Here is a 288,358-nt window from a genome sequence, read left to right as displayed (position 1 = left end):
CCCCAGATATGAGATGCCAATACTTTTTCATCTTGTTGGCAATGATTCCACTTTCTTTGTTGTACGTAGTCACAAACCTCGGCGGGTCATTTTTATTTGTTTTTTTCGGTTTTTCTACTAGTAATTCTGCTCTTGTTTTTTCATCAGCCTTTTGTTTGCATTTCTGTAGGGCACGGTCTTCGTATCCTCTTGACTTGAATCTCATTTTGCTTTCTTTCATTTTTCTTTCAGCATCCTCAGGTTTGGAACAGTTTTGTTTAAGCCTCAAGTACTCTCCGTACGGTATGCTTTTCAGGAGTGCTTGTGGATGGAAACTAGTTCCATGTAGCACACTGTTGGTGGCTGTTTTCTTGCGGAACAGTGTGGATTCCAACTTTCCTTCTGAAATGTAAATTTGTGTGTCCAGAAAATCGATTTGTTTTTTGTTTGTCGTGCATGTGAATTGTAAACCAACATCATTTTGATTCAATTTTAAAAAGTAGTTTTGAAATTCAAGATCTGATCCATGCCAAATTATAAACAGATCGTCTATATATCAGACCCACAAAATAATCAGTTCCAGTTCTTGTTGGTTGTTGGTGTTCCATGCAATTGTTTTTTCCCACCAGCCCATGGTGGTGTTAGCATAGTTAGGAGAAAATGATATGCCCATGGCGGTGCCACACTCTTGCCTGTACAGTTCTTGATTAAATAGAAAAACATTGTTCGTTAAGCATAGATGGATCATTTTTAAGAGCATATTTGTTCCAGTGTGGTGATACTTCGTTGTTTTAAGAAGTACTGACAAGCTTCCATTCCCACATTGTGTCTTATCGATGTATAAAGTGAGACCACGTCGATTGTGTCTAGAAGATATTCCTCATTCCATATTATATCTTGGATAATTCTCAAAAACTCCCCTGTATCCTTGATGTAGGAGGGCATACTTTGGGCAATTGGTGCTAAGAAAGTGTCCACATATTTTGAGACATTCTCATATAGGGAACGACATGAGGACACTATTGGTCTCCCTGGTGGATTTATTAGTGTCTTATGGATTTTTGGTAAAAAATAAATGCAGGGCATCACTGGAAAATCGGTGTCTAAAAATTTCTTTTCTTCATCACAGAGTAATCCTTTTTTGTGCCATTCATTTAGATGATTTTTTAGTTCTTTGAGCATGCTCACCATCGGATTATGCGTCAGTTTGGAATAATTCTGCTGTACATTCAATTGTCTCATGGCTTCCATAACGTAATCCGAGGTTTCCATTATTACAATATTCCCCCCCTTGTCGGCGGGTTTAATTGTAATATTTCCATTCTCCATGAGAGAGGTGATTGCTTTCCGTTCATCCTTTGTTAAGTTTTCTCTGCTTTCATTTCTTAATTTTACTAGTTTGTCCAACTCCTCATTTACTGCATCTGAGAAGAGGTCAATCTTGTTTCCAGGTGACAGGATAGGATAATACCGAGATTTTCTTTTTAGTCCGGTATTTGGTCTTTCATTAGTTCTGATGTTCATTTGTTCCAGAATCTGAATATCTGACAAGTTAGCGCTTTCTTGATCAAATAGCATTTCAAAGGTTTGTCTTAAGTCAGGTAATTGTTCAATCGTGGTCATCACTTCACCGTCCTCGTTATTACTGTTCACTATTTGTTCATTTGGACTCGATGTTTTGTTAGCATGTATTTTAGCAAGTTTTAATTTTCTGACAAATTTGTATAAGTCAATTTTTGTTTGTACATAGTCAAAGTGAGATTCCGGGCAAAATGACAATCCTTTGTTTAACACCATCTTTTCCTTTTCTGTTAGGTGATGATCAGAGAGATTTACAACCAGATTCACTATTTCCTGTTGCGCAGAGGATACTGCCTTCTTTCGCTGTTTGGATCTGCGCGTTTTTCGGGTGCTGGTGAGGGTGTTTGTTGTACTTGTGTTGCCCTTCCCCGTCCTCTTCTTTGATACGGTCTTCTTCCCCTTCCTCCGCCACGTGTGATGCTCTTCTCTAGATTCATCAACGCTACTTCGTCTAAAACAGACAAGTTTTTTGTCTGGGGTGCTTCAAATCTTGCTCCGTTTTCACTTATGTCAGACTCACTCGCGCTAGAGGCCACTTTATGCAAAGGATAGTTCTTTTTCAAGGTATCATAGCGTCTAGCAAATGTCAGAATTCTGCCACATAAGTAGTCTTGCTCGTCACGTTTGAACTTATATTCCAGCCTGAGGAATTCGAGGGTTATTGTACCCAGAGACGAAACACGTGTTGGCTGGTGTTTGAAGATTCATCAAATAAAGACTGAATACATTGCAGACTGTCGGATTGACTTTGTGGACAGTATTGCATATACTCAGAGTCAGTGTTCTCGTTCTGTTCCAATAAGGGATGTGGGCTGATATCCTTCCCTTAGAGCAGTGCTGTGATTTTAGGTTTACAAGGACATTTTCATATACTGGGTTCTCTGTGCGCCTTAATTCCCTTATTCACCCTTCTTCGATTCACGGCGAAACACACACACTCTGTACAACGTCCCCACGACCTCCAGTGGAGAGATGCACAGCCACTGCTCGCCTAGCCATGCTGTGTAGGACCAGCTACAGGCCACACAATCGCGTGTGAGGAGCAGAACCACAAAGAAGGCACCCATACTAGGTCGCAAATCAGAGGCATACCGCCACCCAACAGGGATAAAAGATTCTCTCAGTCAGGCGACTGCTGCAAGACATCTATAGTAAGGCAGTGTTCGTGCTACGAGGTGCCCCACCACAGAGTCCAGATGGTGGCTATCCTGCCATTGAGCCATTTGTGGTTGATGGTGCACCATCGTCCCTAGCTCCAAAATAGAAGGATTGAACTGACCGTTTGCAGTTCTACTTTGAAGAGGCGGGCATTGCGCGAGATAGATGCCGTGCACTACTACTCCACCTAGGGGGAAAAGATATACACCTAATCTACAAGACCCTGGTGGAAGCCACCCCTACGACGTACATCACGCTCCTCCATGCACTGAACGCCCACTTCGAACCGATGGTGAACAGGGACTATGAACCGTTCATCTTCATGCAAGCCTGGCAGGAAACGGACTAATCGCTTGACACATTCCACGGACGTCTGAAGGAGCTAGCCAGCACGTGCGGCTTCCAGGATGAGCAAGAGGAGATCAAGGCCCAGATAATACAAGGCTGCTGCTCGACGAAACTCTGGGAAAACATACTCCAAGAATCTGGAAAGTCCCTAGCCGACATTCTATCCATGGGACAATCTAAGGAACTGGCAAGGGCTAGAGCTTCACACATGGAAGCTGCACTATACTGTCCAATTAAAACTGAACAAGCCAACGTAGTCAAAGCCAAACCACGCCCTTCTTCAGCAAAACACCAGCAAGAGAGGTGGAAGGAGTGCGGCTACTGCGGTGGCGCACTGCATCGGATGAACGAATGCTCAGCCAAGGGGAAGAGACAATCGGCCAGAGGAAGTATAAATCACTTCATGAAAGTTTTCAGATCCTCGATAACACCTAAGGCGTCTGCACAAATGGTGGAAGAAGCGAGGTCATGATGACGACACCGGAGATTATCCTATGCACTACTTGTTGGCAGTGGACCAACAGTCCCAGAAGCGGCAGCAGCTACCAAAATGCCAAGTCCAGATCCATCACCAGAATGTTAAGGCCACCATCGACATCGGAGCCTCAATTGAGCTCATGGCGGCAAGTATCTACTGGTCTTTGGATCCAAGCCCCTCCCAACATGAAGCCAAAATTCTTGTTTTTGCATACGGGCAGAAGACGCCCATCCCACTTATTGGGTGTTTCAAGACGGAAATGCGGCACCAAGACCGGACCACACCCACCACTGTTTACGTATTAAAAGAAGGACATGGGATGCTAGTCAGCGGTACCCCCGTGGAAACACTTAAGTTAATATTGTTTGCGTTTGCAGTGCAGGGGGAGGAGATCGACGATTCTGGATGAATTCAGAGACATATTCCAGGGCATAGGGTGCCTTAAAGGAAAGGAGGTTTCACTTCACATAGATCGATCAGTCCAGCCAGTGGCGCTGAGACATCGGCCAATTGCGTTTCACCTCATGCAAAATGTAGAGGAGGAGCTAGAAGCATTGGAGCGGCAAGGCATCATGGAAAAAGTCACTGTGCACACTCTTTGGGTGTCCCCGATTGTAGTTGCCAGGAAGCCGTAGCAGCCAGGGCAGGTACGCATCTGCGTGGACATGCGCCTCCCAAACACCGCCATTAAATGAGAATGCCACACCCTCACGATTGATGACATACTGGGGGAGCTGAACGGGGCGGTGAGGTTCTCTAAAATGGATCTATGCTCAGGATACCACCAGCAGCCCCTACACCTGGACTCCCGCTATGTCATTACGTTCTCAACGCATGTCAGCCTACGGAGATACAAGTGCCTCTACTTTGGGATCTCCAGTGCTGCTGAGGTGTTCCAAAACACCATAAGGGAAGTTCTTAGTGGCCTCCCTGGGGTCTTCAACGTCAGTGACAATATATTGGTGCATACGAAGTCACTCGAAGATCACCACCAACGTCTCAGAGAGATTCTTCAACTAATACGTGAGTCTGGTTTGACGTTACATCAGGAAAAGTGCGAATTTTTGCAGAAACACATCAGCTTCTTCAGCTACACCTTCTCGGACAAAGGAATGGCCCTAGATCCCGACAAGGTGCGGGACATCCAGGAAGCCCCAGCACCTTCCAACATATCGGAGATGAAAAGCTTTCTTGGAATGGTCATCATCTGTGGACAGTTCATCCCGGACCTGACTAATCACACACCCCCTCTGGGAACTCACGAAATCCCCCAACATGTGGCAATGGGTGGCTGACCAAGACCGAGCCTTCACGAAGACCAAAGAAGCACTCTCTTCATAGACCACTTTGTCATATTTCAACCCTTTGCTGCCCACCAACATCATTGTAGATGCCAGCCCCTTCAGACTAGGAACAGTACTAACGCAGCAACAAACAAGTGAGAACTGGGCCCCCGTAGCCTATGCCAGCCGCTCCCTGACAGACACCAAACAACGATACTCCTAGATTGAACAGGAGGCAATTGCAATCCACTGGGCATATCGGCATTTTCACATATATGTCTATAGATACACATTCACCATTTCCACAGATCACAAGCCACTCCTACTCCTGTTTCAGGGTTCAGGGTCAAAACCTCCCCCAAGGATCGAGAAGTGGATCCTCCAACTGCAAGGATACGACTACAAACTAGAGTACAAACTAGGAGCATCCAACCCTGCCAACTATTTATCAAGGCATCCCCGAGCCACCACTGCAGAAGAAAAGGCGGAAGCTGAAGACATGGTAGAGTATGTACGGTAGAGTACGTACGGATCGTGATGGAGCCATCACGCCCTCTCGCAATGGGATTAGATTCGCTGGTAAAATCAACCAAGAAAGACGAATGCCTGCAACTCGCAATCTCCACCATCAGAGCCAATGACTGGCGCCTTGTCATTGAACGCCTGACCCGGAGGACCCGCAGGCCAAAGAAATCCTAGAGTCTCTGATACTTTGCAAGAGGAATTGTCTACAGACATCAGTGGATGTCTCTTGAGAGGGCCCAGGCTAGTTATTCCATCAAGCCTAACATCACAGGCAGTGCAGCTGGCCCATCACGGACATTAGGGCATTGTGAAGACCAAGAGCCAACTGAGAGCAAAGGTGTGGTATCAAGGAATGGACAAGATGGTTGAGCAAGTGGTCAACTCCTGCCAGTGGTGCCTAGTCTCTGGAAATCTGGAACGACCACACCCAGTCATTACCAAGGACAACCAACAGCGACCGTGAGAGAGTGTGAGCATGGATTGTGGACATCTCCCAGACGGACAATACATATTCGTCATCATTGATGACTACACAAAATATCCCAAAGAAGAGATCATCGGAAGCCAAACTGCTGCAGAAGTCATCACCAAAGTCGAGAAGATCATCACAACCCATGGATTCTCTAAAGTGGTGAAGACCGACAATAGACCGCCGTTTCACAGACAGGAATTTGCTGACTATCTCCATTCCTGGGGCACACGTCATCGAAAGGTAACACCAAGATGGCCCCAAGCCACCGGGGAGGTTGAGAGGTTCATGCAGATGCTAAACAAGGTAATTTGAATCGCTCAAGCAGAAGAATCATCAGAAAGAGCTATCTACAGTTTCTTGAGGGAGTACAGGCTGACGCCCAATGTCACGACAGAGAGAGCCCCAGGACATGCCAGCAGGGGCGGGTGATGCAGGACATTATCCTGACTGGACCCTGTCACCCATCGATGATGCCGAGTTCTAAGAAAAAGGTCGGTCAAGAACGCCCAATCCAGTATAAGGCAAAAGGCCAAGGTATCATCCATCTGCCAAGGGGACTTTTATATATTAAAGACACCCTAGAAGCAAGTTCCGCCTTCCGTTTGAACACCGTTCTTGGACAGTCACACGCCAGAGAGGAACCACGGTCACTGCATGCCGAGGATTGGAGGAAGTCACCAGAAATACATAATTTTTTAAGAGGGTGCATCATTTGACAAGGGTCTCAGTTGTCTCAGAGGGTGTCACCGTTAGGGATAACGATGGTGCGACTTCAAACACCCCTGTGCCGGCTACCAGCAACACTCCAAGGAGACTCCAACTGGAGGAGACTGGGCCGGAATGTTCAGAGGCTACCCCGGTCAACCCTGATAACCAACCTCCAGGGGACTTCCCAGCACCGGCACTGATAGCCCGGGGTACCAACTCCAGATACCAAATGCGAGGAAATCCAGCTCCCTTGTCTTGCCTGGCAGACTTCCTGGTGTGATGGAGGTGAGAGGAACAGCTGGAGTCGACGGACTGCTAACCAGAGCAAAATTTCGGTAAGAAAAAATGGGTGGGGGGGTGCTAAAATCTTCCAGCAATAGGCAGAGTGGAGATACAGGGGCTCTAAGAAAGGGTGAAAACACAACAAAGCCTCATTAACAATCAAAATGTCTTTTAAAGACCTGTGAAGTACTCAGATGCGGCTGCGTGTGTGTGCCCGGGAAGCTGTCTTAGCCCGGGCTGCCACACACGATGTGGGGGGGGTAGTAAAGCCTTTTGAGCCCAGTGGGCATTGCGCGCCTGCTGTTAACTGTATACATGTCCAACTATGGACACTGTGGTCAGACGTTACACCTGGTATCTATAGCTATTTTGATATGTTTTCAATTTGAGGGTTATGTTTTTTATTGTTAAAGATTAGGAGGAATGTAATGTTCCAGTTCGTAACGTGACGACATGGGTGACTAAGTGAGTCACCCGCCTGCGTCGCACAGTTGGTTCGTCCTGTGCATGACCTAATGCGCCGGGGTGATGAAAAATAAAGGGTGTGGGCGAGTTGGTCGGGACCATGATTGCAAAGCAGAAGGGCTCTGTGTGGTCTTGTACGGCAGCGCGGCCTCTGTATTCCTACGCGCGGGCCCAGTTCTCAACCTCCCCCTACCACCTACTGCGTGATGGACTGGCCGAAGACTTCCCATCAAGTGCTCTATCTATCCCTAAGGGACACTGCTGATGCCGAGTCCAAAAATCTGTTACCTGCTTTCCTCTCAGGTCGTCTGCTATACAAGTCCAGTGTGCAGATCTCCGCCTTGCCTCTTCAAAGTGCCTACTAAATCTACTAAGACCTTTTGCCAAAGTGTGCCTAATGGACAGTCTCACCCATGTGGCAGAAATCGGCGTCAACAAGGGCGCATTCAAGGGCTCTCAGGCCTCATCAGTCAGGTATGGCTTGAGTCAGTCCTGTGTCACATTGAACACAGGACCCGTACCTGAGCATACATATTGTACAGAAAAAAACACTAATGTGATAAGTGGAATGCTTACGATGGACTCCATGTACATTATGTCAAGTTTGATCCAAAAACAGCTACGCAGCAGCCAAGAAGGTCTCACAGTCCACACGCCCAGTATTGTTTCCGGGGAACCTGTGTGGCCAATATGGCAAAGACACTCAGAGAAATAGTCTAGCACTTGACGTGTAGTAAACCCACACTGTCTCCAATCTTCTCAGGAGCTTCCCTAATGTTGTGGGCGCGGTGCATGCACATATCCATCCAGAGAAAAACAGAGGTTTTACCTCTTTATTGTAGGATTTGGACAATGTCCATGTCCTGTGGTTGGTCACCCTAATTCTGAAACTATTTGAGTTCTCTTTTCTACCTTTATACTGCTAGGGAGGATGACATTTTAAGTCACAGTTGGATACATGTTTATATACCTCAAACTTAGCTATACAACAATGGAGCACTGTACATGGTTCTATAGGGTATATAACAGTGACACAGTGCAACTTAATTACAGGTGGAAAAGCGTCTCTTCGTGTAACCTGGAAGGCCCCGGTATGGAATTTCTGTTTATATTAAGATGGGATGTTTTTTGAACCTATGAGTCTTCAGTCCCTTCTGGAGGTTGAGGAGAGAAGGGGTTGGGTGGATGTGCATGAGGATGGACTTCAAGGATGTGTAATCTGAAAAAGCTTGTTTTTAGGTTTCTTTATTGCACTTCTTTGCCTCACGCATAGTGATTTTGAACATAGAGGTGTAGGAAAGTGCCCTTTTTGCATGGTTGCCCCTCTCTTTTTCCCTGATGTTGATGCTCTTTGACTGAGTGTGCCCTGGGTTCCTGCCAACCAGTTACCCAGGGCCTATGTTGCCAAACTGTACCTTGTACCCCCAATTAACTCTCTGGCCACAGGTAAGTCCCTGGTAAAAGTTACCACTGGTACCAAGGGCACTGTGACCAGGGAAGGCCTCTAAGGGCTGCAGTACTTATTGTACCACTCTTAAAGGCCCTGTACCTTTACACACACACTGCCATTGAAGGCTGCATGTTTTGGTGCAGAGAAAAGTGAAAAGTCGACATGGCAAACAACCCTGTGTGCCATGCCTATAATCCACTGCCCTGGCATAGGTAAGCCACCCCTTTAGCTGGGTACACTATACCAGTGGTGAGGGTACAGGTGCATGAGCTCTGTAACCCTACAGTGTCTAAGTCCATTCTTAGACATTGTAAGTGCAGTAAAACCATAAAAGAGTATATGGTCTGGGAGTTTGCCATTATGAACTCCACAGCACCATGATGGCTTTGCTGAAAACTGGGAAGTGTGGTATCAAACTTCTCAGCACATTAAACCCACACTGATGCCAGTGTGGGATTTAATGGAAAATGTACTCAGAGGACGTCTTAGAGATTCATCCGGAAAGATGACCTAACTCTAGTGTCCTGGTTGAGTGGCTGCTCACCTGCTGCCAACACCAGACATGTTTTTGGACCCCTGGGTCAAGAGTCTGACGCTCTCGGGGTCCTGAAACAAAGCACAACCTGGGACGAGGTGCCAAGCCTCCTTTTTCTGGATGGGCAGGGTCCACGAAGGGGAAGCTTCAAAGGCTTGCCACATTTGTGAGCTACCCCAGCCATTTGCTGCTTCCAGCAACTGGCCCCCACGGTTCAGACCCCCACTTTGGGTGGGAGAATCGGCGGGATAACCAAGATAGGAGGAGAGGTGTGCCGTCCTTTGCCAACCCCACCTCTCAGGTGGGGAGGCGAGGTGAAGCACAATTCTCAGTCCCCGCCATCTTGAAAATGGGGGACCCAGCCAACCAGAGTGAGGGTTATGACCCCTTCCACTGGAGGGTGGCATAATAGGGGGTGTACCCATTCCATGGAAGGGACCCATTGGTCCCAACCTTTACCTACCTGAAACATTCCTAAATGTAGTATTTAGGGGCTATCCTAAACCTTGCCTCCTCAGACAAAAAAACAAGAAGAAGAAGGACCGAAGATCCGTGCTGAAGGAAGAAGAGGAGAACACCAACTGCCTTGGCCCAGCTCTATCTGCCTGTCCCGACCTCGACCTGCTCCAGCGGAATACTGGTGTGTCCTGCAGCCAGCAGCCCCCCCGCCCCAGAACCCAGAGGACCTGTCCTGCCTTTACTGAAAAGACTTTCTCTCCCGTGAACACCGGATTTGCTCACCAACAGACTCTGGCTCCGGCCAAATCCGTGAGCCTGCACCACTCTGCAGCCGACACCCACGGCCCAAGTTTGAGTGGCCCAACACCATGAGGAGGTGTCCCTGGCGATCCTGACCTGGGATCTGGGGATGCCTGACCTGCCTCAAGTCTCCCAATGACACCTGGAGCCCCTGGAAGATCTTACCGACAGACGACCGGAGCCCGTAAGGAAAACTAGATGCCAAAAGACAACCCTGCACCTGACGCCCCATGGCCTTAGGTGGCCCAACCAACGGTGTCCCGGCTTCCCTCGACATCATAACTTACTTCTCCAACTGGTGGTTGCCTCCAGAACATCTTCGTCCCCGAGCCTGCAGTGTTGCAACCAGACAATCCCCATTGATAACAACAGGGTACCCAACGCCAAAAATCCTCCCTGCAACCGGTCGTACCTGTACCGCCGTGGGTGCAACTTGTGTGCTAAATCGGATCTCCCTTTGCCCTGAGCTAAACCCTAGGGGCTCGATTCACAGAACTAACTTAAGACAAAATCCTAAACTTACTACCATTTTCGTATTCACAGAAGGCACTTACTCATTTTGGTATTCACAGAAGACACTTACTCATTTCGGTATTCACAGAAGTTAGGAGTCCTAACTTTAGGACTCCTAAATGCCATCTGTGAATACCGAAAGTCCTAAAGTTAGGATTTTTCTCAGTTTAGGAGTAGTAAAGTTAAGACTGCTAACTTTAGGACTCCTAAATGCCTTCTGTGAATACCGAAAGTCTTAAAATTAGGATATTTCTCAATTTAGTAGTAGTAAAGTTAGGACTCCTAAATGCCTTCTGTGAATACCGAAAGTCTTAAAATTAGGAATTTTCTCAGTTTAGTAGTAGTAAAGTTGAGAAAAATCCTAATTTTAAGACTTTCAGTATTCACAGAAGGCATTTAGGAGTCCGAAAGTTAGGAGTCCTAACTTTACTACTACTAAATTGAGAAAAATCCTAATTTTAAGACTTTCGGTATTCACAGCAGGCATTTAGGAGTTCTAAAGTAAGGAGTCCTAACTGTACTACTACTAAACTGAGAAACCCCCTAATTTTAAGACTTTCGGTATTCACAGAAGGCATTTAGGAGTCCAAAAGTTAGTAGTCCTAACTTTACTACTACTAAATTGAGAAAAATCTTAATTTTAAGACTTTCGGTATTCACAGCAGGCATTTAGGTGTTCTAAAGTAAGGAGTCCTAACTTTACTACTACTAAACTGAGAAAAACCCTCATTTTAAGACTTTCGGTATTCACAGAAGGCATTTAGGAGTCCAAAAGTTAGGAGTCCTAACTTTACTACTACTAAATTGAGAAAAATCCTAATTTTAAGACTTTCGGCATTCACAGAAGGCATTTAGGAGTCCTAAAGTTAGGAGGCCTAACTTTACTACTACTAAATTGAGAAAAATCCTAACTTTAAGACTTTCGGTATTCACAGAAGGCATTTAAGAATCCTAAAGTTAGGACTCCTTACTTCTGTGAATACCGAAATGAGTAAGTGCCTTCTGTGAATACCAAAATGAGTAAGTGCCTTCTGTGAATACCAAATGGTAGTAAGTTTAGGATTTTGTCTTAAGTTAGTTCTGTGAATCGGACCCTAGGAGCTTTGCTCCCTCAAACTGTGGCCTGCTCGTGAGCAGCCACGACCTGGAGGCCCCCGATCCACATTGGATAACATTTGGCCTCAGCACTCTGCACTTGGCCCCCTAGTGCCGCGGAGGGTGCTCTTAGACTGCATCCTTGACCCTGGGGTAACTCTTGCTCTAACCCCAGAAATCCAACTCCTAAAACAAAGTACTTACCTGTAAACTGATAACTTCACTTCCTCCCATAGGATTGCATTGACTGTTTTTCTGTGAATAATGTTCTTAGTGTGGAGTTGGAAAATTGCATGAAAAAGAAACTGTGTATTTACTAAAACAAATTTACGCACTTTTTATTTAGGAAATGTCTCAGTGTGATATCTAAACACAAAGGAACCACTTTACGGAACCAATTTGGCTGCACAGCATTATCACAAGAATGGAGTGTGATTCACACTCCTAGACGGACGCACAGCGAGTTCATTTAAACAAACGGTAACTCTGTTTAATTCCAAATAAAACTGTAAGTTTATTTGTCTTCATTCCTCCAGTATTCAAAGTACTTCAATTGTGAATAAACAATCACATATGCGACACTTAAATGCCTTTCCCAATTTACACATGCAAATATTAAAAATAACATCATTACCTCGTTATATCCCTGACGAAGGGCTGAGAATGCGCCCGAAATGCATTGGATGAAGGATGTTTTTTAAATGTGTCCGCCGTGCTGCAGGAAGAAAAGGCCTTTTGGCAAACTGCAGCATGTGTAAATTGGGAAAGGCATTTAAGTGTCGCATATGTGATTGTTTATTCACAATTGAAGTACTTTGAATACTGGAGGAATGAAGACAAATAAACTTACAGTTTTATTTGGAATTAAACAGAGTTACCGTTTGTTTAAATGAACTCGCTGTGCGTCCGTCTAGGAGTGTGAATCACACTCCATTCTTGAGAGATGTATCTACCCGTGGTTGCAAGGCACAACCATTATTCGGGCTGCACGCAAAGTAATGATTAATCCAACGAATGGATATAAGCACAGGCATCAAACAGGATAAACGTTGGTGTGCATTTCATCATTGTTTTGTGGAATTGCACAGCATTATCCTCAAAGATATGAATCCAGTAAATCGAATTCCCAATGTTACTTCTTTCTTTGTACTCCTCATTTCATCAACTTGACTCTTCTAATCGATTTACATTATTTTCTTCAATTTATTTTACTCATTCATCTGGATTTAGTGATGTGTCCACAAAACACAGGAGAAATACGTGTTTCTGCATATCACGACTTTATTCATTGCACCCAATGCATTTCGGAAATAATTTCCTTCGTCAGGGGTGTCTGCAAGAATTCAATAATATCACCATCAGATAACATGTTATATTCCTAGGTACAATGTATCACCTAAATAAAATTAGCCTTTTCGCACCGGCGGTTTTTGAAGGAGGGATTTGGACTATTCGCCAGACCCTGCGCCCGTTTGTAACACAGAGCTATCCGAGACGGACGAGTGACTTCTAAGACTACCTACCACGGCAGAATACCGAGTAGGGAAGACTCCAACCATCCCTTTTATTGTAACAAGAATAGGTACAACCCACAGAACTTTCTATCAGAGAACTAAAAGAATTAAAAACTAAGTGGACTCCAATGCAAATTAAGGGGACTCCTCTGTGGGATAAAAACAAGACTCTGAAAAGAGTCAGGAAACGAGCATCGCTTCTTACATGATTTTAACGATTTCCCTCTAAGTGGCGAAAAAGAGGAGACTGTCAGTAATCAGATGGATTAATACTAATAAAAGTACCGTGGGAGCAATCACGAAATCACAAATCATAAGGATGTAACTAGGATAAAGGAACATAAACTAATGAAGATGCTATAAGGATCTTTTTGAAAACTGCAACCACCCAGTGCCTGAAATAGGAGAAACCTATCCACTTGTCTTGAAAAAGATGGTCAATTTCAAATAAACCATCGAAACGCGTCGACGCTTAGTTTAACATAATCAAGGGATTGAGCTCACCCCAGAGATAACAAATCTTGAGTGTGGCCTGGAGTGGTTCTTAAATTGCAGATTCCCTGATATGTATCTATATGACAAACAATAGTGTCTGTTTTGTTTTCTCCTTAAGACTTATCTCTTCCTGTGTGATTTTCTGTTTTATAAGTACACTCCTTTCGAGGAAAGGATTGATTTTAATATGAAATGATGTTAATGTATATGCATTTTAATGTCTTTGTAATGTTGTGTTTTTAATTTTGTACTAACATCCAAAAATTCCTTCTTACTTAAAATAAAAAGGAAATATAAAGAAAATTGTATTTTGTGCCAAACTTCTATTTTTTATACATGGGCTACAATCATGTAATATATGCATCATAGCTTACTGATAGGTGGTATCACCAAGGGATTCCCTTTTTTCACTACTCACCTAAATAAAATACATACATTTTTTTAAACGTTGTGTACTACAATTTAATAAAACTAATCATTCACAGCCTCTTGTTGCAGTAATCGCGCATGAATGAACCATTTCCAACCCCCATTAATCACCAGTTGCTAGAGCATTATAGGTGTGTTCCCTTAATGTACTTTTAAATGACCCCTCAATCCATCACTCCTCACCAAGCTTACCGTGATATATATTCAGTTAAAAGCACCGAACTGCTGCGTGTGCTTCATAATCACGGAGACAAAATCTCCCCACGCCGCGCATAGTTTCTCTAACACCAAAGCCAAGCTATTCACACTCATCAAGATTTGCTCTGCCTTATATTTAAAAGCTAACGGTCTTGCTCATGCGCGAAGGCCATTTCCAAACTCTGGAACGGGGCTACACTCATACTACCTCAATACATCCATTAAACTACTCGTCCCAGAATGCTCCTTAACCATAGTTGGTCTGATCCATACACAGTGCCTCCTCTAATTCTTATCGTAAACCGGCGGATTTGCTTTTTCACTTATTGTGCTTCAAATCGCCCTTTCTGCTGCTAATGATGTCTGCCTGTGTAATTATCGAATAATCCGTCATAACAACTTTGCCACAATGTTAATTTCAAAAACATTCTTAGATCCCTCCGTGTTTTTAAGGAAGCCGTTCGAAACAGGAACACCCCTCCTGTGGTGCTGGTCATGTTCACGAATCCGTTCTCTCCAAGTTTTCCAATTTTAATCCGTGGGTGCTATCTCACTGTAAGACTGAAAGTTTTTTAGACAAAATACATAATTTGTGAGATGCGACACCTATTATTTCTCTGTTTGCGTAATCATTCCATCATTTTTCCAAGCTTGACAAGTTTATCACAATGTAGCGTGCAAGCACAGTTCGCGCCCTGCCCCGTTGCGCTAATCAACAAATCAAAACACAAAGGAACCACTTTACGGAACCAATCCGGCTGCACAGCATTATCCTCAAAGATATGAATCCAATAAATCGAATTCCCAATGTTACTTCTTTCTTTGTACTCCTCATTTCATCAACTTGACTCTTCTAATCAATTTACATTATTTTCTTCAATTTATTTTACTCATTCATCTGGATGTAGTAATGTGTCCACAATGTGATATCTAGGCATATCACATGAGTATAAAAAGTAATCTGAAATGTAATCTAAAAAGTAATCATACAGTAATTGCAAAGTAACTGAAAAGTAATGTGTAGTGAAGGAAGTTCATGAATCCAAGTAGTTGATGAAGTATATTTATTGAAAGTAAAATGGTACAAGGATAAAAGTAGATTCATTAAGTGAAGTACATGAAATATTAAAACCCCACCAGGAGCAGGATGGTGACAGCTCAGCCCTAACTCTCAACTGAAATCCCAGAGCTATCAGCATTCTATGACATCAGCAGATGAGAACATTCTACAGGGCTAGGCAGGAGACTATGGGGAAAGAAGTATGAAGTGAAGACACAACACATCTTCCCCTTTTACAATATCAACGAAAAACATAAAGCTTAAACAATGCAGTAAGAAAAAGAGAAAAATAAGAAAAAACACTTAAAGAAAAGAACAACAAGAAAAGAACATCAAGAATGAGAATAGGAGACCGCAATAAAAGCATATGGTGGATCAGGTATACAATACATGAACAAAAACTAGAAAACATGAAAGAAACGATGCTAGGGTGCACTGAGTAGGATAAGACAACGCCAGGATGAAAGAAGGAACTAGAAAACATGAAATAAACAATGCTAGGGTGCACTGAGTAGGACAAGCCAGGAGGAAAGAAGGAAGACAGGACATCTTCTCCTTCAACGACAATATAGGAAAGAGAAAGGGGAAAACACAACGAAGAATGCACAGAAGGACTAAGGTAACACGTAAAGAAAAAACGTTCAAGATACAGCGAGCCACAACAGTTGGCCATACTAGAATGGATGCATGAATTAAAGAAAGCTAAGTGATGAAAAGAAAACAGAACAAATAAAAGCAAGAAAATTACTCCAACTGGAGAACATAACAGATCTCCAACACATGAGTGAGAAGAAGGGTGAGGAAAAGAAATACACCGAACAGGAGTAACAATCATGAATGAATAAACGGTAAAACTCTAATTTCCAGGAAGATGTCAGAATGAAAAACTTTGCGCAAAATTGACCAGAACCTGGCATACTTTAGAAGAACATTCAATAACACAGAACGATTGTGAAAACTCATGAGTGAACATAGTGGATGAATAAGAAAATGTAGGAGTCGACATCCTAGAACATGAAATTTCATAGAACTATGTGAAATAAAACATATTTTAAATTAAAACCTGTGAGGAAATACACAGTGCAAGATATTCAGCAAAGGTGCGAAAAATTTTGTAAATATATGAGCATTCAAACAAGCATAGTTAATTCAATGCATCATTGAAATACGAAGAAAATGTGAACAACTGTAGGAATAAGTGTGGAAAGTCATATCAGGACATAACAAAAAGCATACATAGAAAATTCTCAAATGAAATGTGTGCAGAACACAACAAGCATCAACTAAACGAATGTGCAGACATTTTGAAAATGAATGAGCAGTCAAATCTGCGAAGAAACATTCAATTCATCATCAAAGAAAACGGAAAATATGAAAACTCTTTAAAATATGTATAGCAAAATAAAATAGAAAAGGACTATAAAGCATTTCAAAATTACATTTTTAAAAGAGTTAGAAGGTAAAATTCATGTAACATATTGAAATCAAAATAATAAATGGCACTACGAAACAGCGCACACAAAACACATTCAAGAAATGTGCACAACATTAGATGAATACATATTGTAGAAGCAAACTCTGGTGAAGAAGTAAAAACAAAGAAATAAAATAAGAAAAGTAGTCACTCTTGTCATCAGCGTAGACATGTAGAAAGAAATAAAGTACTTGCGCAATTTCGTGCTATTTTCATGAGGCAGGTCACATTCACTAAGCAGAAAAACACGAAGAGTTGTTATGGTGCTTCATTGTATTTTAACTATATTGAATGTTCAAGCGCGATAGTGCTGGAAAACCACTAGGTGGCACCCTTGAATTAAAACTGCTCTTGAAGAAAAGTCCTGGTCAAATAAACTTTCACATAACAGATGTTCATCCCACTATTCGGCAATAAGACTGAAGATTGCACTGAAATGCCAGTTGCAAATTTGAAAACTCTTCAGCAGTGAAAGTGAAGGTCCGGGCGAAATGAGGATGTCGGGGATCTCATGAGGAGCATTAAGCTAGATGGACAAACACTTCAGCATTAGCCCAAAGTAAAGCAGGTAAAAAGCCGAAAGAAGGAGAAAAAAAAAACGTGGTTGGCAAGGGTGGATGGCAGAAATGAAGAACTCCACGCAAAGAAAATGGCGGCATGTTACTGATGTACAGCCGAATGATTCAGGGCACGCACATTCACCAAATGTAGGTGCACAACGGTGCTGACGTTGATGAATGAAGAAGGAGTAACGTCATAGGAATGCGAAATGACACTGGAGACAATTGAAGGTAAGGGGCGCGCACCATCCAAGTTGTACCGCTTTTTAAATAACAGTAGCTGTTAAACTGCCATTAATGTCGCAGTAAATAAAACAAAAGTCAAATACCGCAAAACAATGGCAAATGTACAAACTGCAGAAAAATAGAAGAAAAGCAGATACTGTCTCAAAGCACAATGACAGCCGCTCCCACATGGCAGGCAGAAACCGGTGGTGTATTCCCACCTGGTGATAGTTCACAAATGCAAAATTGTAGTTCCAACCATGCAGAGGGAGATATGGATCGTTGCTCATGAGGGACAAAATTCTCCAGAGTAACGCCGCCACATGGGGAAAGCAGGGCACTTCATCACGGGAGTGCGGGGTGCACATAAAGGGCATTTGCTTCATAACAGAAAAACGAAGCAGGAATGTGGAAGGCAACCATGAGGCAAAGCAGCAGGAAGGTGAGTGCTGCTGAAGTAAACTGCGCTTAGAAGAAAAACACTTCGAAGGTATCAGAAAGGGAACAGGTTTTCTTCTTAAACAGGCAGTCAGGAACTGGTAAGTAGAAGGTTACAGCAGAGACTGGCACTATTAAGGAAGAGGGCGACCGGTGTATTGGTCACTGGTGGGGCTAGCCAAAATGCTTGAGAAAGAAGTCGAAGTTCATTAACTTGTGGTTGCTTGAAATTAAAAGTCCTTGTAGGTAGCAGGCTGAAGTAGATAACTGAAGGTCCATTTCAGGAGGAGGCCCAAACCCCATCCTTGTCGCCAAAATGTGTAGTCAAGGAAGTTTATGAATCCAAGTAGTTGATGAAGTATATTTTTGAAAGTAAAATGGTACAAGGATAAAAGTAGATTCATCAAGTAAAGTACATGAAATATTAAAACCCCACCAGGAGAAGGATGGTGACAGCTCAGCCCTAACTCTCAACTGAAGTCCGAGAGCTATCAGCATTCTATGACATCATCAGGATGAGAACATTCTACAGGGCTAGGCAGGAGACTATGGGGAAAGAAGTATGAAGTGAAGACACTACCCAATGTCAACTGTTTCTGAATAATTGACCTACCTGTATCCAAACCAATTACATACAACTGCAGTCAATTGTATTATTCATGCAAACTAATATTTCACTTACCTGTACCAGGCCTTGCTTGGTTCTAGAGATAAAATAGAACTAAATAATATTTCGATAAAACCAAATTGGACTGAGCTCAGTCTTTGAGTTTGTGACATCATTTCTTGCCTGAGTGTGTATAATAAATGCTTAACACTACCCTCTGATAAAGCGTTACATATCACCCACACTACCACACCACAAATAGAGAGTAAGTTATTATCTACTTTTATCTACTTTTATCTCTGCCTACCTTTGGGGATCCACTGGCCTCTGTGCACACTATACCATACTTTGGTATAGTATATAGGGGAGAGGAGTTGGCCTACCGGCTGGGGCGCTCGACCTCGGACCTGGGGATCTGGGTTCGAGTCTCGGTAATGACGCCAAAAACCTCCTGTGATTCTGGGCAAATCACTTAATCTCCCCGTGCCTAAAAGGAATGTGTGTCCGTCCTCATGTAACGTAACTGGTGCTATGTAAAGCGCTCTGATACCTGATTCGGTTCGGGTCTAGTTGGCGCTATATAAAACTCTGCAAAAAATAAATATATATATATATATATATATATATATATATTATTCCAAAACCTCCAAGCTTTAAAAGACGCACTCCGTGAGGAAGTAGTTTAACAAAACTTTATTAACATAGCAGCGGCATGACGAACTTGCAGTTTGTAGTCCCTGACGCGTTTCGGTGCACACCTGCACCTTATTCTTATGGAAAGGCAAGTTGCAAAGTCTGGGCTGGACTGTCGATAATTTTCCCCTTCCAATGCGTGCACTCTCCAGTGAGTAGCATGCTGGGATCGGCAGTCCTCAATTACTTCCCTTCAATGGGTCCCCTGTGCAGCTTTAAAATTTCGCCTTAATTTTCTGTACCTTTTGCTTCTAGGCTCTCCAGTGAGCCCAAAGGTTGTACTGCCACTGCCACAATGTCAGGATTCCTCACGCCGGAACAGGCTGCCCTGATTTGCAGCCTCACAGAAAGCATCCCGGTGTCAGCAGCGGTGCGTCTTTCCACGGCCGGAGAAGCCGTGTCAAATACTATTCCAAAACCTCCAAGCTTTAAAAGACGCACTCCGTGCCATAGAAATGTTATATATATATATATATATATATATATTTTCACTGAAAAAACCATAGGTTATAAACCATATATAGTTAGGAATTAGCATTTAAAAAAACCTACTTTACTCACACAAAACCATTGAAATTCCATATATAGTTAGTTGTACTAACTATATATCGCGCACCCGCAATCCACTGCTGATCATGTCACATATTACATCATTCATGACATGGTCAGTGACATCACTGATGACATCTCAAATGACATCACTGATGACATCACTGATGACATCTCAAATGACATCACTGATGACATCACTGATGACATCTCATTTGACATTACTGATCACATCACTGATGACATCATTCATGTGATAATACGATGAACCTCTTCAGACTCTAATATAACCTTAGATACACTCAGTGTAAACACAGACTCACAGATTGTCACTCATCCATGAAGTTACACACACACCTAGTCAGTCATGCAAACAATCAATCACACCTCCATTTCCTTAACTATACAGTTAAACACACCTTACTTATTCAAACATATACTAAAACATATTTACTCACTTATACAATCCTGGATACAAGTTCACAATGATCCATACAGCCACTCACACATTCACTGGCTCTTATGCACAGTTATTTATATATGTCAACTCTCACATGTACTGTATTTTACATATGTACTTACTTTGACATGTAGCACTGAGATATCTATTCACTCACCAATACAGTCATGCACACAGTCAACCGCCCATACAGCTGTTTCCACATGCACTTTTGAACCCATACATCTATGCAGAGAGTCATACACCTCCCAGCCACCCATACACACTCTCAGTCTCCCATACAAATACTTGGGCAACCAATCAATAACCCATATAGTTAATCATATAGCTACTGATCAACACATGCAGCAGTTTACAGAACAACAGACATAATGATGCACAAATTAAGAAAGTTTAGTCACTAACCCATGCACTCAGTGAGACACATTTAATCACTCACTCATACAGTCAGTCATGCACCTACTAAATCCTTTGTTCAGACACTTCTACATCCACTCATTCTTCAATATGTAAGACATATTTTAACTTTACAGAAACATACAGTCACTGGATGTTGTCATCAGTGATGTCATCAGTGATGTCATTTGAGATGTCATCAGTGATGTCATCAGTGATGTCATTTGAGATGTCATCAGTGATGTCATCAGTGATGTCACTGACCATGTCATGAATGATGTAATATGTGACATGATCAGCAGTGGATTGTGGGTGCGCGATATATAGTTAGTACAACTAACTATATATGGAATTTCAATGGTTTTGTGTGAGTAAAGTAGGTTTTTTTAAATGCTAATTCCTAACTATATATGGTTTATAACCTATGGTTTTTTCAGTGAATTTTCAAGGTTTTGTAAATGCTAATTCCTAACTATATATGGTCTATAACCTATGGTTTTTTCAGTGAATATATATATATATATATATATATTACCTACTGGCGGTCGCCAGTAGGTATATATAGTTAGGATTTTTTCCCTATGGGATTTTTGAAAATTCTATGTCTAATAACTTTGGCGTTTGTGGACGGAATTGGCTGAAATTTTCTGGAAAATGGAACATTTTGTTTCTGAGCAGCCTCTGAAAATTTGGGGGGGGTTCGTCCAGGGGGGGGCCGAGAAAAAAGGGGGGTCCCAAAACGTGTTTTTAACATTGAGTTTTCCATAGGGCGGTTGGCCTCACTTTTAGCCCGAACGGCTGAATGGATTTGCACGAAACTTGGCAAAATTGTAGGGACTGGTAGCCCGATGTGCCTTTTGTAGGTCTCAATATATGTGCTCCAGTGGATTTTGAGAAATTAACGTTTAAAAAAAGATATATATCTGTAACAGCGGACCGGGCAGCGCTCCAGTTCGGGTACTTTTCGCGTAACGGAACTTCGCGTAGCGAAGCTGATTGGCTCTCCGGTGTCTGTCAACATTCTAAACAGTCCGGAGCGGCCGCCATCTTGTCTCTCGGGAGGATTGAGAGACAAGAGGAGGCCAAAACAAAGGTGGAAATAACCATAAGGGGGCATAGTAGATCCTCCCTGATCCCCTAGGTTTAATGTGGAGGCTTTAAAAGGGCCCCGCGGGGCAAAAAAAAAATAATTTTTTTTTTGTTTTTTTTCGTGGTTAGCGCCCGGTCCGCGAACCGGGAAGCGTTCTAGGCAGCGTACTATAATGAAAAATGAATGATAGACTTTTCAAATACTGTATGTTAATTGATTGTTGGTTTTGTTGATTATTTTTTATTTTTTTTATTTTTTAAGCAATTATTTATTATTGTGATTGTGTTTCAACATTTAATAACATTTCTAACATTTCACTAGTTTATGAATTACATATAAAAATGATTAAAGACTCAAATAATTTTTTAATATTACATATAATTTTATTTTTCGGATTGTTTTTCAAAATTTAATAGAATGTCTAACATTTGACTGTCAGATATGTCCTCTTGTTGAGTGAACATAACTTCCCACATTTGACCGTCATCATAATGAAGTAAATGATCCACAGATTCTACACATTGAACTAATTCATGGTCCCGTGATTCATCCATGAAATCTGAGTCATCATTGTCCTCAATATCTTTTTCTGTGTTGTTCTCCAGAACAATTTCGAAGGAAATATTCTGCTCTCCTTCCATTTTCTTGCTGTAATTTGCATAAAAAATAAATATATCAGTAGAGATAGGGCACTGTTGGGTTTAAGTTCAGACAGGTACTTGTGAGTTTATAACAGAGAAGTAATCTATGGGCACTGTATGGTTTCAGGCGTGAAGTAGTACTATTAAAAAGTGCCTGTGAAGAAGCCTAAGTAAATTCATAATTATACCACAGAAACCTAAATCAATCCATAATTATAATAAAGAAGCCTTTCTCAATGTCTAACTCTTACAGAGGGATAGTATATAACTATCTGAAAATGTTTTCAAATTTATAAAATAATATCTCACCTTCTAAAAAGAAGTTTAAGTTGTGAGTGAAAATGATCTTGCAATGTAATTCAGGAAGTAGTAGTCAAAATGGCTGTGTTTCTCTCTCTTTCTTTATATATATTCAGGTACATAACCAATCAAATGTCAGGTAAAAAAAGTAGAAAATGAAAGTAACATTTTCATTGGTTGTCAATTCCAACACTTCAGATGTGTTTTGAGAAGTAATTTACCTCAGGGTATTTAGAGAGGTCTACAGGTTAAATGGTTAAATGGAATTCCAATCAAATTTGTGAAAATGGTAGGGATTGGTATGTAGTATGAGCTAATCTATATTTGGTGAAATTGTCTCCAGTAGATTTTCTGTGAACTACTTTCCCACCTTTTTTGATGGTGCGCTTCCCAGGGAGCGACCCGGTACGCGAACTGTTGAGCGCCCCGGTTCGCGAACCTTAAGCGTTACGGGAGTCCACCATTTTGTGTTTCGGTCGAATTAAGATACAAGATGGAGGGCCAATAATGTTCAGAATGGGTAGAAGGGGGCACGGTAGAGTTATCTTGACCCCCTAGGTTTTGTGAGGGTGGCTGAGGAGGCTTATATGTGCGAAAAAAACCCATTTTTTAAAAAAATTTCGCGAGGTTAGCTCCCGGTTCGCGTACACCGGGTAGCGCCCCAGGGAGCGTACTTTGTTGAAAATTAGTGAAAAATGTTAGAGTAAAATAATAATTGTGAGTGATTAGATGTAGGGTAGCTCTGAGAAGAGCTTTTGGGTTTATGGTACATTTAGGTACTTATAAGTAGGTACCAATGCACATTTTTAAATTCAGAGTGAAAATTCTGTTGCCCTCATCTGAGAAGTGAACTCCATCTCCTCTGTAGATATCTTGCATGTAGTAACGCAAGTTATTGTTGTACAGGGAGCCCATTCCATGGTCTCTCATGTAAGCTGAAACAGATTTGTTTACATGCTTCCTCGACTTCTCAATTTGTGGACAAAATTGGTTTGACCACCTCCATTTCTGTCTTTGGCATATATTTGAATATACCAAGGCAGTCTGAGGAAAAAGTGCCATTAATTGCTCAAAGGTGTCCTTTAAAAGCATTTCCAGACCTACACCAGTCAAAGTGCCCAAGTCATTACCTCCACAGTGCACAATTAACAGGTCAGGTTTGGGCAAATGCATAAAGGTTTTCACCAATGGTATCAATTGGTGACATTTTAATCCTCTGTGGCCAAACCACTTAATTTCCACATCTTGTAAATTGAGGTTAGGTAATTTCCTGTTTTCAACGTACCTTTGAGCCCAGTGAATATAACTATGTCCAACAATCCAGACAGAAAACATGGTGAGAGAAGGTTCTCCTGCAGTCAGATGAAGTGTGGCAATGAAATGGCAGTTGAAAAAATGAGAGTTTAAAATGAAAAAAACTGTGGAGTTTCTGTGTTCATGAAGCAGTAACAGTGATTGGTGGATTTTGATTGCTGAAAACAGAAAGTTAGGGTGCACGGATGTGTTCTTTGAAAGATGTATTTTGAGTGGTCAATAAAAAATCATTAAATGAAAGAATGCACTGGATATGCAGGTGCACTGAGAGTTCAGAGTTCAATTGCAACATTGTTGTGTGAACTTGCAAACAACAGAGGCCTTCCAAGAGGTGGTTGCCATGCAGAAAAGGCATGAAATGGCAGAGGGGGGAAGGGTTTTCATTTGAAAAAAAGTGAGGGAAGAGTTTTGATTGGGTGACATGAGAGATATGTGTGAAGAATTACAGCATTTCTGTGCTTTTGATAGCTGCAGACTCTGGAGTGCATACCTTTTGCTCTGCTGAAGACAAATTGGTGTGTTTCTGAGACTGTTTTCAAACTCAAAGTATTTGGTAAGGTGAGAAAATATTTCTTTAATTTAGATAGAGAATAGTGTGCTTTAAGGAGAAAATTATGAATTATGTGGCGCAAATTGCTTGTAAATATGCTCCCACCTGTGCATGGAAAATTTAGATTTTGAATGTTTGTGTTACATAGCCATGTTAAAAGTGACCCAACCATGCAGGAAAGGCAATCAAAAAACGCTTTTATGTGTCTTAAGGACATTTTAAGTAATTTTCCCATGTGCAGTGTTTTGAAATTATGAATTGAAAATCGTTTTTGAGGTAAAGGAATTGTTTTTAAATTTATGACAAGGACATAATGGTGTATGCTTCTTTATAAGGCAATTGACTGTCCCTGATGTTATTTTTCCCATTTTAATGTAAGACTTTTCTCTGTGGCGCAAATTGCTTGTAAATATGCTCCCACCTGTGCATGGTAAATTTAGATTTTAAATGTTTGTGTTACATAGCCATGTTAAAAGTGACCCAACCATGCTGGAAAGGCAATCAAAAAACGCTTTCATGTGTCTTAATGACATTTTAAGTCATTTTCCCATGTGCAGTGTTTTGAAATTATGATTTGAAAATCGTTTTTGGGGAAAAGGAATTGTTTTTAAATTCATGACAAGGACATAATGGTGTATGCTTCTTTATAAGGCAATTGACTGTCCCTGATGTTATTTTTCTCATTTTAGTGTAAGACCTTTCTCTGTGGCGCAAATTGCTTGTAAATATGCTCCCACATGTGCATGGAAAATTTAGATTTTGAATGTTTGTGTTACATAGCCATGTTAAAAGTGACCCAACCATGCAGGAAAGGCAATCAAAAAACGCTTTTATGTGTCTTAAGGACATTTTAAGTAATTTTCCCATGTGTAGTGTTTTGAAATTATGATTTGAAAATCGTTTTTGAGGTAAAGGAATGTTGTTAAAATTTATGTGCGCCATATGCCCCCAAATTTCTTTTTCAGGGGTGCAGCAGGGTGTTATTGAGACACCCCTGCAGCTTTGGAAAAATTCCTAATTTGTGATGAGCAAATTGTTAATCGCAAATTGCACCTTCATTTATATGAGCCTCCTAGCCCATGGAAATGAATTGGTAATTTGCAATTAGCAATTTTCTCATCGCAAATTTGGAATGGTAAAGAATCGCTATTTATTCCTTAAAATTCGCTTTTTTGGAAATGCAAAATAGTTATATGATACATATGGCGGTTGATGTCTAACAAGATAAGAAGCTTAGGGATACATTTATGATGACTGGCGCAATGAAGTAGAAATCACTTACTTCATTGGTAGAGCTTTACATGTATTATCTCCTCTGTATTCTTCATCAAGCGTAACTTTAATCTGCAATCCTGAGTAGGCCTCACTTTAAACAAACCTCTGGATAGGCCACATCTTATTGTTATCCTGAATTAATCATTTAAAATGCTAGGGACAGATTTATGATAGGTGTATGCCTCTTTTACGCCACTTAGAAAACATTGTCCATGGGGAAATGACTTAAAATGTCCTTAAGACACATGAATGTGTTTTTTTAAAACGTTTGCAATTTTTTTGGGTCACTTTTAACATGGCTATGTGACTCAAACAGTCAAAATCTAAATTCGCCATGCACAGGTGGGAGCATATTTACAAGGAATGTGCTCCATGGGGAAAGGTCTTATAATGTAATATGGGAAAAATGACATCAGAGACACTGAAATGCCTTATAGAGAAGCATACACCATTATGTCCTTGTCATAAATTTGCAAACCATTACTTTTCCCCAAAAACGATTTTCAAATCATAATTTGAAAACACTGCACATGTGGAAATGACTTAAAATGTCCTTAATTCAAAATTTGCGATTCCTTAAATGCAATGTATCAAACAAAAAATATGTAAAAAATGATATTAAGGATTTGGAAACTACCACCAACTTCTAGTTTGTGGTAAATTGCGAATTCTTTTCAAAAAGCATTTTTTTCCAAAAAACAAAAGGTCCCATATGACGCCCATACATGCCCTTAGGGCATGTAGGTGTGCCATATGCCCCCAAATTTATTTTTCAGGGGTGCAGCAGGGTGTTCTTGAGATACCCCTGCACGCTTGAAAAAATTCCTATTTTGTGATGAGCTAATTGCTAATCGCAAATTGCAACCTTCATTCCTATGAGCCTCCTAGCCCATGGAAATGAATGGGTAATTTGCAATTAGCAATTTGCTCATTGCAAATTAGGAATAGTAAAAAATTGCTATTTATTCCTTAAAATTTGCTATTTAGGAAATGCAAAATAGTTTGATGGTACATATGGTGGTTCATCTGTAACAAGATAAGAACCTTAGGGATACATTTATGATGACTGGCGCAATAAAGTGGACATTACTTACTTCATTGGTAGGCCTTTACATGTATTATCTCCTCTGTATTCTTCATCAAGCGTAACTTTAATCTGCAATCCTGAGTAGGCCTCAACTTAAACAAACCTTTGGATAGGCCACACCTTATTGTCATCCTGGATTAATCATTTAAAATGGTAGGGACAGATTTATGATAGGTGTATGCCTCTTTTGTGCCACTGTGCGTCACTTTTATGATGCAACGGCGGTGCTAATTTGCAATTAGCAATTTGCTCATTGCAAATTATGAATGGTAAAGAATTGCTATTTATTCCTTAAAATTTGCTATTTAGGAAATGCAAAATAGTTTGATGGTACATATGGTGGTTCATCTGTAACAAGATAAGAAGCTTAGGGATACATTTATGATGACTGGCGCAATAAAGTGCACATTACTTACTTCATTGGTAGGCCTTTACATGTATTATCTCCTCTGTATTCTTCATCAAGCGTAACTTTAATCTGCAATCCTGAGTAGGCCTCACCTTAAACAAACCTCTGGATAGGCCACACTTTATCGTCATCCTGGATTAATCATTTAAAATGCTAGGGACAGATTTATGATAGGTGTATGCCTCTTTTGTGCCACTGTGCGTCACTTTTATGATGCAGCGGTGGTGCAAAAGATTTGCTATGAGGCGACAACATTACAAATTGATGCATTTAGGCAGATATGTCATGGTGTAAAAAAAACGTACCACATGAAACCGATGCAGCAGTGATGCAAAAGATGCACCATGTCGTAAGACAGGCCTCACTTGGGGCCATATGTATCAAGCTAATTAGCATTCGCAAAGATCAAAATTCTACGAATTTTGGCCTTTGCGAATGTTAATTAGACAAATGGTATGTATCAAACAAGTTTGATGCAAAATAAGGAGTAGCAAAATTTGCTATTCCTTATTTTGCAATTGCACTGAAGGATTTGCAAATTTTGTGACTACTTAAATGCAATGTATCAAACAAAAAATATGTAAAAAATGACATTAAGGATTTGGAAACTATTGTGGTAAATTGGTGGTAATTTGTGAATTCTTTTCAAAAAGCTTTTTTTTAAAAAAACAAAAGGTCCCATATGACGCCAACACATGCCCTTAGGGCATGTATGTGTGCCATATGCCCCCAAATTTCTTTTTCAGGGGTGCAGCAGGGTGTTCTTGAGACACCCCTGCACCCTTGGAAAAATTCCTAATTTGTGATGAGCAAATTGCTAATCGCAAATTAAACCTTCATTCCTATGAGCCTCCTAGCCCATGGAAATGAATGGGTAACTTGCAATTAGCAATTTGCTCATCGCAAATTAGGAATGGTAAAGAATCGCTATTTATTCCTTAAAATTCGCTATTTAGGAAATGCAAAATATTTTGATGATACATATGGCAGTTCATCTCTAACAAGATAAGAAGCTTAGGGATAGATTTATGATGACTGGCGCATCACCAGGGATGTGCCAGTCATCTTGCGCCGCTGTTCCGCCACCCATGGTGTGCTGCATTTACAATGCGGCGCAGCATGGGGCAAAAATGGCACAGATGCTTGACGCATCTGTGCCGTTAAGGTGGCGCATTGCTGGAGTTGTATCGCAAGTGCGATGCAGCTCCAGCAAGGCTCAGTAGTGCACCATCTCCACAATGTTGCGTCAAGACCTATGCCTGCTTCAAGCAGGCGCAGGGTTTTGACGCAGGTTTCTCCTATCTGATTGTAAATGCGGCACACCATGGGTGGCAGAGCAGTGGTGCACGTTAACTGGTGCATGCCTGGGGATGTGCCATTTAACATAAATCTGCCCCTTTACATTTAAGTATGTGCAGGGGACACAGAGTCGGTGAGGCTTATCCAAGGTTAAGAAGAGATGAGTCCTGTTCAGTGAAAAATTAGACATAGGCTTCACCTGCTCAGCATCGCTGGACATGGCTAAATAATAGCTGCAAAATGTTACTCTTGTTAAACAATTTTACTATTATAATCTGTGAGATTTGTCTCTTACTCTGCAACATCTCATTGTTGTTATCTTTCTTTAAAGATAAAGACAACCTCAACATGAGCGACAATCTGCAATCAGTTGATTTTGACCTCATCATTGAACTTGTAATTGAAACATCAGTGGATGTTGATCCCTTGGATGATTTAAATCCTGAGGATGAAGAAGAGCGTGATGAGGATGCAGATTTGTCCGAATTATATGATATAGGATGGGAAGCTGACCTGCTTGAGCCTTTGGAAATATAAACATTTATTTTTAAAATTTATAATTAATAAAAAGTAAAAAGGTAAACCGTTTAATTTAAAAATAAAGACACCTTCAAAAGCAGGTTATGTGTAGTGTCTTCAATAAAATATTAAAATATGCTCATAAAATTAGATCAGATTCACATATAAAATAGCATAGGTAACATAAATATAAATGTCATTTCTTTTCTGGTATTTCTGTATTGTAAATTTGCCAACGACTAAAAAATCTTCTAATTAAAATGTCAAGTAGTGTGTTAAGTTTTTGATCACTGTTACTGATTACTGTTTGGTAATAATGGTTAATAACATTTTTTATTATATTTTTCCACAGATTCAACTGCAGATCATTTCAAGATTTCACCATGCCTACAATAGAAAGACAGATAAAGGCTGCAAAACGTCAAAGACAGCAGGTGAAAAAAAATACGCAGCAGTCCTCTAACAAAAAGATTTGTCAAGTCACGAAGAAAGCACCGGGTAAGAGCACAAAACAATTTATAAGAAATATGTGTAGTAAAAAAAATATTACTACAGAAAATGTTTCAGTCCATAAAATGAGAAGGAAATCAAATGGAAAGGAAAGGCCAATGAAAAATGTTACTGCTAGAGCAAGAGATAACTCTGTGCATGATAGTAGAAGGAAACAACAGTTTAGGGAGATTCGTAAACGAATGTTCCGGAACAGGATAATTGGCAATTTGTTAAAAAATATTAAGAAAGGTCAACAGAAACTGGTTTTTTATAAGACAAAAAAAAAGTTGAGAAAGTTATTGATCAGGCATTTGAAATTAAACGTAAGTTATTTATTTTGATAATCAATAGAATTAGGAAGCTAAACAAGGCAATTTTTGATTTCAAAAGAAATAGTAGATGGAAGAGAATAGTTAATCGTAGTAATTTTTGTGAAGTTTTTTCTGGAGAATGGATGCATAGTTCAAGCTGTGAGGCATTTTTTAATGAGGAGAGTTATTTCCAGGATAATGATTTGGTGCATGCAGTTGACACCAGTGGTCGTGCTTATGAAGTGAAAGATGGTTGTCCAGTTGAAAAAGAAAAACTTGTGACAACAGAGGCAGAAGAGGTGTTAGGTAATGAGGTTTTAGGAAGACGTGCTAAGGGTCCTGTGTACACCTGGAAGTGTAGTAGTATTTGGAGTGTGCGACAAGATTCCATCAATTTGCTTTGTGATTTTGTACGGTCATTTAATAAGAAAAGTTTGAAGCAGAAAATGATGTTGTTGCAAGAATTAGATCCTTGCAGAGTAAGAGAAGTGACAGGTTTGCATGGACATTCACTGGCTTGTCTTTCCAGGAGAGTATGCCAGAGTGTTTTTCATCATTTCAGGATGCTAGCAGTGCATCATAACAAAGTGAGGAAATTAGTTAGAATGTTGTATTATGCTAAGAGTCCAGCAATTATGCTTAAACAATTATGCGCTGCTCTTTTGCATGGTTCTGAAATAGATGTGAAGAATATATGTGAAGAAATTGAGTTTTGTTACTTTGGAAGTAAAGAGGAGAATGTTGAAATTGAGCAAGAAGAAGAGGGTCATGTGGAAGATAGTGTACAGGTTTCCAGTACAGATAATTTCCAGAGGGAAATTGCGACGTTTGAGGTGAAATCAAGTGAGAGGCCTAATTTCACTTGTGTGTGTTGTCGACGCACTTATTATAAGAATCAGACTAAGTTAGTGGATTTATATGCAAAAAGTGAAAGGGAAAATAATAGTGAATGGAAGGATTTTGCAACATACTTGATGGTAGAAAATTGTTTTGATTTGGGATTGGATCAACGTGTGTGTACTTATTGTTCTTGCAAATTAAATCAAAACCAGATGCCTGCTAGAGCAGTTCATAATAATCTGGAATTGGTTGAGATTCCTTCTGAATTGAAGGATTTAAATACTTATGAATCTATTTTGATTCAAAGTATCCATCCCTTTCAGGCTATTGTAAGAATGGAGCCAAAGACAGGGAAATTGCCTCCATCAGATTTACAGAGAGGATTAAAGGGAAGAGTTGTGTATTTGCCTCTAGATTTGAAGAAAAACATTAACACAATTGGAGTAGAAAAAGTGGAAGAGGAACCTCTGGTTATCTTAGTTAATGGGGTTCCGACAAAGAATAAGAAAATATGGCAAGATTTTGTAGATGTTAGGAAAGTTAAAAAGGCAACATTGTATTTGAAAAAAATAATAAATACTATAAGAATGTATATGTTGCAGAAGAGGAAGTAAGTGAGGAAGAGGATAGCGATTTGTGTGCTGGTCAAATTGAGAAAGTAGAACCCTCTACTAGTGAAGAAATATATGAACATTATAGTGTTCATCCTTTGCATTCCAAGGAAGTCATGGGGAATGCTATTGAGTTGTTTCAAATGAAACAAGCCAAAGGGAGTCCCATTAGTGTTTGGGAGGAAAGTTTGGAAGCTCGGTGTTTCCCACAGCTTTTTCCAACAGGTCAGGGAGGAAGATATGATGAGCGACCTCATCAAATTCCTGCTTCTGAATACCGGACTTTGTGATTGTATGCAGGAGATGCTAGGTTTCGACAATGCATTCCTTATTTGTTTCATCTCCTGTTTGAAAGCGATCTGTCTGGACTGTCATATGCAGTGAACCACATCTTGAAAAGTGGTATACACATGCAAAACATCTCGGCAAGTGACTTTATGGATAAAGTCAATGTCCAAGATAGTATTTTGGATTCTCACCTGATTAATCTCATGGCGTGTCAGCGTGGTACTAATGAGTACTGGTACCGTCGTCATGGTGATTTAAAATGTATGCTGAGGAACTTAGGTACTCCCACATGGTTCCTCACTCTGAGCTGTGCCGAGTATGGCTGGGAAGACTTACTTGAATTTCTACGAGAGGCAAATGCTAACGTAGATAACATCGAATTCAAGACACCCGGAGAACTGTGCTCTTTGGATCCAGTCAATGTATGTAGGTACTTCAATCATAGATTTGAAGCTATGATGTCTTTCATCATGAATAAGAAGAATCCACCTCTTGGAGAGGTGTTGGATTTCTTCTGGAGAAAAGAGTACCAAGCAAGAGGTGCTCCTCATATACATATGTTGCTGTGGATCAAGGATGCACCTAAATTTGGAACGGATCCAGAAGACTCAGTGATGAGTTTCATCCAACAGTATTCTACGTGTGCTGTTCCAAACGCAAAGGAGAAGAAAAGCCTAAGAGAAAAAGTTCTGCGTTTCCAAAGCCATCGATGTGGAAAGTACTGCCGTCGTAAATTCCGAAACAAAGACAAGTTCTACACTAAATGTCGTTTCGGCTTTCCACGACCGGTGATTTCTAAAGGAAGAGTAAACAGTTTGATGTCTTCGCTGCGACACAATGTCATGAAGAAATCACCTAAAAACACTTACAATTTGAAGAGGAACGAAGAGTCCAAGTACATCAACGACTACAACCCGGTGATTTTGTCCATGTGGAATGCTAACATGGATATACAGTTTGTGGCTGATAACTGTATGGCTGTGGCTCGGTATGTGACGTCTTACATCACCAAAAAAGAGAAGACAGAATTGAAGGATATGTGGGAGGACATTTCCCATGAAAAGAGCCTCAGCAAGAAGTTGTACAGTTTCAGTCTGAAGATGTTGTCGCATCGAGAAATCGGAGCGTACGAATGTTCTGACCGGTTGTCTTCAGCAAGTCTCTATGCCAAGTCCAGGAGTATCGTTTGGGCGAGTCTTGGTCTTGCTGCAACGCGTAATCGAGTTCTCAAACCTGTGCGGGAAATTGAGTATTTGGCGGAAAAGGAGCCAAACAGTACCGACATTTTGAAGACAAACATGTTGGATACATATTATCCAAATCGAAGCAGTCACCTCGAGAATGTTTGTCTGTATGAGGTTCTGCAAAATTACATATTCAAGAGGAACATCAAAGAAGATACTGAGAAAGGAGTGTATGCTGTAATAGGAAGTGAGGGATGTCTGGTCAAGCAAAGAAAATGCCACTTGGTAAACCATCGAAAATTGAGTGGCGAATCTCCTGAAAAAAAGGAGTTTTTCTATTTAGCACTTTTGCAACTTTTCAAGCCTTGGCGTGCAGAAGAGGAACTGCTTGGAGATTTCCTCTGTTACGAAGACTCTTTCAATGCCGCCAAGGAGACCATAGAATGTCCTGCTTTTCCCAAATATGTAGAAATGTTGAATGCGGAAATTGAGCAGGAAGCAACAATTGCAGCCGAGATTGCCAGAGACAGTTCTCAGGACAGTCAGAGTTCTGCTTCATTGAGTCAGGATCCACTAGGAGGACCTGTTATCGAAAATGAAGCTGCCACTGCTATGAATGAAGTGGAAAGAGCCATGGCACATGCTCAGGAGGATGCGGTTAACTTAGAAGAGTTGGAAAGACAACTCAACGTTGAGCAGAGGAAAATATATGACGAAGTTACCATGCAAATTGATCATGGATTAAGTCATGATAAGAAAGAGTGCTCATGTACGTCGTTGAAGCCTGTCCGACTGTACGTGAGTGGAGAAGCGGGAACTGGAAAAAGTTTCCTCATTAAAGCAATTTCATGCTATTTGCAGGAAAGGACAGAGTCATCGCTGTCTTGTGTTGTCACTGCTCCAACTGGACTGGCAGCACATAATATTAAAGGGATTACTTTACATCGTTTACTGATGCTGCCAGTGGAGCATGACAACAAATTACAATATCACAAGCTATCTGGAGATGCTTGTTTTGAAGTTTCAAGAATCTTGAGGAAAATGAAACTTCTTATCATTGACGAAGTAAGCATGGTTTCCAATGTCATGCTTGCCTTTGTGCATTTGAGGATGCAAGAAGTTCTCAAAACAGAGTATGATGTGTTATTTGGTGGCAAACACATCATTGTTTTCGGAGATCTTTTGCAGCTGACACCAGTGAAAGGGCAACCTGTGTTCAAAATGCTCACGCATGAAGATACCAGGAAGTGCCTAGGCAGCATTGGCAACGTCAATATATGGTTAAACTTCAATTATGCTGAACTGCATGAAAATATGCGTCAGGCGAAGGATGAAGTTTACAAGACTATTCTACAAGATGTTAGAATTGGAAAAGTGACCGAGCATGGGAAAGAAGCTTTACATGCACGATTACTGTCAAATTTATATCCAGAACAAGATGTTGTGCCTGAGAATATTTTGCAGAAAATTACTGAGAAGAAATCTGGAATATGTTTGATGCCAACTCTTGCAGAATGTGCCAAATTTAACAACAAAATGTTGCATTTAGAAAAGCAAGAGATTGTGAAACTGGAAGCTATTGATAGAGTAGAGCATATGGGATCAACAATTATTTTGTCTGAGAATCTGAAAACAAAATTGGATTCATTAGAGAAGAGTATATCTAAAACTGCAGGTTTTGAAAAGACTCTGAATGTGTGCTTGAACTGCCGTATAATTTTAAGAAGGAATTTACATGTTGAAAGAGGTCTGGTAAATGGATCAATGGGTAATGTTGTTGATTTTGTGAAATACAGAAATAGAGATGGAATTGAATTTTTAAAAATTAAATTTGATGGCATTGAGGAAGTACAGCTAATTGGTCGTTGTTCTGCTAGATTTTTGCTTGTAAAAGACTTATATGTTCGCCGTAAGCAGTTTCCTGTTTGCTTGGCATATGCGGTGACAATCCATAAATCGCAAGGTTTAAGTGTAGACAGTGCATTGGTGAATATTGGCAGTTCTGTGTTCAAGGAGGGTATGGCATATGTGGCATTGTCACGAGTTAGAACTTTATCGGGATTGTACTTGATTGAGTGTGATGTCACAAACATTTGTGCGGATCTAGATTGTGTTAAGGAATACAATAGGTTAAGAAGAGAGTATGCGCCACATTTGCCTCAGTATCCTTTGTTTGAGAAACGTGTGGTAGGCCGGAAACGAAGAAATGAGAACAATACTGGGGAGGTTGTAGCAAAAAGACAAAAAGTCAATGAACCTAAAATTACAAGCAGAAACAAAAAGGATTCTGTTGAAGATGTTGTTGGTTTTCAGTTTGAAAACAGTTCTGGTGTCAACTGTTATGCTAATGTAGTGGTTAATGTTTTGTTTTCTCTAGAAAATGTAAAAGAAGAGATTGTGGTCAATTCTGATCAAAGATTTTGCAGTTTGTTAAATTCTGTGTTAGAGAAATGTAGCACTGATAGAAGAAACATAGAAAGTGTGTCTGAAATTCGAAATCTGTTAGACAGATGTTCAGGCCAAACACAATTCTCTCAAAATATTCAGCAAGATTGTCAGGAGTTTTTAATGTACATGCTTGATGTATTACATGCTGAAGGTGTAGATGTAGATCAGCTGTTTGGGCTTTCTTATCAATGGCAGCATGACTGCGAGAACTGTATGGTATCAAGTACTACTAGTGTAGACTCAGAAAGATTTATATATTTAACTTTGCCAGACAGTAAATCAGTCTCCTTTAATAAGCTAGTAAAAGCAGCTGATCACAACATGGAGTGTAGCCAATGTAAATCTGAAATGATGTCCACATTATTTATACGAACATATGGCCAGTACGTCATTTTAATGTTCCAACGATGTAGGCCTGATGGAACAAAATTGACAACTTTAATTAAAAATGTTGTAGCTTCGCAGTTGTCAATATCAGGAAGGACTTTTGTAACTGCAGCAATTATATATCATGACGGCCCTTCAATAACATCAGGACATTACACAGCTTATTTAAAGTCTAGAAATGGCTGGTCATTCTGCAATGATTCTGTTTTAATTTTCAAAAAAAAATTGCCGTATGACCTTAAAAACTCTTACCTGGTGTTTTTAAAACCAAAATTTTAGGGAAATAATCTCGGGATGTGCTCTGTGGAATTTCAAGAAGTTCTAATGGCTCCTACACAATTTGGCCTTGAGGATAAGTGTAGTTCAGAGACATAACTTCTAACCATAGGACTGGACGTCATGGAGAAATATGTGCACTTTGAATGAGTTCAGAAAAACTGTTTCTTTTTATAAGCTAATTGAAGCAGCCAATCAAAACATGGAGTAGAGGGAATGTAAGTCTGCAATGCTGTCTACTGTTTTACATTGCTTTGTGATTAAAAGTGATGTAGAGAATTAAATAATTGTAGTAGTCATAGAGGTAGTGTAAGTCTGCTTCATAGTAAGCAGTATCAGTGTCATAGGAAATGTAGAACATGACTGAGCAAGAAGGGGAAGATATTACTATTCCAGGATTGTGAAAATGATCTTCAACATTTTAATTCTGAAAGTTGCGGAAATTCCAAATGACGGGATTGGCTTACAAGAAATCCAAGAGTTATAAATGGCTCTGACCAGATTTGGCCTTGAGGAAACTTGTGGTAGAGAGCAAGAAGTCATTTATTCGATGTAACGTGTTTTTAAAAACGATGGAGATTTTCTTTCAGAAAGTGGCGGGCTGAAAGTAATAACAGCACAAAAGAGTGTAAGCTGTTCATAGGACATCCTTGGACGTCATGGAAAGTAAGTTAACTTTAAGGAGTTCTGCATTCTGATTTCTGATGTTGTATGGGTTTTTTAAACACAATCATTTTGATTGTGTTTTTTTTTCCCCGCTGTTATATGATGAATACCTTTAAGTCACTGTTTTTAGTGAATTTTGATACATTCTGAGAACAGCAAAAATAAACCATTTAACATGTATAATTAATTCTGTACTGTTTGCATTTATGATGTACATGTAGAACTGTGTAGGAGGCATGGAGAAGGTGAGGCTTCTGTAAGTGTCAAAGGTGTTGCATACAGTGCTGCACTTCTGCGTATTCTTTCATATGCTAGACTACATCTGCACAATGAGATACCTAAGCAAAGGAAACGCAAGTGATGTGATTGAGAAATGAGCAAAATAAATTGCACGTATTTCAATTACATCACCTGTGTTTCCTATCATTACGAATCACATTGTGCAGATCAAGTTTAGGTCTGTCCAGGGAAACATAGGAGGTTTGTACTTTGTTGAAGAGTGCAGTGGACATGACTCACTTCATTGGTAGACTTTCACAGATATTATCTCCTCTGTACACTTCAACAAGTGTAAATCTCATCTTGAACTCTGAGTAGGCCTCACCTCAAACAAACCTCTGGATAGGAGACATGTTATTGGCATCCTGAAGCGACACTTTTCTGAAACAAGAGCAATGCAAAAGATGCACCATGTTTTAAGATAGGCCTCACTTCATCTGTATCAAGATACTGTTAGTTTAAAATGTATATCTTTAGGACTGTGTAGGGGGCCTGGAGAAGCAGAATCTTCTGTCAGTGTCAAAGTTGTTGAAAAACTATTTGTCCTTCAATCTTTTCCCTTGTCTTTTGTAATTTTTAAATACATGTTTTAATATTTTTCAAATGTTGGTTCTCTCTTTCACAGATTGAAAGTATAAAAACAAAAAGTGAGTAATTTAACGGCAATTATAAGGTAAATATTTTGTACTCTTTTCGTTACATTTCTATCACATTCACCTACTATTAGTTCCACTGCTTCACTTCTTTAACCCTCAGTTTCCTGCCTTTGCTACTTTCCTCATTCCTTTCTCCATTACCTACTTACTCAACTCCTTCCACTCTTTTTCTCAGTCCCTCTCTTCTCATAGTTCCTCAGTCTTGTTCACTCACTCCGTCTCTATTACTCTTAGTGTCTGTGAATTACTTTCCCACCTTTTTTTTTGGACCGCTTCCCGGGAAGTGGCCCGGTTCGCAAACCAGCAGCGTTACGGGAGTCCACCATTTTGTGTTTCGGTCGAATCAAGATACAAGATGGAGGGCAAATAATGTTCAGAATGGGTAGAAGGGGGCACGGTAGATGTATCTTGACCCCCTTGGTTTTCTGAGGGTGGCTGAGGAGGACCATAGTTCTTCACTCTTGTTCACTCTCTCTGTTTCTATTAATGTCACTGTTTCTGACTGATCAAAAAATTTTTTTTTTAAAAAGAACAGTAACTATAAGGGAAGGAAACAGACAGTTATGTTAAAAGAAAGACAGCTATAGGGAGTAAACTAAGGATACTGTTACCCGCAATCCACTGCTGATGATGTTACTGACCATGTCATGAATGATGTAATATGTGACATCATCAGCAGTGGATTGTGGGTAACAGTATCTCTTGTTTACTCCCTAGAGCTGTCTTTCTTTTCACATAACTGTCTGTTTCCTTCCCTTATACTTACTGTTCTTTTTTTTTAAAAATAATTTTTTTGGTTAGCTTCCGGTTCGCGTACCGGGTAGCGCTCCGGGGAGCGAACTAAGAGAAATAGAGGTTGGCAGAGTTCCAAATATTCTACCAATTTTTTTATAACGGGGAGGTAGTTCTGAAAAGAACTTTTTTTTTAATGTTTTTGTTGTTTTATATTTTTTTTAGTATTTTTTGAACATTTTTTTACTTTTTTTGTATTTTCTGAACGTTTTTATATTTTTTTTGGTTTTTTTTGGGGGGGGGGGAACAAAAACGATCCATTGTAAAGGGCTCAACAGGAGCAACAAAAAAAAAAGAATTTATTTTTTGGGGCATTTCGGACAAACATTAACATGATTCTGAATAGCTCTCATAATCAAAATGATGCTACTTTCCCTGTAGCAAATGAAATCGCCGCAGTGCACGCACACTTGCTTCACGTGCCCAAACAACATTTGAATGTTTGGGATCATCTCCCTCGCCTCTGGTCCCGACACCTCTGGAACAACCGATCTTCTTGCCATCGGAAGGGGATTTTGTTGCTCATCACGTAGCTGGGCAGCACTATAATTATTAGGATGCCACCTACTCATATGCCGATGCATAGTGTAATTGCCGTAACTGTACTTTTTTTCAGTTCCCCTTGACAGTCTATCACCGCATATACGGCAAAACACGTAGCATGCATTTACTTTTTTTTGCCCCTCAGGAAATTTATAGAATTGCCAAATGTAGTTCTCTTTTCGATTATACCTCCTGGGCTCCTCTGGCAAAAACCTTGGCTCTTCCTCCTCTTCCTCCTCTTCCTGTTCTTCCTCTTCTTGTTGTAAAATTACTTCAGCAGGTGGTCCTCTCTTCTTTGGATTTGGTGGAGGTGGTGGGTTAGAACCAGCTGAAGCTACTAATGAAGCCATGTCACAATGTAAATAAAGGGTCTTTCTCTCACCAAGATGAAAGTCAGAGTGAGGAAAGAAGGAGGGGTTTTCATCATTTGGGAAAAGCAAAAGTTCTAAACCAATGAAAAGTGTTCATTTTAGATCACATGACCTAGTATTACATCATTAGGAAACCAAAAGTGAAATGAACCAATGAAAAGTGTTATTACCGAGTCACATGACCTGCTGTGTTTACGTTACGCGGTCGGCGCCGCGCCGTGGATCGCTTCCGGTTCGCGTACCGCTGCGCTTCCGGGTACGCTAACGTAGCACGTCATATGACGTATCACGCGAGAACGCGAAACGTCATGCTGACGCGACGCGTCACGATGTTGTTTTCTAACGCGACAGTTGCGCAAACGGAACGTTTACCGGTTCGCGGACCGGGTCGCGGCTCCGAATTGAGCTAACGGGAAGCTAACCGGTTCGCGTACCGGGAGCGAAACAATAAAAATAATAAAAAAAAATTGTATTAAAAACATGTAAAAAATATTTTTCGATTTAAAGAAGAATACATTGTAAAGGTTTTGATATTTGCTATTAAAAAACCATTGAAATTCACTGAAAAAACCATAGGTTATAGACCATATATAGTTAGGAATTAGCATTTACAAAACCTTGAAAATTCACTGAAAAAACCATAGGTTATAGACCATATATAGTTAGGGATTAGCATTTACAAAACCTTATTTTACTCACACAAAACCATTGAAATTCCATATATAGTTAGTTGTACTAACTATATATCGCGCACCCGCAATCCACTGCTGATCATGTCACATATTACATCATTCATGACATGGTCAGTGACATCACTGATGACATCACTGATGACATCTCAAATGACATCACTGATGACATCACTGATGACATCTCAATGACATGACTGATGACATCACTGATGACATCTCATTTGACATTACTGATGACATCACTGATGACATCATTCATGTGATAATACGATGAACTTCTTCAGACTCTAAAATAACCTTAGATACACTCAGTGTAAACAGACACTCACAGACTGTCACTCATCCATGGAGTTACTCACACACCTACTCAGTCATGCAAAGAATCAATTACACCTCCATTTCCTCAACTATACAGTTATACATACCTTACTTATTCAAACATATACTAACACATATTTACTCTCTTTTACAATCCCTGATACAAGTTCACAATGATCAATACAGCCACTCACACATTCACGGGCTCTTATGCACAGTTATTTATATATGTCAACTCTCACATGTACTGTGTTTTACATATGTTCTTACTTTGACATGTAGCACTCAGATATCCATTCACTCACCAATGCACTCAGTCAACCGCCCATACACCTGTTTCCACATGCACTTTTGAATCCATATATCTAGTGAATCAACTGCTTACACATCTATGCACAGAGTCATACACCTCCCAGCCACCCACACACACACTCAGTCTCCCATACAAATACTTGGGCAACCAATCAATAACCCATATACTTACTCATATAGCTACTGATCAACACATGCAGCAGTTTACAGAACAACAGACATAATGATGCACAAATTAAGACAGTTTACTCACTAACCCATGCACTCAGTGACACACATTTAATCACTCACTCATACAGTCAGTCACACACCTACTAAATCCTTCATCCAGACACTTATACATCCACTCATTCTTCAATATGTAAGACATTTGAGATGTCATCAGTGATGTCATTTGAGATGTCATCAGTCATGTCATCAGTCATGTCATTGAGATGTCATCAGTGATGTCATCAGTGATGTCATTTGAGATGTCATCAGTGATGTCACTGACCATGTCATGAATGATGTAATATGTGACATGATCAGCAGTGGATTGCGGGTGCGCGATATATAGTTAGTACAACTAACTCTATATGGAATTTCAATGGTTTTGTGTGAGTAAAATAAGGTTTTGTAAATGCTAATCCCTAACTATATATGGTCTATAACCTATGGTTTTTTCAGTGAATATATATATATATATATATATATATATATATATATATATATATATATATATATATATATATATAACATTTCTATGGCAAAATGAAACCCCTTATTTTGTTCCTTTTCAAATTAAATGTATTAAGTGTTACCACTTTATTCCAATCAAGATGACTTCAGGTGTGCCATACTTTTATCATAAGTAAGACTGTTAGCGTTCTAGTTGTTCTTTAAAACACTCTGGGACATTCTGTCACTGGGCTATAGTTGGGCTACATCTGGCTGATATTTGGGCTACATTTGATTTTTTTGTCTCTGGCGGCCATCTTTGGGCTACATTGGGCTTCATTGGGCTTCATTGGGCTACATTGGGCTACATTTGGGCTCCAACATACATATAGCCCAATGTAGCCCAATATATATTTTTCAAAGTTAATTTTCGTAAAAACCACTGGAGCATATATCTTGAGACATAGCAAAGGCACATCGGGCTACCAGTCCCTACAATTTTGCCAAGTTTCGTGGAAATCCATTCAGCCGTTCGAGCTAAAAGTGAGTCCAACCGCCCTATGGAAAACTCAATGTTAAAAACACGTTTTGGGACCCCCTTTTTTCTCGGCCCCCGCTTGACGAAACCCCCCCAAATTTTCTGGGGCTGCTCAGAAACAAAATGTTCCATTTTCCAGAAAATTTCAGCCAATTCCGTCCTCAAACGCCAAAGTTATTCAACATAGAATTTTCAAAAATCCCATAGGAAAAAAATCCTAACTATATATACCTACTGGCGACCGCCAGTAGGTAATATATATATACATATATATATATATATATATATATATATATATATATATATATATATATATATATATATATATATATATATAACATTTCTATGGCAAAATGAAACCCCTTATTTTGTTCCTTTTCAAATTAAATGTAGTAAGTGTTACCACTTTATTCCAATCAAGATGACTTCAGGTGTGCCATACTTTTGTCATAAGTAAGACTGTTAGCGTTCTAGTTGTTCTTTAAAACACTCTGGGACATTCTGTCACTGGGCTATAGTTGGGCTACATCTGGCTGATATTTGGGCTACATTTGTTTTTTTTTGTCTCTGGCGGCCATCTTTGGGCTACATTGGGCTTCATTGGGCTTCATTGGGCTACATTTGGGCTCCAACATATATATAGCCCAATGTAGCCCAATATATATTTTTCAAAGTTAATTTTCGTAAAAACCACTGGAGCATATATCTTGAGACATAGCAAAGGCACATCGGGCTACCAGTCCCTACAATTTTGCCAAGTTTCGTGGAAATCCATTAAGCCGTTCGAGCTAAAAGTGAGTCCAACCGCCCTATGGAAAACTCAATGTTAAAAACACGTTTTGGGACCCCCCTTTTTTCTCGGCCCCCGCTTGACGAAACCCCCCCCAAATTTTCAGGGGCTGCTCAGAAACAAAATGTTCCATTTTCCAGAAAATTTCAGCCAATTCCGTCCTCAAACGCCAAAGTTATTCAACATAGAATTTTCAAAAATCCCATAGGAAAAAAATCCTAACTATATATACCTACTGGCGACCGCCAGTAGGTAATATATATATATAGAGCCGCTTCTTACAACAGGTGTTGTGGAAATCTCAAATAATCTCTGTTAGCATAAGCTAAAACTATCTTGTTTGTGGCATCCATAATTCTTTTAACCTCTGCTGCTCAACTTTTTCCCTACCTGCGTTGTCTATTTTATTTAACTACCTGACTCAGCTAAAAGCAACTCGCATGCTAAAGAGTTTGTAGCTGCCAGGACACCTGGTCTCAGACTCAACTGTCAATCTCTTAGTGCTGCCATAAGCACTCCTGCTCCCCCTTTGCTGTCTAAGTGATTTCCACATTTACCCATGTTTGTCGTTAGTTATTCTTGTGTTGGCCTGTCCCTTCTATTTATAACTACATGCTTACCAGTGCAGAAAAACTAGTATAAAAGGCCCATGGTCTGTGCATTTGAATCACTACCTCCTGGAACACTCGAGGGTGTTGTATGGATGCGGTCTCACTCACGAGTGAATAAACTTGTTATTTTGAATTTCAGCTCCAGTGTCAATCTCCATTTTGTTGATCTAAGGACCCGTGGACAAAGATAAGGGTGACCCCTGCACTGGTGTGCCCCTAAAAAGGCACATTTACACAGTTTGGGCCTGACTTGTGGGGCTCATTGGATACGCAGTCGCCCGAAGGAGTGGCCTTGACCGAAGAGTGGAATCTTGCTGAGGAGACGTCCTGCATGAGGAGACCCTTGTCTTTGCAGACCAAAGTGTTTTTCCGGTTTTCTCGATATCGACCCTCCAGGTGGTGGCCGGTCCCGACTGAGATTTCCTTTGGCGCCCGTTTTTGCAGTGACCATTAGGTCGACCAAGAGATGGGCAGTTGGAGGTTGGAGACTTTTGTTTGGTAAGGTCGCTGAAGCGGCACTCTTGATTTTTCGATTTGCTTGGCCAAGATTCTGGTTTTGTTTGTTTGTTTACCTACTGCAAAGATTAAAGGCAGGTAATGCGGAGATTTTTCTCTACTTTGATTTATCTGGGACAAGTAATATTTTACTATAATTGGGCAGCATGCCTGCTCCTAGCGCACTTCGTAGGTTGTGTTGGTGTCTTGGAGGTACCAAAATGGATTTAGAAAGAAGTCAGCTGGCTCCCCCAGAGGGTACACCTAATAGGCATATGTACATTAAATATAGTATTTCTTCCATAATGTATAGTTACTGTGGAACAAATATATGAAAAAGGTTCCTGATTTACGATGGCCTATGAATGGGTCAGTTGACTTTAAAAAGATTCAATATTTAGAGCAGTGTTTATTTAAGAAGAAAACTTGACAAGATATGTTTGATTGTGTACAAATGTGGGAGAAAGAAGTGCATGAGAGAGCGAGGAAAGAAGACGCTATAGCAGAAAAAGAACAGCAAAATACAATCCATAAAAAAGCATTAGAATTAAAAAATAAGGAAATGAAGGAAATAAAAGAAAAAGAGGAAAGGGAGCGTCATTTAGAGGTAATTGACCAGTACCCTATTAGGCGCCCCATTTATCCCATACTTAATAAACCTCAAGATGATTCCGTCTTGTTAGATAGACCTCCACACCCATATAAATTCCCTAGTGCCCCTGAGAATGAGGTTTCTTACCAGGAGCATTTGTCCTCAGATGAGAAAGATATATTTAAGCAATATAGGCGCCTGACTCGTTCCACTTTAACTACTAAATGCAAGGCCACTCTTAGATCTGCTGCTCGTAAATCAGCTTGTGAGAATGCCCCCGCTCCAGAACTCATAGCAATGGTTCAGAAGTGGATAGATTTAGAGCAGTTATCTTTTGTAGAGACGTTTACTTGGGAAGCAATACTCAGTTTTAGAAAACATATCTCATATAAATTCTGATTATAAACAATTAAGTGATGGCACCTTTTTTCCTTCCCAGGTGCCTGATCTAATTAGGCAAGTGGTTAAAATACGAATTGATTCATTCCGTCTGTGAGAGGAGAAAAAAGCAGCTAGCAAAGCTACAAGTGAACAAACAGTTCAGTCCCCAGCGCGACAAGAAGGAGCTACAGGGACAGATAAAGACACTTGTGATATTGTAGTTACTGTAAAACCGATGCGTGAAGCTGCGCCTTTGTATGTTCCTCCAAAGGGAGGGGGAACAAGTGACGATAAAATCTCAGATGATGCAAAGGGATATTTTATTTATAATTGGGTTTATACCCCTTGGAGTAGAGCAGCTGTTATGTCTCTTAAAGCTGCTTTGCCCGACCCACGGAAAAATCCGGCCACTTTTTATGAAGAAGTGGAAGGAGCTATTAGTATCTGCACAATGATCCTGCCAGAAATCGATCTGTTTTTTGGACTTATTAAATCCCTGATATGTGGAGAACAATTCGGAAGGTAGACGATATTGCAGCTTATGGTGATACTTTGGTGCATTTAGAGGAAATAGATGTGGCTAGAGAACCTGCACAGAAACCACAACAGGTGATATTAGATCTTCCTAAAGCTATTGTAACTAAGTTAAAAACTCTTATACCCCCTAAGAAAATAGATTGGACAACGTTAGCATCTTGTAAACAGAAAGTGGATGAGTCAGTTTCAGATTTCTTTACACACTTTGAAGAGACATTCCATGACTTTAGTGGGCAGTCATTGACATATGACACGGGAAAGCATCTGTTTGTCGACAAATTAGTCGCTAACATGTTGCCAGAAATAGCTAGTCGCCTAAAGGCCAGCGAGAGTTCATGGACTAGGTCTTCCCCAGTTTCCCTTTTGACTATGGAGTTGAAAGCAAAAGGCAAAGAGGATAAAAAGGTTAAGGATTTTAAAATGAAAGTTATGTTGGCTCAAGTCTATGGTCTACCATTCAGAGGTAGTGGTATAGGCGGCCGTGCAGTATATACCCCTGATGTGCCTCCTTTCTCTCTAGCAACTTTGTTTTTTGATCAGTGTGCTTATTATAAAGACATTGGACATTGGCGTTATGAGTTTCCCCTTTTGCGAGGTCAGCAGTATCAACGGGGTAGAGGAAGCATGAGAGGACGCCCAGGGAATTCAGGACAAAGGGGAGGAATAGGAAATCGTACCAGGTTTGAGGCAGCTGAACACAACCTGAATTATTCAAATACCTTCGATAGATGAAATCAATATCAAATGTCTGATTATTCAACTGATGGTCTTGTGGATTCTAATTATGCATAAAATGCCTAGGATGGGGTTATGGTGATGCAAATGTCTTGGGCTCTACTGATCTGTTTCTGGTTGATACATGAGCTACTCGTAGTGCTCTGTCTAAAAAATTTGTTTCTAGTGCTTCCCTGTCTGGCGCAATGATAACATTGATATGATTCTATGGGACACCTACACTTAGCCCACTATCACAGCCACTTGCATTTAGTCTTGATAAATTCACTGCAGCATGTCCATTTTTGCTTTCCCCTAACACGCCGGATAACATTGTGGGTATCGATCTGCTTAAAAATGTCCATGCTACAATACGTTATTCCCCAGAAGGTGTGCGTGTTATTTTAAATGATAACTATCCAATGGTTGAGAGTTCTTGTCTCATTTAAGAGGATGTTGCTCTGGCATCATTACCTAGTACTTTGGGGATTATATCAGATACTGATGTGGGACAAATGGTTATTCCACCAGTACATATGCAAGTGAAGGAAGGTGATTTGTTGCCTCGACTGCCCCAATATAAAATATCTCGGGAAGGCGAAGAAGCATTAATTAACATTGATTTGATCAGAGTGGGGGTTGTGGAAGAAGTCCCTTATAACATTTGTAATAGCCCTATTCTTCCTATTTTGAAAAAAGACACTAACACTTAAATATATAGATTCATCATGGACTTACAAGAAGTCAACAAAATTGTAGTGCCCCAATATCCTGTAGTTCCCAACTTCACAACACTTCTTACTATGGTTCCTCCTACTGCACCTACATTTAGTGTGAGTGATTAGAAACATGCATTTTTCTCAAAACCTATTCATCCTGACAGACTTTATTTGTTCGGCTTCACTTTGAATAATCAATCATTCATATTCTGTAGAGCTCCACAAGGGTATACAGAGAGTCCTAGCATTTATAGCCAGGCATTGAAAAGGCAGCTTGATTCTTTCCTGTGCCAAAAGAGGTGGCTCTTATTCAATATGTCGAGGACATCTTGTTGGCTGCCGATACCCCTGAACAGTGTGAAGAAGGTACACTGTCATTGCTCTCATTCCTTGCTTCTCATCATCATAAAATCTCACGGAAGAAATGGCAATATTGTAGACAGCAGGTTGCCTACTTAGGTCACCTCCTGTCTAAGGAAGGACGTGCACTCACACCAGACCGCATTCAGACCATTTTAGATACTCCTCTGCCCCGTACTCAGAAGGATGTTTGTGCACTAATTGGCCTTACTTCTTTCTGTAGGCAGTGGATCCCTAGTTTTTCTCACATTATTAAACCCTTGTTGGCCCTTTTGACTAAAGACACTCCGATGCCTCTCCCATGGTCTACTGAATGCCAGAATGCTTTTCAAAAGTTACATCACAATGTTTGTTCTGCACCAGTATTAGGAACTCCAGACTACACTAAGGCCTTTACCTTCTATGTACACGAGAGGGACGGTTGTGCTCTCTCAGTTTTAGTACAGACACACAGTGATAAGCAGCATCCTTGTGCATATTTCTCAGCTGTCCTTGATCCAGTTGCTCGTGCGCTGTCTGGTTGTTTTCGAGGGGTGGCAACGACAGCTGTGTTCATACGTCAAAGTGAGGGAATAGTCTTGTCACATAGATTGCTTGTGCAAGTACCCCATTCAGTTGATGCACTGTTAAATCAAATGAAAACGCAACATTTGACTAGTGGCCGTTTGACAGGATATGAATTGACACTTTTGGCCCCTCCTATCATGTTGAAAAGATGTTTGACTCTAAATCCTGCTACATTATTGCCATTTCCAGCTACTCAGTCTCAAGTCACAAGAGCTACATGATTGTATATCCCTTACTGAAGAACAAACAAAGTGTTGTGTTGACCTACAAGATACACCTCTTTCTAACGTTGAGGGGGAAACTTTGGGTTGATGGGTCTTGCCTGAAGTTGCCTGATGACACGACATCTGCTGCTTATGCAACTACAACACTTCAGACAGTAGTAGAGACACCTCACATCCCACAGAAGGCGGCTCAAGCAGCCGAGTTGATAGCACTGACAAGAGCATGTGAGCTTAGTTCAGATCTACTTGTTAACATCTATACCGATAGCCGATATGATTTTGGAGTTGCTCAGGATTTTGGGCAACTCTTGAAGGAAAGAGGTTTTCTTACTTCACATGGCGCAGAAATAGTGAATGGGGAATTAGTACATAACTCCTTACTGCCTAGACATATCCTTAGAAAGTGGCAATTGTTAAGTGTAGTTCACACAAGAAAGTGAATGATAAAATAGGAAAAGGAAATGCCTTTGCAGATTACACAGCCCGTGAGACTGCAATGCAACAAAGTACTACATCTGTGTATGTAGTTAAGTCACAGGCTGAATGTTGACATGATGCCAGACAAGAGGTGCTGGACATGCAACAATCTGCCTCTGTTGATGAATTAGACCGATGGTCCAAGGAGGGAGCATTGGACGATGTGGGCTGTTGGAGGAATACAGAAATGACTAAATGGAAGTTACCCGCAGCCTATTACATCCTGTGATTTACATGGCACATGGGGGAGACATGTTGGGGCGTCCTCAATGACGAAGCAACCTATGGAAGTTTGGGATCATCCAGATATTGCCGGCACAGCTAAAAAGATAGTCCAGGCTTCTCTGATTTGTTGCCTGTATAATCCTGGAAAAGGAACACGAACTCCAGCAGGAGGGTTTGCCATACCTACTGCACCTCTTGAGGTCCTGCAAATGGATTACATCCAGCTTGAACGCTGATTACATCCAGCTTGAACGCTGTAATAATCTGAAGTATGTCCTAGTGGTGGTTTGTGCCTTTAGTAAATGGATAGAGACATACACTATGAAAGATAATACAGCTCTTACTACAGCAAAGGTGCTCCTAAAGGATTTTTTCACCAGATTCGGCATTTGTCGAGTTTTGTGGCGTGACAACGGTGCACATTTTATTGGGCAAGTTGTTGAGTAACTCATGAAAGGGTTGGGAATTAAGCAGAAGTATCATGCTGCTTTGCACCCACAATCAGCAGGACTAGTGGAACGTTACAACTCTACCCTTAAACTAAAACTGGCCAAAGTACAGGCTTCCACATCTTTGAAATGGCCTGATGCACTGCCATTGGCTTTACTATCTATTAGAACGGTACCACATGCACGATCTGGCCTCACACAGTATGAGGTGGTTTTTGGGAAGCCAATGAATATTTGGGGGATTCCTAAGCCACGCCCTATACATGATGTGCCCTATGTATTGATGAATGACTATTTGTCTCAGTTGACTGACAGTTTGTCTTCTATTTATCAACAGCTTCCAGACAGGTCGAAAGGTGAGGGCCACTGCTTGCGCCCTTGTGACTTTGTCGTAAAAAAATACCTCCAGAGAGCCAGCTCCCTAGCACCCGGATGGCGAGGCCCTGAGCAGGTGCTCTTGGCTACCAGGACTGTGGTTCGAGTGACCAACCAGAAGACATGGGTGCACGCAACTCATTCTTGGAAGGTATTGCAAGACCTAGTGAGCCCAGCTGTGTTGGCATATTATCGCGACATCCTGGATACCAAGAAAGGACAAGCTACATCACCTGAAGGACCTGAAGAATTCTTTTCGGACCACACGATCCCTGGTACATCACCATATCAGCTGTGACCCCGGAAGAGAGATGCGTCGTTGCTGAAAAAGACTATTTGAGCCACTGTCCTGGGTTAGTGAAAGACTGAGTTACAAAGGGGAGTATTCTTTTAGTGGCTACTTGTCTCAACCTCAGTGAAGAAACCAATGTCTGCCCAGGACCTTAGGCCAACATGTGTTCTGTTGTTCAGCGACAAGATGAACATGCCTACGGAGAGAAATCAACTGCTGCAAGAGTTTGTGATCAAAAGAGCATGTTCATTATTGGACTACCTTTGATTGTTGTCATCATCGCTACAATATCATGGGTTGTAGAGGGAGTAGCTCCTGCTCGAAAACTACTGACTGCTACTACTCCTGTCCCCATTGAGCACATCTATTACACTCTTCCTTATCATAAGCAAAAGCACAGAATGTCCTACCTCAACAATACGTACATTCAAATGTTGCATCACACCCATAATGCTATGAACATCTCCAACTATTGGGTGTGTGGAATGATGCCAGCTCATCAGTAGAAGGGAGGAACGCCTTTTATTCCTCTACCGTTTTCACACAATGGCTCCTGCAAAGCCTGGTTTGCGCTATTATGGGCTTCTAAAGTTGCTAACAATACATATGCTGATGTAGGTGGACTGAATGCCCAGCTGAACAGTGCTTGTTACCCTGATGAGGAAGGAGAGCCACAAGCTAAAGGAACTGTTTGGGAAATGGAGGAGTATTGCAGAAGAAATTCCTCCCCATGCTATGTTTTCCCTAACACTCGAACTGTCAAGGGTAATGGACCTCCAGTTGTAGCGTTTACTAGAGCTCGAGCAGACCTTTGTGTGAGCAGTATTGGCAGTATTCCTGTGGGGAAAAGTGACTGTACTATGGTGTTAAATGTTACTGGAATAAACAATAGCAGTTTTTGTCATTACATAACACCCATTTCATTTGTGGAAGTAAAGGCTATTACTACCTACCTATTGGGTGGTCTGGAAGCTGCTACGTGTCCTTTTTGCTACCACCTGTGTTTTTTGCACCTGCATCTTACCATAAAGACTATAAACTGTATAATGACATTTCTAAGAGCCGATATAAGAGGACAATAAATCATGGTGATGTGGATCAAACTGATACTGCGCTGCAGCAGTACGTTGACTTTAATTTGGCACTATTCTTCTTTGTTGGTGAGGCCTTAAACAGCAGAAAGATAAGGCTCATGACACGTGTTGTGGAGGCTGTTACCAATGAGACAGCCATGGCACTTCGAAATATCACAGAAGAACTACAAATTGCGAGAATTGTGGTGCTCCAAAATAGGATGGTCCTTGACGTCATCCTGGCCAACCATGGTGGAACATGCCACATCATTGGGAGCAGCTGCTGTGTATATATCCCTGACTACAACCCTTCAGTTTTTGAAGCGATTTCCAAGCTACACAAAATAGCCACTGAAATCCATCAGGATTCAGGGACATGGACTTTGACTAGATGGCTATCGACTATGTTTACTGTATGGGGCTGGAAAGTATTGTCAGCCCTATGTATATTTACTGCGATTCTTTTAGTTTCTTGATTATGTATACAATGTGGCCTGGTGCTTTGTTCCCTTTGTATTTCTACTTGTACCTCATGTATACCATCTAAACAAAATGTTACAAATGTGAATGCTCGCTTGGCAATGGACCAAGAAATTACTGAATTAATGCAGATAGATGTGCACAATGTTTTCCGTACTCCCTCAAAAGTATAGGAAGATGTCTTCAGCATGTTAAAAGGGCCATCTGTGGAAATCGCAAATAATCTCTGTTAGCATAAGCTGAAACCATCTTGTTTGTGGCATCCCTTTTGTCAGCTATGTAATTCTTCCATCCTCTGCTGCTCGTCTTTTTCCCTGCCTGAGTGGTCTATTTTAGTTAACTTCCTGACTCAGCTAAAAGCAATATGCATGCTAAAGAGTTTGTAGCTGCCAGAACACCTGGTCTCAGACTCAACTGTCAATCTCTTAGTGCTGCCATAAGCACTCCTGCTCCCACTCTCACTTTGCAAAGTGATTTCCACATTTTCCCATGTTTGTCTGTAGTTATTCATCTGTAGGCCTGTACCTTCTATTTGTAACTACATGTTTACCAGTGCAAACAAACTAGTATAAAAGGCCCATGGTCTGTGCATTCAAGTCACTACCTCCTGGAACACTTGAGGGTGTTGTATGGACGTGGTCTCTCTCATGAGTGAATAAACTTGTCCCTGTTGCTGCCACTTTGCCTTCCTACTGGTGACACTGCTGATTCCTGTTGCGGGTAATGACACCTGCCAACGCCTGCTCTGGAGGCCCTGCCTCGTTGCCGCATTCCACCCAATCACCCTGAGGACTACATCAGCCAGGGTGCAACGCAACTTCGCACTGGTGTTTCGGGACCTGCTGACGAGGGGGAGGCACTGTTCCATCTCCGCGCAAAAAGCGCAGTCTCTACCCCGGCAGCGTGGGTCCTTGTTGCTGCCGCTTTGCCTTCCTACTGGTGACCATGCTGATTCCTGTTGCAGGTATTGACACCCGCCAACGCCTGCTCTGGAGGCGCTGCCTCGTTGCCGCATTCCGCCCAATCACCCTGAGGACTACATCAGCCAGGGTGCCACACCGACTTCGCACAGGTGTTTCGGGACCTGCTGACGAGGGGGAGGCACTGGTCCATCTCCGCGCATAGAGCACAGCCTCTCCCCCCGCAGCGTGGGTCCCTGTTGCTGCCGCTTTGCCTTCCTACTGGCGACACTTCTGATTCCTGTTGCGGGTATTGACACCCGCCTACGCCTGCTCTGGAGGCGCAGCCTCTTTGCCGCATTCCGCCCAATCACCCTGAGGACTACATCAGCCAGGGTGCAACATGACTTTGCACAGGTGTTTCGGGACCAGCTGATGAGGGGGAGGCACTGGTCCATCTCTGTGCATAAAGCGCAGCCTCTACCCCCGCAGCGCTGGACGTGCCGGGCGAAGCTCGTGCCAAGGGCAGGCCCGTCTGAGCCCGTTTGAGACTGACCAAGGCTGGGCTGGGCCACCCCCCTGATAACTTGTGATAAGTGAGTTGCTATGTTTAATGTCCGGGCATTGGCCAACTTTTGGAGAACTTGGGAGAGTGTTTGAGGGTTTCTAAAGAGTGACGTTTTGGGATTACAGTATTTGAAGTATTGTAGGGAGCGTGTGCGTTCCATCCAACTGAATAATAACTATTTCTGTATTCCCCTTTTATCAAGGAAACTCAGTCACCGCACATGCATGGGGGAGAGCACCTCTTTGCCTATAAGGCCTAACACCAGACAGAAAACTTCTGTGCGAACCCCCAATGTGAAACCCACAGCTATCGACAAAATGTTACGGCAGGCAATCAGGGCTGTCTCTAGCGAGATAGAACGCACCAAGAGACACCTCTCCCTAACACCTATCAACCCAAAAATTGCACCAACTTTGGAAACAGGAGTTTTTGATTCTTCCCAAACAGTAAAACTCTTGATTACTCCTGATTTAATGCCTGCCTTAAAAAATGCAATTCTAGAAAATGTAAATAAATCTGTTACCCGGGGGGGCAAACAGGAAGGGTGGTCAGCGGAAACAAAAAGTCCATAAGGGGGGGAAGCAAGCGAATTGCACATCGAGAGTAGCACCAAAGCCACAGACAGAGGGTTATATAGCTGGCAAAAGTAGCATAGAACCATTGGAGCCTCCGACATGGGCATCAAATTTGGTTAAAGAGCTTAAAACACACTTTGAAAATTTTGTAAAATCTGAACTAGAAGTTGTAATGAGACACATAGAGAAGCTGACCTTGTTGGTAGATTCTTGGGGGAGTAAAATAGACACAATCTCAAACACTTTTGAAAATATCGAATCTCTGGACCAGATCCCCGTTCCTCAATGCAATCATGTGATTACACGTGTCTCTACTGCTGTACCAGTTATTCAACGCTCAAATGGGGCCTATCCCCCATCCAACAAATTGTAGCCCCAGTTGCTTCTCAACATGGGCCAATACATTTGGGGGACATTGCCCACGGCCCTAGGGATACATTACCAACCTTAGGTCCGTTGGCGGAACAAAACTTATTCAGCAATTGCAAAGGTGATAATGGGAATATTCGCCAATTTAATTCAAGGACAACAAAATCTACCCTGCCATGTATAGACCTACCGTCAGCCTCTACTCCCTATACTGTTATATTAGCTGGAGTACCAGAGTTGGAAACAGGTAGAGGAGAGTCTTATCCTGAATTGAAAAACTAAATTATTTTTTGGCTAAACAAACATATACCTCTCCCATCCTTAATACAGAGTGAAATTGTATTTGCTCTGAGGGTTAGCTGACTGGGGCAGAGGCGGAAAGAAATCCCGGGGGATTGTGTTCTGATTAACTTTAGGGACACCAGGGTGGTCCAACATATTCTTAAATGGGGATTGCCCAGGGAGAATAGTGGCATCCAGACACTTCCTCTAGGCTACTTTTATCCTTCTAATCCCTTGTTAGAAAGGATGGGAAGTGTAAACAAAAGTGGGAAATGAGAGCCCAGACTGGAAATCTGCTAATTATGGGACGGGGCTCCGAAATCACCTCGCCTTTTAATGTCCCAGTTAGCAATAGATATAGTAGCCTAGATTTGGTCGATTGACTGGATCCTCCAGTTAAACAAATTGAAGGTATAGTTATTCAGCCAGTTGCGTATCAAAATTGTGAAAGATCTGAGTCCATGGATCTCCCTCTTAGGAAAACTCTTGAGGCTATAGTGGCACCTGGCAGTTCCCGTGCCCCTATTAACATACTAGGCGAGTCTCCTGGAACCACACAGGGACGGGAGGGGACACCCTGCCAGGTGCCTCACCAGAGGTGGGATTCCCGCACACTTACGTCTTACTTCTAAGACTTTGCAGTCCAATCTCGATGTGAAAGTGACCACAACCCATTGGTGGTAGAGATAGCTTATTCACAACTTAAGGTTGATTGGGGTCCATTAACACAACCTGTCCCAAATCTAATTGCAATAGAAGGAGGTAGAAGAGTACGCTGGGAAACATTTGCTGCATCCAACGAAAAAATGGTCTCCCTGTACACACAAACCATTCCTTTTTTAGAGACTGCTTTTTGTATGTCAGAAAATAACCAAGGCTATGAATCTTTATTGTTGATAAATAGGAACCACCAGGATTTGTTCTTAAAGTTGGTGGAGTTCTTTTATAATTCTGAAAAAATTAATAATCTTGACCCTAAACCTAAACATCCCTGGTATAACAAAGAGTGTAGGGAGCCAAACTCACTTTGTTACTTGGGATTAAGAATAAGGACGTCATATGTACCATAATAACCAGGTTACACTACAAAAATACCCTAGCTGAAGCTAAAGCAGCTTGGGAGACTGAAAAATGGGAAGCAATCAAGAAAGCTTTAGACACTAGAGACATGAGAGACTTTTGGACTTTAGTCAAGACTAGTCATTCCGAAGGCAACTCTGCTATTGAACCAAATCTGGGGGAAGAAGCTTGGAGATCCCATTTTAAAGTTTTATATTCAAGGCCTCTGGATAAAGTTGCAGCATATAGGACAATAGACATAGATCAAATTCCTTTAAACATGGATCCACCTCCTGTACATTGGTAGAAGTTACTCTGGTGCTGGGTAAATTACTACCTAATAAGGCACCAGGGCTGGATAGAATTCCTGGTGACCTGTTCAGAAATTAACAAGTAGTGTGGGCACCCTATTTACAGCCTCTATTCAATGCCATCCTTCAAAGTATGGCACTTTCTCTGACCTGGGCTGGTACGGAAATTATTCCTATTTTTAAAAAAGGCTCACCACATAACCCGCCAAACTATTGGCCAATAAACCTCATCGATGTCACCCGAAAGATATTTGCCCGTGTCCTCTTGGGGCGATTGCAATCATGGATGGACGAGATGAATGCATTAACTCCTTTACAAGCAGGATTTAGGTCCAAAACCTCGACCATCGATTAGATTTTCAGATTGCAATTAATACATTGGGAAACTGTAATATTGGAAGGTGGTAGCCTTTATCTAACCTTTGTGGACCTTAAGTCCGCCTTTGATATGGAGCAGTGTGATCAGTTATGGGGTCTTCTTTATGATATGGGAGCGCCAGTTTACCTATGCCAGCTGCTGAATCGCTTACACAAAGGCACCTATGCGAGGGTAAGACATGGCAAGAAAGGAGAGCTGACAGCTCCTTTTCCTGTGGAGAAAGGGGTGAGGCAGGGATGCGTTCCAGCGCCAACCCTCTTTTCCCTTTTTCTAAATGGTCTAATTGAAACACTCTTGTCAGTGAAGGACGTAGATTCACCAAGGTTAGCGAGCCACAAAATACCAGCTTTAATGTTTGCTGGTGACACGCTGGTCCTGTCTAAATCACCAATGGGTATGCAGCGTGTACTGGAAGAGTTTAGCGCATTTTGCAGGATGAGGAATCTGGAGATCAATATCCATAAAACTAAATATATGGTCTTTCATGCCAACACTACTAATTGCCCGCACCCCCAAATGGAGGGTAGGTCCCTAGAGAGAGTGTCCATTTTTGATTACTTGGGTATTACACTCAATGACAAGATGGACTGGGGGACCCAAATAAAGAAGGCCAATTTAAAATTAACACAGTCAACAGGTGGCAGCTTGAAAGTTGATAAGAACTACACTCAAAAAGTGGTTGGCCCTCCAGCAGAAATCTACAAAACCCAACCAAGGGGAGCTTCATTATACGGGCAGAACTTTGGGGACATTGTCCATCCAACATCCTATCTGTTACAGAGAACACTTTCATTAGGCAGTTGTTGGGCCTCCCAAGAAGTACTCCCCCCAATCCCACTTAGGATGGATTTGGGTATTGGACCTAATGCCGATCTAATTGCCTCTCATCCTCTTCTATTCTGGCGTCGCTTATGGAGCACGCTTGAGCTAGTTACTTATAGGGAGGAATTGAGGAATATTATGTCCATACTGGGAGCAGGTAACCTACCTGGGCTGTCTTATATTAGAGGTGCATGCCTTTCACAGGGGAGAGCAAATATGTGGCTAACCCCAGAAGAGACTTGCCCCTGCATTCCCAAAAAGTCCTTATCTCTAGCTTTTAAAGAACATAATTTTGCCCTATTGACCCAGATTATGAGTTCATGCTGCCTGACATCTAGGTTTCTGGATGCCAAGCAACAGTACAAATTGGAATTGGCCCTGGACAGTATTCAACCGTTCATGGCAAAGAAATTGTTCCTACAATTTAGGCACAGGACACTCCTTCTCCGTGCATTTACAAATAAATGGAAGGGAGCAACCAAAGCAGATTGTCCTGGCTGCTCCTCTCCTGAAGAAACAGAACTCCATGTAATGCTTTTCTGTCCTGCCTATAATAGGTCTAGATCTAAGTGGGTCCTCCAACTTTGTAGAAATTTGGGGCTTAGAAATTATATTGACGTTTTCAGGCTACTCAAATATGAGACACATACATTATTCGTAGTTGCCACCTGATGGAGCGAGATAGAGAATTTCTTTTTATTCCAACTCGCAAAGTTACACTTCCATAACATAAAATAAACTTACTAATGATTTGTGAGGTGTTTGTCTTAATTCAACTTAGATTAAACTTTTACACGCGGGAACACTAACACATGTGCTCATAAATGTGCATTACTATTGCATCTTTTTGTTCGTGCAAAAATAATAAATTAAATTTGTCGTCCTGTCATGTCATAACTAACTGCAGCTGAATTTTAAAAGTGGCATGTGCTTATTTTGCTTTCCTTGTCTATGTGATGTCATTCTACTCACTATAGGTGCATAAAGGATTTCGTGGATTTTATGAAGACTGGTAGATATAAAATGCTGCTTTATTTGTTTGCTTTGTGCTAGGTAACTTTAGACTAATGGGTGGGTTAAATAATTAGCAAACAAAGGGTGGAAACAGAATGAATATTATTTCTTTCATTAATTATTTTCTTGTGTTTGTTTATACATTAGAGAAATTAAATTGACTGCTTTGGGCCTAGTTCACTCGAGTTTACTAAAATGATTAATTTAATTTCTGCACGGAGCCTGAGATGTCCTTTCTAAAGTTTTCCATCGAAGTAACATTTGTTGAACTACGATGAGGCTCTGACATTATTCTGGTCGGACGTGGCCAAGGTCAGGAACCGGCAGAAGGAACATTTGATAACTTGGCATCCGAGGAAGTGAAATGAAACCAGTGAAAAATTATTACAAAAATGTTGCAAGCAAAGGAAGCCTCGGAGCACGTACAGTAGAGACAATGGAGTCTAAGAAAGTGACGGATCTGATGTTTTGAAATAATGGGGTGACATGTCACTTGTCACTCACGAACCAATGGGACATCGACTTTTGCAGAAAGATTTACTTTTACTTAGATTAGCTTAGCGCAGAAAGGTATAAAGACCCATGCCCCGTGGATGGGTCACGCTGCTGCTTTCTAACTTTTGGATGAGGGTGTCGTGCTGTCGGACTTTACTTGGAGCATGTAAGAAACCCTAAAGACTTTACTTTATTTCCATTTATTTAGCTAGTTTAGGGACTTAGGTTTTGAAAAAATGCTAAACTTATAATTCTTTGCAAATAATCTGAATTCTATATGATGCTTTCAAATATGCTTACAATGATTCTAATAAAAATGCATAAATAAAACTATATTCTTATAATTCAAATAAATAGCTATTAAAAACTTACTTTTGAAACAAGCTGGTCTTGTCATTTCAGGAGTGCAGGTTATCATTAGCTAGATGCCATCGCCAAGGTGGCCAATTAAATAGTTAGGATTTGTTTGAGTAATGTCGTTTATTTACCGCGGATGTATATAAATGTGTATATATTGTATATAAGTTTAATTAGGCCACATGATTCAGTTGGTCAAAATATGTCAGGTTTTGTTAATGGGTCCATGTTTTTAAGAGGTGATTTTTAGAGTGCATTGTGAAGTTAGGTAGCGTAGTTTATGACATATTTTCTATAGGCCGCTGGATCAATTCTTCTGGTAGCAGATTTTGATGGTTGCTATGGTAATCAATGTATTATGGTATAGGTATAGGATCGATGTTTAACACATGTTGAGTTTGTTTTTCGTGCTATATGTGAGTTGTACCGGTACAGCTAGTGTGATGAGAAGGTAGTCACACAGTACATTTGATCTGTTTCAGTGTAGTGGTATCGCCGTGTATCACTAGTGTTGTGGCCGTGCAACACATGTTAGGGCTAGGGGTGAATGTTGTATAGTGAGGATTATCTAAGAAATTTGAACGGCATGAGAATAGGAACAATGAGCCCGCTCTAAAACTCACTGTGATAAGAGTAATAGTATATATTCGAGCTTGAGTGAAGGGTAAGTTAACGCCGGTGCATGATATCTATAAACAGGTGAGAGTCCTGTACGGATTTCATGTGTGTTTGATTTTAGGGTCTTTCCGTTTGAAAGTGCGTGATTGTTTTGTAATTGTGTTCAAGTTGAACTTTCGAATTGTCACTTAGTTGTGCATTCTGAGGGAAAACGAGTTCATTAATTACTTGCTTGAAGGGTAGAGTAAAAAGATTACTATACTGGCAAATGTATATTCTGTGAGAATAGCGTTATCTATTCCACGTATAGAATTCTTGTGTGATTGAAATTCTATCACTTATTAGAGAAACAGACAGATGAGTCTTTCTTGTCATTGTTAAAATTAATTTTCATCGAAAAGGCGTTCTCAAAATGGCGCTGTGAAAAGATTTTGTGAAGGAGGGGTGAGCGCTGGGAGTGAGACGCGAGAAACCGCAGCTGCTGTGTACGTCACAGAGCCGCGCAGTGATTGGGTGACATACGTCAAGAGCTGTGTTCTGATTGGCTCTTGAATCTCTGAAGAGCTGATAGCTGATTGGCTCTTCAGTAAAACTCTATTTCTATTGGGTGAGCAAAGTGGTGACGTAGCTCAATCCTGATTGGCTTGTTGGTGTGTTTCGCGCACGGATTGGTTGACTTTGCGGAACATCCCGGAAATAATTTTAGAACAATTTTATTGAATTTGATTCTTAAAAATTAGTTATCATTTTAAACATGTTGAGAAAAAGCCTACGTTGCTTCAAAAACTTAAACATTTTATTTCACCTGACAAGAAAATAGAAACGCGAGGTGGTAAATTACTTCATAAATATAAAACACCTGCAGCGTATATGGAAGGGGAATATGGTTATCATACTGTTTTGTGGTTTGATATTTGGAAACACTACACAAAAGATGATGGTGTTTTGACTTGGCCAGACGATGGTTCTTTTAATGTAAAAGTTTTAAGAAATTTAAGAGAAAAGATGAATGCTCTTGTACCAAAGCCGAGACCTACTCAATTTGAAGCTTTAGTTGAATGGGAGGATGAAATGTTTCAACTACAAAGAGAAGCGAGTGGTATTAAAAGACCTCCTAAAATACCAAGCTATAGAAGGGAAACACATGAAGACAGAATGCGAACGTGGAGACAGGGAAGCATGAGTGATGGACTTTATTTAATTAGAGAAATGGTTTTAGGATCTCCTGGTGAAAAAAGAACTGAAAAGAAAAATAATGCCCCAGTAGAAAGTGAGACTGAAGATGCAGTTTTAGAAGAAATTTTCACTTCTAATAAAAGAAATGAACCTTTGAGACCTCCTCGATCATGGTCTACTCCGATGGTTTCTACAGAGACTACACCGAGTGCACCTCCGATTAGTGAATCTTCTAAACTATACCCAAATAATTCTGAATGTTTTGAAATTCCGGAAAATTCAGAAACCAGAACAAATGCTGATGTCTGTATTGGAGGTAGACATTTTTCGTTAATTCCGAAGGATAGAGAACCTCCTAAAAATTTATTAAGAGAAATTAGGGAGGAGGAAATAGAAAATACTTCTGAATATATACGTTCAAAAGAAAAATTAATTCAACAAATTACAAAAGGCATGGAAGCTGTGACAGTTCCAGTAACGATTGGTCCTGTTCAGCCTGTTTTTGAACGAAAAGAAATTAACAAAACAGGTTTAACAATTCCTTTAAATGCTGAAATTCAAAAGGTTGCTGAAAAATTTTACTCAGATTTATCTGAAATTAATTCTGCCAAAACTAGAATGCCTGATTTAACTTTTAATGAAGGTTTTTTTTCCAAATTACCAATGGGTGCAGAATCTGATGCCGAAACTTCTGATATTAGAAAACAAAATTCCAAACTTGATGTTGCAAAATTAAAAGCTAATTTGGAAGAGTTAATTATTGGTACAATTGGTCCTGACAGTTTAAAATTTTATCGTGATGATGAACTCCTGTTCATCTGTAAGAGTATTCAGTGGAAAACAAAAAACAAATATGATCAATTAGAAGAACTGGCAGCAGAACTTGAAATTGATTTGAACAGGCAAAAGAATTTTGGAAAACATTATAGATTAGATTTTACAGAAAAGGATATTGAAAACTTGAATTCAATGGGAAGAATAATGCATATAAAAGAATTAATTGTTTACATCAAAAAATTAGGTGAGTTGAGTAAGTGGAGAGTGAAATGGACAAGAAAGAAGGAAGATGAGAAATTAGAAAAATTGTCAAAACAGTTTCCAATGAGAGAGATTGCAGGTGGAGGGTATGTTCATGTCCCTTGGACAAGACAAGGCATTCTATTGTTTACAAATGATTTTCCTAGATTAAGAGAAAAGCCTGTTGAGTGGTACCGTCAGGTAGACAGGTTTATAAAAGTCTCAAAGGTTCTGTGGATTGATCTGGATGGATTTTTTGACATTGTTGTCCCATCAGATCTTTGGACAGAATGTAAAATTTCTATAAGTTTGCCAAAAGAGGAACCTGAATGAATGCTCCAGCTCTGATAGTAATGGATTTTTATGAAAAAGTGATTTACTGGTTAAAACAAAAAATTCCACCAAAAGAGGTTGACTGGGTTAAAATAGATAGAACTAATCAAGAACCGAAAGAATCAGTTCATTCATTTTATGAGAGGTTACTGTTAGTTTTTAAACAATACAGTGGCTATGAGAAATTGGATGAAAAGGATATGAGTCATTTTATCTATAGATTCGTTTATGGTCTCAGACCAGAGTTTGGAGAAATGATCAGAAATAATATTGTCGGTTGGCAATCACTTTCAGTTGATGACATTTTAAGAAAAGCTAAATACTGCAGTGATGAGTTAGAAGTGAAGCAGAAAAAGCTCAAGGAGAAAGCGATGTGGGCTCAAGTAAAAGTGGCTGAGCAACAGATTGCTACTCTTGGAAATAAAAATACTAATTTTATTCAAACTCAAAATTCAAATCAGGGTCAAGGAAAATTTAAATTTAATATTAACAGAAAATGTAATCCTAAAGTTGAAGAATTAAAACAGAAATTACCTTGTTTCAATTGTGGAGAAATTGGACATTGGAGAGACGAGTGTAAGAAACCACCTAGAAATTTAAAAGTCCATTGTTAAATCCACAGATGCAGAGTGATGTTGATCTGCAGCGACAGCTACAGTTGCAACAGAATTTAAATGATTTGAGTCTTCAGCGACAGCTGCAGAACCAATTGAATCACCAGCAAAATCAAATACCGCAACCTCCTTTTCCTAATTGTGGGGGAAGTCAAAAATATAATCCAAGTGTGGGATTTCAAGGAGATGATCAGGTAATAAGAACCCAAAGGCAAATTGTGCAAAATGCTTCAGGACAGTTTTTGTTAACAGAGCAACAAGAAAGTGATTCTGATGATTACTTCTGACGGTGCCCGAGAGAGGGGGAAGAGTGTGTTATTGGAGCCACTCTTGAGGTTGACCAGTCTGGTCCATTTGTAAATGGGAAAGTTAATGATGTAGACATCACTTTCTTAGTGGACACTGGTGCTACCCGTTCTACTGTTAGATCAGTGGAAATTGAAAACCTACCTCTCTCTGGGGAAACCATCCAAGTAGTTGGAGTAAGTAATCAACAGATCAGAACGGATCTAACTGATCCAGTACCAGTTGAAATTGGAAATTTTAAAGACAAACACAGATTTGTGGTTTGTAACAGCAGTCCTGTGAATTTGTTGGGGAGGGATATATTGTGCAAAATGAATTGCAGAATATATTGTTCTCCTGAGGGAGTTGAACTGCAAACAATGGAGGAAGATGGTTTGTATCGAATGACTATGATGTTGGTAGAAACAGAAGAAACAAAAGTATTTCCTACATTTGAAAAGGATAATTTACCAGAAGAGCTCAAAGAAACAGTAAAGGCTGAAATTTGGGATTTGACTGGAAATGAGATGGGTCTGATGAAACATGTCGATCCAGTCAAAATTACTTTAAAGCAGGGAATAGAATTTCCAAATATTCCTCAGTATAAAATGAAAGCAGAGACAATTGAGGGAGTTATTCCTGTGATTGAAAAATTTATTAAGCAAGGTGTTTTATTTATTTTTTTTTAAATATTTTTATTGTCGCAGGAATCGATAATACAGAAACATCATACATAAGTACCGTTACATTCTCAAGTGTTTTTTTTTTTTTTTTTTTTAAAACATAAATTTACGTTACTTGTAATAAAGGGTTAGGGTGTTGGCATAAGAAAAACAATAATAAGAAAGAAGTAAGTGAAACAACCTTAAGACGGACCTATCAAAAAAAAGGAGATATTTCCCAAAAACGGATAATGATAGTTCAGTTAAATCTCACAAGTGTCTTCATATATCAGCACTATTCCACAGTTTTTATACTTCAAAAAATTGCTTCCAGATTTTTTCTTTTCTAGCTAAGGTTTTTAGTCCTCTATGTTTTGCGAGTGTAAGTTCCATGGTTCTGATTTCTATGACTAATGTTAACCAATCAGCTACAGTTGGGGTGTTCTTAGATATCCAAGCTCTTGCTATGATTAGTCTTGCACAGGCTAATAAGATTGTTATGAGATCTTGATTGAGACAGTGAGTCTCATAAATATCAAGTAAAACCAGTTGGGGTGATAAATCCGGTACTTTAATCTGACTGTCTTGAAGATGTTTTATAATTCCCATCCAGTAGCTGGAGTACGCCGGGCAAGAATAGAGCATATGTTCTATATCAGCAGCGTAAGTGTTGCACTTCATACATTTTGTTTTTTCTGAAGTTTGGTTCCCTTGAGCCCAAGCGGATATTCTCTCTAGAGTGTAGTATAATTCTGTAATAGTCCTGTATGATTGTAGTCTTAAGTTGGAGGAATGTACAACATCATTTATATGAGTTAAAGCTTTACTGATCTGTTCTGAATTTATGTCCCGATTTAGCCGGTGAGACCATTTAGTAGCTAAGTTGGTGGTATTTTCAGTTTTATCCTTGGTTAGAAGTTGATATCCCAACTTTATAAGTGATTTAATTTTATCGGAATATATACACTCTATAATTTCAGACTGGGTAATTGATGTTAATTTCATTTTATTAATAAAGAAGTCTCTCAGCTGGCGATATCGGTAGTGCATATCATTTGTCACACCATTTAAAATTTTCAAGGTGTCAAAATCTAACATGCCATTATGTCCAAATATGTCGCCTAGTGTGTTAAGACCACAATTAATCCAACGATACCCAGTCCCATCTGAAAAAATTCCTGGAAGACCCGGGTTGTCCCATAGCCTGAGTTCCGTATTATAAAATGAAATCTGACTGATATGCATAATCTTCTTCCAGATATTTATAGCATGCTTAGCAGTCTTAAATCTCACCCGTTTGTAGTAATTTGGGTCGTGTGTGCGGAGCAAAAATTGGTTGGAGTCAGTGCCTAACAAATATTGATAAAAAAAAATGCATGACTCTTTCTTAAGTAAGCTCCGAATTCTAAAAAAAAAAGTTGCCAGAAAGTATAATTTAAAATCTGGAAAAACAAGTCCCCCTTTTGAGATTGGTAGTTTCAAAAATTTTATAGCCCTACGTGCCTTTTTGTATCCCCAAATAAAACTGCTACAAACGGAATCTAGTTTTTTAAAGGAAGATTGGTTCGGTTGTAGTGGTATGGCTCTAAACAAATAGAGTAGCTTGGGGAGTATTTTCATTTTGATCAGATTTATCCGACCTACCAGACTAAGAGGGATTTTGTGCCAATTTTTAAGTGTTGTGGAGGTTTCTTTTAAAAAAGTATCATAGTTTGTTTCCAGTATTTTCCCTACTTTAGCCATTAACTTGATACCTAGATAAGTAGCTTTTTTGCAGGTGTCATAGACATGTATATCGGGAGTATAATTAGCTATGATTTGAGTTTTACTCACGTTCAGTTTGTAGCCTGAAACTAGACCATATATATGGGCCTCATTAATAATTTCTGGCATAGCGCTGTTAAAGTCGCTCGTATAAATAGCTATGTCGTCGGCATAAGCCGTTAGTTTCAGAACAGTTCCTCCATGACTCACTGGAATAATGTTTACTTGATCATTTAGTGCATTTAGAAAAGGTTCTAGAGATAGGGCAAAAAGTAAGGGGGAAAGGGGGCAGCCCTGTCTCGTGCCTCTTAGTATTTTAAAGTTTGCTGATTCTTTATCTCCATAACTAACCAAAGCTAAAGGTTCATCATAGAGGGACATAACCCAATCCAGGTAAGATCCGGAAAGACCCAATTTCCTTAATACTTCCCACAAATAATTCCACCCCACTCGGTCAAAAGCCTTTTCTGCGTCTAACAAAATCATACCGAGTGGGGTGTGTGTAACTTCAGCAACGTCAAAGGCAATTATAGAGGTGTTAACGTGTGTAGTAGTATCCCTTCCCATGACAAAACCGTGTTGTTGTAGATTAACCAAGGAAGGCATACTAGGGGCCAGCCGATTTGCCAGTATCTTAGAAAAGATTTTAGCATCAGTGTTAAGTAAAGAAATCGGTCGGTAAGACCCACATTCTTTTTCCGGTTTCCCTTTTTTCAAAAAAAATATTATTTTCGCTATTTTCCATGAAGGAGGTGCTTTTTTGGTTACACTAATTGAGTTTATTACTTTCTCTAATAGAGGTAGCAGTTCTTGTGCGCAAAGTTTATAAAGTTCTCCTGGTAGGCTATCTTCTCCGACCGCTTTCCCTGATGGTAAACTATCTATGGCCCGTTTTATTTCATCTAGTGTTATTACAGAGTTGAGTTGTTCAATGGTTTCTATACTGAGTGTTTGAGATGTAGTTAAGTTTTTATCTAAATATTGTGTTATGGCTGGTTTTGCAGGTGATGTCTCTGGAGTGTACAATTGTTGGTAAAATTTAACAAACTGGTTTAATATTTGATCCGTTCTGTCGTATGTATTTAAGTCAGTCCCTACTATTTCTTTAATTTTTGTTTTAGCTTTCCTGTCCGCGGTTTTAAAGGCCAGTAATTTCCCAATGCGATCGCCACCCTCATATTGTCTGAATTTATATTTTTGTAATTGTGAAGTGTATCTTTCTCTCAGTGTTTTTAGTAAACCTGCTTGTGATTTCGCCAGTTTTAGCCTAATACTCTCAATGTTATCCCTTGCATATTTCGTTGCCTCTGCCAAGCTTATTTCCAAATTTCGTATCTCGTCTATTATTTGTTTCTTCTCATGGCGAATCTCAGCATTTTGCCTAAATATGTATTGTTGGGCAAAACCTCTGATACTGCATTTACATGAGTCCCAAACCATATTAATATTAGCAGTATTAATATTAATTGAGATAAATTCCTGAATATGTTGCTTGAGTAAGGTTGAGAATCTTGTATCTGTTAATAAATGTCTCGGGAAAGAGAACTTTCGTGTTTCTTTAATTTGGTCAGGAAACATAACCTCAAGTAATAGTGGGTTGTGGTCAGAAGTAATTTTAGGGCAGATATCTATCGAGCAGTTATCTAAAATTTGTTCTGTGGCCCAAATCATGTCAATTCTTGAACAAGATCTATGCGGTATAGAGTAATATGTGTATCCTGCCTGAAGAGGATATTTTGATCTCCATATGTCTCTGACATTATTCAATCTAGCTAATTCCAAGATAGCAGTTCTAACTTTATTCATTCTTTTAAGTTTACTTTGCCCGGTGGAATCAATTTTATAATTGATAGTACAATTAAAATCCCCAGCTAATACTAATTCTCCTTCCCAATCCAGTAAGTATAAACTTAATTCTTCAAAAACCCTAGGGTCGTCGATATTTGGTCCATATATTACACATAATACTATCTTGCAGTTATCACATTGTATCTGTGCAATTGCCCACCTCCCACGAACATCTGATGCAGTTTTTGTTGTTACATATCTAGCACCTCGTTGTATTAAAATAGCTACCCCTCTTATGGTCTCATCTAAAGTAGAGCATACCACTAAATTGTAATTCAATTGTGAAAGCAACTTACGGTCTTGATATTTAATATGTGTTTCTGACAGTAGAACTATATTCGGGTTATACATCTTAATCTCCTCTTTTACTAAGTTTCTCTTATTTTTACTATTCAGGCCGTCCACATTCCAACTTAATATTCTTAATTTAGACATATTACTATCCTATTGGTTATCCAGTACAAATTTCTCCCGACTGCCTTTGCCCTTTTCATATATATTCCATTTTCTTTATTTAAACTTAAAGCGACAATCGAATCCTGCGATCCATTTTTTACACACATTTTTCCCCCCCACCCCTGACCAAAATGGTCAGACCCTCCCCTGCCTGGACCCAAGCGAGGCCCACGCACCCACCCGTCCCTTAGGGGGGAGCACCCCTCTATCTAGTGCTGCCGCTGAAAAGGCAGCAGAGAGAGAAAGCCATCATGATAATCTGCTCATGCTCATGCCACAATTACTTAATTTCGTAGCAGTTACATAGCTCCTTGTTTGCTCGTTCTTTTTTAACCTACAACAGTTTAGCCGATATACTATTTAGTTTTCATTCTGTTTTTCTCTTTCATTTTCCCTAGAGAGTTTTTCCAGAGCTTGTTCGGCATCTTCTAAATCTGTAAAAAAAAACACCTTGCCATTTCGTATAATTTTGAGACGAGCAGGTTCTTGGAGATAGGCCATGCACCCCAAATTTTTGAAAGGATCTATCAACTTCCTAAGCTCCCAACGTTTATCCATGGTGCCCTTGCTAAGATCTGATTTCACAAAAAATGTTAAATTATCAACAGTCACGGGATTGTTCGGTCTTGCTTTCAGTGATACAGCTTGCCGCAAAAGAAAATTACCAAAATAAATCAGAAGTGGTCGAGGAAATTTACTATTAGTGTTCTTTTGTATCAGAGGCAGTCTATGGACTCTTTGCAACTGTGAGTCCCAGTCCCAGTCCGCAAGATCAGAAAAGGATCTGTGGAAGAGTTTCACCACAAATGTCCTAGGGTCGGACCCCTCCATTCCTTCCGGTATACCAAATAGGCGGAGATTTTGCCTTCGAGCGCGATTTTCCAAATCCGCCACCTTGGCCTCTAATTTAGTAACTCTTAAAGAATTTTGTTTTGTGGTTGCTGAGGTCTTATTAATATCTCCTTCAACTTCTACAATGCGTTGTTTAATATCCTCAACCTCTTTAGTCGCGCCTCCCAGGCCTTGGCAGATGGTACTCATTGCTTCTTGCATCTTAGTGTTGTCTTCTCTAAGTTGCAGATACTGTTGTTGAGTCTCCGCTCTCTGCTCAAGGAGAGTCTGCATTATTGATTTCATGAACATCCTTGTTGGATCTGGAGTCTCATGAGTATTAAGAAAGCTAAAAAGACTAGCCGGGTTAGTATTAGCGGAGTCATAAGATTCATGTGGTACCTTTACTTGAGCACATGTTTCAGTTAGCACTCCAGAACCTGTTAGTATATCTTGTATCTTACTATGAGAGTCATCTGATCTCGTTTCTTTGACCTTTTCTCCACAACTATTGGCTATATTCTCGATAGGAGTTTCTGTAATCGGTATCTGTGTTTGTTTCAGTTTCGAGATTATAGTCTGATTTTCCTCATTTACCTCATTTAGTTGACCTGAGCTGATGGTAACAAGATCCAAATCTTGATCATCTGATTCAAGTGTCTCATTATTAAATTCCGTGAGAGTTGAAACATTATTATCAGTTAAAATAGGCGGGGGGATTGTACCTGTTACGCGTGCCCCAGATGCAAGCACTGAGTCAATCGTGGCTAAGGCAGATTGTTGCAGGGACTCTTGATTGATAGAGGCATCATCTTGAATATGTTCGCTAGTAATGTCTATAAAATTAGTTTTGCGAGCCCCCTGAGTATTAAGGGCCTCGTCTGGGCTGGCACCTGACAATCTTAGAGCCATGCTCTTGACTCCCCCCTTCGCCTCAATCCACCTTCTCAGAGGACTATCGTCGATTAAGCGACTTTTCTTATTTCCAACAGCTTCCTTGCTGACTTTTTTAAGTAGGACATTTTTTTGTTTAGTTCTAGCTTTCATTTTAATTTTCTTCACGGTGGTTTTTTTAATTGCTGGGTTCTTAAGTGCTCCTTCAGCTCCCTCGTCTTCTGTTAACTCCTCGTACTCTAAATTCGAGTCATCATTGTCAGCTACAGACGTGCAATCCAGCACTGTGCTCTCGCCATTTCCTTTCTCCCTTAATTCGGTTATTTCGACTGGGGCATTATTAGTATTTTCGGTAGCGAAGATGGACTGCTCCACGCTGCTTTTTGGTTTATCTTGGGGTTGAGCTTTAGTTTTTGCACTCTCGGGGTCTTCTACCCCTTCTGTGGATTCAGCGGTTCTGCTGTTCGCTGCCTGTGTCTCCAGAGTAGCTTCTAACACATCTGTACAAGAGAGATTAGCGGTAGCAGAGAGTTCTTTAACATTTTCCGCATCCGAGTTTACCACCATTATTGAGTTAGATCTGTTATTTCCTAGTTTTTCAGCTTCCTTCTCAGTATTGTTCAATGTTTGAATTTTGAGCTCTTTAGCCGGTATACCATTTTTCTCTTTTGCTTTTGGCCCACCGTTTTTATCCACTCCGTTGTTTTCCTGGGCAAACTGAACAGACTGAGTCTCTTTACTGCTGTTAGGCCCCCCCACAACTGCAGCCCCAGCTATCCCTGTGATTGCAGCCATTGTACTTGCGTTTAGTGGTCTACCAGCTGGGGCGGTCTTCTTGCTCCGTGTAGTCCGCTGCCGTCCGGACATCGATTCCCCTGATTCCTCCGCTTCTGCTCGCTGTAGCTGCCGCTGAGCACCTGTGAAGGCTGTTTCCAGGTACAGGTGTGCAGTCCGCTGAGGTGAACCAGCTCCGCCTCTCCCTCTCCCTCTGTCTCCCGGCGTGGTGACCGGTCGAACTACCGCATAGAACCAGATGCGGAAGGTACGAGAGGTATTATTGCTTAACTGTAACAGTGCCCTTATCATTGAGCTTCTTTATCTTTCCAGCCAGAGACTGAACACACGTAATCCCATATAATTGTGCGTCTCTCCGCTTCTCCGCTTCTCCGCTTCTCTCTACTTCACCAGCTCTGAATGTCTGTAGTTTCCTCAGCTCTCCGACACAGAACGCCAAGCGCCGCACGAAACAGACTCTCGGCAACTCTGAAAATCTGTAGTTTCTCCGCTCTCTGCTCACTGGTCTCAAATATCACGCAGCTCAAAACAAGGTCTCGGTGCCTCTGAATATCTGTAGTTTTCTCCACTCCCCGATCTCACATATCTCCCTGCTCGCAAGAACGCTGACCCCTCAAGGCAGAATCTCGGCGGAGCAGAGCAGAATCATGTAGCGTCCTCACTCGGCGGTTTCAGCCCGCCATCTTGACTCCTCCCCTCTCAGCCTTAAGCAAGGTGTTTTAAAAGAAATTGAGAGCAGTCCTTGTAATTCACCTATTATGGGAATTAAAAAATCGAATGGAACATATAGGATTGTTCAGGATTTGAGGAAGATTAATCAGATTGTCGTACCATGTTGTCCTGTGGTTCCAAATCCTGCAGTCATTTTGTACCGGATTCCACATGATGCAGAATGGTATACTGTTATTGATCTTTGCAATGCGTTCTTTACTGTACCATTACATCCTGAGAGTCAAGAAATTTTCGCTTTCAGATTCCAGAGTAGGACCCTCGCATGGTGTAGAATTCCTCAAGGGTATACAGAAAGTCCTTCTATCTTTAATGAGCTGTTAAAAAGATCTTTGGAAGATCTAGATTTACCTGGCAGGTCAACGTTGGTGCAGTATATTGACGATTTGTTGATAGCTGCTAAAACAAGAGAAAATTGTGTGACAGACACAATTATACTGTTAAATCATTTAGCGGATGAGGGACATAAGGTGTCTCCAGCTAAATTGCAGTTTTGTAAACAGGAAGTAAAATATCTAGGTCACAGAATTGCAAAGGGAAAGAGACAAGTGACAGTTGAGAGAATTAAAATGATTCAAGCAATGCAACCTCCAAGAACACAAAGACAGGTCAGAATGTTTCTGGGAATGGTTGGTTACTGTCGACAATGGATAAGTGGATTTTCGGTAATTGCGAAACCACTACAGAGATTGACAAAATCAGATGTAAAAGACCCAATTGTTTTAAATGAAACTGAGTTTGAGTCTTTTGAAAATCTAAAAAGAAGCTTGTGTGAAGCTCCAGCTTTAGGCATGCCAAATTATGAGAAAAGTTTTGAACTATATTGCAGTGAAAGAGAGGGATGTGCTTTGTCTGTGTTAATTCAAAGACATGGGAATCTAAAGAAGCCCATTGCATATTTCTCTGCAGTTCTTGATCCAGTTGCTAAAGCCTTACCAGGCTGTTTAAAAGCAGTTGCTGCAACAAGTGTCAGTCTTGAACAGAGTGAAGGAATCATAATGGGATTTCCTGTGAAAGTTTTTGTGCCTCATTCAGTTGAAATATTACTGACAAGAGGTAAAACTCAGCCTTTAACTAGCAGTAGGTTGACTAAATATGAAAAAAATAATTCTGGGAGCAGATAATGTCTCTATTGCAAGATGTGTGAATCTGAATCCTTCCACATTGTTACCTGATTCTGAAATTATTGATAAAAATGATGTGGAACATGAGTGCTTGGATGTTATGGAATATTGCACCAAACCTAGGCAGGACATTAAAGATGTTCCTTTGCCTGAATCAGATTTTGTTTACTTTGTGGATGGTTCTTGTTTGAGGTCAGAAGGAGGTGTTTTAAAAGCAGCTTATTCAGTTTGTACAGTTGCTGATGTTGAAGAAGCATCATGTCTTGAAGGAATTCGTTCAGCACAGGTGGCTGAATTAATTGCTTTAATTCGTGCTTGCGAAATTTCAAAGGATTTGAGAGTTACCATAATAACTGACAGCCAGTATGGGTACGGAGTTGTGCATGATTATGGACAGCTCTGGTCTCAGAGAGGCTATTTAACTTCAGCAGGGTCACCAATTAAAAATGCAGTGTTTATCAAGAGATTGATTGACGCTATACAATTACCTAAAGAAATTGCTGTGGTCAAGTGTGCAGCACATACAAAAGGTGTGGATTTTATCTCCAAAGGTAATGCTTATGCAGACGAAACAGCAAAATACTGTGCAAAAAATTGTCGTGCTTACAATCGGGAAAAAAGCAAAGAATGTGATTCAAATTCATTGATGCTAACATCGGTAGTGGAAACATGGCAGGAAATCAGGGATTTGCAAAATGAAGCTGATGATGAGGAAAAGGATTCGTGGTTAAAGGCAGAATGTAGACCACGTGATGAGGATGGAATATGGACTTACAAAGATGGCAGAGTAGTTTTACCAAATTGTTTAATTGCTGACATGGCCAGATTATATCATGGTCCTGGCCATATTGGAAGAGATTCCATGATCAGACTTTTTAAAGAGACTTGGTTTAATACCACATTTAGGACTATTGCTGAGTCTTTTTGTCAGAGGTGTTTAACTTGCCAGCAAATGAATCCAAACAGAAAGTCAATTGTAGGTACAGGAATTATAGGTCGAGAGGGTGGTCCTTTCACCAGATTGCAAATGGATTTCATTGAGATGCCCCTACACAATAGTTTGAAATATGTTCTTGTGATTGTTTGTTTATTTTCAAGATGGGTAGAAGCTTTTCCTACTCGACATTGTGATTCAGTTACAGTTGCAAAACTGTTGCTCAGAGAAATCATTCCAAGGTACGGTTTTCCTGTCACTATTGAAAGTGATGGAGGAAGCCATTTTGATAACAAACTTATGAAATTAATTTGTGAAGCATTAAATATTGAGCAGAAAATACACTGTGCATACAGACCAGAGGCATCTGGAGTTGTTGAGCAGATTAATGGAACAATTAAGAACAGGATTGGAAAAATGTGTCTAGATACAGGTGTAAAGTGGACAGATGCTCTTCCACTGGTTCTAATGTCATTAAGGAGTACTCCTGATAAGAAGACAGGTCTGAGTCCTCATGAAATTTTAATGGGCAGGGTCATGAGACAAGCTTTTGTTCCAGTTGGCAAATTGTTGAGCATTAATGACAGTGCTATTTTAGAATATTGCAAGAGACTGTCTGACGTAGTGACTTCTGTGTCTAATCAGGTGGGAACTGAAGCACAATCAGATGAAAAAGTACAGACTCATGATCTGAGACCTGGAGATTGGGTCAGGACAAAAGTTAATCGAAGAAGAAATTGTCTGGTCCCTAGGTGGCAGAAACCTAGGCAGATAATTCTAGTCACTACAAATGCAGTAAAATGTAAAGGATTGAAAAGGTGGATTCATCCCAGTCATACTATTCCAGTGCCTACTCCTGATAATTCTGATGAAGAAAGTGATTCAACAGAGGATTCAGATTCTGAAGTAGAAAGTGAGAGAGTTCCAGATTTTGAGGATCGACAAGGAGGTCGACATCTGGGAACTGTGCCTGTGAATGGAGAATTGACAAGAAAAGATTTGGAAATTATTGAAATAGATTCTGAGAATGAAGATCTGCTAGAAAAGAAAGTAGCAGAAGAATCAGTCAAGAAAGTAAATGGAGTAAAATCTATTGAAAATCTTGAAGACAGAGATACTGAGACAATAGAAATTTCTGACCAGGAGAGTATCGAAAAGCAGAAACTAAGCTTTGAGAGAAGGAACGGTAATCCAGGAACTGGGAAGTTGAAGGTAATTGAAGAAGAGGAGGAGAACGAATTACCAAGTACCACTGATGGAAGACATTGTATAGTTCCTAACGGAGTGAAACTGCCGAGTAGAAAAGTTCCTGTGTCAAGAATCGAAATTTCTGACAGTGACTCTGGAGAAAGTGACGTGAATGATGAAGATGGAAAAGTAAAGAAAAGATCTTGGAAGTCAGAAACAAATGTTTCAGAACCGAAAAGGAAAATCTTGAGAAAAGGCGATTTGTGGCCAAGAGGAAGTGGAAGATTGAAAGTTAGGCTAATTAAAAATTCTAAGGAGCAGGTGGATGAAATCACTAGTCAAAACGAGCCTGAAAAGAAAGCCGAAAAAGGGGGGAAAATAGAAGTAGTGTCTAGAAAAACTAAGAGAGTTGTGAAGCCTAATCAGAAATATAGGTCTCCTGAATGGACTTATCTGATAATTCCTCCTGTTATTGAGATTAATAGTAGCAGCCAGGAAGATGAAATTGAAGAAATTAGTGACAATGATTCAAGCACTGATTTATTAAATTGGGTTTTTATTTTTATTGTTTGGCAAAAGGCCGAAGAAATTGTGTTAGGTGACACAAGGTCGAAGAAAACTTGTTTAGTTGGGAAATTGTTTGTGACATAAGGTCGAAGATACATTGTTAGGGTAAAAAAAAAAAAAAAATCTTTTAAAAGGGAGGTGTACATTTTAAAAATTAATATTTTAAAATACATTTTTTTGTTCTTTTTATCTTCTAAGACAAAGTTTAAAAAAAAAAATGCCTTACGTTATGGAACGGAGTACTTCAAAATGTTCTATATTCAAGAGATGCTGTAAGATGACTCTGGTATGTGTGCTCGTGTTAATTCTGCTCTGGTTAATTTTAGCTGTTGTTATTCCTTTTGAAATCAACAAAAATTTACACAAAGTCAATATGACAAGCAAAGCTTCAATTAGTCAAAACAAACATAGTGCAACAAGCAAAGTTATTGATCACAAACCTGAAATTCATCAGGACAAATCTATTAGTGATTTTTCAAGCAATACATTCACAAGGCTTTTAGGAGAATATGTTAAAGTGATGGATGCTAAAGATTGCTATGTTTGTGTAAAGTTACCTGCTTCTGTTTCTGAGGGAGTAACATACAATATGCTTCCTCTTACATATGGTATAACATGTAGTGTGTTAGCTAGTTTGTTATATCAGACTGGACGTTTAGAATACTATTATTCAAATTTTGATGAAATTTTTGCGAACTTAAAAATTGAGAGTGTTTTGAATAAACATAAAAAAGCCAAACAGATGAGGGAATTTTTCCTAGTAACTAACAAACTCACTTATGAATATGCTTATAAGAATAATCTAACTTGTAAACTAAGTACTGAAGGAAAGAATTTCCTGAACCTTGTTGAGGAGAGGAGAGCAATTTATAAAAGGAACGAATTAGTTAAGCAGACTAAATCTAGGTTCTGGCAAAAAGAAGATGAGAAGCTTAATGGCAAAACTTTTGATAATGTTGCAATTCACATAGATAAACCAGTTAGTGGTAAGCTTTGTATTAGAAGAGATAATACACTTTTTGATAATTATTTTGTGGGTGCTAGTAATTGTGAAGACACTTATCAGATTATGGGAGGTTGGGGATTCAAAGGTGGCAAGGATCCAATTTTTCCTGGGATTTATTTTATTTGTGGTGACAAAGCTTACTATAATCTCCCAGACCACTGGTATGGGACTTGTTTTGTTGGAATTGTTTTTCCAAAGATATTTTATGTTGACAGAAATACAGAAGGACTGTTCAAAATTAATAATCATGTAAATAGATATAAAAGAGAAACTTTCACAGAAATGTTAGGAGATATTTTTGAAGCAGTGATACCCATAGTAGGTATAACCTTGAATGCAGGGAAAATTAGAAAATTATCCACAATTGTTGATAGATTGTCCACTGATACAGCAGATGGTTTCCAATTAGTGAACGTTGAAGTCATTGCAATAAGAACTATGGAGATGCAAGATCGCCTTGCTTTAGATATACTTCTAGCAAAAGAGGGAGGAGTTTGTGGATCTTACATGTACAACATTGTTGTACCTACATACCTGACGAAAGTAAAAATATTGATATGTATATTAAGAATATTACAGAAATGCATTCAGAGATAGTTCCATTAGAAGAGGAAGATTTTTCAGAACGCCTTTCAAAAAGGTTTCAAGCTATAAAAACTTGGTTTCAAGAAATAGGTGGTTCAGTTCTTGGCAACATTTTAACACCTTTGATTGTGATAATATTTATAATAGTTCTAACAAAAATTGGTTGTTTATTACACAAGAGAAAGAAACAAATGAAAGAAAAGAAGAGAATTTATAAAATAAAAAAGGAAGAAGAAAAAGAAATAGAATTACAAGAATTACATAGGGCTCGTTATGATAATTGCAGAGATTTTGCAGAAACAAATTTTTAGAATACTAACTCAAGTGAATTTGAATCATTTTCTAATTAGTTTAAATTATCTAAATTTTGGGTGTGGTGTGGTGATTTGTTAATCACCAGATGAGGGAGTTGATGGAGCGAGATAGAGAATTTCTTTTTATTCCAACTCGCAAAGTTACACTTCCATAACATAAAATAAACTTACTAATGATTTGTGAGGTGTTTGTCTTAATTCAACTTAGATTAAACTTTTACACGCGGGAACACTAACACATGTGCTCATAAATGTGCATTACTATTGCATCTTTTTGTTCGTGCAAAAATAATAAATTAAATTTGTCGTCCTGTCATGTCATAACTAACTGCAGCTGAATTTTAAAAGTGGCATGTGCTTATTTTGCTTTCCTTGTCTATGTGATGTCATTCTACTCACTATAGGTGCATAAAGGATTTCGTGGATTTTATGAAGACTGGTAGATATAAAATGCTGCTTTATTTGTTTGCTTTGTGCTAGGTAACTTTAGACTAATGGGTGGGTTAAATAATTAGCAAACAAAGGGTGGAAACAGAATGAATAATATTTCTTTCATTAATTATTTTCTTGTGTTTGTTTATACATTAGAGAAATTAAATTGACTGCTTTGGGCCTAGTTCACTCGAGTTTACTAAAATGATGAATTTAATTTCTGCACGGAGCCTGAGATGTCCTTTCTAAAGTTTTCCATCGAAGTAACATTTGTTGAACTACGATGAGGCTCTGACATTATTCTGGTCGGACGTGGCCAAGGTCAGGAACCGGCATAAGGAACATTTGATAACTTGGCATCCGAGGAAGTGAAATGAAACCAGTGAAAAATTATTACAAAAATGTTGCAAGCAAAGGAAGCCTCGGAGCACGTACAGTAGAGACAATGGAGTCTAAGAAAGTGACGGATCTGATGTTTTGAAATAATGGGGTGACATGTCACTTGTCACTCACAAACCAATGGGACATCGACTTTTGCAGAAAGATTTACTTTTACTTAGATTAGCTTAGCGCAGAAAGGTATAAAGACCCATGCCCCGTGGATGGGTCACGCTGCTGCTTTCTAACTTTTGGATGAGGGTGTCGTGCTGTCGGACTTTACTTGGAGCACGTAAGAAACCCTAAAGACTTTACTTTATTTCCATTTATTTAGCTAGTTTAGGGACTTAGGTTTTGAAAAAATGCTAAACTTATAATTCTTTGCAAATAATCTGAATTCTATATGATGCTTTCAAATATGCTTACAATGATTCTAATAAAAATGCATAAATAAAACTATATTCTTATAATTCAAATAAATAGCTAATAAAAACTTACTTTTGAAACAAGCTGGTCTTGTCATTTCAGGAGTGCAGGTTATCATTAGCTAGATGCCATCGCCATGGTGGCCAATTAAATAGTTAGGATTTGTTTGAGTAATGTTGTTTATTTACCGCGGATGTATATAAATGTGTATATATTGTATATAAGTTTAATTAGGCCACATGATTCAGTTGGTCAAAATATGTCAGGTTTTGTTAATGGGTCCATGTTTTTAAGAGGTGTTTTTTAGAGTGCATTGTGAAGTTAGGTAGCGTAGTTTATGACATATTTTCTATAGGCCGCTGGATCACACCTCAACATTTCTATTCACGATGTGGTGCATACGCAGAGGCATCTTAAAGGGGAAAGAGCTGGGTAATAACTTGACTGTGTTTTCCCACTAGAAATGCTACAGTTTTATACTTCTACATATCCCCATCTAGTGTGGTAAATAAAATATTACCCTGGCATAATTTCTAGGCATTAACAATTAGCATGTATCAAATGAGAGGCAGAGAGTCCGTGGTGTCCAAGTTAAAAGGGCTTTATTCCAATAACTCGAGTTAAGGGAGAATCTGTTCCATCACCACTGAGGTTCAGGAAGGGTCTTCTAACATTATTTACAGAGAACAACACATATATACATTTTTCCTTGTACATAGGGAGGAGCGCTCCAGGCAGAGCATGAAAGAAAGAGATAAGAGCATGTGGGCGTGCATGAGGGTGTACACTTGATGAGTCACAGGTGGGTGATAGGTGGGTGGCTACATAGAGGAGGAGTTACATGGCAGGCTGGAACTTTGCCCTACTTGTGCACGCAATTTGAGCATGACGTGCAATTGACGTGTAACTGGGAGGAGAGCTAACTTGCAGTCTAGTAGAGAGATCTTTAGTGTCAAGGCGACCAGCACGTCTGGTACTAACTGATATCTTAAGTCAGGGGATGTATTATCTGAAGCAAAGGTTGCTCATCGCTAAGAATCAGAAAAAGCATATATTTCTTTGTGCATTGCATGGGGGCTGTGAGCTTTCTATGGATGCAAGCACTGTGATTTACTTCAATGGAGACAGAGAGGCTAGGCCCTATCTTCCGCGGACGGGTTTTGTTTACCTTCCTCACTGGGCAGGAATGTGACTCTGTACAGCAGGCAGATAACAGTTATTCATAATACTATCTTGGCAACCCTTGCTGGGTCTCTTTCGGCTGAGCTAGAAGTATGCGAGGTCAGAGATACGTAACTGCAGTTTGCAGTGTGTCAGGAGTCATGAAAACCCTAATTCAGAAAGTGGCTCAGACTGAACCACAAAAAGGGTTTATTACGATATTTATTTAAAAGTGCACAATGCAAATACATGGGCCTTCATGTTAGCTTAACGTTTGGGAAACTTGATGGCAGGCGCCTTAATGCAGGACGTGATTGCAGAGGCCTTGTGATTCAAGCCACTAAGAGAAATATGCATGGGTGACATGCACATACATGTAACATAGGGTACACGTAGGGGGCATCCTGGTCAGGCAAAATTTCATTTTCCTCATTCCCTCCTTGTCCCCTACTTAACCCTTCAGGATACATCTATATTCATGAGACCGTATAGTTGATCATACAGCATCATTTGTTCGTCCTTAACCCTTTGTATACTTGGATGTGGAACACATGCAGTTGCACACAGGCCGCAAATGGCCGGGCCACACTGCAGACAGAGACAGCAACCAAATATCATAAGTAGGATCATTCCTAGGAAGGACAACACTTTCCATCCCCAAGCAGATATCACACCCCAGAGCCAACTGGACCAAGTCCATGTGCCTGGGTCTTGATGTATGCCATGAGCAATCTTGTGGAGCCTTGTTATCGCTGCATACACAGATGGCGCGTTATTTGGGATGAAAACGCAACAACTAGATCGGATCACGCTACAAGCTCCGCCCCTATCCGCCAAGATGACGTCTAGAATGAGGCGATGTTGAAGAACAACAAGTCTCATAGCAGACTGTTCCTGGGTCAAGTTCGCCAGGGCAGATGCAGTCACATTCACTACTGCCTCAAGAGTCCTTGTTAACTTGCGTATCAGTTTACTGTTTTGGACGGGACCTATGAAGAAAAAGAATCCTTTGTTGAAATCTGTATATTGCTCCCAAGCTGTTTCAGTCTGATCAATCCCTGAGGCATCTGTCTCTCTCCTTACTCTAACATGTTCTAGTCGTGAATCTCTATGATAATGGGATGGGGCCAAGAATACAGGTGGTAATAAGAATGCTATATAACAAGTCCCACCCCAGTCTAAGGGCAGATGTACATAGGCTGTCTGACCGCAAATGAAATAGGTATGGCGTGATGTTTTGAAAGAAGAAAGTCCTTTATCATTAAACTCTACTACAGCTTTACACTCGCTGTGTCCCATATGTACTGAGCCTTTCTTATTAACACATAAATCACCTTTTGCTGGTAGAACTGAAATAAACGGTGGACCTGTATTTTGCTTGGGCTGAACATTTAACATTATAAAATTAACGGATGCATTTCCCTGCTCGTACTCTTCATTCTCTAGATCGGTTCCCTTCCTTTGAGGAAATCCGTCTTTGTCTGGAAAACATGCTTCATTCATTACTTTATTCAGGTTTCCATATATCCAGCCACCTGGATAAGCTATGTACTTTCCATCTATTGAGGTCATTAAGGCAAACCATGCTCCACATGAACCATTGTGTGAGAACGGTAGAGGATAGAAGGGCAGAACTCCCTTCGCCCTTTGATAAGGTGGCAGTTGGCCACATACCCAGCAATCAGTCGCATTGCTGGTCTGATGAGAATGGTGTAACATTCGAATAAAAGTATTGTTACGCAATGCAAGTCGATATGACAATTCATGAGGTGGCAGTTCACTAAATGTATGCTCTATGGTGCTGTTACTGGAAGAGTGTATATGTGAGGAAATAGGAAAGAAAACATGTAGTAATAAACTGACACAGATTATAACAATGCACAGAATAATAAGAATTATCAAAGTAACTATACATCTACTGCGTAATAGCTTGCAGTATTTTGCTTTCATGTTTTTTTTCTTACTATTCTCGTATGTGATCTTATACATGTCAGAAATCTAGTCTAACCGATTCACCACCGAGTGGACTTAGACAATTAAACTACGTCTGACTTACTAGATCTCAACTTAGACCTATACTCCTGCTGTGGAGTCTTTTCTAGTAAAGGCGGCGCAGGTGGCGCAAGCGGCGCAAAGTCTGTATTGTCTTTTACTGAAGTACCAGATTGTCCAAAGTGTCTTCTACAATGCTGAGCGTGAAGCCATCCTTTGCGTCCCTCCACTTTTATTGCGGTCCTCGTGGTCAGTAGCACCAACTTCAGCGTCTTCCAACGTGGCTCAAGGGGGCTTGAACGATCAAAGTTCCGCAGAAAAACGAAGTCCCCAGGGACTATGGCCTGTTCCTTGACCTGGGTGTTGTCAGGGAAGGCGGCAGCAACCTGTGAACGACAAGAGAGTAGTGCAGACATCAAGGAAGCCAGGTAATCTGTCAGCATGTTACTGTCAACATCAGTTATTCTTTTAGGCATAGGCGTACCCCACATATTTGGCGGTCTACCGAAGACTACTTCATACGGGGATAGGCCTGTTCTGGAATGAGCTACCATACGCATGTAAAAGAGGGCAACCGGTAAAGCTACCATCCAACCCACGCCTTTTTCTGCACATATCTTAGCAAGTTTTGTTTTGATTGTCTGATTATGTCTTTCTACAAGGCCTGCTGCTTCAGAGTGTCTTACACAATGGAATTTCCAAGTATATCCTAACAGAAGAGACACTTGTTTCATTAATTCAGAGGAGAATGGCTGACCGTTATCGGAATATATGACCCGAGGCAATCCATACCTGGGGAAGTACTCGCGCACTAATTGCCTGGCTGTTGTCACAGCAGTATAATCTGGAACTGGATATGCTTCTGTCCATCTAGATAGTGCACACACAACTACTAAGACATACTTGTAACCTCTACATCTGTTCATTTGGATATAATCCATCTGGAGGACCTCAAAAGGGTGGTCAGGAGGATGAAATCCGCCTTGTTCCACCGGAATGCCTTTACCTGGATTGAACTGACAACAGATCATACATGTTCGTACTTTCTGCTTCGCTGCTGCACGCATGTGCTTGTTAAACCAGATATTCTGCAAGCTGTCTATCATTGCCTTTTCTCCCAAGTGTGCTGGACTATGTGCTGTGTTTATGATTACTTGTACCATAGAATCTGGAAGAAACCATGTACCTTTTCCCTTAGTCATCCAACCTTGTTCAGTCTGGACCCCTCCTTGTTCAGTCCATTTCTTTATCTCATCTGCAGTGGCATGTGTCTGTATGTCGAGTACATCTTGAGTGGGATCCCTGACTGTCATACATGTTGTCAGTAATGGTACCTCTGTCCTTGTCGTGTCTGTTGGTGTCTGGGCTGTAAGTTTAGCAGTTCGGTCTGCCAGGTCATTACCCTGGGAAATGGTGTCTGTAACTTTGGTGTGAGCTTTGCACTTCAGGATAGAAATGGCTGTAGGTAAATGTATTGCTTCCAACAGGGCTTGAATGAGCTGGCCGTGCTGGATCTTGGTCCCATGGGAGGTCAAGAAACCTCTCTCCCTCCAAAGTACCCCGAAATCATGAACTACGTCAAAGGCATATTGTGAATCTGTATAAATGTTCACTCTTAAGTGCTTAGCTCTTATGCAGGCTTGTGTCAGAGCGATGAGCTCTGCTGCTTGTGCTGATAGTGTGTCTATTTTCTGTGTCTCTATGACTTTAGTAGCAGTGGTCACAGCATATGCTGCTACTAATTCTCCTGCACTCGTTCTCATGCATGATCCATCTACATAGAGCGTTAAGTCTGGGTCTGGAAGTGCAATATCTGTCAGGTCTTGTCTTGGTTTCGTCACTATATTCATTCCTTCCACACAGTCGTGTGGCGGTGCATTTACTGTACTTGAGGGCAAGAGTGTTGCAGGATTCAGAATATTACAACGTCTGATCTCTATGTGTGGTTGAAATAATGTCAGTTCATATCCTGTCAGTCTTGCTACAGTCAAATGTTGTGTCTGTGTCCTGTTTAAGAGAACCTCCACTGCATGTGGAACCTGTACTGTCAGAGGGTGACCCAACACTATCGAGTCACTTGGTCTGATGGCTAGGGCTGTTGCTGCAACTGATTTCAGGCACTAGAAAAATAAGCACAAGGCTTGTGTTTTCCTGCTTGATCTTGTGTGAGGACAGATAATGCTGTTCCATCCCGTTCAGTTATGAAAAGCATAAAAGGTTTGCTGTAACATGGAGTCGCTAAAACTGGTGCTTGACATAATGCTCTTTTTAATTCCTCAAATGCCAAGGTATGTTCTTGTGTCCAAGGGAGGACAGTCAGAGTGGCTGCCTCCTGTGTAGTTAACTGTATGAGTGGTTTGGCTAGATAGGCATACTGGGGAATCCATTGCCTACAGTATGAAGTGAGGCCAATAAATGCACGTACTTCTTTCTGTGTCTTGGGCTGTGAAAGGTTAGAAATGAGCTATGTATACGTTCCTGTGTTAGTTGTCTACCCTCCTTGGAAAGTAAGTGTCCAAGGTACACCACTTGCTTTTCACAGAATTGCAACTTGGAAGGGGACACCTTGTGCCCTTTGTCAGCCAGAAAATGTAACACTGTCAGTGATGCATTTGCGCATTCTGGTTCTGAACGTGCTGTAATTAGGATGTCATCTACGTACTGTAGTAGAGCAGTGTTGGGAGGCATGTGAACACTGTCTAGCTGTCTTTTTAATGCCTGACTGTAAATGCTAGGACTCATTGCAAGAGCGAAACCCCTGCCAATTATTCTGTTTACACTACGAGGGAAAAACTATTCATTTGCAAGCATGCTCTATTTCTGAATTCAATGAAGCTTTCTGTGCTGGCTGTAAGGAAGAGCAACTTGACCCCCCCCCCCTTATATAAACAATTTCTCTGCGGCTCATCAAGTTTTTTTTTTCTCTACACTGCCTTCCCTTTCATCGTGATGTCACCCACAGGGCTGTCAGTTTATATCAACAAATGTCTGCTGAAAAGAATTGGAGTATGGCCAATAATAACAAGACAGGCACTGCTCGGAGCTTCAAGAGGGAAAAGCCCTCCCTTTACAAAATATCTTTCCCTGGGAGTCAGGCCACTTCAAGGTCGAAAAACACATTCTCTGTAATTCAAAACAGATAGCTAACCAACATTCTCTAACTTAACTGAAGCAAATTTAAAACGTGATAAAAAGCATCCTAAAATCAGTAATTAATAAGGACATATTTTATTTCGTAACCAAGACACATGCTAGCATTTAAAAATAATTATATCATAAAATATTGTTACTAGCTGCAAAGAAAAAAAAGAAACAGAACAACATGACATGGAAACACATCACATTTTACTTTTTGAAAATAACATGTGAAACACCATAATTTTGCATTGCAGAACAAAGAGTTTCATAATTAAGTGTGCAAGCTCTTCTATTCTAGCTATTAAAAAGGCCAGATTCATCATTTTTCAAAAAGCCATGTTTTCTAATTGAGTGGATTAACTGTCACACGCTATTCTAAAGGGCAGCTTGTATTGGGAAAAATAATAATGAATATTTTGTAGAACAAATTTCTATTTAAAAAAAACACACGGTTGCATTACACTAATTAAAAGCACATTCTATGATGGGTCTGTTTTATATTTTCTTCTCAACCGTGAAAACATTAAAGCACCCTCCGTGTAAACCCTTATCTCAATCCGACTGGTTTATTTACAACTTACCGACCTCTGAGTCAAACACATTAAATCAAGTGTTCCAAGGCAAACCCACACAAATACACGGACGCATTTGAAATAGAATGTTAAATGAACACTTCTTTACTCTCCATGCAAGACGTTACCATTCAGTCAGCAAACTGACAAAGCACATAGGCAGACCCAGCAACCACGGAAAAAGTTAAATCAAACCATCAATCAACTAAATACTCACTGACTTTTAGTGTCAGCTCACATAACCATGCATGTGAGCTACACAGCCATGAAATTGTGCCAAAACGCACTTCCAAACTACGCCAAAAAGACACCTTCCCCTCCACCAATTTCCTTCAAACTACTTTGCCGCAAAACTAGACACTCCCAAGTTTCAGCCGATCCCGCAGACTCACTTAAGAACTACTTAACACCACGAAATCTCGGCCTAAAAGCACGCACAAATCAAAACAGCTCCATTTTCTAAAAATACACATTAGCCAAACACACCCTTCCGCCCAAGCCAAAAATCCCCAAAATTCAGCACACCTGGCCATCCACCTCCTCTACCGCTGATCCAACCCCCGGGCCCCTAGCGCACCTGGAACACCCCCAAAATAATTTCTCAATTTTCTGAAAAACGCCCATTGGATAACATGGCAAATCGCACCTCCACACAAAACATGCTTTTTCCACCACTTCCACAGCTCAGATCCTTTTCAAATTTGGCATCACAGTAGTCCAAGCGATTCCCTAAATCCTCACCAAAAAGCAACCAAATCCATCCACTGGAACGGGTACGTATTTCCGCTCAAAAACACGCCCCCCAAACACCAAAAACGGCCATAAATCGGCCAAATCTCGACCAAAAAACGCCAAAATCCCTCAACACCTTGTTAAACAGCATGTTAAAACAAATACTGCCTTCTCAATACAAGATATTAACTCTTTGGCAGCTGAAGCACAATCTTTCCCCAATGACTGCAGTACATGGGAAAGTCATGAACCCATCTCTCCACGTTATCACAGAACACGTACGCACATCTTCAAAACGTTTTCTCCACGCACTTGAAAGAGATCCAGCTCTCTCCTGCCTAACGTAATGATAACATGCTCTGCACAAACCATAACCACATGGCGCTATTCACAAGCCATATTCACAAGAAACTCAACAAGTTATAATAATGACATGCTCTTCACAAACCATATTTACAAGGAGCTATTTACAAGGAACTACACAGTAAACTTATATATATGGGGACTCTTCTAGAGAGGAGGAAATAAAAAGCCTCTGATGCTGTCGGCTTCTTTCTACATACTCTAAAGGGTACAGGTGGTGGCGTTCGCGACCTACTGGGTGTTTCTGAGGTGGTCACTCTAGCTAGTTCTTCTGAGAGGACGGGGTAAATACCAGTAACGACGGCATTTCTTTCTCTATCAACCTGTTCTGTTTTGACCCGTTCCCCCTCCTCCCGCAATTCTTTTTCTTTCACTTTTTCCGCTGCTTGTTTAGTTCTCTCTGCTTTATTGAATTCTTTCTCTGTTCTCCTGTGTGACTCTTTGCGCCATAACTCGATGGCATCTTTCTGAGAGGGTCTTGACTTCCTTTTCCATAGCGCTTCCTCTACTCTCATAATGCATTCTGAATCCCATGTTCCTGAGATAGGCCATCTATACTTTTCCTCCAGGTCCTTTGTATAGTCTACCCATAAATCTAAAAACAAGATGGCGTCTAATCCATGCTTATTATACATATAATGACCAGGTGTGTCTCTAGGCGGGATGTTAACTGACTCTTCTAGTATACCTTTTCTGGTCCCTATCTGACGCAATTTTGAAAACAGTGGCATGTTGAAACCAACACAATGGAAATACAATACACAAAAATAGACTGAAACAATCAACAATCATTCACACTAAAACATCATAACATTAAAACAGACATGATCTAAACCAATACAGAGAACTAAACATGTACTTGAAAAACTATATGCACTGGAATACAGTACAACCATACCGGTCTCAAAAATGAGACACGTCTTTACCGTGCCCACGTTTACCATGGACCCGTCTTGACCGTGCTCGTGTGAACGAACCCGTCTTTACCGTTTTCACGAATAACGTGAACCCGTCTTTACCGTTTCCACGAATAACGTGGACCCGTCTTGACCGTGTTCATATAAAATGAACCCGTCTTGAAACTTTATGCATTCCCCATAGTGGTACTCACCGAGAAGCAAAACTTGAAACTTGAAGGCCTCGGACTTCTACGCATCTACGTCTACGTCTACGCATGCGCCTCGGAACGGGTGGACCTCTGGAAACCTCGGACCTTGCTCTCTCACAGGTCGGGCTCTGGTTGAGACGATCCGCAATCCTCACCGCCTCGTATGGATGCCTGGTCACAGTCCGTCCTCCTCCTGGGCCTGAGGGAGTAGCGGGAAATCCCGATGGCGTGTACACTTTAAAGTCCGTCATGGCTGTAGAAGGGGGCAAAGCTGGACCTACAACTCCGGCGCGTGGGGAAAAGGATATGTCCCTATTCGGGCGCCAAATTAATGTGATAAATAAAATATTACCCTGGCATAATTTCTAGGCATTAACAATTAGCATGTATCAAATGAGAGGCAGAGAGTCCGTGGTGTCCAAGTTAAAATGGCTTTATTCCAATAACTCGAGTTAAGGGAGAATCTGTTCCATCACCACTGAGGTTCAGGAAGGGTCTTCTAACATTATTTACAGAGAACAACACATATATACATTTTTCCTTGTACATAGGGAGGAGCGCTCCAGGCAGAGCATGAAAGAAAGAGATAAGAGCATGTGGGCGTGCATGAGGGTGTACACTTGATGAGTCACAGGTGGGTGATAGGTGGGTGGCTACATAGAGGAGGAGTTACATGGCAGGCTGGAACTTTGCCCTACTTGTGCACGCAATTTGAGCATGACGTGCAATTGACGTGTAACTGGGAGGAGAGCTGACTTTCAGTCTAGTAGAGAGATCTTTAGTGTCAAGGCGACCAGCACGTCTGGTACTAACTGATATCTTAAATCAGGGGATGTATTATCTGAAGCAAAGGTTGCTCATCGCTAAGAATCAGAAAAAGCGTATATTTCTTCGTGCATTGCATGGGGGCTGTGAGCTTTCTATGGATGCAAGCACTGTGATTTACTTCAATGGAGACAGAGAGGCTAGGCCCTATCTTCCGCGGACGGGTTTTGTTTACCTTCCTCACTGGGCAGGAATGTGACTCTGTACAGCAGGCAGATAACAGTTATTCATAATACTATCTTGGCAACCCTTGCTGGGTCTCTTTCGGCTGAGCTAGAAGTATGCGAGGTCAGAGATACGTAACTGCAGTTTGCAGTGTGTCAGGAGTCATGAAAACCCTAATTCAGAAAGTGGCTCAGACTGAACCACAAAAAGGGTTTATTACGATATTTATTTAAAAGTGCACAATGCAAATACATGGGCCTTCATGTTAGCTTAACGTTTGGGAAACTTGATGGCAGGCGCCTTAATGCAGGACGTGATTGCAGAGGCCTTGTGATTCAAGCCACTAAGAGAAATATGCATGGGTGACATGCACATACATGTAACATAGGGTACACGTAGGGGGCATCCTGGTCAGGCAAAATTTCATTTTCCTCATTAGAGAAATGCTTTGATATTTCTGTTCTTTTTTTCTCTCTTTGGTAGAGTGATTTTTATGTTTTCCTTTTAAATTATTTTTTTAAATTACAACAGTTTTTAATAGTCTTAAATTTTTATGTAGGAAATCTGGGTATTTTTGATACATAGGGTCGCCAATTTTTAGGGGGTCGGGCAGAAGGGGGGGATAGTTACCTATACAACAAAAATGTACCATACTATCTTACATCCATTTACTGATATTTTGTATATCTATCTTTGCCCTTATTGCTGTAGGTAATAATTAATTGTATTTTATGTAATGATACATTTATTTGTGCGTTTATGGCTGTACAGCCGAAATAAAGTTCTTTGGCTGACTGACTGTTATTTTGAATCTCAGCTCCAGTGTCTATCTCTATTTTGTTGGTCTAAGGACCCCTGGACAAAGATAAGGGTGACCCCTGCCCCGGTGTGCCCCTAAAAAGGCACATTTCCACAGCGTCACACAGGCCGCAAGAGACCTTGATCTTGCTTAGCATTTATGGTAGCATGTTGAGGTTCTGAGCCATGAAAGTGACATGGCAGAACTTGAAGGTGAAGTGGACATGTAGTGGAGATGGCCCCCCGGGAGTGTGGGGTGAGCCAGCCACAGTTTGTGTTCTCTTGAGCAGTGTTACTGTTTGGAGATTATACCTAAGGATTATCGGGCGGGTATCTGAGAAGAACGTGCAAAATGATAAGTGAATGGACAGTTCTTCTGCAGTTCTGTTCAAGGAGGAATTCCATGACTCTGTAAAGTAGGAACAGTAGATGCCATGTTGCCTGTGATTTCCGGTGTCATGTGTGTCGTTGTCGATGTGGAAATCAAATTACTTTGTGCTGTCATTTGACCTGATAATCTATGAGATGAAGTGCTGCAAGAGGCTCTCCACCTAATACTTACTGCTGTTGTTGATGAGTAATCCAAACTCCACCTCTGCGAGGCTGACATTCAAGCAAGTTTTGACATCAAGGCTTGAATGACACAGAGTCAACCTTTAGGCAGCTGAATTCGAATCTGTTGTACAACTAGGAAACACACCACTGCATCCTGATGCTGTCAAGTCCAGTTATAGTTGAATGCTGTGGCACTGGTAACCTGATGCCAGTGATTACCGGGTAGTATCCTGTTATGCACACTATTGTTTACCACTGGTGTCTCAGGCCCACAATACTGCTGCACTCCAATTGGATCAACAAGTTACTCCCTTACGCACTTAACTCTTTCAGGATAGTGAGGAGGAGTAGTTAAGGCTTACTTTCGGTAATAAAGTTGACTAGAAACGCAAATTCAATATGGCACAAAAAATAACTTAGTGACATCAATGTTTATCGTCTGTGCATTATATAAGAAAAAAGGATTTACTAACAAAAAAATAAATGGTTAAAACTGCTACACACAAATAAGCAAGGTGCTAGCGCCTCTGTGGGCCCAGAAAAGACCCCAATATTCCAATACAATCAACTTTATTTCTTTTTTTAGTGCAAAAACATTATAAATACTTAAAATTGTGATAGATATAAATCACAGCTCATAACAGTGTCAGTATATAAAACAATTCCAATCATAACACATCGATAGTTAAAGTGCTACCACAATACAAAAATAAAAACTCAAAGAACAAAAACCTCAAAACAAGTCCTTAGAAGTGGACTCAAGGGTCTGCTATGTCACCCAGATTATCAGTATTATTTTCTATTATGGGCAGCTCTAAATTATTCACTGAAATGGGTGAGATAAAAATGTGCACTACAGTGATTAAGAGGATGCATTTTTTTAAAAAACAATAAGACCTAAATAGATGTCTTTTTACAGATGCATTTCCCCCAGCAGTTCTAGTCCTGACGTAATCATAAAAGGATAAATCATGCTGTTCGGTGTCGAGTTTGTGTTGGACATGGGCAAGTGGAAGAAATTACAAATGGTACTATATTTATTGGTAAGATTGCCTACCCGCGTTCACTTCCTGCCTCAATCCTTGGTCCAGGGGGTCCACAATGTCCAGCCTGGTTTGTTCCCTTGAGACGCCCGGCCGCCAGCATCATCAAACATCGACAGGAGGCGCTTTAAACCTGGTTACAGGCTCCCCCAGCTCGGGACGCACGCAGTCATGCACGCAGTCATGCCCGGGCCGTGTCTGGGCAAAGCCCGGGCCAAGGGCAGGCCCTTCTGCGCCTGTCAGAGCCCGGAGATGTTGGGGCTGGGCCTACTCTCTTGGTCCTGCAACACAGGCTACTTGCAAGTGGACTTGTAGTGTTATCCCTCGCTTAGATCTCAAAGGTCCACATAAGGGAACATTATTGCACTAGCTCTTGTTTGCCAGCTACTTAAAGGCGTTGGTTCAATACAACATGGAGAAGCGAAAGCCCACTCCAGCCCCAAAAAACACCGAAACCACTCTCGACGGCTTCTTGCAAAAGGGCGGCGGGAGCTATTAATAAAGAGATAGGGCGCGAGTAACGTAGACTTTCCCTGACTCCACCATCTGAACTACCACCTGTTAACCGGCTATTATCTCCAAATAATAACCCATACAGTAGAAAGTGTCTTGGAGGACAGGCCACAGGGCCCTATTGTTCCCACTGTAATTGTTCTATCACAGGGTGAGACTCGAGGGCCAAGGGATGATGAAGACAGCCCTTCCATAACATCCACGGAGCCTCGCAAATTGTCTGCTCGATAGGAGGAAAGAGGAAGCGAACAGAGAGGGTGGGGTCTGCCCGCAAGACGAACAATCAGTCGCCCAAAACTAAAAGATCCAAACAAAATCACACTGCAGGAAAAGTTGTTACGTCATCTATTGGAGGGATAGATAACGGTGGGCAGGATGGACTTTTAACTGGAAAACGGAGTCATTTAATCCAGGAGGCTCTGGCACCAATTTTGGTGAGACTAACTAAAATTTAGGAGCAGCTAACTGTTGTTTGTAAAGCACTAGTCCCAGTAGAAGCAACTTCACCACATATCTCAACTGAGAGAGGCTTATCGACAAGGGGTATGGGCGAAGGGAATGGAGGCAAACGGTCAGAGGTAATATCTAACGGGGCAGCCCCAAGGAAGGTACCACTTATCCTTAGTGTTATCCCCCCAAGCTGTGGCGACATACAAGAGCCCACAAACACTAGTGCACTGGTGGAGCTAACAGAGAATCCTGTTCCCCATGAAAACTCCCTCCCGCAGAGCCAACATCTGAGTCAGGGCATCCTGTCCCCCAAAACTTCTAATTTAAGGGATGGATGTAGATCCCCCTTTAGAGACAAAGTCTCATAGTCACTTACAAGGTACCACAAGTGGGAGTCGGATTGTAGACCGGTAACACCTGCCCCCAGAAAGTACCCCCTATACCTTGATTTTAACGGGGGTCCTGAGGTTATCCCCAATCAAAAAGAAAGTTTTCAGTCTTATAAATAAAGTGGCTCACTGGTGTTCTAAAAAAATCTCACCTCATTTTAATTGGTTTGAGTATATGTATGTGTTGGATTGATGGCTCTAAGAAAAGCATTGGAGGGGAATGTGTTGTACTTCATTTTAGCGACGCAAAGTGTGTCTATGGTGCACTAAACCAGTTGAAAGACTCACCCACAGATAAAGGCTCGACCTTTGGGTTTCTTTTACCCGCCAGTCAGATTTTAACCCCCAGCATGTGGCCAACTCGGCCTAGACACATCATTGATACCCCTTTGCACCCCTCCTCCTTTCACCCTAATAGGTATGAGGCACTCTCAGACCTAACCGAGATTGACTAACTATACAATCTAGTGTGTATATAGATAACGACATAAAAGGCCACCTATACAGTGATGTAGAGGGAGTTGGGAATGATGAGGCATATGGCAACATAAAGCCCCATAAACACCATATTATAAATTTCGCTGGTCTCTCGGGAAAGGAGAATATGAATAACCCAACATTTTGTTGGGTGACTGCAAATCCAAGCCCTGAAAATAGGTGTCATGGGGAGGGGTCGCTACAAACACCTGTGGCCAGTCCACTGGACTCACTAGTCACATTACCGGACAAGGATTTGGCCCACCCTATACCCCCAGCTAAGTTAATCTCCTGGAAATAGCAGGTATTCGCTCCAAACTAAAAGATGAGGTTTGGCTGGAATACATCAGGGGTTTCGACGTCATCTGTCTACAGGAGACGTGGGCTAAAGAAAGTATAGAGATGGATGGGTATCAGGCCTTTGATGTGCCTGCCATAGCATCGTCGTCAGGGAGGGCAAAGGGAGGGTTGGTAACCTTATTCTCAGTCAGATTTGGCTCCATAAAAGTTTTTTGTGTAGGATCCTCTCAGTGGTTTCAATTGATTAAGATTGTTAACATGCTCCAGGTCAGAGATCTTCTTGTAAATTGGTACTATAATATTTTTGACCCACAGAATTGCCGTGTTATAGAAGCCTTGCAAATGGAAATCGCTAATTTTTCTGGGAAGTGGCAACATTTATGTGTTTTATTGGTGGGGTATTTTAACTGTATATCCTGTGAATACAGTAATGATAGAGTTTGTGGTCTCTTAGACACAGATGATCAGCCTTTAGCGCATGTCATTCATATCCTGCAGGGAGAGGCACTGAATACCATTATCATTGAGAACAGTTTGGACAGTCTGACTAATAGTTTTTCAGTCCAGTACCCTACCTTTGTTGGCGGGGGTAGGGAATGTTCTATTAACTTTATGATTATTTCTAGGGAGTGCTCCTCACTGGTGTGTGATTTTCATGTGGACCCGGAAATAGCGAATGACCACAACCCACTAATTGTTTCACTTAAAGTAATAGCTAGAACTACAGTGGGGGGATGGTCGCTTGACTGATTATAATCGCAATAAAGGTGCAAGAGTAAACTAGGGAAAGATAAATCCAACACTTTTTGAGGAGGAAATAGTTAGATCCAATTTCGACCTGATCATGGATTCTTTGGAGCAGGATTCTTCCTCATCCATGATCGTACAGAACTTTGAATGGCTCTGCATTAATGTAGCTAATAGAGTAACATGCCCAGCTATGCCCAAGCAGCACAGTGAGAGACGCTGGTTTAATGCAGAATGCTCTAGAGCCCACAAGATCTTAAAAAACACCCTCCAGACTTACCCCCGTAACATGGCGCCAAGACACCTACGGGTATTTGAGCGCTTTACAAATCTCAAAAATAAATAAAATAAATAAATAGGAGAACAAATAAAATGCACAAGACGCCTATATGAAACCACCATCAGTGAAAGAAAAGAGGAGATAAGGCGAATAGCCTGGGATGATCTGGAGAGAGCTAGTGCTTCTGGGCCATCATCAAGTGGGGAAAATGGAGTCATTGATCATGGGTGGTACCTGGGAACTACATTTTGCACCTATCTTTAACCCAAATGGTAGGGAGCTGTCGATGTTTAATGAGGAGGTCACGGCTGATATGGCGCAGGCAGTTGAGCTTAGTGCCTCACTTACGGTGATTGAGGTGGAGGAGGCACTCGTAAAGGGAACTAGTAGTAAAGCTCCAGGCACAGACGGAGTTCCACTAGATCTTTTTAAGTTGAACATAAATCTTTGGGCACCCCTGCTAACACAAGGTTTTAAATCGGCAGTGATTGGTCCAATTCCAGTATCTCAGAAAGGGGCCATAGTTGTACCCGTGTTTAAAAAAGGGGACAGAAATGACCCTGTCTGTATGTAATAGGCCTATTTCCTTTATTGACTCTACCGCTAAGGTACTGAGTAGAGTAATTCTTGCCCGGCTAGAGTTATGGGCAACTAGTAAGGGGTTCATGCAAAGACACAGTATGGTTTCCGGAGGGGAATGGGAACCACAGAGTAGTGCCTAAATTTGTCCCTGATCATGGACAAGTACATGAGGGCAAAGAGCGGTTCTATCCACCTTGCCTTCATGGACTTGTCCTGTGCATTTGATACTGTGAACAGGGGGAAATTGTGGGCACTAATGATAGAACTGGGTTTTGAGAGTGTTGTAATCCTGCCCCTAAAAAGGCTACATACTAATACATCTGTTTCAATAAGATTTGGACCATACAGGGAAAGGACAAAGCCTATTGCCTACCCCTTTTGTACCGCTTTTGGCTGCCATAAGTGTGGCAGGGTATCAGGGGCGGCTGGTGACATTTGAAAGTGGTGAGGCGTAACATTGTCGTACTGCACTGCGTCGAAGAAGCGTAGTGCGACTACTATCCTCAAAGTGGAAGTAGATACCCACTGTAAGCAGGTCCGAGGTTCATAGGCCACCCTGGGTCCCGGCATAGTTCACCTGATCCCAGAGAGATTAGGTCTTGTCCCTCAGCAAGTTTCCAGATCACATCTGCAAACTCCCATGGCATATTCTCGGGATATTTCCAGCAGTTATTATTTGCTTACAGACCCGGGAGACCCCAACATGTTTTGCAATGCCCTGAATTTAATTTGTTGCCGGTCAAATATTCTTTTTGTTTTGATTTTTACCCGTTATACGATGTTGCAAAATAACTGCATGCCCGAACTTCGGATGTTTTGTTTGAAACTGCATTTATTTTTCTCCGATGTAACTTAACATGCCTTCATTGCGTTGGGAACAGTAGATGATACATCAACTTACTCACTTAGTTCATCCAGGCCAATAAAATGGTGCGGAGTCCCCGGCCCCCAACCACAATACGCAGGGACGGAGCTGTCCTTAGCGCTTCAGGTGCAGTGACCTCGGGATCCAGGGATGACAGGTGGCCATTGCAGCCATATCATATCCCAAACCAATGCCAGACAGGAATAATTGGGGAATTTTCAATGCACACATTGAACTAGCATTGCACCCTTGCCCATCATCTGACAAAACCCGAGGGTATGTATCAATGCCAAGAGGTAACATAGATTCTATAATAACTGTAGTAGTGGTCCATGTGTACCGCGCCCACACTACCGTGCACTGTTCAAACGGGCATCTGAAGCAAACTGGTGCTGTCCGCCGCGGTTCTCCTTTATCTGTTAATGTGCCTCTCGGTGACAGTGTTTTATAACATAAAAATCCTACATTTCAAGCTAAGGGCTTGAAATATGATTCCATTTCTTAAAGGGACAATTGAAAACGTGAAATGAACTTTCCACATTCTCACCAAAATGGGTAAGGTCCTCAGAACGGCAACTAAGAAACAGTCGTGGCTCGAGGGGAGGGGGGGGGGGGGGGATGGGTGTCACGTGAAGGGAGGGGGGACGGAATTAAATATAATAAAACAATAAACAAAACTTACCTCAGTCACTGCCGGTCTGGGTCCCCGCCAACTCTGCTCCCCTTGGCGCTTAACGTCACGAATGGCACTGGTCGTGACTGGCAGCCCCCCTCAGCCAATCCTGGCGCTGCTGAAGCGCCAGGATTGGCTTGGGCACAGGTTACTCTTCGCCCGCAGCACGCCCATTAGGAGCCCAAAGGGCTCCTAATGGGCATGCGCAAAAAGTGAAAACACAACTGCGCATGTGTGGGCAGGGGTAAAAAATTCACCCTCCGTCCCCACTCATGCGCACTTGTGTTGCTGCCTGTGACAATCATGTCAATCAACATGACGTCAGACCACCCACCCCCTTCAGACTCTGAAGGGGGTGTGCGGTCTGACGTCATGCTTATTGTCATGATTGTCAGTTCTCCCGCATTGGCTCGCGTCTTTGAACTTAAGTAAACTCAGTTTACTTAAGTTCAGATAAACTCCGAGGGAGCTACGGGCGGCTGCGGGCGTGGGGGCGTAAGCTGCGGGCGGGGGGGCTACGCCCCCACGCCCCAATGGACACACCACGCCTGCAGGGTATGCTCAGACGTGAGTCCCTTGCTCACTTTGCCACTGGATTCAAGCAAGCCGGGCTGAAGACGGCTGGAATGCCAGAAACCGGTCCTCGGAAGCTTGTTTTCGGTCCAGGGAAGACATGGCTTGGCAGTTCGGGCTGGACTGTTCCCATGAGGCACAGGGTCAGACTGATTTGCATATAGCCATGTCTGAACTGGGGTGGCAGAGTGGGCTAAAGAACGGTGATGGATTAAACCCAGATCTTTTGACTGGGTGTGAGTGTTTGATTGATTCAGATGCTCTGTCCATCACCACCCCCTTTTGTACCGCAGGGTTTCAGTTCATAACCTGGAACGTGAATGAGCTACTAAACACGATTGGGAACATTGACTGGGTTAATACTATATCTATCTACGACATCATATGCCTACAAGAAACCTGGTGTATAAACCCTGTTCAGGTAGGAGGATACTCCTCACATTTTTTTAGCAGCTATTGGGTCACAGGCACAGCGGGCAAAAGAGGGACTACAGATACTTTTCTCTAATAAAATTCTTACTCGGGTCAAAAAAGTTACATCAGTGGAACCCTACACACAGATATTGTGGCTTAGTAAAAAAGGAGGGAAAGATCTGATAGTTGTCAATTTTTTATAACAACGTTTTTGATTCCGCATGCACCAATGTGAACAGCCCTTGACCGTGCCCTCGAAACATTCTTAGCCCCAATTTTTACTGATTATGTTTTTCTATGGGCAGAAGACTTTAATATACAGGCATGTGATGCCCCTAACATTCAGGCATGTAGTCACATTTACGTGGATGGAGAGGGAAATGACCATTTCAGCCATAATGAGTATGGAGAAAACTAGGAATAACAAACTTTTCTGGGATACAGTAAATGCAACCTTCTTGAAGAACGATGACATCCCAGAGTGTTGCTCCTTCATTCCCTCGGATAAATGGGTGACACATTTTACCAGGATCTTTAGCAATAATGAGGAGACCTTGGGGGTGGGGTTGATTTTGAGCTTTGTGAAGGGAGGCCCCTTTCCCTGAATATTACTAATGAAGAAGTTCTCCAGGCCATTCTGGAGAGTGCTGAGGGACGGGCACCAGGTCCTGATGGCGTCTCAATTGACATTTTTAAATCTGCACCAAAATTATGGGTACCTATTTTAACTAGAGTGTTTAATTGAGCCACAACTGATACAATCCCTCAGACATGGGGCAAATCCACCATTATACCCATATACAAAAAAGGGGACAAAACAGATCCCAAAAATTACTGCCCCATCTCACTCCTAGACACTGCCTTGAAAGTTATGAGTAGGGTTTTATTAATGAGATTGGAGGAATGGGGGTAGGAGTATTCTATCCTAACCCCTGTGCAATATGGGTTTAGAAAACATCTTGGGGCAATTGAACAATGCATTAACCTAGAGTTACTAATCAGCAAGTATACTAGGGCAAAGGTAGGTACTTTGTACTTGTGCTTTGCAGATTTGAGAAGTGAATTTGATTTAGTCAACCATAATTTACTCTGGCAAACTCTGACCTCCATGGGAGCCCCTAGGACGATTGTCGGATTCCTTTCCCATTTATATGAGAACCTAACTAGCCAAGTCCACTTTGGTCCCCTGGGCGAATGTTCATCCAAATTCTTTTTTTTTTAAACTCTTTTTATTAAACACATAGAAATAATAGACTTACAATAATTGCACTGAGTCGCCAATCTGCACAATAAATCAGTTCACATCCTCCTTAAACATGTAAAAATCAACAATAATAGCGACATTCGGGTTTAAGGATCTTCCAACACTTCTGAATCATCCGTTGACGTCGGGGGAGTGCATATGTCGCCTCTGTAAGCATTCAAAGATTTCTAACAAATTCATATACTCTTGGATTCTAAATAAGATGTTGATGTTTGCACTCCAGTTTTTACCAAATACAAAGACGCGCCAGGTGTCCTTGTCGATTTCTATTTTGTGCTTGTACTATCTTTTCTGAATGTCGGGTTAAAGACAATGAGTTTAGATAGGATTCTGTTCTGAACTTTTTTGTATGCAACTCTGCTGTACATCGATATTGGGTTTTAAGATTACTGTGTATGAACAGGGTGACTTAATGGTAATTCTGGGACATGGATCCCAGATGACCGTGTCTAACCACCAGGGTATTATCCAATGGAGAGTAGAACCATAGGTTGGAGTAATCAATATCTAATGCGCTTACATATGAAAAAAAATGTTTTAGTCGTACAACACTGATTATGGTTACAGCCTGACAAGGATGTTTACTCAACATGTGACTGAATTGAGCATAGAAGCATTGTTAAGACTGATTTAAAATGTTTTTTTGACATTTAGTCAATAATACCTCTAATAACACACATGCTCTACTGGCTGACCCGAGTGGGATAATTTCTCTTACATTTGTGGCACAGAAATAACTCAGACTATGGTTACTATTCTTCTTACTTTTTAAAAATGTATTTTTCTTTTTTTCTTACGTTGCTTTATTTCCTCTTTACTTTTTCTGTGCGCTTCACAACCGGTTGGTTGGATCTGACTTACTAGAAGGGCTTCAAAAAAACTTTTTTTAGCATTCCCTCTCTTCCTTCCCTTCACTCCAAATACCCACTCACCTCTGACTAGCGAACAAGGCGTCCGGGAACGCCGAAACGCGTTTGGTTTTTTGAATACAGCAATGCACATAAGATTAAATAAATAAATTATCAGCAGCTGCTATACTAAGCAAGAGTCCGTCTCTCTCATTTTGGTGAGCGCTGTGAGAGAATGCGGCGTGGAGAGTGGAATCTGGATATATATATATATATATATATATATTCACTGAAAAAAAACATAGGTTTCAGGCATGTTATAGTAAGGAATTAGCATTTTAAAAAAACTCAGAAATTCACTGAAAAAACCACAGGTATAAGGGGTGTTATAGTTAGTTGGACATTTCACTCGTAGAAAGCCATTGAAATTCCCCCCGTAACTCACGCGCCCGCAATCCACTGCTGATGATGTCACATATTACATCATTCATGACATGGTCAGTGACATCACTGATGACATCTCAAATGACATTACTGATGACATCATCCAGTGAATGTGGTTTGCTTCGGTATTTAAATAAGTATTATATATATAGCAATCCGCCTTGAAATCTGAGTTGATGTATAAGTGCCTGAATGGAGGATTTAGTAGCAGAGTGAATGACTAAGTGGCTAATTTAAAGTGTCTCACTAAATATATGAGATAGCGATTAAACTCTGTGAACAACTGTATCACTCTATCTCTGATGTGTAAAGTACTAAATAAGTTGGTTACTAGCTATGTGAAAGTGTATATTAGTTATTAATTAGTTAATTGAGTATTTGTATGTGATAGTGAATGAATGTGTGTGTGGTTGGGTGGGAGGTGTGTGACTGTCCAAAGATGTGTAAATGGTTGATTTAGTAGGTATATGAGGTTAAGACTGTATGTGTATCTTGAAATCCCTCCCACCCCCACCCCCTCCCAACCCCCCAGCACTTCTTCCCCGGGTGGAGAAACTCCACTCCTCCAAGCTTTCTCCGTGGTCACTACTGATCTGTTTCTGTCTACCCTCCAATCCGTGAAAAGTGGGGCCCCATCGGATCCTGCTCCGCTGAGCAAACTAAAACTGGTCACCGACATTATCTCGCCGCCCTTTACCCAACTGATTAACAACTCTCTGGCATCAGGCATTGTTCCAGAGAACTGGAAAAAAGCGACAGTTAGGGCCCTGCTAAAAAAACCTCACCTGGACCCAAAAGATCTATCCAGCTTTAGACCCATCTCTCTCCTCCCGGCCATGGGAAAAATCGCCGAACGAATTGTTAATTCCCAACTGTCTCTCTTTTTAGAGACCAACAATCTCCTGCGCCAATCCTAGACAGGGTTTAGACCTGGACAGGGCACCGATACCACACTTCTTGCCGTGGTCGAAGAGGCACGAACCATCATAGACGCGGGAGGATCAGTGGCAGTGATCCTCCTCGACTTAAGTGCCACCTTCGACACGGTGGATCACTCCATTCTTCTCCACCGGCTCAGCTCGGCAGGAGTGTCGGGTATCGCCCTGTCCTGGATCAAATCCTTCCTGGAAGGCAGAACCTTTCAGGTGTCCGACGGACCGGTGTTGTCCAAGGCTTTCCCCCTACAGTGTGGGGTTCCTCAGGGCTCCTCCCTGAGCCCCACGCTTTTTAATGTCTACATGTCCCCCCTAGAGGACGTCATTACCCCATTTGGTATAAAAACAGTCATGTATGCCGATGACACCCAATTAGTGGTATCCTTAAACCACTCAAGTAAAAGTCTGGACAACTTGGCGGATTGCCTAAATAACATCCATCGCTGGATGTGTGAATCTCGCCTCAAATTAAACGGAGAGAAATCCGAGATTCTTCTGCTAGGCAACCCACGCAAACTCCCCACGTCCCTTTCTTGGCCACCATGCATGGGTTTACCCCCTACCCCGAAAGCAGAAGTCAAGAGCCTGGGGATCTGGCTGGACCAGGAACTCAATTTTAAAACCCAGGCCAGGAACACCTCTGGCATTTGCTTCGGTCTAATTCAACAAGCACGAAAGATCCTTCATCTTCTCCCCTTCCAATCCAGGAAAATGCTTATCCAGGGTCTGGTGATCTCCAGACTGGATTACGGAAACGCCTTGTATCTAGGAGCTCCTGCCTCAGTCATAAAAAAACTGCAACACGCCCAAAATGCAGCCGCCAGACTCCTCACAGGAACCAAGTCCAGATGTTCGGCCAAACCGGCTCTTAAAAGTCTCCACTGGCTCCCGATCAAAGAAAGGGTCACTTTCAAGACCTTATGCATTACGCATAAGTTAATGCAAGGCAAAGGCCCGCCAATCCTGAAATCCCTCATCAAACCCTACCACCCTAACAGACAACTTAGGTCGGATTCTCTCTCCCTTGCCTGCATCCCAAGAATAAACAGAGCCCGATCGGGGGGAAGATTGTTTTCCTACAACGCCCCTAAATTATGGAATTCTTTTCCGCTTTCCATTCGAAGAGAACACAACCTACTCACGTTCCGCAGGCAACTCAAAACCTGGCTCTTTCCATAATGCCTATCTCTCCCCCTCCCCTCTGGAATAATAGGTTGTATGTCAGCGCTGGGACGCCCCAGGGTAGCTACGCGCTTTAGAAATCTAAAAATAAATAAATAAATAAATGTGGAAACAGTTGTTTGGGTGAGTGAATCTCTTTATAGGTGTGATGATGAGTAAATATACAAAAGGCAGTGTATGAGACAGTTGTTGTATATAAATAAGTATACATAAGACTCAGTGATTGTATGAGTGAATGTATGGATAACTGTATTCTTGTAATAGTGATTTTATAACACGAAGTATGAGTTACTATCTACATGAATAAATAAAGTGGTCTGTGTAAGTTTGTAGCTTAGTAAATATAAGTATGATCAATTGTTTGCATAAGTGAGTAGGATGACTGCTGCATAAGTGGATATGATGTGAGCTGGTGTGTAATGTTGATGTAGGTGTATAAGTATATTTAATAGTGTTGTATTGATCTTTGTTAGCATGTATAAGTGAATCTATAGGTAAGTGTTTAGATGTGTGTGTAGATCTAGGAATCACTAAGTGGCTTTTTAGAAACTTGTATTGGTGTATCAATGCTTTCAAGTATGGTACTTCATATTTTATAATTAGTGTTAAAAAGTTATACTAGGGGGTGTGGCCTGGACGGCGATGCAGTGACTCGGGTCCCTGAGGAGCTCCAGTGATCCGCTGCCTTTATAAGCTATTATAGCAGAGCCGGGTGCTGTAAAGCGGTCCCGGGGGTGCAGGTCGACCACTGTGACTGTGGGCACCCGTGGGGAGCGGCAGATTGCTTGGCAGTGCATTTTGGGCTGGTAGTGGCCGCGACAAGCAACTCGGAGAGCAGAGCCCGCCATTTTGGGAAGTCGGACGTGGGAGCCAGACCCGCGCCTTGAGGACTGTTTGGGGCCCTTGTCTGGCAGGATCATTGTCCCCTCTGTAATCTCGGTGCAGGCTGTGGGGTCCGACTTGGCGTGGTGAGCTGAGGGACTGTGACGGCGGCGCCTGGAGGGGAGCTGCAGACGATAGAGAGGCGCGGTGAGAGGCAGCGGCGCGGCCTGGTGGGGCCTGTCTGGCAAAGTGAGCTGTGGCGAGGCAGTGGCTGCCCCAGTGACGGGGGCTGTTTGGCGTGCCGCCGGGTATGGTACATGGTTGATAAAAAGGGGTAACCCTGTGTCCCTCAGAACCTGGGTATTAGTAGCTTAAAAGAAAAGCGGTTCTGTTGGGTCGGACCAATTGCTTTCGGGAACATTCATTCAATGAAAACAAAAAGACTCTATGATACAAGTCCAACAATTTGAGAAACAAATGCTCAAAAACTTGAAGTCATGTGATCAATCAATTGTATTAAAAGAAATTCCAAAACATTTGGTATCTGAATTGTAATCATTCCTAGATAACATTCAATGCTTATGGTGACTGTCAGGTGCAAGGTGACTTTCAGTGGAGAGTGCTCAGTGAATAGCAAAATATACAATGCAATTTATGTACAAGTATATACAGATGTCTTCATTGGCCAGACAATGTTTTTGAACCAAGGAATCCTAGAGATCCTATCTGGATCCTGGTCTTTCTGGGCCTATGGAGTTCGTTCAAGTTTCGACCCTAGTGCGCCCCGGTTGGTGGTCGCGGCGGGTCTTTATCAAGATGGGAGGAGGACAGTTTGGGGGCCAGGCCGGGCAACTGCAGCCTGAAACCGATGTGGCAAAAATGCCAATTCACTCTTGTGGAAAATTTCTTCAGGACAAATGGAGGTGCTTCGTTCCTCTCGTGTATGGCGCTAAGTCTCGCTGATGCCCGACCTGGCCCCAAACTGTCCTCCTCCCGTCTTGATAAAGACCCGCCGCGACCACCAACCGGGGCGCACTATGGTCGAAACGTCGACGAACTCCATAGGCCCAGAAAGACTAGGATCTCTAGGATTCCTTGGTTCAAAAACATTGTCTGGCCAATGAAGACATCTGTATATACTTGTACATAAATAGCATTGTATATTTTGCTATTCACTGAGCACTCTCCACTGAAAGTCACCTTGCACTTGACAGTCACCATACGCATTGAATGTTATCTAGGAATGATTACAATTCAGATACCAAATGTTTTGGAATTTCTTTTAATACAATTGATTGATCACATGACTTCAAGTTTTTGAGCATTTGTTTCTCAAATTGTTGGACTTGTATCAGAGGGTATGGTACATGGGCTGCCCTTGATCAGCGGTTACCTGGAGCTGACTTTCGGAGTGCGCTCCGCTGTCTGAGCAACTCAACTGGGCCCTGAAGCGTGGGGGCTAGCGGTGCCTAAGGGAGGCGAGAGCAGAGGAGCTATGACCCGGGAAGACGCTGAGGACCGCCAATGGACGGCGCACGGCAGCGGCATGGTGAGGCCTGGGCTGGGATGACCGGAGGAGCGGCCTGGAGGCATCGCGGGCTAGCGGGGCTTCCCTGCCGGGCCCCCCTGACTGAACTGCGGGTGACGCGCACCGAGAGAGGTCTTGCAGGTGCGGCGGGTCACTGAGGCCTGTTGGGGTGCCCCTCAGAGCTGCTGCCTCTGGACCTACTTGCATCAGAGGTGAGAGGCTTCCCCCGTCATTTTGTCCCTTTGCACCCGGCGGCCTGGAGGCTCCAGCCCCTGGGAGATCCGGCTTCTGGAGGCTTGGGCCCCGGACGCGGCTCCCGCCTCACTGATTCCTGCTGCCTGGGGGGCCTGGCTACCGCCTGCGGGCGTTTGCGGCTGGCGGGCCACTGAGCGACGACAGGGAAGAGCACAGGGTGGCAACGCCATTTTGGGACTGCGGTCCGGGACGGCCGGCGGTCCTGGGCATTCTCTCCTGTGTGGAGCGGCTGCAGTTGGGAGTAAACGTAGAGGTGGCGCAGCGAGGCAGAGGGGTGCAGGATGTGGACCGGGAATTCAACGCAGAGGTAGCCGCCATTTCTTTCCGAGCAGAAGCGTGAGTAATCAGCAAAAAGGGCACGCATGCTGCCTAGGAGGGACATTGTGAATTTTGTGGCGGACGGCGAGGCGAGTGGCACCTGAGAGTCGCTTGGGGCCTGGTGGAGTCTTTGGGGAGCGGACACCCTCACTGCCCTAAACAACACTACACCCCAGCGTGGCTGGCACCAGTGGCTGTGGTACTGCCCGTGATGAGATGACTGTATGAAGTTCTCGTCCCCCTAGGCGGCAGTGCTGGGCGCGGGCGTTGCAGAGATGGGGAGATCTGAGGGGCGGGTCCATTGGCAGCTGTTCTGCTCATCTGTGCCTCCATCCCTCGGATTCTTGCCCCTACTGCGGCCCTGGACTAATGCGCTGGTGCAGTAGGTGTTAGTCTGGAGCGGCCTGGAGTTACTAGTCACTCTTTGCCCGGAACCATCCCCTGCCTCTGCGTGGCTGCTCGGAGGGTAAGCGGACTCTGCCCTCGGGACTAGTGTGCAGGGTGTGATCGCTGGTGAATTGGAGCAGGAGATCGGACTGCTCACACCTTGGCGAGTCAACGCCTGAGGGCACCATTGCGAGGTGCGGTCTGCTGGCAGGCGTTGGAACGACAGAGACCCTGCCGGGTAGGGAGTGGCCTAGCTACGGAACGAGGTGTATGGACTGGCGTGGGACGTTTGGAAAGAGCCCTCGGTCCCCTAGCCCTGGGCTGAAGGGCCTATCTGTGCTCACAGGGTTGTGCTGGTGAGCACTGCTGTGGAGAACGCAGGAAGGGGACGGGCCGACACTAGCAGTGTCCTACTTCTTAGAGGCCGAGAACCTGAGCGGTGCCCCCATCGGCTACAATTTCGGAAACCGCACTCTGAAGCCGCAAGTGGAATTGGCTGGGTGGTAATTCTCTCCGCCCACATCGGAGCAAGCACACACGGATCACGCGGCCTGGTGGCCAACGGGACATTTCTAGCCTGGCGATGACACGTTCCAAGGGGGGCAAGACGGATCCGGCTGCAGCCTCCAGAGACAACACCGTGGTGGCAATGTGGGACAAGGCGGGAGCATCGGCTTCCAATGCGGTGGCGCCATAGGCTGAAGGCGGTTCGACACCAGTAACCCAGGCGTTTATGACATCCTTCTTGTCTTTGCGCACAGAGGTACACTTGTGTGTGAGAGAACTTTGAAGGGAGGTGACAGACTTGGGTGACCGAGTTGACCGGCTGAAAAAAACAGTGGATGCCAGCACAGAGGATCAGGAGCAATTGTGGCAACGTCTTGCAACTCCGGAGGAACAACACATAGAGCTTCAAGTAAAGCAGGAAGATTCGGAAAACCGGAGTCGCCGGAACAACCTTCGTATCTGGGGGGTTCCTCTTGGTGCGGAGGGAAACAACATCATGACCTATGTGGCGCGACTCCTTCATGAGGTATGGGGGACGAAGATGCCTCTCCGCCGGCTTTGGATCCAGCCCACAGGATCTCCGGGCCCACGGGGAGGCCGGGTCGCCTACCAGACATCTTAACTAGAGTCCATTTCTTTACTGAAAAGGAGGCTATCCTTAAGGCGGCCCGGGCTAAGCCGGATCTTTGTCACGATGGACATAAGTTTCAAATCTTTCAGGACTTGGCACCAAATACCATGAAGCGGCGCCGTGCCTTCAAGCCTGTGACGGAGAAACTGCGAGACATGGGCATTTCGTATCAGTGGGGGCACCCATTTGCCCTCATCTTTCAATGGGAGTCTAAACGCCGGGTGGTGCGAACCTACACAGAGGCGGCCCAATTGCTTCGTATCCCGGCGTCTCCGCCGACCAGCCCTTCTCGCCCTCGTCGCCAGGAGCGCGTGCCTGCCAAATCATCTTGGACTACTGTGTCTCGCCCTCGACGCTCGCCACGCATAGATGGGCCGTCTGCCTCTCAGGCCAAGCAGGATATCATCGCACACATACGATCCCTCGAGGGGGACAAGGAAGACCTCAGCTCACACCCCTCGACCCCATGACAGACTGAGTGCACGCCTGCACTGGTCTGAGAAGCACATCCCCAATGAAATGCATCCTTACTCTCAGAATTGCTGATCGATGTACCACCCCGATCTGCACCCTGGCTCCCTCCTTTTAGGGTGGGGGACACCGAGGTTCCCCTGCGCGACGGACTTGAGGTCGACTGCAACCCTACCCCCGCTAGTTCCAGAGGGAGTGACATCCCTGGGCTTATCCGAACCCTAGGGTGTAGGATGCTCGGTGACGGGAACAGATGGACTTGGCCCGGTTGGCTGCTGTTGGTTTACTGTCTTTCTCTCCTGTACCTTTTTTCCCTTTGCTTCTCACTGCTTCTTTTCTCTTTCTCCCCTTCTCTGTGTGCGTTGGGTTGAGGGCTATGTGGCAGCGGCGCCTAGTGTGGGGTGGGGTAGATGACTTCCCCTGCGGCTATATGCTGCTACAGAGATGGGATGGGGGGCGTGGATGAGCCCTGTCTGGATCTCATCATGACAGCTAACTCGCCTAGCCTCTTAAAGGTTTTAACGCTTAATGTCAAGGGCCTGAACTCCCCTAATAAGCGGCGGCAAACGTGGCGCTACCTTCTGCAGCAGAGTCCTGACATCATATTTATGCAGGAAACCCACCTTTTACAGGCTGATATAGGGCGCATGGCTCACCCTAGATACCCTCTCCAATTTTGGGCCTCGGCAGACACCAAGACAGCAGGTGTAGCGATATTGTGCAGGACTGGCATCAGGCGGGGAGAGGCCAAACCCTTCAGGAGCGGGGATGGACGCTTTCTTAGAGTGAGTGCATCTTCACTTTGTGTAATGTTTATGCACCCAACCAGATGCAGGACCGTTACCTCCAGTCACTCCTGAAAGAACATGTCCCGCAAGGAGACCCCTCGCTGATTTTGGGGGGGATTTTAACTTAGTCTGAGAATCGGATCGCAGCCATGCCTCGTTTAGCGGAGCTGGGGCCATGTCCTTAGCACTGCGTGCTCAAGTAACAGGACTGGGGCTGTTTGATGCGTGGCGCTACCATTCCCCGGGGTTGAGGGACTACTCGTTCTACTCTCATGCCCATCGCTCGTACTCCCGTAATGATTATTTATTCATTTCCCACGCTCTGATGCGAGACATGTTGGGAGCCTCCGTGTCTGATAATTCGCTATCGGACCATGCGCATGCCGAGCTGCTCCTGCAGGACCCGGCCGTTTGCCCTGCTCGAGATACGAAGTGGCGTCTGCCGCCGGGTATCCTCCGGGATGCGGCTGATGTAGAAAGTATTAGAACTGCCATTGACTCCTACTTTGCTAGTAACGATCTGCCAGAGACAGCCTTTCCCGTGGCGTGGGACGCCTTCAAGGCAATGATTCGGGGTCATATCACCACTCTCTCGATTGCACGGGCGCGCGAGGCTCGGTCTTTAGAATATAGCCTGACAAAGGACATAAAGCTAGAGGAACAACGGGATCAGGGTTGCACCTCGCTCGGCTGTCCAGGCGGCGGCGCGCCAACCTCAGAGGGCAGCTGCGGCTTTTGTGCAGCTTCGGCTTTTGCGCACCAACAGGGCTGAAAAATCTTTGCTGGCCTTGAAGCAGAAATATTTCGAGGGAGGGGACAAGGTGGGCAGGCTGCTGGCGGGGCGGCTGAGGGCGTGTGCGGCCAAGGCTCATATAGCCAATGTCCAGCTTCCGGACGGGGTGAGGGCCTCCTCGGAGAGGGACAAGCGCGAGGCGGTCCGGGCTTAATATTCTGCACTGTATAAGGGGATCCACCATCTCCGGAAGTGGTGGCGGACGTTCTGAGCAAATATACGGAGACGCCGCCACACCCGCACTATGCAAAGACCCTGGAAGGTCCCATCACCCAAGAAGAGGTAACAGCAGCCATGAGGGATCTCCCCCTTGGGAAGACTCCGGGGCCAGATGGTCTGCCTCATCTTCTAAGGCTGTATAATTTGTTTACTGACGCTGAAGAACCGTCCCCAGATATGGGTGTGGCAGAGATAGCATTGATCCTGAAGCCAGGGAAGGATCCCGCGCAGTGTGCATCGTACCGCCCCATTGCGTTACTTTAAAATCTACACCAAGCTCTTGGCGAAGAGTCTGGACCCTTATATGCCGGGTCTCGTCGATCCGGACCAGGTTGGCTTCATTCGCAACCGGCAGGGGGCGGACAACATGCGCAAAATTGCTCACCTAGTGGGGAAAGCGTGCCACTGGGGATTTCCGGCCAGCCTTCTGTCGCTAGATGCGGAGAAGGCATTCAACCGGGTGGATTGGACTTTTCTGCGGGCGGTTCTATGTAAGATTGGGTTAGGCCAGAGCATGATCACTCGGATCATGGCACCATATCTTGCCCCACAGGCTAGGATTTGGATCAACGGGCAGCTCATGGCACCGTTCACCATTCATAGGGGTACCAGGCAAGGATGCCCCCTCTCACCTTTATTATTTGACCTTGTGGTGGAACCACTGGCAGACATGATTCGTCAGGCGACCGATATACATGGTATCCCCATGGGAGGACGTGAGAATAAGGTGGCGTTGTTCGCAGGTGATCTCATCCTCATACTAACACGCCCCCAGGAGTCCCTCCCGGGACTCCATAAAGCGCTGTGCCTCTTTGAACGGGCCTCTGGCCACAAAATCAACCATAGCAAGTCCTGGGCCCTCAACCTTACCATCCCAAAGGAAGAGATCCCCCTCCTGGAGAAACTTGTGCCATACCAATGGGCCTCCCAATGCATTCGCTACCTCGGCCTCCTGGTGACTCCCTCTCTAGACACATGGACACAAGTAAATTGGCGGGAATGTCGAAGGTCGGTCCTCGAAGACTTGCGGAGATGGAGGCCCCTGGTGTTGTCGTGGCTGGGCAGACTAAATGCCATCAAGATGTCGATCCTCCCTAAAATGTTATGTCTATTTCAATGCCTCCCCACGCCCATTCCACTACGTTGTATACGGGGCCTCGAGCGCGACCTCACAAACTTTATTTGGGGCCGGAAACGACCTCGGTTCTCGCAGAAGCTCTTGACACCGAGGAATAGGGGGGGACTGGCATGCCCCAACCTAGTGGACTATTACTGGGCCTCGCACCTCCGGTTTGTGGTGGAATGGGGGGTGACAGAGTGAGAAGGGATTGCTGCACATGGACCGGGCAGTGGTGGGGCGAACCATCTGGGACCTTGTATGGCATCATCGGGCGGCACGCCCTAAGAATGCCTATGTTGCGGTACCCACAAGAACGGTACAGAACATATGGGATAAAGTAGCTGTGCACAGAGGCCTCACATGGCCAATTCCGGGCACCGGGGTCCCCATCCCCAGGGCATGGCTAATTATATATTTTTATTTTATGGAGGAGGGCTACATTGACCCCGTCCTGAAGCCACTTCAAGGTTCGGGGGACCCCATTCCCCGGAAATTGCCTTTTTAAAAATGTATTTTGGTCATCACCGTTGAGGGCCGTGGGAGGGTCTCCAATTCCCACACTGTCCCACCTGCTCCCCGCCTCCGGCAGGAGCCGGTTTTCAAACGACATCTGAACTCCATCTGTGTATTTACCGCCTAGGAGTTGCCTTCACTTTGCGCATGCATGTTTGTGGTAGCGTATGCGTGTTAATGTTATGCATGCGCACAATACGTCCCACCATCTGCCTAAGTACCCCCGACGTATTTCATTTTATTTGCGCATGCTCAATTACAACATGCCCAATCACAGCTCTCACACCCAGTGACATCATGCTCAACCAATCATCGTTCTGCAAAGCATTTATAACCTGCCAACCTTCTCGAACTTTTACTATTCCGCAGTCACGTTCCCGCACCAGTGTGCTACGTGCTGTTCAAGTTAATGCGATGTAGTTTTTCTCGTGTAAGTAGTGCATCACGTACCACATGCATTGCAAAAGTAATATTTTCGGCAATAGTGTATTTTAGTACAGTTTCCAGCTCTTGTATATCGAATAACATACCTTGGTAGCCGTTGTTTCTAGGCAAATCACTTAATCCTGCCGCCTTTAATTTTTTTAATAGTGCGCCACGTGCTGCTTCCTCCCCATGCACATGTAATTGATTGACCAATGTCGTATTTTAGTACGCTCTGGATGTTTTTTAATAACGTTAAACTTGATTTCTTATCGCTTGTTCTGTGCAAATCACTTAATCCTGCCACGTTTCTATAATTTGCCAAGCGCCACGTGGCCGGTCTCGCAGTAGTGTGTTATGTGCTGTTCAAGTTAATGCGATGTAGTTTTTCTCGTGTAATGCACACGTAATCGATTGGCCAATATTGTATTTTAGCACGCTCTCCATGTTTTTTAATAACGTTAAACTTGATTTGCCACCTGTTCTAGCTCATTATACAGATGTCTCAACCATGGGACGTATTGGTCACCACAAACTGTTTATTCCTGCCCATGCACTATCCCGGGTTGTGGTCAACAACTCCATACACCAGATCCACTGACTACTCTCCATATGCTATCATCCGTAAATTTCAATGGACCTAATGGAGTTATCAGGTTTGACTTCAACATTTCATGATAGAAAAGCATTCTGAGATGAGTATTTGTGTATTTCATGTGTTTGCAGACAGATAACTACAATTGTGGTGTTTTTTGCATGCTGGTAATGATACTTCCAAAAACAATAATTAGTTGAAGATACATTACTTTATGTTAATAACTGTTTTCGTTAGAGTAGTTGTAAATAGGAAAGAGGGCTATTAGGGATGACACTTATGAACGCCTACCGAGGGCGTCCATAGTGCCCCTCGAAAGCATATTGGTATTCGCATATGATTTTGTCTAACCACTAGTATGGTCCTAACGCGGTTGGTTTGAAACCTCTTCTGATTGCTTTTAAACCCCAATCCTATTGAGAACAATTGTTTTTATGTACATTAAAATTAAGCTTGGACATATGTACAACATATACCAATCACTTTTCTTCATTCGGTAAAAATATCACCATAAAAGAACATTTTATACAGTTATACATTACTTTGAGTTAAAAGAAGGGGAAAGAAGAACATTAGGTGAAACCTAACACAATAAAATTCCCTATTTAAAAAAGGATAAAACCTGCACCTTATACAGTAAGTTTGGGTAATTTTTGTAAGCCCCAACCAAACATTCGCATCAATACACTGTTGCATAATGGTTGGATTGCCTTAAAAATACGTGCTGATCTCACCATATCATCCAGCCAGTAAGGGCCAGCTATCAGTTTGGCGGGAGAGAGTGTTGCTTCATCCTCCTAATACGAGTCAACCATGCACTGCTTAGAAATTTGGCCACCCCGCATACCATTGCAGGGGAAGACGGGTCAGTAGTGAGAACTCGTAGGGCCATTCTATGGCACCTCACACCCAACCCCATGCATACTGGTTTCAGCCAAACCTTCCTGGCAACTTTATAAGCGGGGCAGGCAAAAAGTAAATGCGCCACAGACTCCGTTGGAGCCGCACACCCGGGGCAGGAGCGCGGAGAGCCACCAGCGTTAGACCACCCCGAGGTAAACTCATGCACCGGCAGGGTCCCATACCTTAGTTTTAAATAAAGGGCTCTGTCCAGGGGCTTGGCTATGAGGTCGAGGAAGGGTTTCAACCTCCTAGACCATTTAAACTCTAAGAATCTCTCTGTAAGTACACCCCCAACCCCACTACGTGTTGCCTCTGCCTGAACCCAGTCCCAGTATATCTTCTTTTTTTTTTTATTTCAAGTCATTTTTATTGAGGTAAGAAAACAAAAGCAAAAGACATTACATTAAATCTTCCAGCAAAAAAGTGAATTGTTACAGATGTTGTCAGGCCAATACAGAAACTACAAATGATAAAAATAAAGAGAAGAATCACTCTTGCTTGTCACAAGGTTGTTGATTAAGGTGTTAAACACTTGACGTGTGGATGCAATGGGAATAGTTCTAACATGCAGACTAGGATCACACCCATATATCTAAGGTATTATTGCAAGGGCGTCTTGCTTCAAGGCGGGTCAAAATGGAGGGATGATTTATCAAGTGATTTCCACAATTTCTTATGGGATGGACACCACGTAGAGGACTGTAATGCTTGATTCGTGGCACCCCTTAGGAAAGACAGCCATTCCTGCCAAATCTTGAAATTTACTTCCTTAGCACATTTCCACTTGCATAAAACAACCTTACATGCCAATGTCAACATTAAGTCCAAAAGTTGGCGGTCATGCTCATTAGCTAATCGCGGTTCCAGCCCCCCTAGAATGACATATACAAATTCCTTCTTTGGCATTATCTTAAATACATGATGGATGCATACAAATATTTTCTCCCAATATTCTTTCAGTAGGGGACAGTTGAATAGCATGTGAGGGAGATCCCCAGTCCCTGATTGGCAATTCCAGCATTCCGGAGAGTCACGCAAATTACATTTAAACAGCCTTTCCGGGGTCCAGAACGACCTATTTATGAGCATATACTTTGTCTGGAATAGGATGGGTGAAACTTTGTGGGTCAGTGCTGACTTATGAATTAATTCCCAATCGAACTCTATACCTGTAGAGTTTGATTCCGCTTCCCATTTCGCTTCAACAGTCCTGTGAGATTTATTGGGCAACGGTAGTAACAGTTTATACACCTTGGAGACGAAGTGACCTGTATGCATAATACGTGGGAGATGTGTTATCAGCCATGGAGTGTAGGGTGAGAAGTTACGGCTAGTTAGCGTCGCCTTAACTTTTAAGAAATTATAGAAGTCTATTGGTGATAGGTCGAACTTTGCCTGCAAGTTTGAGAACGGGATTGGTTCGTTATTGTCATACAAATCTCCTGCCAGATTAATACCTTTTCCGGACCATGACTCCCAGAAGAGCTCCACACCTACATGTTTAAGGTAGGGGTTTCTCCATAGAGACATACATGATGATTTAGAAAATGTCAATTTGGTTTTGTGTGTTTGATCGAGCCTAAGGAGGGCCCTTCTGGTATTTAACATTATATATTTTGAGTGGGGTAAGTGTGACAGGTCCATGGTGATTAAAGACTCAAGAGGAACATTGCCCACTATTGATCTCTCAATGTCAATCCACACCGGAGTGTAAGTTGATGTTTTTATAAACCATTGAGCACCTTGCTTACAAAGAAAGGCTGTCTGGTAGTTCCTGAACGATGGCAGACCCAGGCCGCCTTTATCTTTCGCCAGTTGTAGCTTCTTCAGAGATATCCTGGCCTTCTTGCCCCGCCACAGGAAGTTACCAAACATCTGGTCTATTTTCGAGACAAAAGTATCAGAGAACGTCATAGGGAGCATACTGGCCAGGTAGTTAACTAAGGGGGTCGACATCATTTTGAGTGTTTCAGCCCTGCCCCACCAAGAAAGGAATTTAGGGGACCAACTTTCTAGAAGGGTAGATATTTTTTTCAACGTCGATTCCTCATTTATTTTTAGGGTGGAAATTAAATCCTTATCGAAGTCCAACCCTAGGTACTTGAAGCATTTGGGCTGCCATGTAAGACCAGAGTCCCCCAAGATCCCCTTGTCACCTTTATTGTTCAGCAGTTTGACCTCTGTTTTGTCTTTATTGAGCTTGTAGCCCGATACCTTCGAAAATTCTTCAATGTCCGACATGAGTGCGGATACTGCTTCATCCGCTTTTTCAGATAGGATAAGTACATCATCCGCATACGCTGTCAATTTGACCGTGCAGTCCCCAAACGGTATACCTGCAATTTTAGGGTCTTTCCTTATATGATGTAAGAACGGTTCGATTGCCAATAAAAATAACGAGGGTGATAGAGGGCACCCCTGCCTCGTACCTTGTTTTAAGCAAAAGGAAGATGAAAATGCTCCACCTGCCCTGACTCGTGCCGAGGGGCAGCAATAAAGTGACATAACTAGCCGTGTAAATGTTTCCCCCAGGCTAAATTTATTGAGGACTGCTTCCAGAAAGGCCCAGTCAACCTTATCGAAGGCTTTTTCTGCATCTAACGTTATTGCCACTGTAGGGGTTTCTAGAAGTTTAGCTTTTTCCAACACATGGGCTAAAATCCGTGTGTTATCACTGGACAACCTATGCTTTAGAAAGCCCGCTTGAGATGGATGGACTAGTTGTGGGAGCACTTTTTGGAGACGTGCTGAAAGTATCATAGCTAGAATCTTACAGTCAATGTTAATTAGCGAAATCGGCCTGTAGTTTTTTGGGAGCGAAGGGTCTTTCCCTTCCTTAGGGAGTACTGCAATTGTTGCCTCCGCCAGAGTGCCTTTTACTTCCCCAGAACTATTTATTTCATGGAACAGGTTAAGCAAGGGCCCAGATAATATTGTGGGGAATGTTTTATAGAATCTTGCTGTAAAGCCATCCGGTCCTGGAGCCTTCCCTGTTTTTAATTTTTTAATCGCACCTTCCACTTCCTCAGCACTTATCGGGCCATTTAGACCAACCTGATCCTCAGCAGACAATCTTGGAAGATCACACTCATCCAAGTAGCTCTTAATTTTATCTTCCTCCACCGTCGTATTTTTTGCATATAGATCCTCATAGAATACCCTAAATACCTCAGCTATCTTGTCTGGCTCAGAGTGTGAGTTCCCTGAGGCGTCCTTAAGGATGTTAATACAGTTCTTTTGTACTTTGAATTTCAAATATGAAGCGAGACTCTTCCCCGCTTTATTGGATTCACAAATCTTAAATCTCCTACCTTTGTCTAGCCAAACTCCCGCCCTTTCACTAATTAATTTATTGTGTTCATATTTTTTATTTGCCAGGGCATAGAGGGTCATATCGTCTCTTAGCCTCAGATGCTTACTTTCAAGATCTCCAATTTCACTTTCAAGGGATTCTAATTTCGCGTTATAATTTTTATTCATGGCAGCCCTAATCTTGATACAAACTCCCCGTATTGTACTTTTCATGGCATCCCATCTAATAAGATCAGATGTGTCCCCTTCTCTATTGATTTGCAGATAAGATTCAATGGCAGCTTGTATTGTGGATCTGTGTTGAGCATCGCTTAAAATCTCGTCATTCAGGCGCCAAGACGTCTGACGAGGAGATGATTTGGCATTTGCAATGGACAGGGATATACAAGAATGATCCGACATCACACGAGGTTCTATGGTGGTAGATTCTATTCTGGGTACCCCGTTCTGTGTTATAAGGATGTAGTCAATCCTGGAGTATGAGTCGTGTGGTGTAGAATAAAAAGTATAATCTCTCCCTGTAGGGTTCTGGAGCCTCCAAGCATCCACTAAATGAAAGCGTTCACACAGATTATTGAAGGCTCTGTGAGATTTGTTTGGTTTGAAAGGGCAGTGGGAGTCCCTATCTAGAGTTGCGTCCTTGGGAAGATTAAAGTCACCACCTACTATGTGAACAGCACTATCTGGGATATTTTCCATATGTTTATTTAACTCCTCCCAAAACTTGAGGTCACTGATGTTAGGAGCATATATGTTCGTAACATAAAACTCCGTATTATCCTTACTTAGTTTGGCCGTAACCCACCTCCCATCTAAACTAGCCTCAGAAGATAAAACCTCCACCTTTGATTTCTTCGCAACAAGGATCAACACCCCATTCTTCTTGTGTACAGATTCTGCACCCACAACCTCGCTGTAAAACTTATTCCGCATGTGAAAAAACAGCTTAGCTTCCAGCTTTGTCTCTTGTAGCAATACAATATCACCTTTTAACCTACGCACATAGTCTAAGATTTTTTGTCTTTTGATAGGATGGTTCAAACCTTTAACATTGAGTGACAATATCTTCATTTTGTCCATATTACATACCCCCATCGGAGTATTCACAGTATTATTTGTGAACAGGTAAACAGTGTTTCATCCAGAGAGAGACAGTCACCTCACTTGACCAACTACAAAATGTTAATCTTTCATCTCTCCGAGACTTAGAAACGACATATGAGTGAGCATAGAGTCTATAACCCACACCACCATCAAGTGTCATCGCAATAGTGAAAATGCAAGCAAGAAGAAGAAGAATCAAACATAAAAGACATGTAACACATACCCAACCCCCCAATCCCCTCAACCCTCCACCCTCCACCCTCCCCACCCCACCTGTATTCAGTAGGCATGGTGATTGGAGAGAGAGTACGGTGCAGCCTCCCCGCGCCAAAAAACATATCCATATTAATTTTAATCTGGAGCAAACAAGACTTAACATTTACTGCAAAAACTCGTGAGTCGTTGTTAACTATCACAGCTATAATAAGCCATGTATCTAGCGACCTTGCCTGTATTAAAGAATTCAAAAACTGCAGGATAAAAGACAAGCAAAACAAGGTATTACCTTCGTTGAATGAGTAACAGAACCCCCAACATTACCAGCTGATAAAGGTATAAAGTCATGTAAACAGGCATGCGAAAAATGCATTAAACGTATTAAACAGCTCAAGGTAGAAGAATGTCAATGTGCAGACATGAATACCATAGTTTCACACTGAAGTGCTACAGTTAACGCTTTAAACGCTTTAAACGCTTTAAACCTGGGCCTTAACCTAGGCCCTCAAAGTATACTGAGAAATGTGAACTATATGGAGACATATATGGAAACATGAACTCTGACTCATAGGTCTTAATCCGGACTATCAAAAGTACCATATTCTTGTTACATAACAGACTGAACAAATTCTCTGTTCCGTTTAATAACCAGGAATGGAAAACCATTGGAAAGTGCGTTTAGTAGGGTGCCCTTCATTTATAGCCTGAAGCTGAAGCCTGATCAGCGGAGCTTCCAGGATTGTTCGTCTCCATGTCCAAGTCATCTGGGCCATCCAACATACGTTTCAATTTCAATGGATCCGAAAAAATGTGTGGAGTGCCTTGAATAATCACTCGATACCTTGCCGGACCAACGAATCCATATTGGAAACCCCTTTTCTTCAACTGCGGTCTAAGCGCCAAGAATGCCTTCCTGACGTCCACCGTTTCCTTACTATAGTCTTGAGATATATAGACCTTAGCAGATTTCCACAGGATGTGATTGTTTTTCCGCATGAAGGCAAGAATCTGTTCTACATGCTGGTACCGGAGCGGTTTACAAACAATAGCTCTGGGACCCTTTTGATCCTTGGAGATCCTGGCCGGGACTCTATGGGCTCTGTCAAATTCTAGTGGGTGTAGAAACGTCATGTTTGTAGCTTGGGTAAACCAGGATTCAAGAAAAGCTACGCAGTTCCCCAGTTGATCCTCTGAACCTTCCGGAATGCCAAAAATGCGTAGATTCCCCCTTCGATTCCGGTCCTCCAATTCAGCCAGTTTCCGTGTTGTTTGATCTGCTGCTATGCACAAGCGTTTAACTGCGTTGCAGGTCTTAACTTCCATATCCTCAAGTTTGCTAATCCTCGTTTCCGCCTCTAAAAGTTTCGCATTGGTGTCGCGGTTATCTTGTCTGATTGCTGCCACCTCTTCCTTTGTTGCTTTCGCCAGATCTCTGACTTCATCAAGTCTGCTAAGTATTAAATCTATCGGATCCGGGTTATCCTTCTTCCCCTTGCCAGGTGACGCCAGATCAGACTTAAGCCTCTTCAGGCCTTTTGCAATCTCTTTGTCAGACATGTTCATTCGTGGTATAGACCGACTGATCGTGAACAGTGGATAGTGGTTCCCCTGATTCGTGCCTGATCGCTGTGGCGCACTTCCTTTCCAGTCTCCGGTAATTGTCCCTATTTATCTTATTTGTACTTCCAGATGACCACTCAAAAAGTCGAGACACCCAGGAGCCGGCAATCACTTAACTGATCTATTATATGATTAGCTCAGTCGCTGTGCTGAGGGCGCAATTCCTCATCTCAGGGTGAAAGCTTGCGTCGCCATTTTGGGATCAACCACACACGTTAAATAGGTAATATGCGATGAATGGGACTCGCACTTATTCGCATTGCAGTGGGTGCAATCTCCAAGCATATATTCAGACACTACCTTTTTTACAGACTTTTGCCAGTTATTATCACTCCGTGGTAGCTCCTAACTTTTGCCCATTGCAAGACATCAGTTAATCACTTCTTCACGTTGAGCCAGCACTCAGCCACTACAGCATATAAAAATGTGGCAGGCCAGATGTCTTAGCAGTATCCAAGGCAGATCAAAAGCAGTATCAAAAGCAATTACTTTGATTTGGGATCATGGTCATGGGTTCATGGTCAGTCTTTACACACAGGATCACACACTATAGATCCTCAGGGGTCAAAAACATCACCAAAAGGTACCTTTCCGCTTATTCTGAGTTACTGGTCTAAATATTCAGTTGTTTTTAATCTCATTCATTTTGCATGTTTTTCCCATCATAAACGCTGCAAGCAAATGGGCAGAGTCTGTTTGTGGACCTGCAGTTCCTTAAAAATGCGTTATGCCGCCATTTTATGAGGGTGTGAGCGGTGGCTGTGCTCGAGCTGTTTGCTGTTTACTGTGCCCCCAAGCGTCCAATCTACTCACGGTTCTTCTTCTCCGGTTACTCTTTTGCACTCTTCATAGTCCGGTGTGCCGCCGGAATTTTAATAACCTGCTCCCATATCGAGCAGGAGCCTCGGTTCCCGTCTGCTGGCGTCCTCGGTGGGCTGCTGGGCTGGTCACGTAGCCTTCCTCCCGCCTTCCTTCACCAGAGCCCGGCAGCACCCGGAGCGGAGCTTCGAGTCCGACAAAATCGGACTTTTCCTTCACGCAGCTCGTCAGCTGAGCGCTCTGTGTGCTCCGCTTACATTCCGCTGCCCGATTTTTCTGTAGTTGTCAGCGCTGGAATAAATTTGCGCTCCAGATCCAGTCAAGTCCTTCGGCACGGGCGGAGAGACTTAGAGAGCCGCCATCTCCCTCGGCGTCCAAACCACGCCCCCCCCAGTATATCTTCTTAACCACTAGTTTAGAAGGTGGCATTTGGCTCGCCCACGCATCCCTCAGGCCCAATTGCACCACCAGCTGCCTCACATTGCTCAACCAACATATACATTTTTAACTTTTTTTCATTTTGCATAATGTTACATAAGTCAGCAGCAAATTGCCGAGATTGAAGAAAGTATATCCTCCTATTCTAGCTCATTACACAGACGTCCCAAATAAGACATGAACTAGTTGTGAGAAGCCAAAAATATCAACAAATTTTTAACGGATAACGTTGAGGTAAATACTCACAATATGACTAGTCAATGAAGTAAAAAAAGTAACAGATATAAGCCCTGGAGTGGTTTTTGGTGGGAGATAATCTCCAATTCACACTTGTACAGATGGTTCTGATACAGGGTGGATCTCCGTATAACTAATGGATGATTAGGTATTAGGATGGCATACAGAGCTCCCAACCTTCTTACTTTTTCTCTTAAAGGGTTCCAAATTGGTGACGAATATTAGGCTGTGCAGTAGAGGTTGACGGTGTTGCTCCACTGGTACTTGGGCCTTCTCATGAAGCAGGAGGAGTCTCTCTCAATCTCCTTAACTCTTCCCTTGCAAAGTTGACCGGATTCTTAGTCTGTAAGTGCTTCCCCATACTTGCAGTTCCACACCAGTACTTTTTATTGGGGTCTCCTCTTGAAAGCAGTCTTGCATATGCAGCAAGTAACTTTTCTTTCATTCACCTTTTTTAAGACTTGTGGAAATTAATTTCAAAACATCCATTTTGGTAGACCAAAGTCTGTATGTACAATGGCCAGTGGAAATGTTTTGAGAGCGGGTACACCCAAGATTAAGTGAAGAGGTTTGATTGAAAAGGCATAGCAAAGGAGGTGGCAACAACAGGGAGAAAGGTCCAAGGGTGGTGGAGGCTGGGTTTGTAAATCTGCTCCATCTATAACTTTCTCTCTCTCACAGTTTTAATGTTGTTTTCTCTATCTTTCTCTCTCTCACATCGTTTCTCTTTCTCTTTTAAAGTTGTGGACGCTGCTGTCAACTCTGATGTGTAGAGCCAAAGCTCAGTTGAAGTTGTGAACTCTGTTGCTCACAGTGTTTACACAAAGTAAGCAGAACAGCCTAGATATACAATACCTCCGAGTAAATGTTTTAGAAATAAAAGAGCTTATTTACAACCCCCTTGCGCCACTTTTGCGTCAGTTTCAACATGAGAAAAGCAACACAAAAGTGGCGCAAGTCTTGTAAATAAGCTCTAAAAAATATTGTCCTGCATAATGACATGATCTCTCACCTAATTCTGTCTCATCTCTGAATCATTTTAAAGACCTGTTGATCTCAAATATAAATCTGACGTAGTAGGCACTTCTATACAAACACCGCTTGAATGCAAGCCTATAAGATAAGTGAAATGTATCAGGCACACTGCACACATTAAAAAAATTGTAAATATCGTCAAGTGTTACTTTGACTTGTAATGTTTGACCTCATTTAGTCACATTGATCTAATTTTAAACACTAATTTTCTTTTTTGTTTTGCAGATTAACTACCGAACTTCTGCTGGAGTCCACATCACATGTTGTTTATTATATTGTTTTGTTAAAGTTATGGTTCTAGTTATTTATTGTATGATCTTTTAGTTATATTTCCAGTTATTTATTGTTTTAATAAAAGTTCATTTTAAAAAGTATATACTTTTTTTTGTGGGGGTAGCATTCCCCAAAAGAAATGATATTTATAATTTGAAGTATAATTCTGAGGCTAACTCTTTAACACATCTTTACCTGAGTCTATACCTATAGTGTGGTGAACTTCTAGCCTCTGTGCTCATGTAAGTGTTCCATGAACTGTTCCTATGGTAACAGGCAGAAAGCCGTTTGGGGGTAGAGTTAAAAGTTACTGGCTGAACAAAAACAATTATATTTACCCTGGATCCTCTACAAGATCAAAAAGGAAAGCAAAGTAAAACAAAACACTGTGTACCAGATTTACAACCCCCTTGCACCACTTTCGCGTCCACCCCCCTTACAAAATTACAAGTATGTGGGCCTCAACGACCCACCTCAAGACCCGGGAATCACCACCCCCGGGAATTTGTGTATTACGGAAGGAAAACTGCGTGGCCCTCCGCCTGGTGCCCTCGAGGGCCCTGGGAACTACAACGACCGGCTCCTGCAGTGCCTACCCCCGGTATACTGCTGCTTGCTTTGACAGAGCGGGACTCTCATGACTCCCGCCCCCCCATAGCAAACTTAGTTTGCATTTTGAAAGATAGAGTAGTGAAATCTGTGGTCACTTTCAAAATCCAAAGCAGATTGCATTTCCACGTACAAATTAGCATCTACCCATGCAAAAAAGTAATGCTGGCTCCCGAAGAACGCAAACGTTCATCACACAATATACAACCTCATCCTACGTAATGTTATTTTCAATCACGTTCTAATAACCAATGAAAATCATGCTTTTATAAAACAGAAACATGCACCCTAGTTTTCTGTGTAGAATGTTGTCAAACAACCAATCATTTCTTTTTTGTTTTTCAACACTGCATCTTATACACCATTTTAGAAAGATCTTAGTTTTCAAACTGCCATTTCATTTACAGAGACCATTGAGTGCAGCGAGACCTCCTTTCAAGATGCTTAGAGTGTGAATTGTGGGGCACAACTATATTTTCTTGAGCCAAAAGAATGCAGAACACAAATATATTCACAAAGAACTAGGTTTACCCACTGTAGATATTAAATAGATTGGACAGAGAGGATTAAAGTGACACCAATTGATGCCATTGCTTAAATCCTTTTTGCATCTCCAACACCCTGACCTCATAATTGTGCACTGTGGTGGCAATGACCTAGGCACTGGGGTAGGTCTGCAAATGCTTATGTTGGACACCTTTGGATAATTGATTTCAATTTCCCCCCAAACTCCCTTTGTCTATTCAAACATATGCCAAAAGCACAAATGGAACTAGTCTAATCAATTTTGTCCACAGATTGAGAACGCTAGGAAACATGTGAATAAATCTGTGTCTGCTTTTCTCCGAGACTATAGAAAGGGGTCCATATACCACAACAATCTGCGTTTTAATATGGATGGCATCTTTAGGAGAAATGGTGTACATTTTACAGATGAAGGGAACAGAGTGTTCCTCATGAACTTTAGACTCTGCATCGGTAGTTAAATGTAAGTACTAAAATCTCTCAAACACAAGAGTTCTTTTTAGAGCCACCCAACATCTAAACACATAAGCTTGATATATAACTCAAAAATACATACTTTATTTTTTCCAGCGGCGAAACGCGCGGACCCTACGCGTATCCCGCGATTTAAAAAAAAAAATAATAATCCTATCTTACTTTTTTTGCCCTACGGGTCCTTATAGGACCCCCTGGACAGGCCTGGGGGCCAGGATGTGTCTACCCTGCCCCTGTTCACGTTTTGCCAACATATTTCACTTACTTCTTCACCCTCGCTTCTACCGAGGCACAAAATGGCTGCCAACAGTTCCTGGTTTCGAATGTTTACAACCGCTTGACAGCCAATTAGAATTGAGCGCGTGATCGGAATGGTGCGCTTATGCTAAGATGCCAATCCTCGCACAATCCGCGGATCCACCGCGCCCATAGATATATAAATGACTTTAACCGCAATTTTCTCAAAAACTACCAAACAGATTGACACCATATAAGCAAAAGCCACAAGTCGGAAATGAGGACAACCTCTCTGCCAAATTTGGTGTAATTCCGTTCAGCTGTTCGAGCTGTAGCCGTGTGTAAAGGTCCTATGGGAAATTGCATGGGGAAAACACGTTTTGGGACCCCCCTTTTTTTCCGCCCCCGCTTCACCAATCACCCCCAAACTTTCAAGGAAGGAGCGGAACTGAGCTGGCCAAAAGTTTGGAAAATTTCAAGAAGATTTATCAAATCAACGCCAAAATTATTGCCAATAGAATGTTGCGGTTTTCCTATGGATAATAGGTCCTAACTATAACTAAAAATGTGTTATTTAATACATGTTCTCCTTATGTGAAAAAAGACAAAAAGGTCTCTCCTATTTTGGATTCACTAACTGTTCTCAGGTCCTAGGCCTTTTTTCCCCCTCATTTCTCACTTTCTTTCTGGTATTGATCAAGTCACTTTTCCAACTACTATGTGTTTTACATGTATTTTAGATGTCTTAAACAGATTATTTATATGTACTTTCTGGCGTGTTTGCAGCCTTGAACAAGCCTATATTTTGGTGAAACGTGTTGGTTGCATGCATTTTTCTAATTGAGGAATAAAAGAAAGCATGACTTTCAAGAACAAAACAACTTGTCTGTCCTCTCTCTCTCTCTCTCTCTATACCTAAGCAAAAGTGTTAGCTGTTATTAATTGAAAACTGTGGTTGGCTCTCATTTTCATTTTATATAATACCCTCTCAGGTGTCTGAGCGAGGTAGGAAGGGACAAAGTCCAGGTTTAATTTTTTTGTGCTTCTTGTACAACTTACCCAAAGATTTGAAGCATGAAGCCAATTGACCCCCGGGGTGGATTCCTGAAGCACCTAGACCAAGAATGGGACCAAACGCTCCCCTTCAACTTGGACCGGCCCAAACTTGGGGTCGTCCGATGTTTGCCGACTTAAAGCTTTGCATCGTACAGCCTTCGGGTTCATCAATACACAGTTACTGCAGGCCTTAGAGTAGTAGCTTGACCGCTGGCATCATAGGCAAACCTGGTGAGGATTTGTTACAGATACTTAAAACCGTTTGGACCCGGTTATCTTGAGAGGTGACATTTCCCTTAAACACTGGTAGAATTTTGATCCAAAACTGTCTCAAAGAGATGAGCCGTAGCTCCGGATCAGTGCCTGGTAGCGGGTAAAGGAACGGATATCAGCTGGTGGTAATGGTGCCTATATGAACCCCATACCTCATTTCCAGAGCGGAAAAGCGTCAGTGCGGAACCGCATGGCCACACCTACCGGAGCGCAGAGGTACTGCTTTAAAGTTTCTGAATCCAGTATAACGCCGGTGGAATATTCAAAAGGTGAGGAATCTGCAGTTGGAAGTCGTTATCAGAATCTTTTTCCAAAATGCTCTTTTAACAGTCAAATTCGTTTAAGATCTCAGAAAATTGTCTCTCAAAAAAATAAAGCATCAATGTCACGGACCTTCTTGGATACTTCTTTGGTTCTCCTCTTTTTCTTGTAGAGCATACCTCAAACAGTGCGCTGTTCATTCACAGGAAGCACATAGCAACTATTACAAGCTGATTGCTGCTCATCCACAGGGAAAGAGGTACAAGTGGTTGCGCTGCTCTTCAAACAATATGCAGACTGAATTCACCAATAAATGAGGAATTATGAGGACTAAACCTTAGGAGATAAACTTTTTCTTATGCTTCAAGAAAGAAAAAAAAAAAACAAAAAAAACCAAGGATTAACTTGTTTACTCATCAACATGCACATAATCTGCGACAACCCATTGCTCTCCATATAGTTCACCTGAAGTTTGATGCAGACAGAGTGTGCGCTTCATTTATTTTTCACCAGTTCACTCTTGCGTGATTTTAATCTCGGGGAACAAGAGCTGATTAGGAGCTTTAAATCAGTAACCATATTGGTATGATTTTTCTAGTCATTTTTCAAAGCTTAGCACCATTGGCCAGCATTAGTTTCCCCAATACGATATTGTGGTGTAAATCATTTAAGTACTTTCAATACACAAATAGTACTTTTCCTGAGTACCCCTTCAAAGGCCAGACCACCTGCTGCGGTTTCTTCAGAAGCTGGTGATGAAATTCCTTAACCAGATGAGGGGCGTGAATATCTGGTACTTGTTTCCAAAATATTGATTGCGGTTTTTCAATCCAGAATTCTTTTAACTTTATATTCTTTTTGCTCATTACCTACAAGAGGTGATTTTGGGTCTTGAAGTCTCTTGTGAGGTTGATTTCTCTTTAGATGCGAGACATGAAACACAGGGTGGAACCCAGAATGAGGAGGCATTTTCAGTTTCACAGTAACTGGGTTTACAATTTCTTTCTACTTTAAAAAGGTCCTACAAAACGGGGCTATGGTCTCCTATTTCTGTTTTAGGTGTAAGTGCTTCGACGGCAACAATACTTTATCTCCCACACTAAATTCTAGGTTTGTTTTCCTTATCAACATGTGCTGAGACTTTGCCCTATCTATGGAATGGGTTGAGTTAGCTCACATAATTTAAGTAGAAACAAGTGTACCTGTAGATGAATTGCTGGGATAGTTATGAGCAAATTCAGCTGGCCACATTTAATATGACCAGGCACCTTCCTAAACCAACAGATCAAATCAAAGGTGTCGTTTTAGTTCTAATCAAAGGATTCGTTTTCTTGGTCTGACCTTCTTGTTTCAGGATGGTAACTACTACAATATCTAGTCTCAATTTCCCGAACTGCATAAATGCTTGCCAAAGATGTGACAGAAACAAAGACTCAGGTGGACGCCATGCGTTCTTGTGCTAGGTATCATGTACTGTTTTACAGGGAATAAATTGGCTGATTTTGGTGGTAATAGATACAAAAACAAAAATTGTGTTATACCCTGACTAGAAGGGAAGATCTACAATTAAATCCATGGTTTTAATGCACCACAGGAACGGCACTACTGGGAGTGCTGGAGAAACACTACCTTTGATGCAAGTTTCACAAGCTTGGACAAATTGTCTTAACTGGAAGTCATGCCGGGCCCACAGAAATGTCTTAACTAAACTTGTTATGGATTCCTTTGTTAGCTGCCAGTGGGTTATCATGAAAATGTCGCAAATAGATTTCCTGAAGGTCACACATTGGCAACTACAATGCCCGTTCATAATATATTTATCACTTTCTATCAGACTCTTGGGCTCTGTCCTCACCTGGTTTTCTGTTAGAAGCTTCTTGATTTCATCATTCATATTCTGGTTGTTAACTGCACAGACAAACCTTTTGTTAGGAATAATTGTCTACTTTTTACTTGAAGCTTTAGAAGTTGTGGGAGTTCTTAATAGAGAATCAATGTGTCCATTAGCTGTTCCTGGCCAATAAGAAATAAAGTCATAATCTGCAAAATACAGCGACCATTTCAACTGTCTAGGTCGGAGTAAGCGTCTGCTGACTTCAGGAATAGTAGGTTTCTGTGGTCAGTATATATCCAGCATGGTGGACTTGTAATTGTGGGATTTAACTTATGAACATCCTGATTTGGTGCCCGACAAGCTTCCCTTTTTTCAAGCCTGGACACTTCATCGGGGTTGGACCATTTTTCTTCAGCTGCTACCTTCTGTATTAAGGTGGTGTGCACTATAAAAACACATTGGCATATGGGAAGATTAGAAGGGAATACTCGTATACCGTCTGCTCTATTTCTATCTCAGTATCCACAATGTCAACACTGACTAAGAAAAGAAGGGGCACAGTAACAAATCAAACAGGAGTGTGCTTATCAAATATTTTACATTCATTTAGGGTTCTTGGAATTACAAGCTGATAAAATGTGCAATACAATAAACAGACAAGCTGCCAATGAGATAAATATGTTTGTATATTTAATCAAGTCTCCAGTTCTTGGATGTGCAGTATCTGCAGAACACAGTGCCCATAACTGTGGGCTACAATTTGAATCTGTAAAAAGACTGATACATGCTTGAGAAAGAACAACAATCTTTAAAATTATTCCCTAGTACCATAAAAATCTTTAACATGTACAATAGTTTATAATTATTATATACATTTGTTTTAAAAATAAAAAAGGCAAAAAGTTTGCTTCCAACATTAATGTCATAGGGACACAATAAATATAAAGAAAGTACAATCTTAGTTTCTGAAACTATGCCACTTCATTTAGTCAAATCCATTTCTATGCTTTTTTGGTATAAAAAATAAAATTTTAAAGGAATATAAATATGACTGAGGTGTAAAATGTTATTCTTCACTTTTTAAAATTTTGAGTAGTCCATAGTTCTTTTCACCTTATCATGTTTCCCCAACACAGGGAAGGGATAAATCCGGTAACAAGAATACAAATCGCCAATGCTGAGAAGCTATTCTTCACCAGCACTTGAATGAATCCTACTGGCATTTTGACCCCATCACTTCGCAAGCTATTTTTCACCAGTTTGTGAATAAATTACACTGGTGCTGTATTGCAAACGCTCCACAATCGGTTCTTCACCAGCTCAAGAATGCTGCATATGCCATTTTAAACTTCTTCCCAGCTCAAGGAAGCTGTGTTTTGGAATGTTACCCAGGGTGCTTCACAAGCCATTCTTCACCAGTTCATGAATTCCACGTTCATCAATCAGTAAGGGTGGATGGAATTCACGATTATTGACATTCTTTTCCAGTCCCTGAGGAGAGGCAACAGGGAAGGCAAGGTAGAAGGAAAGGCGAGGAAAAACAAAATTAGCAAAAGTGGTTCAATGTAACAACTGAAACATGAATGGCTGAACAATTCCTTGTTATTTTGCAGGAGGGTTAAAAGATTTAGCAGTTATTGGAGACTCCCAGAGCATTTATAACATACGTACAAAGCGGTTTGATTTGTGTAACTTCTTAATCCTTTCTGTCTAAAGTCTCTACCCCATAAATGCAAACTTTTTTTTGGGGTTTCTCAGAAAGACAAAGCTGTTCTACATATAAAATCCTATTGCAAGCATTCTATTTCTTCGTTTTTAGCTACTCTATACCATTACATTAAAGGACTGAAGGCATGTGCCAATTTGTTCCAACTCCGTCCCCAAACGAACAGCTCAAATCAGACTAAAGGATCATTTTAAATCCAGTTACAGAACACAAGCAACCCCAATCACATTTCCGGCATTGGTGAGGTGCTGCTTGAATATGGCTGGTCTTCTTCTGTGATGGCAGAGGTAAGATAAAAGACAATTAAATGGAATGCTATCCAGAGGTATTCCCAGTGAAGAAGCAGCCCATGCATCACTTATTATCTACTACTACTGCTCATATGCATGTCTAAATTTCTATATTAAGTTTTGACTCTCCACACATCCTTGCTTGTCATTTTTCTTTACTAACATGCACTTAAACAAGTAAAAGGTCAAAATAAAACATTACAGCTACCTCACGACTGACCAAATTACTTTCAAGCCATGTCCAATACACTTTGTCCATGATAGGAAAGACCAAAGGAACACTCAATCCTTTAAATCAACCTTAGAGATCTACAGTATTTCCATTAAAGAAATAATTGTCCGTACAAGTTCAAATAGTGCGTGTGACTAAAACCAAGAATCAGGGTTTGAAAAAATATTTAATCACACAATATTCTAGACAACAAACATGAAAGATTAAGCTACGCTTAAACTTTTATGCTAACTGATAGCGCACATCCCTTTCACTCATTCAGACAGACATCACAACTGGGAACACACTCTGCAAAAAGACGATGTTGACATATCGTGGTGTAATACAGGTACACTAGATTTATACTGATGATGAGCATTAAAGTACATTCTAGCCATTTAAAAAGGCACTGCTCTTTCACAACATAAGCACAAATTACACTACTAGAACACTAATTGCCCTATATCTGCAGATATGGAATAAATAATTCTATGTAAATCAGTATACGTGCAGGAGAATGGAGATTCGGAACCACCTCATCACATTCAACATAAACAGCCTAGAACCATGCAACCAAAGTACTGGTATCAAAAACTGCCACCAAGAACAGAAGAACCAGCACAAACACAACTAGAATATTTTAGATTTTCTGACCTTAAAGTCATCACTGTTCAATCACATCTTACATGATCACCATAAAGCCTTAATGGAATAACCATGGACTTTTTAAGGTAATATAGCAATAAGAGATTAGCTTCAAAAATTTTAATAAGGCCTCGAAACAACGTCATTTCAAATATCCTCCTCCACCTATTCTCCCATGTGTTAACTGTAAAATGGACTCATTGACAAATTGGATGCCAGAGTCAGAGTACGAAAATTAAAAAAAGATGCAGGAATCCTGGTTACAACAAACACTAGAGAATGTGTTGCTAACAATCAAAAAGAGCAAAGTATTACTGGGTTCTCAACTCATAGTGAGAAATATCACACGTGGGAGAAAGACCATTAACAAGGTGCATATTGCTCAATTATAAAATATGGCTGTAATTCTCCAAGCTTAAAATGCATTCAGTTGGTATCATGGTCATGTCTGCCGAACTCCAACCACATACTACAGAATAAAACTTACTTCTCCAGAGTATGAGATGAGAGGCGAGATTTCACATTGGATTGGCTGGTCATTAGCATCTTTCAGGCTATAGTAAAGAAAAATAAAAGCAAAGCATATAAACACAAATAAGTAGCTTAGTGGGTACTCTATATCTTGTAATACCAAAACATATTCCATGCCATTAAAGCACAGCAAGAAGTTGGCATACGGGCATTATGCATGCAAGTTAATCACATTCATTTGCCAAGTCGCTGGGCTACATAAAAGCAACCAATGTAGCCCATACTACAAGGACGGAATTGAATATTCTTCCGCGATTTTAGCTTCCAAAAGTGAAAATAAGAAAAACAACTGAAAAAAATAACACAATCTAAAAAAACTGTTTTGTATAATTCTTCTCAGCATTCCCTACGTGTTTCATGCTGAAATAGCACAGGTATTACACTGATTAGATTTTGTTATGATAAAAAAAATTGTTCCCAGGGATTTGCTAATGCAAAGATTAATTGGTAAACTATTCAGTAGCCTAAACGATCATCAACTGAAAAATAAGAGAGCGCTGACTAAGAGGGCACAACATGGCTTAAGAAATGACATAGAAAATATGCAATAGTTCCAAAAGATCAAGATGCTTTACGGACTAATTTCCATGTTGCTGTAGCATACCTCCACACATCAGGAGTGCATTCAGTAAAACACTGCAAAAATTTTAGAAAACCTAAAACTAACTTGTTCTTCTGTGTCTTCTTAATTCGTTTACAAAATAGGAGCACCGATGACAACATCAATGGACCTTTGATAGAGAGCAGGGCAACAGGGTCATGTGTGATACAAGAGAACAAGCACAATCGATAGACCATGTTACAAGTAAATAACTTTTCATTTTCTCCTCAACAGCCTGCTTTAGTAGAGTACTAAACTTTGAAAAATATGTGGGAAGGAAAAGTATAAAGACCTTGAACATGAAGATCTTTCCTTGTGCTGCCAGACCAACTTATTAATCAGCCAAGTACTAAGGGAGCAGGTTTTGTTCTTCTGTGGGGAATTCCAAAATGTATTTTCTACCAGAACTGCAGATAACGGTGTTTATGATAAACACTTTTCTGTTCAGTCATCAAGCCTCCATAGCAAAAGTTATGGGTCTGCACCAGGCACCACAGACTTGGGGAGATGTGCCCTGACACCTGAGGGCCTCTAGGAAATGCGTGTAATTCTTTTGCCGAAACCCGTCAGCGTTTGGAAAGTCAATTAATATGAGTGGTAAGAAAGCAAATTTATCTAAAGCTCGACATCAAGAAGGATGTAATCAAAGGGCAACTTTAGAGTTCTTTGAAACAAATGAAGTTGGAAATCTTCAAAATCTGGAAGGATATATGTGATTGTTAGGCTGCTAGTGCTGAAGATTTGGATTTGTTTGTGAATGAGTCAAGGTTGCTTTTGGTGGCTCGTTTACACAGAGATCTTTGTTTCAAATTGGGGAGAGAAGTATTCGTTTGACCTGTGCTTCCTAAGACAATAAATAACTTGTATTAGTTTTGTAGAATTAGTTCTAAAGGAAAAAACGAAGAGCACGGTCAGTCTCACGCAATGGTACAAAGCACTAGGGACTTCTTTGGCACCACTACTCTTGTGAGAGGAACATCAAAGCATCAAATCTCGTGGGTTTTTAGGTCTTACAAGATTTATGGTCATTAGACATGTGAGCAGGTGGTAGCACACACATGCATCTTTTACTTTATATTATTTCACTTTGGTTTTTGTAACCTGCAACATACCCCTCCCCTCACCCCAACCCACCCCCTGGAGTAGGCTAAAAGTGCTTGTCCTGGCTGGCTAAAAGTGTATCTTCCTGGTTATTGTTATAAAACATGAAAGCAGGCCCTTGCATCATTTAATGGGCTCTCAAAGGGAACAAGAGGCAAACACAAAATCCTGCCCTTTGTATCCCCAAAGGAAAATGTTTTTAGAATTTAATAAACCTCAATTCTGAAAGCCTTCAAAGTGGAGGAAATGGTACCGTGAAAAATAGTTGTGAGACGAACAGTTAATAGAATGTCTGGTGACTGCTGGTAAAAAAGGATCTATATATACTCCAAGGGGCTTTTGTAACCGGTGAAAACGCAGGCCTCTGAAACAAAATCCCAGGTTACTATAGAAGTTTGCACCATATTGGGTCCAAACTTGAGCCCTTCTGTCTAATGAAGCAGAGTTGATAAAAAGTGGGAGACACTTGAAAAATTGCTCACTGGAATTCAGTTGATAAAAAAATAAAAATGAGATGTTATGGTTATGGTGTAACGAGGTATTTGGTGTTAATCGGAGGTTTTCAGTGAAAATAATGGATATTTTTTGGGCAATTGTTTTTTCGTACTGGAGAAGTTTTATTCAAGATTACGTCATGCATTAAAATCTGTACCCTCAATATTGGAGGGCTTAATGATTGGAGAAAGCGCCAAAAACTGGGTCACTTTGTTAAATTCAACAATATCGATATCCTGTGTCTACAAGAGACCCATCTTCCTTGGGAAAAAAAGAAATCTATTGAACCTAGTGGGATATGAGCTACTGGCCTGCTCCTCACAGACTTCTTCAGTTAGGGGGGTTGCCATTCTGTCTAACCAATCCCTAGGAGGGGCCAAGAGATTCAAGGCAGATAGTTCGGGGAGATGGTTATTAGTCGACCTGACTCTGGGATATACGATTTGCACAGTATATGGTTCAAATCATGATGAACCAGATGTGTTCGATCTACTAGAGGGGGAGCTGGCAAATTGGCCAACACCGGTTATGTGTGGGGACCTGAATATTTCAGTTGACTGGAATAAGTTAGACAGCTATTCAGGGCGTAAACCTAGGGTGCTTAGGGCCTTGGCTTCACTTAAGGAATCACACGGGCTGAAGGATGTCTGGAACGCTAAGGAACCTAATAACCCGGGCTTTCCTTATTATTCTTACCCATGTCAGAAATATTCTAAGTTGGATTATTTTTTGATATCAGCAGAGAAACTTAGCGAAGTAAATATATGTAAATTACCTAAATTGATATCGGATCATAACCCGTTGATTTTAACCTGTGTAGTAGATAGGATCGAGAGAAAACAAACAAGCTGGTCATTAGAGAGAAAACTTCTTTCGGATGACAGGTTTGTTCGGCATCTCAAACAATGGGCAAAGGAGTTCTATGAGGCAAATCGTTATAGTACATCCCGTAATGGAGTTTGGGAAGCCTTTAAGGCCTCCCTAAGGGGTGAAACTATAAGTTGCTCAGCCCGACTGAGGAAGGAAGACAAGAATAAGATCGAGACCCTGATAAGGGAGCTGGCAGTGGTAGAAGAGCAGCATATCAAGGAAATTGTGCAGGGGATCGATAGCCAGGCAAGCCTAAATAGAATGGCCACTATCAAAGCAGATCTTCAGGAAGTAGTGGCTCAGAAGGAGACCAGGGAATATCAGTCCTCCAGGGCAAAACGCTATGAGACGGGTGAGCAGGCAGGAAGTGCATTGGCACTCCGGATCAGGCAGGAGAGGCCCAAAAATTTGATTGTCAGTATACAGGAAGACGGTATCGATTATACTGAGCCAAAGGATATCTTAAGAATTTTTCAAACCTTTTACCAAAAACTGTTAGATGAGGAAGGTGGGACGCATGCTCAAACCCCAGAATTTGAGGACGGCGGCCCCGCACTAGATAGTTGTAGTAGGGAGACTCTGGAACAGGACCTGACCATGTCTGAGATTAGAATGGCGTTGCGGGATCTGGCAGCTGGTAAGGCCGCAGGTCCCAACGGAATTCCCCTAGAGGTATACAAATGCTTGGAGGAAGAGATTGCCCCAATCCTCCTGGATTTATTTAATGGCATAATTTGTACAGGCATAATCCCAGATTCCTGGAGGGAGACAAATATCATCAAATTCCACAAAAAGGGTAAAATTAAAACCAACTCAGGCTCATATCGCCCAATTTCGCTTATAAATGCTGATACGAAATTATATTCCAAGATCTGGGCGAAAAGAATGGGGGGGATCATTGGCAACTCGTTTCCCCTTGGCAACATGGTTTTGTCCCTGGTAGAGGTACCACGGATCATATAAGACGCGCTATCACCTTGTTTGATGCCCATGCTGCCAGGGGAGGAGAGATGGCCATGATCCTCGTCGACGCGGAGAAAGCATTTGACCGCGTGGTCTAGGAGTTTCTGTGGGGCATTCTGGCAGGAAGGGGTTTTGGGGACAAGAGTATGAGAGCTATCAAGGCGGTGTACAGAGACCCGGTGGCAAGGGTCATGGTCATGGGTCAACGATCGGAGGAAATATTAATTAAAAGGGGTACCCGACAAGGCTGCCCTGCTCTCCGATCTTGTTCTCACTGTATATTGATCCACTCATTCAAAAAATCTTGGCTTCGGAACAGATCACTCCAGTAGTACTTAATGGATATACTACGAAACTATTGGCATACGCCGACGATCTGGCAATTATAACCACAGACCCGCAACAATCAATGGTTGAGCTTTCTCAATTGGCCAAGGTCTTTGGTGTACATTCAGGCTATCGCCTGAATGAGGAAAAAACACAGATAATCTGCACGAATAACATCACTAAGGTGGACCAAAGATATATGGAATCAGCAGTATATTTGGGTGTTAAGGTGAATGCTAATGTTGATAAGATTATCGCCGATAATTATATACCCCTGATAGATCTGATTGAAAATGAGCTGAAAAGGATTGATATCATGCATTTTTTATTGATTGGTAGGGAAAACGTGCTTAAAATGACAATGTTCCCCAAGATCCTCTATCTGTTTCGCGCTATCCCTTTGTTACTGGAAGATGGGATGATTAGGAAAATAGAAACAGCATTTATGCGATTTATTTTGCAACATGGAAAAATTAGACGATCGATTGCTCATATGTCACTTCCATTGGCGAGGGGTGGTTTGACGATGCCCAACCTCAGGCTGTATCACTGGACGTGTCTATTGGTACAAATGAACATCTTGTTTCAGTATGACCCTGTAATATCAGAAGCCCTGCCCGCTAACATTGTACTTCACTCCATCTTTGAGCTCTTATTGGGGAGAAAGGCTGTGGGTATATTAACGTGTGAAGTTGATCGTAGGTTTTATAAGAGAGCTAGATTTAAGGTTTTGGTGGGGGCTTGGGGGACTTGGAAGTCTGTTATGAAATACCTGAATATCCCTAAAATTAATCGGGATATTAATCTCTGGAACTGTAATCTCTTCCCTAACCTAGGGCAAAATAGAAATAGTCTACTTTGGAAGGAGCAGGGTGTAAAGTGCCTGGGGGATGTTATGGAAGGTAATGATATTCTGGGCTTCGATAGACTACAACTGAAATTTGGTATTCCAGCAAGTCAATGGCTAATATATAGCCAAATCTGCCAAACATTTCGTTCAATCAGGCCCAGAATCCCCCTCCCTCTGTCCAATCCTATAGTCGACTACCTGAGAAAGGGGGGCAGGAAAATTAGCATAGGGTATAATCTCCTACTACAAGAGCTCGAGGACGATATGGAAAAAACTGAATCCTCTTTGGCTCAGAAACTTGGCGATCCCGATGTGGACCTAGATCTCGCCTTAGTCATGAGCAAAAAAATCTTCAGTTCCTCAAATCTGAGGGCTCAACATTATAAAACCCTTTTTAATTTATACTATACCCCCGCTAAATTGTTTAGCTGGGGAGTAAGAGATAATGACAGATGCCCTAGGTGCAACAGGAGTACAGCAGATCTACTCCATATGTTTTACCACTGCCCAAAGTTGACTCCAGTTCTTAGGGAGATACAGCTGTTTCAGGAGGGGCTGCTAGAACAAAACATCGTTCTATCCCCTACTGTGGTTTTATTAGGTACCGATGGTAAGCTGAGGGCAAATGGGGGACCAGAAGCCATGGTTTTTATCTCAGTAGCTGTACTGCGGATATTAATTTCTGCTGGTTGGAAGGACACAACTGTACCCACCTTCCAGATGTGGCTAAATAGGTTTTTAGGAATACATAATATAGAAGAATGTTTGTATGATTTTAAGGGAAAGAAAACCCGGGAATTGGGCAGAAAGATCTGGGCCACCCTTAGGAAATGGAGGGAAGCTAGACGGTGACGTAAGAAAAAAAAAAAAGCTAGGCGGATACAAGCATACGTTTTACCCATTCCAGTGTATATATTTATTGAGCCTGCCAGGTTATGAATTTTTCTCTTAACAACTGTGTGTTTTTTAATATCTGCCATTTTATTGTTGTTAATGTATTTACTCTGATTATGCAAATGTGATATATGCGTTTCGTTTTTACCTCACTCATCGTAACATCTCAATAAGGATATTTAAAAAAAAAAAGGAATTCAGTTGATATGCTGGAAAATGTCCCACTCTGGAAAAACTAGTTGGACAAGATAAAATCCAAGAACTTGAGTAGTAATGTATGCACTAAACAGTAACAGCTGTGTTACAACCAACAGCAGCACTTTCGTTGAAAGGAAAGAACGATCTATGCATCTTTTGTGCCTTGTCTCTCCACACCCTTAAGGTTCTTTTCATCTGTCACAATTCACACGATCATTTCAGCAGACATGATAGACTGGAGTAAACTCGAAGGCAATAACATGCTCCTACCTTCGTACATGCACCCTCTGTACCTTGTTAGTAAAGAAAAAGATTCAAAGTTACAATAAATGAATCAACCACAAGATCGCCAATTACGTTTTCCAATTTCTGGGTCACATCTGCTAGGGTATACTTTGAGGAGAAACTGAATCTATTTATGAGGGTTCTCCTTAATCTTATGCCACAATATTGACATGACTAGAAGGGAAAAATAAGTATTTTTCTTTTAAAATACAAACTGTGTATGGCACGGGTCTTCATGGTAAGATACGCTGAGCGTAGTTCTCTAATAGCAAACTAATTTCCATTATGCCATGCCTGTTTTTTGGAATTGTGAATATCCATCTAATTTCAGAGGCTGGGTTTGGTTAAGTTCTATTTGTAGTAAGAAAATAGGTATGGTAACAACAGCTTTATGGAAATGTCTCCCTTTGCTTCCTAAACTACTCTGTTAATACCTTTAGCAAGGAAATATTTGTGCATCCTCAATTCATTGATTCTGCTCCTAGCCAAAACATCACCTTCAATATCCGTTAGTCAATTTTTGAAGCTTCACCTATGTGAACAGCAACTAGCTTTGAGCAGTTAGGCCCACATTGGTCATAGGATGCTCATTTGATTAATAGTCCTCAGACCAGTAGCTGTCCAGAGTACTTGGAGCTAGAGCTAGAATGAAACCAATGCTAATAAGTGAAGAAAGACATTGCATTTCCAATGTTTCCCTGTTTACAGTGCTAAATCCTCCCCGTTTGAACTAATCACAAAATGGGCTAAGCAATAATTCTTTGATCTATGCCTCTAGCTGATCATTTTATAGCACAATTCTATTTTCCTATATGAACTTACTAAGATGTGGCAATATTTATTGTTGTTTCTAAGGCGTTTCTTCTACTGCTTCATGCCAAAGAGGCACTGCCTGGATCTTATAGCTATATTACCCGTAATACTGGACTTTCCACACTGCACCCAAAATGTAACCAGCAATTCTTGTGGTAGACTACTCTAAAGCAACTCTGTTTGCCAAAAGTCAGTACATGAGAAAAGACATATGTGCAGAAGATCCTGTGCTATGATTTCCAGGCAAGATCCTTTCAGGTAGATTTACTGCAGTCTGTAATATTGTTTGCTAGAGGGCTGCATCCTTCCAACGCAGCACAAAGCAAACAGTAAAACGCATTGACAGGAACCACTGTGATGGCGGTTCCGGACAATGCCTTTACAAATGACCACCAGATAGGTGGTCATTTATAAATCTTGTGGGAGGAATAATCTTAACCTGGGGGATGCAAAGTCCTCCTCCCATGACCCAGCTCATATACACAAGCAATGAAGCCCTCCAATGAGAGTAAATGCTACTTCCAAATGCCAATCCAAATAACCACTGTGTATTTCATGTGGAAAACTGACAAGCAAATGATTGGGACTCGAGCAGTGAAATGCATGGTGACACTCAAACCGCTTCACTGAATGGCAGAACACAAGATTAGGGTTAAAAGGAGTGCTACACAGTGACAGAGATTCAAATAAGTGAGAAGATCAAACCTGGACCCCATAGAGAAAGCACAAGAACAGAGCGCACAGATATCCTTTTCTACACTATTGATGCTCACGCTCTCTAGTGTAGATAAAGCAGGGCACTCAGAAAACATCATGAGAGCAGTCAGCTGTCTGAAGGCAGAGCCATGGGGAGAAGGTAAAGTAAAGATCCTGCAAACAGAAGTGGTGCCACCTGTTAGGACAGACCAAAGGTTCCCAGCATGCTGCTGTGAAAATGTTAGTGCCTAAGAAGCAACAGCCCGTCACCGTGCACAAGAGATAACATAGTTACTTTTTATTGGCATCGATGACTTCCGACACTCCATTCGCTGAATTGCTAAGTGGGAATAAATAATGATTTATGATATTTACAATGGATAGATTGAGCATATGAGCAGTCAGCCATTTTCCCCATTACGCTTGCAGGGGTAACAAAACATATCATCAGCTAAACTTAATTATATCTACACCCATATCGCAAAAGTGCTTGCTGTAATATGCTATTTATTACTACTGTTGAATGGGAGGAGGAGCCATGATCCAGAAGGCTTTTGGTGGCTCATGATGCCCCACTATTCCTTTAACAATGGTAATGAGTAGCATTTTACACTCAGTGGATCTCAATATATGGCTATGGCCATAAGCAAATCTCTTTAACTCAAACCAGAGCAACGTGGGTTTAAAGAATGCAGTGGGTCGAAATCAAGTTACGTAGGCCTTTCAAGAATGGACACAGTAATCTTTGAGCATTTATTTGTTTATTTTGGGTATTATATAGCACCAAAATACCACCTCATAGCCAGCCAGTACTATCAAATCAGCAAGATAGCAAACATTGATTTCTCAAATGATTTGTACAGTGCTCTGCTAATGACGTGGTATTTAACTGTGCAATGGAATAATACACATAAAAATGTAGGTTTATTAATACGTTGCTTTGAAATAAAAGGTTGTCTTATCACATACAGCATATGCTATACATTTATAAAGAGAAGTGTTACACTGGTCACAGGCAAATGAGCTGTAACAATTTCAAAGCCTAAATCAATAATGCTGCAAATATGCGACTCTCTCTAGTCGTAGATTCCTCACCTGAATTATTTCCAGGTGCCCGAATGGATCCGGAAACTTTCAGCCGTACCTCTGCACACCGGTAGGTAGCACTGTGTAGCTCAAGAATGACGCGGTGAGGCTACAGACATGACTTACAGAGCATATTTAGGTGTCCCCAGGCTCAAAGCCCTTAATAGCAAATTGGTCGTGGCCAGTGTGCAGATTCCTGGACAGAGTCCAATCACAGAAAGGGGAGGATGGGATAGCTGGTGAGGAACCTGTGGCTAGATAAGAGTCTCTATCAGAAAAAGCGATACTGACGGTAAGGGAATTTGTTCTTCCGATAGAGACTTCTAGCTGCAAATTCCTCAGCTTTTGAGTAGATACCATAGCAGTACCTATTTGGCAGTGGGTCTTTGGCTGGACTCAAACCAGAAAGCGAATGTATATGTGAAGCCCACGTAGTCACCTAGCAAATGTCCACGATGTACCAACGCAGTGATAGCAGCTTTGGCCCTGGTAGAATAGGCACACAGTCCTTCTGGAGCCGGCCTTTTAGCCAGTGCATAGCAGATCTTAATACAGAGCACGATCCAGCAGGAGATGGCTTTCTTTTGCACAGCCTTGCCTTTTTTGCTGCAGAGAACACTACAAAGAGCTGACAGACCATCCAGTGTTGTTTGGTATGATCTAAGTAAAAATTGAGCATTCTCTTGAGGTCAAAGCACAGAGTCTCTCTTCCTCCTTAGAGGGGTAATGTGGAGTATAGAACGCCGGCAAGGTGATGCTTTGACCTAAGTGGAACGACGTTGCATCTTCCGTCAAGAAGGAGGCTCGCACTTGCAGAGCTAGTTTGTCTGGGAAGATGGTGGTGTACTCCAGGTTGACACAGAGGTTGAAGCTCATTTAAACGTCACACCGATGTTGTGGAGATGAGGAACACTGTCTTGAGGGGGAAAAGCCTCTATGGACAGCTGCGAACTGGCTCAAATGGAGAGCACATCACAAATGTGAGGACCAAGTAAAGGTCCCACTCAGGCATGCAGAGGGAAGAAACAAATGTAAACCTTTTTAAAACAGTTTGAGGTTCAAAAAATGAGGATTGATCCAACAATCGCCAAAGTGACACAGTGAACCATGAAATACTAGCCAATAGGCTATCAGAATTAGGAATCAGAGGCACGCCCTTAAGTTGCTGACATCTTTTCTCTCTGACAGGGTTCAGTTGGCAGAGTCCGGAGCTTTCTCGTCCGAACAATTCACACTGCCCTGTGGGGTGCCACAGGCTTCGTTCCTAAACCCTACCCTGTTCAATCTCTCTGGCTAATATCATCAGGTAGTTTGGTTTCTCAGTGGTCTCATACGCTGATGACACCTAGCTAGTAGTTTCAGTTTCCATTAACATTGAAGAGACAGCAGATCGTTTTAATTGCTGCATGACACCAGTTGGATGAGTTCCACCTGCCTAAAATTGAATGGGGGAAATACGGAGGTTACCCTGTTGGCTACAGATACCTTCTTTTGGTCACCCAGATGGCGGCCTTTAAGTTAGGGAGACCTTTCAGTTCCAGTGCAGAAGGTGAAAAATTGAGGGTTCATATTTAATGACAATCTGATCTTCAAAAATGTTTACTTCTTTTTAATTTTAAAAGATAAATCAGGAAAGTTCGTCCTTTCATTCCGCCCGACACCCTAAAAACACTTGTGACAGCTTTAGCACTGTCCAGATTTGACTATGGTAATGCTTTGTACATGGTTATCCAAACACAGTATCTACGAAAGCTACAGCGTCTCCAAAATGTGGCCACCAGACTACTGCTGGATATTCTGAGGTCTCAGCCAGTCTCCCACTGTTTGAGAACCTTGCACTGGCTCCCAGTGGACAAGAGGATCAAAGTTAAATCCCAATGCTTAGCATTTAAGGCATTGCACCAGTGCCGGTCCTCATTATCTGAAGAATCATCTGATCTGGTAGGGGCCTTCCAGAAACGTAAGATCTGGATATAGCAAACTCCTACAAACCCCAAGGTTTAAGAAAGCTCTTTTGGGTGGAAGAAGCTTCTTGTTAGGGAAAGTCAAAACATGGAACTCTCTCCCGGCCGGCATAAAGAACAGCCTGACGCTGTTATCCTTAAGAAAATCGCTAAAAACCTGGCTCTTCACCAACTAACATTTTTCATCCAGTTTCATCAGCAACCTTACTGGATTCTCTGGTAGTAGCGCCTTATCGCCCCTGGGCATTCGTGCACTTTATAAATGCTTAAATCAAATCAAATAGGCTGAATGAGCTGAAAGGTACCCTTTTATCTGTGTCCAGGGCAAAGGCTCGTTGGGCTAGGTATAACCAATAAAACGTCAGATAACATTGCCTGGCAGCGGTCTATCTGCCAAGCACCACACTAAACCACAAATTTGACCCAAAGACAGGCGAATACAGTTTTTGTCAAGGGACACCTGGCTGCCAAGATGATACCACCCCCCTACCTTTGTAGGCAGGTTGAAGGTGTTCAGCTGTCACTGCTCAATCTTCAAGCATGATAGTGGAAGTTGCAAATGCCCACGTGCAGAAAGCTGCCCTAATGCTGCGACAGCAGGTCCTACCACAGGGGAAGGTGCAGCCTGATCTTGGTACAGATGTTCAACTCCAGGAGTTCTGGATACCATACTCCATGCCCATTCTGGGTCCACTAGTATAACTTGGACTCAGTTGGTTCTATGGGTGCTTGAGAACTCTGGCCAGGAGTGATATTGGCAGAAAGGCATACAAGAGTCCTGAGTTCCACTTGAAGCGGAACAGGTCTTCGAGCAAAAGGCCCCTTTGGAAACTCCAACGCACAGAAGTGCTGAGATTGTGTATTTTCAGCTACGGCGAACAGAATGAACCAAGGTTCACCCAGTTTGTGTAAGAGACCTTCGCTTTACTACCAGATGTAACTGACGCTCGTGATCCACTAGGTGCCAATGGCTGAGTTCTTCCACCCTGGCATTCAATGATCCTGCCAGGTGGTTCACCATCAGGAAAATTCCTTGGGGATCCAGCCATTTCCATAGGTGCAAGGCCTCCTGATACAATGTCCCTAACCACACCCCAACCTGCGTGTAGCAATAACATATCTCGGCGGTGTTGTCTGTGAGCACCTGTACCAGCTTCCCCTTGATGGGTAGAAGAAAAGCTTTTCACTGCAAGTGGATGGCCCTCAGCTCTAGTAGGTTGATATGGAGCTGGGACTCCGCCGGAGACCAGAGACATCTGATCTCTACCTTTCCCAGATGTCCAACCAATCCTAGAAGTGATGCATCAGCGACCACTGCCAGCTCTGGGTGGGGCATGGAGAGGGATCTGCCGCTGACCCAATCATGGTCCAGTAACGGCCACTGCAGATCTTTTGCCATCTCCTCCGAAATCTGAACATAGTCTGAGAAGTCCCCTTGATGTGTGGCCTATTGGGACTTCAGATACCACTGCAGAGCCCACACATACCACTTGGTGTGCTTGACCAACAAGGTGCAGGAGACCATCATTCCCGGCAGCCTCAGAGTCTATCTCACTGAAATCCAGAACTGAGGCTGAAAGAGCAAGATCATTGCCTGAATGTCCCGGGGGAAAGAGACAAAACAGAACCATGTTCATGATGGTTCTGTTGAAAGGAAGCATCTGAGAAGGAGTCACGTGTGACTTCAGCACATTGACAGTGAACTGGAAATGGTTGACGACTGCCCGGGGCAAGCCTGTCTTTACTGCAACAGCCAGTCGCCAAGGATGGGGAAGACTCGCACCCCTGACCTCAGCAGGTGTGATGCCACCACCACCACAATCACTTTCGTGAACACCTGAGGGCCACTGGTGAGACCAAAGGGAAGCATAGCCAATTGAATATGCTCTTGTCCCACCACGAACTGCAGGTAGGTCCTATGGGCTTGCAGGAAGAGTATAGGGAAATTGACGCCCAGCAGGTTCAACGGCACCATCCAGGGTCGAAGGCAAACATGACCTAGGATAGAGGGCAAACATGACCTTGGACAGAGGGCAAACGTGACCTTGGACAGAGGGCACATTTTACATTTCTCCTTCCAGAGGAAGGCATTGAAAGGTAACAGGTCTAAAACTGACAAAGACCTCTATCCTTTTTGGACTACAGAAAGTAGCAGTAATAACAGCCATGTCCTACTTTTGGCACGGTCCATCCTCTTGATAGCTGCTCTGGCCACAAGAGCTTGCACGTCCAGCGGCAAAACAGAGAGATGGTCCTCCGTCAGGCACTGGGGGGACAGTGGAAGGTGCAGCGGTGTGAAAAGGAAGAGTAGAACATAGCCCTTCCAAACTATTTGAAGGAACCCAGTGTCCGATGTTATTGCCTGCCAATCCGGCAAGAATTATGGGTTCCCGTCTCCCACCGCAAGGCTGTGCTGCAGTAAGGACATGCTAAATGGGTTTGGCAGGTGGGGCTGCAGGGTGGATGGTGGACTGGGACACCCGTTGACCTTGACCGTGCGGGAGGTGGTCACCACAGCCTCAACCTCGAAACAGCTGGATGTTTTGTGATGGTTGAATTGACTGGCAATATATGGCTCCTCTGCCGAAGCCGCAAAAAGTAGAAGAAGGGCTGTTGTAGTTGGAGAGGAGGAGCAGACAAGCCCAGGGAGAGTGCCATGGTCCTGCACTCCTTGAACTGCTCGAGGGAGGAGTTTGACTTGACACCAAACAAGTGAGTCCTGTTGAAAAGCATGTCCCTGAGGGATGACTGAACATCGGCTGAAAAAATAGTGGAATGTGGCCAATCGACAATAGCGAAACTGATGCCAATGGCCTGCCCAATGGAATCAGTGGTGTTCAAGCCACAAAGAATTGTTAACTTGGCAGAATCATGACCATCCTGTATGGCCTGGGTAAGGAAAGGTCGAAGATCTTCAGGGAGCCCTTGCAGGACTTGAGTCATAAAATCCCAAAGGGTGTGGGAAAAGCACCCCTGCAGACAGCTGGCATTCACCGATCAAAGCACCAATGGGGACTTGTTTCTGAATTTCTTCACCCATTTTGAATCCCGATCAGGGGGAGTAGAAGGAACAGTGTTGGGGTTAGTCCTACTTGCAGATACCTGCACCAACAAACTTTCAGCAGAGAGGGGCAGGGATAAAAATGCTGGGTCGTTCGGGCGTTGCATTGTGCAACCTGGCGGTTGACTGGGGGGACAGAGCAAGGTTTGGCCCATGCTCCCAACAAAGTATCCGTAAGTGCCTCATTAAAAGGTAAGAGGGGCTCAATGGATGTTTTCTGTGGCTGAAGGACCTAGAAAGAACTAGAATTAGTCTTAATCACCAAGGAGGGGAGCTACAGGTCAAGGACTTCGGCTTACCTACGTATTACCATTGCGCTAGAAGCACTATTCTCAGTGGCAGCACCAGGGGGGGGGGGGGGGGCGAGAGAAGCCCAAACGCAGGAGAGGTATCAAGACTACTGCCTCCTGCAGGTCTTCATAACTATTCTCCACATGATCTGGTTGTCCAATATCATCACCCATACTGTAGTCATTGTTTGAATCGGAGTCGAACAGGGAATGCAGGGTGTGCGTTCGTCTATGTTAAGGCAGATCTAGTGGAGGAAGGGGGGCCTCTATGCCATGCCACGAATGGCCAGTTGAACGGTCGCCGAGTCGGTGTCATAGAGAACAATTGGGACCTCATCTTCCAGGGTCGATGAACTCAGCACTGGTGTTCAAGTTCCCGGAACCGGCATGAATAATGGCGCTGGAATTGAAATTGGAGCCAAAGGTAGCCCCCTATGGCGCTAACAGGGTCGAGATGACATTGAGGGGAAGCCTCCTGAGGTGATCCGGTTGGAGAACCTTTTGGTTCAAAAAGCATCCTGCTAGTAAATCTCTCCTCAAATTAGTGTTATAGTTCCTGAACTGATGTGTAGATGCTCTGGTGGCTAGCAGTTGCTACAGCAAAGCTCAAATGTGTTATACAAAATTCCCTTTGAAACTAGGCAGTGCAATGTCCTGCCATGCTGCCTTTAAGTTCCCAAAGCAATCGATAGACATAAGAAAATTCACTTACCTGTTATACTAGTTTTGCAGTTGACAGCTGCTAAACTTGTCCATGGTTTGGATGGTTAGGCCATCTTGAAAAAGGATACAGAGTAGGACAAATAGTTTTGAAAAGAAACTGACTTGAAAGCATGTGTAGAACAAGACATTTTCTGACCTTACTAGGCGCCAGTCTTGTGGAGCCAGGAGAAAGCACCTTTTTTCAGGGAGCAGTGTTAATATGCAACGGTTTTCATGAAGGAAAACCAGAACTACAAGCAAGTCATTTTTCTATTTTACAAGCACAAAACTTGTCATAGATTCGCAAACTAAGTGTACAGAATTGCATAATTTCTCACATAGGAGTGGGTTTGATGCAACAGCAGTTTACCTAAACAGGCTCTTCAGTGCTATTTGACACACTTGGCATTTGAGTGAGCCAAAATGTGATCTTTCTAAAAGCTAGTATTAACACCATATTGCCACACTAGATATCTTTTTAACAACAAAAGAAATTGTACTGCAGGGGCAATTCATTTGTGGGAGTAGGCTTTTTGCCTACATGTAATTACCTACTTGTGACAAACACATAAAAGTTGCTACATTTCCTGATGTACCCTCAATGATTACCTTTATTTTAGGACTACATATAGATTTACTACTGTTTAATAATTAAGTTTTTACCCTGGGATTTAATTTAACATATACTTTCATCAAGGTTACTATGGAAAACGTTACTAAGCCTATAAGCATCTGTTTGTCGCGGGTAGTGCTGTAAATTCACATGCCTGAATGTTTCTGCCCTCTAGTGTCCGGCTTGGACACTTGCAGCTTCTTTATCTTCAATGAAGATTTTTGATTCACGGATGTACTAGGATTTCTCCCCTTGTGTAAAATGCGCATGGGCACAGAATCCATGTTAGATCGTTTTTTTTTAAGTCGAGCCTAGCGGCAGCGCGCATGCACTGCTCGCTCTGCGAGGCATGCTGTATTAGGGTATGCACTAGCAGCCCCGCCCACTCTCCGCCCATATTTGTCATTGGCTTTGTGTCATTGTCCTTCTTAAATGGTGGCTTCTTGTTCGTAAATGGGCTTGTTAGTCCCCGCCTTGGTACCGCCTTGCCTCCATTTGTTACCGCCCATAACGACTGGACCTTTTACTTGGCTCGTTACACGGTCTGCTTTATCTGGGGGTTGGCACTATTTTGTTATTGGCACTGATGGGGACTGCTTTTTTTTGGTAATTGTATAATGAGCACGGCGCCTGCTTTAGAGACACTGCGATCATTTTAAATTTTAATTTCATTTAACTTTCATGTTGAGCACGGCGCCTCTTCAAGGACACCACGCTCGGTTTCTTTATTTTTTTTAAATTAACACTGAGCACGGCGCCCGCTTCAAGGACACAGCGCTCAGTGTTAAAGTTTAAAAAAAAGAAATAGGAAAAAAAAAAACAAGCGTGTTGTCCTTAAAGCGGAGCAGCGCTCAGTTTTAAACTTACACAACCATTTGTAATGCAATAGGTCTCGCATTTACTCGAGTTTAAGCTATTGGCTTTGTAAACGACAATGCTTTTTATTTAGGTTTTAAAAAACAAAAGAAAAATAATAGCAATTGTCATTTACAATGCCAATAGCTTAAACTCGCATAAATGTGAGCCCTATTGCATTGCAAATACTCATTTTCCCCGCAGTCGGGTTTTGACACATACCAACGGGGTCCGAGATTTTACGTGTCTTGCGTTTACCTACCTCCAAAGAAAGATCCATCCAAGGAAATCGACAGGTCTCAGCCATCGAGCGTCAAATAAACCAAAGAAGCCGAGGCTTCCCACAACACTAAAAACTGCGTTGAGACCGAACTGAGGTAAACATTTTACACTGAACTGAGGTAACCATATTACATCTACTACAGCGATTAGTGCCAATAGTTGAGGACTGTGGTGCACCGTAAATGCAGTTTATACTAATTGCAGTAAATATTGATGTAGTAGAACCATGAAAACGATGGGGGGGTGGGGGAATCTGCGAGACTTAAACATTCATGAATTCCATGATAAAAATCTTTTTTTAAATATTTGTAATATTAGGGGGTGCCTTTGAGCCCCATGACGCACAGGCATTCTGGGTGTTCAGGGTAGGTTCAGCCAACCTTGTTGGGTAATGGCAACCACAACAGAAAAGTGTCTATGATGCCAGCCAATCAGAGCATGTCAGATTCACAAATCTACAATGGATGACGGGATTAAAAGTTCTATAGTTTTGGGCTTCAGCGATCTCCGAATTAAAAGTACAGATATATCTTAAATGTAACCTCTTCGTGCCTGGAATGAAACCCGCTTTAAAAGCTACTTTTCTTGAAAAACTACTGAAATGATTTGCACAAATGCAAATAAAGGCACTTTCATGGACAGTGTTCTATTTAGTTGCCAAGTTTGATAGATAACATTGGAAATGTCACCTTTTAGAGCCCCATTTAAGGCTCTTGCATGAAACTGCAGAGAGGAACACAAACAGTATGTACTTTTGATTTGGAAAAGTTTTGTGCAGATTTATTGAATGACACCAAAGTTGTTAGGAAAACAAAAAATACAGTTTCAATAAGCAGTTTTACTTGGCCATAATTAGCATAACTATATACTAGAAGATGAAGAATCCATTCTAGCCAAACTCAAACAGGGAACCCTCTAACAACCACTGAGTCATAAGTAGCGACAACCTCAAGCAACTGAATATCACCCAGAACCCTACATCACACACGTCTTTCGGTTGAAATGAGCACTACTTAATTGTATATCAGCAAAAAAACATGCCTCATATATATTTGACCTCATCCAGAACAATGAGTTAGATATCATAACCCTCACGGAAACCTGGCTAAATCCTTCCTTCATCCCAAATTAGCCCTCCTAGTAGATCAAAACCTTCAGTGTATCATCTAAAAGTCCTTAGATCGGTTAGGAGCTCCTACAATAAAAAAAAAATTAAGACTACTAAGGCAGATAATTTCAGTGCTCAACTTAGACAAGCCTCAAATCGCCCTAAAAAACATTTTGAAATTGTCAAACAGCAATCAGAGATAGCTCCCAATCACCTCGACTCAGCAGTCAATTCACCTTCCTGCACTGATCAGGCTACGTTCTTTATGGAGAAAACTAAATCAATCAGTCTTAACCTGGTAGGCAAGAGGGCCCTTCTTACACCACTCGTGAGTATGGCTCATCCTGTCCTCTCAGCGAGTCTAAAGCCTCTCAGTATTACCACCAAGAACATGGCCACGTGGGGCTCCTTCTTGCACCTCAGTGAAAACAAAATCTACAAAACCCTTCTTAGCATTAACCTGTCTAATTACTTCAATGACCCATTGCCACCTTCTGTCTTCAAAGAAATCAAGGAGTCCCTCATCCCCCTCTGGACTAAAATTGTCAACGCCTCTTTATCTCAAGGCAATATCCCCAAATGTCTAAAAGCAGATCAGGTTTCACACATTCTAAAAAAACCTGATGCGGACAGATCTGATATCAACAATTTCCGTCCCATCTCCAACATCCCTACTCTGGCTAAGCTACTAGAAAAATGCGTCCAATCGCAACTCTGCTCGCACATCGAGACCTTCAATCTCCTGGATCAACACCAATCTGGCTTTAGGAGTGGTCACAGTACTGAATTGGTGCTCATTCACATAATTGATGACATCTTAAATATGCTAGACCATAATGGTTCCTGCCTCTTAATCCTCCTTGATCTTTCCTCTGCATTCAACACGGTTAATCATGACAACCTCTTAGCTATTCTGAAACAAGGGATGGGCCTTTCCGGCTTGGTACTGAAATGGTTCTCTTCCTTCCTTCACAATAGATCCCAAAGAGTTAAGGTGAATCATACCCTATCCCATCCTCCTGCTGTCTCCAATGGGGTCCTGCAAGGATTTGCCCTTTCTCCTATACTTTTTAATATTTTTCTGGAATCACTAGCGAACGCTCTATCATCCATGAACATTCTTTTCCATATGTATGCGCATGACACGCAACTTTATCTGAAAATCAATTCCTCTGAAGACTTCATCTCACTCAACTCCTCCTTGACGATTACCCAAAACTGGTTAACTGAAAACCACCTCCTGCTGAACACCGCCAAAACAGAATTCCTCCTCATTTCCCCTCCTAAGCACACCCCAAAGATTGACCTCGGGATGAAACACCTCTCGACCTTCAACTGCTCCCGGTTATTATCGACTCAGCTAAATCTCTTGGAATCACCCTCGACTCGCACTTGAACATGAAGAAAAATATTAGTAAGATGTCAAGGGTGCGAACCACCAAATGAGGATTCTTAGAAACCTAAAAACATTCCTCACTCAAGAGGACTTGAAGCAGGTGTTACAAGAACTTGTCCTACTGAGGCTAGACTATGGGAGCTCGACGCTCAGTGGCCTCCCCAAATATACCTTGGCCCCGCTCAGGGCCTCGTTGAATGCCACTGCCAGACTGGTCACCGATACAAAAAGGAATGAGCACATATCTCCTGCCTTAAGATCTCTCAAGTGGTTACCCTACAAGCAAGAATACAACTAAAGATTGCTTGTCTAATGCACAAAGCCCTCCACTTCAAAACCCCTGGCTACTTGGCTCAAAAACTGGAATTATCAGAAGAGGGCAGACCCTCAGGAAGTGAAAATTCTCTACTACTGAAACCTCAGACCTTTCGCAAATAGAAAATGAGGCTCGGAACCTTCTCCGGCGCAGCATCTAAATCTGGAACTCTCTCCCACCGGAAATTCACAGAATCCCCTACACGGTTGCTTTCAAACATGAAGTAAAAACAATCCTAATGAACAAGTTCCTGCCTTAATTGGTCATGGCTCGTCTGTTAGCGAAAAGTCCTTTTTTTCTGTTGTTTTTTCGCTAATCAATTGTAATGTCTATGATTCTCTGCCTTACCTTATTAAGTAATGTTTGCTGGCATCCTTGTACAATCTAAGTAGCTCATTATGTTCCCCTCTCTTACCCTTTCTTCAATGCCCCTTTACTTTGTTTCCGCCCTCCATTACTGTGAAGCGCTCTGATACCCTTCGGGGTCTTGTTCGCGCGATACAACAAAATAAAATAAATAAATGATAACAGGAACACAAGATCCAGCCAGGGCAAACATCTGTGACTCCTTGTATTCTGTATGGTCCAAAGAAATGAGAAATGAAATATACAAGAAAGAAGTGACAAACAGATTGACTCAGAGAGCAAAAATAGATTTCCACTACAATGCTTTGGCTTCCGCCTCCCTAACGAAGTACAATATTATTTGCTCAGTGGCTGCACCGCTTGTACAATCATATTCTATCTGAGGGAGGCGGGAACCAAAATGTTGTAGTGGAAAGAAAATGCTGCTTACCCAGTAAGCATCTGTTTGTGGCATGTAGTGCTGTAGATTCACATGGTCAGCATAATCCTGCCATCTAGTGTTGGGCTCGGATGTGTGCAAGTTGTTATTCTTTGAAGAAATTCTTTTGAGTCTCGCGGTGGTGTGACTTCTCCTCTTGCTGGTAATGCGCATGGTCATTCACTACATTGGTAGATTATTTTCCCGCAAGGCGGGTGAGGATGGAATGTGAAGCAGAGCGTAGTATTGTGAGATGTCCATGCTAAAGATGTTTCTGATAACCCATGAAAGGAACTCTAACAAACACAGGTGTCCTGGGAGGAGGGTGGGGGCATGTGAATCTACAGCACTGTATGCCACGAACAAATGCTTACTGGGTAAATACAATTTTCCATTCGAGGCATATGTAGCTGTAGATACAGATGCTTAGCATAGACTGTAAAGCAGCCCTCCTCCATAAGCTGGGGCTAACCTGTGGGAAGTACAGCTGTTTGAAATAGTGTACGTTGAACTGCTTAGCCCACATTAGCTTGCTAACGGGCTTGCACATCTAAACAGTAATGTTTTGTAATTGTATGCGGTGTAGACCATGTTTTGCATATATCTGCCATAGGTATATGTCCTAGAAAGGCCACGGAAGCTACTTTTTTACGAGTTGAGTGAGCTCTAGGAGGAATAGGTAAAGTTATCGTAGGTTTAGCATATCACATTTGTTTGCATTTTACAATCCAAAATGAAATGCCTGACTTAGAAATGGCCCTTTCTCTGTGGGGTTTTGAAAAAGCAACATATAGTAGTTGTATTTCCTAAATTATCTAGTTCTGTCAATATAGTACACAAGAGCTCGTTTTACTTCTAAGGTATGTGGAGCCCTTTCTGCAACAGACTCAGATTGGGAGGAAAAAGATCACCAATTCAATAGATTGATTAGGGTGGAACTGAGGAGCCACTTTTGGAAGAAATTTAGGATTGGTAAGAAGTACCACCCTATCTCTATACAATTGAAAGGAAGGTTCTTCTAAATATGCTTGATCTTCACTGACACATCTGACTGAAGTGATAGCAATTAGGAATGTTACCTTCCAGGATACGAACTGGAGGGGCAGGAGTGGAGGAGATCAAATGGAGGGCCCATTAATCTTGTTAATGCAATATTTAAGTTCCATGTAGGAGTTGATGGCAGTCTAGGTGGAATAACTCTTAAGACTATCCAGAAATGCTATGATGACTGGAATCCTGAACAGGGAAGTGTGTTGCCTCTTTTGTAGATAAGCAGTTACTGCAGCTAGGTTTAACCTTATAGACATAAAAGCTATACTACAGTTATGCAAATGAAATAAGTAGCAGACAATGTCTTGAGCTGTGGCTGCTAAAGGACCAATGTGCTTGGAATGACAGAAGTGAACAAACCTTTTCCATTTTGCAGCATAACATGCATGAGTAGTAGGTTTGCGTGCCTCTTTAAGAATATCCATACATTGCTGTGGGAGATTCAGATAGACAAATTCTAAGACTTTAGAAGCCAAATTGCAAGGTTGGAGGACCTGGGTGTCTAATTTTGCCGTGATTCTGCGAGAGAAGGTCCTGCCTGTTCGCCAGTATTTCGTAGGGAACTACTGAGAGTTCTATGAAAGTGGTGACAATGGTTGCCGCACCCATTTTGGAGACAGTAGGATGAGTGTGAGAGTCGTCTGCTGAAGTTTGTGAACCACAAATGGAAACAGAGGGAGAAGTAGAAATGAGTAAGCAAAAATCCCAGACCAACTCATCCACAGTGCGTTGCCCCTGGATTTTGTGTAGAAACCTGGCCGCGAAGTTGGTGCATTTGGTGTTTTCTGATATGGCGAAGAGGTCTATTTGCAGTTGACCCCAATGTTGGAAGTATTGGTGGAGGACTTGCGGGTGGAGTTCACACTAGTGGACTTGTTGACGCCTTCTGCTGAGGAGAGCTGCAAAGTTGTTGTCCACTACTGGGAGGTACTCCAACTAACAGGTGACTGTTGTACCGGAGGGTCAACCTCCAAATGGCCTGGGCTAAATGAGAAACCTGAGGGGCCCTGGTACCCCCTTGCTTTTAAAGATAATACATGGCTTATTGTCGATTCTGATTAGGACAACCTTGCCAATCAGGTGAGGAAAGAAGGCTTTCAGTGCTAGGCGACCAGCTAGAAGCTCTAGGTGACTGATGAGGAGATGTGTCTGTCTGGGTGTCCAGTGTCTCTGGATAGTTAGATTTTGGGAATGCTCTCCCCATCCCCAGCCTGGCTGATATGGGGTATTACCCCAAAACCGGTCCAGGATTCTGGTTTCTGGTCCAGGGAAGACCTGGCTTAGCAGTTCGGGCTGGACTGTTCCCATGAGGAACAGGGTCAAGACAGATTTGCATAGAGCTGGGTCTGAACTGGGGTGGCAAAGTGAGCTAAAGTACGATGATGGATTCAACCCAGATCTAATAGTGACTGGAGGTGAGTATCTGAAAAGTTTCAGGGCTCCGTCCATTATCTCCTTGTGTTTGCCTTAATTTCATTAACTGTATAGTTCTGTGTGATGTGTTAGTCAAATACAATGAATGTGTTATTTTTATATCTACACACTTCCAGGTGCAATTTTGGACATCTGGGGTGGGCCTGGTGAGCACTACTTTAATGGTATTCACCTAAACCACTGTATTCATATTCTTAAAGAAACCGGTTACTTACCTGTAACAATAGTTTTGAGCTTTAAGCTCCTCTAGATTTACATGCTATGCATTATTCTGCCATCTATTTGTTAGGTCGGGAAACTGTATGTAAAAGGTAGAGGTTTTTCTTTGTAGGCATTGACAAGAAGCAAAGCCAAAAGGGACCTCCCTATGACATCAGGTGTAAGTCGACATAGTCCTAGCGGAGTTGCCACCTCTATATTTTTGGGTATCAACACCCCCTCCTTCGCCTGGGAAGTGGGAGGATCACATGTAAATCAGACTGAGCTTCAAGTTGCAAAACTAATTCAACAGTTAAGCAACAAGTTTTTTTTATGTAGCATTAAGCTCCCCTATATTCACATGTTGTTAATTGACTTAAAAGCGATATCATCCTGTAATGGAGGAGGGCGGTGAAGACTGATTAGATGTAAATAGTTGTTTAAGTAATATTTATCCCACCTGAACCTCTTTGGGGTATGTAGGTACAATTACGTTTAGTAAATATGTGCACTGTACTCTATTTGGCTGCCTTACAGATGTCTTGGAAGGAGATAATACCTATCAATGCTTTTGAAGTCCCCTTTTCCTTGTGCAATATGCTTTGGGTTTCTCTTTTAAGTTTTTCCCTGATAATGAATAACATAATTGAATAGTTTGAACTATGAATATTGCTATTATTTCTTTGCATACAGATGTTCCCTCAGCTTTTGTAGCCCATGCTACAATGAACTGTGAACTCTTTTTGGTTTAGTTTGTATTAAATAGTCAGTTACTGCTCTTTTTGGCTGTTGAGAAAAGGTAGGTAGAGAAATAGACTGATTAATTTGAAACAACTTTGGGTATAAGTTTAGTATTATTTCTCATTAGAATCATGTTTTGAATTATCTCTTTTCACAAACCACATGCTATCACATTGTTGCAACATCAAAACCTCTGCAAGAGCCATCCTAATCCAGTGTGTTTGACTATAATGATTAAATACTAAATGATACTGTCGGGCAACGTTCAGTTACGGACAGGACTGGACTTCAAAACAATTGTGCTGTATATATTTGACTTAATGGTGCTCAAGTACTCATATTAGAGGGTCGTGTAGGCCATATAGCTACATTAATAACCTGAACAAGGCAGCAGTCCTGGGCTAAGAGATTCCTATTGTGCAGAATTGCTGCTAATACTGACAGAAATGACACTTCACACAGATGGGCAGCTTTGTCTGCAAGAAGTTGCATCTTAACAGTCCCCACAAAGACCAGAATCAGCATTAAAGTGATGGCCCAGAGGATTTCTTATAATACATGCCAGCACTGTAGCATGACCCAGAAAACACCCCTGTAAACAGTGATGCGCTTGCTTATATTTCTGCAATAAGAAATTACTATTACCAGTTCCTGGGTTGTTTGTGCTATTCTTAGATCAAGAAGATAATTGAAGGTACTAGATCTGCAGGTTTAGCAACATGTTTAAGATTTTAGGCCTGTCTTTATTGTTCAAGACGTCCTTGTTTATGACCTGTTTGTAGTTGATCTTGTGGGTAAGAATGTAAGAGTGAACATGGAAGGAACTACTGTAACCCAAAAGAGAATTTCTGTAAAGCAGATGTATTGGGATGGAACAATATTTATTTTTCCACCCCAGTGGATGCTATCAAATGTGCATCTTATAGGCATTCATTTCTGCAATGAGAACATACTTTTTGCTTAAATACAAATGTATTTACATTTTTCAGAATGAATATGAAATTCATCTTGGCAGAAATTGAGTCAAGTTATATGTGCAAAACTCAACTGCTTTTCTTTAGCCTTCTTAAGTTGTTGAGGGCAAAGAAGTTGTCTATTTATTGAGTCAAACATTGAAAGAGAGGCTGACTTTTATGCGGGGGGGGGGGCTCGGGGGGGATAGTTCCAAATCTTTAGGTCTGTGCACTCTTCAAATACCATACTGCTGAAGTTTGCCTTGGTCTCAGATCGGGCATCTGCATTGAAGTCACATTTTTAAATTTTCAAGGGCGGGCAGTCCAGATGCTACCAGCGTCAAAATAACATTTTGTGACTCACTTTCCAAATCAGACTCCAGATCTTACCAGAAAGTGCCAACCTGTTTATTGAGGTCCACAATATTAATAAATCACTCAGAGGTAACATACACAGCTGTCATCTTTGATACCAACATTGCCTTTTTACCCAGATTTACTGGATCTTCATCTTCTAATGGCACAAGCTTGGCACAAACACAAGTTTCACGTAATTGCCCGTCGTACCCCAATGGCATTCAAAGCACATAGAGGAGCTGGTCTTCACACAAATTAAAGGATATGCTCTCTCCATACAATCCTCTCAAAGAAACTTCTTGACGACAAATCGCTTTCATACGAATTGCCAAAACAAATCCCTCTTTCTTTGTAGTTTGAATCTATTTTGTGAAAAAATCCCATAGACAATGTTCTATCAGAGTTGCTGCTTCATGGATTAGGTTCCTAAAAGATAGCATTAAATAAAAAGACTACTGAGGGGATTCCCATGAGAACAATGTTTGGTGGTTCCAGTCATGTTCTAGAGTTGATAACCATACAGCTACATTTTACATATATTTAAACTACTTTAGACCAGCCACTAGATTTCAGGCGTATATAAAGAATGTGTATCCATGAAAGAGTCCTGCTTTAAACCTACATTCTTGCCTCAGTATTTAAAACAGTCTTTGAGCTTGTACCAGGCTCGTACAGTTATTAGAGTACTGCGCAGTAACTGTGTTTAATAAAGTGCAATAATTAGTTCTAGTGGGCTTAGATGCAGTCATGAGCCTGCAATATCTCCTTTAAACAAGCACTGGCAAATGCAAGAGCTATTGGATGTTTTAGCCATGTTGTACACCAGCGTTGCTGCTGTATGGCATGGCTAAACTTTAGTGGGGTAAAGGGGAGTGTCATGAAGTGGAGTTTCATGGAGTGGTGTAGACAGTTGTGGAGTTGTATGTGAGACTGTATTGTATGTGAGACTTCTATAGCGCACTATCACCCCACTGGTATCCTGGCGCAGTTGTGTGAAGTAGCGTAGAGCAGAGTGAAGTGGAGTGGTGTGTTGTGGAGTGGTGTGGAGGGAGTAGAATGTTGTAGAGTGGAAAGGCTTGGAGTATTGTAGAGGAGAGCATAGTAAATTGTTGTAGAGTGGAGTGGCCCAGGGTGTAGGAGAGTGAGATGGCACAGAGTGGAGTAGAGTGATGTAGAGTAGAGTGGAGTAGAGTGGCATAGAGTGTCAGAGTAGAGTGACAGAGCAGAGTGGAGTAGTGTGTCGTAGAATAGAGTGGAGTAAAGAGGCATAGACTGAGTTGAGCGGAGCATTGTAGAGTGGAGTAGTGGCACGGAGTGGAGTAGAGTCTTGTAGAGCGGGGTGGCATAGATTGGAGTAGAGTTTAATGGAGTTGAGTGTCATACAGTGTACTGGCGCATCGTGACCTAGAGTGAAGTGGCGTAAAGTACTGTGGTGCAGAGTAGATTGGCGCAGAGTGCAGTGGATTGGAGTGAATTGGTTTTAAGAAAAGTGGTGTAGACTACATTGGCGTAGAGTGCAGTCGCATAGGGTAAAGCGGTGCAGGGTGGATTACAGTGGCATAGAGTGGCGTAGAGCGCAGTGACAGTAGATTGTTTCAGAGAAAAGTGGAGTGGTGCACGGGTAAAGCGCAGAGGAGTAGAGCAGCGTAGAGTGCAGTGGTGCATAGTAGAGTGGTGTAGAGTGCAGTGATATACAGCACAATGGTGTAGAGGGGCAGAGCGTGCAGTGGCGCAGACTGTTTTACAGTATGGTGGCGTAGAGTGCATTGGTTTTGTCTAAAGTGGTGTCGAGTGCAGTGGTGTCGAGTGCATTGGCGAAGAGTGGTGAAGAAATAAGCTGCTTACCTGTAACTGTAGTTCTCCAGTATCGGAAGCCTTCATAGATTCACATGCTTGAATCATTCCCCGTCGTCATGATGAGAGTCCCCGGTACTTTAAATAGTAATTGTAGATGATAGGTGTAGACTAGAGAAGGCCTAGGCCTCACAGTTTATTAACCTATCATATTCCTTATTAAAAAAGAAACCAAAGTTTTGCATTAGCCAATGCCCCTGAGAGGCTCAGAACCTCAGATTTTCAAGCACTAGTGTCAGCATTCATATAGAGAAATAGAGGAAGGTAAGCTTTCCCCAAGGGGAGGAGGGTTGGTCGCATGTGAATCAATGAAAGCTTCCAATACTGAAAAACTACAGTTACAGCTAAGTAACTTATTTCTTACTCCAGTATTGGAGCTTTCATAAATTCACATGCTTGAATGAGAGTAGCAAGCAGTTTAGTAGCACATTTTAATGGTCTTGAACAACTTAACAGTGCGATGCGACAACAGACCTTTAAGTAAACACCAAGCAGCATGTTAATCATAATTATAGGAACAATTACAAAATACATTCCTTTAACCATTAAACAATGAACATAATCTAAGATACAGAAATGTGATACAGCACAAAAGGCAGGAGGGTAGACAGGGACGGCTCACCTTAACGGAATAGATGGCGAAGTACTGCTTGTCCCAACGGTGTGTCATTTAGGACTGTTGAATCCAAGCAGTAGTGCCTAGTAAAAATGTGTCTATTCTTCCACGTTGCTGCATGGCAAATTTCAGGAAGTGACACTCCTGCAAATAATGCTGTAGACGTAGACACAGCCCTTGTTGAGTGAGCTTGAACTCTAGAGGCCAGTGGTCTGCCAGCTTTGCGATGGCAAAATAGTATGGCACTGGATATCCATCTAGAAATACTCTACTTAGATTGCAGAAAACCTTTCCCTGGAGCACTGTATGAGACAAATATTTGAGAAGTCTTGTGAAAAGTTATTTTTTTTGCAGATAGAACTTAAGGCAACACCTGACGTCTAGCGAATGAAGGGCCCTTTCCGCAGTAGTCAATGGATTCAGGAAGAAAGTCTTTAGTACCACCGGCTCATTCAAATGGAAATCGGATGGAACCTTTGGTATACATTTTGGATTTGTGCGGAGGAGAAGACCATCAGACTTGAATTGTGAAAATGGTTCTTCTATAACAAATGTCTGCATTTCACATACTCGTCTGGCAGACGTCAGGGCAAGAAGTAACAACAGGAACTTGATCTCTGCCCTGTGAATCAGCTCGAAAGGAGGCTTCATCAATTGCAAAAGAACTGTATTTAACGGTCATGCTGGAGGCGGAGGCCTTACAGGAGGATAGGCAGGAAACAAACCTTTGAGTAATTCCTTGATTATCCTGGAAGACCACAATGGTGGAGATGAAATTGTCCTTCTGTAGCGGGAATGGCTGCAAGATGGACCTTTATAGAACTATGTGCCAAGCCAGATTGCGGCAATTGAAGTATGGCAAGAGTTGTTCTGGAGAGGAGGAAAACAGATGTGTTCCTGCTTGGCGGAACCAGATACGTAAACGCTTCCACTTGAAGCGCTAAGTTTTATTGGTACTATCTGCTCGGGCTAAGTAGCTCTACAGTCGTCGGAAATGTCCAAATGCTGGAACTCATTGAACTCAGGAGCCATGTCGATAAGTGGAGGTGTCTGGGATCCGGAAGTAGGATCTCCCCCTGATTCATCGTGAGGAGGGGAGAATACTGGTAGTCAGATGTGCAGAACCAGAGAGAGGAGAAGCAGTTCCAAGTACCAGTGTTGACGTGGCCATGCTGGAGCAATGAGAATCAGCCTGCAGGGTTCGTTCTTCATCTTTCTGATGACTCTTGAGAGAAGAGGACTGGGAGGAAAAGGGTAGGCAAAGAAGCGGGACCATGCAATTGAAAAGGCATTCCCCCACGACCCCCATTGGGGATGCCAGGTTGCATAGCATCAGCGGCTGAAGATGTCGAGCAGGGTCTGGTGATGTAGTATGAACTCGTGGCACGATGTTGTGAGCCTGCTGAGTGTGCCCGCCATCGTGTTCCCGAAACATGTTCTGCTCGGAAGCAGATTTTGTGAATTATAGCCCATTCCCATAAACTCTGTGCCGTCCTGGAAAGCTGGTGAGATCGTGTGCCGCCCTGCTTGTTTATATAATGCATTGTTGTGGTATTGTCTGTTCGGAAAAGCACAGACAAACCTTGCATTCTGGTAAGAAAAGATTGAAGGGCTAGATGGACTGCTTTTAATTCCAGCAGATTTATGTTGGATTGACTTTGAGTCCAATGCCACTTGCAGCTTACTTGCAGCTCTTGGAGGTAAGCTCTCCAGCTCTCCATGGGCGCCTCAGTGGTGATTTGAAAGGGTGCCAGGGTGTGCTTGAGAGACAGCCCTACTGACAGATGGTTCTTGTCTACTCACCACTTCAAGGCCTTTAGCATTCATGGGGTTACCTTGACAATGTCCTCGAAGGAGTCTTTGGATTGTGTCCACTGCTTGTCCAGCTCCTCTTGGATAGGTCGCATTTTGAGGCGAAAGGATAGGATTTTAGGTATGAATGACATCATTCCCAAGAGTTACTTGTATGGTCTGACTGAAAGAGACTTTCTTCTTCTTATGGATGCAGTTAGCATGAGAAGACGTTGTTGCCTTTCTTCCGCAAGATATGCTTTTAAGCACACTGTGTTTAGCTTGGCTCCCAGAAAGACAATCTTTTGCGATGGGTTCTGTTTGGACTTTTCCAGATTGAGAGAGAGACCCAATCAATGGAAAAGATCTGTGCAGGCTTGTGTCGATGCTCGCGCTGCTGACTCAGAGGGTGCCTTCATCAGCCAGTCGTCCAAATACGGAAAGAACTGATGCTGGTTTTGCATGAGGAATGCTGCAACCGGCGCAAGGCACTTTGTGAAAATCCTGGGTGCTGATTTGAGAGCAAATGGGAGCACTTTTAACTGAAAATGGCATCCAACAACCAAAAACCTCAGATATTTCCTGTGCTTTGGATGAAGGGGTATGTGAAAATATGCATTTTAAAGGTCTAATGAGGTCATGTATTTGGATTGGTTTAAAAGTCTCAGAACCTTCTGCAGAGTAATCATCCTAAAGGATTGCTTTTTCAGATAAACATTGAGGCTTCTGAGGTCGAAAATTGGTCACCACTGCCTTGAATTCTTTCGGATTAAGAAGAAACAGGAGTAGAAACCTTTGCCCCTCTGGGAGAGTGGCACCTTCTCTTTCGCCCCTTTGGAGAGCATTATTTTGACCTCTTGTTGAATAGCTGTGAGGCATTTTTTTGGTGAAAAGGTTGCGGAGGGGTTGTAGGCAGTTTTTGGATGAATTGTAGTGTGTCCAAATTGTATCAGGCGTATAACCCACTTGTATGTGGTAATGGTTGGCCACTGGAATAAGTGGTTGGAAAGTTTGCCTGCAAGGTTGGAAGTTTTTGATGGGAGAGAATGAGAGTGTGGTGAAGGGGTTGGAGCCAGAGCCTGTACAATATTGTCTACGGCCGACATCCTTGCCTGCTCGTGCTTATTTTTCCCTGTTTGCTCTAACATAGGAGGTCCGCGGAGGCTGTTTTTGTTGGAAGTGGGAACAATAAGGCTGGTGACTGGATGAGTGTGAAGGATATTGGTATTGCTGATAGCCTTCCTATAAGATGGTTGTCCTTTCCCTCGGGAACCACGAAAAGGAGGTTTCTGAAACTGGAACATGCCCAGAGATTTGGCAGTTTCCACCTTGTTTGTTTTGAGGGCGTCTTCGACTTGACTCCCAAAGAAATCTTCTCCATCGTATGGGAGGTCCAAGATTTTATTTTGAACTTCAGGGTGGAATGAGGTGGCCTTGAGCCAACCTTGTCTTCTGAGAACTGCCGCACCTGCCAACTGCCTGAAACCTGTGATGGCAACATCCATGGCGGAATCTATTATTTCGTTGGATACTCTTTCTCCCTCATGTAAGATCATTTTTGCCTCTTCTTTAGCGTCCTCTGAGATATGATCCATGTAGGGAGCAATGTTGGACCACATCTGGCAATCATAGAGCCCTAAGATCGCCAGAGAATTTGCTGCTCTCGCTGTCAATGCAGACATTGAATAAAAAACGCTTCCCAAGTGAATCTAGACGCCTGGCATCTTTATCAGGAGGAGCCGAAAGGGGTGCTGCCGGATTTTTTGAGCGACGTTGAGCCACCGGCAAAACCACTGAATCCGTCTTTAGATGCCCCGGGGGCACGCTGGTGCATTGTCTGTAGGTTTGTATTTTTTGTCAAGGGCCGGAAGCATCGCCGTACATAAACTGGGGTCTTCATAATCTGCATACCTTCTACCTAGATATAATCAATAATAGGTATAGCCCTGACCGATTTACAGTATGGTTCCTTAAAATCGTAAAGGAAACAGTCGGAGTGCTTTGAAGGGAGTGGTAAAGCATATCTTTTTGCAGCACGTTCTAGAAGATTATCAAAACCTCCTATGTCCTCTGGTAGAGAGTCTACTGGAGGAGGTGTTGGTGAAGCAGGCAGAGAGATTGAATAGTTGTCCCATTCTGTGCCTGTGTTGCAAAGTTCTCCCTCATGTTCTTCGTCAGAAGAAACTGTTTCCTGGAGAGGAACAGACTACAGGGTATTTGGGAGTGATAGTCTGGTAGGAGTGGATCTTTTGCACTGGTGACCCCATTAGAGATGGAGGGACAGTAACAGGTACTGAAAGTGGAAACCGCTCGCGGTAGTCCTCAAGCATAAATTGAAGATCTGAAATTAAGCCAGAAGGCACTGTCACCGCCTCCTGCAGATAGTGCTGACGGCATGGCTCAGGTTCTGTATAGTAAACCTGACTATAACAGTCTTGCTCCTGCCCTTCATCGTCATCTGGCTGATACTTGACATGTAAATCTGATGGACTATATGCAGGACCAAAAGGGACTTTGTCTTCCGAATCCTCCTCTTCCAAAAGATGAGTGGGTAGAAGAGGCGTGATTTTAATTGGTGACGTATGTTCTGGGGTAATATCTAGCTCTCTTGGTAAGACAGTGGTCTTTGGCAAAGGTGATTTAGGTCCAGGCCTTGATCTTGATGATCTAGGAGCCTTCGTTGACGACACGGTTTTCGTCGAAGATGGTGACCACGATCTTGTCAACATATACTTGTCCATCGGCGGCTTTAATTTCATTGACAGTGAGGAAATCTTTGTCGACGATGACAGAAGGATGGTTGGCAAACTATGGGCCTGAATAGACGGCAACAGAGATGTCATAGACGGTGACAGGGCTGTTGAGAACGATCTCGACGTCCCTGAAGTGCATCCCCTTGTTGTCAACGGCATCTCCCTCTTGAGAGGCAGAGAACCTATCGATGGCTCTGAAGAAGGTTTTTTAAAAGTCAGTCTTAAGCCTGGAGGTGGAGTCTTAAGCACAGATACAGACATATAAGCCTGTTCTTTCTTGTGAGCCCTTTTGCTGTGCCCGGAGGAGACATCCTGAGAGGACTTTTTGGCACATTTTGAAAGGGGTTCCTTGACAGAGTGCGATGAAAACCTCTCTCTTTTGAGGGATATCTTTGATGAGGTAGACTACTCGCTCTCTCAGTCTGATACAGGATCAGACCTGGTTTTCATTTTTTGGAGCCAAGTATGAAGTCTTCCCTCACGGTCTCAGAGAGTCTTATTCGAGAAGGTACAACATATCTTGCAGTCAGACGCCTTATGAGATGGCTATAAACAATAAATGCACTCTTTGTTTGTGAGGGTCTTACACATACAGTCTCTTCTTCAGACAAGTGTCACACTCTCTAAAGAGAGCCTTTTTTTTTTACTTTTCTGAGATTACCCAGACAGATTTGTGGCAAACAACAGATAGAAAGAGAGAATATATATCTGAGTAAGAAAATATATCAAATGAAGTCACTTCCCTGAAAGTTGAAGTCCAGAAAATCTTCCTGAAGATGAGAAAAGCTGAGCAGAGCTCAGAGGAGACTCCCTAGCACAACGTGCAGTAGAAAATCGGACGTTCTGAGCTTCTCTCAGGGGTGTTCTAGAGGGTAGTCAATGCTGATTGGCCAAGGCAAAACATTGGTCTCTTTTTTTAATAATGACTATGATAGGTTAATAAACTGTGAGGCCTAGGTCTTTTCTAGTCTATACCTATCAGTCTACTATTACTACTATTACTATTTAAAGTACCGATATCATGATGACAGGGAATGATTCAAACATGTGAATCCATGAAAGCTCCTATACTGGAGTTGAGTAAAGTGGTGTAGAGTGGCACAGCATAGAATAAAGTGAGTAAGTTCGAGAGTAGGGTGAAGTGGTGTAGAGTGGAGTGGTGCAGAGTGAAGTGGCATAGAGAGCACTGGCATGGAGGGCAGTGGTGTGCAGTGTTGCAGAGTGGAATGGCATAGAATGGAGTGTAGCAACGTGGAGTAGCCTAGGCTGGAGTGGTGTAGAGTGCAGTGGCAAAGAAAGCAGTGGTGCAGAGTATATTGGCATAGAGTTCATTGGTACAGAGCAGATTGGCATAGAGCGCAATAGCGTAGCGTGCATTGGTTTTGAATAAAAAGATCTGTAGAGAGCATTGGCATAGAGTGCAGTACTTAGAGTACAGTGCAGTGGCGTAGTGTAGAGTGGTGCAGAGTAGAGCGCTGTGGTGCAGAGTAGGTTGTTTCTGAGAAGAGTAGAGTGGTGCACATTAAAGTACAGAGGTGTAGAGTACAGTGAAGCAGAGTAGATTACAGTGGTATATTGCTGACTGAGAGTGTACTGGAGTAGAGTGGAGTGGCATAAAGTGCAGTTTTGCAGAGTGCAGTGGCATAGAGTTGAGTTGCACAGAGTGCAGTTGTGAAAGTAGTGTGGGGTAGAGTGCATTGGCAGAGTAGAGAGGCATAGAGTGCAGTGGTGCAGTGTGGAGTGGCATAGTATGGAGTGGTGTAGAGCAGAGTGGAGTAGTATAAGTGGAGTAAGCATGGTGTGGTAGGTACTGCCATTACAGACAACACCAATTGAAATGACCATTACATTTGCACAGATATACAGCTTTACTGATGGAAATATACAGCGCACAAATAATGTGTGGAAATGTCCTCAACTACTGTATTGATTGTATTAAAATGTTTGTTTCCACCACACTTCAGAATTACCCAAAAATGTGCTTCATTTGTGCTGTCCTAATTCTGATATATTCTGAAATATCTGCACAGCTCATTTACATTTTATTATGTGCTAGAAAAAAACCATTGTACAGCCTTCCATCCAGCACCTCTTAGTAGCCAGCATGCTTGTTACATAAATCCTCTCATTTTGAAGTCAGAGAAAGAAAAGTAAATGCCAAGCTCCCAAAAAGACAGAGCATGACATTTGACCTCTGTCTTTGTCTGCACAGCAAATGTGATAAGATAAGAACAACATTTAAAAGCCTGTGAATAGAAATCCAGTACGGATTAAAGAATACAGTAAATAAGGTTTGGACACAGAAACTAACAGATATAAGCTGGACAGCCTAAAACAAAAAAGGTAGCAAATAGAAAGCAAGGGAATGCGAGTGCCAAACCACAAAGCCAATGTTATGCAATGGGCAGAATGCATTCCCAGGGAAGCTCTCCGAATTGCCCCAAGATAATATTAGCAAACCAGACAGCTGTGCTGTGTGATAGGCTTCGACCTAATAAATTAGTTTGAAAATGTAACTTAACCTTCCTCTGCAGAGGGTATACATATGGCATTTAACTCAATGGGAACACAGGGGGACATAAGGCAAATATTACTACTGTATGCTCTGACTGATCTAAACCTTTATTTTTTGTTAGTCTACTCATTATATAGGAAAGACAGCCCTGATCATGACCGAAGTCAGCAGCCAAAGCACAGTCACTTACAGAGGAATAGCTGGAATCCTGGTACCATTCTCGTCTATGAAGTGCCCACCAGCATTGAGGACCCAACAGTGATGTAGCGACATGAGGGCATGCCTTGCAGTGGTTGGATTGTCCTTCCCATTCTGACTGTCCGCGTTCTTAAGGGGGGAAAACTCCTCTTCCCGCAGCACTTCATAAACTACAAACTTCCTACAGTTGGGAAAATTTGAAATACACAAAAGTTACAAAGAGTAAGAAAGGGCATTCAATGGTCATAAAATTATGCCAACATCTGTAGAACACACTTTGAACTACATAATGGAGAGGACACTCTTCTAATAGGACGAGTTACTTACCTTTGGTAACAATGTATCTGGTAGAAACATAGTATAGCCGCAGATTCCTTAACTTAGAATATCCTCAGGCATCAGACTGGATCCGGAAAACCTTCTGCAGCAGCTCCTCTGCGCGCCGGGGGAGGCGCCGCCCAGCTCCGCCATGACGTCGTCCACGGATATGACGTCAGCTGAGCCATATATGCCTCTCCCAGCGCGCTGACGTCAGTTTTCGTTGGAGAAACTTTTCTGAGTCAGAATGTGGAGCCACCACCAAAAAACTGTGAGAATATGGGAACAGTGTGCAAAAATGGCAAAAAATTTGAAAGAAATTGACGGGTGAGACAGAGCAACGCTCTGAAAAGCAACCCCGCAAGAGTGAAAGCTAAGTCAACGTTAAGGGAGACAAGGATGTAGAAAAACAGCCTGGTAGAGGACAGAAAGTCAGCATCCAGAAAGTAAAACCGTGAAGGAGAACAAGTACGGAACACAAGATTTAAGGATAGCTCACCACAAGACGTCACCAAAAAGAGACATCGCAACCCCAATAAAAGACCCATAAATGTACAGAGCCAATAGATCTGACGTAAAAGGCAATGGAGAAGAAGGGGAGAGGGACGGTGCGAAAAAACGAGAATAGATTTTACACCGTTACCATCCAGGCCGAGGACAGGAAAGAACACATGATGGATTAACATACCGCCTAATCTTGAGAATGGGCAGAATGTAACAGAGAAACAGAACAAAGCAATCTGTGTTGGAGTGAAGAGAGAATGTCACCCCGCAAAAGGGCAAGCCACCCTAAGGGAGGCGAGTATAGAAAGCACCAACCTGAAAAGGTTCTCGCAGAACAGGGAGGACGGGCGGGCATTAAGGAATCTGCGGCTAGACTATGTCTCTACCAGATACATCGTTAGCGAAGGTAAGTAACTTGTCCCTCTGAGAAGTCTAGCCGCAGATTCCTTAACTTAGAATAGATACCAAAGCCATACCCATGGAGGAAGCGGGTCTGCCATGGAACCCCACCAAGTTCCCGAGAGAACTTAGTCGTCCGGAGGGTGACTAAACTAGCACCGTGAAACCAGGGGACGAACCGTAGTGAGGACAACAATGTTAGCACAGTTCACCACCAGACAATGATGCTCTAAAGAGAGCGGGAAACAACGGGAGGCAAAGGCACCAGAAGCTGTCAAGAACAGCGCGAAAAAACCCCTTTGTGTATACAGGGTTTGTAAAAGGAAAACAAAGAGCCAGAATGCCCGTGGCAAAGTGAGAGTCGCTAACGTGGAAAAAAAGAAGATGAACCGACCCAGGGTACGAGGAATGAGACGGATCTAAGGTGGCGACAGAAAGCAAAAGCAATCATCGGTTGATCAAACAGAACCGTGGAAAAAAGCACTTTGGAACCTGCGCCTGCAAGGCAGGAGGAGCAGCAGTGACAAGAGGCTGACCCTCACCCAGCAAACGTCAGCATGTAGAAGAAACCATACACTAGATATACAGGAGTAAAAAGGAAGGATACGAGTTTGCAAGAAGCGGAGCTGAACTGAGGGTTTGAGAGATCCAACAAATGCAACGTGCCGACTGCAGCAAAGCCTCAAAAGATGGCAACTGGTATGACAGAGACATCACACACCGGCCTAATATGTACAACAGCGAAAAGGAACCCTGTTGAAACCTGTACCAGGAAGACACAAGAGACAGTATTGGCAGGATGCCAGTCTACGGCTAGAAAGCGTAGCACGAAAGCACAAAACACGCCAGGACTTAAACGGTCTGTCACAACATGTGAAAGAGCCGATGACAAGTAGTCAAACGCCAAAACACAAGAGCGGAGACCGGAAGGCACGTAAGCATACTGGAAGGTACCTAAGCATACCGTGTGGACACTGGAACCACACAAAGTAAGCACATACCTTATGTAGACCAGAATGAACAGTTCAGGTGCGCACAACAGCAAGAAGGCCATGGCCCAAAAAGGGCACCAATAAAACCGGGCACCACATAAGAGCCGATGGCACAAGCAGACAGGAACAGAGACCACGGACACCGCATGAAGGAAAAGCCTGCACGGATCCGCTGGGCAAGAACACAGAACAGACACTGAGCAGGAAGAAAAATGCTGAAAAGAGAAGCGGAACACAACAAGAGTCTAGGGTACGCTAAAATTACCCGCAGACACTTGGAACTGGATAGGACAACACCTAGGGCAGTAAAGAACAATTGCCCTTTGCCTGGGAGGAACGATGACCCCCCCGCAAGCTAGAAGAACCAGACATGACAGTGGAAATAGTAAGGACAAATGGAAATGTCCCGGACCCCAAGAAGCGAGTATTGTAAAGAAAACACGCCCCTTGAGAGCGCACAGTGCGATTGTAAGGCAAAGCGTGTAAACACCCGTACAGAAACAGCAGTGAATATGGAAATTGTGATAGGATGAACGGCCAAAAGGAGGCCACGACCACACACAGCAGAGAACACCTGCTAAACCACTGCCTTGGAGGACAAACCCAGAAAGAGCAGCACATTCAAATCTATATCAATAAAAAAAAACTATAATAAGCAGGCTGCACAGCGGCATATAGGGTGTCAGTTGTGAAAAAACTGGCGACAACAAAGTGTTTTGCCAGGCCTGCTGGATAGACACGGCACTGAATCCATGCTAGGCTCCGATGCAGTGCAGATAGACCAACCCAGACAGGCAATAGAGCAACTTTACACAAGGAGCATTGTAGAAACAGACAAGTGACTCCCAGCAGGATGTCGCAGAAAAAATCCATAGGAGCGTACCAAGGCAAAGGCAGAACCCAATGCCAGCAAATACGCCACAAAAGGTAAGGCTAATCCCCTGTAGGGGTGTCCTCTTGAGCTAAGCACATAGTCAGAGGACTGAAAAACAAGAGAATCAGCCAAATGGCTGTACTGAACGAACATAGAGATGGCTAACCAGCCATGAACACTAACCAGGCACTATAACCAACCCGTGCCGAGGTTGGCGCCGTAAAATAAGGCACCAAGATTCACTGCAGCCAGGACAAGAGACGGGGGATCACCGAATCAGTGTGGCGGTAAAAAAGATCCACCCCATTGAATGACTGATCTCCGAGGGCATCCCGAATATGATCTGGGAAGCGACTGTCGCGCAGCCAAGCATGGCTGCGTAAAGCCACAGCGTGAGAAAGAATCCGTCCCATAGTCAGTTGCATCAAGGGAAGACCTAAGGGAGAATTGTGCCATTTCCCTGCCATGCAGCAGAAGACGAAGCAATTCTGCCTGTGGCCCTTCTGGAACAGAAGGGAGAAGGTTCCCAACTGAGTCCCAAAGAGCTGAGGATGCACGTGCAAACACACAGGCCATATTTAATGCCCGGATGCCCGTGCTGGCAGAGGCAAAAATCCGGCGACCACAATCGTCCAGCCACCTAGACTCCCTGGTGGGAGGTAACAACGACAACGTGGGTGAAGACTGTATATTAAAAGCCGCCTGAACAACTAGGCCCTGAGCTGTTGGGTGAAGAGACAGGCAAAGAGGATCACCCAGAGCAGGGCGGTGCCTACGAGCAATAGCCCAATCAACAGGGTCACCAGAAGAGGGTCTTGACCATGTGCCACGGAGGATGTCAAATAAAGAGCCCCCAAAGGGCAGCAAAGGCTCCACCTCGATAGGCTCCAAGTGGAGCAGATCCATTAAAGGATTGGAAAGTAGAGGCACTACAGGAGGCTGAAAGCCGAGTACAGCAGCCGCCCCATGAATAGCGCACGCAAAGGCAGCACTAGATTCAGTTGCCATCCGTGTAGGTGATTACAAACTGTCGGTAGGAGACGGTTGAAGACTAATCTGGCCACTAGACAATAGGAGTGGAGGAGCCGGAGACTGACCCGAAGGCCAGGCAACACTGGGTACTTGCACCATTGGCCCTTGATCTGGGGAGTCCAGAGAAGCATCATGTTGTAAAGGAGGAGGCGTAATCGCTAGTACCGGCGTCAAATGACGCCATGTAGGAGACCTATCGCCGCCCGAGGAGTCGGGAGGAGCAACAACCTCAACCAAGGGAAGAGGAATCGAAGCCGGTACCGGCTTCGATCGACGCCACATCAGAGTCGCCTGGACTTCGACGACCTCCACAGGGAACTCGACCTGGACGCCTACCGACATCGATCCACACTGTAAACTTCCTGGAGTAAGCACAAGGTGCCGGGCTGGACATCGACCCAGGGGTAGAACCAGGCGTCGGACCGGGCGTCGCCGGCACAGCCTCCGACGTCAGCGCAGGAAGCCCGCTATGCACTGACTGACGGGTGGGTTGTGCTGTGGGCCCCCTACTTGTTGGCGTTGTGTCGGCTCCGGAATCGGAGTCGACACACACACAGCCGGCGCCGGGGAAACTTCCGCAGACGAGGACCCGGCATGAGTGCCTGCTACCTCTGTGGGACCCGATGGTGCACCAGGGAGAGCGGGGCGACTCAAAGCAAGCCTGGAGTGCCATAGAATAAGCTTCCATTTGGGCACGCGTTACTCCAACTTCCGGAAAGGGAGGGTACGGAGGATAAGAGCTGCCATGCGCCTTTACCTGGCACAGTGCGAGGGGAATGGGCGGCAGCAGCACGAACATCGAAGAAAGACCTCCGCAAGCGACGCCTGTGCTTACGCTTACCTGTTTTCGCATGGCGGTCGCGGGAGCGACCTCAAGAACGAGCCCGATCGCGAGATTCACAAAAGTTCTCTCACGATTAAACATAAAGCCGGTGCCATATGTAGATTTGCTAAAAGGGCTTCTTGGTTTCAAATACTCGCTGCGATTAAAATTTACAAGTCGTAAGTCAGCAGTGCGGCACTGTATGTTGCTGAGTCATAGGGCTACTGCAACATGAGCACGTTGATCGTTGTCGAAAACCATTTCACTAGAGCACTTACTGGCCCAGGGAGGGGTACACCACTAGTACCATGGTGACTGGATCTAGGTTTTTTCCAGTTGCAGACTTGGCAGCCTTGAGACCACTGTTGTATTGGGTGCGTATTCGGATACCATCAAATTGCACCATTATAGAGAGGGGCTTGCAGAGATCCTAAAATTGCAATTGTCCACAAAAATCTGATGGTTGGCCTCTATAGAAAAAAAACTGCTTGGTTTGCGCTTGGCGTGGTTAGTTCTTGGGACGACACCTCTTCTATCCAGACTAATACTGCCCCAAAGGTGAAACTTCGTTTCCAGAAGAAAGCTGCTGCCCGTAATGAGCTGCAAAATTCCACAGGCAGCCTTACTAGATGCTCTGTCTTGCACAAATTCATAACTAAACATGAGGAATTTTTAAATGATATTCGCCCGACACGTGCTCGCTCATTGTTTTAACAGGTTAGGCACTGGACCCTCCCAATTGCAGTTCACACCTCATTATGGAATGCTGCTACACCCGGGACTCACAACTGCTTCTTTAGTCTTTCTGTTGATGAAACAGAGAACACTTGTTCGTCTGCCCTTTGCATGTCAAATCTAGAAGTAAGTGGATTGTTTCCCTTTGTTAGTGCCTGAGTTTTATGGAAAGAAGGCAATCGCTCAGGATTTGTAAAAGCGACTCTTCAACAATAGTCATAGTTGCTTTATCTAAGATGTTGTACGCGGTCTGGTACATAAGGCAAAAGTCACTACCTTAATCCCGATAAAATATTGTATAATGGGTCCGGTTTATTGCACTTTATATTTTAGGTAATTTTAACTTTTTATATCGCATTGTAGTAAATCTGCTAGCACTAGACCTTCCACCAATTGACCGGACACCTACGATCTAACTCCCAATTCCTAACACACACCCCTCGGATCCGCTGAGGCAACAGAGGTGGATGCTCCTTCTCACACCTAGCGGCCAAAGCAAACAACTTTCCACTGAACCTCAGGACTGCCTCATCACTCCGGGAATTCAGAAAAGGACTCAAGACCTGGATGTTCGAATGAATAGAACTCTACAAAGCAGCTAGTAACTCCAGCCCATCGAGGCCCACAGGGGTGATTTGCCATGCTTTATAAATCCCGATTGATTGTGATTGGAGTTTTAATTATTTAAAACTGGAACTGTTTTTATTTTACACTGTATTTTAGGATTCTTTGATGATGAATTTATCATTTCGATCAATCAAATGAATTTCAACTTGAATTTTTACATATAGATTTAATAACACCAGTTATAGAAAGTATCTCGTGTATAAAGGAAGTCTACACTCAGTAGAATGATTTCTATATTTTGATGAGTCAGTGCCTCAGAGCTACTTGCATTTCAATTAAGATTTTTATCTACTACACACTTCCAAGGGAAAAATGTTTTTTGTGTGAAAAACACAAAACTGAACTGTTATAATTGGATAAATCACTACTCTCCTGCCTTATTTCTTGGTGAAAGCAATTTTGGCACCAATTACAGCTGCCGGCCTGTTGGGATGGGTCTCCAACAACTTGGTTCACCTGGATTTGGTACGCTTTGCCTATTCCAAACAGAACGGAGATACTCTGTCAAGATCATTGAGTAGCCTTTATGGACAAGACTCAAAGTTATGTCACACATTTTCGAATGGATAAGGGGGGGGGGTTCTGAGTTTATGCAAAGACATTCACCATTTTGTTCCTTCGTCAATCAGTGTGCCTCGGGTCACTGTTTGCTGAAAGAGGAACCTCCGTCTTGGTTTCAGTTTTCTTACAGAGGGCGTAAAGGTTTCTAAAGGGCTTTCCTGAACTTTGCTCTTATCAATCCTGACAAGTGCCCTAGTTTCTACCAAGAGACACAAAACACAAGTGTACTTCACATTAAGGATAGTATTTTTCTGCACTTTGGTTTTATCAATTAGCAAAACCTTTTTCCGCATTACTAGAGAATCCCCAGTGTTCGTGCACTCTACAAATGGGATTCCAGATGAGCTTTCTTCATTAACTTTCCTTATTGGCACTTAACAATAAAGTTCACAATTCTGGGGTGCTTGTGATATTTTTGCTGCCTGCACAATTTGACCCATATTAGCTTTAAAAGTTCAGACGTCATCTAAAGTGTCCACTGGCCTCCTGATGGCTAGTTCCTCTGATCAGTAAGGTTTTTGTGCAGTCACCTAGTTTGGAAGGATGGCGCAATCTAGGCTAGGTCTTGGTAGTGGCATACAGTTTACCCTTTTTAATTATAATGACTGTGCTACAAGGGATATTCAAGGCCTTTGAATAGTTTTCATACCCATCTCCTGAGCTGTGTGTTTCCACCACTGTTTCCTGAAGTTCATTTGAAAGCTTCTTGGTGGTCATTGTTGCACCTTTTGCTGTCAAATGCACTGGTGAGCAGAGAGAACCTACTGGAAAAGCTGAAACTATGCTAAAATCATATACTCACATCACTACAGTTGGATGCAGGTGGTGGTCATGTTGCTTGTTGTATAATTTTGTAGGTGGTTGGTTATGCCTGAGCAAATTTACGATAGCCATTACAAAGCAATTATTGTATTGTGATTGCATTTATATAGAGCTTACTACCCCTGATGAGGTGTCAAAGCGCTTTTTCAGCAAGTAGTACGCTACTCCAGAACCCATAAAGGATTAGTAGCGAGTTAGTATAGTGAAATATGGAAGTAATTTGAGTGGTGGATATGTTATCAGTTACTTGGATTGAGAAAGATAGTGGAGGGATAGAAGAGGGAAAAAAGGTTTGCAATTATATAGCACTTGCTACCCCTGATGGGGTGTTGAAGCGATTTTTCGACGAGTACCACACTACTCTGGAAGCCATACATGTGCATAAGTCTGCTTCAGAACCTTTCTACGGTATAGTTGGATAAAAGAAAAACAATCCAGCAGATTGCTACCCTAATCTGATGGTGGTGACAAAACTGAAGGAATTAACTTGAGTGCCTGTTCCACCACAGCGACTAGCATATGGCAAACTGCTGCATGCTAGGCCACCTAGCTCTCAGAGGAACATCTCCCGTGAGCCCTTTGCTCCACCACAGGGATGTGGTTGATTCACTTCATGCTGCAATTGAGTCTCCAAGTTTTAAATGGATGGCTATATAGTAGACACTTACAAAAGTCAGTTATTTTGGTCCTTTGAATTGAACACTAAGTGTTTCGTTTTACAGTGTGTAGGTAAATGTAAAAACATAAAAATATTTTAATACAGTTTAATTCCAGGCTATAAGGCAACAAAAACAAACTTCTGAAAGGGGATAAAGACTTTCAACAATGAAAAAGCTGAAAAGATAGAGTAAGAGGCAGCACTTTTTTAGGACGATTGCCTAAGCAAACATTTCTTCACTAGCCTCCTTCAGAAGCATGTCATTTCACTGCTTACACTCTGCCCAGCCTTACTGGATACATCTGTTACACACACAATAACCTACCTCAAATCACTTCTTTTTACCTAGCTCAGCCTCAGGTCGAAAGCTCACAAGAAAAGATTACTTACTTTCAATGCCATCCCATGAAGGGAAACTTCACTAAATTCACAAGCAAAGTCACAAACTTAGATCACCATATTTAAGTGCATTACTAAATAAAGGCAGAAGTTTCTCCTTCTTTGCCCATAAAATAAAACAAATTAAAAAATAGCTAAATGAAAATTCTTTTCGATCAAAAAAGAAGTTTTATGATTGTAATTCTGCATCTTTTTCACAGCTTTGCAATTTGTTTTGCTCTCTTTGTAAATCAAAAATACTAATCTTGCAAACTTCACTTCGAAAAACAATAGTATCCAAGAAAATTTCCGACACAATCTTTCTCTCTAGAAAATAAGTTATACACTAAATGTTGTTGATCAACGTTTACTAGATCAGTAGTTTGAAATAACAGATGCTCAACTTAGAGGAAAAAAAAGAAATGTGTGATGTGATAACAAATCTGCACAAGCCGTTCAATCTTAGCTCCTTATGCCCGGATGTAAAATATTTTGCATAATATTTTATGCATGATGATTACGTTATAAAGACGAGTGCTTCAGTTCAAAGGCTATCCCTTGAAAATCATAGAGCTGGTGGTAATGCCCTCACTGGAAGATGCATTACAATAATGAAAGTATGCAGTGGAGGGGGCCTCACCTCCTGCCTAATAAAACTGCTCCTGACTTGTTGAGTAGCAGCTGTGATATGAAATATGAAAAGAAGTAGGTCTGGCGTCAACTATTCCTTGGATCTCCAACCTCATGCAGCTGGCATGAATATGTGCACTTACACTGCTGCTGGCACATGCACAGAACACAACTGGCGTGCTTCCATCTCCCATTCATTTTAGAAGTAAATAATAAATGGCACATAGCAAACATGTCATATACATAAACAGCTACCCTACAAAGGCCCACAAAAGGTTTGCACGTACTTTGCAAACTGAAAGATGTCAAAGACAAACTTTTCCATCTTGATCCCATTTGGCTTTTCTGGCGTGATGAACTGCCCTCGAGTATCCACATATGGAATTTTCTTCTGTGCCACGTGGTGCTGCAGCTGGGGTTCATGAATGCTAGAGGGAAAAGCAAAGACAGTGAGTAATAAACCAACCCTAAATATACAACATGCAATGGCAGCAACTGTGTTGTCCAAAGCAAAACAAAAACAATGCCTCATGGTTATCTTCTCCAGCATGTTGGTTACAACTAAATAGATCTTAAGGGTGACTATGAGATGGAAGTATAGTACTCTTGAGGCACATTTTCCCAATTCGTGAATGCTTCACAAGGGTGCTGTGCTCAATACTTCTGTGGAAGCAGCAGTACATCAACATAATTCTGGAACAACAGCCAAACATAAATACACCGCAAACCATACCACAGTGCAGCGAAACAAAATGGTGCAAACTCCTCCATCCCAAGAATGCTATGAACTGGTGAAAAAAAAAGCAGAGTAAAGGACCACAAGCTAAAGCACACACATGGATGGATGAACGGATTCATAAAAAAATTGTTCCATATATTTTCAAAGTCCTGCCACTGCATGAAAATCTTTTTGGTAGTGGGTCTTGAACTCATTAAGCTTCCCTGCCGACTGATGCTTTGGGACGCCACTACAAGGCGGGTGAACTGGTACATCCTAAGGGTACAGAAGGCGTTAAGACAAGTTGCTCTAACCAACCCTTATGAAAAGCCAAAAGCAGCTTGTGAAGGCAGGGAAATACTTCCACAGTGGTTAAAATATGTGAGAATGGCATGCACACCACAGTACAACCTCACCCACTCAATATAAGCCCTCCTACTTTTGCGTTTTTCAAACTTACCGGATGCACTATCACCACCATGGCAGAGTAGGAGGATGCACAGGTCTAACCATACTGGGATACATCGTAGCCTGGATTAGGAGTGCCAGGGTCCTACCAACGAAGCTCATATTTCCAATGCAACAAAGGCTCCATCTGGAAACCAGCAGCAGTCTTAGACCCTTACAAAGCAGCTCTAAGCTTTGAGCAGCAAGCATTCGAAAATGAAGGTTCCTACCATCTATCACCATCTATCACCAAATGCATTTAATCATACTTCAACCATGAATTTATCCTACTTCACATGAAAAATGAAAAAGATAGAGAATGGGTAGCAATGAAAACTGCGGTTTTGTGAAGGAACATCGGATGTCTGTGACAGGTGAATTTCATACCTCCAAGAAATCTCTCATGACATGTAATTGACGGGAGTGTAATCAAACAAGGTTTTCTGACAGTCGAACACTTTTTCAAAACAAAGCGATAACAGCATACTGTCTCCCATCATACACATCCCAACAATATTTTTCACACTAGAGACTCCGGGGATAATTTGATATATGGGTGTTACCACCTTTTGTTGTGTCATGCAAGAACCATCCTGATGCTATTGAACACGATTTTGGCACATTTATGAGCCACAAAACGAACAACTTGTGATGTCAGACACTAATGTCCAAAACGCTTTATTCCCACATGTTAGGTACTTTGTAAGGGAGTGCAGAGGGTCAAAACTACTAATTTAAAGTATATTTCAGAAGCATCTTTCCCATGAAAAAATTTGGCATGCAGGAGTCTGGCCCCCATAATCCCGGGTACTCAGACAGACAAATCCAGGGAGGCATGAATTGTGTGGATCACACCGGCTCTACTTATCCATAAAAAAGGAACCTTATTGACATTTCCTCACACTTATGTGCAGTAAAACTCCATATGTTACCAATGGCAAATGTCCCCAACTCAAGCCCACAAAATGGTACCCCTTGTGTGCAAATAGGTCCACCACAGCAAAGAAAAACGTCTGGGATCAAAACTGTGTGCCAGAAGGCCCTTCTCCCAACTCTGTTTATTTATTTTTTTCACTTAAACAGTTATTGCTGAAGTTGAGGGGGCATATCAGCTCTGCCCGAAAGCAAATAAAATGATTACTGGACAGAAATAAAAACTGAGCGGGAGCCATGCATCCTTCCATTCTCTATGCCAGGACACCTGAAACACTCTTGGTGTTTTTGTTAATAACAAAATTGATCCCTGGAATCTGGAGAGTGGAGTTTAGAAGCCTTCTGTTTACGACTCAACATCCTTGTGAAGACTCCAAGAACTTACTTCAACTCAAAAATAAAAATGTACTAAACGCTTGCAGGCAACCCTGAACCATCACTAAATTCTTCCATCCCACCCCACCAATATACTCGGAAGTGTATTTGCCTTTAATCATTGCAATGGAAAAGTCTTTTTTTCTTCTTCAATGGTGTACTCAATGTCATGTTGGGGAAATTTATAATACAATTAAAAAAAGGAAAGTAAAACAGTATTTGCCTTCAAATCAAAGTGTGCATCTTACAAACAAGGTCAAAGACCGGCAACGCTGCACCCAGAATGACAGAAATTCCTGCACACACCTGCTCCCCAAACAGCACGACTTATATCTAGTTTATGACGACTTAAAACAGATAATTACCACCTTTCACAAAGAAATCCATTACCCTGTCCAAAGACCCAACTAGCTACTGTCAAGCACTGTACTAAAACAGATAAGAACACACATTTGGAAATATGAAGACCATCACAACCCACCACCTGATCGTCACTAGCCTAAAGTCAATTCAGTAAGAGGAACAGAAAGTGGAGTTTCACATTAAGGGGGTTGCCTCATTTCTCAGATGAAAGCTAGCATTCAGCATTGGACCTACTGAACTCTCTGCAATGGATTACATTGTAGAACAAGTCACACAGTGCAAGACAGAACATACATGAATTCATCTATAACGTTAGAGGTCACCAAACACGTCGGAATCTGGTCTGCTTAATCCTCTAGGACGAGCATAGCAGGCGTCACACATAGGGCATCCCTTCATACTGTCTTTGCTTTTCAACATTTATATGTTATCTCTCCCCACCTGCAATCTCAGATGAACACTGATGAGGCTTGGGCGCCTTCCCAGTCTGAAAAAAATTACATCAGCACGAGTTGTCTGGAACATGTATGTTGCTGGAAGCTAAACTGAAACTAATGGAAAATTATTTAACTCGCTATCTTTTGTGGCTCAAAGTTATTGATGTCTGAACAACCAACTTAGGGTTGACAATTTAACCTATCCATCACAGTGAAAGAGCCTGCGATTTCTACCAACTAATTACGAGTGGCACTCACCTAGCCTTCTGTCAGGTCAGGATTGAATGTCTGCTACATGCTTGAATCACAAAACAAAACGAAAGATAGCAACAAGTATTAAGTGTCAGGCATATGAAGCCCAAACATGAAACAAAGTCATCAAGGGCCTGAAAATCCACCAAGCACCTTCCAAGATCCTGCAATTCAAGAAAAAAACGAAAAAAACACAAAAAACAGAAAATTCACACTTGGAGGTTGCTGTAGACCCTAAAGTACAGCATGCTAGACTCTTGAGGCCAACTACATACTTTCCATAATCCTTTGAAAACTAGGATGTCTGTTCCAAACACTGGACTGCAGACGTGCATTGAAATTGAAGTTGGTGTCGAACATATCTTGGTTGGACTAACTGCTTCAACTGCGGCACACAGAGTGCTCACCCCTCTAATTACCTTTCACAACACTAAATAGGAACCACATGTAGATTTGAGGGCCCTGCCTCGAACACAATACTCTGCACATCTCCTACCACCGTGTTTGATCCTTCAAGTGCATATTCAGTCACCAAGAACTCACCTCAAAGTGAGTGCCCAATTACTGCAATTCAGAACTAAGGGGTTGTGCACATGCAAGAAAGGAGCTTTGAAACACAGATCAAGACATGAATTTTACGGAAAGTGAAAAAGAATATACTATAGACAAGGCCGAGATGCAGAAGAATGATAGACATGACGTTTCACCATTCAGAAGGGCTTCGATAAACAAAAATAATAATCAACTGCCGTTCTTTTCGTGGATCACACGCAAGTCAGCAAAGTCTTACTTACTGGACAACATCTCTGAGGAAAGACAGAGAGAAGAAATGATTGGCGATGTTGCCTGCATTAAACATCAGTCGCCCATCTGCACTCCGTCTCTGTGCTGTTGACAAGGTGATCTCACTGTATTCCACCACCTGATAGACTCCGTCAACCTTGCACACCACACCAACAGGCTCTGTGGGGTTGGTCTTCTCCACCACCTACACAATGAAAATGAGACACACTATTATTTACATGAAAGCTAATTTCTAAAACAGTCACATATTTGAGCAAAAACACTGCCAACGGAGAAAAATGCAGTACTAAAATAAAAGGATGTTAGTTACTAGACTAACTAAAGTACTTTTGGGTGTGTCCCCCCACCCAAAAAAACACAGCGCGCATTTTAGAAGACCTGCTTAAACGATGCTCCACATTTCTTTTCACACACTCTACAAGGATGACACAAATTGAATGACGCAGTGGAATTGAAAAAGCTTTGGAATCACATGAAGAAAGTGTGTCTCTAGGAAGAATATTGGAGGAAGTATTGTGGGCATCTCGTTATCACTCTAAAATCCCTGCCTGCTCTGGTGACATTTCTGCACAAAAAACTGATTCTTGGCTCGTTAGGGGACTTGGAGGAGGCTTAGACGAGGAAGAAGGCAGTTTAGCTCATATCGAGAATTCACAAAAACAACTGTCTTCTTTCCCTTGCCTTGAATGGACAGAGCATCTTACTGAACAGGCACATACAGCATAGTGATTACTAACTGCTCAGAACATAGACTAGTTACCTAGTTTGCAGATATCATGGGGAGGGACAAGAGCCTGGATTCCTGAGGGACATAGAATGCATCTAAAGGAACAACATTCCAAGAGCATACATCCTATCAAAAGATTAGTAGACATTTCAGATGACTCCTTGTCCTGTTTAGGGCAATTACAGATGAGGGAGACATTCACTTGGGCAATGTGTAAGCTTAGTATGAGGTAGATTTATTATCCTACTCGTGGAGGACTCCTTTACCACCGGAAATACAGTGGGAAAGGATTACAAGTACTGTGGTTTCAGTTGCAATCACATAAAACTTTTTTTTTAAAACAAGTAAATAAAATTGTTAGAAGTTTATCCAACTTGAGCTGCAGCTTGCTATCCTGTGGAATGACTCAATGGCTACTACAATCGGTATCCCCACTTCAAAGTCATGGGAACCCTGATTGAGTCATAATGCTTGTAAGTCAATCATGTAACTTGTACACAGGAGGTTTTCAGAAATGCTAACAAAACACTAAAAATGTCAGTGTATCCAAACTGCCCACTTCTTAAACACGATACTGTAATGGAGTATATCTGTAAGCAGTAAATTCCAAAACTGAGGACTTGAGCTAACTGAAATCTTCACCTTGCTAAACAAGGAGTAAGCTAAACAACCCGAGATGTGAGGCTGAAGGATCAATAGACTACATTTAATGCCTAGTGACATCTGATATCACATGGCTCTTGGATGAATTATTTTGCGGCAGCTTCTATGGCTTCTTAGTTCTCTGCCAAAAGCCCAAACCACGGAGAGGCAGTCTATGGCACTTGTTAGACCTGGCGTGGTTTCCGTCTGACCCACTGTTTTTGACGATTGCTGCAGACTTAGATTTTGCTGGCTTTAGGAATATGGACACCTTACCACTGCTAACCAGTGCCAAAGTTCATGTGCTCTTTACTTCAAACATTGGTTTATCCACAATAGGCATATTTAAATGACGTGCCAAGGGCCTGTAAATCAAACGCTACTGGTGGGCTTGCAGCTCCGATTATGCCACCCACTTAAGTAGCCCTTTAAACATGCCTCAGGCATGTCACAGCAGTGCCTGTGTGGTCAATTTTAAACTGCCATGTCAACCTAGCAAGTTAACCTTTCTTGCCAGGCCCAAATCTTCCTTTTTATTACATACAAGTCACCACTAAAGTATGCCCTGGACAGCCCATGGGCAGGGTGCAGTGTATTTAAAAAGTAGGACACTTACTTTTAAGCTTTACATGTCCTGGTATTGAAATACTCTAAAATAGGAGCATGCAACCTCAGCATAATTCTCGGCAGACAACTGCCCATGAAACTACAAGTCAACATAATCTCCTCCTGCTTCCACACCCTTTGCATGCTCCGCAGAATCTTCAGATGGATCCCAGTAAACACCAGAAAGACAGTCACGCAAGCCCTCATAATCAGCTGCTTTGACTACAGCAATGCTCTTTACACTAAAATCCCCACCCAGCTCCTCAGAAGACTCCAGCCTATACAAAACACAGCAGACTCTCATCCTGGACCTTCCCATACGACCCTGCCTCTCCTCTAACCTCAGAAACCTCCACTGGCTCCCTATCCAGAAAAGATGCCAGCTCAAGATGCTCACATAATCCTACAAAGCTCTCCACTACGAAGGACCATCCTATATCAACCACCGCTGAACTTCCATCCACCTCCACACTTGCACTCGCTCACGTCCCATTGCAGCCACAGCGGGGCTGCTCCTTCCCCTACATCGACGCCTAGACTTGGAATGACCACCTCCACATGGCACCTTCCCTGGCGGTCTTCGGAAAGCGACCCAAGCCCTGGCTCTTTGACGCAGATGTAGCAACCTCAGTGCCTAGATACCCCAAGGGGTGATCGTTTTGCACTATATAAATACTGATTGATTGATAGGAGATACACGACACTTTGGGACAGCCTAATTACAATTTATAAGTATAATTCCCATTTGGGAAAAGATGGGAACCTCAAATCTGGTGTCTCTGGATTCACAATTTAAAACACAACTTATGGTTAAGTTGCTTTTTAAATTGCAACTCCAAAATGCAGTAACACTTTTAGGAAGTTAGCATTTTCTAACTGTAAAAATTAGGTACCTTCGGCCTGTCTCTTGAATACACGTCTGGGGTGGGTGACAGCTGGCTTGCTCCATTCCCTCTAGACAACCACACACAAAGGAAGGGTTGGTGTGACTAATGGTCATCTGCATGCTGATGGGTTATCCTGAACAGGATGGGAGGGAAGAGAAGACTCTTACACGTGAAAGGGCTGTATCCAGTCCCCACACAAAGGGTTGCAGGTTGGAGCCAGGGCAGGAGAGAAAGGAACTCTGTGCACTTCAAAGCATCCATTTGAAGTCTCCCCCACTTCAAAGGCCCAAATGGGTATAAGTACTGGACCTCTGACAACACCAGGAAGAAGGACTGCTGTGCTGCTGGAGAAATTGCCACTTTGCTATGTTGGCCTGCTGCATCTTGCCTGGGAGGAGGAGGACAATACCTGCATCTCTACAACTCAGAACCAAACTATCTCCAAGGATTTGTGGCTTGCCTCCTGTGTTCTGAAGTCTCAGGGATATCAAATATTTTTCTTCATCCCGCAACTAGCACCTGGACTGTGGCTGCTGTAAGTCCTGCTCTGCCAAATGGTATCAATCTAGTCGTGGGCCCTTGTAAGTGAATACTAAGTGCTGCAACTAAGAAAACCCACGCATCGACGAAGTTGTGCTGATCGGAACCGCCACATTTTCCCTCGACACCGGCGCATCGCCTCTGCTGCAAGGACAGTGGACAATGCACCGCTGACTGCGCAACTCATGGTCTCGGGTTTCTGACGCATTTCCGACTCTACGTGGCCCTGGTTCAACACCTTGCTGTGTGCTTCTCGCATTGCCTACAGCCCTGCGGTTCGACTATGACACATTGCCCTTGGTCATCGCATCGTGACTCTCAACACATCTTTGACTTTTGCAGCTCAGAACCAACACATTGCCTACATCTTCAGGATCGCAAGCGATGTTTCACCTCCTTTGCTACAAGCCTCACCCTTGATGTTGATGCATCCAAGGTACTCTTCAGCGGGTCAAGACTGGCCACTGTATCTGACCCACGCTCCATCGTGGTCGGCCTGAACGTTTGGATTTGCCCTGGTCAAATGCGACCAGGTAGCCCCAGTTGGCGTTATATGCTTCTAAGCACTACAAAACTGTTTATTCTTTTAAAATTCATATCTTGACTTCTACTTGTTGGATTTTAGTTGTTTCGATCTCGTTATACTCATAAAAATATAAGCTAGTTTTCTAAACTGGTGAGGAGTCTTTTGTGGTGTTTTCACTGTGTTACTGTGTGAAGCACAAATACTTTACACATTGCCCATTAAGTTAAGCCTGACTGTTATGTGCCAAACTACCAGAGGGTGAGCACAGGTTAATTTAAAGTGTGTTACTCGCTTACTAGAATTATGGGTACTGCTTGAACAGGGTGCATACCTCTGCCAATCAGAAACTCACATTCTAACAGCACTCAGCCGTGAAATTACATCCCCCATACCAAGAGGTCATTGGTCTATTTTGTCAGGAAGAATACATCAAATGGCACAATCTATTGGGCCATCGGCTTGTAAAGATATTTTCAGTCAGTAGATTTATAGAGAGCTACTTGTCAGCTGCGAGGGTATCCAGGCGCAGGTAGGGTACAGTTGATTAGCTGAACAGCCAGGTTTTCTGGGACTTTCGGAACTCTGGAAGAGATGAGGAGGTCCTCAGATGAAAGGGGGGCTTGTACCATGTCTTTCAAGCTAGGTAGGCGAAGGAGCGACCTCCGCATCTGCTACGTCGGAGGCGGGGGTGAGTGTTAGAGAAAGGGACACAGGCGGAGGTGTCTGGTGGGACTGATGGAAGGTCCGATGGTGGTTCGAGTAGGCAGTTCCAAAGTTGTGTAGGGCCTTCTATGCATAGGTCAGGAGCTTGAACTTCCATCTTTTCTGTACAGGGAGCTAAAGGAGCTCCCGGAGGTAGGGGGGATGTGGGTTAGTATAGGGAGATCCAGGACAAGTCTGGCTGTGCGTTCTGTATGGTCTGTGTCATGCACGCACCTTCTTTGTCTCGGAAGTGTCCTGGAGTCACGATGCTAAACACCCTACCTCCCCCTGTCACCCCCCGGGGGTCAGGATAAAACACTAACACCCAAAAGGTAATCAGGAGGAAAACAGGGGAACAAAACAAGGGTAGGAAGGGGAAGAACAACAGCACTCCACAGTCTTCTCCAAATCAGAGGATACTTGATCTTCTCTAACTGGCACTGTAGTAAGATACAATAACAATGAGTGAAAACAATCCCTCCCCTCAATGTTCCCCAATATAAGGATTGTGATGTGATGTGATGTACCTTTGGAAAGTGGAGGGAGACAATAAGGAAATAAAGCAGGAAGACTTGTACTCCGGTATTAGCCTTGATACGGTTTATCAGATTCAGCAGAAATCTAAATGTAATGAGACACCATAAGTAAAGCGTCAATGCCACTTCAGCTAATATATCTCTACTCTTTGTGAAACTCACCGCTAATAATCGGGAATACAACCATGGAATTGCCTCAGAACACCGTAAAACATACCCTTGTTAAGCTCACAAGGATCGGTAGGGCAATATCAAAATAACAACCACTCAGAACCGAGTGACTAGAAACGTGGTGTGCACACCTAGCAAGCTGTAGACCAAATAGCTTGCCAACCGCAATAGCCAAAAAGCGGTATAAACAATAAAGGAACGTACAAGAAGAAACAATATCTAAGAAGCGAGCTGCTTCTTAGGGCTCACAATATCATAATCAGACTCGGAAACGCGGGAAGACACGAACTCCTTCCAAACACGAACCACTAGCTCCTCGGACGCCGTCACCGTGACCCGGAACGATATAGGGAACAGCTGGCTAAACGCGAAACGTTTCCTGAGCGTTTGGGGCGGGTTTAAGAGCCGAACACAATTCCCCTGCACATGCGTGTTAACTGCGCATGCTTCAAAGCCCCTGTATGTTACTTTGCCAACCATCGCCAAACATGTATTTCTTTCTCTGCAGTTAGCCGATAAAAGACGCTAACAAGGAGCGGATTCGGGTATAAGGGTTATCAAATGTTACTCTCTCCCGTTTATACGACAGGCATGACTGAACACCCCTCCCACAACACCCCCCACCGGTTTGGGCTTGTGGGGGAATCGCCTGTGAAAAGCTCGCAATAGACGAGGCGCATGTACTTGGCTGGCAGGTTCCCATGATCTCTCTTCAATGCCATAGCCCTTCCAGTGTATAAGATACTGGAGGCGACGACGAACTCTTCTAGAGTCAATAATAGCTCCCACCTCGTATTCCTCACTAGCATCCACCGTAGTGGGAAGAGGGGTCGTCGGAAGGCGGGTATCTGGCATCACTGGTTTTAACAGGGAAATGTGAAAGACAGGATGTATCTTCATTGATGGTGGCAAACTCAGCTTCATAGCTACAGGATTGATGACTTGAATAGTGGGAAAATGACAGACGTACTTGGGTTTAAACTTGCAAGCTCCCTTTAAGGCCAAATGTTTGGTGGAAAGCCAGACTTTATCGTCCTTTTGATAAGCGGGTCCTGCATGTCTATGTGTGTCAGCTGTCTTCTTGTAATCGGACTTGGCCTTATCGAGGTTGTCATGGATGGTGGAATGTACTATTTGAAGGTGTGACACTAAATCCTGTACAGCTGGAATGGCACAAGGCCTCAAAGGAGAAAAGGGAAGGACGTTAGGATGGAACCCGTATGAAGCATAAAAAGGGGTGAATAGAGTGGAAAAATGATGACTATTATTGTATGACATTTCTGCCAACCAAATCAGCTCATCCCATTCTTTCTGTTCTTGCAGTAGTTGACAACGCAAGAACTGCTCAAGGCTTTGGTTCACCCGCTCTGTTTGTCCGTCCGTCTGGGGATGATGACTAGAGGAGAGAGGGACTTCAATATTCAGAGACTTACATAACCGTTTCCAAAAGTGGGATACAAATTGTGAGCCCCTATCTGTGAACAAGATAGAGGGAAGACCATGGAGTCTGACTATGTCCTGTAAAAAGACTCTTGCCAGAACAGAGGATGTAGGTAAACTCTTTAATGGGATGAAATGAGCTGCTTTGGTGAACATGTCCACTACAACTAAAAGAGTGTTATTCCCCCTTTGTGTACGTGGTAGCTCTAGAATAAAGTCCATTGATACAGACTGCCAGGGAGCCAAAGGAGTGGGAAGGGGAAGTAACAAGCCCACTAACCCTTCGTGTGAGGTCTTCCCTTGAGCACAAATGTGACAAGTCCGAACATACTGTTGTACGTCCTTAGCTATAGGAGGCCACCAGCAATATCTTTTTACCAACTCCAATGTTCTCTTATATCCTGGATGTCCTGCTATACCATGGGAATGGCACCATTCCAACACCTGAGTTTGAAGGGTTATAGTAGGGATGAACAACCCACCCTGTACATAATGAAGGCCTGACCAGAGTTTGCTGTTGGTGTAACAATGCTTGGGAGGAAGGATCTTGTTGGGCGTTCTTTACTTGCATGATAAAGTCCTCTTCAGTAGTAAGTATTCCAATTATTCTTTGAGGATCAATGATACAAGGAGGCCTATCATCAATTGGGAATGGCTCAAAACCCAGACAAGATAAAGCGTCTGCCTTACCATTTTGTCTGCCTGCCCTGAAATGTATGCTAAAATCATACTCATTGAAGAACTGTGTCCATCTCAGTTGTCGCATGGACAATGCTCTAGCAGACTTTAGATACTGTAGATTGCGATGGTATGTCAATACAGTGAATGTGTGGTTTGTGCCCAATAAGTACTGTCTCCATTCCTCCATCACTTTCTTGATTGCTAATAGCTCCCTCTCCCCAACGTCATAGTTCACCTCAGCGGGAGTTAACTTGTGGGAATAGTAGGCTACCGGATGGAGTTCTCCAGTGTTAGCATCCGCCTGAGAAAGGATACCCCCTACAGCTACTTGCGAGGCATCCACCTCCACCACATAAGGACAAGACGGATCAGGGTGTTTCAAAATGGGGGCCTGTGTGAATGCCTTTTTCAAAACGTTAAAAGCCCTGTCAGCTTCCTCTGACCAATGAAAAGGGACCCCTTTTCGCAACAAGCGAGTGATAGGAGCTACAAGATCTGAGAATTGGTGTATAAAGCGCCTATAGAAATTTGAGAATCCGATGAATTGTTGGACTTCCTTCACATTTTTGGGAGAGGGCCATTGCAAAACAGCACTGACTTTTTGTGGGTCCATGCGCAGACCTTGAGCCGATACAATAAACCCCAAAAAGGCGACCTGATGGCGATGGAAGAAGCATTTATCTAGTTTGCAAAAGAGGGAATTGTTTTGCAACAGATGAAAGACAGCTTTTACATGTACAACATGGTCATCAAGGGTTTTAGAATAAATAAGTAGGTCATCAATGTACGCTATGACACATTTGTCAAGATACTCCTTCAGCACTTCATTGATGAAATACTGGCATGCTGAAGGAGCATTACCAAGCCAGAAGGGCATTACTAAGTATTCGTAAAGTCCGAACTTGGTGCAGAACGCTGTCTTCCACTCATCTCCGTCTTTGACACGGACAAGGTGGTAGGCCCCACGTAGATCTAATTTAGTGAACCATTCCGCGTCTTTTATTTGATCAAGTAAAGAGGAGATGAGTGGCAAGGGATACTTGTTTTTGATTGTAATGGCGTTCAATGATCTATAATCAATACAGCCACGTAATCCTCCTTCCCTTTTAGGGATAAAAAATAATGCTGAAGAGGCTGGAGATCTAGAGGGTCTGATGTAACTAAGATCTAGCATGGTATCAAGGTACTCCCTTAAGTACAGATTTTCTTTTTCAGTAAGAGAGTACACCCTACTGGTTGGTATACGAGCGCCTAGCTGCAAATCAATACGGCAGTCGTATACCCTATGGGGGGTAGGCAGGCTGGCAGCTTGTTCTTTATCAAAAACTGCATTGTAGTCCTGATAAACAGGGGGTAAAACGGTGTCAGGCTGTTCTACAGCGTATGGTTCGTCAGTGGTAATTGAGACCAGAGAAATTGTCTTTTGTATGGGCTTTTCATGTGTCTGAACTGTAGAATCAGGAAGGTCTGCACTGATGGTAGATGTGTGTTGTCTACACTCTTTTCCAAAGGTAATTCTAGTGTTTTGCCAGTCTATCAGGGGATTATGGAGACGCAACCAAGGGAGCCCCAATACCACTGGAAATTGAGGGGATTCAATTAGATCAAAAGCAAGGGTTTCACAATGTGTGGGTTCTATGTACAATTCCAAAGAGATGGACTAGCATCTATAGTATACACTTCCTCTGTGGTTCCTTTTTGAACCTTAGGGATATAATGGGTAACTGCCCATTGATGATCCATAAAGTTGCCTGAGGCTCCTGAATCAATCATGATAGGTTGTATAAGAGAATTAGAAAGCCAGGACAATTTGGAAGTAATAAAGAAGTGTCCTTCATTCGTCATTAATGATGAGACCATGTGACTCAAAGGACCCGGAGGTAAGGTCTCTGTTACCCTCGGGTCTGTTAGTTTTCCGATTTGCGGAACTGTTTGGGTTTTACTGGGCATTCCCTCAGGAAATGTCCAGCCTTGCCACAATAGAGACACAACCTATACTCCCTTCGTCTTTGTTTCTCAGCCTCACTTAAAGGCCCTTTAATACTGCCTATTTGCATAGGTTCTGGATCCTCAGGTTTTGTCTCAGACTCTGGTTTCTTTTCTCTATTACCGAATCTAGGGTACTCATAACGAACCCTGTCTCTACGTCTTTCCCCCAGCCTATGGTCTAGCTTAACTACCAGATCGATTAATTCAGGGCATGTAGCAGGGGGGTCTACTACATGAGCTAGTGCATCCTTGAGGTCTTCTCGTAGGCCCTTGTAAAAGAGGGCACTGCGTTTATCTGCGGGCCAGTCTGCCTCTACAACCAGTCTGTTAAACGTGGAAATATAAGTAATAAGATCTTTTGAACCCTGTTTCAAGTTTAACAATTCTGTATCAGCTGCATGGGTAAACGAATGTTTATCAAACATTTTACGCAATTCTCTTCGAAAGGCGTCATAATCCAATAATAAGGGGTCATCTTTGTCTATTAATGGAATTGTCCAGTTTGCTGCTGAACCTCCTAAATATGATAGAACAAAGGCAACCTTCGCTTGATCGTTTGGGAAACATGGGGCTTTGCATAGAAAATGCAGCTGACACTGTGTTAAGAAAGCCGCACATTTCGAAGGGTCCCCATAAAATCGCTCAGGGGGCGCTAGAGGAATAGTGTGGGGTGTTACAACTTGAACTACAGGAGTCTGAGCGCTGGAACCTGCTCCCTCTTCCCTGTGTTCGCGTAATGCCTCTAGTCTTTCTGAAATGTTTTGGGTTTCTCGTTGGAGATTCCCTACCATGTTGGCTACATCCTGTGAAGTGAGCTCCATGGCACTTGGGAGATAATTTTATAAGGCTTCGCGTTCTGTCATGCACGCACCTACTTTGTCTCGGAAGTGTCCTGGAGTCACGATGCTAAACACCCTACCACCCCCTGTCACCCTCCGGGGGTCAGGATAAAACACTAACACCCAAAAGGTAATCAGGAGGAAAACAGGGGAACAAAACAAGGGTAGGAAGGGGAAGAACAAAGCGGTATAAACAATAAAGGAACGTACAAGAAGAAACAGTATCTAAGAAGCGAGCCGCTTCTTAGGGCTCACAATATCATAATTAAGCATGAGCGCAAAATCCGTTACGCTCGCAGATTTTGCGAATTTTCGGTAAATTCGCGATCCGCGAACTCCCGCGAATTTACCGCGAATTCGCAAATCCGCGAGCGGCGGATTCCGAGGGCAAAAGTTCAAGCCTTGCTGGCCTGTTGTAACTATTTTACGATGGCGCCGGCAAGCTGCCAGCGCCATCCTAAAATAGTTACTAAATTAGCTTCAACAGGAAGCACTAATAGATAAAATAAAGCAGGTGCTCGTGCATCTGCTTTATTTTATCTATTCGAGCTTCCTGTTGAAGCTAATTTAGTAACTAGTTTAGGATGGCGCTGGCAGCTTGCCGGCGCCATCGTAAAATAGTAACAACAGGCCAGGCAGGTGTGCCTTCTTCCCAAATATACCATCGGAAATCAGCTGTGATGCTGGACAGAGGCCTTTGCATCCTTGACTTTCACGAGCGCAATCCTCGTGCTGTTCCTGTGGCCAGGAGCTTCTGTATCTTCATCTGCTGCTCTGATCGGTCTCTGACCTTTAATACACACAAGAGGCATGTGCACTCGCATGGAAGCCCCGTCCGTTTGGCCCCGCCCACACACTCGCGGTGGGCACCGTCTTCCCGCCATTTACCCACTATGATAGCTCACTCTAGGGACCCCTGCGCCCTTCGGCGCGATTGCATAGTAACACACACCTGGTCGCTGTAGACAACTCTCTGGCACTTTAGGCAGCTGTAGTGTAGTAAAAGCACTATACATTTACCCAACGAGGTATGGCACAAAACAGTGGCGTCTTCTTGAATAAATATGAAGGGCAGGGTTCATTCTGGCACGATGGTCCTGGCACAAAAATTAAACCTCAACCGGAAGCACTTACAGATATCAATTAAGCATGTGCCCTAGTTGAAGCTTAAATTCAGTGACTCATTCATCGGCCCAAAAAACAATCGTGAGCGTTGTCAAGGCTGGGCAGATGTGCCTTCTTCCCAAATATAGCATCGAAAATCAGCTGTGATGCTGGACAGAGGCCTTTGCATCCAATGACTTTCACGAGCGCAATCCTCGTGCTGTTCCTGTGGCCAGGAGCTTCTGTATCTTCATCTGCTGCTCTGATCGGTCTCTGACCTTTAATGCACACAAGAGTCATGTGCACTCGCATGGAAGCCCCGCCCCAAATCCGCGGACACGCAAATCCGCAGATTTTGCGGATCCACGATCCGTGAATACGCAAATCCGCGAATCGTGGATCTGCAAAATCCGCCCATGCTTAATCATAATCAGACTCAGAAACGCATGAAGACACTAACTCCTTCCAAACACGAACCACTAGCTCCTCGGACGCCGTCACCGTGACCCGGAACGAGATAGGGAACAGCTGGCTAAACGCGAAGCGTTTCCTGAGCGTTTGGGGCGGGTTTAAGAGCCGAACACATTTCCCCTGTGCATGGGTGTTAACTGCGCATGCTTCAAAGCCCCTGTATGTTACTTTGCCAACCATCGCCAACCATGTATTTCTTTCTCTGCAGTTAGCCGATAAAAGACGCTAACAAGGAGCGGATTCGGGTATAAGGGTTATCAAATGTTACTCTCTCCCGTTTATACGACAGGCATGACAGTCTGTAGTCGTTGGAGGTGAGCTGTGATCCCTGCGTAGACAGCGTTGTTGTAGTTCAGTTGGCGGGATATGAGGACCTGGGTGATGGCGTGTCTTGAGCTTTGGGGTAGCCATTTGAATATCATACGAAGCATGTGGAGAATGAAAAAGCAGGCAGAGGGAACAGAGCTAACCTGCATCATCATGGTTAGCTTGTTGTCCAGAATGTCCAGAGGTGGAAATGGAATAAAAGTCCTACAAAGACTTTCCTGGCTACATGAAAGCATCCCAGGGAGAGGCTGGTCATTTCTACATCCAGAAGCCGTACTGGGGCACAAAGAACCATCCGTCAAGGAAATAACATATCAAATAACAACTGCTCTACTCAGCAGTGCAGGGGATCACTTCTGCCGGATTCCGTTTATAACGCTGAGACTATTGCTGTACTCCATGTTAGGCTTCAAAGGGCACATGTAGGTGCATCATTGATGAGGCAATACCTTCCAGGTGAGTCTGCACCTCCAAGAAAAGTGACATTAAATAGTGAGGTGAAATCCCCTATCCACAAAGATGACTGAAGTACCAGGAAACATCAGCTGGCAGGGGTTGCTGGCTGCTGGCTGCACGAAAGGTGTTATGGATAAGGGATAACAAATGGAACCCGGCCTTCAAGTTACTTTTGTTTTTGCTGTGCAAATGAAACTTAACTGCAGCCTTAACATCAATCTCCCAATGAATGTCTAGAAAAGGAGAAAAAGAGCATGTGAGTACGGTTTTACCTTGGCTTAGCCTACTGGCATGCATATAGAGTGACCTTGGCTTCCAACAGGAGGGCAACTTTTAAAGATATTTTCTTTTCGGTCTCCCTCATAAACAGACATTAGGTTCAATAGAAACTGACAGGAGGCAACTTGCGGGCTTCAGTTTTTCAAGTTCCCAATTAGGCACCTCTTACAATAATAGTCATGGGTAACTGTAGGATGCTCCTCAGTAAGTCCTCACCCAACAAGCTAATTTCAATGCAACCCACTTTCACATCAGACACACAGCTTTGCTATGTTATAGCAGTAACATTTTGGTGTGTACATTTTTGTGGGAAGAATACCAGCCTGGAACCACCAACATTTCCAGAAGCAAGACGGGTTAAATACTGTATTGGGATGGGCATGCACCAAGTACGACGCTACAGTGACCTCTAGTGGTGACCAAGTATCAACTCCTACAAACCACAATCCGGTGTTACAAAATGTTTCTGCACTATAATGTTTCAGCACTATAATGTTTCAGCACTATAATGTTTCAATAAACTATGTTAACATTTTGTATCTACCCACCAATGGTCTGTGTGGATGCTGTGCCAGGGAGGGTAGTAGTGAGGCAGCCAGGAGGGGAGGAAGGGAGTTGGTGGAGAGGTCGGCAGAGTCAGTGGAGGAGGTGGTGGGCAGAACGTACTGCCTCATTTTCAGGAGACCTACCAGCACTCTACCTATTAGCTGAGAATAAAGAGTTCATGTCTGCAATGTACCTGGGGAGCTACCTATCATTTTAGGATGTCCAAGGGAACTTCCATCCTGCTCATCAACGCAATGAAGCTTGAACACACTTAGCCCTGGCTTGAAGAGGACGCTTGCATAGTCCGTTCTTTTAATGGTCGGCAAGTGGTTTTCACACACCCACCTGAAGCAGTCACACGGCTGTAGAGCTGCCTTAATGACTCATGTTGGGATCACAATGAGAGGACTGTATATGCTCTGAAGGTGGGTGAGTGGAGACCAAATGTACCTGAATGTCCAGAAAGGTAAATATTCACCTCTTTTCTAGCTCTCATCCAATCCAAATGTAGCCTACGCCTAGTCACTAGTGCACCCTTGACTAACAACATATGCTGGAAAGTCACAGACGTTACTGCCTTGGCTTTTTGAACAATAGACTCATTGGAACAGGTAGGACATATTTTTAGAATTACTTCTGTTACTAGTTTTGAGGTGACATGCAGGCGAGAGTGGCATTTACAATAAATATGACGCTCTCTTTTTTTTAAGGGAAAGGTGTCCCCCAAGAGAATGGAAAGGAAATGAAAATGTGGTTGTAGTAGTGGCTGACGAAAAGGCTCAACATGCAAACAATGTGAAATGCAAACGAGCATAGCGGTTGCTAGCTAATCAGCTACTGAAAACCAGAACATAGGGAGGGAATTGGGATAGAGGTATGAAATGAGTAAAGGATAACGGAGTAGACATAAGATGTTCCTAACAGATGTTTTGCAGCTTATCTGTTACAATTTCACTTGATTTGCATTATCATGTCACATCATGCTCAATTAACTGTTTCTACATTTTTATTTAAACTTTGCTTCGATTCTTAGAAAGAACACATATGAACCAAACAGTTGTCCTCACAGAATGCCTGCGATAGCCAGTGCTAACGTTTTAGGACGATCATTGTGCCCGCTACACCGCACTGCATGGGAACAACGGAGAAGAAACATGTCAGTTGGCAGACTAATGAAGTTTCAAGCAGGCACTGTTGTGATGCAGTTTCACCTGTCTCTGCACTGCAGACATCTATCATCATATTCTTTTTAACTGTGGGGTTGATAGCTAGGGCCTAGATTCTGTGCAGTAAATTAAAACAGTAACATAGCTTTTTTTTTTTTTTAATAGGTGCTGTAGGTTGCTCCGAAATACATCAGCGATAAATTAAAGAAGTATCAACTTTTGTTTCAGCCACTAATCGGATAAATACTGCTTTGTTGCAATTAGTAACAAGCATTTGCCATGCAATAGTTCTCACATTTGGAAGTTTTGAGCTATTGGCATTGTAAATGACAATGCCTTTTATTTATGTGTTTCGAAAACCTGCAAGCAGTGCGTAAACACACACTTTGAACTTATAGTCGCTGCTTCGAGAAGTAAGGCTGGCAGTAAAAGAGGCACAGTTACTGGTTTTGTTTACTTCAACAAGGGACACCGCTTTGTGGCGTATTGTGTGCAAGGTGCTACCAGCACAGATAGAATACTGTGCGCTTTGGTATACTTTGCTTAGTACAAATGTATCTCGAATGCCCATTAAACACAAATTAAGCATACAATGATTGCATAATGTGAGCCAGTTCAACTGTAGACGAAAGATGACGTAACAATGTTTGGATGCGAAGTGTGTGCTGCTAGGTAGAAAGAGACCTGGTTATGTTTACGCTGGCTCCGGTGAACCTAAATTCACACTTTTAAAGTTTGTTATCAGTAACAGATCCTGTTACATTACTTAACAATTGAAAGACTGGAAAATAAGGGTAACATGAACTTCCTTTATAACACACTTCTCCACTATCATTTGTCTCTACCATAATCATACTGAAATCCCTGTGTTAAGAAGCTGCTTCTTAGTTGTAAAAAGGCTGCGGGGGTGTTCTCAGATGAATGGTTAGACGAAAACATTATGCTTGGGGTGCACAGCCAGTCTTTCCGTGCAGTGCATTTCTTCCTTTACGGAACAATGAAGGATGAGTAGAGTGCACATTGCAACTCCCGGACAGCCGCTTGGGCGGTAGGCGTGGGTCAATGCTTCCCTGCTTGCAAGGTTCACTACAATTTCCAGTCTGTTTTTAGGTCTCGCCTAGGCAGCCCTTGAGCTGTCTATTCGAGGCATGCTGTGTTCAGGTATGGACTTGAAGCTCTGCCCATCTTTTTTAATTGGCTCATGTTACTGTCCTTTCTAAATGGTTGCTTGCTTTGGCTTAGTAGTCCCTCCTTAGTACTGCCTTTTCTCCTTTTGTATTCTCCCCTGAGGACTGGCCCTTTTATGAGTGTTGTTACTCGGTATGTTACTCTCTCTCGGACATGCTCTCTAGTAACAGTTTTTTTTTTTTACCAGCGGGCACTTCTTGCGGCTGCACTCTTCTTTATGCTGGATTGTATTTACGGTTTAACAAAATATATATATTTTTTTGTTAAGCCTCCCCTTCCGAGCTTTCACTTTAATGGCGGCCACGCCCCTTTATTTAGACGTGGCTCGTACTATTCAGCTTTACAAACAAATGCTTTTTTTTTTAAAAGCGCCCCATGCTGCGCTTTAACTTCTAAGGCGGCTGAGGCCCTTTCTTTAGACCGGTTTCTTTAGACGCGGCTCGTATTATTCAGCTTTGCAAACAAATGCTTTTTTTATAAAAGCGCCCATGCTGCGCTTTAACTTCTAAGGCGGCTGAGGCCCTTTCTTTAGACCTGTTTCTTTAGACGCGGCTCGTATTATTCAGCTTTACAAACAAATGCTTTTTTTTGTAAAAGCTCCCCATGCTAAGCTTTTACTTTTAAGGTGGCCGAGGCCCCTTTCTTTAGACCTGGTTCACCCTATTCAACACATCAAGCTGAACACGGCGAGGCGTGTCTAAAGAAAGGGACGCGGCAAGCCATTTAAGTGAAAGCACGACATGGGGCACTTTTACCTAATATGCATTTGTTTATCAATATACGGAATAGAATTTGGTAGCTAGTTTTAACCCCTTCCATGCTCATGACGGTACGGTTCCGTCATGAGCGTCGGTTGGCCTGTGCTCATGACGGAACCGTTCCGTCATGGTTCCATAAGCCCAATGGAACGTTCAGCACAGCGCAGGAATTTGCGCCGCGCTGAAGCGGTTAAAAGGTATGTGTCTGCAAACAAGAATTTCGTCCTCTGTTTTTTCATGTTCCCAGTTTATGATGTAAGGCACAGGTAGATGCTCAGTGGGTCTGTATTCAATTAGCTACCTGCGTCCTTTGCCAAACTTCACGGGAGCCTCTGCTGTGCCTCCTGGAAAGGCCTCTGCTTTCTCAGAGGTTTGCCATTGCAAGAAGAACCCACGCCTCTCATGTTTTCCCACTGATCTGACAAGTCTTTGGCCATTGCTGGGGAAGCATCAGAACTGACCCCTTTGGGGGAAAGGAGGCACATAAATATATGAGGGTGGGGGGAGAGCGATGGCATGCTCTAGGCATCAGAACATGGGTCATGCCACACATCACCAGGAGGGAAGTCGGGAGGAATTCTTGCTACTTTCCTTCTGCACAGATTGGAAGTTGCTGGAAGCTTCTCTCGCCCTCTATCCATACTGATTTTCCTCTCCCTTTTGAGACATTCACTGTTTGTGTCCTCTGGGGTGGATGTTCAGAGAGCCACGTCGATGGTGACGTTACTCCAGCACTGGTCCCCATCGTGTACCTAAGCTCTTCGACTTTCTCACATGGGATGCCCAGCACTCTATAAAACATGCATCTCTTTGAGACAGCGCCTAGGAGTCCAGCCTCTGTGCATGGCACAGAGATAAGTGATATTGAGGGCTAGTCTTTGAATCAAGCATTCAGGAGACACTGCATGACCAGAGAATGGGGATAAAAGATAGTATAAATTTGCCTACTCCAAGCAGACTAAAGCTCACTCTGTAGGACACACAGCAGGTGTCCTCCTCTGGAGCAGGCTATGGCAAAGAGCTCTACAGAGCGAAGTCTGATGTAGCACTAGGACATGGGCTGAAAGCAGCAGATTTGGGAATCCACAGGTGTAGCTAACAAACCCAGTTTCATTTTTATAATTTCAGGAGGCAGTCGGCTTTCGAAGCACAGTTCTGTTATTAGCGCTTGCGGTTTACCTCCAATAACCGGTAGATCATGATACAGAGAACACATACAAATTGTAATTCCACCAACGTGGTCTACCTTATCACGTGCCCTTGCCAAAAAAGATACGTGGGAATGACCACTCGCAAAATCAAACAGCGCATTTGCGAACACCGCAGCAACATCAGGTGCCGCAAAGTGACAACCAAAATGAGTGAACATTTCCTACAACAAAACCATACTCCCAACGACCTCCACTGGACTATCATCGAACATGTCGCCTCTGAGAGGAACACCACCAGTGTTCTTTTCGAGAAAGAACAACGATGGGTGTATAGATTGGGTACCCATTTAAATGGTTTAAATGATCCGATTCCCTGGTCATCAGTACTAAAACGCTAAACTATACTGAGGCAGGGCAATGTTTGAATGCTACCATACCCTTCCTCAAAGAACTCCTACTGAAACCCTTCTTTTGTCGTCCTCGGCAACCCTTGTGCAATTTACTTTTAACATGTATACCCCTGTGTATACGCCACAGTGCTTAGACTTCCATGTCCTTTACCAATGGTTCTTAGTATTTTTGATAATATTTTTGACAACAATGGTAAATCGACTTTGTCTATGAATTCATTAGAGTCCCTTTACGCTTTCCTTTACTGTCACCTATCCTTATCATAATTGGACCTAGGTCTTATAACCCGTGCAGCCTCGCTTATTATGTCAGTTTCCAGGTCCTTACCACCGAGCATTTCTGATTCTGCATCCCTTTTAAAAACAATAAAGTTTTACTAACATCACACTCGAGTTGCACTTAGCTTGAGTTCCAAGCCTCTGCTTCACCCCATCGGGTGATTGGAGAACCCTCCGGTTACCACTAAGCTTGCATCCCAAGCCTCATTCCCATCACCGTTTCCTGATTGGTTCACGCACTACAGCATGGAACCTCCCACCGCCGGGCTCCCTTGTCTACCGATCTCCATTGAACGACCACCATCCACGAGGTCCGGTCGAGGGTGTTCCCAGGTGCAGAGCGGGTGCCAGGCGTTGCGGGCGTAAGATCTTTTCCTCCTACCATAATTCAGTTAAGTATATTGCGATGCCATGGGCATATTTTTCAGACTACTTATGCCGCATTTGTGATTTACTATCCCCTCTACAGGGTGTGCCATTGTCGCCTCCACCCCCCTCCCGAGACCTATGGGGTGTGGATCTTTTACCTAACAAGTGAGATATTTTCACCACTTGTTATATAACCCGCCGGGCTATCTTACAATTTTTTATGTAAATACACTACCACTGGCCCTGCATTTGCCTCATTGATCGCTAACCACGTGTGATGTTCAATAAGACTTTCGTGAACAAAGCGGCCATTCTTCTCGGTCATAGTGCATGTCCACACGTCTGTCTGGTATCCAGATCAGTGTTTTCCTGCACAAAAGTACCTCCTATGACACTGTGGTCACGCATTTTGATTAGCCCTGAGCACAACTACTCAGAGATCGTTCGTGCAGAAAACCTAGCAGACAGATCCTACTAACTACGTGTTTGTCTCTGTATTTGTATGTATGTCTTTCTTTTGAGACTATACAGGTTCCTCTCAATTTTGAGGTAAATCCCACAACTTGTTGGTTTGTTTTTTGCACCTTTTTATTTTTACACTACATTTTAACTTTCACGTCCTCTGGTAGGGTGGGCCTTAGCGCGCCCACACTGCCGAGGTACATTCCCCATGGTCCTGAAGAAAGCCCAGTAAACTACACATAACGGACAGAAACATGTCGACCCCACTTTGAGTGGAAATACCCAAAACAATAATTGGTAATTTCCCACACATACTTTTAACCATGTCAGGTTGACCACTGAATAAAGTTTTTGCGTGGTACAATACCTTGACATTTTTAAACTCACACTTTTTCACATCACTGTCACAAAAAAAACAGCTCCGCAGTATTCTGGCATTGTAGCACACCAGGGAGGCATTCGGCTTCTCCTGGTGGGCCCGATGATGAAGCATGTCACCACCCAGGGTGGTGAGTGAGGGCTTCCTTATAAATTCCAATGTGATTTATTAAGGTTCACTTATTCTCTGTATTTGTGCTCACATACTTTCTACATGCGACACTCTTTTGTTGTTTGACATAGTACTAATGCTGGCACTTATGTGTTGTAAATGTAAAATATGTGCGTGCAGAGAGCAAGTACATTTTATCAAAAGGTTCTTGAATCTTTTGTTCACAAGTTAGTGGTTTTGCTTCGCCGAGTACTTTTATGCCTCAGTTTTACCTAGAATACAATGAGCCGCTTGCTGTGCTGCTCCAATCAAGTAATATGGATATGTTATAGTTTACAGTATGGGGACTGGAGTCAGAATACATTATTTGACGCTTTTTAGCCTGGTGAGGCGGAGTTCCGAGTTTGAGGTAATTCCTTCTTTGCTGAGAAAAGCTGTTGCCATCACATTGTATGGAGGTGTAATAACGGTGCTGTACTTCCCCTTCTACAGCAGTACAGCCAGGTCCGAACTGTCTTGCAGTCTGTTTCCTGTGTGTGGTGCAGGGTGCTTTAAAGCACCCAAGAAGGGTTATTTTTCCTCGGCATCCTGAACTGCCTCACAGTCAGAACTCGCCCCATTTGTCCTTTTAGCAGGGTCTGACTGGAGCAGAAAGTAGGCTTGGGAACCGAAACAAAAGTGGTTCCATTAGTCAACTGAATATCTAAAAAGAACAGCATTTACAATGGAATAGGTCTTGTATTTGCAAGAGTTTGAGCTATTGGCATTGTAAATGGCTTATGAGATGCAAGGCTGGCAGTAAAAGAGATGGAGCTACTGCCAACCTTGCTTCTCATAAGCAAAAATTAGAAGTATAAGTGTGTCACACTTTCATCAACCTTCATTGAGTCTCTCTAGTACGAGACTGACGTCCCCCTGTAAAGAGAGAGAGGAAGTCAGTTCAGGATCACGTGAGAAGGCTCTGACCGCTGGTTGCCGCGCAGGGTGAAGGAGAGGGACGCCAAGACTGCCGAAGTGCTGTCTCGTGCCCCCGTAGCCCTCAGGCCCCAGACTGCAGCTCCTAGCACCCGGCCCTTTGGCCCATGGCTCTTGACTTCCAGCGCCGCTGGGGGTGCCCGGGGCGCTGTGCGGCGCTGTGCCCTGGGGGGGCATGGCAGGCCGAGAGGAGCGGAGCGGGCACCGAGCCGGTGCTGCACCAACGTGAGTTGGCACTTTGCCCTTGGCGCTCCTGGGATCTAGTTTTACTGCAGCCTTTTGCTACCGCAGTTTGACTCAGCAGACAGCGCGGCACATCGGGAGCAGTAGCACAAGGGGGAAAGAATAGCCCCACAGTGTGGGAGTAAAGCGGTGAGAACAAGTTGAGTGGCTGAGCAGCTGAGCAAGCGGAGTTGGCTGCAATTAAGAGGCGGTTCGTTGCTCACTGTGGATCCTCTGCTAAATGTCCAAAAGCGAAAAGAAAAGGGAAGCCAAAGTTGAGAGTGAGTGAAGAATGCCTTTGGCTTTCTGGCCCAGTCCGTGTTTTGCATCTACCCCAATTGCCAGTCGTGGGAGCAGCAAGCAGTGAGCAAGGTACAGGAGGAGGCAGATTTCAGACCCACACGGCCTCAGAATTTCCTTTATTTTAATTTATTTATTATTATTTTTTTTTTTATACAATTTGACTTAGCTACTTGAAATGACATCAAATAAATTCCAGGATAATAGGAGAACAAGAAAAGAAGGAGTAACCAAGCGTAGTGCTGTCATTCACAAAGTACGCATAACCTTGGCACCTAAAGCGCACAAATATCTGGCACACAGCTGGAAATTGACTTATAAACTAACATACAAACTTGGAGACAGGATTGCACGAGGACACCAAAAACAAGTTTGTGCACAGCAGGGGAGGGAAATGAGCAGACCAGGGACCAAAATGCGTAAAACTAGAGGCAGCACCGTGGAAAAGCTAGTCAAGGAGATCCGAGCGCAATTAGAGTCTACCCCTATTGCACATACAATCTCAAACACAAATACCAATATAAATAGCATGGGAATCTGCAAATACTTTATGCCAAAGCCGCCTGGACAAAGAACATCGGGGAAGGGAGAGTCCTCGGCAATACACCAAAACAGGAGAAGCAACAAGCTGAAGATGCCCCGTCCCAGGAACCAAATATACAGACCATTGAAAAATCGGATGTCGGCAAATATTCTTCCTCCTGGGAGAAAGGAGCAGTCCCTTGCATGCCCCCGGAAGGGAGAAAGACACATTAGGGCAGGTAAACCCAGAGGCTTTTGAAATTCCCCCAGCATTGGAGCCCCATGAAAGGGGGGGAAGATGCACCGGGGCAGGGAAACCCAGACATTCTGGAAATATCATCATCATCATCATCATTAGCCCTGGAGTCCCCCATTAAGGTCGATCAGCAGATGTATCCCATCCCCGGAAGTTCTGGAAATATCATCAGCTTTGGAGTCCCCAACCAAGGTCAAACTAGGGGACAGCTTGGTGACTCCACAGGCAGGCAGCAGAAGATCTCAGCACGAACTGTCCCAGTCACCTTATCTGTCAGCGATCAAACTCCTCACCTTTAATCAAAGATTATTCTTGCAGGGGTCGGAGTTGAGAGAGAATAGCCACTCGGGGGAACATAACCCCCGTCAACCAATCGCAGGACACTCATGCAAGTCTTCCCCAATTTCATACTATTTCCTTTCAATATGTAGCCTCCTTCTCCCACATATGTCATATAGCACTGTCTAACATACCTAATACACAGTAGGTCTATAGTCAGCCGAAAACAATATTGTAACTGGCATTTTATTGTATATCTACTTGTTTTAACAAATGATAGGAATCACTATCTTGAGAGGGTTCTATTACATTGAAACATTCATTTAAGAACCGAAAGACTGAAGCTAGTACTTACCTTTGCTCCACAATCAGCCCCCTTCTTTACACAAAAGCCAATGAATATAGGATCTGCCACTTTCACAAGGATGTTGTCAACACAGTAAACGTGGATGCACTCGATTCCTCGACGCTCCATATCGTCAACCACACCGTGAGCTCCCAGCGCTCGGTACAAGCCACCATTTCCATCTATATGAAGTAAAGGGAGAAAATCAATTATCCTGTTTGGGCGATAAACTGGAACTGTATGAATGGCATTGATTAAGCAAGAGGAACATGAAACCGATTTCGCTTGACATCAATAAGCTGTTATTTCCAAATCATGTGTGTACAACTCGAAAAAAACAGATAACATTCTAACTCGTATCCTTACAACTTGCCAACCAATACATGAATTAAATTAGGAAGAAATAGTTTGGTAAAAAAAGGATGTGATACGACTGCTGGAGGAGGCAAAACTTGTTATTCACTGCAAGAAGCAGTTTGGTATCCAGAAAATGTAAATACTGCTCAGAAGCAAGCATGTTTTCACTCTTTAAAGAGTCTCTGTAATCAAATGGCATTTTTTCGATTTTTTTTATGTTAGACCTGGCCCTTTTTACAGCTTTATCCCCCAACTTTTTGCCTCCTATTTTTCAGACCTGTCTTTGTTTGCCTCAGGACTTTAGGCACTTTAGCACTGCTAATCAGTAATAAAGTGCATATGCTCCTTGTGCGAAGTGTAATTCTGATTGACTATCCATGATTGGCATATTTGAATTATTGGAAAGTCCCTAGTAAAGTCACTGTGTGTGACCAGGGCCTGTAAATCAAATGCTACTAGTGAGCCTGCAGCACTGGTTGTGCCACCCGCATGAGTATTCATGGAAACTTGTCTCAGGCCTGCCACTGCAGTGTCTGTGAGTGCAATTTTAAACTGCCATGTCTCCCTGGCAAGCACACCCACTTGCTAGACCCTAACCTTGCATTTTACTACATGTAAGGTACCCCTAAGGCAGACTCAAAGTACCCCCATGGGCAGGGTACAGTGTATGTGAAAAGGCACGTAGTGGTGCGTTTTACATGTCCTGATAGTGAAATACTGTCAAATTAGTTTTTCACTATTGCAAGGACTAGCTCTTCCACAGGCTATCATTGGAGATACCTTATAACATTTTACAAGTGTTACTTTCAATTGGGAAAAGCTAGAGCTTTGGAGTTTGGGCTCCCTGAGCTCAGAATTTAAAAACACACCTTTTAGTGAATGAAGTTTTTAAATTGTGTGGTTGAAAATGCCACTTTTAGAAAGTGGGCTTGTTCTTGTTTAATCATCCTGTGCCTCTGCCTGCCTGTGGAATCAACGTATGGTTTAGACTGACAGGGGCCTGTTTGTGCATTCACTCTAGACTGTTACACAAAGGGAGTTGAGGAGTGCCCTGCATATGCTGACAGCCCATCAACAGGCTGATGGGCATCCCTTAGCTAGAGTGGTGGGAGGAGCTGTCACGTGCACCTGAAGAGGGCTATATCCACCCCCCTGCAGTGTTGTCTGGAGCAAGAACTAGGTAGGACAAGAACTTGTCTACTACAAGGACAATCCTTTGAAGAATGTCTACTTCAAATTCCAAAAGAGGTATAAGTATAACCCTCTAAACCCCCAGACTTTTAGTAGACTTTTGGATCAAAAGGAACCTCTGCAAAAGAAAAGGGTTGAAGAGCTGTGAGAAGGAGTAATGCCCCTTTGCTGTGTGTTGCTTTGCTGGGTTGGCCTGCAGTTGCTGCTTCTGCTTTGGAGAGGAAAAGGACTGGACTTTGCTAGTTATCCTGTTTGTGAAGTTTCTCCAAGGGCTTGTCCGTTATTGCCTCCTGTTAAGAAGTCTCAGGGCCATCAAAGACTTCATCTGCAGCATCCCTGAATTCCACTGTAGACAGTTTTGACAGCCTTGTCGTGCGAATTTCAGTTCTGCGCCCTTGCAGGTTGTTTTGCAGCTTGAAACCATCAAAATTGACGCAACGCCCTTCCAGCGCCTGTTAAAACCAGTTTGAAGTAGTCAATGATGTCCAAGCAATTACAATGATTGCGAATTATTCAGTATAGAGGCAGCTCAACTTTATGGAAAGGAGGCATTTCAACTTCATGCCCTGGAATAAAGGCAACTGAACTCCATGCTCTGGAATAGAAGCAGGAGTGGAACTGAAATCCTTGATGATCATGCAAACAACTGCCGTGGAACAGAGGGAGCTCAACTTCTCTGCTAGACTAAAGACGTTACACCTTCACGTCCTGGACCAAAAGTAGTTTAACTACTACTATGGAATTTGATAAAATACCTCATATTACTTTCTAAATATCGCAAGGGTGACTAGTCAGGGAAATCTACAGCATGTAATATGATGGGCAACAGTATTTTGTAGAAATTATGAGCATTTCAAAGCTTCCAAAATATTTTAAGCTCTAAGGAAAGCAGTTTGTTATGCAACACACCCTGTGTACCAATATATGCTTGAAGCTGCACTTATTGTGTTACCGACGATCCCTTTAAAACAGTGCTCTAAGATGCCGGCTGGAGAGAAGCATGCGCAGCATGTGAGAACAGACTTTTCTTCCATCTATTGCAGTCGCTGTTTGGCACTCGCAAATAAGGGGAAAGATGCCTTAGCTATAAACCAACTTTTTTAAAAAACAGCTGCACCCTCTCAAACATTGCAATCACAGCTTTGACTCTGCTTTGCTGCAAGATTACACACCTGGTGCCATGGCCAACTGTCCCTTTTCCTCCAGCAGAATCTTGCCATCAAAGCTCATGGCAGGCAACATTCCCTGCTGGAAAAAGACCACATTCTCTGGCCTCAGTCCAAAGTATTTGTGTTTTCGGAAAAACTCTTTGGTAGACTCCATTGTTCTTCCACTAGTCATGATGTACCTGCACAAATAAATACATGAGGGAAAATGTCAAAGCGAAGCAGTGATATAAGAAGCAAAGTCATTGCCTAATTAACATTCAATCACTCCAACAAATATTTGTCATAAAGGGATATGTTGCGGTGTTTAGGACTTTAGCCATTTGCAGTTTATCAATATTAATTAGAAGTATATGTTTTCCATTCCCTACTCTATATATTCTTTCATAGCCATATACTTTATATATCCTAAAAGGCATGCACGTTATTTCGTTTAGAAGGAAACATTTATTTTGTTTTGAAGCACGTACCTTCTAGAGTTGGCAGTCGTATACTCTGCTCATTTGGGGTTGCACACTTTCTGTATGTTTGGACTTGTATACTTTCTATTCTTTAGAGGTATGCACTTTCTACCGTCTGAGGAATTTGCATTCTGCCCAAGAGATTTGGTCTAGTGGCTTATGATTTAGCCCAAGATGGGGGTTATGATCCCTAATTCAGCCTCTGAATAAAAGAAAGTGTGATTCTGAATAAACCACTTAATCCCCCTGTGCCTTATTTTGCTAATACACTAAATTGAGTATAAATGGGAGGTAAAGAATACATCAAATGTGTTGTGCTGTTCAAATTTGATGCAACTCCCTCTCACCCTCATTTCTGTGATCTGTTCCAACTGGACCCTACCTACAATACATATATAATGAAGCCTGTGAATAAGATGCTCATGTGTCAATAAAACAAGTTCTATGCTAATCCAATCTGCTAGTTCTTGGAGGAGTTAGGTGTGCATTCTATCAAAGACCTACAATACAGACACTAATTTGTAACCCACACCAGAACTAAGGGATTAAGGACACTTATTTAGGAAGGGCAAGAGAATCATAACAATCGAAGCATTGCCTCAAAGGACATGAACTGGCTAAGTTACATTTTCGAAGTGCTTGATTAATAAGTACATTTCCCAGGTACCTGTGAAAAAGTCCACACAACCAGTTGGACTGCGAGGAAGCCACCTCTCCATCCTGGGATTCAGAAATCAAACAAGCTGTGGGCACAGAGGGCACCGGGAGGTGGATGATGGTGGCATAGGGCCCTCACTTCCTTGCTTCTTAGAATGACTAGGAAGGGTTTGAAGGAAACCACTGAAACCCCTGTAGCCTATCCTGACCATTTTGGCTGCTCAGCCAACAGCTAAAGCTATGCCCGAAGAATTAACTACAGAATTTGCCATGCGGTGAATGTGGAACTTTGCAGCAAAATCACATTCCAGGCATGCTTAAATTAATGATGTAGGGCTGCTAGGAAACCCGTAAATAACACTGAAGCCCTACTCTTTGAGATGAATTAGTTAAGTTATATCCGCCATTGACATCGGTCATGCTCTGAAGGTAATATGTTTGAATTCTGGCATGGCAGGCTCAGAATTTCAACCTACAGTGGTCAGTAAACTGAGTACCATTAAATTGTCTAACAGTAACATCTGCTATTTACAGAGCTTCGAAATAGCAAAAATGTGGTATGAAGTATATCAAAACATGTTACTAACATCCTGATAATGCTACCTAGAACCACAGAATTAAACTTATCTGTTAAGGAAGAACCATGAAGCATCATGACCTTTCAGACAACAGAATGCACCCACTCTACTCAGGGGTGTTAAAAGATATAAATGCACTTGTTAGAGCTTATCAGTGGGGAATCCAGGGACCATGCACAAAAAACACTTCCTTCTTGATCTGGAGATGGAAACGTGGTGCATGAGAGGAACAAAAGTGAGCTGGATTATAGCTGTGTGTTGGCACCCAATTATTTATCCCACCTATAGGTCACAGGTTAAATTGTCAGCATGGCCCAACTAAATCCTTACCGACGTCGGAGTTCAAGAAAATGACTACTAGAGTGGTGTAAAACAACAGTCACCATTTACAGTAGTACAATTGCACCAAACTTGAGCAAAAGATCTTCCATTACTTTCTGATACTGTTTACAAAATGTTTCAAAGTCATGCAACTACATGGGAGTATAGTGAAAGAGTGGACTTTAATGGAAATATATTTTAAGAGCCACACAGTACCTTCTCAAGAACCAAGTTTACATTTTCAACAGCATATAAAAAGTGAAGAAAAGTCCCCATAAATTTCAGTGGTAGTTGCTGTGCTCTCTATCCCTGCTCAGACTACCACTCGAAGAACAGATAGGAGACTGTTAAAGTATGTTTGCAACAAGCACACACATACAAATGTGCAGTGGTAATTTGGAAGATACAAGAGGTTGGATGAAGCAATCAGATGTGGCGGTGGGGTGGTAGAAGAGCCGGTCAAATGAGAAAAAGGGTTATTTGACGTTATATTGGAATGTACTGAAACAAGGTGCCGTCCTTAGAGGGGCGGGGTGCTGTTCCTGAAAGTGGGAAGCAACGAGACTTCATTGGCTTGCTTTTACTTGCACGTCATGAAAACATAAATGGCTACAATTTGTTAACTATGAAAGCCGTTTTGTAAGTGTGTAAGGCTTTGTGGTCGGTTACAAGGGTGTGACCTCCAACAATATGCTCAGTGGACTAATGCATCTACTGCAGGGGCCTGTGTTAGACCTCATGGTCACAGGTTCAAATCCCGGCAGGTCCACTCAGCCTTTCACCCATTTGAAGTCGATAAAATGAGTACCATTGAGTTGGGTAACAAACATCTGTAATTTAGCACCAGGACACCTTTGGGTAATCATGCACTTTACAAATACACCTGTTATGTTATGTCTTCTACTAGATTTCTTACGGCGGCAGAGGAAATGAAGGGTTTAATTTGAGAGAAAAGGCACATTTAGAACCAGGCTGTTTGGCTTTCTTGTTTGCATGCTCACTGAGGGAGAGAAGAGGGTAAATGTGGAAGGCCAAATATTTTGCACTTGTACAGAGGGAGACACTAAATCATCAAGATGCATTGACATGAAACAGGATTTAGTCTCTTTTTAGGTCTTGCCTAGCGACGCAGCGTATGCGCTGCACACCTTGGCGAGATCTATTGTTGTGGGTTTTGTATCCGAAGGGGGACAGGAGATGTGCACTTGCCTGGACAGCCGATGTCGACGCTCACGGTGGGTCTTCTCTGGTGATCTCAGCTTGCGCCCGGACAGCAGATGTGCACGCTAACGGCGCGTCCCATAATCCCAGCATATCTGCCTGCTACTGTCTCCTACTGTCAGCCTGTCGGTGACGGTCGCGCTCTCGCATAGCTCAGCGTGTCTGTTGGTTCAAATGTTTTCTATATCAGCCTGTCTGTTTGTGTGTCCCTCTCTCCCATAGCTTTTCCATTCACGTGTTCTTGTGAGTCTTAATGAGAAGGATGACTCTTTCCAGTTGCCTTCCTCGCCATCTTCCCTTCACCTTTCCGTGCACACGGCAGCAGCAGCGTAACAGATGTTGGCAAGCTGTGTCTCAGCAGTTCTGCAGTGAGTCTTTCCTTGAGCGAGCAAACCTCTGCCGCTTTGAACGTGTATTTCGTGGTAATGAGAGGGGGGATGTGAGTGTATTGGCCTCTCTGGCTAGAGATCTTTTTACGTGATCCACGTAAAAACTGCAGGAAGCCGCAGACACGGACATTGATTGTTGGGGGTCTTACCCTTTTGCCGCCACCTCCAGGAGTCAAACGGCCACAGCTTTCATCATCGCCGCCGCCGCCCCGGGACTCCAGATCCTGGCAGTCTTAGCGGTGCGGCGAAAGTGACGCAGGACAACAGCGTCAGGAGCTGCACATAAGCAGCGCAGTCCTCCGCTACGCGGGCCCGTTTAAGCCTGTTAAAGAACGGATAAGGACGGGACGGGCCACCCCATTAACATCTGATTCAGCCGCCCAAGGTCAGTGATACATAGTAAGAGTCTTGGTGTGGTACTACTTGAAAATTAAGAGTGCAAAGTAGCAATCCGACCGCAGCAAGAATGACCACCTCACCAAATGCAGTTTTAAATGGCAGGAAATCTACGGGAGGCACATTATTGGGGACATTGGATAATTTTCTTATCAGGGTATTGACAGTTTTGGCCAAGGATATTGAACTCACAGAAAAGAGACTATCCCTGGACATTCCCTTTGATAAGAGATCGTCTTTGGGAAATCTGGCAAGGGCTAGATCACCATTACATCAACAGCCCGATTCCCAGGGTACACTTCCGCCATCGGGGGTGGTGGAGGGAAGCTTATCACCACAACCAGTGATTATTCATGAAGCAAGTAAGATCTACCCTAGGGGTATGGCCTCACATAGCGTTGCAAGAAGAGTCCCCTCCCCTAATATCAAAACTCGCTCAGCTAGCAATGCAAAATCTGGGGTTGCTCAGCTTGAGGGGGGAGCGCTAGCAAAAAGAAAACGTCCCGGGGCACCATTAAAGGCGGGGGGGAAGAAAGCGAAAATTGCTAAAAATGTCGCATCGACTGAGGACCCTGTGGTTATGTCATTTACTAGCCCTACTCGACCTGTATTACTTGCTAAAGAAGGGCACAGGGGTCAACAAGTTATTGTGGGGGAGGAAGGACATCCTGATCTGGGGCCATTGTTTTGGAAAAGACTGGAGGGAACTTTCAAGAAGTTGTGTCATCCAATATATGATCGGCTGGACTCTATTGAAAACAGACTGGTGTGTCTGGAACTTTCGCTAGTATCAGTCCAGAAGCAGGTGGGATTACGGTACAGTGCACCTATCTGTCAGCAGAAAACAACAATAGTTCAAAGTCCAACCGAATCTACTAGTATTGGCGCAGTAAGGGGGGGGCCAGCTCTGCTGAGTCAGCTATTGTGGCGCCCTTTGGTATCCCCTGTGTTGGGTGAATTTATTTGTGGATCTGATGGGTCAGTATGCCAGACATCAATAATTTCATGGAATGTTGCGGGTGTGGGGCCTAAACTCAATTCACCTGCTTGGATGGAATTTATTGATACATTTGATATTTGTCTACTACAGGAGACTTGGGCGGTTGAACCCGTGTTTAAAGTGGGTTACTTTCATTTTTTTGTCCCTGCAGTTAAAAAACAACTGGGCCGTCTTATGGGTGGATTAGTGGTTTGGGTTAGGCAGAGCCTTAAGTGTCATAGCCAATTACTCCCTGTAACAAATAGTGATATCCTCACTGTTAGGCTTAGCGTTCCATCAAACTTAAAAATAGATATCTTTAATGTTTATGCCAGGTGCCTCCCAGGAGGTAGGAGATCTGAGGTTGTAACAGCTCTGGATGCTATGCTTCAGGCCTCCCCAGCAAATGTCCTACCGCTAATAGCAGGAGACTTTAACACCACCTTCGAGCCATTTGGCCCTGATGATATGCACCTAACAGATGATGAGTGTAGATGGGGAGTCCCTCAACTAGATATTAACCCTATAGGAAAATGGACAGAGGCTGCAATTCAACTGAAGGGCCTCTGTATGGGGCACCAGTTGAGGGCTGCCAATGGTCGAACTCTGTCGGATAGGATGGCCAAGAAAACATTCGATAATGGTGTAAGGGCAAGTAATATAGATTATTTACTTGTCCCCCTTTAGTTGTGGCACACTCTACTCGATATGGAGGTAATGGCTCGTATTGAGAGTGACCACAATCCTATTGCCGCGGTGTTCACCCTGGGCTTAAATAAAGTCGACGAAATGTCCAAGGGACCTATTTCACCTAACTAAGTAATAACAAATTATGAGCATCACCTTAAGTGGTGCCAGGTTGCAGAGCACCAGAATATCATGACAGACATTGAGTTAGGTCTGGAAGGTGTGTTAGCTACTATGGAGGTAGATAGAACGCATGGGCCCTTGCATAAACCTTTTATGGATGCCCATGATAGCTTCTTCACCAAATTAAAAATGTACTTTTGTAAACCTTGCCAAGGTAAAAGAGCCCAAAACCGAAAAATGGAGAGTTGGTATAATGGCTCTTGTCGACAAGCCAGAGGAGAGTTGTCTCAAGCATTAAAAACAAAAGATTTTAGCAAAATAAAGGTGGCAAGAACTAATTATAGGCGTAAACAGTTCGTTGCTAAAAAAGCTTGGGAAGAGAGTAGGTGGCAGGACCTTAAAGCTGCATGTGACTCCAAGAATCAAAAAAATGTTTGGCATTTTTTTAAATGGGACAGGGGTGGGCATCGTGAGTGCCCACATAATAATGTTGCCCAAAGCTCATGGGTTGAGTATTTTAAACCACAATACTCTAGTAGTGAAGCTGGCAATAGTGAGGGGACTTACGTCCATACTTTTTATAAGGAAGCCGCCTTCACTGTAAGAGATGTTGATAGCGCGTTAAATTTAGTGACTGAGGGTCGCGCTCCAGGAATGCACTGTGTTCCCGCCGATCTATTTCTAAACAACAAAAATAGATGGCGGCTCTATATTATGTACCTGGCAAATGCCATAGCTCAAGGGATGGAAGTTCCCCACTCGTGGAAAGGCGCTGAAATAGTGCCGATTTACAAAAAAAAGGGACAAGTCGTTAGCAGGCAATTATAGGCCTATTAGCCTGATTGACTCCATCCAAAAAATTATGATCCGGTTGGTATTGGGGAAAATCCAGACCTGGATGGTTGATAATAACATCTTGAGTCACCTCCAGGCTGGGTTTCGACCCAAGACCAGTACTATAGACCAGGTCTTCCGGTTCATCATCCTATATTGGCGCACTGTGGTTTTGGAGAAGGGTACCCTATATGCCGTTTTCGTAGATCTAAGGGCGGCTTTTGACCTAGTTCCCCGGAACAAACTGTGGCGAGTTCTGGAGGAGCTATGGATGGCCCCTGAATTGTTGAGTCTGATTGTTCGCTTACATGAGGATACGTTCGCTCGGGTTCGATGGGGTCACCAGGGAGAGGTTACGGAACCCTTCCCTGTTGAGCGGGGAGTGAGGCAAGGTTGCGTTATGGCACCTAGCTTGTTCTCGCTCTTCGTGAACGGGGTGGCGAGTTACCTCTCCTTGGTCCAGACCGATGCCCCTGCGATGTCTGGTGAGCGAGTTCCGATCCTCATGTTCGCGGGCGACACCCTGATAATTTCAAAAACGCCAAGTGGGCTTCAGGGTGCCTTAAAGCGCTTTGAAGATTTTTGTTTGGATCGGGGATTGGAAATAAATATAGCAAAAACAAAATGTATGGTCCTTACTGACCGTAAGCCCCCTGGATTTGTTAAACCTTTTAGAGTGAGGATATATATGAATGAATCCCCGCTAGAGCAGGTTGACGCCTTTACTTATCTGGGAGTTACCCTCCAGAGAGATCTGGGATGGACTAGCCAATTAGATCTAGCAGTGCTTAAACATCACCAGCAGGCAGGTATCCTTCTCAAAAGGTTTAATTCCTCTGTATCAAAACCCATTAGCCCTTTATTAGAAATATATGGAATGAAGGTCCTAAGTTCGGCTCTTTAAGGAGCTGAACTCTTGGGGTTTGAAAACCTAAGAAATTTGACACTAGCAGAAAATGAATTCTTGAGAAAAGCCACTAGCGTTCCGTCAAGCACCCCGTTGATACTATTAATGTTGGATCTTGGAAAAAAATCCATCCAAGACCTTGCTTTCCTACGCCCGCTTCTGTATTGGCGTAGGATATGGACCACAGAAGAACTCTAGCATTATGCAGGGGTCTAAAGGAAATAATTGCCAAAGATTCCTTGCATAAAATCCATTGGCTAAAGGCCATAAGGTCCTTGTTATTTAGCCTGGGAATGAGGGAACTCTGGGACGACCCTGCAAATGCTGTATTTCCCTCTAAAAACCTTATGAAGGCAAAATATTGGGAGATGGTTAATCTTAAAGTATCTACAAAGGGTCTTTCTTCACATCTTACAGGTCGCTTTCTGGAATTTAAGGCCCATTCTAAGCTGGAACGATATTGGGATGCCATAGAAAAACAGTATGACCGTAAACTCTACTTCCAACTTAGAGTAGGCTCCCTTCCAATAAGGTCATTTACAGCTAAATGGGCAGGAGAAAACGACAATGATAAATGCCCTGGGTGCCGGGACGAACAAGAGTCTATAAGTCATCTTCTCTTTTTTTATCCCCTCTATGTTGCTCCTAAAATGATGTGGGTTAAACCGATATGTAAACTAATTGGCACCCGCAGACATGAAGAAGCATTAAGAATTTTATGCACAGACACTAGCCCCCCAATTGCTATAGCTGTGGCCAAGTTTTTAAAATGGGCCTGGGTAATTCGGGCAAAAGAATTACGGCAAAGCAATATGAATTCTACTCCATTTGCTTAGTGTAGTTGTAAATATAGGGGATGTATCAGCTATTTGAGCTTTGTGTAAATATCACCCGGGACTGTATATTTGATGAATTTTATGTATTTTATATTTAAGGATACACAATATTCGGCAATAGTCCCTTGTAGTTTAAACTCTTTTTAAATATTTATTAAATACATTTTATTGACGTTTTTACTGGGGAATGTGTATTTTATGTATTGCTTTTATGACTTAATTGTCGAATAAAGTTTATGATGACTCAGCAGAAAAACTGCACTACAGGAGTCTTTCCTTTCCCGTCCCCTCTCCCTTCCGCCATTGGCGTCTTCTGTTTTCATTTTCCTTACATGGTTTTACCGCTGGAAAAATACAGAGCAGCTTGGGGGCAGCCCGACGCTGGGAACGCCAGGGCTTCTGCCCAAGTCCAAACGTGCTGCCCAGTGGGAGAGCGTGGGCTGCCCCCTGGGATTCAGGTATTTGCTAGGTGCAACATAATCATGGCTACAGTGCGGCTTTCAGGCTCAGTGCTGGCACGGTTCTGGAAAAGGGAGTTCAATCCAATGTATCATAATCCACACAGCACCGTCCCTGCGCTATTCACGACTGCGACGCACAAACGATTTTCTGAGACGATGTAATGGAGGGATACTTTGTTTTTATATGTTAAAAAAAATACTTTAGCAGCTAAACTTGCACTTTAAGAGGAGAAAAATAAAATGCATGCTATGTCAGTAAAAGTTGTAAGGCACTCAGACTCTCTGCAAAAACGCATTTGTGGTATGCAGCACAGTGCCCTGGATGGAAAGCTTAAGTGCTTTACTTAATTTTGCATTTAACAGCAGTCTGCGTGGCCCAAGAGGGCTCTGGACATGCTGCAGTGCTGGGCTCATCATCTCCACACCCCGTCCTTGCATAAATGTGGCACCCCTTTGCTTTTGTTTCATACTGCATACCAGAGCTGCAGCTGCCTCCTCCTTGTCATGTTTTGTATGTGCTCCCCCTCCCCTGTCACCTGATGCTTGCGTATGCCTGGCGCTGCTCATGCGGGACGCGAAATACTTATTTCCGGCCCCTGCAGGTTAGCGGTCCAGCTTTCCTGCCGGAGCGGCTCTGACGTCACCTGCACTTCCGGGGGAACCCGATAACAGATGCGGGTTCCCCCGGTCAAGCGCTTTGTATTGACGCCGTCCTGTTCCACATTACCTGCTGTTGCCTAAGGACTCTGCCGCCCTGGTGCGCATTGTAAATGTAACTGCCCGCCCGTGCTGGTGCGCATTTTCTTGTTACTGACCTCGCCGCGCTGGAGCGCTGTATTGCTTATCAGACACTGCCGCGCTGGAGTGCATTACTGGTTGAATCCCTTGCCGCGCAGGAGCGCTTTTTGCTTATTTAACCCTCGCCACACTGGAGCGCATCCCCCTTGTGTAACCTAGCCATGCTGTAGCGTTTTCCGTCGCCTGCCTGCCACGCTGGAGCGTTAGAGGATCAGTGCATGAATATTGGTTTTGCCTTTCTTATGATTTCTTGTATGTGTTCACATTGCCGCGCTGGAGCGCTGGGGGTCCTGTTCATGACTTTGTCTTGCCCACGCCAGAGTTGTTGGTTTCGGCACTACAGTGCTGGAGCGCCTGTGTCCTTACCTGTAACCTTGTCTGGCCGCAATTAGCGCTGGTACCTGTTTTTAGGGCTCGCCTGGCGTTGGAGCGCGAAGCGCTCCCGCCAGCGAGTTCTATAGCCGCCTTCCTCCCTGTCAAGGGAGTAGCAGCTGGGAACGAGCCCGACACAGAGCTGGGAACGAGCCGACTCAGGTCCGTGAACGCGCGGGAACGTCAACGTGCACGTTCACGCGCGTCACGCTCCTGTCCTCCCGCTTCTCTGCCGAGGCGCGCTCCAGGCCGACTTGCGGTTGCGGTGTGCGTCACAGCGTGTTCCAGCGGCCGGAGGTAGGTAAGTGAGGGACGGGGGGTGGCGGGATGTGTTTGCTTTGTTGCTAGCTTGTTTAATGTTGCTCTTAGCAGGCCGAGAGTGATCGCGGCTTATTTATGTCAGGGCCCCCAGCCGGTGTTAAAGCTGTGTGTCTCACCGCCCGTTAGCCGCGTCTCCCGATCTGTTGTTTTCTGCCCGTTGTCAATTCTGGGCCCCCGGGGGGTGATCAGCTCGCCGTATGTCACGCTGCTGCTTTGGCCGCGTCTCAGCCCGCCTGATCACTTTTGCCACGGTCCGCCACTTTTCTGCCGCAGGAGCCGGTCTCTATTCACGCGAGGCCCTGGTCTCTGGAGAGTCAGCAGGCCTCCGTGGACTGCGCACGTTTACCGCTGCTTCCCGATATCAAACCGGAGTTTCGCCGATCTGTGCCGCCCGGCCCCAGACCGCAGCTCAGGCCCCCGAAGTGACTTGGAATGACGGATTATGATTATGGATTAGTGTGAAGGGCCACACCGACCCTGGAGCTCTTCAACTAGTCAGCCATCACGATCGGCTGTTAGCCATGCCCCCGTTGCTGCATTTTTAGTACATTTTGAAATGTAAGCGCCAGAAGCATTTTTTGGTAAAATCAGAAAATGATGTAGCAGATGATAAATTATGTGGCAAATGCGGCAAATCCTTAATTATGCAAAGAAAAGTGGCAGCATCATGTAATCCCAGTAGCCTTGGTTGTACGAGTCCTGCTCCACATGCCGTGCTTGATATACTGTCACTGTGCACATATTTTTAGTCACCATGTATAACATAACTGCATGTTATGTTGATAGTACTACTACAATTGTGTGGTGCATGCAAGTGCATTGTGTTAAAAGAGATGGTAGGTTGTGCATTGTGCTGGGCTCCTGTCAGTATGTGCTCATCTCATGTTTGCCCCTTTTCAGTAACAGGACTTCTTCATGTGGCAGAAGGGCTGCCACTTTGCACGTAAATGAAAAGAAGCTTTAAAGCAGCGGGTCACAGCTCCGTGTGTGTTATCTTCCTTCTCCATCCAGTGTCTGCTACACTACAAATTGGCAACTCCACCCGAACTTTTGTCCGAACCTAAACCTCCAACTGATTGACTCAAGCATACATCTAAACATGCATTATTTTGATATTTGGCTGCTGGACGACCTGGGAAACACTAGAAGCAATTAGTTACATTAAGAACTTTCTGATGGCTTATTTACACTACTGCAGAGAACCATTGTAGAAAACAACTCTTCTCCATTCTGCCCGACGAAACGTTGTATTTGTTTTGTGTCAGGCTACTTGGAGGTACACAAATCCAATGAAAATATTTTTAAAATGTCTGTACTGGACTGGGGTGCTAACCAATACTCTTCCATGCATTGAACTTGACTAATTTTGGGCTGGAGTGGTAAATTGAACCAAAGTAAACTCTAGTCATTTTTCTACTTGCTATGATTTTATTGGTGGTTTTCCCAGCCCTGCACGTTTATAATATAATGGTTCCTACTCTTGTAGATGTCAAGGATCAGACGTTCACACCTCAAACAATCACTTGCAGTGCCATAGGTCTCGCATTTGCCAGTTAGATCTATTGACTTTGTAAATGATAATGCCTTTTATTTATGTGTTTACAAAACCTGTAAGCGGTGCTCAACCGCCGCTTGCAGGTTTTATAAACACATAAATAAAAGGCATTATCCGTAACAATGCCAATAGCTCAAACTCTCGCAAATGCGAGACCTATGGCACTGCAAGTGCTTGTTTTTCTTGCTTCCTCACCGCCCAGGAGCGCTTATGTTACTTTGGATTCTCCTTGTGATAGCGCAGGAGCGCTTATTACTGTTCCTTTTTTTTTCTACCCTGTTTTCCTGAAAATGGCAGACCTGCGACATCCCCACATGAGGTAACTATTGACTCCCGCATGAGTGCATGTTAGTGAGTGAGAACAAGTTGTGTGCGTTGATGCTAATAGGTGTTCCCTTGTTTCCCTATCCAGCTGGTGACCACAGTTCATCAGAACAGAGGGACGTCCTCTACTACTTCCCAACATCATCCTGCCATCCCTTAAATACCTTCCCCACTCCCATCTTCATCCTAGTTTGTGGTGGTTAGATCTAGAGTAGAGTAAGGTGGGCATGGGGGCGATAGCTCATGCCGTCTCTGCAAGATCTCTCCACAAGAAACAGGTAAACTTGTGGGTTATCGGACACTCCTCCACTGCTTGGTATTTGAAGGCATTTAAAAAAAATATTTTGCCGATTTATTAGTCTGAACTCGACCCGAAGATATTGGAGCACTTTACATAAGCACCAGTTACGTTACACAAGGACACATTCGTTTTTTGGTTGGCATGGGCAGATTAAGTGATTCTCCCAGAATCACAGGTTGCTGAGCTGACACAAAGGCTCCAACTTAATTCCCCAGCTTCAAAGTCGGCAGCTCTAGCCGTGAGGCCACTTCCTCTCCCCTTTGCATTGTGAAAGTTAGGAGAAAAGAAAACTATAATTATGCACTACTATAAGATGTTCACTACTAACGTCTTCATTGTAGCAGTGTATAACTATAGATTTATTTTCTCCTAACTTTCATTGGTTCCAATGTCGTGACAACATCGCAACCTGCAGGCTGCATGGGGCACAGATCCAGCATTTGCAATGCAATAGGTCTCGCATTTGTGAGAGTTGTAAGCTATTGGCATTGTCATTTACAATGCCTTTAGTTTATAAGTTTTAAAAAAACAACACATAAAAAAAGGCATTGTCATTTTCAATGCCAATAGCTGAAACCCTTGCAAATGCAAGACCTATTGCATTGAAAATTCTTTTTTTTCCTGTTATTAGTTTCTATTAAACATATGCAGTACATGATCACCTTTGTAGATACTGCATGCCTCAATCATGGACTATACACTTTTTTGATACTACCACGGCAGTTCCAGGAATTATTAGCTTCTTGTTTAGACGCAACAAACCTAGCAAACACACCTGAGAGCTCATAATATCAGTTCTTTTCAGCATCTGTTCCAGTGTACTTGCTATTTTCTCCCAATATGCCATGATCGGTAGGCACCCCATACCATGTGGTGGAAATCTGCTCAAAGCATTCCACACATAGTGCATTTTAATGTAACAGTGAGATATATTAAAAACAGCTGTTTTAATGTCAAGTAAGTCCTTTGGAGAAAATTAAACTGCTGAATCATAATTTTGGCGTTTCTGGAAATTGTTAATGTGTGCTGTGGTATAGGGATCCCAACCCCTCTCAGTCAGAATCCTTTCCACATTCTACGACCACCTTTCTCGAAGGCCAAGCAAGTTAGTTTTAAACTGGTTGATATGTGCCTTGCAAAGAAGTGTCACCACTTCCCTCCTGGACACTACCACGAATATCTGATGTAGAATCGGAAACAACAGTGGCTCAATTGCAATATGCCCCCCCCCCCCAAAGCGGAAGGATGGACCCAACCGCTCTGCCATATTATAGGGATTGAGTGCTTGGACACTATATTCTTGCACAGATCTTGGAAGGCCAATAACTAATCAGAGGCATACAGGTCACCTAGTGTTTGTATTCCAAAGTCATTACATTTCAGCCGGAGCCCCAGGTGCAAAAACAGTCACGTACTTCTTCCTCCAAAGGTACTTCTGCCAACAATTCTTAACCACTTCAAGCAATCTAGTAGGACTTATCTGTATTCCTACCAAGCATATGGCTATCTCATTGAGGGGAATTTTTGCCATCACCCAACCTTTCGCAGCCATGGGTGAGTCTGTAAACTATCTGATTCCCCACTGCAATTGTAACACAAAGTATTAACAGCTCATAGTCGGAGACCCCAGAACCCTCCCTTATTAAGGGGACGCTGAGCAGTGCCACTCTACGTCAGGTAGCATTCCAAATTAGAGACGCTAACAATCTATCTAGCCCATTAAAGATCAGAGTGGGAAACTGAAATGGTAATTTGGCAAAATCATCACCATTTTTGACAGCATCACTTAGCTCATTATTGTAATTGAGAACATTACTCTCTGTTATAAGTAACACTGTGATACCCCTAAATGCTCACTTTTCCTACTTTAGGCTGTGCACCAGCAATAGATCCTGAGTTCCCACATCCGTAAGCTTTACAGGGGACACTAAGAATTTGGATTATTTAACCCATTTCCTGGTTACTAGCCCAAACTCTTACAGGACTGATATGACGTGTATGCCCATTGCGCGAGTCTCCCAAGTACATCGACACATCGTCTGCATACAGAGAGATAACATGCATCACTCCTCGTCATTGTCCTCCTAACTAAAGGCTCCATAACTAGTCCGAAAATCAACTGGGAAATGGGCACCCTTTCTCATCTCTCTGCCAACACTGTACAAGCCAGATATCCCTTGCACTGTTTGAACACAGGCTGTCAAAGTAGTGAACAATGTTCTAATCCGACTTAACATCCTATCTCCAAGCCCTACTCTGTGCAGTACCTCATATACATACCTGCCACTGACTAAATCGAAAGCTTTATCTAGGTTTACTGCAAAGACACTGGGGCAGGTGCCATCACTGGAACACGCTTGATCACATGGAACAGACGATTAATGTTGCCCAATGTTTATGTTTATGTTTATTAAAACTTTTATAGCGCGCTCAATTACCACGGGGTATCCTGGCGCGGTGAGTGATTGGACAGCAAGAGTGAGGGATCCGGGCCTGAACAAGCTGTTAGAGGGGGGCATTGAACAGATGAGTCTTGAGTTCCTTCTTAAAAACAGTGATGGTCGGCGCAGCTCTAAGGAACAGGGGGAGAGCATTCCAAGCAGAGGCTGCCCTAACTGAAATAGATTGTCCTCCCAACCGAGCATGTTTGAATTTGGGAGTGATTGGCCGATCGAAGGACACGGTTGGGAGTATAAAATGAGAACCGTTTCTGCAGATACGACGGTCCCTGACCATGGACTGCTCTAAATGCCAACACAAGAATTTTAAACAAGATTCGATGCGGTACAGGTAGCCAGTGCAGGCTTCGTAGATGACTCCGCACACTCGACCTCCTAGGGAGAGAGAAGAGCAAGCGTACTGCAGCGTTTTGAATCACCTGTAACCGATGAACCAAACACGCGGGTAGACCACAGAATAAGGCATTAGCATAATCGAGCCGAGATAAAATCAGGGCTCGAAGAACAGCCTCCTTGGCTACCCTGGGCAAAAGAGGGAAGAATTTCCTCAGGGCTCGCAGAGTGCCAAAGCAGGTACCGGTCAGTTTTTTTATGTGATCCGCAAACTTCAAATCTTGACTGAACCAGACCCCCAAGTTCTTAGCTGGGCCTCCCGTCGCACTGGGACAGGGCAGGTCCGGGGGCCAAATCTGATCCTTGAAGTTGTCAGGGAAGGAGCCGAAGAATAAAATCTCGGACTTATCTTCGTTGCACTTGAGTTGAACTTGTGCGAGCCACCTGAATACTTCCGACAGACAATGTTGGACTGCTGATGGGTCAGACGCACCCTTAGGCCAGGTGAATAACAGCTGTGTATCGTCAGCGTAAGCTGTTATTTTGGCTCCCAGCTGTTCCGCCAGATATAGTAGAGGGGTCATATAGACGTTAAACAATAAAGGGCTTAACGTAGAACCCTGCGGAACTCCAGTTGACAGTCTCTTCGGGGCCGAAGAGTAAGGGGGCATCCAGACCTGCTGAGTTCTATCGCTCAAAAACGATGACAGCCAGTCAAGGGCCAGCCCAGAGATGCCGACGGCTCGCAGTCTAGCGATAAGTAGGGCATGAGGCACCGTATCGAAGGCGGCAGAGAGGTCCAATAAAATCAGGACCGCTCTGCCACCCCCGTCCAAGCACTCTCGAACTGCCTCCGAGACCTCAACTAATGCTGTCTCGGTACTGTAGGTCGCTCTGAACCCTGACTGGGCAGGATGTAATGCGTGGGAGGACTCAATGAAGCCATCCAACTGTTTAAAAGCCACCTTCTCACACACCTTCGCCAAAGCTGGCAACAGTGATATGGGCCGATAGCTCGATGGCATAGCTGGATCTAAACCTGCCTTTTTTAACAAAGGGAGCAGCTCTGCCTCCTTCCAACTTCTCGGAATCGAGGCCTTGGAAAGGGAGAGGTTAACAATATGTGTCACCTCTTGACTAATAGTATCCACTATCCCTCCCAAGACCCTGGCTGGGCAGGGGTCTGCGGGCGATCCGGACTTTAACGCTGCCAAGATTTGCCGTATATCCGATTCCGCGGCCGGGAGGAAGGCTACAAACTGATCCTTTGAGCATTGTTTATCCGATACTAAAAGGGCAGGTGGGGTCGTAAAGGACTTTTGAGCCACTTCTAAGTCCAATTGAATTTTTGTAATCTTATCAGTGAAATAACAAGACAGTTCTTCACACCATTGAGCGGAAGAAGGGAGCCTAGGTTGGGCAGCACATGGAGATAGAAAATTTTGGACGATTGAGAAGATCTCTTTGCTGTTGTTTTCCGCCTTCTCGATTCTGTCCGAATAGTAGCTGCTTTTAGCTACCTTAATCGCAGCGTAATAATCCTTTTGGGCTGCACGTAATGATTTCTTTTCGGCTGGTAGATAAGCATGTCTCCAGGCTCGCTCTAGTTTCTTGCAAACCAGCTTCTGTTCACGTAAAGCATGCGTGAACCATGGTTGAGAGGGTCTCGATCTCATCCGACGAACACCAATGTGTTTCTCTCTCGTACTAAACCACTCTAATATGGGTGTATGTGTTGGTAGCATTCGAAGAAAACGGTTCACTATAACCTTACTGCATACATTATCATCGTAATCAGCATCAATAGTGGTCTGAACGCTTTTTTGTCATGTCTGGGGCAACCTGGTTTGGATTTTATCAGAGCTTCTCTCATTGTGCAAGCCAACGCCCCCAGTTGTAAGGCTCTCTCATATGGGGACACCAATTTTGGTACCAACACATTCACAAACATTTTGTAGAATTCATCTGGCAATGTAACTGTCCCATTGTCTTCCCTGTTTCTAAGTCTGCAATAGTAGTTATAATTTTGGACAGGGTCAGTGGGTCCTCAAAACCCTCCAGTCGCTCCAGTAACAAAGAGCTAAGTTTAGCCTAGTTCAATTAACCCTGCAATCGATTTTTATCCTGCTCAACTGTTTCTGCATACAGTCGGAATATTGTTCAATAACCCGATTTATGCCCAGTTGTTAGTACATGGCTCATCCCATATTGTCCAGGAGGTCAATTATCAGGACCCCTTTCATTATGGAGTTTTATAGGCCTTATTTGCACCATTATGAATCAGAGCAATATAGGATCTATGATGAATGCAGCATAGCCTTTGCATTAATTTGGCAAGGGATTCTTTCTTTTTTTTAAAAAGTTCCTCAAGTACTTTCGAGGAGGTCGAAAGTGTCGGAACTAAGCCCCCCAACTGCATTTCGAGTTCATACACATCTATCTCAAGGGTCTTCTTGATACCATAAGTCATTCTAATGCAGTGGCCTCACATCACTACTTTGAACGCATTCTATTCAAGCAGCGAAGCAGACACTGTCCCTTCATTTTCCCAGAAGTCATTCCCTATCTCAGCTTCAACTGTTTGGGAAGATGGGGTTATCCAACATTGTCTGGTGCCCCCGGGCAGTGATCAGAGTTCCACATGGGGCACAATACAAGGGACCGACCCATAATGCCCTGTGGTGCTTGGAAGCCGACTACGCCATTTCTGCCCCTTGTGGTGGCTCCAGGACAGCAGGCCCACCACCAAGAACATAACTATAAACAAGTGCAGAGGAGCTGCAGAGGCGTTGCAGCTCCCTCCAAGTGCCCAAGGAGGTGTTTTAGGAATACTGACCCTAAGTTAAGGGTCACAAAAAGGAAGACCATCCCAGGGTTCCTTGTTTGTTACAAGCACTCTGCAGACTGGAGCATGTGCTCTACCGCTGGGAGTGCGACATCCTCTATGGGCTACGGTTAAGGCCCCAGTTATTGGAGCCTGAAGGTATTTAATGAAAAGTACATGCCGTACAGCACCCTCTAGGGGCAAAGCTAATGGCTGAATTTGTGATCAAAATGTGATGACCTGTAGGTGCTGTCTTTATGGCTGAGTTTTCATTATGTGAGCATATATAAAAAAGCACACAGACACATGCCAAGCGCTTTAGTGATATAATATTGTTAATAGTAATTACTAATTAAAATGCATATGCTTTATTACCATTAATGAGTGCATTTACTCCGTTATTATGGATGATTGTAATCACTTCTAAAATGAGGATGTTTTGCCATGCCGTTTGTTGATCTTGAATATTTGACCAAGTCAACAGACTTCTCTTATGTTTTTATATGACCATTCAGGGGGTCAGAAGAGATTACACAATATCAAATGAATTTCCACCAGCCTTATATAGATTTGTAAATGACTACGTAGTATTGAGTAGTGTGTGTAATCACTGTACTTTTCCTTTTTCAAAAGAAAAAAACAGACTGAACAATTAGTTACTGTGTGCCAGCAAATGGCGATTTCTAGGGCACACCACCTCTCTTGGGAATACCTTTGACTTCTCAGCTTCGCTATCCTGAGAGTAGCAAGCGCTAAAATGGGGTGTCTGTGGTTCCCAGTGGAAGATGTATGTGGACCCATTACTTGCGGCGTCCACACAACTAAAGGCCTGTTTCCTTACATTCCATAACCTGGATTGTGGAGGGCAGCTAAATCAAGTGGTATATTGGCAGATTCACAGACTCCAGCAGGATTCCCGCCACTAGGGCTTGAGTCGTGTCACTGGATTCTCCAGGTCTCCTCCCTATATACCAATAATTGGTTTTGGGCACAGAAGCTCCTCTCTCCCCCTTTTGGTCTGGGCTGCAGTAAGGTGCCCCTTACCACCAGTCTTGGCCTTTCATCATTTCTTTCGGCATGCCTCCCAGAACAATGGATTCCCATCTTTGGCTGCTGCCTACCCCACTGCCTAGGCAAAGGATTCCTGAGGTTTCTCAAAGAATATAGAACAACTACCAGTCATCATCTTTAGGTGTGCTGGGAACAAAAACACATTCAGGCCCCATTAACTCCCAGCTTTTGCTAAATTGTTAGGAAAGTTGTGCGCTGATGTTATAACACAAGTGTTTAGCCCAAGAAAATCATAGCTTTGGTATTCTTAACCAGAAAATGGCTAGACCTCGTCGCATGATCACCTCCTAGTCTTTGTAGTATAAAAGCCACACCACCACTGACCTTGGGGGACCAACTTGAGGGAGACGTCTCATCTACACTCTGTTTGCTCTTTACACTGCAAACACTTCAGATTCTGCTGCATCCACTGTACTATGTAAGAGGTCCCTTCCAGCAGACCCACCACCCTTACATTGTTGCACTTGGAACTCCCATCAATTTAGTCAACATTGCCCTCTGAAAAGTGTGCACTGTCCATCAACTCCTTCACCTGCTTGTGCAGTTTCCGGGACTCCAGAAGCAGCTCCTCCAACAGGCCCTGATTCTGCTTGACTTTTGTCTGGAAGCTTACACGGATCATCTCTCAGAAGGCTGAGGGCCACCATCAGGGTGTCGATCTACCGGTCCAGCATTTTGATGGTGGCCATAGTTGACACCAGGGTGGCATCAAATTCATCCAGTAGCTGCTCATGTACACACCCATTGACAGCCTCTGCCTCACCACATGCATAAGTAGTGTGCCACTACTTGGGACCCATTTGTACTCAGCGACTCCATGCTTATTTATTCCAAAGAGTATTGGGAATCTGGGATTCTCCCAGCTGCTTATCCCTTAACTCCAGCATCTAGAAGGTTCCTTGCACCAAGACACAATACCCCCAGAATGGACCAGCAATGCATCTTATAACTCATACCAGGTAAAGGTGGGCCCCTCCTAAGCCAGGCCAAGAGATATCTATACTGTCCCTCAGGGACTGTCACCACACAGGACTGCTGTGTTTCTCCATTCCTCTTCTAGGCGGTTCACTGCAATTCACTGAAGCGGTGGCCCTCGTTTGCAATCAAGCCCACATGACTGTGGCGTTGCCACCTCTATCCTACACCTCTGCTGGGGGACCCCTGTCTTGTGCCTCCCTCTAGGGTCACTTAATATCCTGTGCAGCATGTCCCTTCTTCAAGGGTTGCAGTGCTGCTTTCCCCAGTCACTTGGATTAGTGTGGGTCCACGGCACCAGGCAGTCTCACTCACTGGTCTCTGACTTTGCAAGTCTGAGGAGGTGGTAGTGGAGTTCGGGTGAGGAGGGGTTTGGGGGCCATTGCTACCTCCTCCACCAATGTCCAGGATAACATTCCTACAAGTACTGAACACCTTCAAGGTCAGGGCATTACAAGCTATTGCTGCCATTTTTGTTGGCAAAGATTCTCAATCAGGCCTGGTGTGTTCTGGGGGCTTCTGCTGTTTAGTTTATTCAGCCAACCTAAGCCATTCCTGGGCCTAAAGAAAGCAGGTATTTCAGCAACTAAGAGGGCTATAAAATGCAGGATGTTTGCAATATCAGATGGTGACCACCATTTCTTGCAGGCCAGAATTCAATCTGTTGATGTATTTTTCCACCCCTGACTAGGATTAATTCCGTTCTAAGTACCTATTGAACTCTAGGAATATAAATTCAGCAAAAACAACATAGCAAAACTGACAAGAATCAAATAAATAACTTCATAAATGAAAGTATTTGTGCATGTGAAAAGTAATAATACAAAACAAAAAACCCAAATACCCAAAAAAAACAAATATTATCCATCCTATATGCAGCCTTGTTTGCATGCTTGCACTGTGCCTTAGGATCTGGCTTCCTCACCCCATCTCGAATTACCCATTATTTACTCCATGACTTCCCCTTCAACCTCAACAAATCATCCACCGACTGCCAAGCTGCTGCTTTCATCAACCTGGTTTCTCACTCTGCAGGGAGCGCATGGACTGTGGTCCTAACAGTGCCAAAGGACAAGCAGATTCCTACAGTTATAATCAAAGTCTAGACAAATGTGTGGACTGAATATTAAAATCTATGTCAGCACCAAAGACTCTTTACTGCAACAGTGATAGCAACCAATAAAGAGAAACCATTACATAAAACTAAAATCCCATGAATCTAGGGAAACACAAACTATACAATGTCCACAGGAATCATGAACCATTAGAATCATGTCAGCTAGGTAAATGATAAGACAAACACCACTGGCTCTTAAAGCCTTTATTACTGGCTTAATTATCCTGGTGTAGTATCAAGGGGATGGAAAACTTGAACCAATGATTTTGCAACTGAAAAGGAAAGAATTTTCTGTGCTGGGGAAAAAATTGGAAATTTCAAGTAAGCATCTAGGAGGTCCAATCTGACCATTCAGTCGCTCTCCTTCAGAAGAGCTCTCAAATGTTGGGTGTCTCTCTGTTGAAACTGTAGTAGAGAATCAAACCATTCAATTCTTGAAGATTTAGAACCAACATGAAGCTCGCACCTTTCTTTTGGACAAAAAAGACTAGTACTACTTCTTTGGTAAAGGCTTGCTCTCAAAGGGAAACATTTTGAGGTCTGGATGGAAAGCTCTGGATAAGGGGTCCTATAAAACTCAAGTGGAAACTGTAAGAAATTAGATTATTATGAAGGTGGGTGTCACTACCCACCTCAAGGAATTATCAAAACCCATGTCAGGGTAAACCGTTAAAGTCACTAAATTAAACTGAGCTCAATGACAGTCAGTGATTGTGATATATCGTGACCTAGGCACAATTGGATGGTGAATGCGATGGAGCGCGAGTCAGATACATCAACCAGGTTCCATCCCAGTCAAAGATGTTACCTTCTGACTTTAATCCTTTATGCCCCAATCCACACAGGAGAACACTTCTAAAACTCTGTGGGACCTCAGTGAAGGCAATTAGAGACTCATAGGGTGGCAGGCAGAAGCCAACCGCAAGGTTCAGTTGCACTGGTCAGTTCCAGGAAAGGCCTCTTGTACCTTGTTGTATTTACAGGAGGTCTGCCTTATGGTGGTTGGGATTCCACTTCTTTGTCCTAGGTACAAGAGGGAGTAGCTGATAGACCAGTGCTCTTCTGTTCTGCCTCAGTTCCAGAAGTGTTCTCAAGTGGGTGCTTCAAGGTGCCACATTTATGCCTAGAATGAGCTACTTTGTTGGGAATAACTCCTGGGCATGCCTTAACCAAAGAGGCAAAAGCTCCTCAGGCCACCCTAACCACTTTGAGCATTTTCAAGATGGTGAAAGACTCCTGCCACACTCAACTTGGGCTCTGGGGACTGAGAGTGTATGTGGGGAGTATATTATGGGAACCCAAGAGCCCTAACACATCTAACACAGCCACTGTGCCTACAATAAACCCAGAAACAGAAGTCTGGTTAAATAAAAGTAGGGGTTTCTAGCAACCATACAGTGGATATACAGGAATTGTTTGGCCTTCTGTTCCGCTTCCTTTCAAATGCCACTAGTTTTATATGTAAAACCCCGGGACAGACATTTAGTGGGGCTAAGTAAGTCCTTCATCAACCAGACAGTGGAGATACAATAATTATCTTTGCATCCTGTTCTCTGCCTTAAAAGTGAACCCCAAACTGTTATTTGTAAACCCAGCAGACATGTCAAGTAAGCTTTGACACTTAAGGAGTATTTGACACTGAAATGTCAAGAAAGATGCTCACAGCATATTCAGTGAGGTTCACAGAAGTGAACTCTACCCATTCCGGTCAGCCCACGGTTTGCTCCTGGGAGGCATTTTACAACTATTTAAAGGCTAATTTCTGGCAGAGGTTCGAGAGTAAATGCAAATTTTCAACTTCAGGAACTTCAAGCCGGTACAAGGTAACTTTCAGGAAGTTACTTTTACTTATTATTTCCTACAAATCTGGTTCCACCATTGAATTGGGTTTAATAATCGCTACAAAACGTTGTTTCATTACTTTTCCTGAAATTCCCACTCCCAAGATACAGTATTAGGATTTTAATCTGTACTCTGGTTTTCTAGGTAGGACAGCTAGGCCTGCCACAATGACAAATAGCTTTTGGGTGCTCGACACTGTAAGGACATGATAACATTAAACTTCTACATGCCCCACGTTTAAATACCATGGGCCAGATGTAGGTCACCAATTACCGGTCGTAACGGCCGATTTCGGCCGTTAGCGACCGGTATTTGGGAATTGACATGTAGGTTGCATTTTATTTACAGAATCGGTATATTTACCGATTCGATAAATTTACCGATTCTGTAAAATACCGAATCGGTAAATATACCGAATCGGTACATACAGATGTAGGTGGCACTGGTAACAGTGCCACAGGCCATTAACGATTCGTTATTTACCATGTAATACTATTACATGGTAAATAACGAATTCCAGTGTACATGCACATCTGTGCATGTACACCTGTGCCATGTGGCACACAGACATGCCCTAAGGGCATGTCTGTGTGTCACATGGCACACAAGCCAGTAACAGGGGTGCAACAGGGTGTCAAAGTGACACCCTGTCCCCCTTGTAAATTCGGTAATTTTACTGAATCGGTATTTACCGATTCAAATTACCGAATGTTACAGATTCAGTAAAATATTCGGTAAATATACCTACATCCCGATTGCCAGTTCTTAAATACCGAATCGGTATGATTCGGTATTTAAGAATCGGTAATCGTGGATTACCTACATCAGGCCCCATGTACCCTGCTGCCTTGTGGGCTATGTAGGGATGACTAATTAATATTTAAAATGGAGGTTTTGAGCTGTAAAAGGGTTTATTTTGACTGGCTGAATTGCAGTTTTTACACTGCTACAGTCAGACTTCACTGGTAGGCCTGAAGCCATGTTTTACAAAGTCACTGTAGTGGATGGCACAACAGGAACTGCAGTTCAATTGTGATATTTAACTTGCAGGCCCTGGGTACATTCTGTACTCTCTACTAGGAACTTGGGGCTAAGTTAATTATACCAATTAGGAATTTGCCAATTCAACCATGTTTAAAGGGGGAGCACAGGCACTTTACCACAGATTAGCAGGATTAAAGTTCACTGAGATGTAACGTCAGCAAATCTATAAAGTCCAGCAAATGGTGAAAAATCTGGGATAACTACATTAAAAAAAGGCAGATTTCATACAAAAACCCTGAATTGTTCATAGGATCCAAACACTCTGTGTTAGCATGTGCAAATTGTGTGACAAACCAAATTTTTAAATTAGACTTTAGCAAGTACTGAGCCCTCAAAACATAGCAAACGTGGAAGACACTTGTCTTGACTTTGGAGCTGCCAAGCTAGAGGCAGTCAAGATTGTGTCAACCCTAGTTAGATACTGTGAAGGGCTAGGACTGGTGGAAATTGTGCAGTTTAAATTTTTCATGTTCATGGGATTTGCAGTTTTATTTAATAGCTATTAGTTTTGATTGCTGTGAAAGTTACAGAAAATAAAAGCATAATCTAAGTCACTTTGTCTTTAACTGAATTGAAATTTCTTGACGTATTAGCTCAAAAACAAATTATTGTTAAACATCTGTGTAACCTACTGTGTAGTTCTGACATACCAGCCAAAAATCTAGCTAAATTAGGACAGACAGGGCCATAGGGCTAATGTTTAAAATACATCAAGCTACAGTAAGACAGACAGTGCCATAGGGCCAATGTTTAAAATACATCAAGCTTAATAAGGGTCTGGTGGCTCAGTAGACTAATGCATCCACTGCAGGGGCCTGTGTTCGACCTCATGGTCACAGGTTCAAACCCCGGGGGGTCCACTCAGCCTTTTATCCATCTGAGGTTGATAAAACGAGTACCATTGAGTTAACAATAAACATCTGTTATTCAGCACCAAGAGACCTATGGGTGAACGTGCGCTTTACAAATACACGTTATGTTATGTTATAAGGAAAACACAAATCCTACAGATTAAGGACTGTGTGCTTTTTCAATAAAAACCTCACAATTTAGGCTAGCAACCATCATAAATATTCAATGTAGAAAAAAAATCTTTGAGGTGCTGTTTAATCTGCAATTTGATGGGTAATTGTATGAGGGGATCGAATTTGGCCGGGGGTTCTAAGCCACTGCCACTCACTGTCATCTCCTGAGGCAGTTTGGCGGTCACGCCAGTACCCTTGCAATCCTCCGCCGCCGCTGGGAATATCGCGGCCGCCGAGCGAGGAGTGCATTGGGGGCCAACCTGAACTGCAACTACCAGCGTCCCCTGCTCCCTGGACGCTGACCGCCGCATCACCGTGCCGCGCCCGGAGGCGCATAAGAGAGCGGCGCATCTGCGGCAGAGCGGGGATCGAATTTGGCCGGGGGTTCTAAGCAACTGCCACTCACTGTCATCTCCTGAGGCAGTTTGCCGGTCACGCCAGTACCATTGCAATCCTCCGCCGCCGCTGGGAATATCGCGGCCGCCGAGCGAGGAGTGCATTGGGGGCCAGCCTGAACTGCAACTACCAGCGTCCCCTGCTCCCTGGACGCTGACCGCCGCATCACCTTGCCGCGCCCGGAGGCGCATAAGAGAGCGGCGCTTCTGCGGCAGAGCGGGGATCGAATTTGGCCGGGGGTTCTAAGCAACTGCCACTCACTGTCATCTCCTGAGGCAGTTTGCCGGTCACGCCAGTACCCTTGCAATCCTCCGCCACCGCTGGGAATATCGCGGCCGCCGAGCGAGGAGTGCATTGGGGGCCAACCTGAACTGCAACTACCAGCGTCCCCTGCTCCCTGGACGCTGACCGCCGCATCACCTTGCCGCGCCCGGAAGAGCATAAGAGAGCGGTGCTCCTCCCGCATCGCGGGACGCGCGCAACGCCGGGCGGAGCCTGGGCAGAGGGCGGGCCATCTGTGGCCGTCCGGGGTCGGCCAGGGTCGGGTCGGGCCACCCCCCTTATCTGTGATATTACAGCCGGGACCTGTTATAAAGGTACTGTTACTAGGAATTTTTTTAGCCACTGCTCATTGTTTCATTGGGCTACTGCAGAATCAAGAGTTCATACTGTGACTACTCTGGGACCTATTACATGTCATAGCTGTTAGAAGAGCACACTTTACTTGACAAAATGAGCTCCTCAGCCAAGAAGTCTCGACTACCTCCATCTCGCACAAATACTAGACTTCAGGCCGCACTACCGCAGCCCCTGCCTACACTGACGGCTATTGACAAAATGCCACAACAAACTATAGGGGTGGTGGCTAATGCAATAGTACATACTGAATGGAGATTATCCTTTCCACCCTCTGCATGCACCAAAGATCATGTTGAGGATTCTTCTGTTATCTTGAACGATCCAACGGTCCTGGATTCTTTTTTAACATCTACCTATGCTGAGCTGCCTTGCGCGCAGGTGCCTGCTGAAACCTCTGTAGATGTAGAATTGGTACAGGTCTTATCAGGGTCTCCAATTATCAACGACGATGCACAACCCTGTACCCTGACCCCCCCTCTTCCTGCGACAACTTCTAAATCTGGCAGAACTGGTTCTAAGCCAATAAAGGATAGTTGCCCTAAAAATATGGGCAAGAAGAAGCAGGCCAATCATAATTTGGTGTCTCCATCTGCAAACATGTTCCATCCACCCGCAGGGATACCCTGTTGGGTCACCAACATGGTGGCCGACCTTCAGGCAAGCCTTGAGCAAACGATCGCCTCACATTTCAAACCTCTAGCTTCTAAACTGGACAGATTAACTTCCATTTTAAATAATAAAATGCAAGGGGCAACGAAGCTAGTAAACTCCGAAGGTAAACTGACACCCCCAGCACCCACTGTAGCTTCTATAAAGTCACCCTGCCCTGTAGTAGTCAAACCCACTGCCCCAGTTGCATTGAATCAAAACTCAGGGCCTGCACTAACTATTGTTAAATCCGTAAACCCTGCACCCCCCCCCTGCCGACCACAAATACACTAGGACAAACTATACCTCCTGTAGGGGACCCTGATGGGAAATTTAGACGCCACAATAAAGAGGGCAAAAATGTAGGAAACAATAATACAGCAAAACTACCAAGACCTCCCGTGTTAAAGGCAGCACCTAGGCAATTGCCATCAATAAATCTACCTCCGGAAGCACAACCATATGTAGTTGCCCTAGTGGGTGTCCCAGTCCATAGCGGGAGGAAGAGAGAATACGAGGCAGATTTATATAACAAGTGTGTACAGTGGTTGGATTTAAATAGACCTCTGCCTCCAAACGTCTCGGGGGAAATATTAGCAGTGAGAAGAATTGACTGGATTGGAAGGGGCCCTAAAACAGTGGCAGGGGATGTCGTTACTATCAACTTTAGGGACTCTACTGCTGTGGACTATATCTGTAAAACCCCTTCCTATAGAGAAACCCACATTTTTCCTCTACACTTATCCTACTTTTACCCTACCCCTAACCGCAAATTGACCTCTCACAGGAGACCCCAACTGATTAGAAACTGCCACCCGCCTCCTAATAGGATTAACCACTGGCAATCATTCGGGGAGGATATTCCTCTAACAACTTCCACCTACCCACTGCTAGCTCACTGGAATAGGTTTAGTGTCCTTGAGGAGGTTGATTGACTGACCTCAACAGGCACCACTTCAATCCAATTTAACAGCACCAATCTAGAGGAGGAGATAGGAACTAAGGAGAAGACCTTACCAATGAATTTTGGTGAGAATTCTTCTCCCAATGTAGCGATAAGGGAGGGGCCAAGTGCAGAGCAGAGATCGGGCCTGGAGTTCTTATTGGAACAAGGGGGTGCGCAATGTACAAAAGAGGCCACGGAAGGAAGTATAAGAATCCTTTCATGGAACGTGGCCGGGTTAAAGAGCAAGCTACCTGACCCAGGGTGGCTTTCTTTCATGGCCACTTGTGATATTTGCATGATGCAAGAAACCTGGTCCTTAGAGGAGAGTGCTAGTCCCGGTTTTGCCACCTATGACATCCATGCAGTATCTGGGGGGAAAGGCCGTCCTTCTGGCGGCCTATCCATATGGGTGGGCGCACACCTCGGTGTGCAGGTCACCCGTGTGGATACCAAATCACCTGATATACAATGTGTCGTATTAAAGACCATTGATAAATCTTGCGTGGCTATTATAAATATTTACTCAAGGCCCACCACGAATGGGAATGAATCGAGCACTATTAAAGCTCTCGCCCATTTCCTCCAAACACTTGACCCGGTAATTTCGATAATCCTTGGTGGCGATTTTAATTGCCAGTTCGAGCCTCTGGATGGACCCGAGCTATGCGATGAGGATGAGGTTGATTTGGTTTGGCATATTCCTGCCCCAAGGATCGCTCCGGTAAGGGCTTGGACCCCGCTAGTATTGCAAATTAAATCTTTGACCCTTGCAACGTCTTTGCGGGCATGCAATGGAAAGGACTAATAACGATAGTTCGGATTTGTTCACATACAACCGGACCAACCGTACTTCCACCATTGATTATCTTCTGCTAGAAGCCAAACATTGGGACAGGCTTAAAGATTTTAAGGTCATCCCAAGGCACGACAGTGACCACAATGCGTTGGTCCCGACGCTTAAGCCTGGTTCTTTTGGCCTAACCAATCCCGTCCCTAGCAACAATATGGTAGTGCCTCCCTATATTATATCCAACAATAGGAGAAGGGTCAAATGGCCTTCGTGTGTGGACTCACCAAGCCGACTTGCCGAAATCTACCAGATTGCCACCCCACTTATAAGCGATATGGGGAGTGCTACTTCCCATGGGCAAATTATTGAGTCTCACAGGAAGTTGGTTGTGAGCCTAGGGGATGTATTTTATCCTGTCAGCAAGATGAAATCGCGCAGGACTAAAACACACCCTTGGCATGACCACGCCTGTAAGAAATCTAAGAAAGACCTCCTCATGGCAATTAAATCCAAGGATACCACTAATATTAAAGCCACAAGATTACTTTATAAGAAGGAACTTAACAGGGCCAAGAGTGAGTGGGAGGAAGCTAGATGGGCTGAAATGAGACAGTCACTTCTCCTAAAAGATTCTAAGAACTTTTGGGCCATTGCTACCTCCTCGGCGGGTGGTGAGCGAGATAGTGGGGTCTCGAACATCACTCCCATAGTCTGGGAGTCGCATTTCAGGTTACTTTATACTAGTCCTGAATCGGGGATACCTGATTGCCAAGGGCGGGAAAACTTGTCTAGAGCGATTTTACCCCCCCAAATTTGTATGGCCATGGTCCCCCCGCATGAGCATGGAATGTCGGGGGCCTGGGGGCACGGGATTTCCCTCTGTGATAACCAGGACAATATGTTGGTCCCTGTGGCACCTACGGCCCCAGACCGCCCGCACGAGCATAGACTGCAGGGGGTCTGGGCTTTCAGGGCTCCCCTCTGTAAAAATTTAGACACTACCCTCGTTTTTGGGACTTCTACGATCCCAGACCCCCCGCACGAGCATCGACTGCCGGGGGTCTTGGGTCCCGGGGATCCAATTTGTAAGAGAAAGGACATCCAGCCAGCCCGTGTGGCTTCCGTGGCCCCAGACTCCCTGCATGAGTATAGACTGCCGGGGGTCTCGGGCCCTGGCGATAGGATGGGACAAGTGGGTGTCCTAGAGAGGATTACCATACCTAATCTTGATTCTATTTCCCTCAAAGAAGTGGAGTCGGCAATTGTGAGGCTACCCCCAAACAAAGCTCCCGGTCTCGATAGGCTCCCAGGAGATCTTTTTCGCTCCCAACCTAAAATCTGGGCCCCATAATCGATGGTCTTGTTCAATGCGGTCCTACAAGGTTCGGCATTGCCTGAGACCTGGCTTGGAGCTGAGATTGTTCCAATTTTTAAAAAGGGATGTCCACTTGCTCCATCTAATTATAGGCCAATTAGCTTAATTGACACTACCCAGAAGCTGATGGGGGGAATCCTACTCGATAGATTATTGGGTTGGATGGAGAAGAATAAAGTCCTAACCACCCTCCAGGCCGGATTTAGATCAGGGGTCTCGACCATGGACCAGATCTTCCGACTCCAGGTCCTATACTGGAAAACTGCAAGAATAGAGGGTGGCAGCCTCTACCTTGTTTTTGTGGACCTGCGGGCCGCATTTGATCTGGTTCCCAGGGAGAGGCTCTGGACGGTCTTGGAGGAGCTTGGTCTCCCTCCCTATTTGTTGAAAGCCCTCATCAGATTCCATACAGGGAATTATGCGCAGGTGAGATGTGGAAGGAACGGGGAACTATCAGCTCGCTTCCCCGTTACCCGGGGTGTACGCCAGGGCTGTGTACTGGCCCCCACCCTCTTTAGCCTATATGTCAATGGTCTGATAGATGTACTTTCTGGCGTCAGGGACAACGATGCTCCTCGCCAGGCCACTGGTAGGGTGCCCGCTTTGATGTTCGCGGATGACACCCTATTGTTATCGCGGACATCAACGGGCATCCAGCGGGTTCTGGACGGGTTTGTGTCTTTCTGTGCCTCACGGGGGCTGGAGATCAACTTGGAGAAGACTAAGTTTATGATCTTAAATCCCCCGAGACACACCCGCCCAAATCCTACGCTGAATGGAACCTCCCTGGAGCGTGTAACGACTTTTGTATACCTGGGGGTCACATTGACTGAACATTTCACTTGGGATCACCAAATTTTTAAATCTTCCCTGAGACTGGCCCAGATTACGGGAGGCATAGGTAGATTCCATAGTGCTACGACTTTTAAACCTGTCACTCCTGCCCTTGAGATTTACAAAATACAGGTTAGGCCAGCAGCTTTGTATGCCGCAGAACTTTGGGGACACATGAAAGTACATGACCTATCGAAGGTTGAACATTCCTTCATGCGCCACCTGGTTGCTCTTCCACAAAGTACTCCCCTCATACCACTACGCCTAGACCTGGGCTTGGAACCCATCGACGAGCTGGTAGCTGCACGACCTCTGCTCTATTGGAGAAGGCTTTGGTCTGTGCCGGAGCTTGCATCCTTTAGGGCAGAGTTCAACGCAATCTGGGGTCAGCTACAGCTTAGGAACATACCTTGGCTGGCCCATGTTAAGGCTTTTTTTCATCAAATTGGTATGTCACAACTTTGGGACGCACCTGAAGACAGCTGCGTGAGGACGCAAAGGTCCCAAATAGTGGCGGCTGTAAGGTCATACAATCTAAAAACCCTACACTGCTCGACCTCCTTGGGAAGGCTGTCTAGAGAGTTTTTATTGACGAAAGTTAGCCCCAGGACGGAGGTGTTTTTGGACATGATACAGCCCCCATTCGCAAGAAAACTGTATGTTCAACTGAGGCATGGTTCCCTACCGATAGGGGCACTAACATCCAGATGGTCACACTCGATGGAGGCCAACTGCCCTGCTTGCAATCATTGGAGGGAAGACAATGTACATATATTTTTCTTCTGCCCCGCATACAGCGGAACTCGGAAATGCTGGATCCTTCCACTGTGTAAAAATCTGGGTTTTAGACAATGTGCTCAAGCTTTGAGAGTTCTAACCTATGATACTGCCCCTCCCATTGTTTTTGCTGTTTCCCGTTTTTTATATTGCATGTGGCGAAGAAGATGTTCTTTTTTAGCATGAAAACAATGTCCCATAATTACCCACACATTCATCCTTTGATAACTCATTGTTTAATACTATTTTTTAATTCAACTGTATTTGTGATTTTACTGTTGTGCCTGTATATATTTTATTGTACTTTTATGGTCTTTTGGCCGAAATAAAGTTATCAAATGAATGGTATGAGCATTTGCCACACATCATGATCACAGACCACAGGGTCAAAGGGATTATCAGCTCAAGCTGAGAAGTAGGTAGTGATCTGGATAGGTAAGAAGTGTCTGGGCAGTCGGGTGGTAAATAAATACCTCATAGCAGCCACCATGCGGTCCTAGGTGATTGAGACTGGAAAAGACAACAATTAAAGAATCTTTTTTGAAGGGTCACAAGGCTGTAAATGGTGGCAGCAGCAGAGAAGCACACTATATCACACTTAGGGATAGGTATTATAGAAGTGTGCGCAAGGTCACCTAAAGCCTAAATGCTCAAACACACTTCCCAACCTGCTTTAGTCGGAGAGGGACTGGCTAGAGTGGCCCTTCGGATAAAGGGTTAGCATCTGTATACAGTAGGGGGGGTGGGCGCACGCTGCCTCACACTCCAGCACTCTGTTTGCCCTGATGCATCATAGTAAATGCAGTGCATGATAACACTTTCTTCTGGGTCAGGCTTTAGACACCGAAGAAAGTGTTATCATGCACTGCATTTACTATGATGCATCGGGGCAAACTGAGTGCTGGAGTGTGAGAGCAGTGTGCGCCCACCCCCCTCCTATCTGTAGACAGTATTTAGGAGAAGGAATAAATAAAAACTCCAACTCCCTTACTTACCCAGTACAACAGCCTCTACTACCAGAACCCTGTTTAGGTAGATGGCACAAACATAACTGGAAATAAAATTAAATGAAAATGTGATTTATACAGCATGTGGCTACTCGGAAAGAGTGACCTGGCACTATTCACAGTTAATGAGGAGGAGGGGTGCTAGCTGACTAACAGGCGAAAAGCCAGGTATTAAGTTTCTTTCTGAACTGCCCTTGTCCGTCAATTTTACGTAAGTCTAATGGAAGTTTGTTCCATGCTCGAGGGCCTAGGTGGGCGAAAGACCGGTCTCCAGCTTTAGAGAGACGGACCTTCGGGTTGTGACAGACTCAGGTTTCTCTTTAGACTGTAGCGTAGTATCCTGGTAGACCGATATCTCGGGCCAGTTGGATTTAGCGCTCTATGCATAAAGAGCAGGATTTTGAACAGAAAACGCTTGTTCACAGAAAGCCAATGCATATCCCACAAGTACTTAGCGACATGAGCCTGTCTTGGGATATTGAGTATGAGACGAGCTGTCACATTTTGACTGTTTGCAGTTTCTCATTAGGTACTGAGGAAGGCCTGCGTACAGGGCATTGGCTTTGTCTAGCCTGGACATGACCATCAACAGTACCACCGTTTTTAAAGCATGGAAAGGAAGTGCTAGATTTTATTTGCAGTATGCAAAAGGCCAAAACACGTTCTCACTACTGTGTTTATTTGATTATGAAAGGTCAACTGATTATCAACCTTTGCTCCCAGATTTTTTATTGCCTTGTCTTGCAAGATGGGAAATAAAGTCCCGTCTGGCCAATGGACTAGTCTCTTCAGATTGAAATTATGTCCAAAGCTGAGAACCTTGAGTTTGTTGACGTGCATCCATTGAAAGAATGCAGAGAGACCGAGTTTGATAGCATCAGGGGCTATTACTTTGAATTTCTTAAAAGAAAAGAAAAGCTGAGTGTCATCAGCGTAGGACATTATCTTGGCCCGAACTAGAATGCAGGAGACTAGTGCTAGCTACACAGTCGTTGATATTTGTACAAAAAATATGTCCAAAGTAATTCCTCAGTCTGCAGTCATGAGTTCCCAGACAACTAGCAGAGGTTTTAAGTACCCAGTTGCCAGCACAGAGCTATAGATAGGAGGAGAGATCAGAGCGGTCCAGGCTGGTGTAAGGGACAACCTCATCATGGATTATATGTTGGCCAACAACTTAAGAGGATGGGGTCTGGAAGAATCTGATCACAAGAACACTGGCCATCCCTAGAGTCACTCTAGGGAAAGGTATTTCGCCCAGAGACTAAGAGGTTACTGTGGCTGGTCTAGGTACATTAGATGCACCTGTACCACTGTTTGAGCTTCCTACCTCTCCTGAAAATGGAGTGAACCTACTGCTAGATCATTGGAACCAGCCAGAGTTAAGAGTTGCTCGAAGCCGGATCTCATGGGAAAGGTGAGTTTGCAAAAGTTCAGTCAACGTCCTACTCTGTGACGGTTTGAGCCAAAATTCCCTACAAAAGCCCAAATAAGGGAAGTTGGTCACTTTAGAGTTACATATGAAGATGTGTTACTCAAAAGTGATCCTGCTCATCTAGAAACTGGAACCGGGTTAAGACTGGCAGTTCCCTAGCTGCACCCGAACTTCCAAAGTCCACTAAATCACAAGGTTCCTTTATGGCTAAAAATGACTAAGGAGATGTTTTGCTCTTATTTTACTGGCCTAGAGTGTGTGCCAAAATTGAGCATTTTTGCCATGAATGCCCTATTTGCCAGAGGAGTGGTAAGGCAGGAGGATAAACAAAGGCTCCTCTAGTACAACTACCATTGGTAGGAGCACCGTTTAAAAGGTAAGAATAGATACAGTGGGTCTCTAGATTTCCTCTACTATTTCTGGCGAGTGAGTATTTTGGTGGTAGATACCCAGTGATGGTACTTTTGAGGATCATGACTTTCCCTCTGGTAGCCATAGCTCAAAATGACATCTTTTCATGGGCTGGATTTCCCTGAAAGATGTTATTTAGCCCTGAGACGAACTTCATGTCGAGCAACACGGAGGCCATATAGGAAGAATTAACATACCTGTGGTTCACATCTTACTATTTCCAGACCAATGGGTTGGGTAGGAAGTTTATGAAAACTGGCAAACGATGTGGTTCGCTATGTGCTAGTCCTTGGGCACAAGATCACGGTGCATGTGATTCACAAAGAATACAGTAAACTTTAGGCAAAAAAGTCACCAACTGGTAATTAATTTTCATTGCTAGTACCTTATCAAAATTGATTTAGAGTAGAAAGCTGTTGTGCCCATGTTCTAAACTGTGGTGCCATCAAGTACCTCCAAGGCCCCTGAAGGAAACCAGAACTACAATAAGCCTGTGTATAACTCATAAGCATGCCCTGAATGCAGAGGCTGCCAGAGTACACTTCATTCAAGGAAAATGCAATTAATATGGAGCTTATTCAAACAAACCAAACGTAGTGAAAAGGAATTAAGCACACATTCTTTCACTGGACTCTAGAAGCCCATGTCTGGAATTCCTGAAGGAAAGGGTAATTACACAAACCAACTTCCCCCAAAATAATTATAAATTTGAAACACAAAGAAACAAATTGCCTAGCCCTACAAATTGCCTAGCCCTAGACTCCCGGCTATTTCCGAGAGCCCTGAAGGAAGAGGGTCTTACCAAGAACATCAAATGTGTCTATGTCCCCAAACTCTAAAGGCAGTGAGACTTTCCAGGAATTCCATATACAACCATGTTTGAAAGCAGCCACCATTACCTTCCCATCCCAGGCCCCTGAAAACAGCAGAGCTTACCATGGAATTGTGCACTTTGTGCCATGCCTCTCGTCTGCTGTGCGCTGCAACCTTAGAATGCGCTCTGCCTGGATCTGAAAGAGAGTTTTGTGGGAAGGCAGGCCCACGTCATACATCCCTTTGGGGTACGACACGCCCAACCTTGTCCCTTGTCCACCAGCCAACAGGAGAACTGCAACTTTGTTCTGTGAAATCTGAGCAAAACCTGTGTAGAAAATGAGCAAAAGAAATGAAAATAACATCAATGCAAAACTTAATCCCTTGTAATTGTAGGCTATGAATCAATCTAAGAGGTTAGATGGGAACACATCTTAAAATACATATTCCCCTCAATTCAACACAATTATCTTATTTCCATTTTAGAGGCAGCGCCAACATAAAAAATATTTGAAAATCTTCACTCTTCCGAAGAGATAATTTGTTTGCAATCACAACACCTTTGAAAAAATGCAATGAGGTTGACACATGTCAAGGGATGTTCAAATATGGGCTAAGGAATTTGTCTTGAATTCTGAAAGACACTGTTCTTTCTGGAAGGTGACTAATAAATACCCTTTTGTCAGATCAAGGATCATGCAAATAATGTTTTTTCTGCAGGATTCTAAGAAAAACTCAACTAAAAATATTTTCTCATTCAAAGGTGACAAGTTGCCTGCTGTGAGATTCCGAAGGGACCCTAAATAACTTAACAAGTAAGCTGACCTTGACTTAATTAAAATTACACTTAGCACTACAAATACTATGGGGGCTTATTCGAAAATGAGAGGTTACTGCTGGAGAAAGTTTGGTTTTAGAATTGTGTTCTCTCATGGAATTATTCACACATTACCTTAATTACCAGCCAGGCGTAGGGCTTACATTACATTACAAAAACCTATCACTTCTCATGGTGAGACTTAAGCAACTAAATACGCACAATGTGAAATAACATGCCATAGCTACCAGAAGATGGGTGTGTTTGGGGGATGGGATTGGGAGGGGGAGGCTGGAGCAGAGCTAAAAGGATAGAAATGTGACTTTAGATTCAAGTCCAACTTGGTGAGGGTGTACCATCCACAGGGCCTGGGTATCGATCCAGCCTTTTGAGGATGCCAGATTAAATTTGGAGAAAGAGTGATAATTTACCTAAAAATTGCTCTCCGAGAGCTAGATGTGGAAAGACAGCACCCTTAGATGATGTTGGGCATCACTTATGCTCTGATGGATGTAAAAGGCATGGCTCATGAATTAAGACTGCAGCATCATGACAACTGATCACATTACACATGACATACTTGGATAGTAAGGGCCATTATAAAGCAGATCGGCACAAACAGAGGAATTTGCAGAGAGTAATTTCATAGTATTCTGTAAATAAGAAGACATGCAAGTCAACTTCTTCCATGGTCCCTAGACTGCTCTGCCTACAATATACAATATCACATTTTACCCTGGGACAAATGTACTGAATACTGCTGTTGCAGGCTTGTTTAAATATACATTTTTACAGACTGAGAGGCCCCTGTAGACTTAGCAAAATTAACTTCAAAAGCGACAACCACCTATCGGACAATAATCCATAACATGATGGGCAGAGTCTGGTGACTAGTATACAGTTTACAAGATACCTTGATTTGATTTTAATATTCTGTGGTGAGCATTTTAGGCTATTTTCAGAAAACACAGGAAGATCATCGCAAATGAAGTTTAGACTACTGAGTGTCAAGTAAATTGAAGATTGAAAAAGTGGCATGACATTAGGCATGGGGAAAAATGAATGGCTTCAGCCTATCTGTAATCCGATAGCATACTTTTCTGAGAAAGGGATAAGAGTGTTGGCATGTTGTGCAAGTATTGAAGTACACAAAAAAAGTAATGGGTGAAAAACTGGAATTAATCTCAGCCTCTGGTAATTACTCAGGCTGCATTCCAGATCATTGTTATTTTGCAAACAATGCCAACTTTGTCTTGACCCAGATATATGCAAATCTGTCCTTACCCTGCTCCAATAGGAACAGTCCAGTCCGAACTGATCGCCCAGGTCCTCCCTAAACCAGAACACAAGCAACCCAAGACCGGTTTCATCCTTAGGCATCATCAGTTGGGTTGAGCTTAGTTCCAGTGGCGCAGTGTGCATGGTACCCACATCCGGACTGTTTCCCTCATCTTTTCTTTTTTGCACTTCTTTCTCTCCACTCTGATGCTATCCTGTCTTGTGGGTGTGCTGCGAGTGAGTAACTGGGGAAAGTGAGCTTTTCAGCCAGATAAGCAGTGGTACTGTCAGTTACGGTAACTACTCTTTTTAACATGCATCAGTTTAGAAGCGACTTTATTCTCTTTTTTTTAACAGACACTATGGAAAGATGCCAGTCAAACAAACTAAAGGGCTTGAGTTACATGGTTATCTTCCAGGTGAGGTACTGATGTAACATGATAAGGACTGTACCAAACCAAGAGGATGATTGGGGAGAGGATGTAGCCTTACGGCTAGAGCGGCCGACTTTGGAGCTGGGGAACCGGGTTCGAGCTTCGGCGTCGGCTCAGCATCCTGTGAACCTGGGCAAATCACTTAATCTCCTAGCGCCTACCAAATAAAACTACTGTGTCCTGGTGTAACGTAATTGGTGCTCATGCAAAGCGCTCCAATACCTTCAGGTAGTGTTTGCGCTATATAAATCTGCATTAAAAAAAAACACAAAAAATACAAAAGGCATTTCAAATCTCCCAATAAAGGACAATAAGGAAGAGATCAGCCACACCGGCTTCACAGCAGAGTCAGGGAACAAACATAGGTTTAAATTAACAATGCTTTTAGAATTGAGTGATATTCAGAGGATTGGCATGTTAGCTATGAGTCTAAGAAGTGATCATTTTTAACTAACTTTGCAAAGCTACAAAAACAACAGAGAGATGTCTTAGTGGGGTGGTTTTAGCATGGAGGGTGTAGGAGATCTATACAAATGTAGGATGAAGGCAAAGGGCTTATATCGCTGGAGTAGGCCCGAAGGCTCCTGGCCAGTCCAGTGGGAGCAATGATGAAAACACTCCTTGTCTGCTTTTATTATGTGGCAGCAGGGACCAGTGTATTGCCCAAACTGTCAATAAAACTTGAAAGGATAACACAAACAAGCATCTGTAATGCAATAGGCCGCGCATTTATGGGAGACTGAGCTATTGCCATTGTAAATAAAAATGCCTCTTATTTACGTTTTGTTTTTTTAAATCATGAATACAATGCATTGTCATTTACTATGCCAATAGCTTAAACTCTCACAAATGCAAGATCTATTGCATTCCAACTGCCTAATGGATCTCCCATTGCCCCTTCTGTCTCCCCGTTTGCTATGAGTTAAATAAATAAACAAGCCGGCGGTCACAACTGCGCACTAGAGACCCTCCTCCAGTAAGGAAAACTCATTAAAGAAAATAGTGCTTACAGACTAAAGAAGACGTACCAGGTAACAACCTAAGTAAAAGGGCTAGTCCTCATGGGAGGTAACAAATGAAGACATGGTGGTACTAAGGAGGGACTAACAAGCTTAATAACGAATCAGAAGCCAGCATTTACGAAGGATGAAGACACAAGCCAATGACAAATATGGGAGTAAAGTTGGCAGGACTTCAAGTGCCTACTCCAATACAGCATGGCTCGCAGTGCATGTGCTACCCAGGCTAGACCTAAAAAGCTGGAGAAGGACAATTAGAATAGTTTTTAGAAAACTGCAGAAACACTTCATAACCAATAGCAGAAATATACCAGAAATAATTAATCAAGAGAACATTTCTGCAAAAATATTCAGGTTTTTTCCTCAGTGACAGATGGATGTGATCCAAAAACAAAGTGTGAGAATTCACGACATTCTGGTTCAGGACAAAACAGCCAGCATCTTCTTAGGAAACATTTAAAGAGTTCTTTCTTAACATAAATATTATAGAGCATCTAGACAGGGCGAATTTAAAACCAGTTAAGCATTACCTTGACCAGCCAAGAGTTATTTTTGAGGTAGTAAATAAATATTTTAACCTGGTATAAACAATAGCCTAGAAGAGTACAGACAATGTTCAAAGGATTGAAAGGAGATTGAAAGGTAGCCTTTAGAGGTTAGACGTCAACAGCGACGTTGCTGAATAGTGAGGTCCTTACAGTAGATTTTCAGGGGGTCCATTACTGGGTCTATTGTCTTTTAATACGTTTATATAAATTACTTTGAAGATAATGCAAGGACTAAGGCTTCCATCTTTTGCAGGCAATACAAAACACAACAGGGCAGACAAACAGAACAATGCGTGGTAGAACAAAGAAATCTAGACAGCCTTGGAAATAGGCACGAGCAATCACAAACGTGGTTTATTTTGGATAACAGAATAATTAAATGGTGATGTATTTTGAGTCAACTATATAAATAAACAAATAATATTGCAATTTGCAATGTAATAAATGTTAATCATCCTGTGGGGAATGTGCATCTAAAGTATGGCTATGGAAGCATGCTTACAAGTGAGATCGTGAGCCGGCATAGAGATCACAGCGTTCAATTTTCAGCAGGGTACAGATAAAATGGGATTAATGATTTGAAACATTTCGAGAGTAGTAGTCAAATTTGCTTCAACCACACTCACAAGTCTGATTCTCATGCCAGCTCCCCCTCCAACCGTTCTCTTGTCCAGCTTGTCCGCACTCCGCTACCCTTTGCTGCCTGTCTACCTGCTGTCCTCTGTTTGTGCCTCCTCTCTGGTTTCTTACTCTGTTTTGACTTTTCTGCTAATTTTTCTGTCCTCTGTTTTGCCTCTACTGCTCGTTTTTCTGACTTCTGTTTTGACTTTTCTGCTCGGGATTGCTTTATGCTAATTTTCCTGCCCTCCGTTTTGCCTTTTTCCGCTTGTTTCTTCTCTCTTCCTGCCGTTTCCCTCCTCCTCCCAACCAGCGCCTCGCCCTCTCTCTAGGACCTACTTAAAGGAGGCTGCAGCACATGCCAATAAAGCAGGTTGTCATGCCAGCTCTCCCTGTGACAGTTCCCCCTATCCTGCTTGTCTACAGTCTCTACCTTCTGCTTCCTATCTACCTGCTGCCATCTGTGTGTGCTTTCTCTGCTCGTTTCTTGCTCGGTTTTGCATTTCTGCTCTATTTTCTGCCCTCCATTTTGTCTTTTCTGCTTGCTTGATTTTCTGCCCTCTGTTGTGCTTTTTCCTGCTAGTTTCTTCCCTCTTCCTACAGTTTCCTCAAGACCTGGCTTTTCAACGGAGACCTTAACAGGTTTATGAAGATAAAAGTCCTACTGCAATCCTCTTTCAAGAAGGCTAGAGATACTTGGACGTAGTGCTCCACAGATTTTATTAAATAAAGGATCACTAGTATTCTGAAAGTCTGTCTTTCTAGACCATATTTTTGCGGCCAAACGTTCAGCATTCATACGTCTTGGGTTCAGTGTATCAAAAGCAATCAGTGTTAGTGTTTTTATTGCACCATAATTTGACTTTTTTTATATGATGCATTCCTGTACAATATGTCCCTCTTGTGCCCTCAGACTAAGAGTTACTGAGTTTTTCAAAGGCAACCCACATTTTTAATAAAGACCACAGTATTTTGAGTCAAGAATGAAGTATGAAAAAAGCCTCTCTGTTGGGATAGAAGAGGAACCTGAAAGATAGGAGTGGGAAGCATAAGTGAGGGAATATACTAAATTCTCAAATATAGTTTTGATGTCATGATTTGGGCTAATAGAAAGAGTATTTTACACGAAACATCTGCCTAAAGACTTTTGAAGCAAATGTGTATCTTGTGTACTTTCCATTTTAAGTAACATCTGAAATAACAACATTTACATTTCTTATTTTACACAAAGATTTCTGCTGCTAATTCATGAATCCGCAGAATTCTGACCCAGAAACTAAGGACATAAAATGTGAATTGCAACGAGAAAATGGTAGACGGCCCACATCCTGTACCATCAGGATGTGCTTTCTACAGGACATCAGAAAAAGAAAAGTCTGCTGCTGAATCCCACAAGAACCTCTGGTGTCAAAAACTTCCTGTATTACTTCCTCTTTACTTCCGCTTTAGTATAGAGCTTGATATGCACTTTCCCTTTTCAACTCCCTTTTCCCTTTTCAACTCCAGCTATTTCGTGCAACACTTTCGCATTGCGGGTGGTCCCTGATTCAAGAGCGGCCACTCGTTGATTTTAAAACTCCCTATTTGGTATTTGTGTTACAATTTTGTTTACATCGCATTTTCCCCTGCTTTTATCCCTTGTCCCCTCGCTTGCACGTTAAATGCTTTAAAACCCACCGCTGTTGGGCGGACCCTTTCACCCGGTTTGCACAGATTTGTGGCGGACATCTTGGGTCTGCATGGGCTCATAGCGCGTTCTAGTCATCAGAAGGACGCTAGAAGGCTTTAAAGGAGGGAAAATTAGGCGCCCTGGTAACTCCAGCTATTTCGTACAACACTTTCGCATTGCGGGTGGTCCCCGATTCAAGAGCGGCCACTCGTTGATTTTAAAACTCCCTATTTGGTATTTGTGTTACAATTTTGTTTACATCGCATTTTCCCCTGCTTTTATCCCTTGTCCCCTCGCTTGCACGTTAAATGCTTTAAAACCCACCGCTGTTGGGCGGACCCTTTCACCCAGTTTGCACAGATTTGTGGCGGACATCTTGGGTCTGCGTGGGCTCATAGCGCGTTCTAGTCGTCAGAAGGACGCTAGAAGGCTTTAAATGGAGGTCACGCTGACGCGCAGCGGATACGCGCAGCGGGGACGCCGGACTGACGCCGGAGTTACGCCAGAGTTCAGCACGTCTGCGCCCGTCCGTGCCGAGGACGGGCTGGACGCTGGACTCTCTCCTCTACAATCGAAGGTACCCTACTATTACTCGTATTCGGATTTACTAGCTTTTAAGCCCCCTATTCTACCTTGTACTCATAAGTTCTCTCCTGATGGTATTTTGCACGCTTCTTGCTGTTACACGTGCGATTCAGCAGTCCTACCCTCTACTTTCCCCACGTCTGCTTTCAGGAATAACTCCCTTTCCTCTGAGATTCTGTCGACAAAAAAGGGATTCCTGATTAATGCCAGGTCCCTTATTAAAAATAATATTGCCTTTCATGATTTTGTGGCAGATAGGAAACCGGAATGGGTGTTTGTTACTGAAACTTGGGCATCTGAGTCTTCGGGCCATGACTTATTGATGGCTATCCCTGAAGGGTATAATCTGGTCCGACAGGACAGATTTAAACGTAGAGGAGGTGGACTGGCTATTCTCTGTAGCACCGCCCTTCAGTGTACGATTAAACCTTTGTCCGTTGTTTCGGATCCCTTTGAGGCTTTACACTTTTCTATCTTGTGTGCCCCTTCGGTTTCCTTCTCTGGAATCTTTTTGTATAGACCCCCTGGTTCCAGAGCTACTTTCACTGAGGAACTTCTCAGAATTCTTGAACCCTATTTTGGTAACTCTCATCTGACCATTCTTGGGGATTTCAATTTTCATTTGGATAATTTAAGAGACCATGATACCATTAGGCTGGTGGACGCACTTGCAGCCTGTGAGTGTATCCAACTTGTAAAAAATTCGACACATTTGGCGGGCCACGCTTTGGACGGAGTCTTTACTAATGACGAAAGATTGTCTGTAGATACTCCGGTGCCCCTAGTTTGGTCTGATCATTTTGCTATCCCTCTCCTGATGGTCTACTCTTCGGAGGGAATGGTTGAACTTCCCTCCTTCATTAGAGGTCCAAAAAGGAGCTTTAAGAACATCACTAATGATGCTCTAGTCCCATTTATAAAGAAGCATAGCTACTCTTCCTCGGGAGATGTGGATGAAGTAGCTGAACTACTCTCTGATTCTATCACTAAGGCGGTGGAGGAATTAGCTCCCTTATCTTTCAGATATTCTGCTCGCCGTAAGCCCACAGCCCCGTGGTATACGGAATCATTGAGACATCTCCGTCAAGGCTGCAGAAGACAGGAAAGAAAATGGAGGAAAACCTGGGATCCTACCGAAAGGGAGGTTCATAAGAGATTGTTAACAGACTATAAGTCTACTGTTATTAGAGAAAAACAGCAGTACTTTACTAATCTCACTACCTCCCTCACCTCCTCTAAGGAGATATTTAAGATCGTTGACTCACTTTGCTCCCTCCAGGTGCCTGATCCTGTAGTGGGCTCGCAGGAGCTCTGTGATAATATATCAGAGTTCTTCCATAAAAAGATCGAGGACATCTACCTGGCCTTGGAAACACAAAGAAACACTGTGGATGATTCCTCTCTTCAAACCTTGATTAGTCTAGAAGCTTGGCCTAGAGACCATTCTAACACCCTAACGGACTTTCCACTTCTCACTCTGGAAGAACTTGAGAGCTTACTTGATAGGATTAAATCCTCATCGCCTCTTGATCCGTGTCCTTTGAAAATCCTGAAGGATTGTAGATCCACACTGCTCCCACCTCTTCTAGAGGTGATGAACGGTTCTATAACCCAAGGTATCTTCCCTTTAGTGTGGAAGAGGGCGATAGTGAAGCCGCTACTCAAGAAGCCCACGCTGGACCCGGTACAGTTGAAAAATTTTAGACCCATTTCACTGTTACCTGCTCCCGCAAAAATACTTGAGTCTCACCTAAATTGCCATCTCTCCACCTTTCTGGACTCATCTGGGTATCTCGATAGATCCCAGCATGGTTTCCGGAAAGCACATAGTACGGAGTCTGCTCTGACTATGGTGGTAAACAATATCTGTATGAAGGTAGACTCTGGCCAAACTACGGTGTTGGGCCTTCTGGACCTCACCGCAGCGTTTGATACCCTGTCTCCCTCTATTTTAACATCTCGGCTGAGGGAGGCAGGGATCTCCGGCGCGGCTCTTAATCTTATGCACTCTTTTTTACAACATAGAGAGCAGAGAGTCAAGCTTGGCGAATATCTTTCCCCTGCTAAATCCTTGCAATGTGGGGTGCCCCAAGGGTCCGCCCTTAGTCCAACCCTATTTAACATTTATGTTGCACCCCTTGCAAGGTTAGTAAAATCTCAGGGGATGGAAGTGGTGTCATACGCCGATGACACTCAAATCATGGTGTCACTAGCCCACTCAGTCGCTACATCCGCCACCAACTTCAGGATCTGTATGCAGACAGTATCTGACTGGATGCTTCAGAATTCCCTGAAGTTGAATGGTGACAAAACGGAGATCCTGGTCTTTGGCAAAGACCAGGATATCTGGTCCAATGAGTGGTGGCCGTCTGCACTGGGAACTTGTCCATCTCCTTCCCTGTCAGCCAGAAATCTTGGCGTAATTTTTGACACCTCACTGTCCATGACTCTACAAGTTAACCGCACGGTTGCCACTTGTTGGGGGGTCATAAAAATTCTCAGGAGAATTCTTCATTATCTCTCTCTCCCAGTCCGGAAACAGATAGTAGTGGCATTGGTGGGCTCCAGGCTGGATTACTGCAATGCACTTTATGCAGACACCAACAAGGGGCTCATTCATCGATTACAGGTCGTACAAAATGCCGCTGCCCGATTTGTTCTGGCACTTCCTAATGCTTCTTCTGCCACTATGGCTAGAAAGACTCTCCATTGGCTCCCTATTCATCTGAGGATCTCTTTTAAGATTCTTTGCTTAGCCTATAGAGCTTTGTCGGAAAGATCTTCGGATCCTTTAAGCGATTTGCTGACTCGTTATCAGCCAGGTAGGTCTCTTAGATCTGCTGAGATGAACCTGCTGGTTGTTCCTCGTGTCAAAAAGGTACGCTGGGGAAACAGAGCATTCTCCATTGTTGCCCCTAAGCTGTGGAACTCACTCCCCCTAGATATTAAGAGTCAGCCCTCTTTATCCTCTTTTAAAAAGGCGCTCAAAACCTGGTGCTTCGTCAAGGCCTACCCACAATAAGATTATCTCTTAATAGCTGGTATCTTTTGGTTATGCGGCTTGACGCCCATCGGGCTTAGTTGCGCTATAAAAATTGCTTTTCATTCATTCATTCATTCATTCAACTGTATTCCACAGCCTTTCTGTTAAGTGGAGGATGACTAGTAAGTCTAGATCTCTATAAGTCGAGGCAGACTGACACTGCTCTCTCTCTCTTTATACCAAAGTAGCCTAGCATTTTCCCATGCCTCTATACATTGAGGTAGACTAACGTTCCCTGGTACCTCTTTGTTCGGAAGCAGACTACTATTTTTTAAAAAGTCCTTTAAATCCTCTACATTTACTATCATGGTTCCTACTAATACAGCTTTGTACAGTACATTTCTGTAACTTCTGTCTCTCCCCAAATCTAGGTGCCTTGTCTAATACCTCAATTGTATAAATGTATCCCTTAATTGAATAAATATAAGGTACCACTGATGAGACAACGCCTATCATGGAACTTCTAGCTCCGCACCGTCAACAAAACCACCATCAGAGGTACCCTCAAGAAACTCTGCAGAGAGCACCAGAACTACCGTCCCATCTCACTGTTCCCATTTCCCGCCAAAGTTTTGGAGAAAGCCATCAACCTCCAACTCAGAGTGCCTGGAGCGAAAAAACCTGCTGGACCCTTCCCAATTAGGATTCAGAGCCCAGCACATCACCTAGACAGCCCTAATTGCCGCAACAGATGACATCCGCACCCTACTTGACAGAGGAGAGACAGCCACCCTGGTCCTGCTCGACTCTTCGCTGACTTCAATACCGTCTCTCACCACACACTCATTGATCGACTGCGCGAGATCAGATTCACAGATGACGTATTCAGGTGGATGTCATCTTTCCTCACGGGGCACACCCAGAGAATTTGCCTCCCTCCCTTCACATCACAGCCCAAGTACACCATCTGCGGCATCCCCTAAGACTCATCCCTCAGTCCAACCCTCTTCAACATCCACATTACACCACTTGCAGACATCGTGAGAACCCACAACTCAACATCATCTCCTACATGACGACACCCAGCTCGTCCTCTCATTCTCAGTATACCCCACCATGACAAAGACCAACTTCCACAACTTTATGAAGAATGTATCAACCTGGATGAACAACTACTGCCTGAAACTGAAGACAGACAAAACTGAACTAATGATCTTCGGCAGACACCTTCCTGTGGACCGACTCCTGGTGGCCAGTGGACCTCGAACCTACCGACCACCCCAAAAGTCATGCCCGCAACCTCTGCATCATCCTGGACAGAGAACTCTCCATGAAACATCAAGTAAACACTGCCTCCTCAGCCTGCTTCCACATTCACCACAGAGTCTTCAAGTGGCTCCCCATCAGCACAGGAAAAACTGTGACACAGGCCCTCATCACCAGCCGGCTGGACTATGGAACCACTCTATGCAGGTCCCACCACCGAACTCCTGAGATGGCTCCAGACAATCCAGAACGCAGCAACCAGACTAATCCTCAATCTGCCCAAGAACACCCACATACTCCAGCACTTGAAAGACCTCCACTGGCTTCTTATCCAAAAAAGATGCCAATTCAAGCTTCTGACCCAGGCCTACTAAGTCCTCCACGACCAATGACCCACCTACACGAACCAGCGCCTGAAGTTCCACTTACCTCCCAGAAACCTCCGCTCCACTCACCTCGCCCTCACAGAGATACCACGCATCCGCACTGGTGGACGCTCCTTCTCCCACATCAACATCCTTCCCCTCCACCTCCGTAGTTTACCCTTGTTGACTGACTTCAGAAAAGGACTCAATACCTGGCTCTTCGACTAATACCTGTAGCACAGTACCTGGGTACCCTCTCGGGTGACAAGCTGCGCTATATAAGTGTTGCTTGATTGATATGGGTGAGTGGCTTGCCTTTATTTTGTATACCAATAGCAGTTCGGCTTTGTACTCATTTTTAAAATATGGCCCTGGGACTCACTGAATCTATGGTGGTGTGCTTGAATTCAAGATTCCTAAACATCCTCCTATACACTTCACAATCCAGTCTTGTTGCCCTCTAGTAGTTTGTAGAGGCTCACCTTTATAGAAGTACGCTTTTCTCTCCCTCAGAGAGGCCCGTGTGGCCTCCTAAATAGTCCCTGGGTAGTTTGAAAATCTCAGGTTCGATTCCATAACAGCCAAATGAATCCTTCCATCGCTCTGAATCCAATATAATGAATGCCAATTTGCTTACAAAAAATACCATACATGTTTTAGAGGCTGGATGGACAGTGCAAAGTGCACTGTGCGAAATATTTTAGTACTGAATATTGCCTAGTAATGGCAGATTTACGTTTTGTGAATTTCCTAGATATCTGAGAATAAACTTACAGAATCAGTGAAGTTTGAAACGTTTACCCAAGTACGACAGTACAGGGCAAGAAATCAGGCAGAGATGGGAGTTCAGGTCAAGCACTATGGCAGGATTTGTGTTGAGGCTTTCGAGTTAAAGACTGCAAGTTCCATTCTTCACCACATCTTTTTCTGATGGACGCATGTAACTTTTCAATATGGAGCCCACCCAACCCTATATGAAGGAGTATACCACATGAAGGTGCAGTGGTCACTGGAAGACTGCGTTTCATCCAGTAGGAGGACCCAGTACAAGGGGATTCTTCCTATCGACCACATCCCAGTTGGATTTGAATCTGGCAGGTACAGAGTCCTGTGCATGTGTTTTGGTCATTCCCCAAAGTTTAGATCTTTAAGTGAAGCCCGGGTACCATTGTCTTCTAATTAGGTGGAGTGCACATTTTTTGTTCAAAGCATCTCAGAATTTTGAGTGCCAACAAGACAGAAAATGGATGACATTACCTATCAAATGTCACAGGACTATGAAAGAATTGCCCTGCAATAACATAACATGGGGGCGGAGGTTACTTAACAAAAAAACTCACTTTCCTTGGACCGGCAAGCAAACCGCCTCCCTTGCGTTCTCCTCCTTCTTCTCTTCTGCAGTCCGGCCGGCAGCAGGAAGCACCCGGAACACAGGCTCCCCTGAGCCAATCACAATGCTGCAATGCAGCGTTGTGATTGGTCTGACCTGTGGATCGGCGCTCCGACTGGAACAGGAAGCCTGTGCATGTTCCTCACCAGGCTGTGAAATGCAGCCTGATAGGAACATGAAAAGTGCGCATGAACTATTTGGTCAGCACAAGAGGGGCGGCCAAACAGTTCATGCTCACTTTGGGAGTGCACACCTCTCTTCCCCTGCTATGGCCGGCCGCGGCCTACATACAGGCCACTGACTGCATGCAATAGGAAAAATAAAATTATAATATCGATATGTTGTCATTTTATTTTACTTTTTGCGCAGTGGGGCAAGACTCCTCCACCTTAGCGGAGGAGCTGCCACTGAGTAACTGATACCAAGGGTTACACAATATGTACATGGGTAAAGAATTTCCTATCTAGTTATTCACTAATTAGTGTGAATGGGTCAATCAATGTGCTGTCTGAGTGGAGTCCCTATGCAGTTATTAAAAGAAGAGCTGTAGGTAGGCCACCTCTCAGGTCTGCTCCTGTGGATAAAGAGAGCCAAACAAGTCTGTCATGAAAAGTCAATTCCAGAAGCAGCTAGAAGAAGAAAAGTAAGTGACGAGCATCATGAGAAATGCTGCATTCTAGGGCATCATGTAAAACATGGCAAATCCACAAAAATTAGGTCATGCAACTAATATACAAGGATGCAAGTATTGTTACTACTTCTATAGAAAGAAACTAGTTGTAGAGCAACAGAGCACTGAGCAAAAACTGAGAGCACAAACAACATTGAAGGAGGAAAGGGAACATGGCACAGCCAAGCTCAGCCACCAGAACAACATCCAACGACAACTGCTTTTTCCCTATGGCCCACAAAGTAGTAAAGTCAGGCTGTGCTGGGACAGGAATATCCATGGTAAATGGACATGCACAACTGCCCTAATTCTCAAGATGGCAAATGAATTGGGTATCCTGACTCTTTTGGCCCAGCACCCAAGAAATCCTGAGTGCGCACAGAGGTGTACACCCGTAATTAACCATGAGTCCCAGAGCATGGCTCTGCAGTGAAGAAGGGCCCAAAAGCATACGCACAAGACTACAACCTGTTTATCTTGGACAAACACAATGAGCAGTGGTGGCAACACACAATTTTTGAATCCATAGTGTTTGGACAGGCTTTTTCACCTGTTCCAAGACTTTCTGCTTCTCTGTGTAGAGAACCATAGAGATCCCGAACCATGCAACAATTTGGTGTGATTGAACGACTTAATTTGCACTGAGCTAAGCATTCAGTTATAGAGCCCATAGTTTGACTGCTTGAGATTTGCGTAAACAAGATGGAGAGTAAGGGAATAAATTCACAAAAGTGAATGGAGAGTACTCCTAGTCCCCTGGGTTTCAGTATCAAACAAACATTGGTGGAGTACCATCAGGATTTGCTCGAAAAGCAATCTGAGTGGGATGACTACAAAAAGTTTGAGAAGAGAGTCCTTCTTTTATTTATAAAACCACTCACTCATGGTACTCCTGAAACCCAGGAGACTAGGAGTACTCTCCATTCACTTTTGTGAATTTATTTCCTTACTCTCCCTCTTGTTTACCTATATCCAGGCAGCGCACAGCTGCGAGAGTTGTCCTTCTTTATCCCTTTTTATTGTAATCCTTCCCTGCACCTAGCTAACACAACCTACACACAAGGCACACGATGGGGGAAAACAAAGGCCTATCCTACTCCACTGAGGAAATTGATGCCATCCTCGAAGATATCTCCGGGTTCGCTGACGCGAGCATTTCGCAAACCATCTCCCAGACAGGGGATTGGGAAAAACTTTCCGAAATGAAGAGAAACAGAATTAGAACTATACTACATGGAACCATCTTAAAGGAATATGTGACCAACAATATGGCCCCCAAGTGTCTCTTGGTAACGAACGCGCCCCGCATTTTTCTTGAAAACCCGCCTTTTAGGAAAGACTGGGCTCTAATAGCATGGCACTGTACGCATGACTGGATCATGCTAATTCTTAAAACAGCTTTAAGACTGTCGGAAGCCATTCTAATTGAAATCCCAAAAACAAAAACTCACATAACAAGCATTTACAATGCAATAGGTTTCGCAGCATTAAAGTTTGAGTTACTGGCATTGTGAATGACAATGCTTTGCATAATTATTATTATTTTTTTTTATTTGCAAGTGGTATATAAACATTGTTTGTGAATGGTTAGCTGTTGCTTATGCTAAGCAAAGTTGGCAGTAATATAGAGTGCTAGTCTTGCTTGTTATAAGCATGCTGATTTAAAGCGCTCTGATACCTGCGGGTAAAGTTTGCGCTATATAAAAGTGAAAAGTAATAAATACATTTTAAAAAGCCTACCTGTACCACGTCCGTTCTTATTCTGCGATGCCACATATCTTTGGGTCCCTGTACTTATTAACTGCACCCAGCTGTGGGAAACCTCCATGGCAGGAACAACGTGTTGCGGGGCAGACACGGGCAATGTCGCCACTGTCCTGTGGTAACAGTGTAGGGGCAGGAAGGCAGGCAGTTGGTAGTGCTGTGCCATAGCAGTGTAGTTCTCTGTGTATGCTGGGCATGGGGGTTGCTATTGCTGACAAGAAGTGGTGAGGAGCTGCCTGTTCGGTGTGCCTGCTTCCTGATCTTGGGCAGGCGACAGGTAAAAAAAGACCATGCTGCACCAGCGCACTCCTACTGCCCTATGTCTAGTGAACATGTCTTATTACAAACTGCAGCACTGCTGCCCAGAGATGAGATGCTGCAGGGCAGCTCAACTGTGCAGACTCACTATACACTGCAGCACTGCTGTCGATAGATGACACATTGCACCCCTTCAGCCAACAAACTGCAAGCAGAAGCTCAAGTGCCCTAAACCTACACGCTCCACCCTTGTACACTGAAATGGGCGTGTGCGAAGTGCTTGTTTACGTTATACATGTCTGTGTAACAGAGTCGGTTTGTGCGTGTGTGTTTGTACGTGTGCGCTTGGACGAGTGTTCTTGTGGGACAGAACGTTATTTGTAACTGTGTGGGAGATTTATATACGGCTACTGTCTGTGTGAGAGTGGGTGTGTGTAGGAGCGCTAGGAAGTGTGTATGAGCGATGTGTGAGTCATCGTGTGCTTGTGTATGTTTTCTACCGCCTTTTCTCTTAATGTGGATAGTTCTGAGTAACCAAGCCCCCTGTAGACCTGAACAATGTGGAATTGTTTATGTAAAAAAAAAAACGGTTTAATCCCGAAGTGTCCAGCATTGTAAAATGCGCGCGCGCTCCTGTGATACTCTGCAAGCCACTACCACCTCTGCACGGGGTTCGAAGGAGTCCATCTTTAATCCCCTAACATGTATTGCGCATGTGAGGAGGAGAGGGTTGCAGTAATGTGGCACACAAGAGACATTCTTTGGTACCTTTAGAATCCGGGGTACCCCACCACGGCAGTACAGAAGCCCTCTTTGGGAGGTTCGCCTGTTTACACAATGTGTAAAGACACACATTGGGCTACAGAGGACACATAAAAAAGAGCCACTGGAGTCCACCCCCTCCCCATCTCAGAGCCACGGGTGGTGTGTGTGGGAGAGGCTACATTGTGTCCGAGGCTGGATACATTGTATCTCGGGGGCGCACGTCGGCCCAGCTGCCCCCGCTGCTCACCTATAAGCACTCGTCCATCTCTCGTCCATGCCCACTTGTCCCCGCGGGGTCCGGCTTGGCGCGGATCTGCCTGCTCCGAGCTCCGCTCCTCCTCCTCTGTGCTTCCCCCGATGGTTAGGAGGGCATCGCCCTCAAATTCACGCCTCTTCCTGGTGGGCGACACGCCATTGCGGTGCGTCTGGACCTGTGCTGGCGGAGAGGGAGTCTGTCCCCACGGGGTCTGACCAGGAGAAAAGGCGAAGCCGGAGTCATCGTGGCAAGGGGCACTTTTCAGGGGTGTCATCGGCGGACACTCACCCGCCATGCTATGCTCGTCTCCGAATTGAAGAGTGTGAATAAAAATCACTGAATTTAAAAAGAGTCAGACTAGCTGCAATGGTGTGATCCTGGGCAAATCGTGAATAGGTCTCGCAAAGGGGACAGATTTATTATTAAAAGCGATAGCAAAATGTCGGATTTACGGGACGGGGCAAATTCTGCCAATGGGTACTCGCTGGGGCCCCTCCCTCAGTGCCAGGTGCCGGTCAGACCCGGGGGTCCTCCGATCGCGCCTCTGCTCGCTGTGGGGTGCGGGGGCTGCGGGTTAGAAGCTGCCGCTCACACGGTCGCTTCCTCCTTTCAGGAGCAGTGCGCAGCTATTGCTTCGGCGATTTCAAAATGCCCGCCACGAATTATTAAAGGTGAGTCAATTGGCGCGTATGTTTTCGTGTCACCAGGAGCATGCGCATGCGCAGAGTGCACGCCCTTCCTTCCAAGCTGCAGCTATTCAGTTTCATTGCTTGTTCATTTCTATGAAAATGGGAACACTTAAGTCCTGATGTTGTTACTTTATTAAGTGTGAGTATATTTGTGATGAGTTTTAAAGAAATGTAGTCACAGTACAAGTAGACAAGAACAATATTGTCTATTTTATTTTATATTGCAAACGTACAAATGACACGAACAGAATGACGTAAATCGCCAAGCATATTCATTGCGTAATTAAATACCTATGTAACTTAAGCAGAGGAACATCGTTGGACAGCTCAAATATGTGAACATTAAAACGAGGATAAACAAGTCAGGTCCCGGGCCGCGCTGTGATTGGCTGACGTCACGGGGGTGTCCCGGGCCGGCAGCCAATCACAGCGCGGCCCGGGAATGACGTCACGGGGGTGTCCCGGGCCGGCAGCCAATCGCAGCGCGGCCCGGGACAAAGGGGCGGGGCTTAAAAAAAGCACCAGAAACGCCCCCGAATCGCGTTTTCGTGAGAAAGCGCGATTGACAGCCTCTGCCTCCAAATGGCTAGCCTCCATTTATGGAGCTAGCCAATTGGAAACAGAGGCTGTCCTAACCTCACTATTAAAAACAATAGATTTCGATCTGGGAGGGGCTTCGCCCCTCGCCAGGTTACGAAACCTAAAAACCAGCATATCTGGATACAAGAAAAAGCTGGACGAAATAAATAAAGAGATAAATGAGTACAGGGAAAACCTTACGCAACAAAAAGTAACAAAATTTCAAAAAGATCTTAAATGTTTTTCTTTTGTGAAAACCTATCCATACTCTGACCCCGATTTCGTACCAGCAACAAAACCAACATCAGACTCCGATGCTTCAAGTATTTCATCAAACAGTAACAATGGCTCAAATACAGGCACTACAAAACAAAAACCAAGAGGTGGATACAGAGGCCAAAATCACTGGCCACCATTCAATCCACCAATGTTCCAAGACCCTTACAATCAACCTCACCAGTTTCCGATGTACGGTTGGCAGCCACCTTTTCAACCACATTTTCAACCTCCACCCTTCCAACAAAACCAATTTCGCCCCCCCTTATTTAGGCAGAGGCAGGCGGGGGAAAGGAAGAGGAAGACAAATGAACCAAGTGCATTGGGAGGAGGACCCAGTGAGCGGCCAGACCAGGAGCAAGGCAGGAACAAGCAATGCGAGGACCTAGTAACTAATCTATCTTTGAGAGCCCTATCAAAAACAGAAGTGAGTGTCCTAAACAAAGGCCTGGGTTTCGTCCCAACTGCACGTCTGGACAAATTCCAATTGCATTGCGAATTGGCTAACTTCTTTAGAAAGCTAAGACTAAAAGCTTTCTTTGAGAAACAAGGATCCAATACGGGCACTGAAAACCAGAATGAGAGCGGACTAAGGACAAAGTCTACCTTCATTCCGCCCACCCATGCAGTCCCGGTAGAAGTGATCACCTTTGAACAGGCCATCTACAATGATGTGGAAAAAATGAGCAACACTTCACAGTTCCATAACATGAGCAGAGCAGAGCACACTGCACTAACAGATCTCCGCACCTGCGACAACATCACTATAAAACCCGCCGACAAGGGCGGCGGACTAGTAATCGTGGACACAAGCGCATACTGCGAGGAGTGCCAGCGCCTGCTGAACGACACAAAAAACTATCAGATCCCACCCTGGAACTCCAATCAGAAATAAAAGGACTAGTGGAAACCGCGGAAATGGTAGGTAAAATATCCAAACAGGAGGCAGACTACTTGTGCAACACTGAATGCAAGCTACCGTATTTCTACACCTTGCCTAAAATGCATAAGGGGAAACTACCACCGCCAGGTCGTCCGATTGTTTCAGGCATCGGCTCCCTACTGGAACCGCTGTCCAGATTTTGTGACTTCTTTCTTAAGTCCATTGTGCAAGCCACATCAACCTATTTACAAGACACTAAAAGTTTGCTGAGTCTTCTACAGGAAATCGACGTTGATGAAAATACAATCTTACTCAGCTTTGACATAGAAAGCCTGTACACAAGAATACCACAAGACGACACGATATCTGTCCTGGAAAATACATTGGGAGACATGGACTGGACATACAACACACCATACAACATCGAATGTGCTAAATTAGCATTAAAGCGTAACTACTTCGAATTTGAAGGGTCCCTCTACCTGCAAACGGGGGGTACATCAATGGGGAGTGTCTTTGCTCCAAGCGTGGCAGGACTTTATGTCCATGATTTTGAACAGAAGTTCATCTTGAGCAACCATAACCCATTCAAGGACAATATAAAATTCTGGAAACGTTACATTGATGACGTCCTTGCAATCTGGCAAGGACCGATAGACCAGTTGGAGTTCACAACCTGGATCAACACTTGTGATCAAAACTTAAGATTCACTCATTGCTTCGACAAAAAAGAGATAGTGTTCCTTGATGTAGTCATCACGAAGGAGAATGAACATCTGGAGACCAGAACGCACTATAAGCCTACGGCCAAGAATAACCTTCTCAAATTCGAAAGCTTTCATCCTCGGCCACTTAGGTAAAACCTCCCCTATGGACAATTTTTGAGATTGAGGCGCAACTGTAGCAAGCTGACGGAATACAAAAAACAAGCCTCTGACCTAACTGGAAAGCTACTGGTACGAGGGTACCCAACAAAGATCATAAATAAATGCCAGAAGCGAGCTAGGAACCAGCCTAGAGAAGCCCTCCTGGAGAAAAAACCACCCGTAGGAAACACAATACCACTCACTTGTGTTACCACCTTTAATGCCATCTCCAACCAGGTGTCCAAAAGCATCAACAAACATTGGTCGATTCTAAGCACTGGCAATCTCCGTTGGGAAAAGCCAATGTTCTCTTATAAGAAATCACCTAGCCTGAAAGACACACTGGTGAATACCAGGCCCAAAACAAAGAAGCCAACCGATAGCCAATCAATTACTAAAGTTTGGGGCCTACCCGATGTCACTGGGCACTTTCGCTGTGGCAACTGCAGCGTATGCCACCTAACAAGCAACACCAAAACTCTGAATATTGAAACTGGCAAAGTGTGGAGACAACAATCACACACGAACTGCAACAGCTGCAACATTGTCTATCTAATTGAGTGTACCTGTAACAAACGATACATAGGGATGACAACAAGAAAGTTAAAGCAACGGATTTGCGAGCATCACAGCACAATCCGCTGTAGAAAAAGTGCCACAAAATTGACTGACCACTTCCTTGAACACAAACACATGCCCAACGACATGAGATGGAGAGTGATTGAACAAATCACCCTTGGACCTAACATGCAGAAACGTCTGTACGAGAAGGAACAGAGATGGATATATAGATTATCCACACATGTCACAGGACTTAATGACAATATTCCTTGGGCCAATGTCATGTGAATTGATGCTTTATTGACATGACGAGTCTCCTCTCATTAATCTACTATGAACACCCCGCCATTGACGCTATACGCTGTCCTTGCAGTAATTATTACTGACGTGTTGTTGTCATTTCCTTTACTTATGTCCATACCCTCATGATCGGTTGTCTGGCTACAACTACTTCATTTCCTTGTGTTTCCATGTGGTTTAGTTCCCCTTCTTTAGATTCTTATTTATTTCCACAAGCAAACAGCTAGTTACCCTAAGAGTGTTGGTAAAATTGCCCGTGTTCCCGTGGACATTGACAAACCTTCATACACTTATTATCATGCTCCCCGATTCGACTGCCATTTCAGTCTTCTTAGAGCTCATACCGGAGCCTCCCCGAGTCAACATGTCTAGTTTTATGTTGCCTAGCAACCTGAGCTCAATCCGAGCTCTTTGTCCTATCACTATTTTCACCGACCAGAGGTACTGAGCACTACGTCAGTACGCACGCTAGTCACCCCGCCCACCCCGGAAGCCGGTCTCAGTCTATTAATCACGCCGGCCGGCGTTCTTCGCTAGCGGGGCGGCTTGGAGAGGCGAGTAGGTACATTGCCACTGAACCTCTACGAAACTGTAAGTAAGCTAATTTCAGACTGCCCAGGTGCCGACCAGGTGTCGGGTAACTTACCGCCAGCCCGGAACTCTGACAAACTTTCTACCATTTCTCCCCACCATAAAATATGTCCCTCTGAGAGGCCAACCTTCCCTCCACCCCGTGAAGCCTTAAGACCCGGAGCAGGAGTAAGCCCTGTTCACCTTTGGTCTTTTTATGTGTGTTGAATATATGTTTGTCTAGTGTGACTGAATGTACGAAAGGATAAAGAATGCACCACACGTCGTTGTTATCTCACGCTAGTGTCAATGTGAGGAATCGAGCCACGCACAATTAATAGATGAGTGTTTCTGACCGATAAAATAACGACATATTGATCACTGAGCACGCCACAATTGATAAGTGTGCCAGTATGAGCCTCAGATAGGCTTTGTCATAGTACGTGTTTTTTAAAACACACGTAAGCACCATCATGAGTAGTTAATGATGGGTAGCCTTGCATAACACGACCGATTCTAATCTGCTCTGAATGGGATGCACAGTAAGTAAGCAGACACGTGAGAGTCAGCACGGCACTTCGTTACAGGCTTGTAACAGGTATACTCGTGACTTTTTCTTTTTTCTCTCCAACAGGTCTTTTTGCTTTTCTCTCGCCCACCTGGGTTTAAGATTTTCCCTACGACAGATTTTTGTCAGTAGGTTTAAGGAATCTAGGACTGGCAGGGCGTTAGTGTGCCCTGATCACCCATTTTCCTACGGTCCTGAAGAAAACCCGGTATTTTCCACCTAACGGGTTGAAACATGTAGACCTAGCACATAGTGATACACATGGTCATAACATACCTTATTGTATCCACACACTTTCTTTTAATATTGTCTAGTAGCTTGAGAATAAAATTGTATTGCACACAAGTTATACCAGGACAATTTTTAACACTTTTTTGTTTACACCACTCACACAAATACCAGCTCCACAGTAATCCAGGTGTCGAAGCACACCCTGATGGCACTCGGCTATCAGGGTGGACCCCGATGATGAAGCATGTCACCAACCAGGTTGGTGAGTGAGGGGTTTTATGAATAAAAGAAGGACTCTCTTCTCATTCTTTTGTAGTCATCCCACTCAGATTGCTTTTCGAGCAAATCCTGATGGTACTCCTCCAATGTTTGTTTGATGCTTGAGATTTGCGCCATGCCTTGGACTGCTCGACCTTGCTATGCTGAGAGTCAAGTAACGTAGGGGAGTACTTGCCACAGTCTGCAACATAACAGTAGGACAGATCCCAGAACAACAGGGGTAATAGGCCCCAACCACTACAGCTGAGGCCCAGTAATCACTTCTTAAACTATGCCCCCCTGAACAAGCCCTGTGAAGCAGAATAGGTTTGGAATACATCAGATTAAATTACAGACCTGTGGCCCCTTGAACTAACTTTAACAAAGCAAGACGGTTGACAGCAGAATGGGGCAGGTGATGGATTAACCACCACTGCAGTGGGAAGTACCACCTCATCACATAAAGAAACGGAAAGCCAGCAAAAGCAAATAATTTAGAAACAACATCCAACTAACACAAAAAAGTGCAACAGCATCCAGAACAAACATTTGGCCAAAACATCTGTCCAGCTACAAATACTGGGGGCTCTGGGTACTCTTAGTGACATGAAGTGGGTTGTAGTCTTCAAACCAGCCCATTAAATAACAAATAAAATAAAAACTTTTATAAAGGGATAAAGAGAGAGAGACACCTAATCTACGGATAACTGATTTATTTAGGTGAGGTAAACAATGTCTTTTGAATTAGCTTCTGGTCAAATAATGGCATGTTTGACGTGCTCTGTTTTCAACTACTTTCTGGGGACATTGCAAGCTTTCAATATCACAAAGTTTATATCATGCATTGGAGAGAATTAGTGGTTCTGAAACGTAAAGTCGGCGACATGTGTAATGATCGAGCTGACTCCTATCATCCTTTCAATGTGTGCTGAGCCTCAGCGCAGTTCTTGAGGTCAGAGCACAAATCATTGCTCAGAAGCCTGATAAATGATGTGCCTAACATTGGGGGATCTAAAGGCATCCGTTATTGAAATATGTAAGTGACCTAAATTTCACAGATTGATATTCCAATGAGTCTACTCAGCCATGCGTCCTCTCAATACCAATCCAATGGACTCCATTGTTTTATTTTGGTAATGAAGACACAAGTGGCTGTATTATGCAATGCAACGCTTTTTCCTCGTTAGCGCTGGGCGCACCTTTCAAAAGGTGTGCTCGGTGCTAACAAGGAGAGTGCGCTGTATTATGTTGAATGGGCTGCACCCAGGGCAGTCGCAAAGTCGTGCTGCACCCAGGGCAGTACATTCAATCAAAATACAGAGCGCCTTTGAAGCAGCTGCTCTGTGTTTCACTAACAGGCGGCAACCCGCCTGTATTTTTAAGAGGGGTGAGAGAGCTATTTGCAGGCGGGTGCAGTGAGTTACTGCCCCTTCCTGCAAGGGGGTGTCTGGGGGGGGGGGGGGGAGCTATAGAGGGCTACATCAGGGGGCGCACTGACAGTGCGACTCCCAACAGCTGCTTTTCTTTTGCGTCTGTGTCTATAATAAGGCACGGGCACAGAGGCAAAGGGATTCCCTCATTTGCGTGGGGCCAAGTCCCCATGCAAATGAGGGAACACCCTCTGGTAATAGCGCTGGCACTAAATGTGCCCCAGAGCCATCTATATTATAGAAAGGACAGCACAAGTGCCTGTGGCCCTTTCTGTAATACCAAAGTGCCCCAGGGGCACGCCAAAAGGGTGCACATGCCCGTTGCGCACCCAGGGGGCACTTCCCATAATACGGCTTCTTTTGTTACTCCCAAGAAACAGCTTTACTTTTTATATACAAATTTGAAGATCTACAAGGAATAAGGTGGGGAAGTTCGGTTGATTTTGTTCTTTTGGTAAACAAGGTAAAGACCACTGCTTCAGTGGTCTTCAAACTGAGTAGTGCCCGGAGATGGGAGGCATGAAGATCTCCCAATGATGCCTGAAACTACATCTGCCACTTCACAAGCATCTCTGAAGCCAATAGCATTATGCAAACATACTTGTCAAAATGATTTTTCTTTGTTTGAAAACCTAAAAATTGTTGTGAACTAATAGGTATCAGTAGGATCAATGACAAACACTATTTTTGTACAGCGTTACTCCTTGGTCCCTGGTGTCTTCTAGATATTTTGCCTCGCTCACAAGATTAGCAATTTCAAATGATGCATTTATTGTGAGAACCCAAGTATTGCTATGGGCTTTTCTATGAAAATGCCTCCCTGCTCAAACCACCCTTTAAATGTTACGCTCACATGCAATAGTTTACATGTCATGTATTCACTATACCAATTAAAAATACACTACTGAATATTAGCATTGTCTACATTTGTCAAAAAAAGTGCCCTCACACATTGTTTAAGCTTGCTTGCAATATTTATCAATTTATATTGATGTGAAAATGTAGATTTTACTGGATGTGGGTCATTGGCCAAACCACTTTCATCAATGGGGGCTCAACATTTAAAAGGTTTTAAGACCTTTGCACTACGTAGAATATGAGACTTAACGTGCCACATGTAGCTCCAATCTCAATCCAAAGGAGAGAATGCTTGTTCTGACAGCAGATAAAATGAGTTCCCTCTGGATGAGAGATAGATGAAGTGGTGCACAGCCAAAGAGCCGCTTTGGCCTTTTAGACCTACAGAGCATACCTCGATTTGACGGGCAGCTGACAATGTACACAGTGGAGTTAAGACAAGGAGTAAACCCTATGTATCGTTGGGGAAGGCAAGACTCAGAACCCTGTTAGACTAATGTTTTGATTTGTTACCTTTGTCTCAAATTGTAAAGCGCTCTGATATCCTTCGGGATCAAGTCTGCGCTATATAAAACTTAATAAATAAATAAATAAAGACTTGTGGTGCAGGAAAGCCATCAAGAGAGAAAGGAAGGACTTGTACTGCATTTTCCCCTAATGAGGATAGAAGGCAGCCACTTCCAAGGCGAGCAGTAATTTATTTACTGGGAGGACTTATTATTCAATCATTATTGTGTGCTGGTGCATTTTTCCAAGAAAATAGGCCACCTGAAGAAAAAACAGGTGTCAATTTGAGAACTTAGCGGAGGCGTAAGAATAACACAGAGCAGCAGGTGTGGATGACAAGATGGCATTTCAGTTGAATGGATTTAGTTAGTGAACACTACGAGCTCTGTGCAAGAGTGAACTTTAGGAAGACTATGGGCATATCAACAAGCATTATCTGTGTGTTACATAAAATGAAGTTGAGTCTCTTCTAATAAAAATGTCAACAAGCTATACAAATACCAGTAACATAACAGTTACTGAGAATCACCACCGTGATAAACTCACAAGTACCTGTAAAATACTAGACCTGGTCACTCATAAATGCATTATTAAATTGCCTGGATTTCCTACCTTTTGTAAAGCAGGTTTTGTGCAAGATATTTCTTATGTATTGGGCATTTCAGGTATTGATACCTTGAAATAATTTCCTGCTCGGTCTATATTTGCATAACATTGGCTGTCTCAGGTGGAGAACAAACTGAAGATAAACTGTAAATAATTAACAGGGTAACAGTACTCCACAAAAGAATGTTAGTTACTGGGATTCATGAAAATGATACAGCATTTTTAGTACGGATTGTTTGCTTAACGGAAATGCATTGAGTTTTAAAATGAGGATACTTTTTTTAATTTATTTATAAAGTTATATTGTTTAGTTTAAAGTTCATGGCTAGGAAGAGAAAGATCCGAGTTGAGTGGAGTTAGGATAAACCAAGTAAGTAGGGAGTCATAAGTGTCCACGTAATTAAAGCAAGCCTTCTACAGCTAACTTGTGAAACCTGGATAAGGGTGTCAATGATAAACAAGCTCATGCAGCGGCCTCTGTGGAGGGAGAGCCTTAACCGCCATACCCTCACAGCGTGTTATAATGAATGCCTACAGTAGTTCACGGCATCTGAGCCAACTCTCAAAGACTAACCAGATATACCTGCCTACTATTGACAAGCTACTGTGGTGTCTACTTGGTGTCAGACAAATAAAATGACCTCCTATGGCGCTGAAGGCGAACAGAAGAGCTGCATTATGTAACAGATTTTGGACCATAAAGGAGACAACGTGATGTGTTAAGCGACGGTACATTTAATTTCATATAATGATTCAGTGCGATTTCCAAAGCTGGTGGACACACTTATCATATGGGTCAGTAAAGCCCAGATAGGCCAACCAAGGAACAGTATGCTGTGTGTAGCATGCCATGCAGCCAATAGACTCTCTGTAGACAAGTGTTTGTACATGGCAAGCGGGTCTCTTGCTCACTGTGAGGGAGGCAGAGGTCCGATCCCCATTCAAACGATTTATAGTGGGCATGTTCCTAGAAAATATGGGGGCCTTTCCTTAAATCTGTTCAACAGACATGAGCGTGTTAGCACGTACAATAGCTGGGAGAACTTTTTTTTCGGTACTCAATGTGATCGATTCACCAGTTTTGTGCCAATCGGCAACTTTGACTGCTATTGTCCAAGTTCACCTAGGTCAACGGCATCTGTTCCAATGACATTTTTATTCAATCACATCCAAAGATTAAAATAAGTATACCTTCCTGCTCCCAGTCGTGAAGCTGGTCTCCATCTCTGGTGGCACTGCCCAACACATCTTTAGGGACAGCTTCCATGCGTGCATCCACCTTCTCCTGGTTGGCCAAGCTGCCAAACCCTTTCATAGCCCTCTGGAAGAACATATTCAACTCGGTGAAGTCCATGCCCTGGAGCTCACCCAGCAGGTCCAGCTGCTGATCATAGGAAAGCTCCTCCCAGTACTGCAGCAGGTGAGACTGGCCAGCTTCTGCCAGCCTTTGCTGCAGTGCATTCATGTTCATGGTGAAGCAAGGACCAGGACTCCAAGCAGCATCTGAAATAGAAAGACAGACAATGGGCAATCGTAAAGCGAGCTTTCAGCGTGTTAAATTAATTGGGTAGCTCAGCATAGAGTCAAGTTACAGTCGGCCATAGGTTGACATAAGTGGCTCTGTTTTGTGAACACATTAGCCCCTTCCAACATATACCACACACTGTTTGTTGGGGGCTGAAGAATCATCACCTTTCGAGGGACATGGCCCTGTACCAGAGGTCTGGACACGTCACAGCACTGGGGGAAGGAAACAGGAATTGTAGCTAGAAAAAAAAGAGGGGCACTTGAGCTGGATTGTAAAAAAGTAGACTGTACAATCCTTTAAAAAAAATGTTTGGAAAGTGTTTTTCTGAAAGAAAATGGTAACTCTCAACATGCATAGGTGACCATCTAAGGGTGCATTTGTATCAGCAGAATATGAAGGTTAAAGGAACACTACCTTATAACCACATTTTGTATTAATTAAAATACAGAAAAATTAACAGTCTTTACAACGAATAAACAAAACTGATACTTCCATCCCTATGTTTCTGTGTGTATGTAACAATCGAAAAGAAGGACAGTAGGACACTGAATGAAGAAAGCCTCTGGACTAAGGAGCATCGCCCAGCATTACAAAGCTACAAATAGAATAATGCTTCCAGTTTCTACATGCACTGTAGGTTCTGGGATGCCAGGTGCCGTGTGCGCCAAGATTACCACGTCCTAGTTGCTCCAGACACCACAGGTTCCAGGATGCCACCTGTGTTAGGGCCTAATCTTTCCAGGAGCATGGAGCTCTAGTTACTACACCTTTCAGGATACCTGCTGCTCCAGTCACGTATTGTTCCTCGCTTCCACCCACTACAGACATTAAGGCTCCAGGTTCCAGCCTGCTATACACACTAAGCATCCTAGGATCCTGACTGCTCCAGGCACTGAGAGCTCGATGTTTCCAAGTGCTGCAAGTATTAATGTTCAAGATTAGAGCTGCTCCAGTTCAAAAGAATGCCATGCTTCGAGCTGTTCTGGGCTCCACAAGATCTATGCTTCCAGACACTTTGGTTTTAATGCTTTCAGGTGATCCTACTAGCAGGAGTTCTGTGATCCCAGAGGCAGAAGGGGCTCCATTATTACAGGTAGTATGCCATGGCCACAAGGAACCAATTTCTCCCAAAAGCCATGAAAATGCGTTTTTGTATTTAATGTTCTGATGTGATCTGAACGATTCTATGCTGCTAGCTGTCAAACCCTGAAGTAAAGTAGTTCTATTCTCCCACCTCTGTGCACAAAGGAATCCAATGCTCCCAGCTACCTTGCTCCAGATCGCATGCACTGCTGCCCTACCCAGACACAAGATGTTTTTTGTTCCAAGCTGTCCAAACCCATGCAACAGGGCATCCATGCCACCAGCTTGTTTAATTAAAACTCAATTGTGCCCTTTTTCTAGCTGCCTTGCTCCAGATGCAACAGATGCCATATCTGCAGCTGCTATGCCAAGTACAAACAGTAGATTCCAAGCTCAAACCTGTATTTCCACGGCATAAGAGATTTCATACAGCAAGAAGCTTTCCCAGAGCACAAAACTTTCATGTATCTAAACACAATAACTCATTCTCATTTCAATGTCCTAGCAAAAAGGGTCCATAAGTCCAGCTACTTTAGAATCATGGGGCTGCTACATAAGACACATGGGAATCCGTGTCACCGGGTACGCTACCTAGACGTAGAAGATTCTGTGGTCCTTTCCCTATGTGTACTGACATCTAGCTTTCTTGATGCTTTGCACAGGGTACCTGGGTTCTCAATGGGGGATAGAGAAATACAGGGTTTCAAAAATTAAGTAATGTGAGCTTGCTTTTCTGAACCAATTATTTGCACCGGTCCCTCTTGCAGTTATTAGTTCTTGTCACCAACAAGCATTTAGCACCGACTAATACTCCTGCAAACGCTAAACAGCACAACAAATGTATTATGGTCTTTATGGATACATTAAAGGAGTTTTAGGTGCTACTGAAACCAACATTGGTTGACCCTTCGATCCAGAGACACTGCAAATTCCACATTTGAATACTGATAGATCCGCTGTAAAATTTCTTTATCCTTTCTGGTTTTTTTTATTTTTAGTAGTTCAACATGTACATTTACTAGTCCTAATCCATAACTTGTATGTCATGTTTTGTATCAGCCAACGTGTATTTTAGTCTGTGCCTATGTGGGCTAATGAGTTTTATCAAGGAAAATTATATTAACCTTTTTGATCATGAGTAAAAGTATCATATGTTGGTTCGCATTCCAGATCCATCAATCTGATAATGGAATGCATGTAGAATGGATGTTCATGTCCACCTCAGACTATATGACAAATATGATGTATCAAGGATATAATTACTCATTCTTGCCTAGCACAGATTCTAGACTCAATCCATGATTCTAGACTAGTCCATGATCCCAGTACCATCAACCACAGCACTTGCTTTTGCACCCTCCCCACAGAAACTAGATTCAGATGATAACTGGCACACGTGTATTGCTCACATCTCTTGGAATAAATTAACGCTACTGTATTAATACATGCCCCATGATAGCCCAGCACTAGTTCCTAGCCTCTAACCCTGGCAATTGGTCCAGACACTCTAAGATTCCTTTACACTAATAACCAGAATACGAACATCAGATATTGTCACATAGCACTACCCCTGACTCCCAAATACCCTTAGGGCTAGTGCGGGGACAAGCAAGCAACAATTGGGGGAGGGGCAAGCAAAAACGTGGGTGAGAGGGGCGGGTAAGACAGAGCAATTAAGCAACAACGAACGGGGTAAGTGTGGCGGTGCAAGCGAGAAACCATGCAGGAGAGAGATGTGTGATATGGTGCAAGCAAATAATGCGGAATAGCGGGTGGGACTGGTCAAAAATGCCTGAAAACCCATGGCCTCTTGTGGTGTGCTGCAACTAAAAGAAAAAAGTCGCTCCTAAAGCGCAAGCAGTGTACACTGGGCAATACATGGATCATGCTCCATGGGAGGGACAAAGACGAATAGGAAGTGAAGCAGATGCGCTGACCAAAGAGAATCAAGTAAATGAGTAAAGATGAAGACAACCAATGGTAAGCGATGGGAGGGTTCCAAGCCCCCTGTAAGTAATGAAAATGTCTCACAAGCAACAGCACATGCACTCAGTCGAGACCTAAAAAACTATTTAAATGTAATGGCATAACTAATAAAGTATTATTTTACATGAGTTACGTTCTGCTACACTTTTCTCTCATCATGCCAGAAGAAATAGCTCTCATCATGCCAGAAGATAGCTCAATGAGCTGAACATTCTTCAGTTTGACAAAGTGATAATAGTCAGGTCATAAGTTTGCATCCGGGCCATCTTCCTGGAGGACAGTAAACGGAGTACCATAAGTTGTGTTGCACCTATATTCTAAAGGTATGAACAGCAATTTGAAAGAAGCAACGTATTATTTTTATATATAGATTGCTCACAGCCCTCCTGACAGGGCCTGCTGCAGGGAGGGGTGTGAAGAAGGGATGGTGGAGGGTGGGTAAGTGTGAGAACAGTCAAAGGCAGGTGAGTTGAAAGGTGAGGCCTGGCATGGTCCTCAAAAATTTGGACAATCTCCCTGACAGTGCATCCTGCCCCAGACCCTGCCACAAGGCAAAAGTTCATACCAATAAAGATGGGGCGTTGAATTAAGTTATAACAAGAGGTTTGTAAGAAATTTTATGTTGAGAAAGATACAAAATTGTGATTAAAATCAAGCTTTTAAGTGAGTAATAATGAATATAGAAAATGGAATGGAAATGACAACTGACTCGTGTGGTTCAATGGACTCTGAACAATCAAGAAAATATTAAAGTGACAATACACCCCCTTCATCTTTATTGAATTTGGGGATTAATAACACCGGAGGCTACAGGTGTTCATAATTAAAAGACTATTGGCTTTAATATCTTTCATAGTAAATATATTAGATCCATGGCATCCGACATAAAATTACCCAAAGAACCAATCAGGCATGTTTGCTTTATCATTGGTTTGTCACCATAGCCACTTCAGGCCTACTGAATTTTGCACTAACATTCTCACAAATGAACTCTCGGGCATTAAGTCACAAAATTATAAATATACACAAACTTGAAGATGGCAAAAGAATGTTCAATCTCTTCTAATGTGGTTAGCAATGAATACCTTACATTAAATCGTCTAACTGCATGGCTTCTCAGATGGGCAATACAACACCAAAACGTCTACCTACTACAGTAGTCACAGATAATCCATGCAATACTTGTCCAACTGGTTTTAACACAGAGTAATAAAAATCCACCCTCATGGCAACAATTGATTTTCACAATAAATAAGTCAGACCTATTGTGTTTGGCATGAATTTTCACTTAAAGAGAGGCCCAATGGCCTACAGCAAGCAAAAACATTGTTGTGTGAGCTAATGAGGCCTACAGCATATATCACCGGATTTTCAACATAGCCAATTCAGGCCTTCTACACTGCACATAAGCTTTCCTATACTGCATCTGTTGGTTTACAATCATTAAGTTACATATATGTATAAAATTACTATAGGCAAAAACAACATGCAGCCCTAACTAATGCCATAACAAGAATTCTCAAATTCCAAAACGTCTACGTCCGAGGGGTAACCAACACCAAAACCCTGTCTCGCCATGTCAATTTGTGAGATTCCCTGTACAAAATACCTGTCTACAAGTGTCAACACACTGTAATGGCGATCCCTATTGACTTCAATATTTGCTTTTCACATGAAATAAGTCAATCCTCTTGCCTTTGTAATAGATTTTCATCATAAACAGATCAGACCTATAGCTCTAATAAGTGGCTCGCCAACATAACCAAATTAGTCCTGCTGTATTAAGCATCAGCTTTGCGACAAACACCAAAATGTCCTGCAAGCACTATTTTTCAACAGAAGTATACAATTTCCACCCAATCAGAATCTACACAGAGTAATTAACAGTTAAGGAGAGCGAAAGCCCATCTAGCCAAAGCCCGTCTCCCAATGGTCATTAAAATACAAATATATACAAAACAACGCTTCCTCAAACAGGACAACAAGGACTCTCAAAGTGCAAATCTTCTACCCGGGGGTTTAACACAGTGTCAATCAAAACTAAAACCCTTTCCTACTATGGTAATCTGCGAGATTCCCTATAAAAGAATACCAATCTACAAGCTTTAACAAAATGTAAAGACACGCCATCATTAAAGGACTATTTGCTTTAATATCTGCTTTTCGTTATAAATAAGAACAAAATACAGGGGTCACCCATATAACCCATAGGCTTTTGGGTATATAACAAGGAACACAACAATGTAAAGCCTACGGAACTCTATTTTGTTTTTTTAGTTTGAAAAGGCTGGATACCATTAATTATCCAGTCTTGAGACAATCCTTATCCACACAATTTTAATTAAGAAATTTTCACATTAGAGTATCTCCAAAAAATAGCCCAACACGTAAAGCAATAGATAACCAATGTATAGTTCAACTTATTCTTTTAATCAAACCATTTTTGACCTCAATTACCGGTCTCTTGCTTTAAACAAAAAACTATACACAATTTACATATATATATACAAAAAAATATACACACATATACTTTTAACTTACATACATATATACACTTTTTTGAGAACCAAACTCACGGTTCTAATGCCCCACTTATTTGAACAAGGATGTCAATGTATAATTTTTCACATGACATTCCTACTCTTAAGATCACCAAAACAAGCCCAGGTGTTCCTTCTTTCGTTATAAATAAGGCAGGCCTAATGCGTTTGTCCTAACTTTAACAAGACAAAAATTGCAATATCAGCACTCTTTCAGGAGACCCACACATTGTCTGCCCAATGAAATCCTTACTCACGCTATTCAACATCTGGACAGAGCCAAAGCTCCTATCTCAGTAGTCTGTTTCAGTTGATCACATAAGGTCTGCCTACAGAGGTGCTATAAAGCCAGATCTGTTTTTATTTTTTTAAATACTGGATGAAAAGCAAACACATTCCTGAAGATAACTCAGAATTGTACAGTAAATTTAATATTTTCAGTCCTTATAAATGGTATAGTTTATTTTTCAGATAGTTTCATTTGAGAAATTCTGAACAAAATTTAAAAAGAATAACTAACTATCACAAATTAAAGGAAACACTTGCAAAAGCCTAATTTACTTTTCAGGGTACTCAGCACTGAAAAAAATGGTCCTGTCATTTGGTCCTCTGCAGTAACCTAAGTAGAGGGAGCAGATTTACATGCCTCCAGGTGGAATGCCTTCTCCTTTCAGTCAGAACTCATTGTGGCCACCAAACATTCCTTGCCCAAAAGAGATGGGGAGACCAGCAAAAAATCTCGGCATTTGGTTCACAGAGGATCTCAAATTTGAGGCCCACATTAATAAACTTACAGGCACCTGTTTCGCTACCCTAAAAATGCTCCGCAAATTCTTTCCTTTGCTCCCTAAGGATGCTAAGGAGACGGTTGCCAGAGCACTTATACTGGCTAGGTTGGATTATGCAAATGCACTGTTTAGTGGCATCCCGGCCTATTTGGTCAAACGCCTCCAAATCATCCAGAATGCGGCAGTCCGACTCTTGTTTAACATCCCGAGATGGAAGAGCGTTCGTTCGGAGATGCGCACGCTCCACTGGCTTCCGGTTGCCCAACGCATTCTTTTTAAATCATTGGTGCTTGCGTTTCGTGCTTCTCATGATCAAGGCCCCCTGTATCTGAGGAAGAGATTCACCAGCTATGTTCCTGCACGCCCCCTCAGATCCTCTACCTTGCACAAACTGTATCTTCCCCGCTTCAAACGAGCAAGACTTGGTGGCCAATCGATCTCAGTGATCGGGGCCCGGGCCTGGAATGCTCTCCCTCTCCAGCTACGATCTATGTCCTCAGTGGCTGTTTTTAAAAAGCATTTGAAAACTCATCTGTTCAAGAGTGTAAGTTAAGTTTTTCTTGTATGTCTGATTGTCTACCTCTCCTCTACTCGCGCCAGGATACTCTCCAGTAACGGAGCGCGCTATAAAATAGTTTATACATACATATACATACATACATACAGTCATGCCAAGTTATGTTTCTGCACCAAACGGCAGGTGAGTGCGGCTGCCACTCCCTCCTTCAGTGACATAAACGCCTCTGTGTGCCAAGGTCTATACCTTCATTCAACATGTAGAATACAGGAAATAAACACAAAGGTTAAAGATAAGTCTTAGTAACATCCCAGAAAAAATATACATTTTTCTATGGATTTTACAGACAAGTGGGGAAACAACACTGAGAGCGCGGGTGGTGATTTGGGGTGAAAATGTCCTTTTTGAACCAGAAAATTGAGTATCAGGCTAACCTTCCTTCATGTACTTTTGTGATAAAAAGTGTCTGAATCTTTATGGATAGAAGTATCTTGGTTACCTGAATATCATACGGTTTGGCCAGTGCCCTGAATGGGGTTGTGTTTTTTTCAAAACTTAAAGATTGGTTTTCAAATAATTTTCCAACCTCCGCTTCTGGGCTTCTTTTCTTTTCCTTTTACCTTATTTGTGCTATTGCTCTATGTGTCATGAAAGTTTACAACCTGAGCTTGCTCATGTATTACGTTTTTCTTCTTTTTGTGTCAAATGTGATGTTTGGTGTTGTATCATATATGTGATGTAAGAATAATGTTATATATTGGTGGAATTTGATGTGGTCTATGTAAAATCATGTAATTGTTCATTGAACTAATAACATGACCTGACAGCGCTTTTTGATTAAATTGAATTCAAAAACTTTTTACCAAACAAAAAATAAAAATGTGTTTTTTTTTGTCACGTGTTATTGGGTGAAGTAATTAGTGTGGTAAGCATCAGTACTGGCAACTGAATGAAATAAAAAAGCAGTTCCCTAAATGTGACGGATGGAAGGATACAAGTCATCCATGATAAAGAGATGATGTCCCAGTGGAGAGACAAACACAAGAAGAGAAAGGAAAGCCATTTAATAAGAAGCAGATGAGAGTGACAAAAAAGTCAACCAGTGGTAAGCAATGGGCTGGCAAAAAAGCCCACTATAGGTTTTTGCTATGGTCCACAATAAAGCTGGTCTGTAAGCGAGACCTTATCAGTCCATGTTAACGGGCACTTTAAAATTCCCCTGATTTTCCCACTGCAGTACAGCATGTCCGATTTCTGACCCATACCCTTCTACCTAGACACTGGCACCAAATGCCTGCCCCCTGGCATTCGGCTTGGTCCACACCATTGCCTCTGCATAGTGGTTCAAATGGAATAATAGAAGTGAAGTGCCAAGAGTATCTGCGTCCTATTGAGAAGTGCCTGTACTCTCCCTCTCAGATTACGGAAGTGTAGGTACTCCGTGCTCGTGAGTACCGGTGCATATAAAGAACTGCTTCTTGTCCCAGACCCTTGCCTCTGCACTACTTACCCGGGAACTTACTGGTACCCATACTATCTGAGCGTGCTGAGATCCCTGCGTCTGCCGGTACCTGGCACCACTCTGACTGTGCCCCCAGCGGTCTGCCCCTTGCACCAGTTTCGGTGTCCAGCACCGGTTCCAGGGACAATCATGCTTTCGATGCCCTGGCACGGCTGCTGGGTTATTCCCACAGTACACCCTCATGCTTTCAAACCCATGAACTGCTTCACGACCATGCTTAGTTGCCCTATTCTAACCCCGGGTCCTGACCCTACCACTGACTCGGAGGGGCTACACGAAGCTGTACTCACCCAGCGCCTGCCCGCTGTCCCAAAGCTCCACTGAGCGGCAGTGCCACGGCATCCAGTAGTGCTACCGAGGGGCGGGGCCGGCTGACGTGGCACGTACGAGCCAACGTCATACGGTGTCCCGGCAGCCTCGCCCCTGGTTACGGGTGTGGCGTCCTTCGTAAGAGTGCGCGTGTCACTGGGTAGGCAGGTTCCGTCTACGCAGAGGTGCCCCCCCTTCCCGCTCCTATGCTTGGTACAGCCCGGGTCTGTACCAGTCACCCTGGCCTGCTGGGGGCGTGTCGGCTGGCCAGTCACTCGCAGATGTTCTGAGGCGACCACTGGGGCAGAGTGCCCGCAGGCTAAACCGCACTGCAATGAAGAAGCTTACACACTTGCATTATATGGTGTTACTCCTTTTATATATTTATGTGGCGCGCGCTTGCTGCTTACGTGTGGGCTGCTGAAGCGCTTGTCTACACGAACAGCAAGCTAAAGCATGTTGTAGCAGTGTGCCCCTCCAGGAAACTCAGTAGATCGTACGGTGGAGGGTAAAGAAGGTTTATTTAAATAACACAGCTACCGAGATCACATCCATCATCAAGCTCAGACCAACTGACAATTCCTCAATTCCAACCTAGTAACCAGCCCCACATTCCAAAAGCCATTACGCAGGACATTACGCCTTCGCCCCCTTTAAACATTTGTAACTTCAACAAAATAAATGAAACTTAACTATGAATACATCAGGGACTCATACAAGTGAAAGGTGCAAAGAACCTGAAAGAAAATGCAGTTGCGATCTTTAAAAAGACGTAACAATGTAATATGTAGAAAAGAAGAAAGGGGGGTGCCTTTTGAATAGGACAAAGCGCTTCATTTAACAAACACAATCTTGCAAGCGACTGGGAATACATCCTAAGCAAAAGTGGTCTAGAGCCTCTTACTCGTGCAAAAGGCTCTACCACCTCAGAGACCAGTCCACCATGTTGACCACTGTACTCTTCACAAGCCCTCCTCTTATCATACCAGATCTTTCTTTTTTTCCATTATCTTTCTCTCTCTAGCTCGCTGTACTGCCCACCGTTTCATCCCCCAAAGTTATTTGGTTGTTATCCACAACGGAGTGACTTCCATGTTGGCGAGCCTCCCTTTGAATAAACGAAAGGGGATTGGTACCAAGTAAGTCCCTATGTATATATAGAGATAACTCTAATCACTAGTTTATGCAGGAGTCCGCTGTGCTCTCTACCATTCCTATGTGACTCTTAGAGTATATCCATGTGTATCCCCTCCCTAAGTAGATAGAGATATCACTAGTATATGCCTAGAGTTTATCCATTTGTATCTCCTTGTGTGACTTTATCTCTTGTACATTTGCAATTTTTTCTGTTTGTACCTTTTTTATAACGCATGTAATCCTAAGTCCGTATGTTTTCAACTGGTTCTTATGTAAGTCAAAAATTTGCAATTTTTTTTCCGCATGTAACCTTCAGTCCTTATGTTTGCAACTGGATCCTATGTAAAGCGCTCTGACACCTTCGGGTAAAGTTCGCGCTGTATAAAATCGCACAAATAAATAAATAAATAAAGTACCAGTGGACGAATGAGAAGTGAACCTATACTCGCAAACTTTCTTCCTCATGGCCAACTCCAAACTTTCACCACGGGCAACAGCTTGTTGTAGAGCTTCTTTAAGAACCTTGACAAACCTTTCCACCACACCATTGCTTTGTGGATGGTACAAGGCAGCCTTTTTCTGCTTGATCACTATGGAACTCAAAACATTTTCAATGACTGAGGACGTGAACTGAACGCCATTGTCTGACAAAAGTGTTAACAGGAAACCCTCATGTTCAAAAAGTTATTCTAGAAACTCGATCACCACACCAGACTCAATAGAATTAACCACCTTGATGTCAGGCCAGCGGGAAAACATGTCAATACACACACAATCACATAGCGATCCTCAGTCTTTAACATTACAGGCCTCAGATATCTATTGCAATGTCCGTTCAAGGGCCAGTGGCCTGTTCCCTCACGACCATGGGCTGCTTCCTACACTTAATACCTTATCACAACACACACATTCAGCGCATTCACGCACCATCCTCTATACATGCACATCCATGGTGGGCCACCAATTTGCTTCTCTAATACTTTACTTTGTCTTGCCAATACCCATATGTGAGGTGTGAGCATTCTTTGCTAGCTAGTCTCTTAGCTTGAGTGGTGCAACTAGGTTACTACCACGCATGAGAAGACATCCACCACCACCAGGTCTTCCCTAACTTGCCAATAACCCTTCAGTACCTTTTAACAGTCTTTCTTCTCACACCAGCCACCTGTGACCATCGTTATGACTTTCTGCAAATCCAAACTGATATATATTGTTCCACCTATTCATCCTGCCTTTGCATCCTTCTCCCAAAGTAGTATCGTTCAAGAACAGTACTAACTTTGGGAAGATAGTATAAGTCAAATTTTTTTGATGCAGATTTCGTACTCATTCAGACTACCAGAGAGTTCAGGAAGGTGTTCAGAGACTTCTTGTCCCTCAGAGCCCAAACAATGCATTAATAATGAGGTCTTCCTTTCTGCGCTTCCGGTTGTGCCATAACATGAGGATAATGTGTGGAAACCTTCTTCCATTTCAACCACGAGAGAGGAGGATCTCCTGGGGATGTCAAAAAGAAGGGAGGAGCAGTGACGTTTTGCATGATGAAAGCTTCGTTCATGACTCAAGGGTGAACCTCAGTAATCTAAATTTGGTCACTGTGCGCAATTTCTATGAACTTTATTAGCTGTGTAATCTGAATTTGGTTACTGTGCGCAAGTTCTACAGACTTTATTCGATGAGCGAATCAGCAAAGCTGTGTGGATCTCAGTAATTGTGCGCAATTCCCCAAACTTTATTAGTTGTGTGCATCAGCGATACTATCACCACCTCTGTGCTGTGTAAGCCTTTCAGATCAGCTAAATGAATGTAGATAGCGACTCCAATGATGTGAGCTTTGCGCATCAGCAAAGAAAGCTTTGGATTACCGTGCACAAATGGTGATAGCTGTGCACATCAGTGAAGTGAGCGTAGGTTACTGTGCACAAATTAAATAACTCCCTTAGCTGTGGGGATCAAGGAAAGTAATTTAGATTTTATTATCTGTGCGCATCAGCAAAGCTGAGTGAAGGTAGATTACTGTGTGCAGTTTAAACAATTCTTCATAGCTGTGCCCATCAGCGAATAGACAAACAGACAGCTGTGCACATTTCAAAGTAGGTTGATCAGATTTGCGCATCAGCAGCCAGGAGGGCGCGAGTGCCAATGAACAACTTAAGATGGCTGCCGTTTAAAGTGATGAACATGACGACGCTGTGTTGTTCGCTTGAGTCGGGTTTACTTCCTGTACTCAAGATGGCCGCCCTTAATGTAATGACGTTGCGTGCTGTTCCTGGTGCGCATGTGTGCTGTAGAGGGCATGCACAGCCTCTCACGCTGTTGTTAGCTTGCCGTTTTGTGCAGAGGCGAGCATAAGCAGCTCCTTGTGCTGTATTGGGGAGAACAGCAAACCCCAAGTAAATTATTAAAACGGTGGGTTACAACGAGTGACCCCCCCCACCTCTCCCCAGGTTTACCGTCCGGCCCACCTTCCACCTTACTTCAAAGGCTGGATAACAGCCAATGGATCTTCTGCCTTGTTCGAGGCGAGTTGCTCCAATTGGAAAATTTGAGGAGCGGAGTGGGGCCGATGAATTCCCACTGAATTCCAGCTTGTGATTCTTTCTCCTTCAGAGGGACAGCCAGGAACCTCTATGTCTTGTCAGGTAGGACTCGAGTCTTCTTCTTTTTCTTGATCTTGAAGCGTTGTTGGGGGGTCGCTTGTAAATTGGTGCAGCGTAGGTAAATCGTCCCCAAAATGTAGAAGTCTGCCCCTCCAGGAAACACAGTAGATCGTACGGTGGAGGTCAAAGACGATTTATCTGAGTAACACAGCTATGGAGACCCCATCCATCATCAAGCTCAGACCAACTGACAATTCCTTTATTTCAGCCTACCACCTAGCAACCATCACCATATTCCAAAACACCATAACACAGGACATCACACATGTATTTGTGTTTTTTTATCCTGCGTGGAAACGGTTTTCATGATCTGGTTCCCCCAGCTTCAAAGTTGGCCGCTCTAGCCGTTAAGCTATATCCTCTCCTTATGGTTTTCAGTAGGATAGCAGGTCTTATGGTCATAGTGAACTTAGCTGGTTATTGCACTGGGTTGTCCAACCTGATAATTTAAAGGTTTAAAAATCCTAAGTAAACGTATATAGAGAGAAAAAGGGGGAGATGGGCTTTGTTACTATCATTTAATAGCAGAATGTCATTGTGAGATGTAAAAAATCAGTCTTAGCTAGTGGACACCTGCGGCGGTGGACTGGATTAGGTACCTCCAAATATCTAGCTTTATGTGATCGATCTTGTGACTGATTTCATGCTTGATCAGTTGGTGATGGGTGATTTACTAGCGTGCACGGTACTGGGCGATGGACAGTACCCATAGACAGGCACATAATGTCCATTGGGCTGAAAGGGCTTCAGCCCTCCCCGTGTCGTATTCCATAGCCCAGGCTGAAGCTGTGTTGATGTCTGTCCCGTGGAAAGCCTAGGCAAAGGACAGCTGGAGAAGAGAGCGTTTGAATAAACATGTTTTTTTCTAAAAGAGGCCTTCAGCTTATCTTGTTGCTTTCATTGTCATCAAAGGAGGTGATGGAGAGGAGGGGGGGCACAGGTGATTCACAGCATTGAGGACAGAAAACTCACAGTGAGGGTTCTAATTTTGAAAGTTAGTGTACTTTACAGATCACTCTTTGTTTTGAAGAGAGACAGTTCTTGCCCATTAATGCTAGTATGTGAGACCCCACATCTGCACTTTAAAGACTATCTCTGCCATCTTGCTGTGCTTCCAAGCAAACAAGGCAGAAATCCCAAATTGTATTTATTTACAATTGCATTTATATAGTGCTTACTACTCATGTGAGGGGTAATAAGCACTAAATAAATGCTAAAAAGGGAAGAAAGAGCTTTTATTTTTTAAATGCAGTGACCATCCAGCAGTCCAGACCGTCCTGTCAATGGTAGGGTGGAGTGGGTGGAGTTTTGGTTCTGAAAGTCCAAAGTACTGACTAAAACATAATAACATGCAAAATGGTGTTGGCAAAATAGATGAGGGATGGATGGATGGATGGATAGCAAAGAGGGCTAGTGGGTAGCAGTTCCAATCCTCTGGGTTAAAAGTTCCTGGCTGCCTGCCGTTTTTTTATTTGTGCAGTTTTATATAGAGCAAACTCGGACCAAAGGCATCAGGATGCTTTACATGAGCACCAGATTGGATTACACAAAATCAGATTTATTTCAGGTACAGGGAGATTAAGTGATTTGCCCAGGATCACAAGATGTTGAGCTGATGCTGGGATTTAGACCTTGTTCCCCAGTTACAAAATTGGCAGCTCAGGCTGTTAAGCCACATCCAGTCAGTTAGTATTGGCATCCGTGGCTGCTGGTGATCTTTGAAAGTGGCAGAACGTAATACCGCCAGGAGCTTACCCCAATTTTTTTCAAAATGTACCTCACTCAGGCATTCCCTCTTACTTTTAGATCCAGATTAACAACCATTTTGTGCCCGGTTTACATCACAAAAGTGACGCAAACCTGCACAAAATGTTTTTTAAATGTACTTTCCAGTGCAAAACATGTTTTTCACTGGATAGCTGCGGGAAAGTGACGCAAAGCAGTGCTAAATGCAGCTTTGTGTTACTCTGCGTCAGGGAGGCATTCCATGGATAGCACCTGAACCATGCAAACAACCATGATTTTTGACGTAAAACCATATCTACTAACAATAGTAGACTGTGTTTTGCCTCAGAAAGGACAGCCACTTACTTGAAAGCAGACGTTAAAAGGGAGAAATGCTTTTATTTTTCCTAACTTTTCCCACTTTTCATTTGTACTGGACTATACAGCACAAATCCGAAGTAGGAAAAGTTTGAAAGTTAGTGAAGCATAGTATTTAGTACTTATAGGGCACTCTTCCAGTACAAAACCTACCCTAGAGTCATGCAGACTCCTTTGCTGTCTGGTACAAAGGTGTGTATGTTGCGCTCGGCAGCCTAATTGTGTGCCAGCACTAGGGATAGAGCAGGATAGTGCCATATCTTTTTAGATATGGCGCTTTCCTGCTCTCTTCCTCTCATTCAACACAGCAACTTTGCCTGCTACGCTGCATTGTGTGAAGGTTTTGATAATCTGAGCTTTAGTCTCTTTCCCCTCACTCACTCTAACTCACGTTCTTTCACTTGCTCATTCTCACTCATACTCACTCCCACTCACACACACACACACATGTACTCATACTCACTGAGTCTCATTCTCACTAATACACTTGCATACACTCACCAACTCTGGGCCCTGGGTCAAGTGCACCATTGATAGCTACACCCACAATTCACTACCACTCCCTCTCACAACCTCCAATCAATAACATGTTCTAGCACATTCATTATGCTTCACTCTCCATGGTGCTCACTTTCACTCTCATTGACACTCTCAAACACAAAGACTTTCACTCAATCTCATTCATTCTCAATCACTCAGAGACACATGCAAAAACGCATAGAGAAATAACATTTTTGTTCTACTTGCCTGGCTTACTTAGCTGGCAACTTGGAGGCTCCATGACAGCAGAAGAACAGGAAGCTGATGATAGGCAAAGTAACCAGCAAGCCATGATTCCCAATGAGGAGCCAGATGGAGAAGCAAAGGAAAGAGAGAAAAGGGGAAGACCCACCTCAATACCTCTCCTAACTTCTCGATAGGCAGGGCCACTGAAACTATGCATCACTGCAGAGCCAAATTATGCGGCAACGTTGACTAAACTATGAGGTAAGAAAAGCCAAACTATGCGGCATAATGTAGCACATTTTGTGAAAACATTATTTTGTCACTTTTACACCTGTTAATACTTTCTGGTCATAGGCTGCACCTCAAGTGTACCAATTTAACACCTAAATATAGCAATAAACAGCAGAATGGTGACTAGTCAACCTTTGCAATTGGCCTTCCGCTACATAGCAACACATGTCACTGCATGTTTAGTAACCATTTAAGCTGGAAACAAAATATATTTTGTGTTAAAATCTGGAGATTATGCAGTAGACAATGGATTATGTGGCATAGAAGAAAAACCATAATTATGCAAACACACCACAGCTGCACAATCACATATTTCCACGGGCCTTGTTTATGGGATGGAAGCACAGGCCTATAAGAAGCTGGGATACTACTGGGGATCTTGCCTCAGCTGCACTTTGTGGCTTTTCATTGGCTTCGGGGATGCACTGATGTGTGCCCTGACAGCCCCATGTTAGCAGATTTACTGTGCTGCCTGAGGCATGTGCAAGATGTCTGCTAAATAAAATGCATTGTGCCTGTATTAGGGGATCATAGTTGAATTATGTCCCTCAGACATCTCACAGTTCACCTCCCAGAAGGCCCTTGTGTGTCTCTTGCCCTTTTTTTGCTTGGTGTACAGACATATAATAGACAGAAGAAGTGGATCAGAACGATACTGTGGATAGACAGCTCCTGGCACTTCTCTCATGAAAGCTTTCTGCCACAGCAGCATGGTGTTCCAAATACTGCTCTGACCTCATATGTTCTACCTCTTGATCATCCTTACTATCTCTGCCAGTGACAGTTGGTAGCTGTAAAGTGGAGTGGTGTGGCTCACTGGTTAGAGGCGCAGACCCGGAAGCAGAAGTCGGCCCGGGACCAGGGTTCGATTCCCGACGCGGCAGGGTCGTGGACCAGGGTCGGCGGACTCGATAATTCTCGCCTCTGTGCCTCCTCTAACCAGGGGTCCCACTCGGCAACTCTTGGCATTAGCTTGCCTAATCTCCACAACGGCCCCATCAACGCCGGGGATGCATGGCTCCACCTTGGGGATTCCCAGCAGGGACCATCCCACAGGGAAAGCCAGGACGGGTTCCCCAGCGGTATACAGCGCCAGGACGCCGGCTGGCAACAGTGCGCTTTACAAGTGTACACATTACATTACATTACATTACATTAAAACCTTGAGCCAAAGGGAGAACGGTGCCCTCTCCAAATCCAAGACACATTCACATTTCAAAGGATTCAAACCGGTAAGTGTAGACCTGTGGGTTACCACACCAACTTCATAGACACGGTCCACCTGACTCCCCCTTTTCAGAGTCCCCTGTTTTAAAGCTCAAACGTAGTGCTCAGAGACAAAATATTGGATATGGGCTTTCTTATGGGATATCTCTAATACGTTTTGCTTTTTGTCCTGTTTTTTGCTGAATCGCTTTCTGTGGCCTTAGGACTCTGGGCGCTTTCCGACTGTAATGCACTGTGAAAGCGTGTGTACACTTCCTACGTATGCTAGTAGGTGGTGCTTACTTGATTGGTTTAGATGTTGTACCTGTGAGTGCCCTGTAAAAAGGTACACCACATTCCCAGGGCAGGTACTGCACCGGCTGATGGTGTGACCCAGCATTGACTGTGCCACCCACCAGAATAGCCTTGCAAACATGTATCAAGCCTGCCACTGCAGGCCCGTGGGTGCACAGTCGGACCTATGCTCAGGTTTGTATTCTTAACTTATTAGCCAACCCTGAGTGGGCTTTCCACAACCACTAGAGCACCCCTAGGGTAGGCCTTGAGGTGTGAAGCAAGTGTTAGGGGAAAGGCAGGGCAGATATCTGTGTTCTCTGCACAGGTAGTGAAGAGCCCCCATGTGGGTTTTCCCTACCTAGGAAGTTGGCTCTTCCCATGGGACAACAAATGGCTTTTGCTGATCCTCTTTTAGTGGCCTTAGGACCCTGGGTACTTTCCCACTGTAAATGCAGTGGGAAAGTGCACGCGCCCTTCCTATATACGTTAGAAAGTGGTGCTCACCTGATGTTTTTAAAACATGTCTCCAGCCTGCCATTGCAGGCCTGTGTGCGAGCACCTGCACCTATGGTGTGTTTAAACATATGTCAAAGCCTGCCATTGCATGCCTGTGTGTGCGCAATTGCACTTATGCTCAGGGTGGTCTCTCTAAATCACTGGCCAATCCTGAGGGGACCTTTCACTACCACTAGGGCACCTCTGGGGTAAGTCTTAAGAGGTGAAGCAAGTGGTAGGCGAAGGGCAGGTACACGTGTGTTCCTTGTCCATCTAGTGAAGAATACCCACGTATGTTTTCACCACCTATGAGGTTTGCCCTTCCCATAGGTTAACATGGGGAATGGTTGAACGTACTTCAAGCTGCAATAGTGGCTTACAGTGGAGCAGCCTCATAATGTCTCCTATCATTGGATTCACAGTGACAAACCCTCTCCCGTGGTAAAGAGGGATTTGTCATTAATAGCCTAGAAAGGCCACTTCTAGAAAGTGGGCATTTCTTTGCTCTAAAACACTTTGTGTGCCTTTTAGTTTGACTCCAGTCCACACTGGAGGATGGGGAGCACAACTGTGTATTCCCTAGAGACAGCTATCAACATTGGATATGCAACTGGAACGACAGACCTCTGCCATTTGAGGGCCTAGCTGGATAGATTGGAGGAAGGGCTTTTGACACTTGGCCTCTTGGAGCCAGATCATGGCTTACTAAAGATTAAGATCTGCATTCCATGGCAGACAGGACTGAAATTTAGGAGAGTTAACTGTGGTTCAAAGGGAAACCTTTTGAACCACCCCGAACTTCAAAGGCACAGTACAGTATAACTACTGGTGCCATACTTCAGCTGGGTAGAGACACACTTGTGGAGATGTGGGACCAAGGATCCTGGAACTGTGTGGTACGTACTGCCAGAGGAATCTGTTGTGCACAAGGAGGATTACTTCCATAGGAAAGGACTGTGCACCCTTCCTGAATAGTGGCTGGCCTGGGCGGACTTCCTGCTGCTCTGTGGCACCCTGAAGTGTGCTTTCCAAGGGCTTGTTGGCCTGCCCCCTGTTCTCTGGTGGAGGTCTCAGGGACATCAAAGACCACCCGTGATGGACCCACAAAATCTACCTGTGACACCTGGAGAGCGGTGCCCTATTAAGTGCCTACATTGTCAGCTGGATCCCAACTGGTAGTGTGGTGTGAGCATGGAATTAAAAATTGCGCCTGGAGATCGAATTGTCAAGGGTGTGCCATTGAGAGGGGATAAGTAGACAAGGTAAATAGAGATCAGCATCATGTATCCAAACTCTTGCAGCACAATGTCAATTAAAAAATCACCATTCAAAAGGCTGTAGTTGGTTGATGTGCTTTATTTCGATACATAAAAATATCTTAAAAGCAATAAGTACAACACATTTTTTTTAAAAAGAAAAAAGGCATTCACCAACTGTACATTACAAAACTTCCTAAGGGATTAAAAAAAAAAAAATGCGATAAAAACATTAGAATAAATACGATTAAAAGAGGATTAAATTGATACAGAGAGCCTATTTGATCGAATCAACCAAGTCCATTAAAAAAATTTTGAGATGCCACAAACTACAAGGGGAGAAGTGTCTGTTTGTAAAATCCGTAGGGCCACTGAATATTGGCGGGTGCCAAATGATCTGCACACTGGTTTGAGCCAACGCTTCCTTGGTTTACAATAGTCCGGGCATTCAAAAAGGATGTGAGCAACCGTCTCCACTCGCGTGGAACATAAGGCACAATAGGGGGAATGCTGGGAGGTCGATTTCCATCTGGATAGCAAATTGCCTACTGGTAGGGTACCCACCCTAAATCTAAAGTACAATGCCCTATCAAATGCGATGGAAACCAGGTCAAGATAGGGTTCGTAGGCCACCACGTCTTTGATTCGTAGAAAAACTGAGGTGGAATTACAGTGACGTGGGTTGCTAATGAGTTTGTGAGAGACCCAATCCCAGTACAGTTTCTTCAGGGTGGCTTTGGGTGGGGCAGATCGAGTAACCCATGCTTCGCCCAATCCCAACTCCCCCAGGAGGCTTTTAACATCCCTCAACCACTTTACCCTGTGCCAGCCCCCCATGGCCATCACCTCGGACAGGCCCTCAGCGTATGAGGCAAGTTCGGGGACCCTCCACAAACGAGCCCACAGCAACAGGGGCCGTAGTCGTGCCTGATCCACAATCGATCTACATCCCAGGTCCAAAAGTACGGGAACTGTGGGTGTGCTCAAAGGGAGAGCCATCAGATCTTTCAAGAATTTGCTCTCCACTTTGGCTAGTACCTCCAAATTACAAGTACCCCACAGCTCTGCCCCATAAAGTGCAGCAGAGACCCCTCTAGCTTTATAGATATCAATAACAGGGGCCATGCAATGTTTGGGGGAAGAGCAATGTTCCCTGAGTAACGCACCACCCACCCTTTTATGGCAGAGAAGCATTTTATTAATATGCGGAGTCCAACTCATGGAATCACTAAGCCGGATTCCCAGGTAATCGAACTCTGCTACCTTCTCCAGTGGGCAATCATTGAGGACCGGAGAACGCCCTAGTTTCCTGGGGGGATTCATGACCAAATATTTGGTCTTGTCGATGTTGATCACCAATCCCCTCAGGGAACAGAACTCCTGGAAACGCTCGAGAAACTTTTGCAGGCCTTGGGGGGTCTTGGAGATGAGGAGAGTATCATCTGCAAAAAGCAGAGTAGGGATCCGGATGCCCGTCAAGGAGGGTGCATCGGCCGGTTCTCTTTGCAAGTGCTCCACCACCCCATTCACGTACAAAGAGAATAGGGTGGGGGCTAGCACACATCCCTGGTGGACACCCCTGCACACCGGGATCCTATCGGTCTTTCCCCCCCCCGTACCCCACCGCACCTGCGCATAATTCCCTGAGTGTAGTTTAATTAGGAGTGACAGGATATGGGGGGCAGCCCCATATTCTGCAGGACCCTCCACAACTCCTCCCTAGGTACCAGGTCAAAGGCAGTCTTCAGGTCTATAAAGGCCAGATAAAGACTGCCCTTGCCCAGCACCACCACCTTCCAATGCAGGAGCATTAGTCTGAAGGCCTGCTCAATAGTTCCAGTTCCCGACCGGAAGCCCGCCTGGAGGTCTGACAGAATCTTATTGTCATCCACCCATTGGAGAACCCTCCCCAGAATCGCCTTCCCTGCCACCTTCTGGGAAGAGTCAATGAGGCTTATGGGCCTATAGTTGGCAGGGCTGTCCCGACATCCCTTTTTGAATATCGGGACAACCTCCAAGGGCGTGGTCACATGAATTGGCCTTCTGGGTCTGGTAGTGCATGAACCAATTGTCTCGAGTGAGTTCATCATTGAAGGAGTAAGTAACTGAATGATTAAAACCCCTGTGGGCTGGTGAAAATGTTGCGCTGGGTGTCCTATTGTCTGTGGTCAGCTGCTCCTGGACACCAATCTCCTGTATATAATCATTCAGTTACTCACTGCTTCAATGATGAACTCACGCGAGACAATTGGTTCATGCACTACAAGACCCAGAAGGCCATTTCATGTGACCACGCCCTTGGAGGCAGGCGCTTTAAATCACAGTGCATGCTGCATCATCATTGCCAGCAGATGCCATTGAGAAAGGGATAGGATTCCCGAAACCGGTTTGGCTGAAAAGAACAGATGGTGACTGTTTTCTCTGTGTCTCCTGTTGCAGTTGATTCCTAAATGAAATGGATGCAAATCTTACCGATCTTGTGGCTTCTCCCTTAGAGGGCTAAACTCTACGATGGTATGTTTTGCGGCTGTAGCCCAGCCGCCGAAGAAAGCCTGCCGCTTGCTGCGGACCCGTGATGGCGCCCAATGGCGATATCAATATACGGGAGATTGGTGTCCAGGAGCAGCTGACCACAGACAATAGGACACCCAGCTTAACATTTTCACCAGCCCATAAGGGTTTTAATCATTCAGTTACTTACTGCTTCAATGATGAACTCACTCGAGACAATTGGTTCATGCACTACAAGACCCAAAAGGCCATTTCATGTGACCACGCCCTTGGAGGCAGGCGCTTTAAATCACAGTGCATGCTGCATCATCATTGCCAGCAGATGCCATTGAGAAAGGGATAGGATTCCCGAAACCGGTTTGGCTGAAAAGAACAGATGGTGACTGTTTTCTCTGCGTCTCCTGTTGCAGTTGATTCCTAAATGAAATGGATGCAAATTTTACCGATCTTGTAGCTTCTTCCTTCGAGGGCTAAACTCTACGATGGTGTGTATATATATATATATATATATATATATATATATATATATATATATACACACACACACATTGGGAAGAATTTCAGGTAGGACAGAAATGCCGTAGGCTTATTCACTTGTAAAATGTAAGCAACTATGTCTGTTTTCAGATTGGGCAAAGATGTTTATTTAATTGCTAAATCTCCTGCCCTTTCGGCACTCAAGAGCCCTCTGTGCTCATACAGTGCCCACACTGCTTCCTGCTACTTCTGCGCAACAGCTAAGGCTGGTTACTTTTGAAAGTGGTGGGGCATAATACTTGTCTAGAATTCTAGCGAGTGAGTCAAGATATCTTCTATGAGGGTTGGTTAGGAATTATCTCCCAATAAACTTTTGGGAAAAATAGGGTCAAACCATGCTCTATAAAGCATAATGTTCATGTTTTCATATAAATTTGCTTAAAGGCCATAGATTCTGAAATTTAGTATCTACAGACAAGGGAAGCCCTGGGATCGTATGGACCAAGGGTACTTAGGTGATTCTAGGAACAAGGGACCCGTACCATTGTTTATTTTTCTTCTTCTCATGAATACAATAATCAATTCCATGACGGTTTCAATGACCAAACATTTGAAATTTTATTATAACATCTATATTCAAACAAACAAAATATAAGAAATACCCAGCCAGAGTAGTTTCAAAAAACAGGTTCTAAAAAACAGACAAAACAATCATTTAAACATATACAGGCATGAAAAACAGTGACCAATATTTATATACAGCACTCAGGTCACTTATTAGATAAGGCAAAAAATGCTGCACCAGAGCGAAAATGATTCTAAAGATAATTTAACAGGTCAGAGTGTGTGTTGACGGCGTTTCGATCCCCTAAAAATGTGGGATCATCATCAGGACTGAAAGTCAGTTGCTGTAGGAAGCTAGGTTTCTGTTGCAGCAACACCCCCACTTTTTGCCAGATTTCTGATGCACTTTGACTTGATGTGCCCTGTGTTCCTGCCAA

The 288,358-nt window shown here is 43.3% G+C and overlaps 1 protein-coding gene across 2 annotated transcripts; it reads right to left on the bottom strand.

Moving 5' to 3' along the window:
- Window positions 1-125,993: 125,993 nt before the first annotated feature.
- UAP1 (UDP-N-acetylglucosamine pyrophosphorylase 1) lies at window positions 125,994-274,311 on the bottom strand. Of its 2 annotated transcripts, XM_078687169.1 has the most exons (11): window positions 274,180-274,311; window positions 265,117-265,428; window positions 238,182-238,386; window positions 202,783-202,958; window positions 200,072-200,244; window positions 177,411-177,604; window positions 173,379-173,519; window positions 163,731-163,919; window positions 137,117-137,161; window positions 128,685-128,751; window positions 125,994-126,816 (listed from the first exon to the last, which is right to left on the bottom strand). In XM_078687169.1, the coding sequence occupies exons 1-11, from the start codon at window positions 274,229-274,231 to the stop codon at window positions 126,724-126,726; spliced, it is 1,647 nt and encodes a 548-aa protein (XP_078543295.1). In that variant the 5' UTR covers window positions 274,232-274,311; the 3' UTR covers window positions 125,994-126,723. The 2 variants fall into 2 exon arrangements, with proteins under 2 accessions (XP_078543295.1, XP_078543305.1); XM_078687179.1 differs by lacking the exon at window positions 137,117-137,161.
- Between the last annotated feature and the right edge of the window lie 14,047 nt (window positions 274,312-288,358).

The sequence above is a fragment of the Lissotriton helveticus genome, chromosome 1_1 (assembly GCF_964261635.1).
Source record: "Lissotriton helveticus chromosome 1_1, aLisHel1.1, whole genome shotgun sequence".
In the NCBI taxonomy this organism is placed as follows: Eukaryota; Metazoa; Chordata; class Amphibia; order Caudata; family Salamandridae; genus Lissotriton; species Lissotriton helveticus.
Note: the sequence above shows the minus strand (reverse complement) of the source record. Positions and strands in the feature narration are given on the sequence as shown.

Excerpts from the sequence above, each read along its gene's own strand:
- UAP1 (XM_078687169.1), bottom strand. The coding sequence starts at position 274,231 with ATGCCGTGGCACTGCCGCTCAGTGGAGCTTTGGGACAGCGGGCAGGCG. Across the intron at positions 265,429-274,179 it reads GGACAGCGGGCAGGCGCTGG|ATGCTGCTTGGAGTCCTGGT; the intron begins GTGAGTACAGCT and ends TTTCTATTTCAG. Across the intron at positions 177,605-200,071 it reads GGGCTGATTGTGGAGCAAAG|GTGGTGGAGAAGACCAACCC; the intron begins GTAAGTACTAGC and ends TTCATTGTGTAG.